Source organism: Mustelus asterias, chromosome 8 (genome assembly GCF_964213995.1).
Source record: "Mustelus asterias chromosome 8, sMusAst1.hap1.1, whole genome shotgun sequence".
Taxonomy (NCBI): domain Eukaryota; kingdom Metazoa; phylum Chordata; class Chondrichthyes; order Carcharhiniformes; family Triakidae; genus Mustelus; species Mustelus asterias.
In genome coordinates, this window is record NC_135808.1 from 38,678,771 (window position 1) to 38,889,465 (window position 210,695).

General features: G+C 44.1%; 4 protein-coding genes across 12 annotated transcripts in view; 3 read left to right on the forward strand and 1 right to left on the reverse strand.

Annotated features, from left to right (window-relative positions):
* Positions 1-37,098: 37,098 nt before the first annotated feature.
* LOC144497070 (uncharacterized) lies at positions 37,099-48,915 on the forward strand. 4 transcript variants are annotated; one of them, XM_078217809.1, is made up of 5 exons: positions 37,102-37,134; positions 38,471-39,729; positions 40,766-40,922; positions 41,013-41,171; positions 48,400-48,915. In XM_078217809.1, the coding sequence occupies exons 2-5, from the start codon at positions 38,947-38,949 to the stop codon at positions 48,447-48,449; spliced, it is 1,149 nt and encodes a 382-aa protein (XP_078073935.1). In that variant the 5' UTR covers positions 37,102-37,134; positions 38,471-38,946; the 3' UTR covers positions 48,450-48,915. The 4 variants fall into 4 exon arrangements, with proteins under 4 accessions (XP_078073933.1, XP_078073935.1, XP_078073936.1 ...); XM_078217810.1 differs by having other exon boundaries at positions 37,102-37,403; positions 48,400-48,553; XM_078217807.1 differs by lacking the exon at positions 48,400-48,915 and having other exon boundaries at positions 37,099-37,134; positions 41,013-42,599.
* A 15,155-nt stretch (positions 48,916-64,070) lies between these two features.
* Positions 64,071-149,652, forward strand: LOC144497064 (uncharacterized). Of its 5 annotated transcripts, none has more exons than XR_013498502.1 (5): positions 64,071-64,166; positions 67,370-68,941; positions 69,628-69,784; positions 69,872-72,267; positions 149,605-149,652. XR_013498502.1 is itself a non-coding variant. In XM_078217798.1 (5 exons), exons 2-5 carry the CDS (start codon positions 67,823-67,825, stop codon positions 74,283-74,285), a joined length of 1,479 nt encoding a protein of 492 aa, XP_078073924.1. In that variant the 5' UTR covers positions 64,071-64,166; positions 67,370-67,822; the 3' UTR covers positions 74,286-74,612. The 5 variants fall into 5 exon arrangements, 4 of the variants coding, with proteins under 4 accessions (XP_078073924.1, XP_078073923.1, XP_078073921.1 ...); XM_078217798.1 differs by lacking the exon at positions 149,605-149,652 and adding an exon at positions 74,242-74,612 and having other exon boundaries at positions 69,872-70,030; XM_078217797.1 differs by lacking the exon at positions 149,605-149,652 and adding an exon at positions 73,752-74,232 and having other exon boundaries at positions 69,872-70,030.
* Positions 128,310-169,778, reverse strand: LOC144497082 (uncharacterized). 2 transcript variants are annotated; one of them, XM_078217837.1, is made up of 5 exons: positions 169,673-169,778; positions 168,525-168,674; positions 157,233-157,375; positions 152,455-153,729; positions 128,310-135,187 (listed from the first exon to the last, which is right to left on the reverse strand). In XM_078217837.1, exons 4-5 carry the CDS (start codon positions 153,080-153,082, stop codon positions 133,959-133,961), a joined length of 1,857 nt encoding a protein of 618 aa, XP_078073963.1. In that variant the 5' UTR covers positions 153,083-153,729; positions 157,233-157,375; positions 168,525-168,674; positions 169,673-169,778; the 3' UTR covers positions 128,310-133,958. The 2 variants fall into 2 exon arrangements, with proteins under 2 accessions (XP_078073963.1, XP_078073961.1); XM_078217835.1 differs by lacking the exons at positions 152,455-153,729; positions 157,233-157,375; positions 168,525-168,674; positions 169,673-169,778 and adding an exon at positions 136,131-136,237 and having other exon boundaries at positions 128,310-135,691.
* Positions 169,779-198,568: 28,790 nt separating this feature from the next.
* LOC144497065 (uncharacterized) overlaps positions 198,569-210,695 on the forward strand; it is an 18,148-nt gene continuing 6,021 nt past the window's right edge. The window contains exons 1-2 of the mRNA XM_078217801.1: positions 198,569-198,623; positions 199,302-200,292. Of these exons, the coding sequence (XP_078073927.1) occupies positions 199,685-200,292 (608 nt within the window). The 5' untranslated portion in view covers positions 198,569-198,623; positions 199,302-199,684. The remainder of the gene's footprint in view (positions 198,624-199,301; positions 200,293-210,695) is intronic.

Consider the following 210,695-nt stretch of genomic DNA (forward strand, 5'->3'; position numbering starts at 1 on the left):
ATTGACAGAAAAATTACACTTGGCATTGAGCGATAAATATTCTCTAATTCTAAATTGTACCTATCCACAATTCAAATGCCCAACATGGGATATATAATAGGAGAATAAGGTACTGCAGAATGCTGGAAATCTGAAATATAAACAGAAAATGCTGGAAATACTCAGCAGGCCGGGCACTCATTCTGACAAAGACTCACTGACCTCCGTCTCTCTGCACACGCACCACCAGAAATGCTGAACATTTCTAAATACCTCCCCTTTCTATTGGAGTAAAAATAACTCCTTTCAACAGCTCTCCAAAAAGTAATCAGACTTCCTGTGCATCTCATTCCCTTTCAGCCAGACCCCCAGCAGCAGCTGCGTGGATCTGGTTTGGAACAATATCAAACATAAATGTTAAAATAAGTAAGAAACATCAACATGCTGAGCCAATGCCAAAGTTGGTATTTTTCCGAAAAGAATCATCAATAAAAACAACCATTTAAAAACCGCCAAGAACCGAGCTCTCTGATAAAATCATTTTTAGCCTTCACGCTTATGGAGAGATGAGAAACAGACACACAAAGAGACAGAGAGACTGCGCTCGAAGTCCTGGTCAGACCAGGACTGAGCTGAGGAGTTGGGTTTAAGTAACACTGGTCCTTTGTTAGTCTCTGGTGGTCCTCACTCTGTGCTGGAATTTATATGAAAGTGGTGGTGGGAAGCATGCTGCCTTTCAGCCTGGGAGAGACAATGTGTATCCCCACATGGAACAACCTTGTCTCTACCTAGTTCATTCCCAGCCTCAGCAACACACACACGGACACATCTCCCCCAAGGTGCTGGAAAGGGGATTGTGAGGGTAAACTAAACACAGAGACACTCGGGATGACCATCCTGATTGACAGGCAGTTTGGTCAAAGAACAGAACCAAACCCAGCTTCAAATGTTCAGGAATGACCCATCAACAAAACTCAGCCTGTAAATCAGAAGGGAAACACTTCCAATAAACACACTCAATATCCAACACACAGCTACAATCGGAAACAGCTTAGGACAAAGCACAAAGTAAACAGGTCTTTGAGCTGGATCTTCTCACACAGCATAAGAGGCATTTCCACAACTGATTCCCCACAGGATAGTCAGACAGCCTCAACAACAGTGTGGGTATCACGTAATGTAATTATTATAAATTCTGCTCCTTTACTCACCATCTCCTCACTTGGTTTCCAGTCCCTACAGGAAGTGAAGCAGCTGTGAAAGAGGAAGAGGAGGGAATGGGCAGAGTGGGTGGGCTCTCTGATTGACGTCTCTCACAGCCAATCCTAATATTTCTGCAGTAACATGAGTTTCCCGAAGCTTGGGAAACTGACTGGTGAAACGGAGGCGACTTTGAGCAGCAGATTAGGTGGGGATTCAAACTCGTCATTGACCCATCTGAATAAAATTTCACTTATTACAGCTGCTGTCTCCATTCCCCCTGTTTGACATAGATTTCTCGTGTGGGAATAGCATTCTTCATTCTCGAAAGTTTTCAAACAGCAACGTCAATGTGGGATGTGTAGCCTCGGATGTGTTTAACAGCAGATCAGAAGAGGAAGGCCCATAGCATCCAAGACAATGATAATGTGTAGTGGTGGGATGAGTATACGTACAGGAGAAAGGAACAGAAAAGACAGTAGGTGGGGAGATTGCAGCAATGCTTGGGTAGTAACTTTGACTCGAGGAGTGATTGTGACCTGGGGACTGATTTTGAGCTCGGTGCAACCTGGGATTGGGAAATGACTGTACCTTGGAGATTGCTAGTTCAACAGTGGAAGCAGGGGTAAGGGTTGCTGTTGAGTGGATGGCATAGAGAGGAGCCACCTGGTTTCTGATGACAGGTCATCTCGAGCTGAATCATTAACTCTGTTTCTCTCCACAGTTGCTGCCTGACCACTTGAGTATTTTTTTTGTGTGACTCTAATTAAAGCATTTGGCCCATCTGCTTTCTGCCAGTACTTATTCTCCACATGAGCTTTCTCCCTACCTTTTTTTTTATCTCGCACTATCAGCAAATCATTCTATTCCTTTCTCCCTCATCTTCTTTCCTGGCTTCCCATCAAACACATCAAAACTATTTCCACAACAATTCCCTGTGGGAGCAAGTTTAACATTCTAATCATTCTCGTGGGAAAGATATTTCTCCTGAATTCCTCATTGGATATACTATTGACCGCCTTATACTTCTGGACCCTAGTTTTGGACTCCCTCATACAAGTGAGAACATCTTCTATCCATTTACTCCTAAATTCTTCATTTTACCCTTCATCATTTTAAAGATTTCCATGGTAGAACCATAGAAAAGTTACAGCACAGAAGGAGGCTATTCGGCCTAACTTGTCCAAGGACACCCAGGTGCCATGTCTAATCCCACCTTCCTGCACCCTGTTGCTTAAAGCACTTACGCTGCAGATCCAAGAACTTTTAAACAGTTTTTCGGGTCTCTGCTTCCGCCACCAATTCAGGCAGCGAATTCCAGACACCCATTACCCTCTGTGTAAAAAAAAAGTTCTCCCTCATGTCCTCACTGATCTTGAAGCTATGTCTCCTGGATCTTGAAATCTTCACCAAGGCAAACAATTTTATCCTGTCACCCTATCTCTTTCCCTCATAATTTTATACACCTCAGTCAAGTCACCCTTCAGCCTTCTTTGGGAAAATAACCCCAACCTATCCAATCTCTCCTCATAGCAACACTTTTCCAGCCCTGGCAACATTCTTGTAATGTGGAGATGCCGGCGTTGGACTGGGGTAAACACAGTAAGAAGTTTAACAACACCAGGTTAAAGTCCAACAGGTTTATTTGGTAGCAAAAGCCACACAAGCTTTCGAGGCTCTGAGCCCCTTCTTCAGGTGAGTGGGAATTCTGTTCACAAACAGAACTTATAAGACACAGACTCAATTTACATGAATAATGGTTGGAATGCGAATACTTACAACTAATCCAGTCTTTAAGAAACAAAACGATGTGAGTGGAGAGAGCATCAAGACAGGCTAAAAAGATGTGTATTGTCTCCAGACAAGACAGCCAGTGAAACTCTGCAGGTCCACGCAACTGTGGGAGTTACAAATAGTGTGACATAAATTCTGATTCTAGGATCGCATGATAAAGACTCAGGAGGAAAAAAGCAGAAATATTTATGTGAAATAGTGTGACATAAACCCAATATCCCGGTTGAGGCCGTCCTTGTGTGTGCGGAACCTGGCTATCAGTTTCTGCTCCGCGACTCTGCGCTGTCGTGTGTCGCGAAGGCCGCCTTGGAGAACGCTTACCCGAATATCAGAGGCCGAATGCCCGTGACCGCTGAAGTGCTCCCCAACAGGAAGAGAACAGTCTTGCCTGGTGATTGTCGAGCGGTGTTCATTCATCTGTTGTCGCAGCGTCTGCATAGTTTCCCCAATGTACCATGCCTCGGGACATCCTTTCTTGCAGCGTATCAGGTAGACAACGTTGGCCGAGTTGCAAGAGTATGTACCGTGTACCTGGTGGATGGTGTTCTCACGTGAGATGATGGCATCTGTGTCGATGATCCGGCACGTCTTGCAGAGGTTGCTGTGGCAGGGTTGTGTGGTGTCTTGGTCACTGTTCTCCTGAAGGCTGGGTAGTTTGCTGCGGACAATGGTCTGTTTGAGGTTGTGCGGTTGTTTGAAGGCAAGAAGTGGGGGTGTGGGGATGGCCTTGGCGAGATGTTCGTCTTCATCAATGACATGTTGAAGGCTCCGGAGGAGATGCCGTAGCTTCTCCGCTCCGGGGAAGTACTGGACAACGAAGGGTACTCTGTCCACTGTGTCCCGTGTTTGTCTTCTGAGGAGGTCGGTGCGGTTTTTCGCTGTGGCGCGTTGGAACTGTTGATCAATGAGTCTAGCGCCATATCCTGTTCTTATGAGGGCATCTTTCAGCGTCTGGAGGTGTCTGTTGCGATCCTCCTCATCCGAGCAGATCCTGTGTATACGGAGGGCTTGTCCGTAGGGGATGGCTTCTTTAACGTGTTTAGGGTGGAAGCTGGAGAAGTGGAGCATCGTGAGGTTATCCGTGGGCTTGCGGTACAGTGAGGTGCTGAGGTGACCGTCCTTAATGGAGATGCGCGTGTCCAAGAATGCAACCGATTCCGGAGAGTAGTCTATGGTGAGCCTGATGGTGGGATGGAACTTGTTGATGTCATCATAGAGTTGTTTCAGTGATTGTTCACCATGAGTCCAAAGGAAGAAAATGTCATCGATGTATCTAGTGTATAGCACCGGTTGAAGGTCCCGTGCGGTGAAGAAGTCTTGTTCGAACCTGTGCATGAAGATGTTGGCATATTGAGGTGCAAATTTGGTCCCCATGGCTGTTCCGTGTGTCTGGATGAAGAACTGGTTGTTGAAGGTGAAGATATTGTGGTCCAGGATGAAGCGGATGAGATGTAAAATTGCATCTGGAAACTGGCAGTTGTTGGCGCTGAGCACTGAGGCCGTTGCAGCAATGCCATCGTCATGGGGGATGCTGGTGTAGAGTGCTGAGACATCCATTGTGACGAGGAGCGCTCCTGGTTCAACTGCTCCATGTGTGCCGAGTTTCTGTAGGAAGTCCGTCGTGTCGCGACAAAAGCTGGGGGTTCTTTGTACAATGGGTTTCAGGATGCCCTCGACATAGCCGGAGAGGTTCTCGCACAGGGTCCCATTGCCCGATACGATGGGACGGCCGGGTGTGTTTGCCTTGTGTATCTTCGGGAGGCAGTAGAGATCTCCAACGCGGGGAGTACGTGGGATGAGAGCACGGAGGGTGTTCTGAAGGTCCGGATCAAAGGTCTTGATCAGAGTGTTGAGTTGACGGGTGTGTTCTTTGGTCGGATCTGCAGGTAACTGTCTGTAGTGTTCCTCGTTGTTGAGTTGTCGGTACACTTCTTTGCAGTAATCCGTTCTGTTCAGTATGACGAACAAGACTTCTTCACCGCACGGGACCTTCAACCGGTGCTATACACTAGATACATCGATGACATTTTCTTCCTTTGGACTCATGGTGAACAATCACTGAAACAACTCTATGATGACATCAACAAGTTCCATCCCACCATCAGGCTCACCATAGACTACTCTCCGGAATCGGTTGCATTCTTGGACACGCGCATCTCCATTAAGGACGGTCACCTCAGCACCTCACTGTACCGCAAGCCCACGGATAACCTCACGATGCTCCACTTCTCCAGCTTCCACCCTAAACACGTTAAAGAAGCCATCCCCTACGGACAAGCCCTCCGTATACACAGGATCTGCTCGGATGAGGAGGATCGCAACAGACACCTCCAGACGCTGAAAGATGCCCTCATAAGAACAGGATATGGCGCTAGACTCATTGATCAACAGTTCCAACGCGCCACAGCGAAAAACCGCACCGACCTCCTCAGAAGACAAACACGGGACACAGTGGACAGAGTACCCTTCGTTGTCCAGTACTTCCCCGGAGCGGAGAAGCTACGGCATCTCCTCCGGAGCCTTCAACATGTCATTGATGAAGACGAACATCTCGCCAAGGCCATCCCCACACCCCCACTTCTTGCCTTCAAACAACCGCACAACCTCAAACAGACCATTGTCCGCAGCAAACTACCCAGCCTTCAGGAGAACAGTGACCAAGACACCACACAACCCTGCCACAGCAACCTCTGCAAGACGTGCCGGATCATCGACACAGATGCCATCATCTCACGTGAGAACACCATCCACCAGGTACACGGTACATACTCTTGCAACTCGGCCAACGTTGTCTACCTGATACGCTGCAAGAAAGGATGTCCCGAGGCATGGTACATTGGGGAAACTATGCAGACGCTGCGACAACGGATGAATGAACACCGCTCGACAATCACCAGGCAAGACTGTTCTCTTCCTGTTGGGGAGCACTTCAGCGGTCACGGGCATTCGGCCTCTGATATTCGGGTAAGCGTTCTCCAAGGCGGCCTTCGCGACACACGACAGCGCAGAGTCGCGGAGCAGAAACTGATAGCCAGGTTCCGCACACACAAGGACGGCCTCAACCGGGATATTGGGTTTATGTCACACTATTTCACATAAATATTTCTGCTTTTTTCCTCCTGAGTCTTTATCATGCGATCCTAGAATCAGAATTTATGTCACACTATTTGTAACTCCCACAGTTGCGTGGACCTGCAGAGTTTCACTGGCTGTCTTGTCTGGAGACAATACACATCTTTTTAGCCTGTCTTGATGCTCTCTCCACTCACATCGTTTTGTTTCTTAAAGACTGGATTAGTTGTAAGTATTCGCATTCCAACCATTATTCATGTAAATTGAGTCTGTGTCTTATAAGTTCTGTTTGTGAACAGAATTCCCACTCACCTGAAGAAGGGGCTCAGAGCCTCGAAAGCTTGTGTGGCTTTTGCTACCAAATAAACCTGTTGGACTTTAACCTGGTGTTGTTAAACTTCTTACAACATTCTTGTAAACCTCCTTTGCACTCTCTCCAGAACAATTACATTCTTCCTGTAATGTGGTGTCTTGTCTACTTGAACTGCTGTCTTTAGAGATCTGTATACATGTACGCTAAGATCTCCCATTTCATCTACCCACTTGGTTAGTCCCATTTATTGTGTATTCCCCATAATTGTTTGACCTCCCTAAATGCATTACCTCATACTTCTCTATGTTGAAATCCATCTGCTTCTTTACTGTCCACTCCAACCCATCAATATAGTTTTGTAGATTTTAGCTATCCTCTACACTATTCAACCAATCTTTGTGTCATATGAAATTTCCCAATCATACCCCACCTCCCTCCCCACATGCACGTCCAAATCATAAAATATGTAACACAGATAGCAAAGGGTCCCAAGACCGAGTCCTATGGAACACCACTTGAAACAATTTTCCATTCATAAGAACTCTGAGCAGGAGTAAGCCATCTGGCCCCTCGAGCATGATCTCCAATAAGATCTTTTTGTGGACTCCGCTCCACTTACCCGCCCACTCACCATAACCCTTAATTCCTTTACTGTTCAAAGATTTATCTATCCTTGCCTTAAAAACATTCAATGAGGTAGCCTCAACTGTTTCACTGGGCAGGGAATTCCACAGATTCACAACCCTTTGTGTGAAGAAGTTCCTCCTCAACTCAGTCTTAAATCTGCTTCCCCTTATTTTGAGGCTATGCCCCCTAGTTCTAGTTTCACCCACAAGTGGAAACAACTTCCCTGCTTCTATCTGATCTATTCCCTTCATAATCTTATATGTTTCTATAAGATCTCCCCTCATTCTTCTGAATTCCAATGAGTATAGCCCCAGTCTACTCAGTCTCTCCTCATAAGCCAACCCTCTCAACTCCAGAATCAACTTAGTGAATCTCCTCTGCACCCCCTCCAGTGCCAGTATATCCTTTCTCAAGTAAGGAGACCAAAACTGTACACAGCACTCCAGGTGTGGCCTCACCAGCACCTTATACAGCTGCAACATAACCTCGCTGTTTTTAAACTCCATCCCTCTAGCAATAAAGGACAAAATTCCATTTGCCTTCTTAATTACCTGCTGCACCTGCAAACCAACTCCTTCGCAAGGGCATCCATCACTGGTACCCTTTGTTTCCTGTTATTAACCCTTTTTTTCTCAAGTTCCCCTCATTACCCTGTATCCCATGGCCTTTTACTTTTTTGACCGATCTGCCATTATGTCCCCCCATCAGTCTTCTCATTTCTAGGGAAAAGAGTGCTAATCTGTTCAATCTTTCCTGATAGTTGCAATCACTCAATTCTCCGCTCCTCACGCGGAGGCCCAGGGCCCAAATGCAGCATGGGTAATGTAGTTCCAAACGGGTGAGTATCTGTCTCAAAAACGGCTGCGCAGAACCAGGTGGGGCACATAATTGGCGAGTCCCCGCCCCATGAGATTGGCTGCACAACGTGATTGACACGTCAATTGTCAGTCGTGATTACTCCTGTTTCTGATTGACTATGAGAGCCATCAATCAGAGGGGAGCTGTTTGATTGGGGCTGTGTGTTGGATATCGAGTGTTTATTGGAAGCATTACTTCTGATTTACAGGCTGAGTTTTGTTGATGGGTCATTACTGAATATGAGAAGGTGAGGTGTGATTATCTGGGAAGTGCAGAATGTCTGAGGATTCTTATTGATTTCCTATTGGTGAGTTCTATGTGTGTTGGGAGCTGGTTATTATTCCATGGACTGTGATTGGTCACTTCTGTCTGTATTGGGATCTCCCACTCCCCTATTTCTGTAGAAACATTAACTGACATTTATATAGAAAATCTCACAACATCCAGATGTTCCAAAGCTCTTTACAGCCAATGAAGTATTTTGAAGTGTGGTCACTGTTGTCGGAAGTGTCAATTTATGTGTGACAGCAAGATCCCACAGACAGCAATATAATACTCAGCAGATAATCTGTTTTTCAGTGGTGTTGATTTAAGGATTAATGTTGGTCTACACACCAGCAAAAAAATCTCCCATTGTTATTCAAAATAGTGCCACGAAATCTTTTACACCCATCTTGGAGAGAACAGAAGGAGCCTTGTTTGAGGTCTCATCTGAAAGACGGTTCCTCTGACAGTGCGGCACTGCCACACTCCTTTTGTGTTGGGCTATTCTATGATTCTATCACAAGCTCTCTGTTACCAACCCTGGCTCTCACTATCATTGTGTTGTTCAGGAATTGGGACACCAAGCACAAGAAGAGGTGCAAGAAGAGAGGTCACAGAAGAGACCAGTGACGCCCATTCTCAGCACATCTGCTGCAGAAACCCTCATCCATACCTTTGTCGGCTCCACACTCAACTGTTCCAATGCTCCCCTGATTGCTTTCACACTCTGCAATGTAAACCTGAGCTCCTCCAAAATCCTACTGCCCATGTCCAAAGATGTGCGGGTTAGGTTGATTGGCCATGTTAAATTGACACTAGTGTCAGGGGGATTAGCAAGGTAAATGTGTGGGGTTACGGGAATAGGGCCAGGGTGGGATCGTGTTCAGTACAGACTCGCTGGGCTGAATGGCCTCCTGCTGTACTGTAGGGATTCTATGTCCAAACTGAAACCAAGACCTGTTCACCGATCACCCCGTTCTCACCGATTCTCACTGGCTCTTGGTCAAGCAAACTATTGGAATTAAAGACAAATAGGTCCCAGGGCCTGATGGCCTACATCTAGTGTCCTAAAATAAGTGGCAGTAGAGATAACGGTTTTAATATTCCAAACTTTCCTGGATTCTGGAAAGTTTCTAGTCAATTGGAAAAAGGCTAATGTAGCGTCCTTGTTCAAAAAGGGAGAAAGGCAGAAAGTAAGAAATTATAGACCAGTTAGTTTAACGTCTGTCGTTGGGAAATTGTTCAAATCCATTATTCGGTAAGTAGTAATGGGACATTTAGAAAGTCAAAACGCAATCCATCAGAGTCAGCATGGTTTTAGGAAGAGTTATTCATGTTTGACCAATTTGCTAAGAATTCTTCAAGGATGTAACAAGGAAAGTGGATCATGGAAATCCTGTAGAGGTACTGTATCTGGACTTCCAGAGGCATTTGATAAGGTGCCGCACAGAAGGTAAGATCACCGGGCGGCACGATAGCACAGTGGTTAGCACTGCTGCTTCACAGCTCCTGGGTTCGATTCCCGGCTCGGGTCACTGTCTGTGTGGAGTTTGCACATTCTCCTCATGTCTGCGTGGGTTTCCTCCGGGTGCTCCGGTTTCCTCCCACAGTCCAAAGATGTGCAGGTTAGGTTGATTGGCCAGGTTAAAAATTGCCCCTTAGAGTCCTGCGATGCATAGGTTAGAGGGATTAGCGGGTAAATATGTGGGGGTAGGGCCTGGGTGGGATTGTGGTCGGTGCAGACTCGATGGGCCGAATGGCCTCCTTCTGCACTGTAGGGTTTCTATGATTTCTATGATTTCTATGACAAGGCTCGGGATAATATACAAATGGATATGGATAGGTTAGGTGGGCCAAAATTTGGCAGCATGGTGGAACAGTGGCTAGCACTGCTGCCTCACAGTGCCACGGACCCAGGTTCGATTCCCAGCTTGGTTCACTGTCTGTGTGGAGTTTGCACATTCTCCCTGTGTCTGCGTGGGTTTCTTCCAGGTGCTCCGGTTTCCTCCCACAAGGATGTGCGGGTTAGGTGGATTGGCCATGCTAAATTGACACTTACTTTCAGGGGGACTAGCTAGAGTAAATGCATGGGGCTATGGGGATAGGGTATGAGTGGGATTGTGGTCAGTGCAGGCTCGATGGGCTGAATGGCCCCCTTCTGCACTGTAGGATTCTATGATTCTAATAATATTAGCTTGGATAGAGGATTGGCTAACCAATAGAAAAGAGAAGTGGGGCTAATTGGGCATTTTTCTGGTTGACAAGATGTATAACTAGTTGTGTGCCACAGGGTTCAGTCCTCAGGCTCAGACAATTTACAATCGATATGAATTACTTGGATGCAGGGATAGAATCCACCATTGCCAAATTTGCAAATTACAATAAAATAGGTGGAATAGTTAGTTGTGATGAGGAAATAAGCAATTTACAAATGGATACGGATAGGTTAGGTGGGACAAAATTTGGCAATGGAATTTAACATGGATAAATGTGAGGTTCTAGTTCGAGGAATAAAAAGGCAACTTATCTAAATGGAGAGAAACTTCAAGATGCTTCAGTGCAGAGGGATCTAGGTGTCCTCGTGCATAAATCACGGAAAGTTAGTATGCAGGTGCAGCAGCTAATGAGGAAGGCAAGTGGAATTTTGGCATTTATTGCTAATGGAATAGTGTATAAAAGTAGAGAAGTGCTTTTGCAGCTGTATAGGGCTTTGGTGTGACCACGTCAAGTCTACTGCACACAGTTTTGATCCCCTTACTTGCGGAAGGATTTAAATGGATTTGAGGTGGTTCAGATGAGTTTCATTTGGTTGATTCCAGGGATGAAGGACTTGACTTATGAAGAGAAATTGGTCATTTTAGCCTATATTCGCTGGAGTTTAGAAGAAAGAGAGGAGATCTAATTGAGGTATACAAGGTATTAAAGCGGATTGACAGGTTAGGCGTAGAGCTGATACGCCCCTTTGTTGGACATTCCAGAATGAGAGGCCATAGTTTTAGGCTAAGGGCTGGCAGAATTAAAACAGAAATGAGGAGGAATTACTTCATTCAAAGAGTTGTGAATTTGTAGAATTCTTTACCCCAAGTGCAGTGGATGTCGAAACACTAAACAAATATAAGGAAGAGAAAGATAGGTTTTTAATTAATAGCAGGATGAAGGGTTATGGGCAGCGGACAAGAAGGTGGAAGTGAGGGTGAGATGAGATCAGCCATTTTGAATAGCGGAGCAGGTTCAAGGGGCTAAATTACCCATTCATGCTTTGAGTTCTTATGTTCACAGCGCTGATAGGGAGGGAGTTCCAGGATTTTAATCCAGTGACACACATGAATTTCAAATCACTGTCAGCTCTCATAAGAACATAAGAAATAGGAGCAGGAGTAGGCCATCTAGCCCCTCGAGCCTGCCCCGCCATTCAATAAGATCATGGCTGATCTGAAGTGGATCAGTTCCACTTACCCACCTGATCCCTATAACCCCTAATTCCCTTACCGATCAGGAATCCATCTATCCGTGATTTAAACATATTCAACGAGGTAGCCTCCACCACTTCAGTGGGCAGAGAATTCCAGAGATTCACCACCCTCTGAGAGAAGAAGTTCCTCCTCAACTCTGTCCTAAACTGACCCCCCCTTTATTTTGAGGCTGTGCCCTCTAGTTCTAGCTTCCTTTCTAAGTGGAAAGAATCTCTCCACCTCTAACCTATCTAGCCCCTTCATTATCTTATAGGTCTCTATAAGATCCCCCCTCAGCCTTCTAAATTCCAACGAGTACAAACCCAATCTGCTCAGTCTCTCCTCATAATCAACACCCCTCATCTCTGGTATCAACCTGGTGGACCTTCTCTGCACTCCCTCCAAGGCCAATATATCCTTCCGCAAATAAGGGGACCAATACTGCACACAGTATTCCAGCTGTGGCCTCACCAATGCCCTGTACAGATGCAGCAAGACATCTCTGCTTTTATATTCTATCCCCCTTGCAATATAGGCCAACATCCCATTTGCCTTCTTGATCACCTGTTGCACCTGCAGACTGGGTTTTTGCGTCTCATGCGGTAAAATATTCCATGGCACTTCTGATGTCCTGATTGATATGGATCCCGCAATCGACATCACAAAAATAGATCAACTCCGCAATATCATATTGCTGTGTGCAAACTGACTGCCACATTTCCAACATTACAACAATGAATACACTTCAAAAATCATTTAATTGGCTGCAAAGTGGTTTCACACATCCTGAGTTTGTGAAAGTTGATATATAAACGCAAGTTTTTTGTATTATGCTTCATGTGAACTGGAAATCATTCTCCACTGATGGAGAAAGTACACTAGTCCACAGTAACATTGACAAATATATTGTTTACAGGGCTCTTACTGTCGGCTCCTGAGTGTTTCAGTGAATAGGAACACACCGGTGCTGACAAATCAAAAAGTTTTCGTCAAGCAAATAAAAAAATTACGGTGATTTATAAATTTATACTGGAGATTGATAAAACAGCAGACAAACAACAACACAATATTCAGCTTACACCAAACTTTGAATCAACCAAAGCATTTGAAAATAATTCAAGGCATTTCCCAGAACATAAAATGAATCTTGGAAGAGTGTAAGGTGAACATATCACACCATTATTACATTGAGATGTGATCGTCTGAGGGAACTCAGGTCTGTAGAGACTCACCCCCACTCCCTCACCATAATCAGGATAATAATTCTCCCACAAAGGAGAGTACAGACATTACCCATGGTATTAGTCAAACACCCGTTACCTGAAGAGGATCTGCCTATAATTCACATTACCAACTAAAGCAAGGTCTGATCCTACCCCACACCCACTCCTGAGAGCTGGCTCACTTTATAACATTCACTCACACCAAGGGAAACTCTCTCAATAGTACAGATAGAAGTTTCTTTAAAATCCCTCTGCTTTAGTCTGGCTCCCAATTCCGATGGTCAGAAATGACACCAAACTTTAGTGACACAGGATGGAGCTCGTTTCCATCATAGAAACCCACCAATGGTTACAGAGATCCATTGGTCACATGTGTCCATGGACCAGTTTCCATTCCTGGATGACACTCTTGCTTCCAAGTGAGTTGGACAGTGCTTCCTAATTCCCAACTTTCTGCCCTTTGACCCTGTATTCACCACAATGCTTCTGCAGCCGTCTATTTGTTTTACCCTGAGATGTTGAAAATTAAAATTTTTGGGAAAATATTTGTTGCACAATGAGGCCAAATAGGGATTTGTTTGCAGTCCCTACATGTGAAAGTAATTCATTGTACCTGGAGCACCTTGAAATATTTCTGTAGCAATGTCATCAAGTGCTGCGCAAATGCAAGTTTTTTTTTTAACTGTCGAGTTGGGGTTGGATTTGGGGAGCAGTCGGAGCGCTAGGTTACCTTCTCCAATCCTCCTCCTCCTGTTCATCCGTATCGGTATTTTGGAACAACGTTGGTAGACCAGCTATGTCAGGAGGTACGTCCGGTTATTTATCTTTCCTTTGTTCGGCTTGCCGTTCTAATCCTTTTTCTCGGTCTCGTCTTTCCCTTTCATTCATTTCATGATCCTCACACTGCAATTTCAAAACCTCCCACTGATTCCTCTTCTACGTGCGTTATCCACCCAACTGGCCAACTTTGACTTCTCAGTTAACTCATCAGCTCTTTTTCTCCAAGATGACATTAAAACTTTCCATTTACTTCCCGCATTACATTTCCAAATAGCCTCCTCGGCTTTAATACACTTATCCAAATCCCAAGTTCCCCCTAGTGGCCAATTCTCATCTCCCAACTTTTTATTCAGGCAACCCGACAAACATCTGAGTAGCTCCTCGTCTTTCGGGTTTTCTCGACACATTTTATAGAAAGGGGTCCCATCCCCTGACTTATCCAAAGTTTGACCCATTGTTAAGAGACTTTGACCACTTGTGCTTCACGATCTGCCTCTACGCCCACTTCAGTGTCCTGACCTTCGCACGGGGGATTTCCTCTCCCAACAAGCGGTCCAAGGCTGCGCTTTTGAGACAGACACCTCCTTTCGATCGGCACAAGCAGTCACGTCTCCAACTTCACCTAATTCCCACCCTTTACTTTTTTTTTCTGAAAACAATTTAATAAATATTCCACAAGAACAAACAGGCTCTAACAATTCCTGCTTTCAATCCAGTGCAACAACAATCACCTACATTTGACAAGCAACCAGACCACACAAACACACAAATACAAAAACTACTCAAATTATTAGGTCAACCTTAGATTTTCCTCGAATCAATTTTCTATTTCGCCAATTAATTTATAATATTTCCCTAGTAATTTGAGAGAACATAGTTCCTTTCTCTCAAAATTCTGTATCACACACTGCACACTCCCTTTTTAAAAAAAAACAAAGGACCACTTTTTAGAGGACTTGAACCTCAATTGCTACCGACCTCGGGACTCGAACCCCGGCCACCAGGGGACTCAAACCTCCCGGCTTTAATATACCAAAACCCTGGGGACTCTAACCCCGAACCTGGGGGCCTCTAACCACCCTTTACCTGGGGACTCGAACCACCAAGGCAACCGGGGGACTCGAACCTCCCGGTGTAGGACTAGTGAGTGTTCAAGGACGCAAGTCGTCTCAGAGTTCCGTCAACACAGAGCCTCGGGGGATGAAGGGTCGACTTGAGTAATAGGTTCAGTGAGAGAAACCAAGGTTTTAATCTTACCTTGTGGGCCTGTTCGTCTCACGTAACCGACACCCAGGCAATCACTCATTCAGTCCGCCTTAGAGGACAGCTGTATATCTTGGAATGCTGCTGTCAGCAGTGCCAATTGTCAAGGTTTGTTTTTCAGAAACCCTTATGTACTTGATGCAAGAGCAAGACACTGATCTTTATAAGAAAACCCAGTCCTTTATTTTCAAGCAAGTACAAGCTTTTTGGAGAATCGCTTTTCTAACTCAGCACAGTGTTCTGAGTTTAGCCGAGCAATACTCTTTTCAACAGGGGGCAGTTCCCCCCACTTTATACTATTTTTACAGCAGTTAGTCACGTATACACAATGTTACTTCACCCAAATCACGTGCTTAGCAACAACAAGAGTAAAATACAAAGACAGTATGAGAAAAAACAAATATGTCGAAAACCCACCCCCGGTTGCCATCGAAACTACACATCCACCATTGTTCGAGTGTGAGATAGCAACAGTTTCCCATATATCTTGGGATGCAACTTTGCACATAAAGCGAATGTTATCTCCCTCAAACAAGGACAAATTAGCAGAGTCCAGTCTAGACTGGTCTGTTCGAGCAGGAGTTTATCTACAAGGTCAGGAGCAGTTCAGAATAGGGAATATGTACTGATTGTTCACAAATTGTTCAAAACAAGAAGATGTAGTTAAGTTTTTCAAATGGCCAAGATCATAGGAACTTAATGGGATGTTAACCCCTTAACATCTCTACCCACTCCTTCATATCCACCTGCAACACCCTTGTTCTCAAACTTACTGGTTGATCACCCTGCTTCTCAAGTCCCAGGGGTGAAGACTTGATTGTATCTAGTACACAAATGGTTTAGCCATCCACTGCTAGATCTGACTGGACCACATCAAGCATTAGTGGTCCTGTTTTCCTCTGTCAAAACTGCTCATTACTCCAGGACCATCCTGAAGAGAAAACGTAACCTACAACTTCTCCTCCCCAAAACCAACAGTGACCTTGTGGATTGAAAACAGAAAATGCTGGAAAATCTCAGAAGTTCTGACAGAATCTGTGGAGAGAGAACAGAGCTAACATTTCAAGCCTGGATGACTCTTCGTTAAAGCTCTGACGAAGAGTCATCCAGACTTGAAACGTTAGCTCTGTTCTTACTCCACAGATGCTTTCAGACTTACTGAGATTTCCCAGCAATTTCTGTTGGTATTTCAGACTCCAGCATTCGCAGTGATTTTCTTCTATTTTTGTGTCTTTGTGCAAGTTATGTTCCAGCTGTACAGAGCTCTGTTTAGACCCTATCAGGAGAACTGTGTTCTGTCCTGGGCACCGCACCTCAGGCAGGATATACTGGCCTTGGAGGGAGTGCAGTGAACTTTTACCAGAATGTTCCTGGGGCTAAAAGGCTTAAATTATGGGGCCAGGTTGTACAGACTGAACTTGCATTCCCGTAAGTGCAGATATTAAGGAGTAATTTAATTGAGCTGTTCAAGATAATTAAATGAACTGATAGAGTAGTTAGAAACTATGAACCCAGAGCATTAAAATTAGAGCTAGGTTGTTCAGGGGTGATCTCAGCAAACACTGCTTCACAAAAAGGGACTGGAAATCTGGATCTCTCTCCCCACAAAAATCTGTTGACGTTGGGGGTCAATTGAACGTTTCAAAACTGAGATTGATACGTTTAAGGGATGACTCCAGTTCCTACATTCTTCTCAATTGCCCTTTTCACTCTCATCTCCAACAACAATTCGTCAGTGTCATCCTCTTCAACCTCCAGCTGAGCTCCCGACCCCATACCCTCTTCATCACAAAGATCACCTACTTCCCCCTCTGCAACATCACCCAATTCCAACTTCCCCACATTAATCCATCTGCTGTTGAAATCCTCATCCATACTGTTGTTACTTCTAGACTAGACGAGACCATTCCAATGTTCTCCTGTCCAGCTTCCCATCTTCCACCCTCCAGAAACTTCAGATCAGCTAAAACTCTGTGGTCTCTATACTAACTCACACCTATCACCCTTAACAATTGGACTGATGGTGGGAGATGTTGGAGACAGACACTGCTGAGAAGACAGTGCTTTGGAAGGACCGCTCCCCTGTGTGAGAACTGGAAGCAGGTAAGCCGGCTCAAGTCTGTTTGGAGATGTTGGTGTTTGGTGAGAGGAGGAAGGGATGAAATAATCCTGACACACTTCACCCTGGTAGAATTTTGTCTCCCATGTGGGTTCACTGATGTTCCAGGAGGTCGAACAATTGTGTGAAAAATTTATTAGAGAACTCACACCAATAGAGTTTCTATGTGTTGGTGGACCAGGAGATACATTTTGTGCGAAAACCTGCTCACACACCTCACATCTGAATGGTTTCTCCCCAGTGTGAACCTAAGAGTCATAGAGTTTTACAGCACAGAAAGAGGCCCTTCAACCCATCGTGTCTGCAGTGGCCATCAAGCACCTATCTATTCTAATTCAATTTTCCAGCACTTGATCTGTAGCCTTGTGTACTATGGCATTTCAAGTGTTCATTAAATACTTCTTAAATGTTGTGAGGGTTTCCACCTCTTCCACCCTTTCAGGCAGAGTTCCAGATTCTCACCACCCTCTGGATGAAAAGATTCTCAAATCCCCTCTTACGACCCCTGGTTATTGAACCCTCTACTGAGGGGAAACTTTTCTTCCTATCTACCCAATGTTTCTCACAATTTTGTACACCTCAAACAGGTCTGCCCTCAGTCCTCTCTGTTCCAAGGAAAACATCCCCAGCCAAACCAGCCTCTCTTCATAGTTGAAATGCTCCAGCCCAGACAAGATTGTGGCAAATCTCCCCTGCACCCTTTCTAGTGCAATTACCTCCTCTCTATATTCTGGTGACCAGAATCGCACGCAGTTCTCCAGCTGGTACTTTAAACATTGGGAGGACTGGGTGAAAGCACTCTCACAAACATCACACCTGAACAGATTATCTCCTGTGTGAATCTTCCAGTGCCTCAGGAAGGTCAAAGACTTCAGAAAAACTTCATCGTAAATCTCCCTCTTACTCCCCTGTGTGGATCCTCTTTGATGGAGCAGCAGATTTGATGAGTTAATGAAGTCTTTGTTGTACGCCTCACATTTGAAAGATTTCTCCCTATGTGAATACGTTAATGCATCTGCAGGTACCATGACTGTGAGAATGGTTTCTCATGATCAGATAGGAAGTGTGGGTCACAAATCTCACATTAAAACGGTTTCTCTCCTGTGAGAATACGTTGGTGTCTGCACAGTTGCAAGGACTGTGAGGATGATTTGTCACATACCTTGCACTTGAATGGTTTTACCTTTGTGTGAATAAGGTCCAGGTGAGGGCAGCAGGGCGGCGAAGGTGATTGGCGGTTGCAGGTCACATTTGTATAAGTGCAGTCACTGTGACTAGAAGGTGGGTTTCCGGGAGACACCTTCCTACTTCGAGTGAAGGCAGGTGTCCAGGTGAGGGCAGCAGAGCGGTGAAGGTGATTGGTGGTTGCAGGTCATATTTGCATAAGTGCAGTCACTGTGACCAGAAGGTGGTTTGTGGAGGAGCTGCTGTGAAGGGACAGTTAAACCTCAAACACTACTTCAGTGTTTCTCTCCCTACCTCCTCCGCTAACCAAAAAAAAAGTTGGCAGGAGGACCACAGCAAGGGAGAGGTGAGTTGAGATTCTTTTATCCTTTTACTTGTATAAGGGCAATATGGCAGCTAGGGCAGTGGCATGCTCCTCCTGCCAGATGTGGGCAATTAAGGAGCAATCTAGTCTCCCTGACAACTTTGTCTGCAGGAAGTGTATCCAGTTGCAGCTCCTCACAGACCGCATTGTTTGGTTGGAATGGCAGGTGAATGCACTGTGGAGCATACAGTCCCTGAAGAAGGGGCTTAGAGCTTCGAAAGCTTGTGTGGCTTTTGCTACCAAATAAACCTGTTGGACTTTAACCTGGTGTTGTTAAACTTCTTACTGTGTTTACCCCAGTCCAACGCCGGCATCTCCACATCATGACTACGAGCATACAGGAAGCAGTGTGTGTGATAGACACTAGTTACAGGGAGGTTGTCACACCACAGGTTCAGACAGGTAGATGGGTGACCGCCAGGAGAGGCAGGAAGGTAGTGCAGGAGTCGCCTGTGCCTATTCCCCTTTCAAACAGGTATATCGTTTTGGATACTGTTGACGGGGATAGCCTGTCAGGGGGAGATACCAGCAGCAGACAGGCCTGTGACACCACAGCTGGTTCTGCTGTGGGACAGGGTCGGGCAAAGAGCAAGCGAGCAGTACTAATAGGAGACTCGCTAATTAGAGGCACAGACAGGCATTTCTGTGGCCGCAATCGAGACTCCAGGATGGTGTGTTGCCTCCCTGGTGCCAGGGTCAAGGACGTCTCTGAGTGATTGCAGGACATTCTTAAGGGGGAGGGTGAGCAGCCAGAGGTTGTTGTACATATTGGTACCAACAACATAGGTAGGAAAAGGGATGAGGTCCTGAAATGTGAATATAGAGAGTTAGGCAGAAGGATAAAGTGTAGGACCTCGAAGGTAGTAATTTCAGGACGACTCCCGCTGCCACGTGCGAGTGAGAGTATAAATAGGAGGATTAGGCAGATGAATGTGTGGCTTGAGAGCTGGTGCAGGGGGCAGAGATTTAGATTTTTAGATCAGTGGGATCTTTTCTGGGGAAGGGCTGACCTGTTCAAGAGGGATGGATTACACCTGAACTGGAGGGGGACTAGCATCCTGGTGGGGAGATTTGCTAGGGCCACTCGGGAGGGTTTAAACTAGTTTGGCAGGGGTGGGATCCAAGCTGTCTGTGTGGAGTTTGCACATTCTCCTCGTGTCTGCGTGGGTTTCCTCCGGGTGCTCCGGTTTCCTCCCACAGTCCAAAGATGTGCGGGTTAGGTTGATTGGCCAGGTTAAAAATTGCCCCTTAGAGTCCTGGGATGTGTAGGTTAGAGGGATTAGCGGGTAAATATGTGGGGGTAGGGCCTGGGTGGGATTGTGGTCGGTGCAGACTCGATGGGCCGAATGGCCTCCTTCTGCACTGTAGGGTTTCTATGATTTCTATGAAAGCAGTAGGGAGGCAGAAGAGAAGTGTGAGGATAGCACAGAAGTTAAAGGGAGCAGTGTCAGTAATCCTAGTACCAGAAAGATCAGGCAAAAGCAAGACAGAGAGCAAGGAAAATCCAGATTAAACTGCATTTATTTCAATGCAAGAGGCCTGATGGGCAAGGCAGATGAACTCAGGGCATGGATGGATACGTGGGACTGGGATATTATAGCAATTACTGAAACATGGCTAAGGGAGGGACAGGACTGGCAGCTCAATGTTCCAGGGTACAGATGCTATAGGAAAGATAGAACAGGAGGTAAGAGAGGAGGGGGAGTTGCACTTTTGATTAGGGAAAGCATCACGGCAGTACTGAGAGGGAATATATCCGAGGGTTTGGCCATTGAGTCTATATGAGTAGACCTGAGAAATAAGAAGGGGGAAATCACTTTGATAGGGTTGTACTATAGGCCCCCAAATAGTTGGCGGGAAATTGAGGAGCAAATATGTAAGGAGATTACAGGTAGCTCCAAGAATAATAGGGTGGTAATAGTCGGAGATTTTAACTTTCCCAACATTGACTGGGACAGCCAAAGTATTAAAGGGTTGGATAGAGAGAAATTTGTTCAGTGTATTCAGGAGGAATTTCTCATTCAGTATGTGGATGGTCCGACTAGAGCAGGGGCAAAACTTGACCTCCTCTTGGGAATAAGGAAGGGCAGGTGAAAGAAGTGTTAGTGAGGGATCACTTTGGGCCCAGTGACCATAATTCTATTGTTTTTAAGATAGCTATGGAGAATGATAGGTCTGGCCCAAAAGTTAAAATTCTAAATTGGGGTAAGGCCAATTTTGATGGTATCAGGCAGGAACTTTCAAAAGTTAATTGGGGGAGTCTGTGGGAAGGCAAAGGGATGTCTGGTAAGTGGCACACTTTCAAAAGTGTGTTAACCAGGGTTCAGGGTAAGCACATTCCTCTCAGACTGAAGGGCAAGGCTGGCAGAAGTAGGGAACCCTGGATGACTCGGGATATCGAGGCCCTGGTCAAGAAGAAGAAAGAGGCACATGACATGCATAGGCAGCTGGGATCAAGTGAATCCCTTGAAGAGTATAGGGGGTGTAGGAGTAGAGTTAAGAGAGAAATCAGGAGGGCAAAAAGGGGACATGAGATTGTTTTGGCAGATAAGGCAAAGGAGAATCTAAAGAGCTTCTACAAATACATAAAGGGCAAACGAGTAACAAGGGAGAGTAGGGCCTCTTAAGGGTCAACAAGATCATTTATGTGCCGATCCACAAGAGATGGGTGAGATCCTAAATGAATATTTCTCATCAGTATTTACTGTTGAGAAAAGCATGGATGTTAGGGAACTTAGGGAAATAAATAGTGATGTCTTGAGGAGTGTACATATTACAGAGAAGGAGGTGCTGGAAGTCTTAAAGCACATCAAGGTAGATAAATCTGCGGGACCTGATGAAGTGTATCCCAGGACATTGTGGGAGGCTAGGGAGGAAATTGCGGGTCCCCTAGCCGAGATATTTGAATCATCGATAGTCACGGGTGAGGTGCCTGAAGATTGGGGAGTGGCAAATGTTGTGCCATTGTTTAAAAAGGGCTGCAGGGAAAAGCCTGGGAACTATAGGCCAGTGAGCCTCACATCTGTGGTGGGTAAATTGTTGGAAGGTATTTTGAGAGACAGGATCTACAGGCATTTAGAGATGCAAGGACTGATTAGGGACAGTCAGCATGGCTTTGTGAGTGGAAAATCATGTCTCAAAAATTTGATTGAGTTTTTTTGAAGGGGTAACCAAGAAAGTAGATGAGGGCAGTGCAGTTGATGTTGTCTACATGGACTTTAGCAAGGCCTTTGACAAGGTAGTGCATGGTAGGTTGTTGCATAAGGTTAAATCTCACAGGATCCACGGTGAGGTATCTAAATGGATACAAAATTGGCTTCTTGACAGAAGCCAGAGGGTCGTTGTAGAGGGTTGTTTTGATTCTATTCCGCAAATTTTTTTTTTTTTAGTTTAGTTCAGAACATGGAGTGGATGCCGTAGAGGGGAAACTACATTTGAGGGAGAAAGGAACAGAAGGATATGTTGACAGGGTGATATGAAGAGGGTTGAGAGGAGTCTCGTGTGAAGTGGAAACACCAGCATGGACCAATTGAGCCAAATGGCCTGTAATTCTACAAATGTAAATTTCCTTTTTTGGATTTGAACTCTCAATTTCTGGATTGCTAATCCAGCACCATAGCAATTCAACTGTAGTACTGGAGATACAATTATTGAAGTATCTTTTTTGTGCCTTCTAACTAGGGTGTCGAGAAAAATCTTGAAAATCCCTACGCTATCCCACCTGGTGCTACAGACCCAGGTTGGGGAGGCCGTGCACCATCAATCTAGGGTTCCATAGGCGGGGATAGTTGGATGCAGTGATGAGCTTGTGCTTATGGTATGCATGGGGTGACCGGGACCTTCTATCAGTGGTGGGCGGTGCTCTCTCTCAAACCTAAGAGCTGGTCTAACTGGTGGGAGCCGGTGGTCCTGGTAGTCTCGGGGACTGCATATATGGTGGCAGGGGTCTCCTGCAATCTCAGGTGAAGTGTTCTGATTGCCCACAATTAAAACATGTCCCTTTATCTCTCAGTAAGAAGTTTAACAACACCAGATTAAAGTCGAACAGGTTTATTTGGTAGCAAAAGCCACACAAGCTTTCGGAGCTTCAAGCCCCTTCTTCAGGTGAGTGGGAATTCTGTTCACAAACAGGGCATATAAAGACACAGACTCAATTTACATGAATAATGGTTGGAATGTGAATACTTACAACTAATCAAGTCTTTCAGAAACAAACAACGTGAGTGGAGAGAGCATCAAGACAGGCTAAAAAGATGTGTATTGTCTCCAGACAAGACAGCCAGTGAAACGCTGCAGGTCCAGGCAAACTGTGGGGGTTACAAATAGTGTGACATGAACCCAATATCCCGGTTGAGGCCGTCCTCGTGTGTGCGGAACTTGGCTATCAGTTTCTGCTCAGCGACTCTGCGCCGTCATGTGTCGTGAAGGCCGCCTTGGAGAACGCTTACCCAAATATCAGAGGCCGAATGCCCGTGACCGCTGAAGTGCTCCCCAACAGGAAGAGAACAGTCTTGCCTGGTGATTGTCGAGCAGTGTTCATTCATCCGTTGTTGCAGCATCTGCATAGTTTCCCCAATGTACCATGCCTCGGGACATCCTTTCCTGCAGCGTATCAGGTAGATAACGGATATCAGGTAGATCCCGAGGCACGGTACATTGGGGAAACTATGCAGACGCTGCGACAACAGATGAAGGAACACCGCTCGAAGGAAATCTGCTGTCCTTACCTGGGCTGGCCTTCATGTGACTCCAGATCCACAGCAACGTTGGTGACTCTGAAATGGCCCAGCCATCCACTCAGTTCAAGGGCAATTTGGGATGGCGAGGCCCACATCCCACGAATAAGAAAAATCCAGCACCACAGCAATTCGGCTGCCATAATTAGCCAAATGTTGTTCAGAATTGTGGACCAGCAGGAACATCTCCATCGTCAACCATGTTGGATCTCAACACAGGAGTGCCAGACACAATGTTAAAGTGTCTTCAGCCAGAAATAATGAGTGGATGATCAAACCCAGCCTTCTCCTGAGGTGCTGGGAGGACTTACATCAGATACCCCACACAGAGGAATAGCAGGCTGGCACTCATGTGGAATAGTCTCTAACTCAGGAGTCAGCCTCTTCAGCAAACAAAAAGGGGAGGCAGTTGGAGGAAATCATGGCCGTGATTCTTCCATCGTGACCCGCAACTTTTCTGGCAGGTCGAGGTGGGAGATGCACGACGCCGGCCTTGAACCAGGATTTGCGCATGCGCCAGAAACGCATGCACATCTCCCAGGGCCGGCGAACAGTTGCTGGTCAGACCATGCTGGAAAGCGGCGGGAAGGCAGGTAAGTAATTTAAATCTATCAGTTCATTATCGGGAACTCTCAGGTCCCAATTGAATCTCCCACCCCGTCAGGAGTACTTCATTCTGGCGGGGTTTAGACTAGCTCCCTATGTTCGGGGAACATTCCTGCCAGAATGAAGAGGGGGGCAATCGAGGTCCCCCAGGGGGTCGGGCGGTGGGGGGGTGGTGCCCCCTGGGCATGGGCACCCTGGCAGTGCCAGCCTGTGCCCCCGGCACTGCCCAAGGGGCAAAGCGCCCATGCCCAGGGGGCACCTTGGCACTGTCCATCGGGCAGTGCCAAGGGGGCAGGACCTATTGTGGGCGGGGTCTAGGGGTGATCGGTGGGGGGGTCCTGCTGCCACTCTGCAAATAGGATCGATCTGGGATGGAGGCAGGGCAGTGATTGGGGCGGGGGGGGTATGGGGGAGTGGTCTGCTGGGGTGAGGGGGGATCGCCACTGCTGGGGGGGGGCGGGCTGGCCCGGGACTGTTGTGGGGGCTGCGATCGGGCTCTGGGGTGGGGGGGGGCGGTGCTGCTGCAGGTGCAGCACTGCGGTGGTCCCGGGCTGGCCAGCAAATGGAGAGTCTGACAGATCGGGATCACTGCACATGCACAGAGTTCCAGAACTGTCAAACTCCGGCATGAATAAGCCCCGCCCCCCTGGGTTTTTAACGATATTCACGACTGGGACACAGTGTACACAGTGTGGAAAAACCCTTCAAAAGTGAAGCATGCAACCGAGCGTTCATACAGTCCATGCACATCAACACATTCGCACTGGGGAGAAGCTGTTCACCAGCAAATGTGCAACAAATCACTATCAAACAAATCAACCCTCTGCACTCATCAATACATTCACACAGGGAAGGAACCATTCAAGTGCGATGCGTGTGACAAATCTCTCTCATGGTCATCCCAACTCTTGCTGCATCAGAGGATCCACACAAGGGAGTAAAACTTCTGCTGTATGCTTTGCAACAAAGTTTTAAGAACATAAGAACATAAGAAATAGGAGCAGGAGTAGGCCATCTAGCCCCTTGAGCCTGCCCCGCCATTCAATAAGATCATGGCTGATCTGACGTGGATCAGTACCACTTACCCGCCTGATCCCCATAACCCTTAATTCCCTTACCGATCAGGAATCCATCCATCCGCGCTTTAAACATATTCAGCGAGGTAGCCTCCACCACCTCAGTGGGCAGAGAATTCCAGAGATTCACCACCCTCTGGGAGAAGAAGTTCCTCCTCAACTCTGTCTTAAACCGACCCCCCTTTATTTTGAGGCTGTGTCCTCTAGTTTTAACTTCCTTACTAAGTGGAAAGAATCTCTCCGCCTCCACCCTATCCAGCCCCCGCATTATCTTATAAGTCTCCATAAGATCCCCCCTCATCCTTCTAAACTCCAACGAGTACATACCCAATCTCCTCAGCCTCTCCTCATAATCCAAACCCCTCATCTCCGGTATCAACCTGGTGAACCTTCTCTGCACTCCCTCCAATGCCAATATATCCTTCCTCATATAAGGGGACCAATACTGCACACAGTATTCCAGCTGCGGCCTCACCAATGCCCTGTACAGGTGCATCAAGACATCCCTGCTTTTATATTCTATCCCCCTCGCGATAATAGTGTCTTTGAACCTCCTGGGGCACCAGACAATGCACATAGAGAAAAATGCTTCAGGTGCAACATTTGTTACAATCCTTTCACCAGAACATTAAATCTCCTAAGAATCGTCAGACCCACACTGTACCTTAAGAAGATGCTAAGTCTAAAAAAAAAAATCGGAATGCAGAATGCATATTTGTGTAGAATTAAAGGAGACGCGAAGATTTGCCTAGCTTGGAGCTAGAGTAAGGAATGAATAGCATAACCCTCATAGTGAAATGTAGTTCTGAGATTAGAAGTTACCCGGCTGAGAAAGTAAAGTGAAGCAACCTCTTTGGAAGCTGGGAACAACTGTGAACTGTTATAATAACTGTAACTCCTTGGAGAGCATTGTGTGATAAGTAAAACATTTCTAAAGTTTAATATATTAGTTGTCGGCAAAAGAAAATAGTGTTTGATCAACAATGTTTTTGTCTAGTCATTTGACACAGTAAAAAATTTTTAAAACTTGAAATTTTGACCTGTCATCTTTTCAGCGATTAACTGGAAATGATCAATCTGAGAAAGGGCTCAAGTCCCCCGATTGTCACTCTATCTGAAAGTCCCCAGCGTTGGTGTTAGGATCTTCCTCTTTCTGATGTATACTAATGACAGAGACCTTGGTGTACAGGGCATAATTTCAAAATTTGCAGATATTACAAAACTTTGAAACAATGTGAGCTGTGAAGAGGAGAGTGAAGATCTTCAAGAGGATATAGACAGGATGGTGGAATGAGCAGAGAATGGCTGCTGTGTTTAAATGTAGTGAAGTACGAAGTGATTCATTTTGGTCGGAAGGATGCAGAGAAACAATATAAAATAAAGGGGACAATTCTAAAGGAGGTGAAGGAGCAGTGGGACCTAGGTGCATATATACATAAATCACTGAAGGTGGCAGGATAGAGAGGTCAATAAAGCATAGAGTACCCTCGGTTTTATCAATAGGGGCATAGCATACAAAAACAAGGAAGTTATGTTAAACCCATAAACAACACTGGTTCAGACACAACTGGAGTATTGTGTCCAGTTCTGGGCACCGCACTTTCGGAATTTTGAGAGTGCAGAAAAGATTCACGGGAACGGTTCGAGAAATGGGGAACTTCAGTTATGTGGACAGATTGGAGAAATTGGAATTGATCTCCTTGGAGAAGAGAAGATGAAAAGTTTTCACAATCATGAGGGGTTTAGACAGGGTAGTCAGGGAGGAACTTTTCCCTTTGGTGGAAGGATCAAGAACTAGAAGGAACAGATTTAACGGGATTGGGAAAAGAAGCAATGGATACATCAGGAAAAACCTCTTCACACTAGGATCTATATTGCACTGTCTGACAGTTTGGTGGAAGCAGGTTCACACAGCGAGTGATTAGGATCTGGAATGACTTTTTGAGAGTGTGGCAGGGGCAGTGGTTAGGATCTGGAATGCACTGTCTGAGAGTGTAATTGAGGCAGATTCAATCAAGACATTCAACAGGGAATTAAATGATTATGTAAAGCAAAAAATGTGCAGGGCTAAAGAGAAAAGGTTACACTGGATGAATTGTTCCTTCAGTCGGCCAGCACAGATACAACAGGCCAAATGATCTCTTGTGCTGTTATGATTCAGTGAGAAGCAGGAGATAATGATGAGAAGAGGGAGACATTGAGAAGAAGGAAGATGATGATGGCAAGGAGCTGGAGACAGACCGGGAATTAAGGGACATGGGGAGTCAGCAGAAAGTGGAGATGAAGCCATGATTGTTTTAATTGGTGGAGCAGGCTCGATGGACCATATGGGGAACCACTACTCCTATATATAATATTCTTGCAACCAGGACAAATAATGAAGAGGAGAGATGGAGGTGAAGGAGGCAAAGATGGAGTGACGAGGCTGACACTCCAGCACAATATTAAGTCAGTGCTACACTGTCAGAGGTATCATCTTTCAAATGAGTTAAACCAAGGCCCTGTCTGCTTTCTCAAGTGAATTTTAAAAAATCCCATGACATTTCGTTGTAGAGCAGGAGGGGAGTTATCACTGACACCTTGGTCAATATGTAATAAACATCACAAAAACAGATTATTCAGTCATGATCACATTGCTGTTTGTGGGATTTTGTTGCTGCTGCAAAAATCTAGTTCATAATTCACATAATCTGGAATATAAATTTCACTTTCAGGAATTAAAGTTTTAACTGTAAATAAATGGGAGTATTTGTCCACAAAACTGGTAATAACTAATGTAACTCAATTCAAACAAGCTTGGAATTTATTAGAGTAAAAGGCTAACCTGTGTTTATCTTACAAGGTCAGATGTAGAGGTGTAAAGGCAATAAACAATAGGCAGTCAAATTTGTAATGGAGCCAAAAGAGCCTCACCTCAATAAATATTTAAGTGTCTGTAGCTTCCAGATGAAAAGATGCTGACAGTAACTGAGTGAGAAGTTTGACAACACCAGGTTAAAGTCCAACAGGTTTATTTGGTAGCAAAAGCCACACAATCTTTCGAAGCTCTAAGCCCCTTCTTCAGGTGAGTGGGAATTCTGTTCACAAACAGAGTTTATAAAGACACAGACTCAATTTACATGAATAATGGTTGGAATGCGAATACTTACAACTAATCAAGTCTTTAAGAAACAAAACAATGGGAGTGGAGAGAGCATCTCATTGTTTTGTTTCTTAAAGACTTGATTAGTTGTAAGTATTCGCATTCCAACCATTATTCATGTAAATTGAGTCTGTGTCTTTATAAACTCTGTTTGTGAACAGAATTCCCACTCACCTGAAGAAGGGGCTTAGAGCTTCGAAAGCTTGTGTGGCTTTTGCTACCAAATAAACCTGTTGGACTTTAACCTGGTGTTGTCAAACTTCTTACTGTGTTTACCCCAGTCCAACGCCGGCATCTCCACATCAGTAACTGAGTGGACATGAAGATTTCTTCGTGGATCCAGGGAGTCTGGAGAGAGGACAATCACACCCATTAGTAATGTTAATTTTATATGGGCTACGTAATCAAATAGTCAGGTAAAAGTTTATTTTATTTAATTTAGCTGGGAGTCTGCTCACAGAAAACAGTTGTAGTTTTGCTTTGATGTGGGCTTACTGGCTCTCACTGGATTAAGAGAATCATCAGAAGATTATTGTTCATGAAGCTGCACTGAAGCAGAGGAAAACTAACTTTACTTTTCACCGCATGGGATAAAGGTGAAGGTCAAGCAACAGTTGCAATTTTAAAATGGAAAAACACCTGGAAGATTTGCCTATTTTGAATTTAGTGGAAGAAATATACAGTGGTCATCACAGAGCCTTGTGGCAGAAAGCAGACATCAAAGTCATAGAAACATAGAAACATAGAAAAACTACAGCACAAACAGGCCCTTCAGCCCACAAGTTGTGCCGAACACATCCCTACCTTCTAGACCTACCTATAACCCTCCATCCTATTACGCTTCATGTACTCATCCAGGAGTCTCTTAAAAGACCCTATTGAGTTTGCCTCCACCACCACTGACGGCAGCCGATTCCACTCGCCCACCACCCTGTGTGAAAAACTTACCCCTAACATCTCCCCTGTACCTACCCCCCAACACCCTAAACCTGTGTCCTCTCGTAGCAGACATTTCCACCCTGGGAAAAAGCCTCTGAGAGTCCACCCGATCTATGCCTCTCAACATCTTGTATACCTCTATTAGGTCTCCTCTCATCCTACGTCTCTCCAAGGAGAAAAGACCAAGCTCCCTCAGCCTATCCTCATAAGGCATGCCACTCAATCCAGGCAACATCCTTGTAAATCTCCTCTGCACCCTTTCAATCTTTTCCACATCCTTCCTATAGTGAGGCGACCAGAACTGAGCACAGTACTCCAAGTGGGGTCTGACGAGGGTCTTATATGGCTGCATCATTATCCCCAGACTCCTAAACTCAATCGCTCGATTGATAAAGGCCAGCACACCATACGCCTTCTTAACCACCTCCTCCACCTGTGGGGCCGATTTCAGAGTCCTATGGACCCGGACCCCAAGGTCCTTCTGATCCTCTACAATACTAAGAGTCTTTCCCTTTATATTGTACTCCTTCATACCATTTGACCTACCAAAATGGACCACGTCATCTTGGAAACGTTGCAAAGGCAGTGGGATCCTCCCAGCAATCTGAACAGGGAGTGAAGCATCCACAGTTGTGCAGTATTAAAGAAATGTTGTAGGATTGCTCTGCCAAAACACTAAAATACTAACAGAAGGAGAATAACCCTTGATACACTTGGGGAAAAAAGTTGTTTGATTGTTTTTTGCCTTTAAAAATAAAATACTGGCTTCCCTTAAGTAATCTACAGTTGGCAAAGTGAATATTAATTGTGCTGGATTATCAGGTCTAAAGCTTCCCCACCACTGAGGTTACACTCATTAACTAGTGTTTAATGCTTATCCATTTTTCAAAATTTCCATTCCATTCTTCCCTCAGTGTCCAAGATGCATACGTATCCAAGAACGCCAGATATTATCTACAGAGATCCATCAAGGATGCCAAAAGACAGTGCCAGACCAAGTTAGAGTCCCAGGCTAGCCACACGGATCACCGCCATCCATGGCAAGGTCTGCAAGACATAACAGGCTACAACATGAAGGCATGTGTAACCCCCTGCTGATCACTATATGGGGCTACTATTTAACTGTTCGATTTACAGGATCCTGAATTCCTAGCAGCTGATGGTGAGCTGGCTAAATTTCCTGTTTACCCATAAATGCCAGTACAGGCTTGCATGAAAAGGATTTGAGTATGTTTAGCGCGGTGCCTCCAAAAATGTTATTGAGATAAACCTTATAATGAGAAAAGGTTCAGAACAAGAAGGTAAACGGAATAACAAAAAAAATTAATAACAAATATAATTAGCAGATATAAACAAGTAAAGAATCCCAACTGAAGATTTTCCAATTAACAGTTTCAACCTGAGAAATGTTCAGAATATCACCAAGCACTTTGAATTTTAAACGTTGGGACCCATCCGTTGGTGCACATCTGTAGAAAACCACATTCTGTTACCGTTCCTGTCTGATAGTACTCACTTAACCCCGACACACACACACAGTCCAGACAGGTCTACGAGAGGGAAGATGATGGAGCAAGCACACGAGGTAGAGGTGCCGCGAGCTATCTGTGTAGTAACGCAGATCCCGTGCGCTGAAGGCTGTCCTCCTCGGCAGTCATGAAAAACCAAGCAGTTCTACCTGAGAAAGATACACTTCGAACTGACTTTTTACTGCCTCTCAAAAGCTTCTCTTCCAAAAACGTGGCTGTCCCTCTTCTGCACACTCCCTCTTCAGCTCTGTAGCTGCTTCACTTCCTGGCGCCTTTTTTTTCTTCCCGCCCCCAGAGCAATCCCATTGGCCCAGCCCACATCACTCAACCAACAGCATCCTATTCACAGCACCCGCCCGGCAAACAGGACACTGAAACCCACAAGGGACAAAGAACACTGGTAAACGTCTTCCCCACAAATTTTCCTCAGTCCCTTACACATGTAAAATTGCAGGCACCAATGAACCCCTCTCTGATGAGTTCAATGCATTCTATGCCCGTTTTGAGCAAGAGCTCAGTGAGAGCAAGCCCACCACCCCGAAGTTTCAGACAAACCTGTATCCACTATTGCAGACGTCAGTGCACCCTTCGAAAATCACGCCACGGAAAGCCACTGGCCTGGATGGGGTACCCGGACGAGCACTCAGGTCCTGTGTGGACCAGCTGCCGGGGGTATTCGCAGACATCTTCAACCTCTCTTTACACCAAGCTGCGGTCCTTATCTGCTTCAAGAAGATGACCATCTATGAAATGTTTCAAAAGGTTAGTCATGGCACAGGTCAATTCTGGCCTCTCAGATTGCCTGGATCCACTACAGTTCGCCTACTGCCGCAATAGGTCCACAGCAAATGCCATCTTCCTGGCCCTACACTCAGATACCTAGATAACAAAGACACTTAAGTCAGAATCCTATTTATTGACTACAGCTCAGCCTTCAATCCCATTATTCTTATGGAACTCATCTCCAAACTCCGTGGCCTGGCACTTGGCTCCTCCCTCTGCAACTGGATCTTAGACTTCCTAACCCACAGACTGCAATCAGTAAGGATAGGCAACAACACCTCCATGATCATTCTCAACACCGGTGCCCCACAAGGCTGTGTCCTCAGCCCCTTACTGTACTCCTTGTACACCTATGACTGTGTGGCCAAATTTCCCTCCAACTCGATTTTCAAGTTTGCTGATGACACCAAGGTAGCGGGTCAGATCTCAAGCAATGAGGAGACGGAGTACAGGAAAAAGACAGAGAATCTGGTGAGCTGATGTGACAACAATAATCTTTCCCTCAATGTCAACAAAATGAAGGAGATATTCATCGACTTCAGGAAGCGTAGTGGAGGACATGCCTCTGTCTACATCAATGGGGATGAAGTAGAAATGGTCGGGAACTTGAAGTTTTTAGGTATCCAGATCAACCTCCATGCCGAGGCTATATTTAAGAAAGCCAACCAATGCCTCTACTTTCTCAGGAGGCTAAGGAAATTTGGCATGCCCGCTACAACTCTCACCAACTTTTACAGATGCACCATAGAAAACATTATTTCCGGTTGTATCACTACTTGGTATGGCTCCTGCTCTCCAAGACCGCAATAAACTACAAAATGTCATGAACGAAGTCCAGACCATCACTCAAACAAGCCTCCCAATCATTGACTCTGTCTACACTTCCTGCTGCCTCGGAAAAGCAGCCAGCATAATCAAGGACCCCACGCACCCCAGACATACTCTCTTACACCTTCTTCCATTGGGGAAAAAGATACAAAAGTCTGAGGACAAGTACCAACCGACTCAAGATGCTGCCATCAGACTTTTGAATGGACCTAACTCGTATTAAGTTGATCATTCTCTACACCCTGTACTCTCTCCTTTTCTTCTCTAATGTATGCTTTCTCTGTATAGTGCACAAGAAACAATACTTTTCATTGTATTCCAATACATGTGACAATAATCAAGCAAACCAAAAAGATGCACCTGTAGTATAGTATCACACAAGCACATTTATTGACATTTGTGAATAACCAATGCATCCACACAGGGGAGAAACCATTCAGGTGTGATGTGTGAGACATTTCATTCTCAAGGTCATCACACCTCAGTGTATACCAGCGCAGTCACACAGGGCAGAAACCATTCGTGTGTGAGGTGTATGAAAAAATCATTCACACTGTTACCAATCCTCTGCATTGATCAGACAATCCACACAGGGGAGAAACCATTCAAGTGTTAGGTTTGCAATAAAGCTTTTGCAATTTCTACAAGGCTTATAAAGTATCAGATGATTCACACAGAAGAGATGATTCAGGTGTGAGGTGTGTGACATAGCTTTCACAGTGATTGCTGGTGAATGACTGATGTATTCACACAGGGAGGGACTGATCATGCATGAGGTGTGTGACAATTCTCAAAGTGATTGTCCCTCCATGCCCTCAATTGCATTCACACTAGCTAGATTCCGATCAAGAATGTGTTGTGTTCTATTGGTTTTGTGATGTCTTTGACCCTCCTGATGGAGCAGACAATTCACAAGTGGGAGAAACCCTTCAGGACTGAGGTTTGTGAGACAACTTTCCATTTCTCCATCCTCCTGATTCACTGGAGGACAATTACAGGGAAGGAACCATTCACATGTGAAGTGTGCAGTAATTATTATCACATATGTAACCCCCTGGTCAATCAGAGAATCCATATGGGGGAGGAATAATTCAGGTGTGAGGTATGTGACATTGATTTCAGGTAGTCAGTGTATCTTCTCGTCCATCAATGCACTCACACAGGGGAGAAACCATATCAGTGTAAGTTCTATAATAAAATCTTCACAGTTGTTGGACCCCCTCGAACATTGAACCCACATGGAAGACAAACGGGATTGTTTCACCTTTGCCTACTATCTCACCAAACACCACATCTTGGAGTCACACCACCTGCTTCCCTTACACTGAGAGTTGTCTGTGTTGTTACCCTCCAGTGCTCACACAGGGGAGCTGTCCTTCCAAAACACTGTCTGTCTCAGCAGTGTCTGTCTCCAACCTCTAGGACAATGGGCCCAGGTACTGGACAGTGACCACGCACAGATAGCAGAACACTCGAGAAACCTACTGCTGAATTTCAATCATTGGGATGCTTCCAGCCTCCTTCTTCATTTGCTCCACCACCTTTCCGCCAGGTTGAGGTACGCCTGCAGGTGATAACGGATCATGGCCAGATGGAGCGTGCAGAGGGCGATGATTATCCATAGGCCGACTGTTTTTTACATCGTGTGAGACATCAGTCAGTATAATGTACTTCTATTAATTCAAAACACTCAGAAGCCTACAGTAAGAGCCCTGTATGCAATATATTGATCAGTGTCACGATGGGTTGGTATATCTCCATTAATGGGTTAATAATTTCCAGTTCACAGGAAGCATAACATTTGCCTGAAAAAGAAAGACTTGCATTTTTATATCAACTTCCATGAAGCCAGAATGTCCAAAAGCGCTTTGGAGATAAAGAATTGTGTTTTGAAGTGTCGTCACCATTGTAATGTAGGAAACATGGCAGTCAGTTAGTGCACAGCAAGCTCCCACAAACAGCAATGTGATAATGACCAGATAATCTGTTTTTGTGATGTTGATTATAGGATCTGTATTGACCAGGACATCGGAGATAACTCCCGTGCTCTTATTCAATGTAGTGTGTTATGAAGGGGGAGGTTGATCTCCTCTCTGAGAACTGACGCTCAACCACTCAAAGAGAAGTACCTCGCTTCATAATCTGCTAAAATGTGTGTGTGAGAAGAGGTAATTTTTGCGCTTCAGCAACTTTTAGTGGTTAAATCAAGAAACGTCCTGAGACTCTCTCTGTAAAAGCAGCAAGTAACACTTTATTTATCTAACTAACATGAACAGGTTAACTAAACTATCCACAAACTGAATAAAACACTATTCTAATGGAATGCTGTTTAGATAAATTCAATTACTACTCATTAACAAAAAAATAGAATCTTTAGTCACTCAAAATTTCAACCAGGTTTGTCATCTTCCAGAATCTTCTGTCTTCTTTGCTGATTTCTTCTGTCTTCGCTATTGAGATAAGGCTTTCTTTTAAGACATAAATATGGCTGTTACGTTGGCAGAGACAGTTGCTGGCTGTGTCTCTCTCTCAAGCTGTGAGCTGTGGCAGAGGCTGGCTGGTAGTGGCAGTTGATGTCTGGCTCTCTGGAGCTGGGAGCTGGCTGTTGTACCCCTGATGACATACCAAAATCCCCACAATAGGATTGGTTTCTAGGTTACCAAAACATCAAATTCAAACCTGATAGACTGCTGTTATTCAAATGCCTAGTTTATACTGATTGGTTAAAATTCAAAAACAACCTGTTGTCTTGGCAACACTACTGCCAAGTCTCACAATACAATGTTTCACTCTATGCTCTGTGTGTACTGCATTTGTACCTGCAACTCTTAACTCTCTAAGCATCGCAAAAAAAACTACCTTTTTTAAACAGACTATGCAATTTTACAACTCATAGCATTTTACAAGTTTAAAAAAATATTTTACAAACACTAACTTCACAACAAGTGCAATGGGATTTTTTACAGTCATCTGAGAGGCAGATGTGGCTTTGGATTAACTGGTCTGAAAGATGGTACCTCTGACAGTGTAGCACGCTCTCAGTGTCAGCTGGAGTGTCAGCCTCAGTGCTCAAGTCTCTGGAGTGAGACTTCAACCCACAACTTTCTGACTCAGAGATGAGAGTGTTAACTGAGCCATGGCTGACAATAATGTATAATACTTCTGTTACATCAGATTCAGTTTCTAAGGGGTTAAGTCCCAAGGCTGTGTACAGAATGCTTTTCCCCTGTAAACTGGCAGCTTGAAAGTTTGATTTGATTTAAAGTGGTAACTAGTTCAAACTGCAGGTGTCAGTGTTGTCTTGTGTCTGGCATCCTGAAGCTGTGAAAGGTGGTAAAGTCCCTGGTGTCAGCTGGAATGGACGTCTTAAGAAATTGTCTTCAATCAGTACTGCTGATTAACCATTCTGCTTTCATTCACTTGTAAAATAATATATTGTTTAGGCACAGTTCTAATAGTCTGTCAGGAATAAAACTCGAGAAATAACCCACTCCTCCCAGGAAGAAGCTCAGTGTTAGTCATAGTGAGGTTTTTAAGCTTGTTTTCAAATCTCTTCATGGCCTCTCCCCTCCCTATCTCTTCCACCTCTCAGTACTGCACGGGAGTGTCAGCCAGAATTTTGTACTCAAGTCCTGGAATGGGACTTGAACCCACAACCCTCTGACTCAGAAAACAAGGTTGTGGGTTCAAATCCAACTCCAGATGGATTATTCCATGAACATGGATTAAAGTTGTTGTCAGGGCCACACAAATAATTCCTCAGACTCTGGACTCCCTGTACAAACCCCACCCACAATTTATTGAAACAAACGTTGAAAAATTAGTGAAGAAATTATCCTCTAAATGTTTACACACTGCATTGATCATCAAGCCAATCAGATCATAATGTACCATCCTTAAATAAAACTGCTTCAATTTGTCACAGATTAATTCTTTTTAAAGTTTGCTTTGGACAAATATGCAATAATCCAGTTGTTACTGAGAGTTAACACTAGTTTCCGTCGGTTTTGTCAGTGTAATCGGCTGAAATTGACCGTATCAGGAATTTTAAATGTAAGTTAGATATAAAGAGTAAATTGAATTTTTGCGATCTTGAATACTGGTTTATTAGACAATATCAAGAAGCTGGAAACAACCATAGTAATGGGAATAACGAGTGGCGAGTTTCTGTCGAATGCGCCTGTTTGAGGCGGCTCTTCAAATTACACTCAGGGCTTTTGGTTGTGCAGCCACCATCTGCCTGAGGCTGTGACATCCCGGGAGAGAGAATGAACCAAGGCATCCCAGGCCCAGGAAGGGAAGTGGACCAGGACATCCGAGGAGAGGTGAATGGGTCGGGAAATCCTGGCAGAATAACGGGAAGGCTCAGAAATGGAGGCTGAGAGAAGCCGAATCTACACAGCAGGTGAATCCTGCACAGGGTAGGGCGGTAAGAGATCAACCAATGGGGCATCTACTCACACAATGAGCGCCAGCACACTCCCTGAATCACCAAGTCTCCTAGGAATAGAGACACTCCCCGACCACTGGGTCAATCTCCCCTCCCTCAACCTCTCTCTGCCCTGTGTGCTTCTCTCCTGTACCTGTGCTGATCCCATCACTGTCTTGGATGCTGTGGATCTTCTTCTGAGCTGCTGTCAAACACATCCGAGGCTACACGTTCCACACTGATGTCAGTTTGAAAAGCTCCGAAGATGAAGAATGTTATTCCCACACTAGAATTCTCTGTCATGCAGTTACCAGTGGAACTGAAAGAGCAACTGCAATAAGTTAAGTTTTATTCAGATGGGACAATGAGAAGTTTAAATCCCCACCTGATCTGCTGCTCAAAATCGCCTCCGTTTCACCGGTCAGTTTCCCAAACTTCAGGAAACTCATGTTACTCCAGAAATATTTGGATTGGCTGTGAGAGACGTCAATCAGAGAGCCCACCCACTCTCTCCTCTTCCTCTTTCACAGCTGCTTCACTTCCTGTAAGGACAGAAAACTAAGTGAGGAGATGGTGAGTGAAGGAGCAGAATTTATAATAATTACATTTCATAACATCCACACTAATGTTCAGGTAGTCTGACTATCCTGTGGGGAATCAGGTGTGGAAATGCCCCTTATGCTGTGTGAGAAGATCCAGCTGAGCGACCTATTTAGTTGGTGCTTTGCGTTGAACTGTTTGATTGGAGCTGTGTGTTGGATATTGAGTGTGTTTATTGGAAGCATTTCCCATCGGATTTACAGGCTGACTTTTGTTGATGGGTCATTGCTGAATATGAGAAGGTGAGGTGTAATTATCTGTGAGGAGCAAGACACATTTATTGAAATGTCTTTTAATTCTTTAAAGATTTTACCCAAAAGCCTCGGCCTTTCCCAAAGCCTGGGCTTGGATTTAATAGTTTTGCCCAGTGCTGTGCCTGATAGCTGAATTTGGGATGTGCAGTCTGAGTGAGTGCAGTGTATCTAATTTCCCAGGCTACCAGAACCCTTCAATCAGCTGCACTGAAGCGATATTTTCCTTAGCTTCCAGCACTTCCTACCCGGTGTGTTTTTTTTCAAATAATTGGGGAAAAGGGGAGATATTTTAATATCTCCATTGAATTAACGTTTCTCTACAGTTTTTTAATATATGAAACATGTTTTCTCAGCATAAAAGAAGTCTTTGCCACCACAACCTGAGCTCATAGTGAATTGACAGCCTATACTACACTCTGCCCCATTGGCAATTAGTCTCACAGTGCCTCAGATGTTGGGAGTTCTGTGGAGGAAAGGAAGTCTTTTTTCATGGGACATGGGCATTGATAGCTGGCCAGTATTTATTGCCTATGCTTAGTTGCCCGAGGGCAGTTAAGGGTCAACGACATTTCTGTGTGGCTCTGGAGTAACATGTAGGCCAGACCAGCTAAGGATGATAGATTTCCTTCCCTGAAGGACACCAGTGAACCAGATAGGTTTTTCCAACAATCAACATTGATTTCATAGTCATCAGTAGATTCTTAGTTCCAGATTTTTAAAATTGAATTCAAATTCCACCAGCGGCTGTGGCTGGATTCAAACTCAGAACATTAGCTCAGTTTCTGGATTAATAGTCTAGCGATAATGCCACTAAGCCATTGCCTCTTCTACACATGTAGCCACGTTGTCTGTTCCTGGTCACTATAGCGTTCCCGCTGGAAACAATGGTGTGTGTCAGTCAAGTGAAGAAAAAATAAAGAACTTGTATCTGATCCACACACAGGAATAGCAGACTGGCACTCATGGTGGAACAGTCTCTAACTGAGGAGTCAGCCACTTCAGCAAAGGAGGCAAGGGAGTTCAAGGAAATCATATTACCTTTTCCTGTTTTACAGAAGGATTGCACTGTACCATACCAGAGAATACAGAGAGGATAGACACCGCAGATAATCCTGACCATCACGCAAGGGACAATTGCACAACTGTAGGAAGACATCCAGTCCCTTCACAGCAATGGTCAACACAGATGGTTGGGCAGTGAAACCAACATCTGGAAAGTGGTGGGTCAGGGGAGCTTTGAAGATATGATGTATTGTCATATGTGAAACTGGTCAGTGGTGTGGAACCTTCCATCAGAATCAATCTTTCTGAATGTTTGACTTTTGCCAATCGGTCAGGGTGAGGCTGGGAAGAAGTGTGAGTGGACTGCAAGTGTGGTGAGAGCTTCAATCATTCTTCAAGCCGCAACCACTGACTCATTCCTACAGATGAGGGGCAGTTCAAGTTTGAGGTGTGTGTCGGGGACTCCATAGGTTCATAATATCTTCAAAGGTGCATTTGTTACAACTACTGTTAGCATAACGATAGCCACATGGAAGGGGAACGATTCAGGTGTGATATTTATGAGAAGTCCTTCACAGAACCATTGACCCTCCATCGACACCAGCAAGTTCACACAGGCGAGAAACCCTTCATATGTAAGGTGTGTGATAGATCATTCACACGGTCATCGGACATCAATAGACATCAACGCATTCACACAGGCGAGAAACCCTTCACATGTGAGGTTTGTAACAAATCGTTCTCACGGTCATCGGACATCCACAGACACCAACGCATTCACACAGGTGAGAAACCCTTTACGTGTGAGGTGTGCAATAAATCATTCTCACAGTCAACAAGTCTCAGTAAACATAAACGTCTTCACACAGGAGAGAAACCCTTCAAATGTGATATTTGTAAGATGACTTTCAATGAAAATAACAATCTTCTATCACATCAGAGGATTCACACAGGGGAGAAACCCTTCATATGCGAGGTGTGTGACAAATCATTCTCGAACTCATCAAACCTCCGTCAGCATCGACGTGTTCACACAGGGGAGAAACCTTTCAAATGTGATTTTTGTGAGAAAGCTTTCAACCAATTTGCCCATCTTCTATTACACCAGAGGATTCACACAGGAGAGAAACCTTTCACATGCGAGGTGTGTGACAAATCATTCTCAAACTCATCAAACCTCCATCAGCACCAACGCATTCACACAGGGGAGAGACCCTTCAAATGCAATTTTTGTAAGAAAGCTTTCAACCGACATGCCCATCTTCTGTCACATCAGAGGATTCACAGAGGAGAGAAACCCTTCACGCGTGAGGTGTGTAACAAATCGTTCCTGTGGTCAATGGCACTCCATAAACACCAAAGCGTTCACATGGGAGAAACCCTTCCCATGCAAGATGTGTGACAAATTATTCTCAGACACCCAGCTTCTTGCATACACTGACATAGTCACATGTATAGTATGTAACAAATCATTCTGAGTCACTTCCCTCTGCACACAACAACACATTCACACAGGAGACAAACCATTCACATGTATCGTATGTAACAAATCATTCTTGGACTAATCAGCCCTCTGCACACACTGGTGAGAAACCATTCGTAGGTGAGGTGTGTGACAAATCATTCTCATGGTCATCAGAGCGTGATGGGTGGCACGATGGCACAGTGGTTAGCACTGCTGCTTCACAGCACCAGGGACCCAGGTTCGATTCCCGGCTTGGGTCACTGTCTGTGTGGAGTTTGCATGTTCTCCCCGTGTCTGCGTGGGTTTCCTCCGGGTCCTCTGGTTTCCTCCCACAGTCTGAAAGATGAGCTGGTTGGGTGCATTGACCCAAACAGGTGCCGGAGTGTGGCGACTAGGGGAATTTCACAGTAACTGCATTGCAATCTTAATGTAAGCCTTACTTGTGACTAATAAATAAACTTTACTTTTTTACCTCCACAGACACCAGCACATTGATACTGCGGCTCACCTACTTCCCTTACACTGACAGTTGTCTGTGTTCTTTTACCCTCCAGCGCTCAAATAGGGGAGCTGTCCTTCCAAAGCACAGTCTGTCTCAGCAGTGTCTGTCTCCAACCTCTCCCACCATCAGTCCAATCGTTTAATATGTTAATTTTTGAAACTCTAAATTGTAGTTTTTGAGTTGAAAATACAGAAGGACCATAAGATTTTTTTTTAGCAATTTTGAGGTGTAAAATGTAGTTGTCTTGGAGCTGGCTCTGACCTTGTCATAAGTTGATCTCTAATCAGAATTCCCCTGGGTGCAGGCTGAAAGCTGTCTCCAGCACTCGGAAAATGTGTTACAAGACCATGATTTATTTTTCATTTTCATTTCTTCCTTTAGGTAAAGCTGGCCCATAACACCCAAGAGTGCTCGTTGACTGAAGGGCGGGTTCTGTACATCAAGGAGCTGCCGGAACAGGAGGAGTTCACGAAGAAGCTGTTTGACCTCTCCAACCCCACGATAACCAATGGCGGATCAGATATGGGGATGAGCGAAGGTGATGTCAGTAGTTGAGTGTTTAAACCATCAGGAGGAGAGTTAATTTATGTGACAAAAGGTAATAATTGTAATTTTCTCCCTCTGACAGATACACAGCTGTCCATGGACACATCAGATGGTGATGGAGGAGATTTGACAGCAGTGTCTGAGATTCCTGAAAGGACTGATGAGAAAGGGACAGAGGTGAATACCTCACGACAATGTGGCATAGTAGCTGCAGTGGAGGAAGGAGAAGAGAGTCAGGAGGGTAAGATGTCTGATTTGGAGGGTAGTGTTGACGAGTCAAAGTTAAATGTTGTGGTTTGTGTGAAGGAGGAGGCCTGTGATGCTCTGGCTTCTGTGGTAGAGGGAGGGAGCTCAAAACCTTCTGGAGATGAGGAACCTGCAGCTTTGGGAGCAGAAGCTTCGCCATCTCCAAAAGCACATGGACGACATCAGGCTCATGCTGCTGGTGAAGAAAATGAAGATGATCTGAAACCTCTTGCACGCTTACATCAGGAACAGATTCAAAGTACAGAGAGTTATCAGGCCAATTCTAACTTGCTTCAGCAAACTCTGACTGAATTTAAAACAGATGTTAGCCAGAATCTGCAAAGAAACAATGAGATTCTTCAGCACCATCTACAAAGAAACAATGAGATTCTTCAGCAACAGAATGAGGTTCTTTGTCAACTTCTGCAAAGAAGCAATGAAACTTTGAATGAAATGAGGCAGATTCTGTCTCAGATTGTAGCACCTGCACCTTCTGGCCAGCAGCAGCCCAGTGCAGGGACATCTGCTGCTGGGCATGCCTCCGACACAGGAGAGGTGATGTCACTGGGACAGAAGTGTGGAAGGAATTAGGGTCCCTCCCTCCAAAACTTACATCTCAAACCCATTATCTCCCTTTTTTTCCTGTCTGAACTTTTGCCACAACAGAGAGCCTCTACATCGTGAGGACAATGGTGGAAGGAGTCAGAATCTGAGAGTTAAGACACTTATCACACACCCCCCTGCCCCCAAACACCGCACCTCTCATTTTCATGAGATCAGAAATGGGCCAGTTGGGATTTGCATGTTTCACAGAGGCAACTGTCCATAGATCAGCAGCAGCCTCCACTCGTGTAGTTTTGAGTGAGAGGTGTCTGAAACCCAACATGTGCAGATCAGACCCAGAAAGAGCAGATCTGAACTCTGTGGATTTGTTTGAATAGATAGGGTACCCTTTTGTAGAGGATATAGAGGTAAGCTGCCTTTTGAGGTTACTGAAAGTAGAAATGTCTGTCATGAAAAGTGCATAAACTCATTCGAGCTGAGAGGTCAAGAAACTGTCAAAAGCAAATGTCAGGTTTGTAAAGATGAACTGTCAGGCATTTAAAACTTCTGCCTTTGAAGAAACTGGAGTGTTAAAAAAAGTATTGCCTTTAATTCTGTCTGTTGACACGAGCATCAGGGACTGACTGGATTAATACATTTCACTACCATCCATTATCACAATTGGGTGTCTGCAATATCTTTTTGATTGATAGATCCAAGTGGTTATGGTCACTTGAAGTGGGACGATGAATTTCAATGTTTTTTAAAGATCAATTTATACAATTGAATATCATGTTTGTCATAAGGAATGTACATGTACAACTTGGGTTGTTTTATAAATGAATGGTTTAAAAAAATAAAGTCTGCAACAGACATTTGGAACTTCATTTTACTTAACTTCAACATGGGGCCTTCAACATGAGGTTTGCCCATTATGGTTACTGGTTGAGCTGGTATGGATGGGGGGGTCTGAGTTGGTTTGAATTAGCCCAAATTTGGCATAGAGGCTATAAAGGGCCATGTGGATTGGGTGGGGAACAAAGGTTGGGATGGAAGGTATCAGGAGCCATGGGAGTGGTTGGATGCATAAGTTGGCATGGAAAGTACAGAGGAGTCATGTTCGGAGGCATAGAATGATATAGAGGGTATGAGGGGCCTTGTGGCACAGGGTCTGGGACATCGGTTGGCATATATGGGATATGGATAGTGTGTGAGAGGTGTTGCCTGTTTTATGTTTCTTTCTGGTGCTGGTTCGCCGAGACAAGCATTCCATCCAGTCCCAGCATCTTCCGCACTCATTCCAAGGTCACCCGACCCGACTTCACCAGGCTGAAACAAAAATCCCAACCTCCAGGCCTGTTCTCCCAGTTTGGGTTTGCTCCAATCAAACAGCTCAGCACAAAGCACCGAGTAAACAGGTCTCTCAGCTGGATCTTCTCACACAGCATAAGGGGCATTTCCACACCTGATTCCCCACAGGATAGTCAGACTGCCTGAACATTAGTGTGGATAATGTGGGATGTATTTTTTGATTTGATTTATTATTGTCACATGTATTAGCATACAGTGAAAAGCATTGTTTCTTGCACGCTATACAGACAAAGCATACTGTTCATGGAGAAGGAAATGAGAGAGTGTAATGTTATAATCATAGCTAGGATGTAGTGAAAAATCAACTTAATGCAAGGTAGGTCCATTCAAAAGTCTGACAGCAGCAGGGAAGAAGCTGTTCTTGAGTCGGTTGGTATGTGACCTCAGACTTTTGTATCTTTTTCCCAATGGAAGAAGGTGGAAGAGAGAATTTCCAGGGTGCGTGGGATCCTTAATTATGCTAGCTGCTTTGCCGAGGTAGCGGGAAGTGTAGACAGAGTCAATGGATGGAAGGCTGGTTTGCGTGATGGATTGGGCTACATTCACGGCCTTTTGTAGTTCCTTGCGATCTTGGGCAGAGCAGGAGCCATACCAAGCTGTGATACAACCAGAAAGAATGCTTTCTATTGTGCATCTGTAAAAGTTGGTGAAAGTCATAGCTGATGTGCCAAATTTCCTTAGTCTTATGAGAAATTACAGGCATTGGTGGGCTTTTTTAGCTATAGTCGTAATTCATAGGAAGTGTAATTCATCACTCACTGAATCTTCATTCCTGTAATATCCCCAGTGTGGATATTTATAGGATGCCATCTCTTTACAAAAAAAACTGCTCCTTCCCCGGTAAATGTTTGATGGAGATTTGGGAATAACAATCTTCATCCTCTGAGGCTTTCAAACTGACAACATTAGTCTGGGATGTGTAGCTTGGGGATATGTTTGAAAGCAGATCAGAAGAGGAAGACCCACAGCACCCCAAGGCAGTGACGACGTGCAGTGATGGGATCAGTACATGTACAGAAGACAGAGAGAGACAAGAGAAAAGGGTTTGGGAGAGTAGGACAATGCAATTAGGGGCTTAAGCAAGTGGGGATTAGGGTGACAGAGAGAGAGAGAGAGACATGGAAAGAGGCACAGTAGAGATGGAGAGAAGACAAGGATCTAGTGCTTGAGCATTGACTCGGGGTGTGAGCTGGGTTTCATTGTGTAGACAGCCCTGCCCTGTCCAGGCTCACCACCTGTGGAGGTCCAGCTCCAATGTCAGAGGCTAAACATTCACTTTGTCCGATTCCTCCCCCAGGATGTCCCAGTCCATTTGCCTTTCCCAGCATGTCCCGGCCTGCTTACCTCTCCTGGTTTCTCTCTGGGGCTTTCCCAGTCTTGACTCAGCATGAAGTACACAAGGATGACTGAGACAATACTCTCTCTCTCTATCTCTCTTTGGGGAATACTGTGATCCAATCACAGGTGTAGTCAGTACCTGAAACAGTTCTTCGAAATCCCACTAGCTTCTGTTTGTCAGCTGCCTCAGAAATTCACGGGCATCAATAAACAACAACACCTCCACAATGTGTGGTTGATGAACTGGTGACATCAACCACAGAAGGGAGGGATGGACCTTGTTCCTAATCAGCTGACCATCAGGTCACTCACCTTCCCTGAATTTGCGTGTGATGTCCGAGTTCCTGACAATGAAAACATTGTGGGACTATTTATTTAGTGACTGCAAAGTCCTTAAGCCAAGTAGTTTCTTCTGGTCCTGCTGTGTTGAGCACAGATAGGCTTCCACTGAGTCTGTGATTTGGACACTTTTCTATGATGTGGTGCATAGTTTGCTGTCTCCCATAGGCACATCGAACGCTGGCACTAATACCCAATCTGTAGAGATTGGCCAAGCAAGGGCTGTGACTGGTCCTTAACCACTTTCCTTGGAAGGTTGAAAGCAAATGGTGGTTGGGTTGGGTTTGAGACCAGATACTTGTTTGTCATGTCCAGTGATTCCCATTAATTTGTCCAGGTGGAATTTATGGTGAAGTCCAGTGCGATGATCCAGTGTGAGTGAGGTTCACAGTCGGCCATTACACATTACATGAAGGAGGGGAATTGTTTTCTGTTCAGGGAGCTCTGTGAGTCTCCTTGGGTGACCTTCAATGTCATGTGAGTGTCATCAATCAGTCCCAGCACGTTGGGGAAGCAGCTTTTCTGTAAAACTCCAGTGACCTCTGTTGCTGCTCTCCGAGTGTTGTGTACATTTTAATGAAGTCATTTACTCCACAGAATATTTTTACCTCCTCCTATCACTTCTTCCTCTCATCTTTCCAGCTTTCCACTTTTCATTCTCTTATCCCCCCCATCTCTTATCTCTCTTCCTCTCTCCTGAATCTCTCTCCTCCACCTCATCCAGCACTATAAACAAGAGAGCGATACAGAGAAAGTTCACCATTTTAAACTATATCACAAATAGGCGACACAGTAGCACAGTGGTTAGCACTGCTGCTTCACAGCTCCAGGGACCTGGGTTCGATTCCCGGCTTGGGTCACTGCCTGTGTGGAGTTTGCACATTCTCCTCGTGTCTGCGTGGGTTTCCTCCGGGTGCTCCGGTTTCCTCCCACAGTCCAAAGATGTGCGGGTTAGGTTGATTGGCCATGCTAAAATTGCCCTTAGTGTCCTGAGATGTGTAGGTTAGAGGATTAGTGGGTAAATATGTAGGGATATGGGGGTAGGGCCTGGGTGGGATTGCTGTCAGTGCAGACTCGATGGGCCGAATGGTCTCTTTCTGTACTGTAGGGTTTCTATGATTCTATGACAAATGAAATAATAAATCAGAAACTCCATACAATATTATTGAGGTAATAACGTCATTATGATTATCATCATCATTCTCCAGGAACATTGGCCTTCTCCTGCTCCCAAGTCCTTTCAGCCCTTCGAACCAGCTCTGCTATTCAATAAAAGAATGACTTTATTTGATTATGTCTCAACTCAACTTTCACATCAACTTGTGAAACCCTTGACTCCCTTGTCTGTCAAAAATGTGTTAGTCGGAACCCAGGCATTTAGATGACCTGAGCTTGTGAAAGTTGAAACATCAGTACAAGTTTTTCTTTCTTAGGGAATTGTTGTGCTTTCTATGCCAGTTCACATTGACATTGATCAATATATACTGTGTACAGGACTCTTGCTGTAGACCCCTGAGTGTTTCAGTGAATAAGAACACACCATACTGACAAATCAGGTAGTTTGGATTAATCTAAGAAATTAATTCATTGTGAGTTACAAATCTATACAGAAGATTGATAAAACAGCAGACAAACACCAGCACAACATTCAGCTTACTTTGAATCAACCAAAATAAATCACATGAGGGGAAACTATCAGAATACTGGAGACAGAAGTCTCTTCAAAATCTTTGTGCTTTAGTCTCCCAAATCCGATGATCAGAAATGACCCCGAATTTCAGTGACACAGAATGGACACCCTTCTCCCAGGTGAGTTGGACAGTGCTTTCTAATTCCCAATTCTCTGCACTTTGACCCTCCATTCACCACAAAGCTTCTGTAGCTGTCAATCTGGTTTAACCGCTCCCTCATATCCAACTTCTACACTCTTGTTCCCAAAATTACCTTTACTTTTGTGGATGAAGAAGGTTTTGTGTCCCATGTGGGTTCACTGATGCTCCAGGAGGTCCAACAACTATGTGAAGGTTTTATTATACAACTCACACTAATAGGGTGTGTCCCCTGTGTCAGTAAGTTGATGGATCAGGAGATACATTGACTGTGAAAGTCTTGTCACAAGCCTCACATTTGAATAGTTTCACATCAGTGTGGATCCACTGGTGCTTCAGGAGATCAGAAGAGTGGGTGAAAACCAAGTTACAAACCTCATACATGAAGGATCACTCCCCTGTGTAGCTCCTCTGATGGACCAGGAGGTTTGAAGAATTTGTGAAAGCTTTGTCATGCACTTTGTGTGTGAACAGTTTCTCCCCTGTATGAATGTTGCAGTGTTCATGAGTGTCACAACATCTCAGTCACAAACCTCACAAAGGTGAGGTTTGTGACTGAGTGTGACTGTCTGGTCTATCAGGAGGGTTGCTGACCTTGTGAAGTCTTTGTCAGACACCTCACACCAATACATATTTTCTTAAGTGTGGATGTGTCAGTGTTGCAGGAGCAGTGCTGACTGTGAGAGACTCAGTCACACACCTCACTTGGATTTCCCGCTATGTGAATGCAATGGTCAATCTTTTCTTCTCCTCTGTGAATGTGCTGGTGACTCACCAGGTCTAGCAACTGTGCAAAGCTCCTATTGCACATCTCACACTTGAACGGTTCCTCCCCGGCGTAAAGGCTTTGGTGTGCGTAGAGGATCGATGACTGCGAGAATTATTTTTTTTACACACTTACAGGTGAATGGTTTCTCCGCTGTGTGAATCCTCTTGTGCGTCAGGAGATTGGACACCTGGGTAAAAGCCATCCCACAAACGTCACACCTGAAGGGTTTCTCCCATATGTGAATGCTGTGGTGCACCAGGAGACTTGATGTCACAAATGCTTCATCACAAACCTCACACATGAAGGGTTTCTCCTGTGTCTGATGGATCAGGCGGCTTGTTAACTGCACAAATGATTTGTCACAAGCTCGCATGCAAATAGTTTCTCTCCAGTGTGAATGTGTTGGTGAGCTGTTTGATTGGAGCAGTGTGTTGGATATTAAGTGTGTTTATTGGAAGTATTTCCCTTTTGATTTACAGGCTAAGTTTTGTTGATGGGTCATTACTGAATATGAGAAGGTGAGGTGTAATTATCTGGGAGGGGCAGAAACATATTTATTAAAATGTCTTTTAATGTCTTCTTTAAAGATTTTACCTGAAGGCCTCGGCCTTTCCCAAAAGCCTGGGCTTGGATTTGATACTTTTGCCCAGTGCTGTGTCTGAAAGCTGAATTTGGGATGTGCAGTCTGAGTGAGTGCACTGTATCTAATTTCCCAGGATAAACCAGAACCCTTCAATCAGCTGCACTGAAGCAATATTTTCCTTAGACGCCAGCCAATTAAATGACTGTTTTCCTGTGATGTCCCTCGCAGGTCTGGTTGACTCTGGTCCGAGAATGAGAGACCCATGCTCTTTATTGAAATCTCCTCTCTCGCTGCCATCTTTCTTGAAATTGCGGCTGTCTCTCTGTGCTCTTTATTGGAATTTTGACCGTCTCTCTGCACTCTGTACTGAAATCTCATCTGTCTCCGTACTCTTTATTGAAGTTTTGTCTCTCTCTCTCTCCACGCTCTTTTACTTGCATCAAACAACCAGTGACAACAACGCCAGTGCTGAGGTACTATGATGAAGTCATCCTGCAGTGAGATTCCAGTGAAACAAGACTTGGAGCAACCCTTTTGCAGCAAAGACAAGTTGTATTTGTATCCAGAGCATTAACACAAACTGAACAATGCTATAAACAGATTGAGAAAAAGTGTCAGGATATTGTCTTTGCTTGTGAGCGTTTCAACCAGTACCTGTTTGGGAGAGAGAAAGTGATGGTAGAGTCTGACCACAAACCACTTCAAAGCATCTTTCTCAAATCACTTCTATCTGCTCCAAAATGTTTACAAAGGCTGTTACTTCACTTGCAGAAATATTATTTGAAAGTGATGACGTGAACACTTTGTAGATTATACGTGCAATGGATATGCAGGGGCAGACAAAATTGGAACAGACTAAAAAGAACAGAGTTATTTTTGTTCAAGTGTGACAATTTTCTTTATGGATTTGTGGAGTAACTTGTAAACAAACAGTGGGATGTTTGGATAAACTCGTTTATGCACTGTGGATTCCATATTAATGTGACCTCTTACATCATCATGTCATAAATTCCTATAGTATAGGAGGAGGCCATTCGGCCCATTGAGCCTGCACCGACAACAATCCCATCCACTCCCTATCCCCGTAACCCCACGTATTTACCCTGCTAATCCCCCGACACTAAGGGTCAATTTAGTATGGCCGATCCACCTAACCTGCACATCTTTGGATGTGCACATCTAATGTAAATAAAGGTTTGAGACAGTAATCATTTACACACTACATGGAACATTGTTTATAACTGCTCCAAATATTTCTGGAGTAACATGAGTTTCCGAAGTTTGGGAAACTGACCGGTGAACTGGGGGTGACTTTGAGCAGCAGATCAGGTGGGGATTTAAACTTGTCATTGTCCCATCAGAATAAAACCTCACTTATTGCAGCTGCTGTCTCAGTTCCCCCTGGTAAACATTTGACAGAGCTTTCCAGTGTGGAAAAATATTCTTCATCTTCAGAGGCTTTCAGACTGTGGGATCTGTAGCCTTTTTTCTTAAAAGCAGATCAGAAGAGGAAGACTCACAGAATCTAAGGCAGCGATGGTGGGATCAGCACATGCACAGGAGAGAGGGACAATGGATTAAAGATCGGGAGAGAGGTTTACGGGAGGGATGATCATGGGAGTCAGGATAGAGGGTCATGGGTGGAATGGTCACAGGGACATAGGAGACAGGAGAGAGGGGCACAGGACATGGGGTCTGATGATGTGACTTCAGGAGTAACTGGGAAGGGACACTGCTTGGAGAGAGACTGTGATTTAGAGATTGACTCTGTTAATGGAGGAGAGAATCTGATTCAGAGTTTTATTTTGTGACTTTGGAATGATCCTCACTCCTCATCAAATCTCTCTTTTGGTTTCTCGCCCCTTACCTGATGTTACATACCTTTTCTGATTCATCGCTCTGCCCCTCACCATTCCTCTGACCTCATTTTGCTTTCCAGCTTCCTAGTAGTTGATAAACACAGTGCCTCTAGTGGAACGATTGCACACTGCTGATCCAGTGGCCATAGAAGCATAGAGGGTCCTCCAATCACAGCACATCCAGTAGTGCGAGAGTGCACTGAAGACGAACATCAATGAGGAATACCAGGCATTTTCAGACAGTGGCTGAACGGAGATCTTGAGGGCATTGGGTAGTATCTCTGCCTCTGAGCCAGAAGCTTGAGTTCAAGGCCCACTCCAGGACTTCATGGCCAAGGAAAGTGTTTTCATAACATAGTCAAACAGGTTGTAAATGAACTTGTAAACCCTTCCAACACACAGCAATGGCAGATGGTAAAGTTGGGAGAGATTCCTGGTCAGCCATGTGATGGAAAAAATTGGAGCCTCTACCTTCATTATCCATAGCTCCAGGCTACAACATGCTGTAAAACTGGACGAATGTTGCCATAGCAATTCAGACTCCCTGGGAGGCGTGTTGGCTCTGTTGGCTGGATGGCTGGTGTGGTTCAGATTGGTGCCAACAGCACGGGGTTCAATCACTGTTCCAACTGGGGTGGATTTGGGATCTGCCTCCTTGCCATTCCTGTGGTGGCATTCATGGCAATGTGGGTTGGACCTAGCCAAAATGAAACCACATTTTGAGTTCTCAAAATGTGGCTTCAAGAACACTGAGGCTGGCATTCCAGTGCGGTACTGAGAGATACTAAACTGTGAGAGGTACCATCTTTCAGATGAATTGAACCAAGTTGGTCCTCGCAGATAGATGTCAAAGTTTCCATGACACTATGTTGTAGAAGAACAAGGAAGTTGTCCCTGATGTCGTGGTCAACAGGGGTTCCACAGACAATGTCTGTTTTGTTGACAATCTGATTATCACAGTGTCGTCTATGGGAGCATATTTTGCACAAATTAGCTCCAAAGTTCCTACATTACAACAATTACTCAATGACCACACTTCAAAAAGTGCCTCATTGGCTGTAAAGTACCACTGGACACCCGAGTTAATAAATGTTGATTATAAAATTGCAAATCCTCATTAGGGAAACATGCTGCTTCCTGTGATCTGGGAATTCTAAACCCATTGATGGAGGAAGCATACCAGCCCACAGTGACATTGACAAGTGAGCCAGCTCTCAGGAGTGGGTGTGCAGGAATCTTACTGTAGGCTCCTGAGTGTTTCAGTGAATAGCAACACATCATGTTGACAAAGCAGACACTTTAGTTAAATCTTAAAAATGAAGTTATTGGAGTTACAAATCTTCACAAATTATTGATAAAACAGCAGACAAACAACACCACACTAAACCAAACTCTGAATCAACCAAAGTAACAAAGCATTTGAAAACAACTCAAGATCTTCCCCAGAACATGAAATGAATCTTGGAAGAGTGTAAGGTGAACATATCACACCGTTATTTCATCAGGGTATGCTTGGCTGAGGGAACTCAGGTCTGTAGAGAAACACCCCCACTCCCTCACCATACTCAGGATAGTAGTCTTCCCAGACAAAAGAGTACAAATATTACCTGTGGTATTAGTCAAACACCTGTCACCTGAAGAGGATCTATCTATAATTCTCATCTAAAGCAGGGTCTGATTCTACCCCATACCCACTCCTGAGAGCTGGCTCACTTTATGTACACACACGCTCACTTTATACACGCACACACACACCATACGCGCACACATACCACACACACACACTGTAATTTAGTCTGGCTCCCAATTCCGATAGTCGGAAATGACACTGAAGTTTCGTGACACAGGATGGAGCTCATGTCCATCATACAAACGCACCAATGGTTACGGAGATCCAGTGTTCACATGTGTCCCCCAAGTGAGTGGACAGAGCTTTAGAATTCCCACGTCATGGACCTTTGACCGTCCATTCACCACAATGCTTCGGTAGCTGTGCAAGAGGGAGGGTTTTAAATTCATAGATAACTGGGAAGTCTTCAAGTCAGGATGGCAACTGTACAGAAAGGATGGGTTACACCTTAACTGGAAGGGAGCAAATATCCTGGCTGGGAGTTTTGCTAGAGTGTTTCGGCAGGATTTAAACTAGTGTGGCGGGGGGTGGGGAACAAAACAGTAGGTCAGTAAATACTGAGGCTGGGGTTGAGCTGGGGGCCAGGGCAAGGCTAGCTAAGAAGAGGAGCACACTGGAGGAGGATGACCTGAGTGCGCCTGGAGGTCTGGAGTGCATCTGCTTCAATGCGAGGAGCGTAACGGGTAAGACAGACAAACTTAGGGCCTTAATGCTTACGCGGAATTTGGATGTGGTTGCAGTGACGGAGACTTGGTTAAAAGGACAGGACTGGCAGCTGAATATTCCGGGGTATAAGTGTTTTAGGCGAGACAGAGGAGGGGCTAAAAAAGGTAGGGGAGTAGCGATATTAGTTAGGGAGCATATTACCACGGTGCAGAGGGTAGACAACTTAGAAGGGTCATGTACTGAGTCACTGTGGGTGGAACTCAGAAACAGGAAGGGTGCAGTCACTATGCTGGGGGTGTACTACAGACCACCCAACAGCCCACGGGAAGTGGAGGAAAGGATATGTCAGGAGATTCTGGATAGGTGCAGAAAAAATAGGGTTGTTGTAGTGAGGGATTTTAATTTCCCTGGTATAGACTGGAAAGTGCTTAGAGCTGGGGTTCTGGACGGGGAGGAATTTGTAAAATGCATACTGGAAGGTTCTTTTGAACAGTATGTAGATAGCCCGACTAGAGAGGGAGCTATACTGGACCTAGTTCTGGGAAATGAGCCCGGTCAGGTCGTCAAAGTTTCGGTAGGGGAACATGTGGCAAATACTGACCACAACTCTGTTAACTTTAGGATAGTAATGGACAAGGATAAGTGCTGTCCTGCGGGCAGGGTGCTAAATTGGGGGAAGGCTAACTATAGCCAGATTAGGCAGGAATTGGTGGACGTTGATTGGGAGAGGATGTTCGAGTGCAAGTCCGCGTCTGGCATGTGGGAGTCTTTTAAGGAACAATTGATAAGGCTGCAGGATAGGCATGTGCCTGTAAAAAGGAAAGATAGGAAAGGTAGGATTCGAGAGCCGTGGATAACCAGGGAAATTGAGGATCTGATTAAAATGAAAAGGGAGGCGTACGTTAAGTCCAGGCAACTGAAAACAGATGGAGCTCTGGAGGAATACAGAGAGAGTAGGAAAGAACTCAAACGGGGAGTTAGAAGGGCAAAAAGAGGTCACGAGATGTTCTTGGCAGGCAGGATTAAGGAGAATCCTAAGGCATTTTATTCATATGTTAGGAACAAAAGAGTTGTCAGGGAGAAAATTGGACCTCTCAGGGACAAAGGAGGGGAATTATGCTTAGAACCCAAGGGAATAGGGGAGATCCTAAATGAATACTTTGCATCGGTATTCACGAAGGAGAGGGACGTGTTAACCGGGTGTGTCTCGGAGGGAGGTGTTGACCCGTTAGAGAAAATCCCTATTACAAGGGAGGAAGTGTTAGGTTTTTTAGGGAACATTAAAACTGACAAAGCCCCAGGGCCTGATGGCATCTATCCTAGACTGCTCAGGGAGACGAGAGATGGTATGCTTGTCTTTATAGGACGGGGTATAGAGTATAAAAGCTGGAGTTTGATGATGCAGCTGTATAGAACGCTGGTTAGGCCACATTCGGAGTACTGCGTCTCGTCCTGGTTGCCGCACTACCAGAAGGACGTGGAGGCGTTGGAGAGAGTGCAGAGGTTTACCAGGATGTTGCCTGGTATGGAGGGTCTTAGCTATGAGGAGAGATTGGGTAAACTGGGGTTGTTCTCCCTGGAAAGACAGAGAATGAGGGGAGATCTAATAGAGGTGTACAAGATTATGAAGGGGATAGGTAGGGTGAACGGTGGGAAGCTTTTTCCCAGATCAGAAGTGACGATCACGAGGGGGTCACAGGCTCAAGGTGAGAGGGGCGAAGTATAACTCAGATATTAGAGGGATGTTTTTTTATACAGAGGGTGGTGGGGGCCTGGAATGCGCTGCCAAGTAGGGTGGTGGAGGCATACACGCTGACATCGTTTGAGACTTACCTGGATAGTCACATGAGCAGCCTGGGAATGGAGGGATACAAACGATTGGTCTAGTTGGACCAAGGAGCAGCACATGCTTGGAGGGCCAAAGGGCCTGTTTCCTGTGCTGTACTGTTCTTTGTTCTTTGTTCTTTGTTTATTTGGTTTAACCACTCCCTCATATTCACCTTCTACACCTCTGTTCCCAAAATTACCTTTACTCTTTTTCTTCCTGGTCAATCTCCCTGCTTCTCAAGCCCAAGGGGTGAAGATTTGAGTGTATCCTTAGCCATCCATTGCCAGATCTTACTGGACCACATCAAGCACTAGTGGTCCTGTTCATTACCCCAGGACCATCCTGAAGAGAAAAGATAACCCACAACTTCTCCACCCCAAAACCAGCTTTTCCTTGTAGAAGTTATGTTCCAGCTGCACAGAGCTCTGTTTGGACCCTATCTGGAGAACTTTGTTCAGTTCTGGCCACCACACCTCAGGAAAGATATATTGGCCTTGGAGGGAGTGCAGCATAATTCACCAGAATATTCCCGGGGCCACAAGGGTTAAATTATGAGGACAGGGTGTATAGACTGAGCTTGCTTTCCCTTCATGTTGGAAAGTGTGAAGGGTCATTGTGTTCTTGGCAGGCAGGATTAAGACACTCCCGGTTAACACGTCCCTCTCCTTCGTGAATACCGATGCAAAGTATTCATTTAGGATCTCCCCTATTCCCTTGGGTTCTAAGCATAATTCCCCTCCTTTGTCCCTAAGAGGTCCAATTTTCTCCCTGACGACTCTTTTGATCCTAACGTATGAATAGAATGCCTTAGGATTCTCCTTAATCCTGCCTGCCAAGAACATCTCGTGTTCAAATGTGAGGTGTGTGATTGAGCGTTCACTAAGTCATCGACACTCATGACTCATTGACGCATCAACTGAGGATAAGCTTTAAGTATGAAATTTGTAACAAATGCTTTACACAATCATCGAGCCTCATGATTCACCAACGTCCTCACATGGGAGAAACCATTCTTGTGCGAGGTGTGTGGCAAATCATTCTCACAGTCATTGAATCTCCTTGTACACCAAGTGCACACACACGGGGGAAATAATTTATGTGCGAGGTGTGTGGCAAATCATTCTCACCATCATTGCTCCTCCTTGTACAACAGCACACACACACAGGGCAGAAACCATTCATGTCCGAGATGTTTGGCAAATCGTTCTCACAGTCATTGAACTTCCTCGTACACTAATGCTTGCAAAGAGGGGAGAAATCATTCACATGTGAGGTGTGCAGGAAATCATTCTTGCATTCATTGCAAATCCACATTCACAAATGCATTCACACTGGAGAGAAACAATTCACATGCAAGATTTGCAACAAATCATTCTTAAACTCATCGTCCCTCCGCAAACACCAGCACATCCACACAGGCGAGAAGCTGTTTACATGCGAGGCATGTAAGAAATCATTCACAAAGCCATCGAGTCTTTGTGAACACTGACACATTCACACGGGGGAGAAACCATTCACATGAAAAGTGTGTGACAAATCATTCGCACAATCATCAGCCATTTGTGTCTACCAAAGTATTCACACTGTGGAGAGACCAGTCAAGTGTGGGGTATGTGACAAAGCCTTCACACAGATAGAAAATCTCCTGAACCATCAGAAAATCCACACGGGAGAAACCCTTCAAGTGTGAGGTTTGTGAGAAAGCTTGTGCGCCATCTTTTGAGCCTTCTGTACACCACAGGATTCACACACAAGGGAAACCATTCAGGTGTAAAGTTTCTGAGATAGCTTGTGATGCACCAGAGAACCACATGGGGGAGAAACCCAAGTGTGAGCTATGCAACTGAGCCTTCACATAATCATTGAACCCCTGTGCACATCAGCGTGTTCATACTGGGGAGAAACTGTTCACCTGCAAGGTGTGCAACAAATCACTAACAACCAAATCGACCCTCTGTGCTCATTAACACAGTCACACAGGGGAAAAGCCATTGAAGGGCCCGTGTGTGACAAATCTTTCTCATGGTTATCCCAACTTTTGCTGCATCACAGGATCCACACAAGTCAATGACCCTTCAGCTTTGAGGTTTGCAATAATGCTTTCCTGGTGTCTTTGGGACACTGGACAATCCACAGAGAGGGAAAAATGCTTCAGTGCAATATTTGTGGCAATCCTTTGATGTCTTAAGACATCATAATGCAGAATGCATGTTTGTACAGAATTAGAAGAGACTGAAAGATTTGTCTAGTTTGAAGATAGAGTAAGGAATGAACAACCTAATCCTCATAGGGAAAGGTATTTCTGGGATTAGAAGTTACCTGCTGAGAAAGTAAAATAAAGCAAATTCTTTAGAAGCTGTGAACCATTCCTTATAATGACTGCAACTGTGTCATGAGTAAAATATTTCTAAAGTTAAAATATTAAGTTTCCAGCAGAAGAAAATAGTGCTTAGTCAATAATATTTTTGTTTGGTCATTTGACACAGTAAAAATTTTGAAATGTTAAATCTTGACATGTCGTTATTTCAGCTATTAACTGGAAATTATCAGTTTCCAGGAGAAAGGGTCCTGGTGCCCCCATTGTCACTCTATCTGAAAATCCCCACGGGTCATTAGGACCCTGTTCTTCCTGATGTATGTTAATGACATCGCCTTTGGTGTACAGGGCACAATTTTAAAATTTGCAGATCATACAAAACTTTGAAACTATGTGAACTGTGAGGATGATGGTGAAGAACTTCAGGAGGATATAAACAAGTTGGTGCAATGGGCGGAAAATGGCTGATGTATTGAAATGCAGTGAAGTATGAAGTGATTCATTTTGGTAGGAAGGATGCAGAGAGACAATATAAATGAAAGGGTACAGTTTTAAAGGGCATGCACAAGCATGGAGTGCAAGTACATAAATCACTGAAGGTGGCGGGACAGCTTGAGAGTGCAGTTAATAAAGTATACAATAATGTGCTATATCAATAAAGGCATAGAGAGCAAAAAGAAGGGAGTTATGTTAAACCCATATAAAACACTGGTTCAGACTCAACTGGAGTATGGTGTCCAGTTCTGGGTTTAGGAAGGATGTGAAGGTAATAGAGAAAGTGTAGAAAAGATTCACGAAAATGGTTCCAGAGGAACTTCAGTTATGCAGAGAGATTGGAGAAGTTGGGACTGTTTTCCTTGGAGAAGACAAGATTGAGAGGAGATCTGATAGAGGTATTCAAGATCATGAGGGGGCTGGACAGGATAAATAGGGAGTAAGTGAATAGGAAGGATCGAGAAGCAGAGGTAACAGATTTAAGGTAACTGCAAAAGAAACAATGAAGAAGTAAGGAAAAACTTCTTCACACAGCAAGTAGTTAGGATCTTGGATGCACTGTCTGAGAGTGTGGTGGAGACAAGTTCACACAGCAAGAGGTTAGGATCTGGAATGCATTTTCTGAGAGCGTGGTGGAGGCAGATTCACAGAGCGAGTGGTTAGGAACTGTAATTTACTGTATGGGTGTGGTGCAGGGAGATTTCATTGATGCATTCAGGAGGGATTTGGATCAATATCTGAAATAGAAAAATATGCTGCACTATAAGGAAAAGGTGGCACTGGGTGAATTGTTCCTTCAGAGGGCCATCACAGATACAACAGGCAGAATGGCCTCATGTGCTGTTGTGATTCAGTGAGAAGCAAAAGGATGGAGATAATGAGGAGGAGAAGGGGGACAATGAGAAGAAAGAAGATGATGATGGCAAGGAGCCATCATGAATCACAAAGAGTTGGTTTGCAGATGCAGCAGGTAATTAGGAAGGCAAATGGAATTTTGTCCTTCATTGCTAGAGAGACAGAGTCTAAAAACAGGAAGGTTATGTTGCAGCTGTAGTTGCTGGTGAGACCACAACTGGAGTACTATGTCGTACAGTTTTGGTCTCCTTGCTTGAGCAAGGATGTACTGGCACCGGACGGGGTGCAAAGGAGATTCACTAGGTTGATTCCAAAGTTGAAAGGTTAGCTTATGAGGAGAGACTGAGTAGACTACGCTCATTGGAATTTAGAAGAATGAGGGGGATCTTATAGAAACACATACAATTTTGAAGGGAATAGATAACATAGAAGAAGGGAGGTTGTTTCCACTGGCGGGTGAAATTAGAAATAGGGGCATAGCCTCAAAATAAGGGGGAGCAGATTTAGGACTGGGTTGAGGAGGAATTTCTTCACACAAAGGGTTGTGAATCTGTGGAATTCCCTGCCTAGTGAAGCAGTTGAGGCTACTTTGTTGAATATCTTTTAAGGAAAAAATAGATTTTTGAATAGTAAATGAATTATGAAAAATGAAATGGGGAGTGGGCGGGTAAGTGGAGCTGACTCCACGAAAAGATCTCATAAGAACTAGGAGCAGGAGTAGGCCATCTGGCCCCTTGAGCCTGCTCCGCCATTCAATAAGATCATGGCTGATCTATCTGTGGACTCAGCTCCACTTACCCGCCCACTCACCATAACCCTTAATTCCTTTACTGTTCAAAAATTTATCTGTCTTTGCCTTAAAAACATTCAATGAAGTAGCCTCAACTGCTTCACTGGGCAGGGAATTCTACAGATTCACAACCCTTTGTGTGAAGAAGTTCCTCCTCAACTCAGTCCTAAATCTGCTTCCCCTTATTTTGAGGCTACGCCCCATAGTTCTAGTTTCACCCACCAGTGGAAACAACTTCCCTACTTCTATCTTATCTATTCCCTTCATAATCTTATATGTTTCTATAAGATCTCCCCTCCTCTGAGTTCCAATGTGTATAGCCCCAGTCTACTCAGTCTCTCCTCATAAGCCAACGCTCTCAACTCCGGAATCAACCTAGTGAATCTCCTCTGCATCCCCTCCAGTGCCAGTATATCCTTTCTCAAATAAGGAGACCAAAACTGTACACAGTACTCCAGGTGTGGCCTCACCAGCACCTTATACAGCTGCAACATAACCTCGCTGTTTTTAAACTCCATCCCTCTAGCAATGAACGACAAAATTTCATTTGCCTTCTTAATTATCTGCTGCACCTGCAAACCAACTCCTTGAGATTCCTGCACAAGGACACCCAGGTCCCTCTGCACAGCAGCATGCTGCAATTTTTTACCATTTAAATAATAGTCCATTTTGCTGTTATTCCTACCAAAATGGATGACCTCAAATTTACCAACATTGTACCCCATCTGCCAGACCCTCGCCCACTCACTTAGACTATCTATATCCCTTTGCAGACTTTCAGTGTCCTCTGCACACTTTGCTCTGTCACCCATCTTAGTGTCATCTGCGAATTTTGACACAATACATTTGATCCCCAACTCCAAATCATCTCTGTAAATCGTAAACAATTGCGGTCCCAACACCGATCCCTGAGGCACACCACTAGTCACTGATCGCCAACCAGAAAAACACCCATTTACCCCCACTCTTTGCTTTCTGTTAGTTAACCAATCCTCTATCTGTGCTAATACATTACCCATAACACCGTGAACCTTTATCTTATGTAGCAGTCTCTGGTGCGGCACCTTGTCAAATGCCTTCTGGAAATCCAGATACGCCACATCCACAGGTTCCCCATTGTCCACTGCACATGTAATGTTCTCAAAGAATTCCACCAAGTTAGTCAAACATGACCTTCCCTTCATGAACCCATGCTGCGTCTTACCAATGGGACAATTTATATCCAGATGTCTCGCTATTTCTTCCTTCATGATAGATTCAAGCATTTTCCCTACTACAGAAGTTAAGCTAACCGGCCGATAGTTACCTGCCTTTTGCCCACCTCCTTTTTTAAACAGTGGCGTCACATTTGCTGTTTTCCAATCTGCGGGAACCACCCCAGTGTCCAGCGAATTTTAGTAAATTACCACTAGTGCATTTGCTATTTCTCCCGCCATCTCTTTTAGTACCCTGGGATGCATTCCATCAGGACCAGGAGACGTGTCTACCTTTAGCCCCATTGACGTGCCCAACACTACCTCTTTCATGATAATGATCATTGAATGGCGGAGCAGGCTTGAGGGGCCAGGTGGCCTACTGCTGCTCCTCTTTCTTATGTTCTTATGTTAGTTGGAGGCAGACAGGGAATTAAGGGATAAGGGGAGTGGGCAGGAAAGTGGCAATGAAGCCCAAGATCAGCCATGATTATATTAAATGGTGGAGCAAGCTCGACAGGCCATACGGTGAACCATTGCTCCTATTTATAATGCTCTTGTAAGGACTAATAAGAGGAGAGGCCAACAATGAATGGGAAAAATGGAAGTAAAGGAGGAGAAAATGGAGCAATGAGTCTGACACTCCAACGCAGTAATGAGAGAATGCTGCACTGTCAGAGGTATCATCTTTCAGATGAATTAAACCAAGGCCTTGTCTGCCCTCTCAGGTGAATGTGAAAGATCCCATGGCATTATATTGTAGAGGGGAGTTATCCCTGATATCCTCATCAATATGCAATCAACATCACAAAAACAGATTATTCAGACATGATCACATTGATGTTTGTGGGATTTTGAAGTGGGTTTTTACCAGCAATCAGAACAGGGAATAAGACATCCACAAGTAAGGCATCCACAAGTAAGACATCCACAAGTAAGGCATCCACAAGTAAGGCATCCACAAGTATTAAAGAATGGTTGGAGGATTGCTTAGCCAAAAAGCTAGTGGAAGGAGAACAGAGCTTGATGTTACACTTGGGAAAAAGTTGCCTTGATTTTTTTTTGCCTTTCAATATTAAAAGCTGGCTCCCCTTAATTAATTCACAGTGGCAAAGTGTTGATTTTGTGCTGGATTATTGGGTCTAAACGCTTTCCCACCACGGAGGCTATTCTCATTAGCTAATGCTTATCCTTTTGTAATTTTCTGGTCCTCTGGCAGCCCTGTGTCGAAGGAAGATTGAAAGTTTATGGCCAGTACGACCGAAATTTCCGCTCCATAATTCCCTCAGTGTCCAGGATACACATCTCATTTGGTCTTGGTGGTTTAGTGACTTTAAGTACACCAGCCTTTCTCACTCTCCCTATTTATCAATTTTTAACACACCCAGTGTTTCAATTAACTCCACTGTCAATATCATTTCAGCAGCATCTTCTCCCTGGGTCAGGACCAGGTTCTCTTTTCGTATCTCTGCCACACTCTCTATCTCTGAGTCTTCACCACCTTTCTGATCTCTAATTCACCCGCCCATAATCTTACTAAATTTTAACTATTTATTTGTCTATCAAACATTCCCATAATTTAGCTGTCAGTCTTTATTCATCCTCTCTCTTCACACCCTCATTACCATTTAAATTATTAAGATGACATCCTGCTTTATCTTATAGTCTACCTGTTTTATCATCCAGGGAGTTCTGCCTTTTCCAGTCCTTCCTTTCCCGCTTGTTCAGATTTTCCATCACAGTCCAGTCTTCTCTGGAAAGGCAGCGGCTGTTGCCGGGGTTTCCCACACAGGGCAGGTGCGGATGAGACAACCTCAAACCCACTGGGAACTACATTACCCATGCTGCCTTTGTCCCAGGCCTGCGCAGAGAGGAGCGGCAGCATGGGATCAGGGAAATCAGCCCGCGGTGCCTGATGGGAGTTGTAGTTCTGTCGCGCGCAGCGGCAGTTGGCTCCGAGCGTTCGGGAGTTGGAATGTGAGGAAGCGCGAGCCCGAGCGGCTGAATCGAATTGAAAAGCAGAGATTGACCCTTGGTAGGAACCAGAGCGATGGCGGTGGGGAGATTCAGCATTGCAGGAGATTCTCTGTATACAAGCGAAGAGGATAAAGTCACACAAGTCACAGCAGTCCCTTTGACTAGACAACATAGAAGAGTTGCAGCAGGAGGATAGTGTGGTTGGCCATGTCAAAGGTTGCAGCGGGGTTGCTTCTCTCTCCACAGATGTTTCCTGACCTGAGGATTTCCAGCATTTTCTGAATCTCTATCAGATTTCCAGCATTCACAGGATTTTGTCCCACTGGATTCCAAGAGCTGGCTGTGTGCACTTGAGGGAAGTGTAGACTTAGGCTGATTTGATGGAGCTTTGAAAATAGCAACAGTTTGTTTTCTTGACTTCGTGTGGACAAATTATTTTAATTGGAGAGGTTAGGCAGGACCAAAGATCGTATTTCCAAGTTGTGCAAGGGCAAAACTACAGATTAATCAATTATTAAAAATAACAAGGTGGTTTAACAGGGACATTTTATAAAGAAATGAAACAATACCTAACACTGGGGTCCATTTTTGGAGATATAGAGTTGAAAAGCAGAGAAGTGATGTTGAACTTGCCTAGAACCATGTTTAGACTACACTTGGAGAGCTGTGCACAGTTAAGGATAACATTTTGAAAAAGGACAGAAAGGAACTGGAGAAGGTGCAAAAACATTGATAAGGATGACATTGAGAATTGAGAGGTTGGAACTATCAGGGCAGACTGAACAAGCTAACACTCTTTTCCCTAGAAAAGGGGGAGAGATGGCATTAGAGAAATCCTTAAACATGATGAATTATAAAATTGAGAATTTGGGGTAAATGGAGAGATGTCCCCACTTGTGTGGGGGAGTCCAAAAACTAGGAGCCATAAATATTAGATGTTCAATAATATATCCAATCAGCAATTCAGGAGAATCTTCAAGAGAATGATTAGAATGCGGAACTTGCTCCCACAGGGAATGGTTGAGGTAAATAGTTTTGATATATCTGAAGGGAAGCCAGGTGGGTAGATGAGGGAGAAACAGATAGAAGGTTCCGCTGATAGGGTGCGATAAAAAAGGTAGGGAGAAAGGTCAGGTGGAGTATAAGCACTGATAGAAAATAGATGGGCCAAATGGTCTGTTTTTGTGCTTTAAAAATTAGATCAAACCAAACACTGCTAGAATACCTGCTCCATCACCAACAGATCCCCCTCCCACCTCCTTTTATTGCTTCAGAGTTGTTCATCCTGTGGTCAAACTCTGAATCACAGTCACTCCCCAAGCAAGTGAAAGCTCCTAAGTACAGTCTCCTAAATACAGAGTTACTCCCCAAGTCAGTGTAATTCCACAATTCCCAAAGGCACTTCCTGAGTAAACACAGTAAGAGTTTTAACAACAGCAGGTTAAAGTCCAACAGGTTTATTTGGTAGCAAATGCCATTAGCTTTCGGAGCGCTGCTCTTTCGTCAGATGAAGTGGATATCTGCTCTCAAACAGGGCATACAGAGACACAAAATCAAGTTACAGAATACTGATTAGAATGCGAATCTCTACAGCCAACCAGGTCTTAAAGATACAGACAATGTGAGTGGAGGGAGACAATACACATCTCTTTAACCTGTGCTTAATTCTCCCTCCACTCATATTGTCTGTATCTTTAAGACCTGGTTGGCTGCAGAGATTCGCATTCTAATCAGTATTCTGTAACTTGATTTTGTGTCTCTGTATGCCCTGTTTGAGAGCAGATATCCACTCCATCTGACGAAGGAGCAGCGCTCCGAAAGCTAATGGCATTTGCTACCAAATAAACCTGTTGGACTTTAACCTGTGTTGTTAAAACTCTTACTGTGTTTACCCCAGTCCAACGCCGGCATCTCCACATCATGACTTCCTGAGTAACGCAGTTACTTCACAAGACACTGTTTCTCCCTGAGTCACGGCATAAATCTACAATTTCCAATATTGCTCCCAGATCAATGTTACTCCCTAAGTCAGCAGGGTAACTCTGCAGTGCCCCTACTCCCCGCTGCCCCCAATCTCTGGTCCCCTCTCCAGTGTCCCCTCTCTTGTGCGCCGCTCCCTCTCATGTGCCCTTCTTTAACGTGTGAGTATCTCTCTTTAGTGCACATGTTGATCCCACCATTGCACATCATCCCTGCCACGAATGCTGGCGGTTTTCGTCTTTTGATCCAGTGACAAACACATCCGAGGCTACACAGCCCACACTGACGTTGTCAGTTTGAAAGCCTCCGAGGATGAAGAATGTTACTCCACGCTAGAAATCTCTGTCAAACATTTACCAGGGGAACTGAGACAGCAGCTGCAATAAGTGAAGTTTTATTCAGATGGGACAATGACAAGTTTAAATCTCCACCTGATCTGCTGCTCAACGTCGCCGCCGTTTCACCGGTCAGTTTCCCAAGTTTCAGGAAACTCATGTTGCTCCAGAAATATTAGGATTGGCTGTGAGAGACATCAATCAGAGAGCCCACCCACTCTGCCCATTCTCTCCTCTTCCTCTTTCACAGCTGCTTCACTTCCTGTAGGGACTGAAAACCAAGTGAGGAGATGGTGAGTGAAGGAGCAGAATTTATAATAATTACACTGCATAATATCCACACTAATGTTCAGGCAGTCTGACTATCCTGTGGGGAATCAGGTGTGGAAATGCCCCTTCTGCTGTGTGAGAAGATCCAGCTGAGAGACCTGTTTACTCGGTGCTTTGTGCTGAGCTATTTGATTGGAGCTGTGTGTTGGATATTGAGTCTGTTTATTGGAAGCATTTCCCTTCTGATTTACAGGCTGAGTTTTGTTGATGGGTCATTCCTGAATATGAGAAGGTGAGGTGTAATTATTTGGGAGGGGCAGAGATACATTTATTGAAATGTGTTTTTCAAAGATTTTACCCGAAGGCCTCGGCCTTTCCCAAAAGCCTGGGCTTAGATTTGATAATTTTGCCCAAGGCTGTGTCCGATAGCTGATTTTGGCAGTCTGAGTGAACACAGTGTACCCAAAACAAACCAGAACCCTTCAATCAGCTGCACTGAAGCAATATTTTCCTTAGCTTAAAGCACTTCCTGCCCAGTGAGTTTTCTTCAAATAATTTAAAATTTAAAAATCTCCATTGAATTAACATCTCTCCTGAGTATTTTTATATTAAGCACATGCTTGAAGGGTAAAACTGGTCTTTGCTAGCACGATTCATGTGCACAGTGAATTAAATAGAAATAGTGGATCTATTGGTAGTCATTTTCCAAAATTCTTTGGATTCTGGACCTATAGATTGGAGGGTAGCTAATATAAGTTTGCTATTTAAAAAGGGAGGTCAAGAGAATACATGGAACTATTGACCAGTGAGTCTAACGCTAGTACTGGGGCCGTTGCTAGAGTCCATTATCAAGGATTTCATAGTTCAGCATTTGGAAGCAGTGGTATAATCACACAAAGTCAGAATGGATTTACAATGGGGAAATGAAGCTTGACGAATCTATTGGAATTTTTTTGAGGATGTAACTCGGAGAGTTGAGAACCGGTGGATGTGGTTTATTTAGACTTTCAGAAGGTTTTCAACAAGGTCTCACATGACAGACTCCTATGTAAAGTTAAAGCACATGGGATTGTGGGTAGTGTCTTGAGATGGATAAAAATCTGGTTAGCAGTTAGGAAGCAAAGAGTTTTTTATTAATTCGTGGGACATGGGTGTCGCTGGCTGGCCAGCATTTATTGCCCTTGTTGCCCTTGAGAAGGTGGTGGTGAGTTGGCTTCCTGAATGTCCTGGTGGAGGGAGTGGATGTTTGTGGATGTGGTGTCAATCAAGCGGGCTGCTTGTCCTGGATGGTGTCAAGCTTCTTGAGTGTTGTTGAAGCTGCAGGCAAATGGGGAGTATTCCATCACACTCCTGATTTGTGCCTTGTAGACAGGCTTTGGGGAGTCAGGAAGTGAATTACTTGCCGCAATATTCCTAGCCTTTGACCTGCTCTTGGAGCCTCTGTGTTAATGTGGCTAGTCCAGTTGAGTTTCTGGTCAATGGTAACTCCAAGGATGTTGACAGTGTGGGATTCAGTGATGATAACACTATTGAATGTCATGGGGCTGTGGTTAGAGTGTCTCTTATTGGTGATGATCATTGCCTGGCATTTGCGTGGTGCGAATGTTACTTGCCACTTGTCAGCCCAAGCCTGGATATTGTCCAGATCTTGTTGCATTTGAACATGGACTGCTTCAGTATCTGAGGAGTTGTGAATGGTTGGCACAAATGGGTCTTTTTCAGATTGGCAGGCAATGACTAGTGGAGTACCTCAGGGATCTGTGCTAGGACCCCAACTGTTTACATTATATATTAATGATTTGGATGCGGGAACTAAATGTATTATCTCCAAATTAAATAAAGTTGGGTGGGAGGGTAAGCTGTGAGGGGGATGCAGAGATGCTACAGCGTGATTTGGATAGGCAGAGTGAGTGACAAATGCATGGCAGATGCAGTATAATGTTGATAAATGTGCGGTTATCCACTTTGGTAGCAAAATAGGAAGACAAATTATTATTTGAATGGGTGTAAATTGAGAGAGATACTCAGCGAGGCCTGGGTGTCCTCATACATTAGGCGCTGAAAGTAAGCAGGCAGTAAAGAAGGCAAATGGTATGTTAGACTTCATAGCAAGAGGGTTTGAGTCTCGGAATAAGAATGTTCTACTGCAATTTTACAGGGCGTTGGTGAGGCCACACCTGGAGTATTGTGTGCAGTTTTGGTGTCCTTATCTGAGGAAGGATAGCCTTGCTATAGAGGAAATACAGTGGACGTTTATCAGGCCAGTTCCTGGGGGTGGCAGATCTGTCATATGAGAAGAGACTAAGTTGCTTTTGATTGTATTCATTGGAGTTTAGAAGAGTGAGAGGGGATCTCATAGAAAAGTATAACATTCTAACAGGAGTAGACAAGTTAGATTCAGAAAGAATGTTCCCGGTGAATAGGGAGTCCACAACTAAGGGTGATAGTTTGAGGATAAGGGGTAAACCTTTTAGGAGTAAGGTGAGGAGAAACTTCTTCACCCAGAGAGTGGTGAATCTGTGGAATTCATTACCAGAGGAAGTAGTTGAGGCCAAAACATTGTGTGATTTCAAGATAAAATTAGTTATAGCTCTTAGGGATCGGGGGGGGGGGGGATCAGGATATTGAATTTTGATCAAAATAAATGGCGGAGCAGGCTCAAAGGACCGAATGGCCTGCTTCTGTTTCTATTTTCTATATCTTTAACAGGATTGGACAGGATAGATTTAGAAAGAAGGGATGGCACAGTGGTTAGCACTGCTGCCGCACAGCTCCAGAGACCCGGGTTCAATTCCAGCCTTGGGTGACAATCTGTGTGAAGTTTGCACATTCCTCCCTTGTCTGCGTGGGTCTCCACTGGGTAATCCAGTTTTCTCCTACGCGCCAAAAGTGTGCGCGTTAGGTTGAATGGCCATGCTAAATTGCCCCTTAGTGTTGAGTGATTACCAGGGTAAATACAAGGGGTTAAGGGTATAGGGCCTGGGTGGGATTGTTGTCAGTGCAGCCTCGATGGACCAAATGGCCGCCTTCTGCACCGTAAGGATTCTATGTAATAGTCTGCTTAACACTCTGCCAGATGCTCTTTTCCGTTACCCTCACGGATCCCCTACGCAGGGAATAACAGACTAGCACTGACTGTGCGGCAATCTCTAACTGAGGAGTCAGCCCCTTCACAAAAGAAGCAGAGGGAGTTGGAAGAATTACGTTTCTTTTTCCTGTTTTACAGAAGTATTTCCCCATACTACACCAGAGAATGCACCACAGATCCTGACCATAACCCAAGGAACAACTGAACATCTGTGGGAAGACATCCAGTCTCTTCACAACGTTGCTGCACACAGAGAAGGTTGCGCATGAAATCATCGCGTGGAAATCGGTCGGGTCAGGGGAGCTTTGACATATCATCAGATCTGAAACTGGTCAGTGATGTGGAACTTTTCATCAGAACCATCTTTTCCTTAGGTTTGGATGTGGGTAATCAGTCAGGGTCAGGCTGGGAAGAAGTGTGAGTGAACTCCAAGTGTGGTGAGAGCTTCAATCATTCATCGACCCTCATGAACCACGGACATTCCTACAGGTGGGAGCTGTTCGAGTGTGAGATGTGTCTCAGGACTCCACAAGATCAGAAGAACTTTTGAGGTGCATTAATTACAACTCCCGTTACCACAAGAGCAGCCCCATGGAAAGTAAACATTTCAGGTGTGATGTTTTAGATGAAGGTTTTGTGAATTCTATGAAGCTGCTGAGGCACCAGGTGATTCACACAGGGGAGAAACAATTCCGGTGTGATGTTTGTGAGAAGTCCTTCTCACAATTATCAACCCTCCGTCAACACCAGCAAGTTCACACAAGTGAGAAACCCTTCACGTATGAGGTGTGTGACAAATCATTCTTGGTGTCATCGACCCTCCATCAACATCAGCACCTTCACACAGGGGAGAAACCGTTCAGGTGCAAAATATGTGACAAATCGTTCTCGTGGTCATCAACCCTCCGTATACATCAACGTGTTCACACAGGGGAGAAACCCTTCAAGTGTGAAGTGTGTGACAAATCATTCACACGATCATCGAGCCTCAGTGAACACAAATATCTTCATACAGGGGAGAAACCCTTCAGGTGCAAAATGTGTGGCAAATCATTCTCGCGGTCATCACACCTCCACAGACACCAACGTGTTCACACAGGGGAGAAACCCTTCAGATGTGAGGTGTGTGACAAATCATTCACACGGTCATCAAGTCTCAGTGAACACAAACGTCTTCACACAGGGGAGAAACCCTACAGATGCAAAATGTGTGACAAATCGTTCTCGCTGTCATCCACCCTCCGCGAGCATCAAAGCATTCACACAGGGGAGAAACCATTCACGTGCGAGGTGTGTAACAAATCATTCTCAAACTCATCGAACCTTCGCCAGCATCGACACGTTCACACAGGGGAGAAACCCTTCAAATGTGATTTTTGTAAAAAAACTTTCAACCGATCCTCCCTACTTCTATCGCACCAGAGGAATCACACAGGAGAGAAACCGTTCACATGCGAGCTGTGTAATAAATCATTCTCAGCTTCATCGACCCTCCGTAAACACCGACACATTCACACAGGGGAGAAACCATTCACGTGCAAGGTTTGCGATAAATCATTCTCACGGTCATCGAACCTCCTCAGACACCAACGCGTTCACACAGGGGAGAAAGCATTCAGGTGTGAGGTGTGTGACAAATCATTCTCGCAGTTATCAAACCTCCAAAATCACCAACGCATTCACACAGGGGAGAAACCCTTCCCATGTAAGGTAGGTGACAAATTATTCTTGGACTCATTGGTTTCTTGCATACACCAACATATTCACATGTATGGTATGTGACGAATAATTCTGGTACTAATCAGCCCTCTGCACACATTAGTGTGCCAAGTGTGTGACAAATCATTCTCATGGTCATGAGACCTCCGATGACACCAGCGCATTCATACTGCAGCTCACCTGCTTCCCTTACACTGAGAGTTGTCTGTTTTATTTACCCTCCAGTGCTCTCACAGGGGAGCTGTCTATCTCAGCAGTGTCTCTCCAACCTCTCCCACCATCAGTCCAAATGTTTCAAGGTTAATTTAACCTTTGACCAGATCACCAAACATCATCAAAAGAAAAATTCAATATGTAATGAAACTTCTGCTTATGCAAGTGTGTTCCTGTGATGGACAAGAGAGCACCACCTGTACATTAAATATATATACGTGTTCACTTTTGAAACTTTATTTTTTTTTATGAGTTGAAAATATAGAAATACTAGATTTTTTAAAACTATTTTTATGAGGTGTTGTAAAATGCAGTTGTCTTGGAGATGGCTCTGACCTTGTCATAAGATTGATCTCTAATCAGAAATCCCGTGGGTGCAGGCTGAAAACTGTGTCCAGCACTCAGAAAATGTGTCACAAGACAGCACAGCAAAGTCTGAACCATGATTTCATTACTTCCTTTAGGTAAAGCTGGCCCATAACACCCAGGACCATTTGTTGACTGGAGGGCAGGTTCTGTACATCAAGGAGCTGACGGATCATGAAGAGTTTACGAGGAAGCTGTTTGGCCTCTCTAACTCCACGATAGCTAATGGTGGATCAGATATGGGGATGAGCGAAGGTGATGTCAGCAGCTGAGTGTTTAGACCATCAGGAGGAGAGTTAATTTACGTGACAAAAGATAATTATCATTTTCTTCCTCTGACAGGTACACAGGTGTGCACGGAGACATCAGATGGTGATGGAGGAGAGTTGCCATCAGCGTCCGAGATACCTGAAAGGGCTGATGAGGAAGGGACGGAGGTGAATACCTCACAACAATGTGGCGTGGCAGCGGCAGTGAAGGGGGGAGAAGAGTGTCAGGAGGGTAAGATGTCAAATATGGAGAGTAGTGTTGATAAGTTAAAATTAAATATTGTGGTTTGTGTGAAGGAGGAGCCTTGTGATGCTCTGGCTGCTGTGGTAGAGCGAGGGCACTCAGAACCTTCCAGAGGTGAGGAACCTGCAGCTTTGGGAGCAGAAACTCTGCCATCTCCACTAGCACACGGACAACATCAGGCCCATGCTGCTGTTGAAGAAAATGAAGATGATCTGAAACCTCTTGAGCGCTTACATCAGGAACTGGTTCAAAATACGGAGAATTGTCAGGCCACTTCTAACTTGCTTCAGCAAACTCTGACTGAATTTAAGACAGATGTTAACCAGAATCTGCAAAGAAACAATGAGATTCTTCAACAGCAGAATAAGGTTCTGAGACAGCAGAATGAGATTCAAAACCAGCGTCTACAAAGGAACAATGAGATTCTTCAGCAGCAGAATGAGGTTCTGAGACGGCAGAATGAGATTGAAAACCAGAATCTACAAAGAAACAATGAGATTCTTCAGCAGCAGAATGAGATTCTTTGTCAGCTTCTGCAGAGAAGCAATGAAACTTTGAATGAAATGAGGCAAATTCTGTCACAGATTGTAGCACCTGCACCTCCTAGCCTGGAGCAGCCCAGTGCAGAGACATCTGCTGCTGGACGTGCCTCTGACACAGGAGAGGTCACGTCACTAGGATGGGGGAGACACAGATGGAATTAGGATACCTCCCTCCATCACTGCCACCTCTATCTCATTCTTCTTTTTCCCTCTTTTCAGTCTGGATTTTTGTCGCTGTCGTGAGGACAATGGCAGAAAAGGCCCAAATCCAATGTTCTCGCCTCCCAATCATGGTATCTCCCATTTTTTGTGCGGCCAGGAATGGGCCAGGTTGCAATTTGCACATTTTGCAGAGACACCTGTCCATGTAAATCAGCAGCTTTGTGATTTTGGGGTGAGAGGAGTCTGAAACCCAAACGTGTGCAGATTAAACCCGATAAGAGCAGGTCTGAACTCTGTTCATTTGTTTGGATAGGTCGGGTACCCTTGTGGATTGGAATGGTACCTCTTTGGATAAGGTCACCAGACATCTTTGGGGAAGTAAGCTGCTTTTGGGAAAATTAACATATTTGAGATATTTAAGAATAAGGCATGAATGCACATAGTACATAACCCAATTGGAACTGAGACCTCTTTGAAATTGTCAAAAACAATTGTCAAAAATGCCAAGAAGAACTATCAAAGGAAGGTGTCAAGCTAAATAGACTTTTAAAACTCCTGTCTTTAACTGTCTGGAGTGCTAGCAAATTGTTGCCTTTTAATCTGTTTACACAAACCTCTGGATTAAGGTGCATGACAGATTTCAACCATCCATTGTCACTATAGGGTGCCTGCCATTTCACAGTCTGTTTGACAGCCACAGTGACGCAGTGGTATTGCCCCTGGACTGATAGTCGAAAGGCCCAGGATAATGCTCTGGGGACCGAGGTTCAGATCCCAACACAGGTGGTGGTGAAATTTGAATTCAATAAGAATCTGGATGTTGACAATGAAACCATTATCGATTATTGTAAAAACCCTACCGTTTCACTGATGTACTATATGGAAGGAAATTTTTGTCCTTACCTGGCCTGGCCTATGTGACTCCAGATTCACAGCAATATAGTTGACTCCTCACTGCCCCCTCAAGGGCAATTAGGGGTGGGCAATAAGTGCTGTCTAAGCTCGTGACACCCACCACATCCCATGAATTAATTTTTTTAAATGGTTATGGACACTAAAGTGGGACTATCAATTCCCTTGCTGTTTTTATAGGGCTTAACACAATTGAATGAAATGTTTGTTGTTATATGGGGAAAAAAGTGATTGAAACAATTTAAATGTAGTATTCTTTTTAAATGGATGAATGCTGTTTAAAAAAAATCTGCAAGAGGCACTTGGAATTTGATTTTATTTAATCTCAGCATTGGGTCCTGAGGTCTGCAGATTGTGGACACTGTATAGGCTGAAAATGTGATTTTGGTGTAATAACATGAATTTATTGGAGTTATAAGTCTTTACAAATGACTGATAAAACAACAACACAATATTCAGCTTACAGCAAGTTAACAATCAACCAAAATAACATAGCATTTGAAAATTACTTAGAATCTTTCCCAGAACATGAAATGAATCTTGGAAGAGTGTAAGGTGAACATACCACACTGTTCTTACATCGAGGTATGATGGGCTGAGGGAGCTCAGGTCTGCAGAGACTCACCCCCACTCCCTCACCGTACTCAGGATAGTCATCTTCCCAGACAGGAGAGTACAAACATTGCCCATGGTATTAGTCAGACGCTTGTCACCTGAAGAGGATCTGTCTATAATTCGCATCACCAACTAAAGCAGGGTCTGATTCCACCCCACACCCACTCCTGAGAGCTGGATCACTACACACACACACACACACAAGACAGACACACATCTGGAGATACTCTCTCAGAATGCTACAGACAGAAGTTTCTTTCAAACCCCTGTGCTTTAGTCTGGCTCCCAATTCTGATGGTCAGAAATTACAACTTTAGTGACAAAGGATGGAGCCCGTTTCCATCATAGAAATCCACCAATGGTTACAGAGTTCCAGTGGTCACTTGGAAAATTAATGGGTAATCTAATTGAAATGATTAAGATGATTAAACAAAATGATAGAGTAGTTGGAGAGAAACTATTCCTCTGGTGGGAGAATCCAGAACAAGTGGTCAGAGCACTAAAATTAGAACTAGGCTGTTTGGGGTGATGTCAACGAACACTTCACGAAAATCTGGAACTCTCTCCACACAAAAGTCTGTTGATGTTGTAAGTCAACCCAACTCTGGAAAGTTGCCCATTTCCAACACCTCCACAATCACCATCACCCCGCCCCCCCTCCATTAGTCCATCTGCTGTTGAAATCCTCATCCATGCTGTGTTGCTTCTAGACGAGACTGGACCATTCCAATGCTTTCCTGTCCAGCTTCCCATCTCTCACCCTCCAGAAACTTCAGGTCAGCTAAAACTCTGCGGTTTCTATCCTAACTCAAACCCCCATCAATCCTGTGTTCACTGACCTACACTGTTTCCCAGTCCCCCCATATCTCCAATTTTCCCAGCCCAGGTACAAATTGCTCCATAGTTTCACCCCCTCCCTATCTCTGTTATCTCTAGCTCCATCTCCCTCTGGGATCTCTGCACTCTGGCTTTTAGTATAGACCCCACTTCTTTCACTCAATGTCAACAAAACAAAGGAGATAGTCATCGACTTCAGGAAGTGTAGTGGGGAACATGCCCCTTTCTACATCAATGGGGACGAAGTAGAAATGGTCGAGAGCTTCAAGTTTTTAGGTGTCCAGATCACCAACAACCTGTTCTGGTTCCCCCATGCTGACACTATAGTTAAGAAAGCCCACCAATACCTCTACTTTCTCAGAAGACTAAGGAAATTTGGCATGTCTGCTACGACTCTCACCAACCTTTACAGATGCACCATAGAAAGCATTATTTCTGGTTGTATCACAGCTTGGTATGGCTCCTGCTCTGCCCAAGACCGCAAGAAACTACAAAGGGTTGTGAATGAAGCCCAGTCCATCACGCAAACCAGCCTCCAATCCATTGACTCTGTCTACACTTCCTGCTGCCTCGGAAAAGCAGCCGGCATAATTAAGGACCCTACACACCCCGGACATACTCTCTTCCACTTTCTTCCATAGGGAAAAAGTCTGAGGTCACATATCAAATGACTCAAGAACAGCTTCTTCCCTGCTGCCATCAGACTTTTGAATGGACCTACCTCGCACTAACTTGATCTTTCTCTACACTTCAGCTGTGACTGCAATACTATATTCTGCACTCTTTCCTTTCCTTCTCTATGAATGGTATGCTTTGCCTGTATAGCATGCAAGAAACAATACTTTTCACTGTATATTAATTATGTGACAATAATAAATCAAAACTTCACCACTGATGTGTGTCTTCAGCCATCCAGGCTCCACACTCATGAATTCCCTCAAATTTCTCTGTTCTTTATCTCTCTCCCCTTCTTTTGAACACTCCTTAAATCCCACCTCTTTGACCATATCTTTGGTAATTCTCTTCTAATATATCCTTAATTTCTTTGTTAATTTTTCTCTGATTATGGCTCTATGAAACACTATGGGATTTTTGACTATATTAAAACACTTAATTCCCTCCAATCTCAAGGTGCTGACCTGGAGTACAGATTGTGGACATTGATTGGCCTCTAGTGCTCTGTTCGAGTGGCCATTCAGTATGTGTAGACCCAGACGGTGAATGTTGAGAGACAATGGAGACTGTCACAGCTGAGACAACTCTCAAGGAAAGGAAGAAAGTGAGCCGGCTCCAATTCTGTGTGGAGGTTTTGGTGTTTGGCAAGAGGAGTTGGTGAAACGACCTTGGCACTTGTCACCCAGACCCTATCACCGTAATCCCATGCATTTATCCCACTAATGCCTCTAGCCTACACATCTTAGGGCACCAAGGGACAATTTAGCATTGCTAATCCACCTAACCTGCACATTTTTGGACTGTGGGATGAAATCAGAGCACCCAAAGGAAACCCATGCAGATATATGTAAACTCCACACAGACAAGTCACCCAAGGTCAGAATTGAACTCAGGTCCCTAGAGTTGTGAGGCAGCAGTGCTAACCACTGCACCACCATGTCATTCAGACTTCACTCCTGTGTGAATACATTGGTAGGAGTGGAGGTTTGATGACTGTGAGAAAGATTTGTTATGCACCTGACAGATGAACGATTTCTCCCGTGTGAATGCGCTCGTGTTTCAGAAGGGTCGATGACCATGGGAATGATTTGTCACATACTTCGCACATGAATAGTTTCTCAACAGTGGTGTACACGGAGCAGCAGGTGGCACAGTGGTTAGCACTGCTGCCTCAGTACCAGAGACTCGGGTTCGAGTCCCAGCTTGGGTTACTGTCTGTGTGGAGTTTGCAACATTCTCCCCGTGCCTGCATGGGTTTCCTCTGGGTGCTCCAGTTTTTTCCCCATAGTCTGGGAAAGACATGCTGGTTAGGTGCATTGGCTATGCTAAATTCTCCCTCAGTGTACCCGAACAGACGCTAGAATGTGGTGACTAGGGGATTTTCACAGTAACTTCATTGCAGTGTTAATGCAAGCCCAGCTTGTGACACTAATAAATAAATGCAGAAGGTTGATTACTGTGAGAATGTTTTATTCCACACCTTGCACCTGAATGAATTCTCCGTGTGATTCCATTGGCATGAACAAAGGTGCCGTGCAGCCTACAATTCTGTTTCTTCCACAGGTCACACTTAAAACAGTGTTGATCCATTGGTGTCTAATGAGTGTTGACAATTGTGTGAAGTCTTGGTCACACCACCTCACCAATAATTTCTCTTCCATCTGACTGTCCTTATGTTAACAGCTGTACAAAAGATGTACTTTACAGTGGATCATGTGAGTCTGTGGAGCCCTCATCTCACACCTCACTCGAACAGCCTCTGGCTTGTCTACTCCATCTTGTCTGGTGTAGTAAAGTGCAATCCTTCTGCAAAACAGGAAAAGAAACATGATTTCCTCCAACTTGCTCTCCTCCTTTGCTGAAGGGGTTGACTCCTCAGTTACAGACTGTTCCACAGTGAGTGCCAGTCTGTCATGTTAACCGAATGGAGTTTTTGTAATTTCTCCCTTAGTTTTCCCACTGGGCAGGAAGTGCAAGAAGCTGAGGAAAACATTGCTTCAGTGGGGGCCGCACAGTGCCTAGCACTGATACTTCACAGTGCCTGGGACCTGGGTTCAATTCCCAGCTAATGTCATTGTATGTGCCGAGTCTGCATGTTCTCTCCGTGTCTGCGTGGGTTTCCTCTGGGTGCTCCGGTTTCCTCCCACAGTCTGAAAGACGTGATGGTTAAGGTGCATTGGGTATGCTAAATTGTTCCTCAGTGTACCCAAACAGGCGCTGGAGTGTGGTGACTCAGGGATTTTCATAGTAACTTCATTGCAGTGTTAATGTAAGCCTATCTGTGACTCTGATAAATGAACTTTAAAATGATTGAAGGGTTTATAGAACATAGAACATTACAGCGCAGTACAGGCCCTTCGGCCCTCGATGTTGCACCGACCAGTGAAACCAATCTAAAGCCCCTCTAATCTACACTATTCCAATATCATCCATCTGTTTATCCAATAACCATTTGAATGCTCTTAATGTTGACGAGTCCACTACTGCTGCAGGCAGGGCATTCCACACCCTTACTACTCTCTGAGTAAAGAACCTACCTCTAACATCTGTCCTATATCTCTCACCCCTCAATTTAAAGCTATGTTCCCTCGTGCTAGCCATCACCATCCGAGGAAAAAGGCTCTCACTATCCACCCTATCTAATCCTCTGATCATCTTGTATGCCTCTATTAAGTCACCTCTTAACCACCTTTTCTCTAACGAAAACAACCTCAAGCCCCTCAGCCTTTCCTCATACGATTTTCCCACCATACCAGGCAACATCCTGGTAAATCTGGGTTTATCCTGGGAAATTAGATATACTGCTCTCTCTCACTCATGATGTGGAGATGCCGGCGTTGGACTGGGGTAAACACAGTAAAAAGTCTCACAACACCAGGTTAAAGTCCAACAGGTTTATTTGGTAGCACAAGCCACTAACTTTCAGAGGCTGCTCCTTCACCAGGTAAGTCCCACTCAGTTCCGCTTACCTGATGAGGGAGCAGCGCTCCAAAAGCTAGTGGCTTGTGCTACCAAATAAACCTGTTGGACTTTAACTTGGTGTTGTGAGATTTCTTACTCTCACTCAGGCAGCACGTCCCAAATTCAGCTATCAGACACAGCACTGGGCAAAACTATCAAATCCAAGTACATGCTTCTGGTAAAGGAAGGCACTAGAAAATATTTCAATAAATGTGTCTCTGCCGCTCCAGGTAATTACCTTCTCAGATTCAGTAATGACCCATCAACAAACGCCTTTTGGCTAAGATCAAGTGTAGTATGGTCGGCAGCCCATGGTCGGCTGCACTTGGTCAAGGTCGTTAGGTTATACTGAAGCTTCATATGTTTCATATGAAGCAATTTTTAAAAGCGGCATCTCGGCCTTTTGGCTAAGATGCAAATGAGCTCAAGTCTTGGAGGAGGAACCTCCCCCTTCTCCAATCAGCTTGGCTCATGTAGATCGGGCCCAGGACAGGGTGGTTTGGTCGCTCGCCCTGTCTTGTCAGCCTAGATCTGAAATGTCTCAACTTGTTGAGACTCTGAATTGGATTTGATTTGATTGAATTGGAAAAGTATAAAAAAAAACAAACTCAGCCTGTAAATCAGAAGGGAAATGCTTCCAATAAACACACTCAATATCCAACACACACAATATCCAACACACAGCTCAGCGCCCTGATTGACGGCTAACACAGCCAATCAAGGCGAGAGCTAATAATTCCCAACGACTGTTACTCAGTCTGCCGCGCTAATTAGATGAGAGGGCGTGGCTTCACTTACTGTCCTGCCCAGCCGCACAGACCTGGAACTTCATTACCCATGCTGCCTGTGGCCCGGGGCCTGCGCAGTGAGGAGCGGCAGTATGGAATCCGGAAGGGAAGGGGAGGGGAGGGGAGGGGCCTGATGGGAGTTGTCGTTCTGCCGCGCGCAGCGGCGGTTGGCTCCCAGCGTTCGGGAGTTGGAATGTGAGGAAGCGCGAGCCCCGAGCGGTTGAATCGAATTGAAAAGCAGAGATTGACCCTTGGTAGGAACCAGAGCGATGGCGGTGGGAACATTCACCATTGCAGGAGATTCTGTGTATATAACTGAAGAGGAAAAAGTCTCAAGTCGGAGCAGTCCGACTGACTGGACAACAGGTGTTGTGTAAACTGATTGATACCAGTTTGTGCATTACGCCCTGGTCTGCAATGTCCATTTTAGATTGACAAGGGACACACGGGAGATAGAATAAATAGGGAGAAAGTTCATGGAGAATGAGCACCAGTATAAACAGATGGGCCGACTGGTCTGTTTCTGTGTTTTAGATGCTGAAATTAATGAAAAATGTTGGAAATATCCAGCAAATCAGGCACTGCCTCAGCTCCTCACCCCGACTGCAACAGCCCGAGGACCAACGGTTGAAGTGAACCTCGTAGGAAACGCTCGAAAATCTCAGCAGGTCTGACAGCATCTGTGGAGAAAGAAAAGAGCCAACGGTTTACGTCTGGATAACCCGTCGTCAAAGCGAGTCACTTCATAAAAGTGAACCTTACCGTATTTTGTTAGAGCTATAGTCAATCTCCGAGTTGCAGTCATTCCCCCAACAAGAGGAACTCCCAAACGCAGTTTTACACAGACTCACGGGGTAACTTCACAAGTGGCGTTTGCTACCAAATGAACCTGTTGGACTTTAACCTGGTGTTGTTGGACTCCTTGCTGTGTTTGCCCCAGTCCAGCGCCGGCATCTCCACATCATAACTTCACAAGTCCCAGAGTCACTCCCCAAGTACTGGCTCAAACGCCACAGTAGGAAGTTTAACAACACCAGGTTAAAGTCTTTGTAGAAACTTGATGTCTGTGTCGATATGCGCGATCTTCTTGGAGATCCTCTCCACTTGGAGCCGGCAGTTTGCGGTGTCGATGGTAGTCATGATGTGGAGATGCCGGCGTTGGACTGGGGTAAACACAGTAAGAAGTTTAACAAACTTCACACGTCACACACACTTTCTCCAGCATGCATTGCTTCACTTTCTCCTGTGCATATGCTGATCCCACCACTGCACAACATCGCTGCCTTTGATTCTGTGGGTATTCCTCTTCTGATCTGCTGTCAGACATATCCCAGGCTACACATCCCACACTGATGTTGTCAGTTTGAAAGCCTCCGAGGATGAAGAATGCTATTCCCACGCTAGAAATCTCTGTCAAACGTTTACCAAGGGAACTGAGGCAGCAGCTGCAATAAGTGAGGTTTTCAACCGTAGGATTCACTGGTTCACGGGCTCCGAAGACTGCCCTTTCTGCGGCCTTGTGGAGTCCGTGGACCATGTCTATGTTGAGTGTCTTAGGCTGCACTCCCTTTATGTTTTCCTAAAGAACCTTTTGTTGATGTTTTGTTTGCACTTCAGTCCCACGCTCCTGATCTACGGACACCCGGTGCGGAGAGGGGAGGGTCGGGATGGCGACCTCCTCGTGAACCTGCTCCTGGGCCTGGCGAAATGCGCCATTTACCGGTCCAGGCTGCGGGCGATCGAGGGGGCCGTCCATCCTGACTGTCTTCCCCTCTACCGCGGCTACGTTCGCGGCCAGGTGTCCCTGGAGAGGGAGCATGCGGTGTCCACGGGCGAGGTTGACGCTTTCCGCGCCCGCTGGGCACCGCAGGGGTTGGGGTGCATTATTGACCCTAATAATCACATTTTAATTTGATGTTTTTAAGTTTCCTTTGTACTTTGATTTCTGTTCGGGCTGTTCCCCCTCCTTTTTGGGGAGCTGCCCCTTTTACTTTGTCCTGATTTAATCTGAGTTTGTTTACTTGGTTTGGTTTGACCTGAAAAGAGGACAAGACAGGGCATGCAATTCTCTACCCTGTCTTGGGCCTGATCTACATGAGCCAAGCTGATTGGAGTAGGTGGAGAATTCCTCCTCCAAGGCTTGATCTCATCTGCATCTTAGCCAAAAGGCCGAGATACCACTTTTAAAAATTGCTTCACATGAAACATATGAAGCCCAAATGCAACCCAATGACCTCAACCAAGTGCAGCATCCGCATAACCACACTTGATCTTAGCCAAAAGGCCGAGAAGCGATCAACAACTTCAGATGATTTGCTTTTCCCCACCTCGGCCCTCTTTGTTTTCATTCAATTTTATTTTTTTTACCGTTCTCTACTTTTTCTTTCTTTATTGTCTTTCTTCATTTTTCTTTCTCCCCCCTCCCCACTTCCCCTTTTCTACATTCTACCTGGGCTTGGATTTGATATTTTTCCCAGTTCTTTGTTTGATAGCTGAATTTGGGATTTGTGGTTAGAATGTGTACACAAAGAAATGTCTGGTGTAGTGAGAGAACCACTGGTTAAAATGTTATTGACCGTTTCCTTGTGTCTGGTGTGGTGAGAGAATCATAAAAAAACACAGTGCAGATGAGGCCCTTGCGCCCATCTGCACTGACGTGTGTGAAACACCTGATCTCCCACCTCCTCCCATTTACCAGCACTTGGCTCAGAGCCTTGAATGTTATGAACCACTGGGTAAAACAGTATCAACCATCTCCTAATGTCCAGTGTAGTGAGAGAACCAATGCAGTAAAACGGTATCACCTGTTTCCTCGTGCCCGGTGTAGTGTGAGAACCGGTGCAGTAAAACAGCACTGAGCATTTTCTAGTGTCCGACGTCGTGAGAAAGCCGGTGGTTAAAAGTTATCAATTATTTCTTATTGTATGGTGTAGTGAGGGAACTGGTGTAGTAAAATGGTATTGATCATTTCCCAGTGTCTGGTGTAGTGAGAAAACTGGAACAGGGAGGGATCTGTCTTCGAGTATCACAGAAACATAGAAACCCTACAGTGCAGAAAGAGGCCATTTGGCCCATCGAGTCTGGACGGTCGACAATCCCACCCAGGCCCTATTCCCATATCCCTACATATTTACTCGCTAATCCCTCTAACCTATACATCTCAGGCCACTAAGGGGCAATTTTGTTTTAGCATGGCCAATCAACCTAACCCGCACATCTTTGGACTGTGGGAGGAAACTGGAGCACCCGGAGGAAACCCACGCAGACACGAGGAGAATGTGCAAACTCCACACAGACAGTGACCCAAGCCGGGAATCGAACCCAGGTCCCTGGAGCTGTGAAGTAGCGGTGCTACCGTGCCAAGTAAGAAAACTATAATAATATTTGGACTATAAACATAACATAAGCTAAGACAGATAAAAATTTGGGGCTCAAAAGGTGACTTACTGAACTTTTGAAGATAATTAAAAATGTGCATATATTTAAATTGCTCTATGTCCTAAAGTTTTTTTTCTGGGGAGAAAAAGAGAGAGTGAGAGAGGAGTGTGTGTGTTACCCCTAGAGGGTTTAATGAGCAGTGACAGAGAAAGGGGTTTACCCCTCAGGGGTTCAGTGAGCAGCGACAGAGAGGGGGCTTACACCCTTTGGGGGTTTAATGAGCAGTGGCAGGCAGAGGCTGAGGATTGTTTTGTTTCCCTACAGGTGGAGGTCTCCAAGAATAATCTTTCCTCAATAAAATCATCTCATTTCTTCCACTTCAATAGTAGTTTATTAAGAAACAAGAGTTTAGATATGAAGCATTAACTAATTAGACAGAACAAGTACACAACCCATCACATTTAGAAGTTGTTTCCTAATCCCAGAGAATGGACAAGTGATTGGCACAGATTGTGTTCTTATCTTCCTCCTGCTTGTACATTTGAAGGCAGCTGCAGATGAGAACTGCTCTTCACCAGGACCCCCTCACCAGGCATCCCTCCCCAGTCTATGACCTATGACAGTAAGCCACCCCTTTGCTTCAGCACTTGTTAATATCTCCTTTTTCTGGGGGCTGGTATCTTGCTCAGTGTCAATCACTTACCCAAAGGATACAGGACAAGTATCCAACCTGTCAGGGTGGTTATCACTTTCCCTATTTGTCACCCTGCTCGAGGTCGGCTTTTTAGTTTACATTCTGCCGTGGATGATGTTCTGATCATTTCTATACAATTAGTTGATAAGCAGATGCACAGGACACCAGCTAACCAGCTTAGGAATGTTAACAGGGCAGCCTGAATTCAGTGACTTTGCTATTTCTACAGACTGTTTAAAAATTGTTGCCTTTTTGGGGGTTTTAATTATGCAGAAAATCTATTTTTATTAAAAATCTCCAATTTCTTATTCATCCAGGAGCAAGCAACTTGATTGGCTCCCATCCATCATCTTAGACATTCACTCTCTCCACCAGTGACACACAGTGACAGCCGTGTGCTCTATCTACAAGATGCGCTGCAGGAACTCGCCAAGACTGATTTGACAGCACCTTCCAAACCAGCAATCCCCACCGCCTAGAAGGGCAAGGGTACTAGATGCATTTGAAAACCATCGCCTGCAAGTTTCCCTCAAAGCCACACACCATCCTGACTTGCGATTCCTTCATTGTTGTTGGATCAAGATCTTGGAACTCCCTCCCTAACAGTGCCTACACAACATGGACTACAGTGTTTCAGGAAGCCACCTTGTCACAATCAAGGGTAATTAGGATGAGCAATAAGTGGCACCCACATCCCATGAAAGTATCAATAAAAAATGAGGATACAGCCCCAGCAGCAAATTAGGAGAGGGAGTTGGAGGAAGTCATGTTTCCTTTTCCTGTTTTACAGAAAGATTGCACCATATTACATAGAATCATAGAATCCTGACAGTGCAGAAGGAGGCTATTTGGCCTATTGAATCTGCACCGACAATAATCCCACCCAGGTCCTATCCCCTTAACCCCATATGGTTACGATGCTAGTCCCCCTGACACTAATTTACCATGGCCAATCAACCTAACCCGCACATTTTGGGAGTGTGGGAGGAAACTGGAGCACCCGGAGGAAACCCATGCAGAGAATATTGATGAAAGTAGGGAAAATCAGCAGTGGAGGAAATTTTTAAAAGGTGCTCAATAGAGGGGTTTGCTGAATAGACTAACAGCTAACATTTTGGCACTGGTGGAATTTGAACCCAGCTTCCATAGAGACTGGAGCCTGAATCCAATACCTTAGACCAATTGGACCTGCTACCACTTTCCAGATCTCACACACGGATCTCATTGAGAGTGGATCCCAGTCAGGTCACATAACACGAAAGAGGCCATTCTACCGAGCACCAAATAGTGGAAGGGAATTCGAGGAAATTGTGTCAGAAAAGCCATGAAATGAGTAATATTCATTGAATGGTCATCATGGGAGATTTTAAAAGGCAGTGAATAAAGTATATTGATGATAAAGCAGGGAATGATGATAAACAAAATCAAGAGATGAGGCAAGTTAAATAAGAAAAGTAAAGAGAAACTTCACATTTAAATGAGAAAGGAATATAAAATAATAAAGGTAAAATCCAATACCAGTATCTTGTGCTTAAACAAAGGAGGCTACAATGAGATAAGGGAGGAGTTGGCTAAGGTAGACTGGGAGTAAGGTGGAACAATGGAGGACTTTTCACAGTGCTCAGCAAAAGTATATACCAGTGAAAAGGAAGGACTATAGGAAAAGGGATAATCAGCCATGGATATCTAAGGAAATAAAGGAGGGTATCAAATTGAAAGATAATGCATACAAAGTGGCAATGATTAGTGGGAAACTAGTGGATTGGGAAATCTTTAAAGATCAACAGAAAGCCATAAAAAAACTATAAAGAAAAGTAAGATATAGATTAGGAAAGTAAACTAGCTCAGAATATAAAACCAGATAGCAAAAGTTTCTACAATTATAAAAAATGAAAAAAAGTGGCGAAAGTAAACATTGGTCCTTTAGAGGATGAGAAGGGGGGTTTAATAATGGGAAATGAAGAAATGGCCAAGGCATTGAACAGGTATTTTGTGTCGGTCTTCACAGTGGAAGACACAAATTACATACCAAAAATTGATGACATGGAAGCTATGGCAGGTGAGGACCTAGAAACGATCATTATCACTAAAGAGCTAGTGTTGGGCAAGTTAATTGGGCTAAAGGCAGACAAGTCTCCTGGCCTTGATGGAATGCATCCCAGGGTACTAAAAGAAATGGTGGGAGAAATAGCAAATGCGCTCGTGGTAATTTACCAAAATTCGGTGGGCGGTTCCGGCAGACTGGAAAACAGCAAATATGAAGCCACTATTTACAAAAGGAGATAGACAAAAGTCGGGTAACTATAGGCCAGTTAGCTTAACTTCTATAGTGGGGAAAATGCTCGAATCTATCATCAAGGATGAAATAGCGAGACATCTGGATAGAAATTGTCCCATTGGCAGACGCAACATGGGTTCATGAAAGGCAGGTCATGTTTAACTAACTTACTGGAATTCTTTGAAGACATTACGAGTGTGGTGGACAACCGGTGGATGTGGTGTATCTGGATTTCTGGAAGGCATTCGACAAGATGCCGTACAAAAGGCTGCTGCATAAGATAAAGGTGCAAAGTGTCACAGGTGATGTATTAGCATGGATGGAGGAATGGTTAATTAAAAGAGAGTGGGGATAAATGGGCTGTTTTTCTGGTTGGCGATCAGTGGCTAGTGGTGTGACTCTGGGATCAGTGTAGAGACCACAACGATTTACAATTTACATCGATGATTTGGAGTTGGGGACCAAGTGTAGTGTGTCAAAGTTTGCAGATGACATTAAGATGAGTGACAGAGCCAAGTATGCAGAGGAATATAGATAGTTTAAGTGAGTGAGTAAGAGTCTGGTAGATGCAGTACAATGTTGGTAAATGTGAGGTCATCCATTTGGTAGGAATAACAGCAAAATAGACCATTATTTAAATGGTAAAACATTGCAGCATGCTGCTGTGCAGTGGGACTTGGGTGTCCTTGTGCATGAATTGGAAAATGTAGGTTTGCAGGTGCAGCAGGTAATTAAGAAGGCAAATGGAATTTTGTCCTTCATTGCTAGAGGGATGGAGTTTAAAAACAGGGAGGTTATTTGCAGCCATATAAGATGCTGGTGAGGCCACGCCTGAAGTACTGGTCTCCTTATTTGAAAAAGGAGATACTGATACTGGAGAGGGTGTGGAGGAGATTCACTAGGCTGATTCCGGAGTTGAGAGGGTTGGCTTATGAGGAGAGGCTGAGTAGACTGGGACTATATTCATTGGAATTTAGAAGAATGAGGAGGGAATCTTATAGAAACATAAAATTATGAAGGGATAAGATTGAAGCAGGGAGGTTATTTCCACTGGCAGGTGAAACTGGAATTAGTAGGCATAGCCTATAAATCAGGGGAGCAAATTTAGGACTGAGTTGAGGAGGAACATCTTCACCGAAAGGGTTGTGAATCTGTGGAATTCCCTGCCCATTGAAGCAGTTGAGGCTACCTAGTTGAATGTTTTAATGTCAAAGATAGATAAATTTTTGAACAGTAAAGGAATTAAAGGTTATGGTCAGCGGGCGGGTAAGTGGAGCTGAGTCCACGAAAAGATCAGCCATGATTTTATTGAATGGTGGAGAAGGCTCGAGAGACCAGATGGCCTACTCCTGCTCCTAGTTCTTATGTTCTTATCCAACAAACTCGTGCATTTAAAAAAGTTAAATCAGAATTGAGACAGAGCCACTGAACTTATCCACAAAAAAACACTCAAGTAATGACAGCATTCTGACAGAAATATTTGACAATGACTTTATCTCAGTTTTTACAAGGTAGACTAACAAGGTGGACTTGAGTAGATATCAGGACATTTAAAAATGAAGGAGAGGTTATCATTAAATTTAGAGATGATGAATTATTGAAATTAGATGAATTGCTTAAAAATTTAAATTATGAGGACTGATGCATAGACCAGCCTTGTGTCACGTTCACTAAAGGAAGTTAGCGACTGTGTTTCAAAGGGTTTCGGATGATTGAAGGAATAGACAGGTGAAATAAAGAGAAACAAATTATTCCTTAAAGTTAGACTGAGTCTCTGATTCCTGTATCTCTTGTAATTTCTCTCCTTTTTGATTGAGTCTTTCCAACTTCATAATCTGTCTCTAGCTCTCTTTCTCACTCTCTTTATCAAGAGGATAGACTGGTGAAATGGACAGACAGAGAATAGGGATAGACTAGTAGAATGGGCAGACAGGATAGAGATAAATTAGTGGAATGGACAGACAAGAGGTGGATACAATTTAATACAGAGATATGGGAGGTGATGGAGTCCAGTTACCAGCGGTGTACCACAGGGATCAGTGCTGGGTCCTCTGCTATTTGTGATTTTTATCAATGACTTGGAGGAGGGGGCTGAAGGGTGGATCAGTAAATTTGCTGATGACACCAAGATTGGTGGAGTAGTGGATGAGGTGGAGGGCTGTTGTAAGCTGCAAAGAGACATTGATTGGATGCTGAGCTGGGCCGAAAAATGGCAGATGGAGTTTAACCCTGATAAGTGCGAGGTGATTCATTTTGGTAGGACAAATTTGAAGGCGGATTACAGGGTCAACGGCAGGGTTCTGAGGAATGTGGAGAAACAGAGAGATCTTGGGGTTCATATCCACAGATCTCTGAAGGTTGCCACTCAAGTGGATAGAGCCGTGAAGAAGACCTATAGTGTGTTAGCGTTTATTAACAGGGGGTTGGAATTTAAGAGCCGTGGGGTTATGCTGCAACTGTACAGGACCTTGGTGAGACCACATTTGGAATATTGTGTGCAGTTCTGGTCACCTCACTATAAGAAAGATGTGGAAGCATTGGAGAGAGTGAAAAGGAGATTTACCAGGATGCTGCCTGGTTTGGAGGGTAGGTCTTGTGAGGAAAGGTTGAGGGCTTTTCTCTTTAGAGCGGAGGAGGATGAGAGGCGACTTAATAGAGGTTTATAAGATGATGAGGGGGATAGATAGAGTGGACGTTCAGAGACTATTTCCTCGGGTGGATGTAGCTGTTACTAGGGGGCATAACTATAAGGTTCATGGAGGGAGATATAGGAAGGATGTCCGAGGTAGGTTCTTTACTCAGAGAGTGGTTGGGGTGTGGAATGGACTGCCTGCTGTGATAGTGGAGTCGGACACTTTAGGAACTTTCAAGCGGTTATTGGATAGGCACATGGAGCACACCAGAATGATAGGGAGTGGGATAGCTTGATCTTGGTTTCGGACAAAGCTCGGCACAACATCGAGGGCCGAAGGGCCTGTTCTGTGCTGTACTGTTCTATGTTCTATATGTTCTATGTATTTTGACAGAAGGGATAGGGAGAGATTGTAGAGACAGGATAACACTGCTTTAAGCAGTCAGTAGGCAGACGGACATGGAGGTTTATTTACATGGATCTTTGATGCTGACAGAATATATTAAGAGTATTACTAAGAAAATATATGGGATGGTAGCAGGAAGGGAAACACCTTTTTCCAATTATATCACCAGAAAGCAGAGACACTCCCTTGTATGTGATTATAAGAGCAGCAAATTAGATACAGGACATTTCCACACCAGTATTCTGATACTAAGAACAAAGAACAGTACAGCACAGGAAACAGGCCCTTCGGCCCTCCAAGCCTGTGCCGCTCATTGGTCCAACTAGACCATTCGTTTGTATCCCTCCATTCCCAGACTGCTCATGTGACTATCCAGATAAGTCTTAAACGATGCCAGCGTGTCTGCCTCCACCACCCTACTTGGCAGCGCATTCCAGGCCCCCACCACTCTCTGTGAAAAAAACGTCCCTCTGATATCTGAGTTATACCTCGCCCCTCTCACCTTGAGCCCGTGACTCCTCGTGATCGTCACCTCCGACCTGGGAAAAAGCTTCCCACTGTTCACCCTATCTATACCCTTCATAATTTTGTACACCTCTATTAGGTCTCCCCTCATTCTCCGTCTTTCCAGGGAGAACAAGCCCAGTCTACCCAATCTCTCCTCATAGCTAAGACCCTCCATACCAGGCAACATCCTGGTAAACCTTCTCTGCACTATCTCTAAAGCCTCCACGTCCTTCTGGTAGTGCGGCGACCAGAACTGGACGCAGTACTCCAAATATGGCCTCACCAGCGTTCTATACAGCTGCAACATCAGACTCCAGCTTTTATACTCTATACCCCGTCCTATAAAGGCAAGCATACCATATGCCTTCTTCACCACCTTCTCCACCTGTGCTGCCACCTTCAAGGATTTGTGGACTTGCACACCTAGGTCCCTCTGTGTTTCTATACTCTTGATGGCTCTGCCATTTATTGTATAACTCCTCCCTACATTCCAAAATGCATTACTTCACATTTATCTGGATTTAATTCCATCTGCCATTTCTCTGCCCAATTTTCCAGCCTATCTATATCCTGCTGTATTGTCCGACAATGTTCATCGCTATCCGCAAGTCCAGCCATCTTCGTGTCATCTGCAAACTTGCTGATAACACCAGTTACACCTTCTTCCAAATCATTTATATATATCACAAATAGCAGAGGTTCCAGTACAGAGCCCTGCGGAACACCACTGGTCACAGACCTCCAGCCGGAAAAAGACTCTTCGACTGTTACCCTCTGTCTCCTGTGGCCAAGCCAGTTTTCTACCCATCTAGCCACCTCTCCTTGTATCCCATGAGCCTTAACCTTTTTAACCAACCTGCCATGAGGGGCTTTGTCAAATGCCTTACTGAAATCCATATAGACGACATCCACGGCCCTTCTTCCGTCAACCGTTTTTGTCACTTCCTCAAAAAACTCCACCAAATTTGTAAGGCATGACCTCCCTCTTACAAAACCATGCTGTCTGTCACGAATGAGACTGTTCCGTTCTAAATGCGCATACATCCTGTCTCTAAGAACACTCTCCAACAACTTCCCTACCACAAACGTCAAGCTCACTGGCCTATAATTACCCGGGTTATCCCTGCTACCCTTCTTAAATAACGGTACCACATTCGCTATCCTCCAATCCTCAGGGACCTCATCTGTGTCCAATGAAGAGACAAAGATTTCCGTCAGAGGCCCAGCAATTACATCTCTTGTCTCCCTGAGCAGTCTAGGATAGATGCCATCAGGCCCTGGGGATTTGTCAGTTTTAATGTTACCTAAAAAACCTAACACTTCCTCCCCTGTAATGGAGATTCTCTCTAACGGGTCAACACCTCCCTCTGAGACACTCCCAGTCAACAAGTCCCTCTCCTTTGTGAATACCGATGCAAAGTATTCATTTAGGATCTCCCCTATTCCCTTGGGTTCTAAGCATAGTTCCCCTCCTTTGTCCCTGAGAGGTCCGACTATTTCCGTGACAACTCTTTTGTTCCTAACATATGAATAAAATGCCTTAGGATTCTCCCCTATCTGCCAAGAACATTTTGTGACCTCTTTTTGCCCTTCTAACTCCCCGTTTGAGTTCTTTCCTACTCTCTCTCTATTCCTCCAGAGCTCCATCTGTTTTCAGTTGCCTGGACCTAATGTACGCCTCTCTTTTCTTTTTGATCAGATCCTCAATTTCCCTGGTTATCCACGGCTCTCGAATCCTACCTTTCCTATCCTTCCTTTTTACAGGCACATGCCTGTCCTGCAGCCTTATCAATTGTTCCTTAAAAGACTCCCACATGCCAGATGTGGACTTACCCCCGAACAGGCTCTCCCAATCAACGGCCACCAATTCCTGCCTAATCCAGCTATAGTTAGCCTTCCCCCAATTTAGCACCCTACCCTTAGGACAACACTCGTCCTTGGCCATTACTATCCTAAAGTTAACGGAGTTGTGGTCACTATTTGCCACATGTTACCCTGCCGAAACTTTGACGACCTGACCGGGCTCATTTCCCAGAACTAGATCCAGTATAGCCCCCTCTCTAGTTGGGCTATCTACATACTGTTCCAAAGAACCTTCCAGTACGCACTTTACAAACTCCTCCCTGTCCAGACCCCCAGCCGTAAGCACTTTCCGGTCTATACCAGGGAAATTGAAGTCTCCCACTACAACAACCCTATTTTTTCTGCACATATCCAGAATCTCCTGACATATCCGTTCCTCCACTTCCCATGGGCTGTTGGGTGGCCTGTAGTATACCCCCAGCATAGTGATTGCACCTTTCCTGTTTCTGAGCTCCACCCACAGCGACTCATTACATGACCCCCTCTAAATTGTCCACCCTCTGCACCGCTGTAATATGCTCCCTAACTAATACCGCTACTCCCCCACCTTTTTTAGCCTCCCCTCTGTCTCGCCTAAAACACTTATACCCCGGAATATTCAGCTGCCAGTCCTGTCCTTTTAACCATGTCTCCGTCACCGCAACCACATCCAAATTCTGTGTAAGCATTAAGGCCCTAAGTTCGTCTGTCTTACCCGTTACGCTCCTCGCATTGAAGCAGATGCACTCCAGGCCCACTCAGGTCATCCTGCTCCAGAATGCTCTTCTTCTTAGCTCGCCTTGCCCTGGCCCCCAGCTCGACCCCAGCCTCAGTACTTACTGACCTACTGTTTTGATTCCCACCCCCCTGCCACACTAGTTTAAATCCTGCCGAAACACTCTAGCAAAACTCCCAGCCAGGATATTTGTGCCCTTCCAGTTAAGGTGTAATCATATAAACCCTACAGCACAGAAAGAGGCCATTCGGCCCATCGAGTCTGCATCGACCACAATCCCACCCAGGCCCTACCCCCATATGCCTACATATTTTACCCGCTAATCCCTCTAATCTACGCATCCCAGGACACTAAGGGGCAATTTTTAGCATGGCCAATCAACCTAACCCGCACATCTTTCCGTACAGGTGCCATCCTTTCCGTACAGGTGCCATCCTCTAATGAAGACTTCCCAATGATCTATGAATTTGAAACCCTCCCTCTTGCACCAGTCCTTTAGCCACGTGTTCAATTGTAGAATCTCCCTGTTCCTGGCCTCACTAGGCACTGGGAGCAGTCCAGAGATTGCTACCCTCGAGGCCTTATTTTTTAGCCTAGCACCCATCTCCCTGAATTGCTCTCATATGACCCCCCTGCTCTTTCTACCTACGTCATTTTCACCAATGTGTACAATTACATCTGTTTGATTACCTTCCCTTTTTAATATGCTTCCTACCCTCTCGGAGACATCCAGTACCCCGGCACCAGGGAGGCAGACTACTATCCTGGAGTCTCGTTTGCGCCCGCAGAACCACCTGTCCGTGCCTCTAACCATCGCATCCCCCACCACTATTTCTCTCCTAATCCCCTTCTTTCCCTTCTGGGCCTCTGAGCCTGTCTCTGTGCAGGCGATCTGGTCTTCGTGGCTTACCCCTGGAGGGTTATCCCCCTCCACAGAATCCAAAACAATATACCTATTTACAATATTTACAATATACCAAAACAATACACCAATATACTAAGATGAGGAAAGGACTGATCTTCATTCTGGTTATTCTGATGCTGAGTCAGCTTAGTCCAACTGGAGCAATACTAGATCTTATCCCTCTTCTCACATTTCTGTAAATGTCTCTGGTCTCTGTGCAGTTTTGCTCATAGTTAAACTTTTTTATTTTTCTTCAATGTCATGGTTTGATTGGTCAAATGATGATGATTGTCAGATTGGAGAATTTAATGCAAACCAATTCCAAAGGTAAATCCCCTGATGGCTTAGTCACTATCTGAGTGGGTCAAGGGGATGGCAGGTATTGGGAGCTGATCCAAACAGGCCCACAATGAAAACACAAATTACTGGGCTGACCCAAGTTGTTGGATCTCATTCTGAGCATTGATCCAGATGAGAGACTCTGTAATTGGCCTTAGTACCCAGGTATTACAGGGGGTGGATTTCACAGTTGCTGCTCCTGATAACTGCTACGTGCTGCAGAGTTTCCTGCAGGAAAGGATGTCCCGAGGCATGGTACATTGGAGAAACCATGCAGACGCTACGACAACGGATGAATGAACACCGCTCGACAATCACCAGGCAAGACTGTTCTCTTCCTGTGGGGGAGCACTTCAGCGGTCATGGGCATTCGGTCTCTGATCTTTGCGTAAGCGTTCTCCAAGGCGGCCTTCACGACACATAACAGCGCAGAGTCGCTGAGCAGAAACTGATAGCCAAGTTCCGCACACATGAGGACGGCCTAAACCGGGATCTTGGGTTCATGTCATACTATTGGTAACCCCCACAGCTTGCCTCCTGGACTTGCAGAATCTCACTGGCTGTCCTGTCTGGAGACAATACACATTTCTTTAACCTGCGCCTAATGCTCTCTCCACTCACATTGTCTGCATCTTTAAGACTTGATTAGCTGTAAAGATTCACATTCTAATCAGTATTCTGTAACTTGATTTTGTGTCTCTGTGTGCCTTGTTTGTCATGATGTGGAGATGCCGGCGTTGGACTTGGGTAAGCACAGTAAGAAGTCTCACAACACCAGGTTAAAGTCCAACAGGTTTATTTGGCATTGTTTGTGAGCAAATTTCCACTCCATCTGATGAAGGAGCAGGGCTCCGAAAGCGAATGGCATTTGCTACCAAATAAACCTGTTGGACTTTAACCTGGAGTTGTTAAAACTCTTACTGAGTTGATTCAAGAGACAGGGAAGGGATTCACAGTGAGGATAAGAGATTCAGCAGGTGGACAAGGGATCAGGAGCAGAGCAATCATTTCAGCGGTTGAGGAAGTAATTCAGGGGGTGGTGCAGGGGGACCAGAGGGTGAAGAAAGTTTCAGTGGGTGTGCATTGTTTAATCAGGAAGTTCAACAGTTAATTTTTTTAAATTCATTCGTGGGACATGGGCATCACTGGCTGGCCAGTATCTATTGCCCGACAGCAGTTGAGAGTCAACCACGTTGTTGTGGCTCTGGAGTCACATGTAGGTCAGACCAGGTAAGGACAGCAGATTTCCTTACCTAAAGGACATAACCAGATGGGTTTTTCTAACAATCAGCAATGGTTTCATGATCATCAGTAGATTCTTAATTCCAGATTTGTTTTATTGAATTCAAATGCCACCATCGGCTGTGGTGGGATTCAAACCTGGGTCCCGCAGAACATTGGCTGAGGTTCTGGATTAATAGTCTAGCGATAATACAAGTACGCCATTGCCTCCCTTTAACTATTTATGAAAAATCTCTATTGAGTGCAAAAATGTACTTTGTGGAAGTTTCAAGGGATGGTAAAGGGTGTGGGAATTGGGGCAAACAGATAGGTAAAAGTTTTTTTTAATGTAACAATAAGGTTAACTAAGAGCCAAGATGGAGTCATAGAGCAATACAGCACTGTAAAGCAAATCTAACATTAATTGGGCAAAATATGGTTTTGAGAAAGTGAAAATGAAATTAGAAGGAATATTGGAAAAATGTTGGCATAACAAATAAAGCGATGCTGAAATATTTGAAAGATGGACAATAGATTTCAGGATAACACACATTCTGTTGTAAAAACATGAACACACCAGTCACCGATAAAACACCATGGAACGAGAAATTGGTAAGGACAAAACTGAAACTAGAGTAAAAGATAAGTACATGGAAAAGAAAGAAAGAAGAAAATGACAGAAAGAAACAGGAAGAGATGAGGAACAAAGTCATAAAATGATTAGGAAAACAAAGAGGAAAAATAAAATTTTCACAGAATATAAACCCAGTAAAAATTTCTGCACCAAGGTAATTAGCAAAAAAAAGCAGAATAAGAACAGATGAAAGATTAATAAGATTAAAGGCTGACTGAGGTGAACTCGATAGCAGTGAAATAGGAGAAAGAATGGATAATCAGTATTTCCTGGGTAAACCCAGATGGCATTCACACTGTCTGCCTCATTCTCTCTTTTTTACATTCACTAAGCCACTCACTATGTGGTTCTTTTTCACTACCTTGTCTCTCTTATTTCCCTTTGTATGTTTCCTCTTTCTGTGCTGCTGTCTTTCTATCTTTCTCATTGTCCATTCCCATCTATGAAGGAAAAGATTTTGATAAGGTCCCATGGGGAAACTGATCACAAAGATCAATAAAAGTGACAATTAGACCCAGAATTAGCTCCTTAGGTTGGAAGCAAAGGGTTTTTCTGTTAATTTATGGGAGGCAGGTGTTGCTGGCTAGGTCAGCATTTATTGTCCACTCCTAATTGTCCCTGAGAAGATGGTGTTGAGCCACCTCATTGAACCGCTGCAGTCCATATGATGTACGTACACCCACTGTTAGGGAGGGGGTCCTGGATTTTGACCCAGAGACAGTGAAGGAATGGTGATATATTTCCAGGTCTTGGAATTATATCACCATTAGCTTGGAGGAAAACTTACAGGTGGTGATGTGCCCATGTATCTGCTGCCCTTGTCCTTCTGGGTGGTAGAAGTTGCAGGTTTGAAAGTTGCTGGCAAAAGAGTCTTGGTAATTGTCCCTGGGCATTACTGTGAATGCAAGGGTGTCTGCGGTGGGTCTCATTGGGCTCAGTACATGTCCCCTTGATTCCCATAGTAAATACTGAATATGAATGCAGTGGGCATGATTTAGAAGTTTGTGGATGTGTTGACCATGTGATATTGAAAAAGATGTTGTCTACATGGATTTTAGTAAGCCTTTCAAAGAGGTCCCTCATGCTAGGCTTATCCAGAAGATTAAGATGCATGGGATCCACAGTGACTTGGCTACTTGAATTGAGAATTGGCTTGCCCATAGAAGTCAGAGAGTAGTGGTGAAAGGGGATTTTTCTGGTTGGAGGTCCATGACTAGTGGTGTTCCACAGGGATGCGTACTGGGACCTCTGCTGTGTATGACATATATAAATGACTTGGATGAAAACATAGATGGGTGGGTTAGTAAGTTTGCAGACGACACAGAGATTGGTGAAGTTGTGAATAGTGAAGAAGGTTGTCAAAGGGTACAGCGGGATATAGATCAGTTGCAGATATGGGTGGAGAAATGACAGATGGAGATTAATCCAGGCAAGTGTGAGGTGCTGCAATTTGGGAGATGAAATGTTAATGGTAAGTATACAGTTAATGACAGGACCCTGAAAAGCATTGGATAAAAGCAAATTACTGTGGATGCTTCAATCTGAAACCAAGATCTGCTTTGACAAAGGGTCACCTGGACGCGAAACGTCAGCTCTTTTCTCTCCTTACAGATGCTACCAGACTGACTGAGATTTTCCAGCATTTTCCCTTTTGGTCCCTGACCAGCATTGATGTACAGAGCGTTCATGTCCATAACTCCCTGAAAGTGGCAACACAAGTAGGTAGGGTGGTAAAGAAGGTGTATGGCATGTTTGCCTTTACTGGTTCGGGCATTGAGTACAAGAATCAGAATGTCAAGTTGCTACTTTATAAAACTTCGGTTAGGCTGTACTTAAGACTGTTGCATTCAATTCTGGTCACCACATTACAGGAAGGATGTGGAGGCTTTGGAGAGATTGCAGAGAAGAGGTTTACCAGGATACTGGATTAGAGGATATAAGAACATAAGAAATAGGAGCAGGAGTAGGCCATCTGGCCCTTCGAGCCTGCCCCACCATTCAACAAGATCATGGCTGATCTGAAGCGAATCAGTTCCACTTACCCGCCTGCTCCCCATATCCCCTAATTCCCTTATCGATCAGAAAACTATCTACCCGAGATTTAAACATATTCAACGAGGAAGCCTCCACCACTTCAATGGGCAGAGAATTCCAGAGATTCACTACCCTCTGAGAGAAGAAGTTCCCCCTCAACTCTGTTCTGAACCGGCCCCCCCTTATTTTGAGGCTGTGCCCTCTAGTTCTGGTTTCCCTTCTAAGTGGAAAGAATCTCTCCACCTCTACCCTATCCAGCCCCTTCATTATCTTATATGTCTCTATAAGATCACCCCTCACCCTTCTAAACTCCAACGAGTACAGACCCAATCTGTTTAATCTCTCCTCATAAGCTACACCCCTCATCTTCGGGTATCAACCTGGTGAACCTTCTCTGCACTCCCTCCAAGGCCAATATATCCTTTCGCAAATAAGGGGACCAAAACTGCACACAGTACTCCAGTTGCGGCCTCACCAGTGCCTTGTACAGTTGCAGCAAGACCTCCCTGTTTTTATATTCTATCCTGCTCGCGATAAAGGCCAACATTCCATTCGCCTTCTTGATCACCTGCTGCACCTGCAGACTGAGTTTTTGCGATTCGTGCACAAGGACCCCCAGGTCCCTCTGCACAGTCGCACGATGTAATTTTTCTCCATTTAAATAATATTCCAATTTACTATTATTTCTTCCAAAGTGGATAACCTCACATTTGCTAACGTTATATTCCATCTGCCAGATCCTCGCCCACTCGCTCAGCCTATCCAAATCTCTCTGCAGACTTTCCGCGTCCTCCACGCAATTCGCTTTCCCACTCACCTTCGTGTCATCAGCAAACTTGAATACCCTAGATTCAGTCCCCTCCTCCAGATCATCTATGTAAATGGGAAACAATTGAGGCCCCAGCACCGATCCCTGCGGCACGCCACTGGTCACCAACTGCCAACCAGAAAAGCACCCATTTATCCCAACTCTCTGCTTCCTGTTAGATAGCCAATCCCCAATCCACGCCAACACCTTACCCCTAACTCCGTGTACCCCAATTGTCTGCAGCAACCTTTTGTGAGGCACCTTATCGAACGCCTTCTGGAAATCTAAAAACACCACATCCACCGGTTCCCCTCTGTCAACCGCATTAGTGACATCTTCATAAAAGTCCAGTAGATTCGTCAAACACGACTTTCCCTTCATGAATCCATGCTGCATCTGCTTGATCGAACCATTCTTATTCAGGTGCTCTGTTATTTCCTCTTTAATAATGGACTCTAGCATCTTCCCAACTACGGACGTTAAGCTAACCGGCCTGTAGTTACCCGCCTTTTGTCTACTTCCTTTTTTAAACAGCGGCGTAACAGTAGCTGTTTTCCAGTCAGCCGGCACTACCCCAGAGTCCAGCGAATTTTGATAAATTACTACTAACGCATCTGCTATTACCTCAGCCATTTCTTTCAGTACCCTGGGATGCATTCCATCCGGGCCCGGGGACTTGTCTACCTTCAGTCCTATTAGTCTACCAAGCACCACCTCCTTAGTAACAGTAATTGTATTAAGGACCTCCCCTCCCACCAACTCTCGATCTCTAATATTCGGCAAACTATTTGTGTCTTCCACCGTGAAGACCGACACAAAGAACTTATTTAAAATCTCAGCCATTTCCTCGTTTTCCACTATTAAATCCCCCCTCTCATCTTCCAAGGGTCCAACATTCACTCTAGCCACTCTATTCCTTTTTATATACTTGTAAAAACTTTTACTATCATTCTTTATATTTTGAGCTAGTTTAGTTTCATAATCTATCTTCCCTTTCTTAATCGCTTTCTTAGTCGTTCTTTGTTTTTCTTTAAAGCTTTCCCAATCCACTAATTCTCCACTATTTTTGGCCACTCTGTACACATCTGATTTTATTTTAATACTCTCCTTTATTTCCTTCGTTATCCACATCCGGTTATCCTTTTTCTTACAGTCCTTCTTTATCACCGGAATATATTTTTGCTGAGTACTTTAAAAAAATCTCCTTAAAAATCCTCCACTGTTCCTCAGCTGTCCTACCTACCAGTCTGCTCGCCCAGTCTACACTAGCCAATTCCACCCCCATCCTATCGTACTCCCCTCTGTTCAAGCAGAGGACACTGGTTTGGGACCCTACTTTCTCACCCTCCATCTGTATCAGAAATTCCACCATATTATGATCACTCATCCCAAGAGGATCCTTCACAAGAAGATCCTTAATCCTACCTGTCTCATTGTACAGAACCAGATCCAAGATAGCTCGCTCTCTCGTAGGTTCTGTAACATACTGTTCAATGAAACAATCCCGACAGCATTCCAAGAACTCTTCCTCAACTTCAGTCGACCAATCAATATGTAGGTTAAAATCCCCCATGATTATTGCCGTTCCACTTTTGCACGCATCCATTATTTGCTTGTTTATAGCCCTCCCCACCTCTAAGTTATTATTTGGGGGCCTATAGACCACGCCTACCAGTGTCTTTCTCCCCCTACTATTCCTTATCTCCACCCACAACGATTCCACGTTTTGCTCCTCAGAGCCTATGTCGTCTCTCACTACCGTCCTGATATTATCCTTTATTAACAAAGCTATCCCACCTCCTTTTTCTACCTGTCTATCCTTCCTAAATGCCTGATAACCCTGTATATTCAGTTCCCATGAGCGATAAGAAGAGGCTGGACAAACTGGGGTTGTTTTCTGTGGTGCAGCGGAGACTGAGGGGAGACCTGATAGAAGTCTATAAAATTATGAGAGGCATAGATAGGGTTGACAGTCAGAATCCTTTTCCCAGAGTAGGGAGCAGGCATTTAAGGTGTTAGGGTGAAAGTTCAAAGGAAATGTGAAGGGCAAGTTTTTTACACCGAGAATGGTAGGCGTCTGGAACACACTGCCAGGGATGGCGGTGGAGTCAGGTACGATAGGGGCATTTAAAGGGATTTTAGATGAGCACATGAAAGAGGAATATGGACCAAGGGCAAGCAGAAGGGATTAATCTAATTTGGCATCATGTTCGGCACAACGTTGTGGGCCGAAGGGCCTGTTCCTGTGCTGTACTGTTCTATATTCTTTCTAAGCAAGCTGCAGATTTCAGGATAATATGAGTGGACTGGTCAGATGGGTGGAGCAGTCACATGGAATTCAATCCAGAGTGAGGTAATGCATTTGGGGAAGGCAAACAAGGCAAAGTGGGGAATAGACAATAAATGGTCAGAGCTGAGAAGAATAGAAGGACAAAGGGAGCTTGGAATGTTTTTCCATAGATCCCTAGAGATGGTGGATAGATTGGTCAAGTGGCCACACGAAATACTTGGCTAAGGTACAGGAAATAAAAACAGTGAGGTTATGATAGAACTGACAGGACTAGGCCACAAGGTGGAGGACTCTGTTCAGTTCTGGTAACCACACTGCAGGAATGATATGATTGCACCAATGAGGGTACATTTTGGAAAAGATTTTTGGAACTTCAGAAGTTTATGTAGAACTTTCAAGTGAATGAAACAGAATGGTTAATCAGTACCACTGATTGAAGACAATCCCTTAAGATGTCCATTCCAGCTGATGGCAAGGATGTTACCACCTTTTACAGCTTCAGGAACCCAGACACAAAGACAACACTGACTCCTGCAGTTCTAACTAGTCACCACTATAATTAAATCAAATCAAACTTTCAGTTTACAGTGGGATAAACATTTTGTACGCAGCCTTGGGACTTAACCCTTTAGAAACTGAATCTAATACAACAGAAATATTCAAAATGTTATTGTTAGCTGTGGCTTAGCACTCTCATCTCTGAGTCAGAAGGTTAATAGGGTAGAGGTGGAGAGATTCTTTCCACTTAGAAAGGAAACTAGAACTAGAGGGCACAGCCTCAAAATAAAGGGGGGTCAGTTTAGGACAGAGTTGAGGAGGAACTTCTTCTCTCAGGGTGGTGAATCTCTGGAATTCTCTGCCCACTGAAGTAGTGGAGGCTACCTCATTGAATATGTTTAAATCACAGATACATGGATTCCTGATCGGTAAGGGAATTAGGGATTATAGGGATCAGGCGGGTAAGTGGAACTGATCCACTTCAGATCAGCCATGATCTTATTGAATGGTGGGGCAGGCTCGAGGGGCTGGATGGCCTACTCCTGCTCCTATTTCTTATGTTCTTATGTTACTCCAGTGCAGTTCTGAGGGAATGCTGCACTGTCAGAGGCATCATTTTTCAGATGAGTTAAACTGAAGCTCCATCTGCCTCTCTCAGGGCCAGTATTTATTGCCATCCTTAATTGCCCTTGAACTGACAGACTTGCCAGGCCATCAGAGGGCATTTTAAGAGTCAATCACATTGCTGTATATTTAGAGTCACATGTAGGCCAGACCAGATGTGGAAGGCAGATTTCCATCCATAAAGGGCATTAGTGAACCAGATGATTTTTATGACAATTGACAATGGTTTCATGGTCATTATTGGACTTTTATTGCCAGATTATTTATTGTATTGACATTTCACAATTTGCCATGGTGGGATTCATACCTGGATCTCCAGAGCATTATCCTGGAACTCGAGGTTACTAGTCCACTGAGAATACCACTACACCACCACCTCTCCGAATGTAAAAGATTTCATGACACTACGTTGGAGAAGGACAGGGGAGTTATTGCTGATGTCCTGGTCAGTATGGATCCCGCAATTGATGTCACAGAAACAGGTTAACTGGTCATTATCACATTGCTATTTGTTTTCCATATCCATGGATATTGGTGGATAAATCAAATGTCGTTACTGTCCCAGTAGCACCTGTGCCCCCACACACTGCAACGGTTGGGTTCTGTCTGTCTTTTCACATTTGCACCAAGGAATAGGTGAGGTTGACTGGAGACATGGCTTCCGAGCTGTCATTACCCTTGGTCTCCTCTTTGTCCTTTTTGACTGTGTACTGACCAATGAAGGTATTATGCTGTGCACAAATTATGCTGTGCACACACGAGAACGGCCTCAACCGAGATATTGGGTTCATGTCACACTATTTGTAACCCCCACAGTTGCCTAGACCTGCAGAGTTTCACTGGCTGTCTTGTCTGGAGACAATACACATCTTTTTAGCCTGTCTTGATGCTATCTCCACTCACATTGTTTTGTTTCTTAAAGACTTGATTCGTTGTAAGTATTCGCATTCCAACCATTATTCATGTAAATTGAGTTTGTGTCTTTATATGCTCTGTTTGTGAACAGAATTCCCACTCACCTGAAGAAGGGGCTTAGAGCTCCGAAAGCTTGTGTGGCTTTTGCTACCAAATAAACATGTTGGACTTTAACCTGGTGTTGTTAAACTTCTTACAAATTAGATGCCATGGTTCCTAAATTACAACAGTGACATGCTTCAGAGAAATGTTAATTGACTGTACAGTGTTATCAGACACCTTGAGTTAATAAAATTTCTTCATAACTACAAATGTTTATTTATTTGGGAAACACTGTTTCCTGTGAACTGGAAATGATAAGCTCATTGATGGAGAAAGTATCCCAGCCCACAGTGATATTGTCCAATGCATTGTTATACTCTTATTATAGGCGCCTGAGTGTTTCAGTGAATTCAAACACAGTATGAATAGGTTGAAAAGGCTGGGCTTGTTTTCACTAGAGTTAGAAGAGCGAGGGCTGAGCTTGAATTAAGTATTTCAGAACCTGAACAATGTTGACGAGGTAGATGTTGAAAGAATGTGTCCTCTTTTGGGTGAGTCCAGAACTGGGGGGAACTGTCCTTATAGGACAGTCATGAGGTGCTTCTTTTCCTCATAGTGTTGTGTGATTTTGGAACTCTCTGCTTCAGGAGATAGTGGAAGCGGTTCACTGAATATTTTAAAGACATATATAGGTAAATTCTTGTTGGGCAAGGGAATCAAAGAATATTGGTCATAGATGGGAATGTGGCATTCAACAGAAACATATTGAATGGTGAGCAGGCTCGAGGGGCTGAATGGCCTACTTCTGCTCCTGTTTTGTATGTCAGTTTGGTGGCAAGATTTTTCAAAGATAGTTCCTAAAACAAACTGTTTTACATAGTCTATTTAATAACCTATTCTCCACGAGAGTCTACCTCTCTTCACCATCACACATTAGACGCAGAGGGACGCCAACAACGCGGGTTCAATTCCCGTACCGGTGGAGGTTATTCATGAAGGTCCTTTCGCAACATTGCCCCTCCCCTGAGGTGTGGTGATCCTCGGGTTAAATCACTACGTCAACTTTCTCTCTCAAAGGGGAGAGCAGTCTATGATCATCCGAGACGATGGCAACTTTAACCTTATTCAAAAACACCCAGGGTAAACATAGCAGTTCCATTTCCATCACCACTCCAACTCAAGACTGATGCAAGGGTCGACTTCCACAGCCAACAGTATAAACCAAAACTGTGTTTCCAGACTCGGTTCTGTCAGCAACACCTGCGAAAAATACAAAAGAAAGTCGGGCGGCATCTGTGGAGAGAGAAGAACAAGGTTAGCATTGAAGGTGTCTGACCTTCCGGCAGTCTCCAACAAAACACTTATGGACAGGGGCTAACGAATGGCGGCCGGCATTCCCACAATCCATCGCGTCCCAGAAATGGCTTTATCAGTTCCCCAGGCGGCTCTGATTCAGCCTCTGAGAGCCACTCTTGCAGTGACTGAGGCTGCGCTCGGCCCCGCCCAGCTTCCTGGAGCCGGAACCAGTGCGCATGCTTGCAGGAAGAACACCCTGGAGCGGGACCTGTGCACGTGGCGGCCCTTCTAATAGACCATCTTCACCCGCGCCATGTAGTCTGGGTAGGACTTCCGCCATTATTCTTTGACGTGTTAATTTGAAAACGGCTATTCGATGCTTTACGCCTCATGTCATTTCAGGAACAATTGCCTCCTGCAGTGAGAGATCATTTGTCTGGGTAAATTAATTTAAAAAAGGATCAAAGGGTCTCTTCCACAAACCTATTTCTCTGTTTTGTGGTTAGGGGATTATCATAGAATAGAATCCTACAGTGCAGAAGGAGGCCTTCTGTACCCGGCTCACCGGCTCTGCACCGACCACAAAACCCCACTCAGGGTCCCATCCCCACAGCCCCACGCATTCACCCCAGCCAGTCCCCCTGACACTAAGGGGCAATTAAGCACGGCCAATCCACCCAACCCGCACATTTTTGGATTAGCAGGGTAAATACGTGAGTTTACGAGGATAGGGCCCGGATGGGATTGTTGTCGGTGCAGGCTAGATGGGCCGAATGGCCTCCTTCTAAACTGTAGGGATTCTATGATTCTATGATAAAATGATACAACGCCATCCTCTGCTGGCGGATGAGCGCTACTACATAAGCGAATGAGGAATTTTCAGGGATTCAATAGAGGGAGGGCACAATCACAGCATCCATCAATGACAAATAACAAGGGAAAAAAAGCACTCCGTTTTAAAAATCATTGCATTACATGCTTAAATGTTCCTCTGCTGAGTTTATGCAACATTTTCTGTCTGCACTTTGCAAAGTGGATGGAGAGTTGGGTTGCAGTTTTGATAATATTGTAGCTTTAGTGAACCAGGCATGAGGATTGGGCAAATATAAAAGCAAATGACTGCGGATGCTAGAATCTGAAACAAAAACAGTAAATGCTGGAAAATCTCAGCAGATCTGACAGCATCTGTGGAATAGGATAGAGCTAACATTTCGACTCCGGATAACTCTTCATCAGAGCTAACAGAACTGGAAAGTTATGGGGAGAGGGGTGTGGGGCTATAGAGAGATTGACAAATATGGCAAAAAGACAAAGGGAATGTAAATAGTGGTGATCATGGCTAAGGAGACTGCTGATAACAGCATATTAAGAGATCAGAATGTGTTAATGGCAGACCAAAGGGCCTGGGTAAGATGCTGAGTTGGTGCAGGCTCCATAGGCAAAATGGCCTCCTTCAGCACTGTATGGTTCTATGGTTCAATTCTATAGACTACATTGGGAGCAGCAACTGCAATACCAGATTGAAGAAGATACACGCCATAAAGTCACAGAGAGTTTACAGCATGACTGTGCCAGCCATCAAGCACCTATCTATTATAATCCTATTTTGAGTACTTGGTCCATAGCCTTGTGTGCTATGGAATTTCAAGTGCTCAGCTAAATACTCTTAAATGCTGTGAAGTTTCCCACCTCTACCACTCTTTCAAGCAATGAGTTCCAGATTTCCACCACCCTCTGGGTGAAAAGGTTTTCCGCAACATCCCCTATGAACCTGGGGATCGGCTGCCGTCAGTGGTGGTGGAGGCAAACTCAATAGGGTCTTTCAAGAGACTCCTGGATGAATACATGGGACTTAATAGGATGGAGGGTTATAGGTAGGCCTAAAAGGTAGGGATATGTTCGGCACAACTTGTGGGGCCGAAGGGCCTGTTTTGTGCTGTAGTTTTTCTATGTTTCTAACCTCCTGCTCCTTGACTTAAATCTTTGCCCCTCGTTATTGACCCCTTTGTTAATGGGAAAAGTTCCTTCCTATCCAACCTATCTATGTCCTTCATAATTTTATACACCTCAGTCAAGTCCCCTTCTCTGCCTATCCAGTCTCTCTTCAGAGCTGAAATGCTCCAGCCCAGGCAATCTCCTCTACACCTTTTCTAGTGCAATCACTTCCTACCTATATTGTGGTGACCAGAACTGCACACAATATTCCAGCTGTAGCCTAAGCAGCATTCTATAAAGCTCCAACATAACCTCCCTGCTCTTATATTAAATGCCTTGCTTAATAAAGGCAAGTATCCCACATGCCTTCTTAACCATCTTATTTACCTGTCCTGCTGTCCTCAGAGATTCATTGACATGTACACCAAGGTCCCTAATCCTCTGTTCTTCTTGTAGGGTTCATTGTACATTGATTAATCCTTGCCTCCTTAAAATGAAATTAATTCTGTCCCTCAGATTTTTTCTAATTGTTTCCCTACCACTGAAGCTAGTAGACTCACTAGCTTAGTAATTTCCTGGTTTGCCCCAGACAGGACAGAATGGAGACAATACACATCTCTTTAGTCTGTCTTGATGCTCTCTCCACTCACATTGTTTGTATCTTAAAGACTTGATTAGCTGTAAGTATTCGCATTCCAACCATTATTCATGTAAATTGAGATTGTGTCTTTATATGCCCTGTTTGTGAACAGAATTCCCACTCACCTGAAGAAGGGGCTTGGGGCTCCGAAAGCTTGTGTGGCTTTTGCTACCAAATAAGCCTGCTGGACTTTACCTGGCGTTGTTAAACTTCTTACTGTGTTTACCCCAGTCCAACGCCGGCATCTCCATATTACTGGAAGAAGCCAGAGAGTGGTAGTGGAGGATTGCTTCTCTGAGTGGAGGCCTGTGACTAGTGGTGTGCCACAGGGATCAGTGCTGTTGTTTGTCATCTATATCAATGATCTGGATGATAATGTGGTAAATTGGATCAGCAAGTTTGCTGATGATACAAAGATTGGAGGTGAAGTGGACAGTGAGAAAGGTTTTCAAAGTTTGCAGAGGGATTTGGACCAGCTAGAAAAATGGGCTGAAAAATGGCAGATGGAGTTTAATGCAGACAAGTGTGAGTTATTGCACTTTGGAAGGACAAACCAAGGTAGAACATACAAGGTAAATGGTAGGACATTGAAGAGTGTAGTAGAACAGAGGGATCTGGGAATACAGATACATAATTCCCTAAAAGTGGCATCACAGGTAGATAGGGTCGTAAAGAGTGCTTTTGGTCCATTGGCCTTTATAAATCAAAGTATTGAGTATAGGAGTTGGAATGTTATTGTGAGGTTGTATAAGACATTGGTGAGGCCGAATTTAGAGTATTGTGTGCAGTTTTGGTCACCAAATTACAGGAAGGATATTAATAAGGTTGGAAGAGTGCAGAGAAGGTTTACAAGGATGTTGCCGGGACTTGAGAAACTGAGTTACAGAGAAAGGTTGAATAGGTTAGGACTTTATTCCCTGGAGCGTAGAAGAATGAAGGGAGATTTGATAGAGGTGTATAAAATTATGATGGGTATAGATAGAGTGAATGCAAGCAGGCTTTTTCCACTGAGGCTAGGGGAGAAAATAACTAGAGGACATGGGTTAAGGGTGAGGGGGGAAAAGTTTAAAGGGAATATTAGGGGGGGCTTCTTCACACAGAGAGTGGTGGGAGTTTGGAATGAGCTGCCAGATGAAGTGGTGAATGCGGGCTCACTTTTAACATTTAAGAAAAACTTGGACAGGTACATGGATGAGAGGGGTGTGGAGGGATATGGTCCAGGTGCAGGTCAGTGGGACTAGGCACAAAAATGGTTCGGCACAGGCAAGAAGGGCCAAAAGGCCTGTTTCTGTGCTGTAATGTCCTATGGTTCTATGGTTCTAATTCAGAACCTTTATTTCGGGTCCATCTTTGTCCCTTTCCTTAACTACCTTAAATTCTACTGAGTTTTGTTCACTGTCATCAAAATGCTCCCTCACTGAAACTTCTACCACTTGCCCAGCTACGTTCCCTAAAACTAGGTCCAGCACTGCCCCTTCTTTTGTAAAACTTTCTACGTATTCGCATAAAAAGCTCTCTTGGATGCATTTTAAGAGTTCTGCCCCCTCTAAGCCTTTGACACTTTGACTATCCTAGTTATTGTTGGGAAGCTGAAATCCCCTACACTTATTACCCTATTACTCTTACAATTTTCAGAGATTTGCCCATATATTTGCCTTCTATCTCTCCCTGACGGTTTGAGACCTAAAGTATAATCCCAACAATGTGATTGCCCCCTTGGGTTTATAAATTCTACCTGTATGGCCTCATTTGAGGAACCTTCTAAGATATCATCCCTCCTTACTGCAGCAATTGATTCCTTGATCAATATTGCAACATTGCCTCCTCTTTTACACCAGTCCCCTGTCTCACCTGAAGATTCTCTACCCCAGAATATTGAGTTGCCAGTCCTTCCCCTCCCTCAACCATGTCTCTTTGACAGCAATAATATTAAATTCTCATATGTTAATCAACACCCTCAACTCATCTATCTTACTTGCAAGACTCCTTGCATTAAAATAGATGCCATCCAGACTTGCCATATTACTCACTTGTGCTTTAACTTCCATCAAGACTATCTTGTTTTGTCTTCTATATTTGGCTATACATCACCCCCCCCCCCCCTCCCCCCTCTACCTCTACCTCTACCTCTACCTCTACGTCATATTCCATCCTTCTGCCAAATTAGCTTGAACCCTGTCCCCAACAGCAGTAGCTAAACTCCCTGCAAAGATGTTAGTGCAATTCTGGTTTAGTTACAACCCATCCAGCTTGTACAGATCCCACCTTCCCCAGAAATGGATCCAGTGATCCAGGAATCTAAAGCTCTCCCTCCTAAACCATCTCTTCATCCATGCATTGATCTGTTCTATCTTCTTGTTCTAAGTGCAGACTGATTTGTTTTGATTTGATTTATTATTGTCACGTATTAGTATACAGTGAAAAATATTGTTTCTTGTGCACTATACAGACAAAGCCTACTGTACATAGAAGAAAAGGAGAGAGTGGAGAATGTAGTGTTACAGTCATAGCTGGGGTGTAGAGAAAGATCAACTTAGTGTGAGGTAGAACCATCCAAAAGTCTGATGGAAGCAGGGAAGAAGCTGGTTTTGAATTGGTAGGTACGTGATCTCAGATTTTGTATCTTTTTCGTGATGGAAGAAGGTGAAAGAGAGTATGTCCCGGGTGCGTGGTATCCTTGATTATGCTGGCTGCTTTTCCGAGGCAATGGGAAGTGTAGACAGTGTCAATGGATGAGAGGCTGGTGTGAGTAATGGACTGGGCTTCTTTCAAGTCCCTTTGTAGTTTCTTGTGGTCTTGGACAGAGCAGGAGCCATACCAAGCTGTGATACAACCAGAAAGAAGCTTTCTGTCGTGCATCTGTAGAAGTTGGTGAGAGTTGTAGCAGACATGCCCATTTCCTTAGTCTACCGAGAAAGTAGAGGCGTTGGTGGGCTTTCTTAACTATAGCATCTGCATGGAGGGACCAAGCCAGGTTGTTGGTGATCTGGACACCTAAAAACCTAAAGCTCTCGACCATTTCTACTTTGTCCCCATTGATGTAGACAGGGGCATGTCCTCCACTATGCTACTGAAGTCGCTATCTCCTTTATTTTGTTGACATTGAGGGAGAGATTATTGTTGTCACACCAGCTGACCAGATTCTCTATCTCTTTCCTGTACTGTGTCTCGTCATTGTTTGAGATCTGACCTACAACGGTGGCGTCATCAGCAAACTTGAAAATCGAGTTGGAGGGGAATTTGGCCACGCATTGATCTGTTCTATCTTCTAATTCCTATACTCACTGACACATGGCACTGGGAGTAATCCAGAGATTACAGGTTTGAGGTCCTGCGTTTCAGTCTGCTACCTCGCTCCCTAAATTCCTGTTGCAGGACCTCATCCCTCTTTCTACCCATGTGATTGATACCAATGTGAAACATGACCTCTGTCTGTTACTCTCCCCATCAGAATGCCCTGCAGCCATTCAGTGATATCCTTGACCCTGGCACCAGGGAGGTAACACACTATCCTCTCGTCACATCTGTGGCTGTAGAAATGCCTTTCTGCACCCCTCACTATTGAGCCTTCTATCACTATTGCTCTTCCACTCTTACTCACACCCCCCCGCCCCACCCACCACCCACCCCACCCACCCACCAACACCCCCCACCCACCACCACCCCCCCCACCCACCACCCCCCCCACCCACCACCCACCCACCACCCACCCCACCCACCCACCAACACCCCCCACCCACCACCACCCCCCCCACCCACCACCCCCCCAGAGTGAGATGCACTCTGGGACCTTCCTAACTACCTACCTGCCTTTGTATGACTGGTGATCACCCATTCTCTCTCTGACTGCATTTCCTTAACCTGAGGAGGTTACCACATCTAAAAACATGCTCTCCACGTAAGTCTCAGACTCCCTGGTGCACCTGAGTGCCTCAAGCCAATGTTCAAGCTCTGAAACCCAGAGCTCAAGTTGGTAAAACCTGTGGCACTTCCCACACATGTGGTCATGCAGACTGCATCTACGAATTTCCCACAGGACTGAGCTCCTCTGCCATAACTTTAGTTTAAAGACTCTTACATGTGTACGGTGGCACAGTGGTTAGCACTGCTGCCTTATAGTGCCAGGGACCTGGATTCAATTCCAGCCTTGGGTCGCTGTCTGTGCGGAGTTTGCACATTCTCCCTGCGTCTGTGTGGGTTTCCTCCGGGTGCTCCGGTTTCCTCCCACAGTCCGAAGATGTGCAGGTTAGGTTGATTGGCCATACTAAATTGCCCATTAGTGTCAGGGGGATTAGCGGTGTAAATATGTGGGGCGAAGGGAATAGGGCCTGAGTGGGATAGTGGTTGGTGCAGACTCGATGGGCCAAATGGCCTTCTTCTGCACGGTAGGGATTCCATGAAATTTATGCCCAGTAGACATTTATTTAAAGTTCTTTCTTCTCAATAAAGTTGGAACTCTTACCTTAGCTTTAAAGTGGAGAAAACAAATTAGCCGCCACCTACCAAGTGTGTTGGCAGTACTCAGTTCTGCCCTGCTGCTCCCTCACAGGTTAGCTGTAACTTAACTCTTATTATCCAGATTCCTCAGTCATTTTGTATACATTGATTTTATATACTAGATCATTTCCCCTTTTTTCCAAATTCACATTGTGTCCAAATTCCATATTAAGCTCAGTTCCAGTTCTGCTATGAACCGAAAGATCATCCAGCTGGGAGATTAACTCTGTTTCTCACTTCACAGATGCTGCCAGACCTAGTTTTATTTAAGGGGACATTTCTCTTCACTGTGACAGTTCATACAGCGGCAAGAAATGATTATTCCTTGACCAGGAATCAAACCCAGGCCACAACAATGAAAAGGCCAAATTCTAACCACGAGAACACCAGCGAAATGAGGGTGGGGGGAGGGGCGAATTACTCCTTTGGAGTATTTCAAAAGCCACTTCAGAGTTTATTTAGACTAAAAATGCTGACTGAACTCAGCAGGCCTGGCAGCATCAAGAAAGAAATTAATGTGCCAAGCCTATTGAACTTTCTACAGAACTATATTTTAAATTCTTACTTTTATTGTAAATCCGAGCAGAGAGTGAACGCAGTCTTCCTTGACCAAAGACCTGAACAACTCCCGTCCACCACCACTCTTCTCTGCCTGGCAGAACTTGTTCTGTCAATAAATTCGAGGAGATTCAAGTGAGACGTTGCTTCACCTGAATGAATGTTTGGGACCTTGGACTGTGAGGAAGTCAAGGGGCAGGTGTTGCATGGGAAGGTGCCGGGGGGGGGGGGGGGGGATAGGGAGTTGTGCATTATGGAGGAGTGGACCATGATGTTGTGCTGACAGGGATGTGAGGGGAAAATGTGTTTAGGGGCAACAGCATGCTGAAGCATGTCTGAGTCAGGGTCAGGATGCAATTGTGGAAATTGTTCTGTATCCAATCTGTTTGCTGCTTTTATAATCACACACATGAGAAATGTCTCTGCTTTCTGGTGATATCACTGGAAAAGGCTTTTCCCTTTCTATTATCTCCTCATTTCCATAAATGTAACATCGAGCTGAACACTACCTGAGCTTCTGGTTTGCTGAATACTTGGAATGGGCCCAGCAGAGTCTGCGTGGCTGATGTTGCAGGTAATGACAACAGCTTTGCTTTGTCTGCCTTATTTAAACCTGTCATAATCTGCTACACCGCTATCAAATATCACCTCAATTTGCTTTGATACAAGAACGGATGTTGTCAGACCTGCTGAGTTTATCCAGCATTTTGTTTCTATTCCAGATTTCCAGTATTTTCCTTTTATTGTAAGAGTATTCTATTTCTACCTGACTACTGCTGTATATAGGTTGAAGACCCAGCTTCTCAACCTTCCCCTTGCTTGAGGTGTGGTAATCCTCAGGCTAAATTCCCACCAGACACTGCTTATGGTCATCTGGGACTATGGTGACTTTATAGGTTGACCATAACTTACCAGCTTTTGGACTCAATATTGCTGAATATGAAGCCCAACAGCACATATATTTTCCAAGTGCTACTCTCAAAATATAGAATCATAGAATGCTACAGTGCAGAAGGAGGCCATTTGGCCCATCGAGTCTGCACCAACCACAATCCCACCCAAACCCTATCCCCATAACCCCATGCATTTACCCTAGTTAGTCCCCCTGACTCTAAGGGGCAATTTAGCATGGCCAATCTACCACACATCTTTGGATTGTGGGAGGAAACCGGAGCATCCGGAAGAAATCCACGCAGACATGGGGAGAACATGCAAACTCCACACAGTGACCAAAGTCGGGAATCGAACCCGGATCCCTGGCACTGTAAAGCAGCAGTGCTAACCACTGTGCCATCGTGCCAGTGTTGTAACTGTACTGGAAGAGCTTGGTTAGGGAGCAGCAAGTTCTGGAGCACCAGTACTATTGCCGGAATGTTATCAGGGCCCATTCCCTTTGCAGTATCCAGTGCCTCCTGTTTCTTGATATCACGTGGAGTGAATCGAATTGGCTGGAGACTGGCATCTGAGATGCTGCGGACCACTGGAGGAGGCCAAGCTGGATCATTCACTTGGCATTTCTGGCTGAAGATTGCTGTGTGTGCTTCAGCCTTATCTTTTTCACTGATGTGCTGGTTCCTCCACCATTGAGGATGGTGATATTTGTGGAGCCTCCCCCTCCTCCAGTGAGTTTTTAAATTCTGGATGTGGAAGGACTGCAGAGCTTAGATCTGATCCGTTGATTGTGGGATCACTTATCTCGATCACTTGCTGTTTTTGCCATTTGGCATCGAGTAATCCTGTTTGGTAACTTCATCAGGTCGACCCCTCATTTTTAGATATGCCTGGTGCTGCTCCTGCACTCTCCACTGAACCACGGTTACATAAGGACATCAGAACTAGGAGCAGGAGTAGGCCATCTGGCACTTCGGGCCCGCTCTGCCATTCAGTGAGATCATGGCTGGTCTTTTTGTGGACTCAGCTCCACTTACCCGCCCGCTCACCATGACCCTTAATTCCTTTACTGTTCAAAAATGTATCTATCCTTGCCTTAAAAAACATTCAATGAGGTAGCCTCAACTGCTTCACTGGGCAGAGAATTCCACAGATTCACAACCCTTTGTGTGAAGAAGTTCCTGCTCAACTCAGTCCTAAATCTGCTTCCCCTTATTTTGAGACCATGCCCCTTAGTTCGAGTTTCATCTGCCAATGGAATCTGTTCCCTTCATAATCTTATATGTTTCTCTAAGGTCTCCACTCATTCCTCTGAATTCCAATGAGTATAGCCCCAGTCTACTCAGTCTCTCCTCATAAGCCAACCCGCTCAACTCCGGAATCAATCCAGTGAACCTCCTCTGCACCCTCTCCAGTGCCAGTATATCCCTTCGCAAGTAAGGAGACCAAAACAGTACACAGTACTCCAGGTGCACCAGCACCCTCTACATCTTTCCACCTTCAAAGATACAAGTATCACCATGTCCTCTGTGCCTGCTCACTACTTAAAACAATTGCTGGCCAGCCCCGCAACTCCCGCAATGCTGGCTCTCTGGGTTACCCCCACAGCCTGATTGCTGGCCCCCCCATGAATGCCCAGGCTAGCCTTAACACCCCACTGCAGCCCCAACTCCCGCACCCTCCCCCCACCCCGATGCCCAGCCCCGATCACTGGTCTCCCTCCCTCTGCTCAATCTCAAAATGCAGCGTGGCAGCGGGGGCCCCATCCTGGAGGGCCCGCCCCATCAGGTGCTGCCCCAATTAATCACCATCCTCTTGGTACTGCCTCATGCCTGGTACATGCCTGTATTGAGCCCCTTTTAAAAATATTCTCCACTGCTGTTCTATCCCTATTTTCATCAATATTCCTTCCACTTCCCTTCCAATATTTGGTGGGCCATAGAATGATTTCCTTTTATGTTCTGTAACCTGGCTGGAATCCAGGTTTCCGGAGACACCTGTTTGTTATATTGAAATATGCTAAGCAGAACAGCAGTGAATACTTGATAATTATTGATATATTTAAGCAGTCTTTGAAAACTGAACAAACTAATTCAATTGCAAAGTTAACCTGTTAAAATAAGAAAACACACACAGGACCCAGAAGATTTACAGAGCGCAGGCTACAAACTACTGATGGATCCTGGACAGTGAAAGAGAGAAAGAAACATTGTTAACAAGAGAATGAAAAACGAGGGAGTGGGAATGTAGGTAAAGAGAGGAGATAGAGAGAGATATAATGATAAAGAAGTTGCGAGATAGAGAATGCAGGATAGAGAGAGATAATAGATGCAGAAAGAAGTGGCAAATTCAGCAAGTGAGAGAGTTAGAGAGTAAGAGACAGGGAGAAAGAGTGAAAGATACAGAAAGAATGAGAATAATTAGGTGGGAGGTACATACCATCAGAAAAAGAGGACTAATAAGTTTTATGGTGATGTGCGATCTTACCCTTATTTTAAGGAATATGTGCTCTTCAGGACTTAGCCACCAGAAGAATTAGAATCTCTCCGCCCCTTCCTATTTATTCAGCCACTTTAAACACTTCTAAATATGGTCTTTTAACATTCTAGAACGGTGGGAACACAATGCTGGTCTATGCATCAATTCTCATCACTTAAATCTGTTTCAATAATTTATCATCTCTACATTTAGTGATACCACCCCGCCACCCCCCCCCCCCCCCCCCCCACCCGCCCTCCCCGACCATTTTAAATATCCTGATACCTTCTCAAGTCCAACTTGTTATTCTACCTAGTAACAAGTATAGCAAAGTCATTTTCAATATTTCTGTCATTTCACTGGCATTACCTGTGTCTTTATCTGGTGTATACTTTAATCAGTCTGCTCCTATCCTTATGTCCCTTCTGTTTAACTATCTGAACAGTACTTTCACACTCTTCCAAAATTTAAATGTAGAGTTCCTCTTTGTCTTAATTTCTTTACAAATCACTTGATTTTGCTTTTCCTCATCTTCTCCTTTATTGTCAATGTGTTTAGTTCATGTACTGGTTCATTAACCCTTATCCCTTTATTATTGTTAACTTGCTCTATTTTATCAGAAATCTATTGAGCCCCTTTTAAAATATTCCCCACTGTTATTCTATCCCTAATTTCATCAATATTCCTCTACTTCCCTTCCAATATTTGTCGGGCTGTAGAATGATTTCCTTTCATGTTCTGTAACCTGGCTGGAATCCACATTCCCCGAGACACCTGTGTGTTATATTGAAATATGCTCAGCAGAACAGCAGCAAATACTTGACCATTATTCCAATATTTAAGCAGACTTTGAAAACTGAACAAACTAATTCAGTTACAGAGTTAAACTATTAAGATGAGAAAACACACAAGGCTTATAAGATTTAAAGAGCACAGGGTACAAACCACTGATGGGACTTAGCACATCCAGGACAATAAAAGAGAGAGAAAGAGACACTGCTCACAAGAGGGTGAAAAATGAAGAAGTGGGAATGCAAGAGACTCAGATAGTGTGACAGAAAAGGTAAGAGATAGAGAATATTCGCTGTTCTGGGCTTGCCCACCAGAAGAATTAGTTTCTCTTTATCTCTCCTGTGTATTCCTTCAATCATCTTAGACACTTAAAAATATGGTCCCTTGACCCACTTTTGTGAAAGGGATACAAGACTCTATGATGCAATGAGTCTTCATAATTTAAATCTGTCAATTTCAGTATTATTTTGAATCTGTGCCACACCCCCATCCTAATCTAATTCAGTGTCCAGATCTGAAGGCATTGCTCTCAATAGGATCTTCCTTTGCCTTTTCTCTCAGATATGTGGGTGCAATTCATCCAGTTTCAATAATTTATTATCTCTCAGTTTAGTGATATCCCCTACTTCATTTTAAATGTCTTGATATCTGCTCCAGTCTACCTTGTTGGTCTACCTGGTAAAACTGAGGTAAAGTCAGTATCCAATATTTCTGTCAGAATGCTGTCATTATTTGTGAGTGATTTTAGTGGCTGAGTTAAGTGTCTGTCTCGATTCTGATTTATGTTTGTTATTGGTAGGTCTGTTTGATATTTTACCTTTTTATATTCCTTCCTAATTTAAATGTGAAGTTTCTCTTTACCTTCCTTATTTACTTTCTTCCCTCACCTTTTGTTTATCCTCATTCTCCGCTTTATCGTCATGTTCTTTAGTCTCTGCCTTTTAACATCTCCCATGATGACCATTCAATGAATATTACTCATTTCATGGCTTTTCTGACACAATTTCCTCAAATTCCCTTCCACCATTTGGTGCTCGGTAGAATGGCCTCTTTCATGTTTTGTGATCTGACTGGGATCAACTCTCCATGAGATCCCTGTGTGTGATCAGGAAATACACTTAGTGGATCAGCAGAAAATACTGGTAAATAATTCAAATATTTAAGATGACTTTGGAATCTGAACTGGCTCTGAGAAATAAGAAAACACACAAGGCTCAGAATATTTACAGAGTGGAACAAGAAATACATTCTGGAATTAGCTGTTTGGCCTTTTGAGCAAGATAGTGAAAAATGAAGGAGTGGTCATGTTGTTTATAAAGAGAGGAGAGAAGATAGAGAGGGACCATTAGGGTGGCACGGTGGCACAGTTGTTAGCACTGCTGCCTCACAGTTCCTGGGACCTGGGTTCAATTCCCAGCTTGGGTCACTGTCTGTATGGAGTTTGCACATTCTCCCTGTGTCTGTGTGGGTTTCCTCTGGGTGCTCCAGTTTCCTCCAACACTCCAAAGATGTGCAGGTTAGGTTGATTGGGCATGCTAAATTGCCCCTTAGTGTCCCGGGATGCATAGGTTAGAGGGATTTGCGTGGTAAATATGTGGAATCATTGGAATAGGGCCTGGATGGGATTGTTGTTGGTGCAGACTCGATGGGCTGAATGGCCTCCTTCTGCACTGTAGGGTTTCTATGGTTTCTCTATGAGGGACAGAGAGTGCGAGAAGATGAAGAAGATAGAGAATTCAAGGAAGAGAGAATGATCATAGATGCAAAAAGTGGGAGAATAAGGAAGTGAGAAACCTAAGAGAGAAAGAAAAAAAGTGAGCGGAAGAGACTGAAAAAGGGTGATAGATAATGAGGTGAGAGAGAGAGACACACACACAATGAGAGAGAGAGAAATAACAAGTTGCACAGAAATCAGGGTCCTCAATCTATCTTTAAGTAATATTCTCTCTTCTGCATTCATCCGTCAGAAGAAACAGTACCTATCTATTCTATATATGACTTTAAACATCTCTGTCACTTCAAAACACCGCCCTTTAACCTGCTACAGTGCAGAGAATACAAGGCTAGTCTATACAATGAGTCCTCATAATTTAACCCTTTTAATTTCAGTATTATTCTGGTGAATCTGAGTTGCACATACGAAATATCCATACTCTCAGTTTTATCCTCTTTAACTTTACATTTCCATTTTCTATTTTAAATCTCTCACTATCCTTTTATCAGTTCTTCTAATATTTTATCCACCTTTAAATCTACCTGGTCAAACTTGAAGCAAAGTCATTTTCCAATATTTCTGTCATTTCATTGGCATTACTTGTGTCTTTATTTGGTGATTACTTTAATCAGCCTGTCCCTATGCTGATAGACCTTTTGTTATTTAACTGTCTAGACAATACTTTACTATTCCTTTCACATTCTTCCAGTATTTAAATATTAAGTTCCTCTTTGTCTTCCTAATATATTTACCTTCTTTCCAAATCACTTGATTTTGCTGTTGCTTGTCCTCTCCTTTATTGTCAATGTGTTTGGTTCATGTTCTTTAATTTAACTTTAAGCCTTAATTCTTTATTTGATCATTGGATTTCATTATTGTTAACTTGCTTTTTTTTAATAAGTCTATTGATCCCCTTTTGAAATATTCTCCACTGTTGTTCTATTCCTATTTTCATCAATATTCCCTCTAATTTCCTTCCTATAATTGGTAGGCTGTAAAAAGACATTTTTTCATGTTCTGTAACCTAGCTGGAATCTACATTTCCCCTAGACATTTATGTGCTAAATTACAATATGCTCAGCGGCTCAGGAGCATTTGACTACCAAATATTTAAGATTTTTTGAAAACTGAACAAACTAATTCAGTTACAGAGTAAACCTGCTAAAATAGGAAAACACACAAAATCCAGGTTTACGCAGTTAAGACATATGAACACAAGTATGCAAAAAAAAGCTAGATTTGGCCTTTCAGCCATTCGAGCCTGTGCTGCTATTCAATACGATATTGGCTGATCTAGTTCTTTAATTCAATTTTCCCAAACTATCCCTATATCTCTCAATAAATTTGGCATCTAAAAATCAATCACACCCTTCTTGAATATAGTCAATGTCTAACCATCCACTAACCTCAGGGAGAGAGAATTCTAAAAATTCAATGTCTTTTGAGTGAAGATCATTTCTTCTCATCCTAGTCCTAAATGACTGACACTGCATATGAGAGGATGTCCCGGAGCTCCACATAGCAGCAAAAGATATTTCCAAAATTTCTGACATCACAAAACAGGGTGGAATTGCGGGTGCTGAGGAGGATGTAAAGAGTCCTCAAGACCATTTAGACAAATTAAGTGAGTGGACAAATAGATGGCAGATGCAATATAATGTGGATAAATGTGAAGTTATCCACTTCAGTAGGAAACACACAACAGCAGAGCATCATTTGTGATTCAGTTGTGAAATGTTGGTGAACAAAGGCAGGTTAAAGTCCAACAGGTTTATTTGGTAGCACAAGATTTTGGAGTGTTGCTCCTTCTTCAGGTGAGTGAAGAGTTGTGAGTTGACACAACACTTCACTCACCTGAAGAAGGAGCAACACTCCGAAAGCTTGTACTACCAAATAAACCTGTTGGACTTTAACCTGGTGTTGTGAGGCTTCTTACTGTGCTTACCCCAGTCCAACACCAGCATCTCCACATCATGGTGTACAAAGGGACATGGGTGCCCTTGTAAACCAAACATGTATGTGCAGCAAGCAGTTAGGAAGGCAAATGGTTTGTTGGCATCTATTGCAAGAGGATTTGAGTACAGCGGCAATGATATTGTACAGCTGGACAGCGCGTTGGTGGGACCACACCACAGAGTATTGTGTGCAGCTTTGGTCTCCCTACCTAAGAACGGTTAGACCTTCCATTAAGAAAGTGCAGTGAAGTTTTGCCCAGATTCCTGGGATTGTCATATGAAGAGAAAGTGGATCGACCAGGTCTGTGTTCACTGGAGTTTAGAAGACTGAGAGGGGATTTCATTGAAACATATAAAATTCTGACAGAGCTTGACAGACTGGATACTGGGATTATGTTTCTGCCATAGATAGGGTAGGTATTGTGTGCAGTTCTAGAATCCACATCATAGGAGGGATGTGATAGCACTGGAAAGGGTGCAGAGGAGATTTACCAGGACGTTGCCTGGGCTGGAGAGTTTTAGCTTTGAAGAAAGATTAGATAGACTGGGTTTGTTTTCCTTGTAAGAGTTTTAACAACACCAGGTTAAAGTCCAACAGGTTTATTTGGTAGCAAATGTCATTAGCTTTCGGAGCGTTGCTCCTTCGTCAGATGGAGTGGATATCTGCTCTCAAACAGGGCATACAGAGACCAAAAATCACAGTAACTTTGTCTCTGTATGCCCTGTTTGAGAGCAGATATCCACTCCATCTGACGAAGGAGCAGCGCTCCGAAAGCTAATGGCATTTGCTACCAAATAAACCTGTTGGACTTTAACCTGGTGTTATTAAAACTCTTACTGTGTTTACCCCAGTCCATCGCAGGCATCTCCACATCATTGTTTTCCTTGGAGCAGAGGAGAAGGAGGAGGGATATGATTGAGACATATAAAATTATGAGGGCCATAGATAGAGTAGACAGGAAGAAACTTTTCCCCTTAGAGGAGGGATCAATGACCAGGGAGCATAAATTTAAGGTAAGGGGCAGGAGGTTTAGAGGGGATGTGAGGAAAATCTTTTTCACGCAAAGGGTGGTGGGAGTCTGGAACTCACTGCCTGAAAGGGTGGTGGAGGCAGAGACCCTCATAACATTTAAGAAGTATTTAGATGTGTACTTGTTATTGCCAATGCATACAAGGTTATAGGGCAAGTGCTGGGAAAAGGGGTTAGAATAGTTAGGAGGTTGTTTTTGCCTGGCGCAGATGCAAATGGCCTTTTCGGTGCTGTAAATCTTTGACTGAGATGAGGAGAAATCTCTTCACCATTGCAGTTCTATCCTTGTTTTCATTGATACTCCCTCAAGTTCCCTTCAAATATTTGGTGGGCCATAGAATAATTTCTTTCCGTTTTCTGTAACCTGGCTAGAATCCACATTCCCAGAGACACCTTTGTGTTATCTTGAAATACGCTCAGCAGAACAGCAACAAATATTTGACAATTATTCAAATCAATTAAATGTATTTATTAGTGTGACAAGTAGGCTGACATTAACACCGCAATGAAGTTACTGTGAAAATATTTAAGCACTCTTTGAAAACTGAACAAACTAGTTCAGTTATAGTTAACCTGTTAAAATAAGAAAACACACAAGGCTCAGAAGATTTACGGAGCACAGGCTGCAAACAACTGATGAAGCCTGACACATCCAGGACAGTGAAAGCGAGAGAAAGAGACATTTTTAACAAGAGGATGAAAAATGAGGAAGTGGGAATGTAGGTATATAAAGAGAAGAGATAGAGAGACAGTGAAGTGAAAGGGAGAAAGCCTGAGAGAAAAGTAAGTGGTAGAGTGTGAGGATGTGACAGAGAGACGCAGAGAGAGACACAGACAGACAATAAGGTCAGAGAGACACAATCAGGAGGAGAGAAATAACAAGTGATACAGAGATGAGAGGCTTCGCTGTAAATTTAAGGGATATTCACTCTTCTGCACTCGCTCATCAGAAGAATTAGTTTCTCCTATTAGTTTCGCTTACTATCTATAGCTTCAAAAATCTTAGGCACTCCAAAATAGGGTCCCCATACCAGCTATAATGAAGGGAATACAAAACTGGTCTGTGAGTCAGTTGCAAAATTCCCAATCAGAAAAAAATCGTTCCTCCACGTTATGTTGGTCCATTCCCTCCTTTTCCTCTTTCAGAGCTGCTTCACGTCCTGTAAGGACTGAAAACCAAGTGAGATGGTGAGTGAAGGAGCAGAATTTATAATAATTACATTGCCTAATATCCACACTAATGTTCAGGCAGTCTGACTATCCTGTGGGGAATCAGGTGTGGAAATGCCCCTTATGCTGTGTGAGAAGAGACAGCTGAGAGACCTGTTTACTCGGTGCTTTGTGCTGAGCTGTTTGATTGGAGCTGTGTGTTGGATATTGAGTGTGTTTATTGGAAGCATTTCCCTTCTGATTTACAGGCTGAGTTTTGTTGATGGGTCATTACTGAATATGAGAAGGTGAAGTGTAATTATCTGGGAGGGACAGAGACACATTTATTGAAATGTATTTTAATGCCTTCTTTAAAGATTTTACCTGAAGGCCTCGGCCTTTCCCAGAAGCCTGGGCTTGGATTTGACAGTTTTGCTCAGTGCTGTGTCTGATAGCTGAATTTGGGATGTGCAGTCTGAGTGAGTGCAGTGTATCTAATTTCCCAGGATAAACCAGAACCCTTCAATCAGCTACACTGAAGCAATATTTTCCTTAGCTTCTAGCACTTCCTGCCCAGTGGGTTTTCTTCAAAAGATTTTAGAACAAGGTGAGAAATTTCAAAATCTCCATTGAATTAACATTTCTCCTCGGTGTTTGTTAAACATATCTAAAGATAAAACTGATCTTCACCAGCACAACACAAGCTCATAATGCATTGATAATCCATTTTACATTCTGCCTGGCTGTCTTTTCCATTGCCCTCATGGTGACTGGGAAGTTGGGGGTCTGGGTGGAGAAATGAAAGTAGCCACGTAGTCCGCTCCTGGTCACTGTTCAATGTCCCTGCTGGAAACAGAGAATGTGTAACAGTTAAGAGGGAAAAAAGAAAGGACTTGCATCTGATCCCCACATAGGGGAGTAGCAGACTGGCACTCACTGTGGAACAGTTTCTAACTGAGGAATCAGCCCCTCCAGTAAAGGAAGAGGCGAAGTTGGAGGAAATCATGTTTCATTTTCCTGTTTTACAGAAGGATTGCACCTTACTACACCAGAGAAAATACAGAGAGGATAGACACAGCAGATAGTTCCTGACCATCACCCAAGAAACAACTGCACAAATGTGGGAAAATATCCAGTCTCTTCACAGCATTGCTCAACACAGAGAAGGTTGGGCAGTAAAACTATCATCTGGAAATCGGTCAGGTCAGGAGAGCTTTGACATATCATCAGATCTGAAACTGGTCAGTGGTGTGGAACCTTCCATCAGAACCAATCTTTTCGAAGCTTCGGCTGTGGGTGTTCAGTCAGGGTGCGGCTGGAAAGAAGTGTGAGTGGTTTCCAAGTGTGGTGAGAGCTTCAATCATTCATCGAGCCTCATGAACCACTGACTCATTCCTACAGGTGAGAGGCTAGTGAAGTGTGAGCTGTGTGAGGAGGGCTCCACATGCTCCTAGCATGCAAGGTGTCTCTGTAACAAAGGAGAAAATGTTGGAAAATCTCAGCAGGTCTGGCAGCATCTGTAAGGAGAGAAAAGAGCTGACGATCCTTTGTTAAAGCTCAAAGGGGCAGCCAAGTGGAAGGGACAAAATTGAAGTGTGAAGTTTCTGATAAAGCTTTGTGACATCTTTGGGCCACCTGATACACCAGCAAATTGACATGGGGAAGAAACCCTTCACATGTGACGTTTGTGAGGTGACTTTCAGCAATTCCTCCAATCTCCTGAGACACCAGAGGATTCACAGAGGAGTGAAGCCATTCAAATGTAAGGTGTGCAACAAATCATTCTCGCGGGTCATCGAACTTTCTTGACCATCAACGGATTCACACAGGAGAGAAACCTTTCACGTGCGAGGTGTGTGAGAAATCATTCACACAGTCATCAAGCTTCCGCACACACCAACGCATTCACACTGGGGAGAAACCATTCACGTGCGAGGTGTGTGAGAAATCATTCACACAGTCATCAAATCTTTGTGTCCACCAACGCATTCACATAGGGCAGAAAATGTTCACATGTGAGGTGTGTGACAAATCATTCTTGCAATTTCAGACTGTTTGTGCACACCACCACATTCGCAAAGGGGAGAAGCCATTCAAATGTGAGGTGTGTGGCAAAGCCTTCAGGCAGTTATCAAAGCTGATCGTCCATCAGCGGATCCACACGGGGGAGAAACCCTTCACATGTGAAGTGTGTGACAAATCGTTCTCAGTCCTCAAACCTTTGCAGTCACCAACGGATCCACACAGGGGAGAAACCTTTCATGTGCGAAATGTGTAACAAAACATTCTCTCAGTCTTCGAGCCTCCGCACACACCAACGCATTCACACTGGGGAGAAGACATTCACTTGTGTGGTGTGTGACAAATCATTCTCGCGGTCATCAGAGCTCTGAGTCCACCTTCATATTCTCACTGGGGAGAGACCATTTAAATGTGAGGCGTGTGACAAAGCCTTCAGACAATTATCAAGTCTCCTGTTCCATCAGAGGATCCAAATGGGAGAAACTAGTCATGTGTGACGTGACAAGTCATTCTCGCAGTCATCAAGTCTCTGCAGAAACCAATACATTCACACAAGGAAGAAACCATTCATGCAGAAGGTGCGTCAGAAACCATTCTCCGTCTCAAACCCTTCAACACCGACACCACATTCACCTAGAAGTAACAGTTCAAGTGTGTTATCTGACAAAGAATTCACAAAGTTTTCAAAGCTTCTAGTCCATCAGACAGTCCATACATTGGAAAAACCATTGAAGTATGAGGTGTGCAACAAATCATTCTTACAGTCATCTAAACTCTTATTCCATCACAGGAGCCACACAACGCCACACAGTAACCATTCGAGCCTGAAGTTTGTGATAAAGCTTTCTTGAGTCTGATTTGAGAGTGAGAGTTCTGTCAGAAATCCTTCACACAGTTGTTAGACCTCCTGAAACATCACTGAACCCAGATGAGAACTATCTAACCGAGTTTTGAGTGTGATTCTCTACACAAGCTCACTACAGAGGATGTTCGGTGGTATTGGGACACAGAACAAGAAACAGCTTTCACTCACATCAACTAGTGACGAAAACATCACTGCTGAGGGACTGTGGTGTCAATGATGAAGTCACCCTGCAGTGAGATTTCAGTGAAACATGACTTGGAACACATGGTGGGATCAGCGCACGCACAGGAGAAAGAGGCAGCGGAAAGAAGGAGTCATTTTCTGCTAGCTCTTCTGTCTTGGGGAGGTTGGAATTAGTTTTGAAATAAAGGAGTCTGTTTTTATTAAAATAAACTAGTTATCCTGATTGAGTTAATAATAGGTCAAGGAATTTCACACCATCTAATTGATGCAGCTTTTATTCCCTGGTTCAATTCCCAGGGCAATGCCATGACCAATTAAGTTGACTTTCCTAGTTTGAATTTGAACACATTTGGCAATTTTTATTTGTTCATTTATAGGATGTGGGCATCACTGGCTGGACTAGCATTTGTTGCCTTGAATTCAGTGACTTGTTTGGCTATTTCTGAGGGCATTTTAAGAGTCAATCACATCGCTGTGAATCTGGAGTCACATGTAGGTCAAACCAGGTAAGGACGGCAGATTTTCTCCCCTAAACCATCAGCAATGGTTTCATGACTTTTAATTCCAGATTTTTATTCAATTCAAATTTTACCATCTGCCATGGTCCCCAGAACATTATCCTGGGCCTCTGGGTTACCAGTCCAGTGACAATATCAGTACACCACTGCCTCCATGCTGCAATCTACATGGCAACGCCTCCACCAATCATGTTCACTTCCCAACCAATCAGCTGTCCTGATAAGTGCAAGACAAAATGCTTTGGTAGCACGTGTCTTTTTAAGCAATACTCAAGTTCTGTACTACCAAATGACCAATTAATAAGTTACAGGAGCATAGCATTTAGGAGCAGTGGGCCATTCAGCCCTTTAAGCCTGCTCTGCCATTCAATAAGATCATTAATTTCTTGTCTGCCCTCCATAACCCTAGATTACCTGGTCCATCTGTCTAGCTCAGCCATAAATAAATTCAGTGACCAAGCCATTGCTTTCTGGGAGCAATATGTCCACAGACAGCAACCTGCTGGGAGAAAACAATCCCGTTATTGGTCTTAAAAGGGAGACCTTTAATTCTTAACCTGTCTCTTCATTCTAGACTCCCCACAAGAAGAAACATAATCTTGCTATCCATCATATCAGGTCCCCTCAGGATCTTATATATTTCAATAAGATCACTCTCATTACAAAGATGTGCATGTTACGCTGATTGGCCACGCTAAATTGCCCCTTAATGTCAGGGGGATTAGCAGATAAATATGTGGGGTTGTGGGGGTTGGGTCAGAGTGGGATTGTTGTTGATGTGGGCTCCAGGGGCTGAATGGCCTCCTTCTGCCCTGTAGGGAGTCTATGATTCATTCTTCTAAACTCCGATGGGCCCAATCTTCATAGGATAAGCTCTTCATCCCAGGAATAATTCTAATGAACTTTCTCTGAACTGCTTTGAACACAACTATGCCTATTTTTTTAAAATAGGGAGACCAAAACCATACCTAATATTCTAGATGTGATCTCACCAAGGCTCTGTACAGCACAGTAAAACATCCTACTTTTATATTCCATTCCTTTTTTAATAAACACCAACATTCCGTTTGCCTCCCTAATTACTTGCTGTACCTTCACACTAACGTTCTGTGAGAGAATACAGAACTGAGTTCTGTAATCTTGCTCCATTTCAATACTGTGCTGTTTTGTGTTTCCCACATTATACTCCATCTGCCAAATGTTTGCCCACTCACTTAACCTGTCACTATTACCTTGCAGACTCTCCAACTCCTCTTCAGAACTTAATTTCCTATCTTGGTGTCATCAACAAAATAAGCTGCAATATATTCGGCCCTTTCATCCAAGTTATAGTTACAAATTGTGAATATTTGGGGCCCCAGCACTGATTCCTGTGACACTCCACTAGTTGCAGCTTACCAGTCTGAAAGACCTTCTTGTTATCAACAACTTGTGTAATTGATGATTTCTGACTGATGTATTTTTGATTTCTCCATATAATAATCCAACAACAGGAATTATTAATTGATTTTGAGTAATGTATATTTCAAACTCTCAATTTTGCAAGTACAAGCATTTTTCAGTTACGGTTTGAGGCAAGAAAACCCCATGTGATGGGAACATCAAGACGCCGAGGCCTCCAGTCTTAACAAAAAAAGCTTTATTCAAAATCAGGTTCAACCTGGTAAAGAATTTGTGCTTATTTCTGGGAGCTACATTGCTGCCCTTTTGAACTGGGTCTCATCAACTGGGAGGCGTAATTAAAAATCAATTAAATCAGCTCAGTGACAGGCAGGACCATTGGCCCGGCCAATCTAGCCTCATAATCACTGAGGTCAGAATCAGAAAAGAATAGAAATGCAAAAGCTTACAAAATCAAAAGGATTTCAGGAGTAAAGGTTGAAGTCTTAAGAAGGCACAAAAGACATTTAAATAAATTTATCTCCAGGTATTAAACTGATTTGCTATGGTGCTGGATTAACAAACCAGAGATTGAAAGTTCAAATTCAACCACGGAAAGTTACGTACATAGAATTACAATGCAGAAACAGGCCATTCAGCCCAATTGGCCCATGCTGGCGTTTATAAATCTCACCCTATCTCCGTATCCTTTCTCTCTCAGGTGTAGTTTTACCCAGAAGGTATCAATTCTGTTTATCTCAGCCATTCCATGGAGCAAAATGAATTAAAAAATGAAATTTGCAGAATAAAATAAAAATAAAAACATGAATGTTTTCAGATTGTCTGAAAAGTCCCAATCTAGTCCTTCAGCGAAGGATCCTGCTACAATTACCTGAGTGGCACAGGATGTCACGCTGACTCTCGGGTGGCTTAGGGATCCCTCATTCCTCACCAGATATATCGGTCAGCTTCGCATCCCTCACCTGCTGATTGCCTAATCAGTCCCTCTGTCTGACCTCGCCTGACCCCAAGTTCCTTCCTAGCTTTATCATAGGCCTCCAATCAAAGCGGACCGAGTGGTGGGAGGGTCACTGCAGATCCGAATCACTCAGGAATACCAAGGATTTTCAAACAGTAGATTATTGAGATCTTGACAAATGAGCCTTACAGATTTGGTGGAGTTTTTTGAGGAAGTGACAAAAACGGTTGATGAAGGAAGGGCCGTGGATGTCGTCTATATGGATTTCAGTAAGGCATTTGACAAAGTCCCACATGGCAGGTTGGTTAAGAAGGTTAAGGCTCATGGGATACAAGGAAAAGTGGCTAGATGGGTGGAGAACTGGCTTGGCCATAGGAGACAGAGGGTAGTGGTCGAAGGGTCTTTTTCCGGCTGGAGGTCTGTGACCAGTGGTGTTCCGCAGGGCTCTGTACTGGGGCCTCTGCTATTTGTGATATATATAAATGATTGGAAGAAGGTGTAACTGGTGTAATCAGCAAGTTTGCGGATGACACGAAGATGGCTGGACTTGCGGACAGCGAAGAGCATTGTCGGGCAATACAGCAGGATATAGATAGGCTGGAAAATTGGGCGGAGAGGTGGCAGATGGAGTTTAATCCGGATAAATGCGAAGTGATGCATTTTGGAAGAAATAATGTAGGGAGGAGTTATACAATAAATGGCAGCGTTATCAGGAGTATAGAAACACAGAGGGACCTAGGTGTGCAAGTCCACAAATCCTTGAAGGTGGCAACACAGGTGGAGAAGGTGGTGAAGAAGGCATATGGTATGCTTGCCTTTATAGGACAGGGTATAGAGTATAAAAGCTGGAGTCTGATGATGCAGCTGTATAGAACGCTGGTTAGGCCACATTTGGAGTACTGCGTCCAGTTCTGGTCGCCGCACTACCAGAAGGACGTGGAGGAGTTAGAGAGAGTGCAGAGAAGGTTTACCAGGATGTTGCCTGGTATGGAGGGTCTTAGCTATGAGGAGAGATTGGGTAAACTGGGGTTGTTCTCCCTGGAAAGACGGAGAATGAGGGGAGATCTAATAGAGGTGTACAAGATTATGAAGGGGATAGATAGAGTGAACAGTGGGAAGCTTTTTCCCAGGTCGGAGGTGACGATCACGAGGGGTCACGGGCTCAAGGTGAGAGGAGCGAAGTATAACTCAGATATCAGAGGGATGTTTTTTACACAGAGGGTGGTGGGGGCCTGGAATGCGCTGCCAAGTAGGGTGGTGGAGGCAGGCACGCTGACATCGTTTAAGACTTACCTGGATAGTCACATGAGCAGCCTGGGAATGGAGGGATACAAACGATTGGTCTAGTTGGACCAAGGAGCGGCACAGGCTTGGAGGGCCGAAGGGCCTGTTTCCTGTGTTGTACTGTTCTTTGTTCTTTGTTCTCTTTGAGGTGCAGTGGTTAGTTTCCCTGTTTCTGAGCCAGAAGCTCTGGGTTCAAGTCTCACAGTAAGACCCCAGTCCAACGCCAGCTTCTCTACTTCAAGTCTCACCCCAGGACTTCATGGACAAGGAAGGTGTTTTCATAACACAGCCAAACATGTTGGAAATGAACTTGTAAATCCTTCCAGCACACACCAATGGCAGTCGGTAAGAGTGGGAGAGATTCCTGGTCAGCCATGTGATTGAAAGAAATTGGAGCCTCTACCTTCATTATCCATAGCTCCAGGCTACAACATGCTGTAAAAGTGAGACTCCCTGGGAGGCCTGTTGGCTCAGTTGGCTGGATGGCTGGAGTGGATCAGATTGGTGCCAACAACACAAGGTTCAATCCTTGTTGCAGCTGGGTTGGATTTAGGATCTTCCTCCTTGCCATTCCTGTGGTGGAGCTCGTGGCAATGTGGGTCAGACCTGTCTTTGGGCAGAGAACTCAAGAAGTTGGTTGTTCTGGATGTGACTCTATTTCAGTCAGTGGAGTTTAGGATGTTTGGGTTTTTTGCTCTGTATGGGGATCCTCTATCAGTACTGAGTCTGTTGGTTGTTCCTCACTCCTGGAGTCCATCACCTTCCTCCATCAGTTTTACTTCTGACACAAGGGACTTTACCATCTTTCACAGCTTCAGGAACCCAGTCATAAAAACAACACTGACACCTGCAGCTCGAACTAGTTACCACTTTAAATCAAATCAAACTTTCAGGCTGCCAGTTTGCAGGGAAAGCATTCTGGACTTAACCCTTTAGAAACTGAATCTAATGCAACAGAAATACTATAAGTTATCAGCCGTGTCTTAGTTAGCACTCTCATCTCTCAGAGTCAGAAAGTTGTGGGTTCATGTCTCACCCCAGAGTCTTAAACATTGAGGCTGACACTCCAGTGCAGTACTCAGGGAGTGCTGCACTGTTAGAGGTATCATCTTTCAGATCAGTTAAACCAAGGCCCCATCTGCCCTTGCATGTGAATGTAAAGCAACACTACATTGTAGAAGGACAGGGGAACTATCCTTCATTTTCTGGTCAATATGGGTCCTGCAATCAATGTCACAAAAACAGACTATCTGGTCACAATCACATTGCTGTTTGTGGGAGCTTGTTGTGCACAAATTGACTGATGTGGAGATGCCGGCGTTGGACTGGGGTAAACACAGTAAGGAGTCTAACACCACCAGGTTAAAGTCCAACAGGTTTATTTGGTAGCAAAAGCCACTAGCTTGCAGAGCGCAGCTCCTTCGTCAGGTTCTCCCACTCACCTGACGAATGAGCAGCGCTCCGAAAGCTAGTGGCGTTTGCCACCAAATAAACCCATTGGACTTTAACCTGATGTTGTTAGACTCTTTACTGTGTTTACACAAATTGACTGCCATGTTTCCTACATTACAACAGTGACTATACTTCAAAAAGCACATCATTGGCTGTAAAGTGCTATTAGATATTCTATGTTTGTGAAAGATGAAAAATAAATGCAAGTCTTTCTTTCTTAGGGAAACATTCTGCTTCCTGTGAACTAGAAATTCTAAACCCATTGATGGAGAAAGTATACCAGCCCAATTACTGTGTATATGACTCTTACTGTAGGCTTCTGGGTGTTTCAGTGAATAGAAGCACACCTTATTGATAAATTAGGTAATTGGGGTTAAGCAAAAAAAAAAGAATTTATCGTGAGTTACACATCTATACAGAAGATTGATTAAACAGCAGACAAGCAATGACACAATCTTCAGATTACACAAAATTTAAAGCATTTGAAAAGATCTTTCCCAGATTATGAAATAAATCTTGGAAGAGTGTAAGGTGAACATATCACACCACTATTACATTGAAGTATGATGGGCTGTCACCCCCACTCTCTCACCATACTCAGGATACTCATCCTCCCAGACAGGAGAGTACAAACATCATCCATGGTGTTAGTCAAACACCCATCACCTGAAGAGGATCTGTCTATGATACATATCACCAACTAAAGCGGGATCAGATTCTAACTCCCCACCCCCCCCTTTAGAATTGGCTCACTTTACTAACACACACCACACACACATCTAATTCCCAACTTGCTCTCTGATCCTCCATTCACCACAATGCTTCTGAAGCCATCAATCTGGTTTAATCACTCCCTCATAATCCAACTTCTATGTATGAGATTTCAAAATGGTTATTTGTCACATGGTTACTTGTTCTGTTCCCACAACAACTTCAGAAAGTGTTTTCAGAGAGTGCAGAGTTTTAGCTGATCTAACATTGGACGGCTAAACCAGTCCATAGAATCATGACCATATGCTCAAATCTTCACCTCTTTGGACTTGACAAGGAGGGCAATCAACTGAGAAGGAAAAGAATAATGGTAATTTTGGAGACTTGGATCTACCTTCCAAGTCATATCGTGGATTGTATTCTATATTCCAAAATTAGGGATGGGGGCCTCGCCTCCCAAAATTGGAAACTGAAATTCCTATTGCCATTTTTAAGAAATTAAGAACTTTTAAATCTATCAAGGATTCAGTTGTTTTAGCATCCTTTCAATTCAGTGGAATTCATCTAGATTTTAAATGCAGCCAGCTGAGGAGTCTCTGGGTCATCAAGGAAGTAGAAGATTTGGATCCTTGTAATGCCATCAACAAGATCCGAAGAAATTGACGAGGATTCAAGTTTAAACTGGCGCTGTTTAGAGGCTTGAAATTGGTCAAAACTCAAGTACCAAGGCATTGGAGTATCCTACTTACTTGACGACCCAGTGTCTAATCACTGGCTGCGGTTTAACTGTTTTAAAGTGCCGAATTTTATTAATGCACTCTTAAACAGAAGTAACGCGTATCCTACAAGAAATTTCTTAGCAATGGGAAAATCAGCAGGCAATACACTCTGCTGAAGATGTAACACCGTTAATGAAATAGGGCATATTTAAGGTTGCTGTCCTTTCGCGAAAAATGCAAGAATTTTCCGACATAACAAAATATTACATCTGTCAAAAGACTTTGCGTTAAAACATAAAGATTTTTTGGAACCCCAGATTAAAATGAAGAACAATCACCTGTATAAACCTGACCACTTAATTTGCAACGGTAGCAACGTTTGAATTGAAGATAATAATGTTTTCCTTGAACGAGCTTGGGATGAGAAAGTTAGAAGTATGAACATTTGTTGGAAGAAATTACAAACTTAACAAGTGGCTCAAATGTTAAGTTCTTCGGTTTCGTCGTTGGTGCCGGGGTAAGTGGCACAGACAAAACGATAATTTGATGAAATTCCTCCAAATTAAGAACTTCAAAAATTTTGCAGAACAAACCACCCAGCCAAAGCTTTCACAAACTATAAGACTTTAAAAAAATTTTATGGACAATAGATTTTGCCCTAATGTTTAACAACTTTTAATCATTATGCATGTTTTGTCACATAATTTTTATTTTATATTTTATTTCTTTTTTTTTAGATAAAATTTCTTTGTTAACTTTTTTAAAATAATTGCAATAGTTGCTGAGCTCAGAAGCAGTAGTGGTCTGGAGATACTCCCATTGAAACACGAAAGTGCCATCTCACTCTCAAACTCTCATACGAGCAGTTGGGAGAGACCCTGAGTGAGATATTGCCATATCAAGTATGTGTATTTGGGAATTTGGATCACAGTAGGTGCAGAGGAGAACGAGTTGATTTTTGCTTTTTAATCTTCAGAGAGTGGTCTTGCCCAGCTGCAGGATTAGATGCTACAAGGGAGAGAGCCAATTGGTCAGTAGTTGTTTTTCTCAAATTTAAAGCTATATTAAGAAAAAGAGTTCTGGCTTTTTAAAAAAATAACTTACATCATTTTCTAATTGGCATAAATTTAACATAAAAGTCTTTAAACTAAAGTTGTGGCAGGGGAGCTCAGTCTGTGTGTTGCACCGCCAGTAACATGTGGGAATTTATAGACGCCTCTTGCAGCCTAGATGACCACGTGAGCGGAAAGTGCCACAGATTTGACCAACTCTGAGTTTCAGAGCTTGAAGTTCAGCTCGAGGAACTGAGATGCATCTGGGAGACTGAGAGTTATGTGGAGAGCACATTTTTAGACATGGTCACTCCGCAGCTTAAGGAAATGCAGTCAGGGAGGGAATGGCCGATCACCTGTCAGAAGAAGGGGGCTGGAAGGTTGTCAGGAAAACCCAGAGGGCATCTCACTCATGAACCATTTTTTTGTGAAAGCAACGGTTCCTCTGGGGAGTTCAGCCAGTGCCAAGTTCACAGCACTGTGAGTGGCTCAGCTGCATAAAGGGGAAGGAGTAAGAGTGCAACAGCAATAGTGGTAGGAGACTCAACAATGAGGGATGCAGAGAGGCACTTCTATGGCCATGGATGAGTGTCCAGGATGAAGTTTTGTTTCCCTGGCACCAGAGTCAAGGACATCACTGTGGCTATAGGGTATTCTGAAGGAGAAGGGTGAACAGACAGAGGTCAGGGTTCACATTGGTATCAATGATATATGTAGAAAGAGGGATGAGGTCCTGCAACAGGAATTTAGGGAGATAGGTAGCAGATTAAAAGCAGGACCTCAAACGTTGTAATCTCTGGATTACTCCCAGTGCTACGTGTCAGTGAGTATAGGAATAGGAGGATAGAGCAGATCAATGGGTGGCTAGAGGGATAGTGCAGGGGGGAGAGTTTTGGTTTCCTGATCACTGGAATTGTTTCAGGGGAAGGTGGGACCTGCATAAATCCGACAGGTTGCACCTGAACTGAAATGGGTTCAACATCCTCGCAAGGAGTATTGCTAGTGCTGTTGGTGTGGTTTAAACTAATTTGGCAGGAAGATAGGATACAAAGTGGAGGTACAGTAGTGGGTGATAAGCAGCTGGATATAGAAGAAAAACCAAGTCAGTCTGGAAGACAGCGCAAAGAGAGACATGTTACGGCACAAGGGAATATGGCAAGGCTGGATGGCATTTATTTTAATGTAATGAGTCTTACGGGTAAGGTTGATGAACTTAGGGCATTGATTAGTACATGGGAGTATAAACATAGAACAAAGAACAATACAGCACAGGAACAGGCCCTTCGGTCCTCCAAGCCCGCGCCACTCCCTGGTCCAAACTAGACCATTCTTTTGTATCCCTCCATTCCCACTCTGTTCATGTGGCTATCTAGATGAGTCTTAAATGTTCCCAGTGTGTCCGCCTCCACCACCTTGCCCGGCAGCGCATTCCAGGCCCCCACCACCCTCTGTGTAAAATACATCCTTCTGATATCCGTGTTAAACCTCCCCCCTTGAATCTATGACCCCTCGTGAACGTCACCACCGACCTGGGAAAAAGCTTCCCACCATTCACCCTATCTATGCCCTTCATAATTTTATTAGGTCACCCCTCATCCTCCGTCTTTCCAGTGAGAACAACCCCAGTTTACCCAATCTCTCCTCATAACTAAGCCCTTCCATACCAGGCAACATCCTGGTAAACCTCCTCTGCACTCTCTCTAAAGCCTCCACGTCCTTCTGGTAGTGTGGCGACCAGAACTGGGCACAGTATTCCAAATGCGGCCGAACCAACGTTCTATACAACTGCAACATCAGACCCCAACTTTTATACTCTATGCCCCGTCCTATAAAGGCAAGCATGCCATATGCCTTATTCACTACCTTCTCCACCTGTGACGTCACCTTCAAGGATCTGTGGACTTGCACACCCAGGTCCCTCTGCGTATCTACACCCTTTATGGTTCTGCCATTTATCGTATAGCTCCCCCCTACGTTAGTTCTACCAAAATGCATCACTTCGCATTTATCTGGATTGAACTCCATCTGCCATTTCTTTGCCCAAATTTCCAGCCTATCTATATCCTTCTGTAGCCTCTGACAATGTTCCTCACTATCTGATATTATTGTTATCATAGGGACATGGTTGACGGAGGGGCAGGACTGGCAGCTCATTCTTCTGGGGTATAGAATCTTCAGGTGAGACAGTGGAGTAGTGTAGCAATATTAATCACGGAGTCAATTACTGCAGCAAGCAGGGATGATATCTTAGCAGACTCATCAACTGAGATCGTATGGGTGGAACTTAAAAGAAAAAAGGATATTCTGGAAATGTACTATAGGCCCTCAAACAGTGAGTGAGAGTTAAAAGAGCAGATATGTAGGCAAATCTTGGAGAAATATAAAAATATAGGATAATAACAGTAGGGAATTTCAACTTCCCCAATATTAATTGGGATAGGCAATGGGTGAAAGGCTTAGAGGGGACGGAATTCATGAAATGAATCCAGGAGAGATTGTTGAACCAGCACGTTAAAAGTCCTACAAGAGACGGGGCGATATTCAGCTTTATTTTAGGGAATGTGATTTCATACACTAAACACTGAGGAGAATGTTTTGTTTATTGAAAGTAATTTACTATTTTTTCTTTGCTCTGAAAAAGTAAATGGATTTCACAGCCTGTCAGAGTTCACTAAATGCTTTTAAACTCATTTAGCCCTAACTCCTAACTCTCTGGACTGTTATTACTGCAAGGAGTAGAAACATCATTTCTCCAGTCAGCTGTATTCTGACTTTTAAAACTACAACCTAAAAGTTATATTCCTAAAACCAAAAATTATATTCCACAGCAAACGAACCATGAGCTAAGTATTCACAACATCTCACACCAGTAGAAAATGAAAATATGTCATGTGTTTTCATTTAAACAGTGTGGAATATTATAACTTATAATTTGTTATAGATCTTAACAATCTTACCACATACAATACACATAATAATTATCCTCTCTTTGTTAAATCAACTTCACAAGTTCATCAGCACTCTGCTGAATTCCATGTCCATTTTAAGATGTGAAATATTACTTTTTGTGATTTTTTTGAGAGTTTTCTTCTTACAATATTTATAGTGCAAAATTCCATCTACAAAAGAAGATTCTTCATTCTTATTCACAGGTGAATTTTCAAACTCGCTCTTCAAAAAACAGTTGGTGCTGATTTCAGCTTTTGAATCTCACTGGTCTCCATGCCTGTAGTTTTCTCATCTTTAAACTCTACAAAGAATGACTAGTTAAATCCAGAGTTAAATTGTCTCAGTCTTCTTTAGCTGTCAGCTATTATTTCTAAATTCATTTTTCAGAATCAAACATTTTAAACCTTCTTTTTGGGATAATTTCAAATGGCTTCTTTTTCTGCCACCAATCTTTGATTAAAATTCTTTCGGGCTAATCCAAGAATGTCATTTACAATTTCTTCTTTGATCTGATAAAGTACGTGTGTGCAAAGTGGTTCTCATTCTTGCAGTTAGAGCACTGCTTTCCCCACGCTAAGTTCACATTTGAAGATTCACTCTCCTGTGTGGATCCTCTGATGGAACAGGACCGAGGACCTTGAGACGGAATTGTCACACACCTCACCTGGGAAAGGTTTCTCCTCTGTGTGAATGTTTTGGTGTGCACAGAGGGATGAGGAGTCCGGGAATGATTTGTCACACACCTCACACGTGAATGGCTTTTCCCCAGTGTGAACTTGCCGATGCTTCAGGAGGTCCCAGGATTCTGCAAAGCTCTTCTCACATTCTTCACACTTGAACGGTTTTTCCCCGGTGTGAATGTGTTGGTGTGCATAGAGGGATGAAGAATGCAAGAATGATTTATCACACACTTTGCATCTGAATGGTTTCTCTCCAGTGTGAATGCGTCGGTGTCTATGGAGATGTGATGATTGTGAGAATGATTTGTCGCACTCGTCACACTTGAACGGCTTCTCCCCAGTGTGACTGCGTCGATGTTTTACCAATGTTGATGACTGTGTGAAAGCTTCATCACACAACTCACACTTGAAGGGTTTCTCCCCTGTGTGAACCCTCTGGTGCCTCAGGAGATGATAGTTTTGGGAGAAAGCCATCTCACAAAATTGACACTTGAAGGGTTTCTCCCCCGTGTGAATCCTCTGGTGTATCAGGAGGGTCGAAGATCTTGCAAAAGCTTTATCACAAAACTCACAATTGAAGTGTTTCTCTCCTGTGTGAATTGTCTGATGTAGCTGAAGGCTCTTTAGGTTTGTGAAGACTTTGTCACAGACCTCACACTTGACCTCTTCTGCTCCTGTGTGAATGAGCTGGTGTTCGTGGAGGTTTGTCAACCATGAGAATGATTTGTCACACACCTTGCACTTGAAGGGTTTCTCCCCTGTGTGAATGCGTTGGTGTGCACGGTAGGCCGATGACTGCCTGAATGATGTGTCACAAATCTCACACTTGAATGGTTTCTCCCCTGTGTGAATGCGTTGGTGTTCACGGAGTGAGGATGGTTGCGAGAATGATTTGTCACACACCTGACACGTGAATGGTTTCTCCCCTGTGTGAATACGCAGATGAACACGGAGGGTCCAGGACTGGGTGAATGATTTACCGCATACTTTGCATGAGAATACATTCTCACCTTTCTGAATACATTTGTGCACACGGAGATTTGATGACCACGCAAAGGATTTGTCGCATACCTTACAAGTGAATGGTTTCTCCCCTGTGTGAGTGTGTCGATGTTGCACAAGTGTTGATAACTTTGGGAAGGCTCGGTCGCACACCTCACACTTGAATTGTTTCTCTTCCATGTTGCTGCCCTTGTGTCAGAAGAGGGACAAGTTACAAGACCTTTATGTCCTGTGGAAGTCTCCTCAGATACCTCACACTTCAACGGCCTCTCATCTGTAGGAATGAGTCAGTGGTTCATTAGGTTAGATGAATGACTGAAGCTCTCACCACACTTGGAGTCACTCTCACTTCTTTGGAGATTCACCCTGATCGATCACTCACAGCTGAACATTCAGTATGGTTGGTTCTGATGAAAGGTTCCACAACACTGACCAATTTCAAATCTGATGACATGTCAAAGCCCCCCTGACCCATCCAATTTCCAGATGATGTTTTCACTGCCCAATCTTCTCTATGTTGAGCAATGCAGCGAAAGGACTGGATGTCTTCCCACAGTTATGCAGTTTTTCCTTGGGTGGTCACCAAGATCTATCTGCGGAGTCTATCCTCTCTGTATTCTCTAGTGTATTACAGTGCAATTGTTCTGTAAAACAGGAAATAAAAACATGATTCCTTCCAACTCCCTCTCCTCCTTTGCTGATAGGCTCATTCTTCAGTTAGAGGCAGTTCCACAGCCAATTCCAGTCCGTCAGTTATACAATAATCATTTTGAAATTTCTCCCTTTGTTTCCCCAAATTATTTCAAGAAAACACTATGGCAAGAAGTGCCAGAAGCCAAGGAAAATATTGCTTCAGTGTAGCTGATTGAAGGGTTCTGATTTATCCTGGGAAATTAGATACACTGCACTCACTCAGACTGCACCTCCCAAATTCAGCTATCAGACACAGCACTGGGCAAAACTATCAAATCCAAACCCAGGCTTTTGGGAAAGGCCGAGGCCTTCAGGTAAAATCTTTAAAGAAGTCATTAAAAGACATTTCAATAAATGTGTCTCTGTCCCTCCCAGATAATTACACCTCACCTTCTCATATTCAGCAATGACCCATCAACAAAACTCAGCCTGTAAATCAGAAGGGAAATGCTTCCAATAAACACACTCAATATCCAACACACAGCTCCAATCAAACAGCTCAGCGCTCTGATTGACGGCTCCTGCAGCCAATCAGGGACAGAATGCATAATAAACCCACCCATAATACCCATGCCAATCACTCCACCCAGTTCTGCGCAGCCGCTTTCGAGACAGACTCTCACCCGGTCGGAACTACATTCCATGCCGCATGTACCCCCGGAGCCTGCGCAGTGAGGAGCGGCAGTATGGAATCAGGCGAACCAGCCCGCGATGCCTGACGGGAGTTGTAATTCTGTCGCGCGCAGCGGCGGTTGGCGCCCAGCGTTCGGGAGTTGGAATGTGAGGAAGCGCGAGCCCCGAGCGGCTGAATCGAATTGAAAAGCAGAGATTGACCCTTGGTAGGAACCAGAGCGATGGCGGTGGGAAGATTCACCATTGCAGGAGATTCTCTGTATACAACTAAGGAGGAAAAAGTCACACAAGTCACCGCAGTCCCACTGACTGGACAACAGGGAAGAGTTGCAGGACATTTAAAGATGATTTGAGGAAAAACGTTTCCACCCAGAGAGTGGTGCGAATCAAACTCACTGCCTGAAAGGGTGGTGGAGACAGGAACCTCACATTTATATGATCACTTGAAAGGCCAGAGCGAGGGACTAAGTGGTGGAAAATGGGTTTAAATAGATCGGTACTTGATAGCTGGCACAGATATGAGTTTTAAAGTTTATTTATTGTCACAAGTAGACTTACATTAACACTACAATGAAGTTACTGTGAAAATCCCCGAGTCGCCACGCTGCAGCGGCTGTTCGGGTACATGAGGGAGAATTTAACATGACCAATGCACCTAACCAGCACAATCTTTTGGACTGTGGGAGGAAACTGGAGTACCTGGAGGAAACCCACGCAGACACAGGAAGAACGTGCAAACTCCACACAAGCCAGGACCCTGCCGCTGTTTGGCAGCAGTGTTAACCACTGTGCCACCGTGCTGCCAAATGATGGATCGAAGTAAGGAGACAGGTAGTGAAGGAGTTGGATTTATAATAATTACATTGCATAATATCCACACTAATGTTCAGGCAGTCTGACTATCCTGTGGGGAATTCAGTGTGGAAATGTCCCTTACCTGAGTTTTCTGTGGCAGCTTTTGTGATTTGTTTGGCTTTTCTGGAAGACCAGAGGATTCACACAGGGAAAAAATTCTATAGTTTCCATGTTGTGTCAAGGCTTTCACTGATGAATTCAATCTCCTGAAGAACCAACAGATTCACACTGGGGAGAAACCATTCAGGTGTGAGTTCTGTGACAAAGCTTTCACACAGTGAGTGTATCTCCTAATCCATTATCACACTCACACAGGGGGTGTGCATTCTCTAATAAAATCTTCACACAGTTGTTGGACCACCTGGAATATCAGTGAACCCACATGGGAAACAAACCCAGAGTGACTTGTGCCAGGATTGTTTAACATCCTCCTCCTCTCTTGCCAAATACCGACATCTCCACACACATTTGGAGCCGGTTCACCTGCTTGCCCCTGTGCTGGCAAAGTGAGCCAGCTCTGAGGAGTGAGTATGGGGTAGAACTGGACCCTGTTTAAGTTGATTTTCAAATACTTTGTTATTTTGGTTAGTTCAAAGCTTGGTGTAAGCTGAATATCATATTGTTGTTTGAAGTTTTATCAATCCTCAGTGTAGATTTATAACTTACCATAAATTCAGTTTTTAATTGACCCGCCTACCTGATTTGTCAGCATATTGTGTTCCTATTCACTGAAACACTCAGGAACCAATAATAAGAGTCCTGTACACAATATATTGGGCAATGTCACTGTGGGCTGGTGTACTTCCTCCATCAATGGCTTTATAAATTCCAGTTCACAGGAAGCAGAATGTTTCCCTAAGAAAGAAAGATTTGCATTTTATATCAAGTTTCATGAAATGGGGATGTTGAAAGTACAATGAAGTGTTTTTGAAGTGTACTCACTGGCAAGCTGGCAGTAAGTAGTTCCCAACTGGTATGGAAAAATGATTCAAAATGATTAAAAATGTATGCAATTAAACTAGAACAAATCATTTCATCAGCTCTGTCGGCATCACCAAGACCCAATAAACTTCAGGCCTCCCGTGCATCTGCCAACTGGGAAAGAGCCATATATGTGCAGTTTAGATTTTCTACATTGATCAGGCCCATATGCTTGGACTTGGAGCTGAAGGCAAAGGACCCATGCACCCACACAAACAGCAAAAACTCAAAAAGTGCGTAAAAGTCCGAGGAGAAGTGAGAGAGGCAGAGAGGAAAAAGTGGCGTATGCTGTTTTGAAAAGCACAATATTGAAACCATGCCAATCACTTGTATCTATAGTTATGTTTAGCTAACCGAGATAGGAGATTAACATGAGGCTGAGACTTCTGTCCTGCACTTCAGCTTTATGCTCTTCATTATGTTTTTGTCTTACATTTCATTTTTCTACTTGAGGTAATGGTACCCAAAATATTAATACAAAAGCAAAATACTGCAGATGCTGGAAATCTGACAATAAGAGGAAAATATGCTGGAAAATCTCAGATTATCAGGCAGTATCTGTGGAGAGAAACAGTTCACATTCATGCTGATGACCATTTCAAATTATTAAATCTTGTATGAACTGGATAAATTATTTGTAAACTGTGTTTTTCAGGAAATCAAGGTTCCCTTTATACAGTTTACATTTATAGTGTATTTACATTTTTCTAAGTCAATGGCACAGGTTTTGTGATAGCTATCAGCGCTCAGCATTATTATCATGGAAATCAGATTTTTGGTATCCACCCATGCACATTAAAACATGGAAACCCACATTTCCTGATTCTCTCTGGGTTTTCGGCCCACGTCGTTGTTTTTTCTGGTGGCAGTTGCGGGCTGAAAATCACTCCAGAAAAATCATTTGCTAGAGGGCAGTTCAGAGGAAATAGGAGAGGGGCCTTAAAACTTTTTAATAGCATATAGCTGTGCCATGACATATTAAAGATTAGGAACCACTGAATTAGTACACAGCAAGCTCTGAATAGCACTGTGGTAATGACCAGATCATCTATTTTTGTGATGTTGATTGTGGATCTATATCAATGATAAGTTCAGTGATAACTCCCCTGCTCCTCGACAACATAGTGTCATGGAATTTTTTACATTCACTGGAGATTAACTGATCTGAAAGATGGTACTTCTGACAGTGCAGCACTCCCTCATTACTACACTAGAGTATCAGTTTTAGTGTTCAAGACTCTGAAGTGAGACTGGAATCCACAACATTCTGACTCAGAGACGAGAGTATTAACTAAGCCATGGATGAGAATAACATATAATATTTCTGTTGTATTAGATTCAGTTTCTAAGGGATTAAGTCTCATGGCTGTGTACAGAATGCTTCCCCCCTGTAAACTGGCAACTTGAAAGTTTGATTTGAGATAAGTGATAACTAGTTCGAGCTGCAAGTGACAGTGTTGTCTTTGTATCTGGGTTCCTGTTTTTTGTTTTATCAATGCAAATTTCTGAAGCCAAGTGATAGGATACTCCTTTGCTGAGTTTGTGATTAGTCTGTAGAGGGGACACTCCTTGGTAATGTGTGGCATTGGTTGTGTCTCTCCACAAGTACATATAAGGGGTTTTACTGAGTCCCCAGCAATGGAAGTTGTCTGCACAGGGTTTGGCCTGTCCTGAACCTGTTTAGCAAGGAGCACCCTCAACACAGTAGTTCAAAGTCTTTCAACAGATGGGGTTAGTCACAAGGAATTTGTTAGTGACCTTCTGTGTTTCCCATTCCTTGATCTAAAGGATGTCCACTGGAAAATCTTGCCAGGAAGGTTGCTCCATATGGGGCACTGAGATGGAAGGCGGGCAGTAGTTGGGTTGAACAGGTCACTATGAAGTGGGTAAACGGAGGGTTTCAAACAGCTTGTGGGTTGTGGTCAGTCGGGGATGTGAGGGGGAGTGATGTTTGTGAGGATAGGAAGTCAGGGGAGAGGAATTGAGCGGAGGGTTCTGGTTATGATGCACATTGTTGTTATTCAGTTGAGTCACAGCAAGGTGTGTGCGCAATGTCCTTTACCAGGTGTTCACTAGTCTGCTGTGGAGTCTGATCGGGCGAGTGCTGAGGTCCCGAGTGTTGTGGCAGCAGCTCCCCACATAGATCCAGCAAGTTTGGTCAGTAGATTGTTTCTGGTTTTGATCTTTGCTGCAGTTTTTAAAAAAAATATTTGCTTGATCATCGGATGTAGGCACCGTCGGCGAGACCAGCATTTATTGCCCATCCCTAAATGCCCTTGAGAAGGTGGTGTTGATCCACCTTTTGATGCAATGCAGTCCATGAGGTGTAGGCACACCCACGGTGCTGTTAGGGAGGGAGTACCAGATTTTGACCCAGTGACAGTGAAGGAACAACAATATATTTCCAATGGTGAGTCAGGATGGTGAGTGACTTGGAGAGGAGCTTGCAGGTGGTGGTGTTCCCAACTATCTGCAGCCCTGGTTTGAGGCTCTTCAAATTACACTTAGGGTCTTTGGATGTTCAGGCACCAACAGTCAGTTGTATCCATGATTGCAGTCTACAAGCTGTGGCCAGCAATTATTTTAGCAAACTACAGGCCCACAGATAATAGTTTATTTCAATTGTGTCACGGAAACAGGAGAAATAGTTAAAATAGCTTTATCTAGTCATAATTACATTATTACCTCAATAATATTGTATGGAGTTTCTGCCTAGCTTTTTCATTTATGATAGAGTTTAAAATGGTGAACTTTTTCTCTATCCCTCTCTATAATGGTAGAGGAAGAGGAGAGGGAGAACGATAGAGGAAGAGGAGGAAAGAGAATGAGACATAAGAGGAAAAAGAGGATGAGAAAGAAAGTGGAGAGATGGATAGAGGTGGGAGAGGAGATGAGAGGAGGAGAGTAAATGACTTCATTAAATTGAATGTAACACTCAGAGAGCAGCAGCAGAGGTCACTGAAGTTTTATGGAATAGCAGCTTCCTCAAGATGCTGGGAGGTATTGATAAGTCACATGGCACTGAAGGTCACCCGAGAAGACTCACAGAGCTCACTGAACAGATCCCAGCACTGTAAATTATCACTGCCTTGGATGCTGTGGGTCTTCCTCTTCTGATCTGCTGTCAAACATCCGAGGCTATACATCCCACACTGATGTTGTCAGTTTGAAAGTCTCCGAGGATGAAGAATGCTATTCCCACACTAGAAATCTCTGTCAAGCATTTACCAGGGGAACTGAGACTGCAATAAGTGAGGTTTTATTCAGATTGCACAATGACAAGTTTAAATCCCCACCTGATCTGCTGCTCAAAGTTGCTTCTGCTTCACTGCTCAGTTTCCCAAGCTTCAGGAAACTCGTGTTTACTCCCTCCCCAGTCTACAAACTGACAGTAAACCACCCCAGTGCTTGAACACTTGTTAATATCTCCTTTTTCTGGGGGCTGTTATCTTGCTCAGTGTCAATCACCTATCCAACGGACACCGGACAAATATCCAACCTGTCAGGGTGGTTACCACCATCCCTATTCGTCACCCTGCTCGAGGTCGGCTTTTTAGTTTACGTTCTGTTGAGGGTGATATCCTGATCCTTTCTAAACAATTACTTTGATCAGGAGGCACACAGGATACAGCTAACCAGCTTAGGAATGTTAACAGGGCAGCCTGAAGTCAGTGACTTTGCTGTTTCTACAGACTGTTTAAAACTTGTTGCCTTTTTAGCGTTTTTAATTATGCTGAAGGTGAGTTTTTCTTAAAGACCTCCAATTTCTTACTCATCCAGGACCAAGCAACCCACTTGATTGCCACCCCATCCACCATCTTAAACATTCATTCCACTCACCAGTGACACACAGTGACATGTATGTGCAATACCTACAAGATACACTGCAGGAACTCACCAAGGCTGCTGACAGCAGCCACTAAACCAACAACATCTACCACCGAGAAGGACAAGGGCACTAGATGCATTGGAAAATCACCCCCTCCCTCGAAGCCACACACCATCCCGACTCACCATTCCTTTATTGTTGAAGGGTCAAAATTCTGGAACTCACACCGAAAAGTGCTGTTGATGTACCTGCGCCACATAGACTGCAGTGGTTCAGGAAGTCACCTCACCACCATCAAGGGTAATTAAGAATAAATGTGGTCCTGCACAGCGATTCCCATTTCCCATGAAAGTATTAATAAAAAATTGAGAATACAGCCCCTGCAGCAAAGTAGGAGAGGGAGTTGGAGGAAATCATGTTTCCTTTTCCTGTTTTACAGACGGATTGCACTTTACTACACCAGAGAATACGGAAAGGAGAGATACTGACCATCACCCAAAGAACTACCACATAACTGTGGGAAGACAGGTTTTTGTGAGACTTTTGTGACATCCAAGAAACTCCAGGGTCACCAGTGGATTCACACAGGGGAGGAAATCATCAGGTGTGATGTTTGTCACATGGCCAACATATCTCCTGGCTCTGGCAGTCATCAACCCAGCAGAGACAGTGAATCTGACAGAAACATTGAAACGAGAAACAGGAATAGGCCTTTCGGCCCTTTGAGCCTGCTCCGACATTTATGATGATCATGGCTGATCATCAAATTCAATATCCTGAACTTCCCCTTCCCCCCGAACACTATATCCCTTGATCCCTTTATCCCCAAGAGCTAAATCTAATTTCTTCTTGAAATTACACAATGTTTTGGCCTCGGCTACTTTCTGTGGCAGTGAATTCCACACATTCAGCAGTCTTTGGGTGAATAAATTTCCCCTTACCTCAGTTCTAAAAGGTTTACGCCTTATCCTCAAACTATGACCCCTAGTTCTGGACGCCCCCAGCATCGGGAACATTCTTTCCGTATTTACCCTGTCTAACCCTGTTAGAATTTTATAAGTTTCTATGAGATCCCTCTCGCTCTTCTAAACTCCAGTGAATATAACAAGAACAAAAAGAACAAAGAAAAGTACAACACAGGAACAGGCTCTTCGGCCCTCCAAGCCTGGGCTGATCATGATGCCCTAGCTAAAAAAACCTTCTGCCCTTACTCAGTCCATATCCCTCTATTCCCTCCCTATTCATGTACTCATCCAGATGCCTCTTAAATGTTGCTAATGAGCCTGCATCCACCACATCCTCTGGCAGCGCGATCCAGGCACCCACCACTCTCTGCGTGAAAAATGTTCCCTGCACATCTCCCTTAAACGTTCTTCCTCTCACCTTGAACCTATGCCCCCTTGTAATTGACACTTCCACCCAAGGAAAAAACCTCTGATTGTCCACCCCGTCTATGCCCCTTATAATTTTGTAGACCTCTATCAGGTCTCCCCTCAGCCTCCATCTTTCCAGTGAAAACAATCCTAGTTTATTCAACCTCTCCTCATGGCCAACACCCTCGAGATCAGGCAACATCCTGGTGAACCTTCTTTGCACTCTCTCCAAAGCTTCCACGTCCTTCTGATACTGTGGTGACCAGAACTGCACCCAACACTCCAAATGCAGCCTAACCAAGGTTTTATATAGCTACAACATGATTTCCCAACTCCTGTACTCCATGCCCTGGCTGATAAAGGGAAGCATGCCATATGCCTTCTTAATCACCTTGGCCACATGTGTTGCTACTTTTAGCGAATTGTGGACCTGCATGACCAGATCCCTTTGTATGTTAGTATTCCTAAGGGTTCTGCTATTTACAGTATAATTCATACCTAAATTTGATCCTCTAAAATGCATCAGCTTGCACTTGTCCAGATTAAATTCCATCTGCTATTTCTGTGTCCAATCTATCTATATCCCGTTGTATCCTCTGACAATCCTTGGCACTAGCAGCAACTCCGCCAATCTTCGTGACATCCGCAAACTTACTAATCAGACCACCCACATTTTCCTCCAGATCATTTACATATACGACAAACAACAGAGGTCCCAGCATTGATCCATGCAGAACACCACCAGCTACAGATCTCCATTCTGAAAAAAAACACCTCCACTGTACTCTCTGTCTTCTATAAGAAAGTAAGAAGTCTCACAACACCAGGTTAAAGTCCAACAAGTTTATTTGGTAGCAAATACCATAAGCTTTTGGAGCAATGCTCCTTCGTCAGATGGAGTCTCCATCTGACGAAGGAGCATTGCTCCGAAAGCTTATGGTATTTGCTACCAAATAAACCTGTTGGACTTTAACCTGGTGTTGTGAGACTTCTTACTGTGCTTACCCCAGTCCAACGCCGGCATCTCCACATCATTCTATAAGAAAGCCAGTTCTGTATGCATCTAACCAGCCTACCCTTAATCCCAGGTGATTTTAGTTTTTGCACCAGTCTGCCATGTGAGACCTTGTCAAACACCTTACTAAAGGCCATATAAACTACATCCGCAGCGCTTCCCTCAATAATTTGCTTTGTCACCTCTTCAAAAAACTCAAATCAAGTTGGTGAGACATGACCTTCCCCGTACAAACCATGCTGCCGAACCATCTTAGTCTCTCCTCACATGACAAACCTGCTATCCCAGGAATCAGCCTGGTAAACCTTCACCGTATTCCCTTTATAGCAAGGACATCCTTCCTCAGATAAGGACACCAAACTGCACACAATACTCCAGGTGTGGCCTCACCAATGCCCTATTCAATTGCAGCAAAACATCCCTACTCCTTTACTCAAATCCTCTCACTATGAAGGCCAACATACCATTTGTCTTCTTTACTCACAGACAAGCCTCTTGCTCAGACAAATAAACTACACAATGAGGTACATCTCTTCAAATGTTACCAGAAGTTGTGATGAAAGGATGACCTGAAACTATCAAGGCCACACCTGTTGCTGTAAGAGAGTATTGGGCAGACAGAGATTAAGTGATCGCCCAAGAAGGCATTTGTACAAAGACACTAGGGTCATTATTCCTAAAGAGATGAGGAAAGAGATGCTGAAGCACATCCACACAAACCATCAAGGAATGATGTCTCGTCCTAGGAAGGAGAGAGATGTGCTTTACTGGTCAAACATAAGCGATGAGATTAGGGACCACATCTGACAGTGCAGTGCTTGAAACGAACATCAAGCAAAGCAAGATACAGTGCTGCTCATGACTCTTGGCATCCCAGACAGACCATGGATGAAGCTTGGAGTAGACTTCCTCACTCTCGCTAGAACTGATGATCTCATCACAGTTGACTACTATTCAGACTACTGGCAGTTAGACTAGCTGACATCAACAGCTATCAGTGAGATCTTAGAATGCCTGAAAACACACTTCAGTCATCATAGTATACCTGACATTGTGATGAGGGACAATGGCCCTCAATTCACAAGTGAAGAATTCATTTAAAGAATGATTTGGAAATTCAGCATTACACATCATCCCCACAGTTTCTCTAGTCAAGTGGAAAGGCTGAGGCAGCAGAAAAATTGCCAAAGGGTTCATCAAATAATCAGCCTGGTCCAGCATAGATGTGTGAAAGGCAATGCAAGAGTGGAGAAACACATTTACTGAAGGCATGGGAAGTTTTCCAGTCCAGTGACAAGAGTCACACTGCACCCAGTCTATCTTCCAACAGCTGAGAAACAACTGAGGCCAAAATGTTAACAGAAGTGAATGACAAGATCAGAGTGAAAAGACAGAAAGACAAATTTACTTTGATAAATCTCCCAAATTTTTTTGCCAGAGCTGAGAATTAGCGAGGCAGTCATGGTGAAAACATTCACCAAACTCAATGATATTCAGCTCAAATGAATGGCCAGATCTATCGTCACAACTTCGCAGAGTGTTAGGAAGTTAAGAGATATTTAGTCAGCATTTCTGTTTGGAACCACTCCCCCCAAACGTCCATCCAATTTCCATTGACGTTGTTTATCGTCTCCATTTCCTTATAGGCAGCGTGTTCCAGGTCATTACCAGCTGCATCAAAATATCCTTCCTCACATCCCCCCCCCCCCCCCCGCACCTCTGTTTCCAAAACCTGAAATTTGTGCCCCCCTTATCCTTATCTCATCAGCTAATGGGAACAGTTTTACTTTGTCCACCTTATCTAAACCTGTCAGAATCTTGTCCACCTCTATCAAATCTCTCCTCAACCTCCTTTGCTACAAGGAGAACAACCCCAGCCTGACATCGACAATGAAGAACAAACTAACAAAATATGCTAACACCTGAAGTCATATGAGGTCTTTAATTTCTGTTTTCAAGATATTGTGAATATATTGTCCAGGACAGTAAGGGAATTGGAATAACTCACCTTAAGTAAGGGGATAGAGTGAACGTTCAAAGACTATTTCCTCGGGTGGATGGAGCTATTACAAGGGGGCATAACTATAGGGTTCATGGTGGGAGATATAGGAAGGATATCAGAGGTAGGTTCTTTACGCAGAGAGTGGTTGGGGTGTGGAATGGACTGCCTGCAGTGATAGTGGAGTCAGACACTTTAGGAACATTTAAGCGGTTATTGGATAGGCACATGGAGCACACCAGGATGATAGGGAGTGGGATAGCTTGATCTTGGTTTCAGATAAAGCTCGGCACAACATCGTGGGCCGAAGGGCCTGTTCTGTGCTGTACTGTTCTATGTTCTATAACTGCAGACATCTATGTACATCCGGAGAAGCTGCTCCTTCACAGAAGACAGCTGATGAGACAGGAGAGAACAGCACAGGGGGACAGGGGTAGAAGTACAGGAGGGTGGGAGTAATTTACTCTCCTCTTTCTCCCCAGTTTCTATCTCTCCTTGCTATCATCTCTTTCCCACCTCTCCATTCTCCTCATTCTTGTGTTTGGCCCTCCCATCCCTTCATTTTTCTTTTCTTCCACTGTCCATTCCATTCACTTCTTCCTTTCTGCTACCCCTCTCTCCTCCTGCCTCTCATCTTTTTTTCCTCTCTTCTATTTGTCACTACTCTTCCTCCCATCTCTCTCTCTCCATTTTCCCTCCTCCAGTGTTATAAAGATGAGATAGAGAGAAAATTCACAATTTTAAACTACCATACATGAAAATAACAAAGCAGGAACTCCAGATAATATTGAGGTAATATTATTTAAGTGTTTCTGTGACACAACTGAAACAAACTAGTATCTGTGGGCCTGTAGTTTGCTGAATAATTGCTGGCCGCAGCATGTAGACTGGAGTCATGGATATTACCCACTGTTGATGCCTGAACACCCAAAACCCTGAGTGTAATTTGAAGAGCCTCAAATAGGCGCAATCACTCTTCATTATTTCCATCTGGGGCTGTGGTCATTTATGTATTTGGTATCATCTTCCTAGGTGATGTTTAATAAACCAGTGTTAAAGATCACAAAAATTCAGTTCACTTTTGATGTAACTTAAATTTAAAATTCCTGATAAGTCAAATTCAGCCAGATTATGCTGATTAAAACAACAAGGAAATTTACTGAAGAGAGTTTTTTTAAAGTTGTGACCAATTGAAATAGTTTTATCTTAGGATTCTGATCTGATTGGTTTTATGATCATGCTGTGTGTGAACATGGAGAATTTCTGCACTCATTTTCCAATATTCCAACTGCTTCAATAAATAGTGATGTTGGGAGTGGGTGGGATGTTTGTACAGGGAGCCCAGAACCTCCAAAATTCTAAACATGGCATTGACAACAACATTGATCCACGTTCCTGGAATAATCCATCTGGAGTTGGACATTAAAGATCCCATGACACAACATTGTAGAAGAGTGAGGGAGTTATTTCCAATGGCCTCATCAATATGGATCCCACGATCAATATCAAAAGAACAGATTTATTCAGTCAATATCACATTGCTGTATGTGGGACCTTGTTATTGTTGCAAACATCTAGATTGTAGTTCATGGGTTTTAGAAAATAACTTTTGTTTTAGGAATTAAACTTTTAATTGTCTATAAATGGGACCATATCTTTGAGAAACTTTTAATAATTCTGATATAAATGCAATTCAAACAAACTTGAAGTTCATTAATGTAAAAAGCAAACCTATGTTTATCTTACAGGGTGAAAGGTAGCAGTGTATAAATAATAGGTCAACTTTAGGTTTGTAATGGGGCCAAAAGATCTTTCCTGCAATAAATTATTTAAATGAGGTCTGCAGTTTCCAGATAAAAGAAGCTGAAAGCAGCCATATGAACATTGGGAGTTTCTCCATGCACCTAGTGAGTCTGGAGAGAGGACAATCACATGCATTAGCAGTGTTAATTATGCATATGAGTTATGGAATCAAAGAGTTGGGTAAAAGGGTATTTTGTTTAATTTAGCTGGGTGTTTGCCCGCAGAAGGCAGTTGCAGTTTTGCGTTGGTGTAGGTGGTACCTCATTGGATTGAGGGAGCCAAAGGGAAATGATTGTTCATCAGGCCTGGACTTGCAAGTAGAGAAAATACTAACTTTATCATTCACCTTGTGGAACGTGAGCCTGGCTCAAGCACAAGTTAGGATTTTGTGAAAGAAAAGCAGCTAGAAAATTTGTCTAGTTTGAACTTAGTCAAGTAGAAAATATCCACAGTGATCCTCACAGAATTTTGTGCCATAAAAGAATCAGTAGATTTAGATTGAAAGCTCGCAAATGCAGTTGAGTTTCTGCCGAAAACTTAAACACGGAGCTGAGCATTCGCAGCTCTGAGCCATCAAAGAAAAGTTGCAGGGTCGCTCAGTCAACAAGCTATTGGAAAGAAATCAACTGAAAAACTGAGGAGAATTAATGTAGTGTGCCTTTGGCTAGATCCCAAAAGAAGTGGAGTAAGAAGTAGAACTGAGCTCATAGCATAAGTAATGATAAACTACAATGTTGTTTGTTTAATTATTTTATGTACAATAAAGTTTGTTTTTGATTAAAAATGTGAAATCTGTTGATTAATCAGGGGGCATTCACATTTCTCTTCAACTGTTAATGGTCCCTAACAGGATCATCACACTGTGCACTGATTGGCTGCCATGTTTCTTATATTACAACATAAACTACACCTAAAGCATTTCATTGGTTGTAAGCTGCTTTCTGATGTCTTGTGTTCATGAAAGTTAACATATAAATTCAAATACTTGTTAGGGAAGTATTATACTTCCTGTGAACTGTAAATTATAATCCATTGATGGGAGGAAGTATAGCAGCCCATAGGGATATTGATCAATATATTGTGTACAGGACTCTTACTGTAGGCTCCTGAATGTTTCAGTGAACAGGAACATATTATGCTGACAAATCAGGTAATTTGGGTTAAAATCATGAATTTATTGTGAGTTATAAATCTATACAGGAGATTGATAAAATAGCAGACAAACAACAATATTCAGCTTACATCAAACTTTCTATCAACCAAAATAACAAAGCATTTGAAGATGTCTCAAGATCTTTCCAAAAATATGAAGTAATCTTTGAAGAGTAAGGTGAACAAATCAAACTTTTATTATATCAAGTAATGAAGGAACTCAGGTCTGTAGAGACTCACCCCCCACTCCCTCACCATACTCAGGATAGTTGTCCTCCCAGACAGGAGAGTACAAACATTACCCATGGTGTTAGTCAAACACCATCACCTGAAGAGGATCTGTCTATAATTCACATCACCAACTAAAGCAGGGTGTGATTCTACCCCACACTCACTCCTGACAGTTGGCTCACTTTATTAACACACATTCACATCAGGGAAACTCTCAGAATACTGCAGAAAGTGTATTTAAAATCCCTGTGCTTTAGTTTGGCTCCCAATTCCAATGGTCAGAAATGACACCAAACTTTAGCACACAGAATGGAGCTCATTTCCCTCATAGAAACCCACCAGTGGTTACAGAGATCCAGTGGTCACATGTCTCCATGGACCAATTAGTTTCCATTCCTGGAAGACACTCTTCCCCCAAGTGAGTTGGTCAGCGCTTTCTAATTCCCAACTCTGTGCCCACTGACCCTCCATTCACCACAATGCACCTGTAGCTGTCAATCTGGTTTACCTATTCCCTCATATCCACCTTTTACACCCTTATTCCCAAAATCTTTTAGTCTCTTTATTCCTGGTCGATCTTCCAGTTTCTAAGTTCCGGGGTGGGGGGGGGGAGATTTGACCACATCTAGTGCACAACTGGTGAGCCATCCATCGCCATCTCTGACTGGACCACATCAAGCACTAGTGGTCCTGCTTTCCTCTGTCAAAACTACTAATTACTCCAGGACCATCCTGAAGAAAAAAGATAACCCACAAATTCCCCCACTCATGCCCAATAAAGGGATGTAATATTCAGACTTTTAAGATAGAAGCTTATTTAATTTAGACACTTTGGAACTGACTTATCCTTTATAAAGTGGGCAATGTGCTCCAGAGATGATCCATGAAGGTCAGGTTACCTGACCTTCAAGAATTGATTCACTGTCAAACAGAAAAGAAAACTATATTACAGATTTAAACAGAAAGCAGGTGTACTCACCTAACTGGAGAAGTGACATCCGTGCTGCTTGTAAAGAAGTGCAGTCTAGATAAATGTTTCTTTTGTGAATTAGAACTAAATTAATTTAATGCATTCAGTGAACCATGCAAGGCTGAATTGTCACGAAGATGGGTGGAGTTTCAGAAGGTTCATATCCACCTTTCAACGTGCAATGTGCTGTATCTGAACACAGTTTGCTTGAATTGACATTTGCCTCATGTTAATTCCGAATAATCATAGAGTTTTACGGCACAAAAAGAGGCCTTTCAGCCCATTGTCTTTGCACCATCCATGAAGTATCTATTTATCTAATCCCATTTTCCAGCACTTGGACCATAGCCTTGTCTGCTATGGCATTTCAAGTGCTTATCTAAATGATTCTTAAATGCTATGAGGGTTCCTGCCTCTACCACCCTTTCAGGCAGTGAGTCCCAATTGATTATAAGCTTCCATGTTAGATTCTAAGATACATTGTAAATTGCTTTATTGTTCTGACTTTGTAAAGCTTACTTCCTTGAGTATATTTGCGTAAGAGAGAGAGTGTGTGTGTGTGTGTGAGAGAGAGAGAGAGCGAAATGGAGAGTTGTTGCCATAGCTCAAGCTTGTGGGGTGAGCGCTTAAGTAAAAAAAGAATCACCTGTCTTTGTTTAAACCCACAAAAAGCCTGCTACTGACTTTTCAAACTGTATACACAATGAGGGGTCAAAACACACACCCACATCTTCCTCACAGAAAATGGCTGATTACGTTCAGTTGGAAAGGAACAGGGATTTCAGCAGTTCCCTCTCCCCCTGAATGTAATATCCAAAAAAAAACAACTGTGTCCATGTGGAAGTAATAATCCAGCTGTACAGAGCTCTGTTTAGACGCTATCTGAAGAACTGTGTGCAGTTCTGGGCACTGCACCTTAGAAAGGATATATTGGCCTTGGAGGGAGTGCAGCGTAGATTCACTGGAATGTTTCTGGGACTAAAAGGGTTAAATGAGGAAAGATTGCATAGATTGAGCTTGCATTCCCTTGAATGTAGAAAATGAAGGGGTAACTTAATTGAGGTTTTTAACATGATTAAACAAGTTGATAGAGTAGTTAGAGAGAAACTATTCCTCTGGTGGAGAATCCAGAACAAGAGGGCAGAGCATTAAAATTAGAGCTAGGGTGTTCAGGGGTGATGTCAGCAAACATTTCTTCACAAACAGGGGATGGGAAATCTGGAACTCTCTCCACAAAAATCTGTTGACGTTGGGGGTCAATTGAAAATTTCAAAACTGATATTGATAGGTTTATTATTGGACAAGGGGATTAAGGGTTACAGAGCCAAGGCAGGTAGATAGAGTTCAGATACAGATCAGTCATGACCTAATTGAATGATGTCACAGGCTCAAGAGATGACTCCAGTACCTACATTCCTTAAATTCCTCTCGATTTCCCTCTCCACTCTCATCACCAACAACAATTGGTCAGTGTCATCCCCTTCAACCTCCAACTGAGCTTCTGACCCCAGACCCTCTCCATCACAATGATCACCTTCTGTAACTCTGCCCATTTCCAACACCCCCACCCACCCTGCATTAGTCCATCTGCTTTGAAATCCTCATCCATGCTGACGGTGTGAAGTCTTTGTCAGGCACCTCACTGTGAAACATCTTTTCCTCAGTGTGGATATCTCAGTGTTTCATGAGTGTTGCTGACTGTGTAAGGCTCAGTCACACACCTCACTTGTATTCCCCGCTGTGTGAATGCGACGATGATCCAACATGCCCCATAATTGTTCAAACTCCTTATTACACACCTCACATGTGAATGTTTTCTTCTCCCCTGTGTGAATGCGTCGGTGACTCACCAGGCCTGGCAACTGTGCAAAGCCCTTATTACACACCTCACACTTGAACGGCTTCTCCCCAGTGTGAAGGCGTTGGTGTTCTCGGAGGTTTGATTGCCGCGAGAATGATTTCTTACACACTTCACAAGTGAATGGTTTCTCCCCAGTGTGAGTGCGTTGGTGAACACGAAAGTGAGATGAGCGAGAGAATGATTTATCACACACTTCACAGGTGAATGGTTTCTCCCCAGTGTGAATACGTCGGTGTTGTGCGAGCGCTGATGACTGTGTGAAGGCTCGGTCACACAACTCACACCTGAAAGGATTCTCCCCTGTATGAACGCTCTGGTGTATCAGGAACCTCGTAGACGTTGGGAAAGCTTTATCACAAAACTCACACTTAAAAGGTTTCTCCCCTGTGTGGATTGTCTGATGGACCTGGAGGTTCGATAACTGTGTGAATGCTTTCTCACACACGTCACAGCGGAACAGCTTCTCCCCTGTGTGAATGCGTTTGTGTCTGTGGAGATGCGATGACTGTGAGAACGATTTGTTGCAAACCTCACAAGTAAATGGTTTCTCTCCAGTATGAGTGCGTTCGTGGATACGAAAGTGGGATGAGCACGAGAATGTTTTGTCACACAACTCACACTTCAACAGTTTCTCTTCCATGTGGCTGTCTGTGTGTTACAGGTGATACAATTGAGTCTGTTTAGCCCACCTCACACATGAACAGCCTCTCACCTGTAAGAATGAGTCAGTGGTTCATGAGGCTCAATGAAGGATTGAAATTCTCACCACACTTCTTCCCAGCCTCACCCTGACCGATCCTTTGGAAACGTTGGTTCTGACGTAATGTCCCACACCACTGACCAGTTTCAGATCTGATGATATGTCAAAGCTCCCCTGACCTAACCAATTTCTAGATGATGGTTTCACCGTCCAACCTTCAGCAATGCTGTGAAGGGACTGAATATCTTCCCGCAGTTGTTTCTTTGTGGAAGGTCAGGGTCAATCTGTGGTGTCTATCCTCTCGTGTAGTACGGTGCAATCCTTCTGTAAAACAGGAAAAGGAAACATGATTTCCTCCAACTCCCTCTCCTCCTTTGCTGAAGGGGCTGACTCCTCAATTAGAGACTGTTCCACAGTGAATTCCAGTCCATTCTTCTTCTGTGTGGGGAATCAGATACAAGCCCTTTCTTTTTCCTCACTTGACTCTCACACACCCTCTGTTTCCAGCAGGGACACTGGGCAGTGACTGGGAGCAGACAATGTGGCTACTTTATTTCCTCTGCCCGGACCCCATCTTCCCAGGCACTCTGAGGGCAATGGAAAAGACAGTTAGGCAGAGTGTAAAACGGGCTATCAATTCACTATGATGTTATGTTACTGAATCGTATCGATCTGGAAACATTCTAGACTTCTACCTCCCCATCCCTTGGAATATCCCATCCCACTGGTAGGTGGAAAGTCCTCAATGTTGACTTCATGGAGTCTCATGGCTTCGAGTCAAACAAGTTCAAGGAAAACTACACTCCCCTCCCAACTGATGAATGAGTACTTCACCATGTTAATCATCACTGGAGAAGGAGGCTCAGGGCAGATCCCAAAACTGGGTATCCACGACATGCAGTGAGCCATCAGCAGCAGCAAGATTGTATTCACCACAATCTCACAGTCCAGCGCAGCCCTCATTCCATGACTATCATCAAACCAGTAGAGACATGTCAGGAGCAGCATTGGGTAAACTTCGGAGTCCTGGTTTGAACCGAGTGAAGGTTATTATTGAATCTGCATCCACTGCCCTATCAGACAGTGCATTCCAAATCCTAACCACATGTTGTTTAAGAACATTTTTCATCAGCTCATCTCTGATTCTTTTCAAATCATCTTTAATCTGAAACCTCTATTGTTTAAGCACACAGTCTGTCAGGAATAAAACTCTAGAAATAACCCACTGTTCCAAGGAAAGCTGAGTGTAAGTTTTAGTGAGGATTTTGAGCTTGTTTTCAAATCCCTCCATGGCCTCTCCCTTCTCTATCTCTGAAAGGAGGAATCATAGAATCCCTACAGTGCAGAAGGAGGCCACTCAGGCCAACATGCCTGCACCGACACAATCCCACCCAGGCTCCATTCCTGCAACTCCACATATTTACCCCACTAATCCCTCTACACTAAGGGGCAATTTAGCATGGCCAATCTACTTAACCTGCATGTCTTTGGAGTGTGGGAGGAAACTGGAACGCGGGAGGAAACTGGACCACCCAGAGGAAACCCGCGCAGACATAGGGAGAACATGCAAACTCCACGTAGACAGTCACCCAAGTGCAGAATTGAACCTGGCATTGTGAGGCAGCAGTGCTAACCACTTTGATGGTATCAGGCAGGAACTTTCAACAATTAATTGGTAGAGTCTGTGGGAAGGCAAAGGGACATTTGGTAAGTGGGAGGCTTTCAAAAGTGTGTTAACCAGGGTTCAGGGTAAACACATTCCTCTTAGTGTGAAGGACAAGACTGGTAGAAGTAGGGAACCCTGGATGACTCGGCATATTGAGGCCCTGGTCAAGAAGAAGAAGGAGGCACATGACATGCATAGGCAGCTGGGATCAAGTGGATCCCTTGAAGAGTAGAGAGGGTGTAGGAGTAGAGTTAAGAGAGAAATCAGGAGGGCAAAAAGGAGACATGAGATTGTTTTGGCAGATAAGGCAAAGGAGAATCCAAAGAGTTTCTACAAATACATAAAGGGCAAAAGAGCAACTAGGGAAAGAGTAAACCTCTTAAGGATCAACAAGGTCATCTATGTGGGATCCACAAGAGATGGGTGAGATCTTAATTAAAATGAGTATTTCTCATCAGTATTCATTGTTGCGAAAAGCATAGATTTTGGGGAACTTGGGGAAATAAATAGTGATGTCTTGAGGATTGTACATATAACAGAGGAGGTGGTGCTGGAATTCTTAAAGCGCATCAAGACAGATAAATCCCCGGGACCTGATGAAGTGTATCCCAGGACACTCAGAGGCTAGGGAAGAAATTGCAGGTCCCCTAGCAGAGATATTTGAATCATCGGTAGTCACAGGTGAGGTGCCTGAAGATTGGAGGATGGCAAATGTTGTGCCTTTGTTTAAGAAGGTCTGCAGGGAAAAGCCTGGGAACTACAGGCCGGTGAGCCTCACATCTGTGGTGGGTAAGTTGTTAGAAGGCATTTTGAGAGACAGGATCTACAGGCATTTAGAGGCGCAAGGACTGATTAGGGACAGTCAGCATGACTTTGTGAGTGGAAAATCATGTCTCACAAATTTGATTGAGATTTTTGAAGGGGTAACCAAGAAGTTAGATGAGGGCGGTGCAGTTGATGTTGTCTACCTGGACTTTAGCAGGGCCTTTGACAAGGTACCACATGGTAGGTTGTTGCACAAGATTAAATCTCATGGGATCCAGGGTGAGGTAGCCAAATGGATACAAAATTGGCTTGATGACAGAAGCCAGAGGGTGGTTGTAGAGGGTTGTTTTTCAAACTGAGGCCTGTGACCAGCGGTGTGCCTCAGGGATCGGTGCTGGGTCCACTGTTATTTGTCATTTATATTAATGATTTTGATGAGCATTTAGGAGGCATGGTTAGTAAGTTTGCAGATGACACCAAGATTGGTGGCATAGTGGACAGTGAAGAAGGTTATCTAGGATTGCAATGGGATCTTGATCAATTGGCCAGTGGGCTGACGGATGGCAGATGGAGTTTAATTTAGCTAAATGCGAGGTGATGCATTTTGGTCGATCGAACCAGGGCAGGACTTACTCAGTTCATGGTAGGGCGTTGGGGAGAGTTGTAGAATAAAGAGATCTCGGGGTACAGGTTCATAGTACAGTCACAGGTGGACAGAGTGGTGAAGAAGGCATTCGGCATGCTTGGTTTCATTGGTCAGAACATTGAATACAGGAGTTGGGGCGTCTTGTTGAAGTTGTACAAGACATTGGTAAGGCCACACTTGGAATACTGTGTACAATTCTGGTCACCCTATTATAGAAAGTATATTATTAAACTGGAAAGAGTGCAGAAAAGATTTGCTAGGATGCTACCGGGACTTGGTGGTTTGAGTTATAAGCACAGTAAGAAGTTTAACAACACCGGGTTAAAGTCCAACAGGTTTATTTGGTAGCAAAAGCCACACAAGCTTTCGAAGCTCTAAGCCCCTTCTTACTGTGTTTACCCCAGTCCAACGCCGGCATCTCCACATCTTGAGTTATAAGGACAGGCTGGATAGACTGGAACTTTTTCTTTGGAGGGCAGGAGGCTTAGGGGTGATCTTATAGAGGTCTACAAAATAATGAGGGGCATAGATCCACTAGATAGTCAATATCTTTTCCCAAAGGTAGGAGAGTCTAATACTAGAGGGCATGGGAGGGGAGAGAGACAAAAGGGTCCAGAGGGGCATTTTTTTTTCCACACAGAGGGTGGTGAGTGACAGGAATAAGCTGCCAGAGGTAGAAGAGGCGGGTACAATTTTGTCTTTTAAAAAGCGTTTAGACGGTTACATGGGTAAGATGTGTATAGAGGCATATGGGCCAAACGCAGGCAATTGGGACCAACTTAGGGGTTTAAAAGGGGGCAGAATGGACAAGTTAGGCTGAAGGGCCTGTTTCCGTGCTGTAAACCTCTATGACTCACTGTGCAACCATGCGCCCAAAGCGAGTGACTGAACAAGATAGAAGAATGGAACAGGATGAAAGTGGAGTAGGTGGAGGAAGACAACACACAGGTAGGAAAGAAGTAAAGAGAGAGAGGGAGAGAGGGGAAAAGGAGAATAGGGAGTAAATTACTTACCACCTCCTGTGCCTCTCTATCCTGTGTCCTTCTCTCCTGTGTGTGTGCTGATCTCACCATTGCACATCATGGCTGCCTCCAGTCAATCTACATAACTATAATCTGTTCGTCCAGGAACCAGTCTCGTAAATCTCTTCTGTACCCTGTCCAAAATTCACAGACAGGGGAAAGGAGGTCTTGGAGGCATTTGAAAAGACAGGAAACATCCAGATCCCCCTCCACCCCACACACACACACACACACACACAGAGCTCAACAATAGGAAATCAGCAAGAGTCCTCAGACATTCTGCACTTCCAAGATAATTACACCTAAAATTTAAAGTTTTTAAAGTTTATTTATTAGTTTCACCAGTCGGCTTACATTAACATTGCAATGAAATTACTGTGAAAATCCCCGAGTCGCCACACTCTGGCGTCTGTTCGGGTACACTGAGCGAGAATTTAGCATGGCCAATGCACCTAACCAGCACGTCTTTCAGACTGTGGGCAGAAGTGAGAGCACCGAGAGGAAACACACACAGACATGGAGAGAACGTGCAGACTATGCACAGACAGTGACCCAAGCCAGGAATCGAACCCAGGTCCCTGGCACCATAAGGCAGCAGTGCTAACCACTGTGCCACCGTGCCACCCTCACCTTCCCAAATTCAGTAATGATCCGCCAACAAAACTCAGCCTGTAAATCAGAAGGGAAATGCTTCCAATAAACACACTCAATATCCAACACACAGCTCCAATCAAACAGCTCAGCACAAAGCACCGAGTAAACAGGTCTCTCAGCTGGATCTTCTCACACAGCATAAGGGGCATTCCCACACCTGATTCCCCACAGGATAGTCAGACTGCCTGAACATTAGTGTGGATATTATGCAATGTAATTATTATAAATTCTGCTCCTTCACTCACCATCTCCTCACTTGGTTTTCAGTCCCTACAGGAAGTGAAGCAGCTGTGAAAGAGGAAGAGGAGGGAATGGGCAGAGTGGGTGGGCTCTCTGATTGATGTCTCTCACAGCCAATCCAAATATTTCTAGAGTAACATGAGTTTCCAGAAGCTTGGGAAACTGACCGGTGAAACGGAGGCGACTTTGAGCAGCAGATCAGGTGGGGATTTAAACTTGTCTTTGTCCCATCTGAATAAAACTCACTTATTGCAGCTGCTGTCTCAGTTCCCCTGGCAAACATTTGACAGAGATTTCTAGTGTGGGAATAGCATTCTTCATCCTCGGAGGCTTTCAAACTGACAACATCAGTGTGGGATGCATAACCTCAGATGTATCTGACAGCACATTTGAAGCGAAAGATCCACAGCATCCAAGGCAGTGATGATGTGCAGTGGTGGGATCAGCGCATGTACGGGAGAGAAGGATGTGGAGATGCCGGCGTTGGACTGGGGTAAACACAGTAAGAGTTTTAACAACACCAGGTTAAAGTCCAACAGGTTTATTTGGTAGCAAATGCCATTAGCTTTCGGAGCGCTGCTCCTTCGTCAGATGGAGTGGAAATGGAGATTTGAGAGCAGATTTCCACTCCATCTGATGAAGGAGCAGCACTCCGAAAGCTAATAGCATTTGCTACCAAATAAACCTGTTGGACTTTAACCTGGTGTTGTTAAAACCCTTACAGGAGAGAAGAACACAGGAGAGAGAGACAGAGGAGGTCGTAAGTAATTTAGTCCCCTGCTTTCCACCTCGCATCTGTTTCTTCTCTCTTCTTTCCTATCTCAGTTCTCTCTTCTGGGCATTACTCCCCTTTCATTCTGTTCCACTCTTCTCCATCTCTCTCTCCTCCTTACAGAAATAGAGAGGGAAAAAGCCATGGAGGGATTTGAAAACAAGCTCAAAAACCTCACTAAAGCTAACACTGAGCTTTCCTGGGAAGAGTGGGTTATTCCTCTGTTTTATTCCTGACAGAATGTGCCTAAACAATAGAACTTTCATGAGTGAATGAAACAGAATGGTTAATCAGTCGTACTGATTGAGGACAATCCCTTAAGATGTCCATTGTACATCATTTCAGCTGACACCAGGGACTTTACCACCTTTCACAGCTTCAGGAACCCAGACACAAAGACAACACTGACACCTGCAGCTCCAACCTTAAATCAAATTAAACTTTTGAACTGCCAGTACAGAGGGAAGAACATTCTGTGCACAACCTTGGGATTTAACCCTCTTAGAAACTGAATCTAATACAACCAAAATATACATTATTGTCAGCTGTTGCTTAGTTAGCACTCTCGTCTCTGAGTCAGAAAGTTGTGGATTCAAGTCTCACTCCAGAGACTTGGGCACTGAGGCTGACTGAGTGCAGTACTGAAGGAGTGCTGCACTGTCATAAGTACCATCTTTCAGATCAGTTAAACAAACACCCTGCTTGCTCTCTGAGATTAATTTAAAATATCCCTTGACACTAAATTGTCGAAGAACAGGGGAGTTATCCCAGATGTCCTGGTCAATCTGGATCTTGCAATAAACATCTCAAAAACAGACTATCTGGTCATTATCACATTGGTGTTTGTGGAAGCTTGCTGTTCAAAATTGGCTATCATGTTTCCTACATTACAACAATGACTACCCTTAAAAAAAACATAATTGGTTGTGAAGTGCTATCAAGAAGACAGGTTTGTGAAACTAGATATATAAATGCAAGCCTTACTTTCTTAGGGAAACATTATGCTTCCTGTGCACTGGAAATTCTAAACCCATTGATGGTGAAAGTATACCAGCCCATAGAATCCTACAGTGCAGAAAGAGGCCATTCGGCCCATCGAGTCTGCACCAACCACAATCCCACCCAGGCCCTATCCACATATCCCTACATATTTACCCACTAACCCCTCAAACCTATGCATCCTGGGACACTAAGGGGCAATTTAGAATGGCCAATCAACCTAGCCCGCACATCTTTGGACTGTGGGAGGAAACCGGAGCACCCGGAGGAAACCCACGCAGACACAGGGAGAATGTGCAAACTCCACACAGACAGTGACCCAAGCCGGGATTCGAACCCAGGTCCCTGGAGCTGTGAAGCAGCAGTGCTAACCACTGTGCTACCGCGCCGCCCACAGTGACACTGACCAATATATTGTGTCTTACTATTGGCTATTGAAGGTTTCAGTTAATAGGAGCATACGCTGACAAATCAGGTAATTTGTGCTAAGTTTAAAAAGTGAATTGATGGTGAGGTATAAATCTATATCAAAGACCGATATAACAGCAGACAGGCAACAACAGGTTTTCACCAAACTTTGAATCAACGAAAATAACAAAGTATTTGAAAATTATAAAAGATGTGGAGAATGCTGGGAGGTGGCAGCTCCCCTATGTGAGCACTGGAGAGTAAACAATACAGACAACTCTCAGTGTAAGGGAAGCAGGTGAGCCGGTTCCAAGTCCTTAAGGTAATGTTGATGTTTGGTGAGAGAGGAATAGATGAAACAATTCCAACACATGTCACATTATAAAAGGGTTTGTCTCTCATGTGGCTTCACTGATGTTCCAGGAGGTCCAACAACTGTGTGCAGATTTTATTACAGAACTCACACCGATGGGGTTTCACTCAGTGTGAGAGTGTTGATGGTCCAGATGATGGCCTGTCTGTGTCATGTCACACACCTCACACCTGAATGATTTATTTTCTCCCCAGTGTGGAACTGCTGGTCGCAACCGCCCCCCCCCCCCCCCCCTCCGCTACCCGCCCCAACCCCCACCCGCCCCGTGAAAAAAGATTCAAAATTATTCAAATTTCAGGATATTAAACTAAAACTAATTCTCCTGTCTTCAGCTCTGACGTCGGCATCTCCAAGACCTGATGAACCTCAGGCCTCCCATGCATGTGCTGGCTGGGGAAGTGCTACGCATGCACAGTTTTGATTTTTTTATGTCGAGCAGGCCCATGTGCTTGACCAACAGGACTTGGAGCTGAAGACAAAGGAGACATGTGCCTGCACAAAAAGTAAAAACTCAAAAAGGCACAGAAACCCTGGCTGAAGCAAGGTAGGAAGGGAGAGGTTAAAAAAACCAGGCGAGAGGACAGGGAGAATGAAGTTCTCAGTAAGAGAAGATAGAGAATAGAGGAGGTGTGCCTTAATTTTTTTTTATTGTATAGATGTGTGCCATGACACAAAAGTTTGGAAACCACTGGATAAAAGCAAATTACTACGGATGCTGGAATCTGAAACCAAAAGAGAAAAAGCTGGAAAATCTCAGCAGCTCTGGCAGCATCTGTAAAGGAGAGAAGAGCTGACATTTCAAGTCCAGATGACCCTTTGTCAAACCCTCCCCCCACATCTTCATCTATCACAGCTTACCCTCTGATTTCAGCTTCTCTGCCGTTTGGCCATTCACACCCTTTATTCTCTCTCTATGGACTGCCATTAGCAGCCTTTTTTCCTGGTTTCTGTGGCTTCGACTCATCTTTCATTCCTCACCCTGCAGTATAAATATCTCCCACTTTCTGTGCCTTTTAGCTTTGACAAAAGGCCATCTGGATCTGGACTCGAAACGTCAGCTCTTTTCTCTCCTTACAGATGCTGCCAGACCTGCTGAGATTTTCCAGCTTTTTCTCTTTTGGTTTTGGAAACTACTACTCTGATGTATTAGGAGCTTCAATAAGTTTGTGAAGGCTTTGTCACAGAGCTCCTACTTCAATGGTTTCTGCCTTGTATAAATGTGTTAGTGTAGGTAAAAATGAGATGTGTGCAAATGCTTTGCTGTACTTACTTGGTTGCTCCCCAGTGTTAGTGCCTAGTGTTAACATACCAAACTTGATGGATGTGCAGCTTTTCCCTCGTCTGGATGCGTCTATAATTTTTGAGCTTTATTGTCAGTGTAAATGTTTGGTCACATATCTCAGAATTGAATGTTTGTTTTCCCATTTGAACTATCTGCTGTATCAGGAAAGATGCCAACCTTGTGAGGACTTTGTCACACCTTTCACACTTGAACAGATTTTCCTCAATGTGTTCAGTGCACCACGAGTGTCAATCACTGTGAAGGTTCGGTGAATTTCCCTGTGTGAATTTGCTGGTGTACGCGGAAGCTTGATAACTAGATGAACGATTGGTCACATGAGTCACATGTGAATGGTCACTCCCCTGTATGAAGGCGATGGCGATTCACCAGAGCAGACAATTGTGCAAAGCACTTATTACACACCTCACACTTCCCAGAATGAATGCATTGGTGTACACGGAGACTCAGTGACTATATGAATGATTTATTGCACACTTCGCAGGTGAATGGTTTTTCACTTGTGTGACCATGTCGGAGAGTGTGGAAGTTCAAAGAACACAAGAAAGATTTGTTGCACATGTCACATGGGAATGACTTCTCCGTTGTGTGAATGCATCAGTGATGTACGAGCATTGATAACTATGTGAAGGCTCGACCATGCACCTCACACTTGAAGGGTTTCTCCCGTGTGAATTTAATCTGGACAAATGCAAGGTGCTGCATTTTGGAAGGTCTAATGCAGGAAGGAAGTATACAATAAATGGCAGAACCCTTAGAAATATTAAGATAAAGAGAGATCTAGGGTTACAAGTCCACAGTTCCTGAAAGTGACAACACAAGTGGATAAGGCGGGTCAAGGAGGCGTTTGGCATGCTTGCCTTCATTGGTCAGGGCATAAAGTCTAAAAATTGGCAAGTCATGTTGCAGCTGTATAGATCTTTCGTTAGGCTACATTTGGAATATTATGTACAGGACTGGTCACCACACTACCCGAAGGATGCGAAGGCTTTGGAGAGGATACAGAAAAGGTTTTCCTGGATGTTGCCTGTTTTGGAGAGTGTTAGCTATGAGGAGAGATTGGACAAACTTGTTTTGTTTTCACTTGAATGTCAGAGGCTGAGGGGCGACCCAATAGACGTTTACGCAATTATGAGAGACATAGATAGAATGGATAGTCAGTGTCTTTTTCCCATGATAGAAATGTCAATTACTAGGGGGCATAGGTAAAAGGGGGAAAAGTTTAAAGATGTGAGAGGCAAGTTTTTTTACACAAAAGGTGGCAAGTGCCAGGAATGCGCTGCCAGGAGAGGTGGTAGAAGCAGATACAATAGCAACGTTTAAGAGGCATCTTGACAGATACATGAATAGGCAGGGAATAGAGGAATATGGACTGCGTAGGGGCAAAAGGTCTTTAGTTTAGAAAGACATTATGTGTCGGCACAGGCTTGGTGGCTGAAAGGTCTGTTCCTGTGCGGTATTGTTCCTTGCTCTCCTGTAACACCAATATATCCACAGGTGAGAAACCATTCAAGTGTGAGGTGTGTGAGAAATCATTCTCCAAGTTATCGAACCTTCATGCACATCAGCTCATTCTCACAAGGGAGTTACAACAAAGATTTTACCCACTCCTCTTATCTCCTGAAGCACCAACAGAGACACATTGGTCCAGTCTGAGATATACAACCAAACATTAGAACAGACATCAATGTTTGTGTAACAGCAACACAGTCACACTGGAGAGAACCCATTTCAGTATGAGGTGTGTAATGCGGACCACATGCGATTATTGTATCTGGTGAAAACCCGTCATACTCGCATATGTAGGAAAATGTACAATGTGTGACCAAATCTTCAAACAATCTTCAGTGCTCCTGATATACTGAAGCATTCACACGGGGGAGAAGCCATTTACATCTGAGCAGTGTGACAACATATGCTTGCAGTCAGTATTCCGTGTAGACCAGCACAGTGACACATGGGAGAAACCCTTCAAGTGTGAGGTTTGTGACAAAGTCATCCAACATAGTAATTAAACCGGCTGGTCCATCAGAGGATCCACATCGGAGAACCTTTCAAGTGTGAGATTTATGGTACAGTTTTTCTGAAATCATCAAAACTCCCTGGACACCAGTGGATCCACACTGGTGAGAAACTATTCAGCTGAGAAATATGTGACAAGACTTTCACACAGTCAGCATATCGCCTGGTGCATTAACACACTCATGCAGTAGAGAAATCCTGTCTGTATTGAAGACTTAACACAACCGTCAAACCTCCTGGAATGTCAGTCAACCCTGTTCGGGGACGCGGTGATGTTGTTTTGTCAGTGGATTCGTCAGTGGATTCGTAATTCAAAGATCCAGGGTATACTCTTGGGGACTTGGGGGTCAAATCCCACCATGGCAGATGGTGTAATTTGAATTCAATAAAATAAAATCAGGAATTAAGAGCCTGATGATGACCATGAAATCATTGTCAACTTTGTAAAAACCCACCTGGTTCAACAATGTCCTTTAAAGAAGGAAACATGCCATCCTTATTTGGTCAGGCCTACATGAGACTCAGTGGTTTACTCTTAAATACTTCCTCAAGTGCAATTAGGGATGGATAATAAATGCTGGCCCAGCCAGTAACTCCCAAATCCCGTGAACAAATAAATAAAACATGGGAGACAAATGCAGTGTGACGTGTGCCAAGATCATTTCACCTGCTCCTCCTTTCTCCCCAAACACCAACATCTCCACATGGACTTGTGGCCAACTCACCTGCTTCTCTTACACTGAAAGTTGTCTGTGTTGTTTACCCTCCAATGCTCACACTGGGGAGCTGTCCTTCCAAAGCACTGTCTGTCTCAGCAGTGTCTGAATCCAACCTCTCCCACCATCAGTCCAATTGTTTCAAGAAGATCAATTTAATCTTTGACTCGTTCACCAACCATCACCAAAAGACATCAATATGTATAGAAGCTTCTGCTTATTCACAGATGTCAGTGTGTCTCTGGGATGATTTCCTCAGCCACAGGAAGATGATGTTTCAGGAGAACATGTGTCAGGATTTTCTCTGCTCTGGACAAGAGGGAAATACGTCAATAGTTTCCACAGCATGATTTATCTCCCTTCTTGATGATAGTTACAGTTGTCACTTTCCTGAAGTTGGGGGGGTGAGTTCATGGAGTCTTGACGTGAGCAGAAGTCCACCAGCTTGGAAGCCCTCAGCTGCAATTCCGTTGGGGCCTTAGGCTTTGTTTTTCATCTGCTTCATTGTTGCAGCTCTCCCATCAATGGTGACTCACCCACGGATTCTACCACATGCACTGGGGGATAAACTGGAGGGTATCAGCTATCACTGTGGACTCATGGTTGAGTTGTTCAAAATGTTCTTTCCAGCGTTAACAGATGGCATTGTCATCATTTCAAGAGAAACATCATCCTGTGAACAAAGGGGATTTTGTCCATTTGACCTCAATCTGTAGATGAGCCTGATGATTTCATGTCATCATGATCAGAAATTGTTGGGTTCATTTTCCCACCACTTGTCCTTTAACTTGGGCGGCACAATGGTTAGTACTGATTCAATTCCGGCCTCGGGTCATAGTCTATGTGGAGCTTGCATATTCTCCTCACGTGGGTTTCCTCTGGGTGCTCCAGTTTCCTCCCACAGTCCAACGATGTGCAGGTTAGGTTGATTGGCTATGCTAAATTGACCCTAGTGTCAGGGGATTAGCAGGGTAAATATGTGGGGTTATGGGAAGAGTCTGGGTGGGATTGTGGTCGGTGCAGACTTGATGGGCCAAATAGCCTCCTTCTGCATGGTAGGGATTCTATAATCTTCAGGATTTATCTTTGGTAATTATTCTTCAGCTGTTGATATGCTGCCTTGTGAAATTGTGACTTTGAGTTGCTCTGCCAGGCAATGAAGGCTGATCATTTTTGAATTTATTTTTACTGTTTGTGGGAGCTTGCTGTCCAACAATTGCCATATCTCTTACATTGCAACAGTGACTCAATGACCACATTTCAAAAAGCATTCCCTTGGATGTAAAGTGCTTTCGGACAACTTGTGATTGTGAAAGTTGATACATAAATGCAAGTATTTATTTCTTAGGGAACTGTTCTGCTTCCTGTGAATTGTCAATTCTAAATTTATTGATGGAGAATGTATACCAGCCCACAATGACATTGACCAATATATTGTGTACAGGACTCTTGTTGTAGATTCCTGAGTGTTGCAGTGAATAGGAACACACCATGCTAACAAATCAGGTAGTTTGGTTTCAGCTTAAAATATGAATTTATTGAGTTCTAAATTTATACAGAAGATTGATAAAGCAGTCGACATAAAACACAATATTCAGATTTTTGCACAAAATTTTGTATTAACCAAAATAACAAAGCATTCGGAAATGACTCAAGATATTTCCCAGAACATAAAATGAATATTGGAAGAGTGTAAGGTGAACCTATCACACTGTTATCACATCGTGGTATGATAAGCTGAGGGAACACAGGTCTGTAGAGCCTCACTTTACTAAGGATAGTAGTCCTCCCAGTCAGGAGAGTACAAACATTATGCATGGTATTCAAGACGTTTCTTTAAAATCCCTGTGCCTTAGTCCGGTTCCCAAATCCAATGGTCAGAAATGATACCAACTTTAGTGGCACAGGATGGAGCTCATTTCCATCATACAAAAACTCCGATGGATACAGAGATCATGTGGGTTCATGGACCAATCAGGTTCCATCCCTGGAAGACGCTACCCCCCCCCCCCCCCCCCACCAGTCGAGTTGACAGCGCTTTCTAATTTCCAACTCTCTTCCCTTTGACCCTCTATTCATCACAATGCTTCTGTCGCCATCAATCTGGTTTATCTGTGTTGTACCACCTGTAATCACCTCATATCCACTTTCTACATCCATGTTCCCAAAATTACCTTTACTCTTCCTTTCTAGTCAAAGCTACTATTTTCTGCTCATCACTAATTTCCCTTCAGTAGATGGTGGTGAGCTGCCTTCCTGAACCGCTGCAGTCCAAACTGCTGCAGTTAAACACTTGCTGCTGTAGTTTGTCAAAGGCTGAACTGATACAGCTGATCCGGTGTTGCATCTCCTCAACAATGGAGATCTTGTGATAGAGGAGGCTGTCGCTGTCTGGGAAGTGTTCAAGATATTCCAGAGAGGTTCCGAAGAAGAATCATATGGGAAACGCGGAGGTTCAAGGTGGAAGTTAAACAGCCTCTGTTCAGGGGCAATTAGGGATGTGAAAAAAATGCTGGGGTTGACCAGAAAGAAAAGGAAAGGTAATTTTGAAAATGAGGATGGATATGCTGATTGTATGAAATCCTGGTCACACATCTCTTATCTGAATGGTTTCTGTGGATGTGAATGTGGACCTGCTGCTCCTTTAGGAGATCAGAGGAGTGGTTGAAAGCCTTGTGACAAACATTGCACCTGAAGTGATTCCTCCCTTGTGAATATTCTGGTGTCCCAGATGATTTAAAGTTGTCATGAAAATCTAGATTGTAAACCTCACATTTGAATAGTCACTCTCCAGTGTAGATCCTCTAATGGAGCTGGAGGTACAACCAACTTGAGAATGAGTTATTGCACACCCACACTCAAGTGGTTACTCCCCATTGTGATTATGTTTTTGTCTGCACAGGGCCAATAGATTGGACAATGATTTGTTGCACACCTTGCACGTGACTGGTTTCTCCCCCTGTGTGAATGTGTTGGTGTACACGGAGGTTCACTAACTGCGAATATGATTTGTCACACACATCACATGAGAATGGTTTCTCTCCTGTGTGAATGCGTTCATGTATACGAAGAGTGGACGATTGTGAGAATGACTTCTCACACACTTCACAGCTGAATGGTTTCTCCCCAGTGTGGGTGCGTAGGTGTGTACGGAGGTCCGCTGAACACGAGAATGATTTGTCGCACTGCTCACACATGAATGGTTTCTCTCCAGTGTGAATACGGTGATGTACACGGAGGCTCGATGATTGTGAGAATGATTTGTTGCAAACTTCACAGGTGAATGGCTTCTCCCCTGTATGAATGCGTTGATGTTTACGGAGGTTCGATGACCATGAGAAAGATTTATCGCACACCTCGCATGTGAATAGACTCTGCCCTGTGTGGACGCGTTGGTGTACGGCAAGGGTCGATGACTCCGAAAATGATTTGTTGCACACACTGCATGTAAATGGCTTCTCCCGAGTGTGAACGCGCCAGTGTTTCAGCAGAGCTGATGATTCCGGGAAGCCCTTGTTACACACCTCACATGTGAACGGCTTCTCCCCAGTGTGAATGCGTCGGTGTTTCACAAGCGCCGAGGAACGTGTGAATGTATGATCGCACATCTCACAACTGAATGGTTTTTCTTCCATGTGACTGCCCTGGTGTTACAGGTGGGACAAGACATGCACCTTAAGTGTTTGGAAATCTTATGAGCCTGTATATCCCTCCTCACACATCTCACATTTGTAATGCCTGTCCATTGTAAAAATGAGTCAATGGTTTATGCAGCTCGATGAATTATTCAAGATCTCACCACATTTGGAGACCACTGTCCAATTTCTCTGTGTTGAGCAATGCTGTGAAGGGACTGGATGTCTTCCCAGAGTTGAGCAGTTCTTCCCTGGATAATGGTCAGAATCTATCTGCGTGTCTATCCTCTCTGGTGTCGTATGGAGCAATCCTTCTGTAAAACAGAAAAAAGAAAACATGATTTTCTCCAACTCCTTGTGCACCTTTCCTCAATTCGAGACTGTTCCACAGTGAGTGCCAGTCTGTAGTTTCCCCTGCGTGAGGTTCAGATGCAAGTCCTTTCTTTTTCCTCACACTGTCCTCATGACTGTCACACATCATCTTTCCAACACGGATACTGGATAGGGACCAGGAGCATACAATGTGGCTACTTTCTTTCTTATTCCCAGACGTCCATCTTCCTGAAGCACCATGAGGGCAATGGAAAAAACATAGTGTAGAATGAGCTCTTACTTCACTATGAATTCACTTGCTGGGGATGACCAGTTGTATCCTTAGAGTATGTTTTTTTTATTTAAAAAAATTCAGGAAAAATCATAGAAACCCTATAGTGCAGAAGGAGGCCGTTCAGCCCTTTGAGCCCGCATCAGCAACAATCTCACCAAAGCCCTATCCCCATAACCCCACTGCTAGTCCCCTTGATACGAAGGGCCAATTTAGCACGGTCAATCAACCTAATCCGCACATCTTTGAACTGTGGGTGGAAACTGGAGCACCTGGAGGAAATTCACACAGACATGGGGGGAATATACAAACTCTACACAGTCAACAAGGCCGGAATTGAATCTGGTCCCTGGCGCTGTGAGGCAGCAGTGCTAAGCACTGTATCACTGCTGCCCAAATGTTTTGAAATTTTAACACTTATTCTCCCAATTATTTGAAGAAAACCCACTTGGCAGAAAGTGCAAGAAAGCTAAGGGAAATGTTGCTTCAGTTGAAGGGTTCTGATTTATCCTGGGAAATCAGATACACTGCACTCACTCAGACTGTACATCCCAAATTCAGCTATCAAACCCAGCACTGGGCAAAACTATCAAATCCAAGCCCAGGCTTTTGGGAAAGGCCGAGGCCTTCAAGTAAAATCCTAAAAGAAGGCGTTAAAAGACATTTTAATAAATGTGTCTCTGCCCCTCCCAGATAATTACACCTCACCTTCTCATATTCAGCAATGACCCATCAACAAAACTCAGCCTGTAAATCAGAAGAGAAATGCTTCCAATAAACACACTCAATATCCAACACACAGCTCCAATCAAACAGCTCAGCGCTCTGATTGACAGCTCCTCTTGACAATTAGAGAGCGACAGGAAGCGGCAGTGTAACCCACAATTAACATGTCAATCTCTCGGTATTGCCAATCACAGCGAATGGGGATGGGCTTCTCTGGAACGCAGCCCCGCTCAGTTTTGCGCAGCCGCCTTCCAGACAGATTCTAACCCGATCGGAACTACATTACCCATACTGCATGTGGCTCCGGGGCCTGCGCAGTGAGGAGCGACAGTATGGAATCAGGCGGAGAACCAGCCCACGATGCCTGATGGGAGTTGTAGTTCTGTCGCGCGCAGCTGTGGCTGGCTCCCAGCGTTCGGGAGTTGGAATGTGAGGAAGCGCGAGCCCGAGCGGCTGAATCGAATTGAAAAGCAGAGATTGACCCTTGGTAGGAACCAGAGCGATGGCGGTGGGAAGATTCACCATTGCAGGAGATTCTCTGTATACAACTGAAGAGGGTAAAGTCACACAAATCACAGCAGTCCCACTGACGGACAACACAGAGTTGCAGGAGGATAGTGTGGTTGGCCGTGTCCAAAGGCTGCAGAGAGGTTGCTTCTCTCTCCACAGATGTTTCCTGACCTGAGGATTTCCAGCATTTTCTGAAGCTCTATCAGATTTCCAACATTCACAGGATTTTGCCCCATTGGATTCCAGGAGCTGTCTGTGTGCACTTTAGGGAAGTGTAGACTATGAGTTGATTTGATGGAGCTTTGAAAATAACAACAGTTTTCTTTGTGACTTCATGTGGACAAATTATTTCAATCAGAGAGATTAGGGAGGACCAAAGGTCACATTTACAAGTTGTACAAGGGCAGAACTACAGATTCATCAATCATTAAAAGTAGCAAGTCAGCTCAACAAGGATATTTTATGAAAACAAACAATAACGCCGGGTCCATTTTTGGAGGAATTGAAATGGAAAACAGAGAAGTGATGTTGAACTTTTGTAGAACTTTCTTTCGACCACACTTCGAGACCTGCACACAGTTCAGATCAACATATTGAAAAAAGGACAGAAAGAAACTGGAGAAGGTACAAAAAAATTGATAAGGGTGATATTGAGAGATTGTAACTATCAGGAAAAACTGAATCGACTGGTACAATTTTGCCAGAGAAGAGAAGGCCAAGGGGGGAAGATATATAAATCTTTAAAATGATGAATTATAAAATTCAGAATTTGGGGGTAAATAGAGAGAAGATGTCCCCACTTGTATGCGGGAGTCCCAAAACTAGGGACCAGGCATTTAATATGATCAATCATAAAACCAATTAGAGATTCAGGAGAAACTTCTTTTTCCAAGGGAATGTTTCGATTGTGGAACTTGCTCCCATAGGAAATGGTTGAGAGAAATAGTTTTGGTGTATTTGATGGGAAGCCAGGTTAATAGATGAGAGAAAAAGGAATAGAAGGGTCTTGATTTGATTTAATTTATTATTGTCACGTGTTAGTATACAGTGAAAAGTATTGTTTCTTGTGTGCAATACAGACACAGCATACCGTACATAGAGGAGGAAAGGAGAGAGTGCAGAATGTAGTGTCACAGTCATAGATAGGATGTAGAGAAAGATCAACTTAATATGAGGTAGGTCCATTCAAAAGTCTGATGGCAGCAAGGAAGAAGCTGTTCTTGAGTCGGTTGGTATGTGTCCTCAGACTTTTGTATCTTTTTCCCGACGGAAGAAGGCGGAAAAAAGTATGTCCGGGGTGCATGCTGTCCTTGATAATGCTGGTTGCTTTTACGAGGTAGTGGGAAGTGTGGACAGACTCAATGGATGGGAGGTTGGTTTGTGTGATGGACTAGGTTTCATTCACAACTCTTTGTAGTTTTTTGCGGTCTTGGACAGAGCAGGAGCCATACCAAGCTGTGATACAACCGTAGCCTCGTGAGAAAGTAGAGGCGTTTGTGGGCTTTCTTAACTATAGTGTCAGCATGAAGGGACCAGGACAGGTTGTTGGTGATCAGGACACCTAGGAATTTGAAGCTCTTGACCATTTCTACTACGTCCCCATTGATGTAGACAGGGGCGTGTCCTGCACTGCAATTCCTGAAGTCGATGACTATTTCCTTCGTTTTGTTGACATTGAGCGAGAGATTATTGTTGTCGCACCAATTCACCAGATTCTCTATCTCTTTCCTGTACTCTGTCTCATCATTGTCTGCGATCCGACCCGCTACGCTGGTGTCATCAGCAAACTTGAAAATCGAGTTGGAGGGGAATTTGGCCATACAGTCATAGGTCTATAAGGAGGATAGTAAGGGGCTGAGGACACAGCCTTGGGCACCAGTGTTGTGGACGATCGTGGAGGAGGTGTTGTTGCCTCTCCTTACTGATTGCAGTCTTTGGGTCAGGAAGTGTAGGATCCAGGTGCAGAGGGAGGAGCCGAGCCCCAGGCCACGGAGCTTGGAGATGAGTTTCATAGGAATAATGGTGCTGAAGGCTGAGCTGCAGTCAATAAATAGGAGTCTGACTTGGGTGTCTTTGTTATCCAGGTGTTTTAGGGTTGAGTGCAGAGCCAGTGAGACGGCGCCTGCTGTGGACCTGTTGCGGTGATAGGTGAACTGTAGTGGATCCAGGGAGTCTGGGAGGCTGGAATTGACTTGTGCCATGACTAACCTGAGATAAAATTTTACATATGGTGAGAACTTCAATCGTTCATTGAGCCTCATGAATCACTGACTCATTCCTGCAGGTGAGTGACTGAATGGGTGTGCAGTTGTGTGAGGAGGGCTCCATAGGCTCAGAGGATCTAATTCATAAGGTGCAGCTGTAGTATCACACAAGGATAGATACCTGGATGAGAAAGTATTCAAGAGGTGTGTGATCGAACCTTTGCATATTTATTGACACTCGTGAATCACTGGTGTATCCACACTGGCCAGAAGCTGTGCACGTTATATGTGTGACAAATACTTATTGTGGTCACATAATCTCTGCAGTTAGCAATGAATTCACATCAGGGAGAAACCAGACATGTGTGAAGGGTGCAAAAAAAATCATTCTCACAACCATTGTATCTCCTTGCACACCAATGCATTCACACAGGAGAAACCATTTATGTGCGATGTGTGTAACTAATTATTTTCACGATTATTGTTCCTCCGCATACACCAACACACCCACACAGGAGAAACCATTAAAACATGAAGTGTGTGACAAAGGGTTTGTGCATTTATTGACACTCATAAATCAACAACCCGTTCGCACGGGAGAAGCCATTCACCTGCGATGTGTGTGACACTATCATTCTCAGGGTCATTGCACCTCCAAGTACATCAGTTACACAGGATAGAAACCATTCACGTATGAGGTGTGCGACAAATCATTCTCAGGTAACAAAGCTCCACATGCATCAACACATGAAAGAAACCATTCACTCATGAGATGTGTGACAAAGCCTTTACACTGTTATCAAGCCTCAGTGTCCATCAGATAGTCAGAAAGGCAAGAAACCATTCAAGTGTTCGGTTTGCGATAAAGCTTTTGCAATATCTACAAGCCTGAAACACCAGATGATTCACACGGAAGAGACCATTCATGTGTGAGGCGGGTGAGCAAGCCTTCACACACTGATCACTGGTGAGTGATTGATGTATTCACACAGGGGAGGAACTATTCATGTGTGAGGCGTGTGACAAATCATTCTCAAAGTGATTGTCCTTCCGTGCCTACCAATGCATTCACACTGGCTAGATACTGTTCAAGTATGAGTTCTGTGATATTAGTTTTGTGATGTCTTCGACCATCCTGATGGAGCCAACAATTCACAAGTGAGCGAAATCCTTCAGGAGTGAGGTTTGTAAGATGGCTTTCTATCCCTCCAACCTCCTGATTCACTGGAGGGTGTTCACAGGGTGTGAAATAAGCAGTAATTATTTTCGCAGATATTTAACCTCCTGGTCAATCAGAGAATCCGTACGGGGAGGAACAATTCAGGTATGAGGAACGTGACAAAGTTTTCAGATAGTCAGTGTATCTCCACATCCATCAATGCATTCACAAGAGAGAAACTCCATCTGTGTAAGACTGTAATAAAGGCTTCACATAGTTGTGGGACCTTCTTGAACATTAGTGAACCCACACAGGAGATGAACCCAGTGTGATGTGTGTCAGGATTGTTTCACCTACTATAATAAAATAGAAACAAATTACTGCTGATGTTGGAATCTGAAAAAAAATTTGAAAATGCTGGGAAATCTCAGCAGGTCTGACAGCATCTGTGGAGAGAGAAGAGAATTCTGGATGACCCTTCATCAGAGCTTTGTTTACACCAACATCTCCACACGGACTTGGAGTCGGCTCACCAGCTTTCCTTACACTGAGTTGTCTATGTTCTTTACCCTCCAGTGCTCAAACAGGGAAGCTGTCCTTCCAAAGCACTGTCTATCTCAGCAGTGTCTGTTTCCAACCTCTCCCACCATCATTTCAATCGTTTTAAAAAAAGGGCAAATAAAACTTTGACCACTTCTTAAACCCTGTGTTTATTTTAAAGTTATAAACCCTCATTACAACGCGGGCATCTGTTAAAGTGAAATTAGAACTGAAGTTCTCTTAACACTCAGCTACAGAAATATGAATTAAGCTTAAATTTAAAGGAATCTATTATGCCCAGTGCACATAAATGCAAATATAGATTCCCTAAAACTTTGGCCAGAATTCCCTGGCCATTTGCTTGGGGTGGGATTCTCTGGTCCCGCCAGAAGTGCAACCCTGCCGCTTGTTTCCTAGCAGCATAGGGTCGCTTCAGTGGGAATTCCCATTGAGAGCAGTTGGACCAGAAAATCCTGCTGCAAGTGAACACCCCCTGCCTAGTTCTGGGCAAAATATTGAGTCATTTTCAACAGTCTTGTTATTTTTGTTGATTCAAAGTTCGGTGTAAGCCAGATATTGTGTTGTTTGTCTGCTGTTTTATCAAACTTCTGTATGGATTTATAATTCACAATAAATTTGTTTTTTTTAAAAAACTTACCTCAAATCTTAGCATGGTGTGTTGCTATTCACTGAAACAATCAGGAGCCTACATTAAGAGTCCTGTACACAATACATTGATCAATGTCACTGTGGGCTGGAGTGCTTTCTCCATCTTTTAATGCCTTCTTTAAAGATTTTAGCTTCAGACCTGAGTTTCCTCATCCCATCATACCTTGATGTAATAACAGTGAAATGTTCATCTTACACTCTTTCGAGATTCATTTCAGGTGCTGGGGAAGGTCTTGAATCATTTTCAAATGTTGTCTTTTTTTTGGTTGATTCTAAATTTGCCACAAGATAAATATTGTGGTGTTGTTTGTCTGTTGTTTTACCAATTTTCTATTTAGATTTATAACTCACAATGAATTCACTTTTTTAAACTTACCCCAAACTACTTGATTGTCAGCATGTTTGACTGATTGATTTTATTATTGCCACATGTATTAGTATGCAGTGAAAAGTATTGTTTCTTGCACGCTATACAGACAAAGCATACCACACATAGGGAAGGAAAGGAAAGAGTGCAGAATGTAGTGTTACAGTCATAGCTAGGGTGTAGTGAAAGATCAACTTAATGTGAGGTAGGTCCATTCGAAAGTCTGATGACAGCAGGGAAAAAGCTGGTTGGTACGTGATCTCATATTTTTGTATATTTTTCCCGACGGAAGAAAGTGGAAGAGAGTATGTCCGGGGTGAATGGGGTCCTTGATTATGCTGGCTGCTTTTCCAAGGCAGTAGGAAGTGTAGACGTGTCAATGGATGGGAGGCTGGTTGAGTGATGGACTGGGCTTCATTCACAACCCTTTGTAATTTTTTGCGGTCTTGGACAGAGCAGGAACTATACCAAGCTGTGATACAACCAGAAAGAATGCTTTCTATGGTGCATCTGTAGAAGTTGGTGAGTTATAGCTGACATGCCAAATTTCCTTAGTCTCCTGAGAAAGTAGAAGCATTGGTGGGTTTTCTTAACTACCGCAGCCGCATGGAGAGACCAGGACAGTTTGTTGGTGATCTGGACACCTAAAAACTTGAAGCTCTCGACCATTTCTACTTCGTGCCCATTGATGTAGACAGGGGCATGTCCTCCACTACACTTCCTGAAGTTGATGACAATCTCCTTCATTTTATTGATGTTGAGGGAGAGATTATTGTCATCGCACCAATTCGCCAGATTCTCTGTCTCTTTTCTGTACTGTGTACGGTGTATTCCTATTCACCTAAACACTCAGGAGCCTACAGGAAGTGTCCTGTACACAATATATTGGTTAATGTCACTGTGGGCTGGTATGCTTTCTCCATCAGTGGATTTAGAATTTCCCGAAGAAAGAACTGAAGACATCTGAAAGTATTTTACAGTCATTGACAAGATTTTTGAAGTGTAATCAGTGTTGTAATGTGTGACTTGGACCAACAACCTTCTTGATGAGAGTGCTACCTAAACCATGGCTGGCAACTTATCATACTTCTGTTGTATTAGATTCAGTTTCTAATGGGTTAAGTTCCGAGAAAGTGGTAACTAGTTGGAGCTGCAGGTATCAGTGTCGTCTGTGTCTGGATTTCTAAGGAGATGTGGTTTACTGATGCCCATGTCTCTCTGAGGCAGCTGACAGAGAGAAGTTAGTGGGATGCTGAAGAACTATTTCAGGTACTGGTTACACCAGGGCTGGATCACAGTATTCCCCAGAGAGAGAGAGAATGGTCATAATCATCCTGGTGTACTGTGCACTGAACAATATCGCTCTCAAACAAGCTCTAGACTGGGACAGTCCAGCAGAGCAACCAGGACAGAAGAATGGAATGGGACATTCCAGGAGAGGTGAATGGACTGGACACATCCCTGGAGAGGTGAATGGATTGGGACATCCCGGGAGAGTTGAATGGACTGGGATGATGCGGGAGAGGTGAATGGACTTGGACATCCCAGGAGAGGTGAATAGACCAAGGTTTCTCAGGACAGGCAACAAATAAGCTGAACCTTGGAGTTTCTGAACTCCATAACAATATTCAGTCAGTGATGGATCAAGATTCCTATCAATTACATTGCATAACACCAATGTTCAGGCAGTCTGACTATCCTGTGGGGATGATGTGGAGATGCCGGCGTTGGACTGGGGTAAGCACAGTAAGAAGTCTCACAACACCAGGTTAAAGTCCAACAGGTTTATTTGGTAGCAAATACCATAAGCTTTCGGAGCGCTGCTCCTTCGTCAGATGGAGTGGATATCTGTTCTCAAACAGTGCAAACAGACACAGAAATCAAATTACAGAATACTGATTAGAATGCAAATCTCTACAGCCAGCCAGGTCTTAAATGTACAGACAATGTGGGTGGAGGGAGCATTCAACACAGGTTAAAGAGATGTGTATTGTCTCCAGACAGAACAGCTAGTGAAATTCTGCAAGTCCAGGAGGCAAGCTGTGGGGGTTACTGATAATGTGACATAAATCCAACATCCCGGTTTAGGCCGTCCTCATGTGTGCGGAACTTGGCTATCAGTTTCTGCTCAGCGACTCTGCGCTGTCGTGTGTCGTGAAGGCCGCAAGACTTCTTCAAGTTATGAACAAGACTTCTTCACTGCACAGGACCTTCAACCGATGCTATACACTAGATACATCGATGACATTTTCTTCCTTTGGAGTCATGGTGAGCAATCACTGAAACAACTATATGATGACATCAACAAGTTCCATCCCACCATCAGACTCACCATAGACTACTCTCCGGAATCGGTTGCATTCTTGGACACACGCATCTCCATTAAGGACGGTCACCTCAGCACCTCACTGTACCGCAAGCCCACGGATAACCTCATGATGCTCCACTTCTCCAGCTTCCACCCTAAACACGTAAAAGAAGCCATCCCCTACGGACAAGCCCTCCGAATACACAGGATCTGCTCGGATAAGGAGGATCGCAACAGACACCTCCAGACGCTGAAAGATGCCCTCATAAGAACAGGATATGGCGCTCGACTCATCGATCAACAGTTCCGACGCGCCACAGCGAAAAACCGCACCAACCTCCTCGGAAGACAAACACGGGACACGGTGGACAGAGTACCCTTCGTCGTCCAGTACTTCCCCGGAGCGGAGAAGTTAAGGCATCTCGTCCGGAGCCTTCAACACGTCATTGATGAAGACGAACATCTCGCCAAGGCCATCCCCACACCCCCACTTCTTGCCTTCAAACAACCACGCAACCTCAAACAGACCATTGTCCGCAGCAAACTACCCAGCCTTCAGGAGAACAGTGACCACGACACCACACAACCCTGCCACAGCAACCTCTGCAAGACGTGCCGGATCATCGACACGGATGCCATCATCTCACGTGAGAACACCATCTACCAGGTACACGGTACCTACTCTTGCAACTCGGCCAACGTTGTCTACCTGATACGCTGCAAGAAAGGATGTCCCGAGGCATGGTACATTGGGGAAACCATGCAGACGCTACGACAACGGATGACTGAACACCGCTCGACAATCACCAGGCAAGACTGTTCTCTTCCTGTGGGGGAGCACTTCAGCAGTCACGGGCATTCAGCCTTGGATCTTCAGGTTCAAGCGTTCTCCAAGGCGGCCTTCACGACACACGACAGCGCAGAGTCGCTGAGCAGAAACTGATAGCCAAGTTCTGCACACATGAGGACGGCCTAAACCGGGATGTTGGATTTATGTCACATTATCAGTAACCCCCACAGCTTGCCTCCTGGACTTGCAGAATTTCACTAGCTGTTCTGTCTGGAGACAATACACATCTCTTTAACCTGTGTTGAATGCTCCCTCCACCCACATTGTCTGTACATTTAAGACCTGGCTGGCTGTAGAGATTTGCATTCTAATCAGTATTCTGTAATTTGATTTCTGTGTCTGTTTGCACTGTTTGAGAACAGATATCCACTCCATCTGACGAAGGAGCTGTGCTCCGAAAGCTTATGGTATTTGCTACCAAATAAACCTGTTGGACTTTAACCTGGTGTTGTGAGACTTCTTACTATCCTGTGGGGAATCAGGTATGGAAATGCTCCTTATGCTGTGTGAGAAGATCCAGCTGAGAGAACTGTTTATTTGGTGCTTTGTGCTGAGCTGTTTGATTGGAGCAAACTCAACCCGGAAAAGTTGAGATATTCATCCTGGATGGACTACTTTAGGGATGGTGGTTAGGCCAGGGTGACCCTGGAATGAGTGCAGAAGATGCTGGATAAGGAGGTGGGCTGGGTGGAAGGACTGTCTTGGTGAACCGGCAGTGTATCAAAGTTTAAAAAAATAGAGAAACACAATACAGCTATCATCACTTACTCACTCCCCACATCCCATCCATGCCAACTGATGCCCTAGCAACCCCCCCCCCCCTCACGGAACTCCATGGCCCCTCATATCTTCTATGTCATCCTATGCCCTCCACTCATGGTCCCTCATACTTTCCATGCTAACTTATGTATCCAACCACATCCATGGCTTTTCATACCCTCCATGCCAACCTCTGCCTTCCTCCATGTATTCCTTTATGGCCTCCTTGCCAATTTAATGTAATCTCCAATCACCTCATGCCCACCACCTATTGCCCTTACACCATCCATACTAACCCACCCAATGTCCACAATGGGCAGGACCGACGATGAGGTTAGATAAAATGAAGTTCCAAGTATCTGTTGCAGGCTTTATTTTTTCAAAATAACAATTCATGGAAAAAACAATTATGAGCTTTAAATTCTTTCAATCACATCTGTTCAAACACTCAGCTGCTTACATCACCTTCACTCAGCCCCATATCTGATCCACCATTGATTATCATGCGGTTGGAGAGGCCAAACAGCTTCCTCGTGAACTCCTCCTGTTCCATCAGCTCCTTGAAGTATGGTATCCACCCTCCAGTCAACGAGCGCTCCTGGGTGTTATGGGCCAGCTTTACCTAAAGGAAGAAATGAAAATGAAAATCATGGTCCAGATTTTGCTGTGCTGTCTTGTGACACGTTTTCTGAGTGCTGGAGACAGCTTTCAGCCTGCACCCAGGGGGACTTCGATTAGAGATCAATCTTATGACAAAGTCAGAGCCATCTCTAAGGCAACTGCATTTTACATCTCAAAATTAATTTTAAAAATGTTGTGGTCTTTCTCTATTTTGAACTCTAATACTATGATTTAAATTTTCAAATATTAACTTATAAACATATTTAATATTCAGCTATTGCCCTCTTGTACATCGTATAGAAACTTGTGCATAAGCAGTTGTTTCCATACATATTGATGTCTTCTTTTGGTAATGATTGGTAATTTGGTCAAAGGTTAAATTGGCATTCTTGTAACAATTGGACTGATGGTGGGAGAGGTTGGAGGCAGACACTGCTGAGACAGACAGTTCTTTGGAAGGACAGCTCCTCTCTGTGAGTACAGGAGGGTAAACAGCAGAGACAACTCTCAGTTTATGGGAAGCAGGTGAGCCGCAGTATGAATATGCTGGCGTCTGTGGAGGTGTGAGGACCGTGAGAATGATTTGTCGCACACCTCGCATATGAATGGTTTCTCAGAGGGAGCTGATAAGTCCGAGAATGATTTGTTACGTACCATACATATGATGGTTTGTCTCCTGTGTTACTGTGCGTCTCGGGAAGGTGACTCGGGGAATGGTTTGTCACATACCATACATGCGAATATCTCGGTGTACACAAGAAGACAATGAGTCCAAGAATAATATCTTACATGCCTTGCATGGGAAGGGTTTCTCGCCTATGTGAACACATTGGTGTTTACAGAGGTGCGATGACTGTGAGAATGTTTTGTCGCACACTTCATAAGAACATAAGAACATAAGAACATAAGAAATAGGAGCAGGAGTAGGCCATCTAGCCCCTCGAGCCTGCCCCGCCATTCAATAAGATCATGGCTGATCTGACGTGGATCAGTACCACTTACCCGCCTGATCCCCATAACCCTTAATTCCCTTACCGATCAGGAATCCATCCATCCGCGCTTTAAACATATTCAGCGAGGTAGCCTCCACCACCTCAGTGGGCAGAGAATTCCAGAGATTCACCACCCTCTGGGAGAAGAAGTTCCTCCTCAACTCTGTCTTAAACCGACCCCCCTTTATTTTGAGGCTGTGTCCTCTAGTTTTAACTTCCTTACTAAGTGGAAAGAATCTCTCCGCCTCCACCCTATCCAGCCCCCGCATTATCTTATAAGTCTCCATAAGATCCCCCCTCATCCTTCTAAACTCCAACGAGTACAAACCCAATCTCCTCAGCCTCTCCTCATAATCCAAACCCCTCATCTCCGGTATCAACCTGGTGAACCTTCTCTGCACTCCCTCCAATGCCAATATATCCTTCCTCATATAAGGGGACCAATACTGCACACAGTATTCCAGCTGCGGCCTCACCAATGCCCTGTACAGGTGCATCAAGACATCCCTGCTTTTATATTCTATCCCCCTCGCAATATAGGCCAACATCCCATTTGCCTTCTTGATCACCTGTTGTACCTGCAGACTGGGCTTTTGCGTCTCATGCACAAGGACCCCCAGGTCCCTTTGCACGGTAGCATGTTTTAATTTGTTTCCATTGAGATAGTAATCCCATTTGTTATTATTTCCTCCAAAGTGTATAACCTCGCATTTATCAACGTTATACTCCATTTGCCATATCCTCGCCCACTCACTCAGCCTGTCCAAATCTCTCTGCAGATCTTCTCCGTCCTCCACACGATTCACTTTTCCACTTATCTTTGTGTCGTCTGCAAACTTCGTTACCCTACACTCCGTCCCCTCCTCCAGATCATCTATATAAATGGTAAATAGTTGCGGCCCGAGTACCGATCCCTGCGGCACGCCACTAGTTACCTTCCTCCAACCGGAAAAACACCCATTTATTCCGACTCTTTGCTTCCTGTCGGATAGCCAGTCCCCAATCCACTTTAACACACTACCCCCAACTCCGTGTGCCCTAATCTTCTTCAGTAGCCTTTTATGGGGCACCTTATCAAACGCCTTTTGGAAATCCAAAAACACCGCATCCACCGGTTCTCCTCCATCAACCGCCCTAGTCACATCTTCATAAAAATCCAACATGTTCGTCAAGCACGACTTTCCCCTCATGAATCCATGCTGCGTCTGATTGATCGAACCATTTCTATCCAGATGCCCTGCTATCTCCTCTTTAATAATGGATTCCAGCATTTTCCCTACTACAGACGTTAAGCTGACCGGCCTATAGTTACCCGCCTTTTGTCTCCTTCCTTTTTTAAACAGCGGCGTAACATTAGCCGTTTTCCAATCAACCGGCACTACCCCAGAATGCAACGAGTTTTGATAAATAATCACTAACGCATCCACTATTACCTCTGACATTTCTTTCAATACCCTGGGATGCATTCCATCCGGACCCGGGGACTTGTCCACCTTCAGTCCCATTAGTCTACCCAGCACTGCCTCTCTGGTTACATTAATTGTATTAAGTATTTCTCCTGCTGCCAACCCTCTATCGTTAATATTTGGCAAACTATTTGTGTCCTCCACCGTGAAGACCGACACAAAAAACTTATTTAAAGACTCAGCCATATCCTCATTTCCCACTATTAACTCCCCCCTCTCGTCCTCCAAGGGTCCAACATTCACTCTAGCCACTCTATTCCTTTTTATATATTTATAAAAACTTTTACTATCATTTTTTATATTAATTGCTAGCCTAGCTTCATAGTCTATCCTTCCTTTCTTTATCGCTTTCTTAGTCTCTCTTTGTTGTTTCTTAAATTTTTCCCAATCACTTGTTTCTCCACTATTTTTGGCCACTCTGTACGCAGCTGTTTTTATTTTAATACTCTCCTTTATTTCCTTCGTTATCCACGGCTGGTTCTCCCTTTTCTTACAATCCTTGTTTTTTGCTGGAATATATTTTTGCTGAGAACTGAAAAGGATCTCCTTAAAAATCCTCCACTGTTCCTCAGCTATCCTACCTGCCAGCCTGCTCTCCCAGTCTACCTTAGCCAATTCATCCCTCATCCTATCATATTTCCCTCTGTTCAAACAGAGGACACTGGTTTGGGACCAAACTTTCTCCTCTTCCATCTGAATCAGAAATTCGACCATATTGTGGTCACTAGACCCAAGAGGGTCCTTCACAATAAGATCCTTAATTCTACCTACCTCGTTACACAATACCAGATCCAAAATAGCTCGTTCCCTCGTCGGTTCCGTAACATGCTGTTCAAGGAAACTATCCCGACAGCATTCTAAGAACTCTTCCTCCATTCCACCCTTACCGACTTGAGTCTGCCAGTCAATGTGCATGTTGAAGTCCCCCATGATTATTGCCGTTCCGTTTTTACACGCATCCCTTATCTGCTTGTTTATAGCCCTCCCCACCTCAACATTATTATTTGGGGGCCTATATACCACACCTACTAGTGTCTTTCTCCCTCTACTATTCCTCATCTCTACCCATAACGATTCCACGTTTTGTTCCTCAGAGCCTATGTCATCCCTCAGTACTACCCTGATATTATCTCTTATTAATAGCGCGACCCCACCACCTTTTCCTTCCTGTCTATTCTTCCTAAACGCCTGATACCCCTGGATATTCATCTCCCAGTCCTGGTCACCTTTCAGCCACGTTTCTGTAATGGCCACTAGATCGTACCCACTCGTGCTGATTTGCACCATCAACTCATATACCTTGTTCCGAATGCTTCGTGCATTCAGGCAAAGTGTCCTTATTCCAGCTTTTATCTGGACCCGCTTTGATGAGTCGCGAACACCCTCTCCCTCTACTCCCTTATCTAAATTACCGCCTTCATTCACTTGCACCCTCTCCTCTACCATTAATTTTGTAATTCCCCTTACCCCTGCATCCTCCACCCCATCAATTAGTTCCTTGATCCTAGTCAACTCTTCTAGCTCCCCTCCCCCCAACCTATCTAGTTTAAATTCTCCCCAGTAACTTTAGCCAACCTACCGGCCAGGATATTGGTCCCCGTGTGATTCAAGTTCCACCCGTTTTTTGTATACAGATCACCCCTGCCCCTAAAGAGGTCCCAATGGTCCAGGAACCTGAATCCCTGCCCCCTGCACCAGTCCCTCAGCCACACATTCATCTTCCACCTCACTCCATTCCTGCCCTCACCTTCCCGTGGCACAGGCAGTAATCCTGAGATTACTACCTTTGCTTTCCTCTTTCTCAGCTGTCTCCCTAATTCCCTGTACTCCCTTTTCATGACCCCTTCTCCCTTCCTACCCACATCAGCGGTACCAATATGTACCGCTACCTCAGGCTCCTCTCCCTCCCACCTCAGGATTTCCGGGACGCGACTAGCGACATCCTGGATCCCGGCCCCAGGGAGGCAGACCACCATGCGAGAATCCCGCCTACCTCCGCAGAAACGCCTGTCTGTCCCCTTCACCATCGAGTCCCCGATTAATACCGCCTTCCTCCTCTTTTCCTTAGCCCTCTGAGTTACAGGGCTGGACTCCACTGCGGAGACACGGCCACTGCTGCTTCCCCCAGGCGGGCTGTCCCCCCCAGCAGTACTCAAGCAGGAGTACTTGTTGTGCAGGGGCAAATCCACTGGGGTGCTCTCAACCACCCTAGCCTTACCCTTCCTGGCCATCACCCACTTGGCCTCCTCCCGTTGCCCTGGTGTGACCACCTGATGATAGCTCTTGTCTATCACCTCCTCATTCTCCCTCATCAGCCTAAGATCCTCGAGCTGCAGTTCCAGCTCCCTAACACGGTCCCTCAGGAACCGCAGCTCGACACACCCCTCACAGATGTGGATGTCCGGGAGGCCAGATGCCTCCAGGACCTCCCACATCCTACACTGGGAACAACACACTGGTTTCACACTCATACTGGACACTTTATGTCAAGTAAGACAGTGAAAAGTTAATAAGAGTGTAAGGAAACAAAAAAATAAATAATTAATTAAAGTCAGAAAACCCACTCTCTTACCCTCAGCCTGCTCCTGGGAACAAATCCCTGATATTAACAACTGATATTAAACCCAAACAACTGAGATTAAACCCAAACAACTGAGATTAAACCCAAACAACTGATATTAAACCCAGAACAACTGAGATTAAACCCAGAACAACTGAGATTAAACCCAGAACAACTGATATTAAACCCAAACAACTGAGATTAAACCCAAAACAACTGAGATTAAACCTAAACAACTGATATTAAACCCAAACAACTGATACTAAATCCAAACAACTGATATTAAACCCAAACAACTGATACTAAATCCAAACAACTGATATTAAATCCAAACAACTGATACTAAATCCAAACAACTGATATTAAATCCAAACAACTGAGATTAAACCCAAACAACTGATACTAAATCCAAACAACTGATATTAAATCCAAACAACTGATACTAAATCCAAACAACTGATATTAAATCCAAACAACTGAGATTAAACCCAAACAACTGAGATTAAACCCAAACAACTGATACTAAATCCAAACAACTGAGATTAAACCCAAACAACTGAGATTAAACCCAAACAACTGAGATTAAACCCAAACAACTGAAATTAAACCCAAACAACTGAGATTAAACCCAAACAACTGAGATTAAACCCAAACAACTGAGATTAAACCCAAACAACTGAGATTAAACCCAAACAACTGATACTAAATCCAAACAACTGATACTAAATCCAAACAACTGATATTAAACCCAAACAACTGAGATTAAACCCAAACAACTGAGATTAAACCCAAACAACTGAGATTAAACCCAAACAACTGAGATTAAACCCAAACAACTGAGATTAAACCCAAACAACTGAGATTAAACCCAAACAACTGAGATTAAACCCAAACAACTGAGATTAAACCCAAACAACTGATACTAAATCCAAACAACTGATATTAAACCCAAACAACTGAGATTAAACCCAAACAACTGAGATTAAACCCAAACAACTGATACTAAATCCAAACAACTGATATTAAACCCAAACAACTGATACTAAATCCAAACAACTGATATTAAACCCAAACAACTGATATTAAACCCAAACAACTGATACTAAATCCAAACAACTGATACTAAATCCAAACAACTGATATTAAACCCAAACAACTGAGATTAAACCCAAACAACTGAGATTAAACCCAAACAACTGAGATTAAACCCAAACAACTGATACTAAATCCAAACAACTGATATTGAATGGTTTCTCTCCTGTGTGAAGTCGTTGGTGTCTGTGGAGTTTTGATGACTGTGAGATTGATTTGTTACACACTTTACACTGGAAGAGTTTCTTCCCTGTGTGAATCCGGTGGTGTACCTGAAGGGTCGATGATTGCATGAATGATTTGTCACACACTTCACACATGAAAGGTCTCTACCCTATGTAAATGCAGTGGTGTACACAGAGATCCAATGACCGCAAGAATGTTTTATTACACACTTTACATGTGAATGGTTTCTTCCACATATGAATACATTGTTATTCGCAGAGTGCCGATGAATCAGCGAATGTATTGTCGCAAAACTCTCACATGAATGAGTTCTCCACGGTAGGAACGCGTCGGTGTACACAGAGGTCTGATGATTGTGAGAATGATTTGCCACACATGTTGCATCTAAATGGTTTCTCCTCAGTGTGAATGAGTTAATGGTTGAATAGATGTGATAACTGCAAGAATGATTTGTCACACACCTCAAGAGTATGGCTTCTCTCCTGCGTGAATCTTCTGGTGTCTCAGCAGATTGGAGGAATTGGTGAAAACTGCCTCATTCACCTCACATCTGAGCAGTTTCTCACCTGTGTGAATCCTGTGGTGTCTCCGGAGATTGGAGGAACTGGTGATAGTTGCCTCACAAAGGTCACATCTAAACAGTTTCTCTCCTGTGTGGATCCTCTGGTGGAACAGAAGGCTGCGAGATGTCACAAAAGCTTTAATACACACCTCACACTTGAATGGCATCTCTTCCATGTCGCTGTACTTGTGTTACCAATGGTTGTAACAATCCACCATTGGTGTGCAAAGATCTTAAGAGCTAGTGGGACCCTCACACTTCTTCTCAGCCTCACCCTGACCAATCACACACAGCCAAATGTTAGGAAAGGTTGGTTCTGATGGAAAGTTCCACACAACTGACCAGTTTCAAACCTGATGATATGTCAAAGTTCCCCCGACCCAACCAATTTCCAGATGATGGTTTCTCTGTGTTGAGAAATGCTGTGAAGGGACTGATGTCTTCCTACAGTTGTGCAGTTGTTCCTTAGGTCATGGTCAGGATCTATCTGCAGTGTATCCTCTGTATTCTCTGGTGTAGTACAGTGCAATCCTTCTGTAAAACTGGAAAAGGAAACATGATTTCCTCTACACCTTAGCTATGACTGTAACACTACATTCTGCACTCTCTCGTTTCCTTCTCTATGAACGGTATGTGGTACACCAGTCTGTATAGTGTGAAAGAAACAATACTTTTCACTGTATATTAATACATGTGACAGTAATAAATCAAATCAAATAAAAGATTTTCTCAAATTCCATCCCTCTCCTCCTTTGCTGAAGGGGCTGACTCCTCAGTTTGAGACTGTTCCACAATGAGTGCCAGACTGCTATTCCCCTCTGTGAGGATCAGATGCAAGTCCTTTCTTTTTCCTCAGCCGACTGTCACACATCCTATGCCGCCAGCAGGAACACTGAAGAGTGACCAGGAGCAGACAGTGTGGCTACTTTCTTTCCTCTGCCCACATCCCTTCCCAGGCACTGTGAGGGCAATGGAAAAAAATAGTCAGGCGAAGTGTAAAATGGGTTATCAATTCACTATGACCTTGTGTTGTGCTGACAAAGACCATTTTTACCCTTAGAACCTGTGTTTAATATAAAAACACTCAGGAGAAATGTTAATTCAGTGGAGATTTTGACATTTCTTCCCTTGATTTCTAAAATTATTTGAAGAATAATTATTCTTGCAGGAAGTGCAAGAAGCTAAGGAAAATATTGCTTCAGTGTCGCTGATTGAAGGGTTCTGGTTTATCCTGGGAAATTAGATACATTGCACTCACTCAGACTGCACATCCCAAATTCAGCTATCAGACACAGCAAACTTTCAAATCCAAGCTCAAGCTTTTTGAAAAGTCTGAGATCTTCAGGTAAAATCTTTAAAGAGGACATTACAAGATATTTCAAGGCATGGTCGCCAAATTGCATGATGCTGGATTAACAATCCAGAGATTGAGAGGTCAAATCCAATCACAGAAAGTTACGTGCATAGAATTACAATGCAGAAATAGGCCATTCGGCCCATTTGATTCACGCTGGTGTTTATGCTTCACAAGAGTCTCCTCTGACATCCCTCCTCACCTCACCCTATCAGCATATCCGTCTGTTTCTTGTTTCCTCATGAGCTTACCGGTTTTCCCTTAAAGGCATCTATGTTTTTCAACTCAACAACTCCATGTTGTGAAACTGAATTTAATACATTTTGGAAATTTGTGGAATTGAATCCCATTGGTGGGGTTTTCGAGGTGGACGGGTATTGCCAAAATTTCAGACAATACAAGACTCATGAAGCCAGTGTCTCAGTTTAAATTTTATTTTACAGCGGCCACTAGGAGAAATCATCAAAGGGTCAGGACAACTCCCGTGATGCAACAGCTAGATCTGTCCAATAAATTCCGACATATATATTTCAAAACAGATCAATTATAGGTTTTTTTATCAATTACTCCTGCCTTTCTTTAGCTTTAAATCAATCATCTTTAATATACATAAATCAACAACAATACCTGTCATATACTTTAGCCAATCGCATCTTTCCCTCTGGCATAATGGCATCTTATTTGTCCGTAGAATCCAGAACCTAATTCCTGTCTTGGCTAACCCCACTTCCTGTGTTGCCTAATAACCTCAGATGTTAGCCACAAAGTTCAAAGTGAATGTTCCCATAAATTCCTCTTAAGGTTACTGCCAAACCAGATTAACACATGACTCCATGTCTGGGCATGCATCCATCTTATTTGAATAGTGAATAAACCCTACTCATGAAATTTGAATAAGTGTTCTGAATGTTCCAACCATTAGAAACTGTTGATAAATCTTGCACATTCTCAAGGTTTCAATTTTCCCTGAGAATATGGCTTCGTCCTAATGCCCTTTATCACAATGCTTTGTGGCAACCTGCCTTTGGCTGAAGTGAACAATGATTGTTAAAAATACATGAATACATTCACAATATCAGCATATGCGTTTTTAAAGCATAATCACTTGTTTAAATCTCTTACTGCATTTTACGTGTGTAAATTGCTTTCTTGTTAGCTTATTTTTAAAGTTATTTAACTCAGTGCTGGTAGTTCTGTCAGTGCTTTCATGTCTAATTGTTTAAAAATCTTTATTAACCTGTTAGGATTTTTCCCCTTACAACTCCAAATAAAAACATGAAAATTTTCAGGTTGTCCTGAAAACCCAAATATTGCCCTTCAGAGAAGGGAACTTGCTGCAAGTGCCTGCTCTGGTCCACATGTGACTCCAGTCCCACACAACATAGCTGACTCTGAACTGCCCCTCTGAAGTGGCCCAGCAAACAATGATAAACAATCACTCCAAAGTCAGGTAATAAGAGGAAATTCAGATAGCTCTGGACAATTTTGGTGTTGTGTCAGAATAAGATTAATGTCTTCTCAGCCCAAGGTCTGAGGACAAGTCCCCAAATGAGGAGAGCTGCCCCAGACTGGTCAAGTAGAAATTCACTGAATCCCAGACTTCTCCTTCACCATCCCTGGGAATGCCCTATCTCACTCGCATGTGGGGAAGTCCTCAATATTAACTCCATTGAGTCTCATGGCTTCAGGTCAAACAATTTCAATTAAAACTACCACCCAACTGATGAACATTTCACCATGTAATCATCACTGGGGAAGTAGACCAAGAACAGATTCCAAAACTGGGTATCCATGAGGTGCAGTGAGCCATCAGCTGCAGCAGGATTGTATTCCATCACAATCTCACAGCCCTCATTCCATGATTACAATTAAACTAGTGGATGGAGATGCTGGGAGCAGCGGACGGCAGAACACATTTTGTTGGGAATTGCAGATAAGCAGTTCAGAAACAGGAGAAGATGGCTCTATTAACACTTCCATTCTCAACCCCAAAATCCAAATCTCAGGAGTCCCAGGACCAAGTGGGTTTTAGAGATCTCATGGAGGGGACAGAAGGCCCAGAGGGGTGTGGGTGTTAGTGTAAATGCCAGTGGAGGATGGAGGAACAACAGGGACGAGACCTTCGGCTGGACGAGGGAGGGGGGGATCTGGAGTGCTCAATGTTAAAATGGGGCAGCTGATCGAGACACCCGTGCTTGAGCACTTGTTAATATCTCCTTTTACTGGGGACTGGTATCTTACTGAGCGTCAATCACCTATCCAATAGACACATGACAAATATCCAAAATCTCAGGGTGGTTATCACCTTCCCTATTCGTCATCCAGCTCGAGGTCGGCTTTTTAGTTTACATTCTGCTGAGGGTGATATCCTGATCCTTTCTAAACAATTACTTTGATAAGGAGGTACACAGGATGCCAGTTAACCAGCTTAGGAATGGTAACAGGGCAGCCTGAACTCAGTGACTTTGCTGTTTCTACAGACTGTTTAAAAATTGTTGCCTTTTAAGGGTTTTTTAATGATGCAGAAAATCTCTTTTTATTAAAGACCTCCAATTTCTTCCTCGTCCAGGACCAAGCAACCCACTTGATTGTCCCCCATCCACCATCTTAAACATTCACTCCCTCCACCAGTCACAGCCATTGCAAAATACTGCAGGAACTCACCAAAATTGCTTTGACAGCACTTCTAAACCAGCAACCGAAGGAAATAATTCAGACGCTTGACTAATGATTGGGAAATTCAGAAATACACACCCCCCCAGTCAAATGTAACATATGAATTAGGAGCGAGAGTAGGTAATTCAGCTCTTCGAACCTGCTCCACCATTCTATATGAACTTGGCTGATCTCCATCTCATCCTAACCCCACTAACCTGCCTTTTCCCCATTACCCTTTACCCCACTTTTGATCAAATATTTATCAATCACTTTCTTGAATCCATTGATTGATTCTGTACCCACTGCATTCTGGGGCGGTGAGTTCCATAGATTCACAACCCTCTGTGAGAAGTAGCTTCTCCTTATCTCTGTCTTGAACATCCCCCTCTTAATCTACAATGATGACCTCTTGTCCTAGACTGTTCAAGAATGGGGAACATTTGGTTAATATTTATTTTTTATCAATCCCATTGAATATCTTATACACCTCAATCAAATCCCCTCTCATTCTTCTGTACTCCAGCGAGTGCAAGCCCAAGTTACTCAACCACTCCTCATACGACAGCCCCTTCAAACCTGGAATCAATCTAATGAATCTCTTCTGAACTGCCTCTAGTGTCACCACGTTCTTCGTCAAAGAAGGAAACCAAAACTGAACTCAATACTCCAAGTGTGGTCTCACTAATGCCTTAGATAATTGTAACAACACTTCTCTACTTTTATACTCTGGACCCTTTGCAATAAATGCCAAGATTCTATTTGCCTTCCTTTTAACATTCTGCACCTGTATACCCACTTTCTGAGACTCATGCACAAGGACACCCAGATCCCTCTGCACAGATGTCTTTTGAATCTTTTTCCCATTTAAATAGTAATTTGCTCTTTTATTTTTCTGGCCAGAATGGATAACCTCGCATTAATCTACATTAAACTCAAGAAAAAAAGAAAAGCCTACAAAAGGTTCAGGGAGCTAGGTAATGTTAGAAATCTAGAAGAGTATATAACTAATAGGAAGGAACTTAAGAGGGAAATTAGAAGAGCAAGAAGGGGTCATGAGAAGACCTTGGCAGACAGGATAAAGTAAAACCCAAAGGCATTCTACAAGTATGTGAAGAGCAAGAGGATAAGATGTGAAGGAGTAGGACCTATCAAATGTGATGGTGGGAAAGTCTATATAGAACCGGTAGAAATGGCAGAGGTACTCAATGAATACTTTGCTTCAGCATTCACAATGGAAAACGATCTTGGTAGTTGCAGTGCAGACTTGCAGTGGACTGAGAAGATTGAGCATGTGGACATTAGGAAAGATGATGTGTTGGAGCTTTTGAAAAGCATCAAGTTAGATAAATCGCCGGGACCGGATGGGATGTACCCCAGGTTACTGTGGGAGGCGAGGGAAGAGATTGCTGAGCCTCTGGCAATGATCTTTGCGTCATCAATGGAGACGGGAGAGGTTCCGGAGGATTGGAGGATTGCGGATGTGGTTCCGTTATTCAAGAAAGGGAGGAGATAGCTGGGAAATTATAGACCAGTGAGTCTAACCTCAGTGCTTGGTAAGTTGATGGAGAAGATCCTGAGAAGCAGGATTTATGAACATCTGGAGAGGAATAGTATGATCAGAAATAGCCAGCACGGCTTTGTCCAAGGCAGATCATGCCTTACGAGCCTAATTGAATTTTTTGAAGATGTAACTAGACACATAGACGGGGGAAGAGTGGTAGATATAGTTCATATGGAATTTAGCAAGGCGTTTGATAAGGTGCCCCATGCAAGGCTCATTGAGAAAGTGAAGGGGCATGGGATACAAGGTGACATTGCTTTGTGGATTCAGAACTGGCTTGCCCACAGAAGGCAAAGAGTGGTTGTCGATGGGTCTTTTTCAGCATGGAGGTCGGTCACCAGTGGAGTGCCCCAGGGATCTATTCTGGGACCCTTGCTCTTTGTGATTTTTATAAATGACCTTGATGAGAAAGTGGAAGGATGGGTTGGCAAGTTTGCTGATGACACAAAGGTTGGTGGTGTTGTGGATAGTGTGGAGGGATGTCAGCAGTTGCAAGGAGACATAGATAAGATGCAAGACTGGGCGGAGAAGTGGCAGATGGACTTCAACCCAGATAAGTGTGTGGTGGTTAACTTTGGCAGGTCGAATAGGATGAAATAATATAATATTAAGGGTAAGACGCTTGGCAGTGTGGCAGATCAGAAGGATCTTGGGGTCCGGGTTCATAGGACACTCAAAGCAGCGTCGCAGGTAGAGGCTGTAATTAAGAGGGCGTATGGAATACTGGCCTTCATCAATAGAGGAATTGAGTTTAGAAATCGGGAGATAATGCTGCAGCTGTATAAGACCCTGGTCAGACCCCATCTGGTGTACTGTGCCCAGTTCTGGTCATCTCATTACAGAAAGGATGTGGAAGCCATAGAAAGGGTGCAGAGGAGATTTACAAGGATGTTGCCTGGATTGGGTGGCATGCCTTATGAGCAGAGGTTGAGAGAGCTAGGTCTTTTCTCCTTGGAGAGGCGAAGGATGAGAGGTGACCTGATAGAGGTATATAAGATGTTGAGGGGTATTGATAGAGTGGATTCTCAGAGGCTTTTACCCAGGGCTGAAATGGTTGCCACAAGAGGTCACAGGTTTAGGGTGCTGGGGAGTAGGTACAGAGGAGATATCAGGGGTAAGTTTTTCACTCAGAGGGTGGTGGGTGTGTGGAATCGGCTGCTGGTAGTGGTGGTGGAGGTGGATTTGATAGGGTCTTTTAAGAGACTTTTGGATAAGTTCATGGAAGTTAGTAAGATAGAGGGTTATAGGTAAGCCTAGTAGGTAGGGACATGTTCGGCGCAACTTGTGGGCCGAAGGGCCTGTTTGTGCTGCAGCTTTTCTATGTTCTATGTTCTAAACTCCATCTGCCAGAATCTGGCCAATTCTCCTTGCCTGTCAATATCCATTTGTAAACTTTTAAATCTCCTCATCACAGCCTGCTTTCCCACTATTTTTGTGTTGTCAGCAAATTTCACTATGTTACATTCTGGCCCTGCTTGTACGTCACTGATATAGTTTGTAAATAGTTCTGGTCCGAGAACCGAACCCTAAGGGACCCCACTAGTTGGGGAAAGGCTGGATCATCAAAACATCAACCAGATACAGCACAGATGAGTACAAGGCAATGTTACACTTACTGAAGGCATAGAAAGTTGTCCAGTCCAGCAAGAGTGTCATGCCGCACCCAGACTACTCTTCCAACAGCTGCAAAACTACTGAGGCCAGAATGTTAATAGGAGTGAGTGAAATGATCAAATTGAAAAAAACAGAAGGAGAAATTTCACTTTAATAAAGCTGCCAGATCATTGCCAGAGCTGAGAGTTGACGAGCTGATCATGGTGAAAACATTCAAAAAAACTCAACGACAGTCAGCTCAAATGAATGACTGTATCTATTGTCACAACTGCAAACACTTACATGTAACCAGAAAAGATGCTCCTTCACAGCTGATGAGACAGGAGAGCGTGGTACCGGAGGGAGGGGAACAGGGAAGAAGGAGAGGAGGGAGGGAGTCATTTACTCTCCTTTTGTTTCCCTGCAGGTGGAAGTCTCCAAGATTCATTTTTCATCTTAATAAAAGAGGAAGTTGCTGGAATCAATCATTGAGGAGGAGATGAATGAGCATTTGGAAAGGCAAAAGCTCAATCCACCATTGTCAGCATGATTTAATAAGGATAAGTCATGCTTGACAAACTTGCTTGACTTCTTTGAGGAAGGTGGATAGTGGGGAACCTGTGGATGAGGTATATCTGAACTCCCAGAAGCCGTTTGACAAGGTGCTGCATAAAAGACTGATCCAGAAGGTGAGATCACAGAGGATTGGAGGTAGAGCACTGAATTGGATTGAGGATTGACTGACTGGTAAAATGCAAAGGGTTGGGCTAAATGGGTCCTTCCCTGGCTGGCGAAATGTAACTAGCGGGGTGCTGCAGGGATCAGTCCTCAGACCTCAACTTTTACAATCTATATAAATAATCTGCAAGCAGGAACAGAGCAAAATTTGTGAATGATATCAAAATAAGGTGGGAAAGCAGGCAGTGAAGAGGATATGAAGATTTTACAGACAGATTTAGATAGGCTAGGAGAATAGGCCAAAATTTCGCAGATGGAATTAAATGTGGATAAGTGTGAGGTTGTCCATTTTGGCAGAAAAATAGGAAGACAAATTGTTACCTAAATGGAAAGCAGATTCAAAATGCGTCCGGGCAGAGGGATCTATGTTCATGAATCACAGAAAGTCGGTATGCAGGTGCAGCACGTAATAAAAATGGTAAATGGGTTTTAGGCATTTATTGCAAAGGGACTGGAATATCAAAGTAGAGAAGTGTTGTTGCAATTGTATAGAATGTTGATGAGACCACATCTGGAGTTTTGTGTCCAGTTTTGGTCTCCTTATTTGAGGAAGGATGTGGTGGCATTGGAGGCAGTTCAGTGGAGGTTCACCAGATTGATCCCTGGGATGAAAGGGTTGATGTATGAGGAGAGATTAAACAGGTTGGACTTGTACTCACTGGAGTTTAGGATGAGAGGGGATGTGATTGAGGTTTATAAAATTGTAAAAGGGATTGATAAAGTAAATGTAGAACAAATGTTTCCTCTTATGGGGTAGTCTTGAACAAAAGATCACAAGTATAGGTTGAGAGGCAGTAGATTTAAAACCGAAATGAGGAGGAACTACTTCTCGCAGAGGGTGGTGTTGTGGAACTTGCTGCCCCATAGCGCGGTGGAGTATGAATCATTGAATGGTTTCAAGAAGGAGGTAGATATATTTCTAATTTTAAAAAAGGGATAAGGGGATATAGGGAATAGGAGGGGAGGTGGATTTGAGACCAGGGAGAGATCAGCCATGATTGAATGGTGCAGCAAGCCCGAAGGGCTGAATATGCCTACTTCTGCTCCTACTTCCTATGTTCCTACAGCACAACCTTGCTGCCATTGCTTGAACACTGTTGATTTCCAGATATCCCACCAACTCCAGAACTTTCCCTTAAAATTGAGGCGGGGTGGGAAGAAGCCCAAAAGTGGTCAATAATTAAACACCTAAAGGCCTCATGCCTCGCATGTCCAATCATAAAATTGAGGAGAGACTGAGGTGGGCAGGAGCCTGGAGGGAAGATCATTCGAGAAGTTTCACGGTTACCGCCTGACATGTACAAACCTGCTGGCCAAGATACATAAAGTTCTCCTGCAGGATTGCAAATATCTTTTAAAAGTTATCGTACTGTACACATAACGATCCCTCAACCAACACCACTGAAAAACATTATATGGTCATTATCTCATCGCTGTCTGTGGGACCTTGCTGTGCATATTGACTGCTACATTTACTACTTACAACTTCAAATATATTTCACAGCCAGATTTTTACATTGCTTAGATGAGTGCCCAACCTGGAAGCACGTGCAATCGCTCGAGAAGTCGTCAAGTGTGTCCCATTGTCATTGCACAGTCTCACGACATTTTACAGTTGACAGGTGGACTGGCTGGCCGGTTTTAACTTCAACCTCAATCCAGGGCAGAATGAAATGTCAGGGCTGAAATAAAATTGGAAAAGGTATTTGGGGACTGAGGTTTGTGTTTGAATGCGCTGACTTGACACTGCAGTGTTTCTCATTGAGATTGATGTTTTGCAGGTCAGCAGCTCCCTGAGACAGCTCTGTTAGCGGGAGAAAGTCTCAAAGAAATCACTCAACGCTCAGGGTTGGTCCTCGCACCAAACGGTTTACTTTTGCCGGCGGGGAGGTGGCTTCTGTTAAACGCAGTGCCTCTCTCCAACGAACAAAGGAAAAACATCCATTCTTATACATTTTTCAAACATCTACACAGCCCATCACGGCTGGACCTTGTCCAATAATATTGATTACAGATTACATACGGTAATCACATATCCAATGAAAAAGGCATTACGCAAGGTGGGCTTGTGCATGATCAGCTCATGGTCTCATGGACACGACTCATGGTACCTCATCAATATTATCTTTCTTTCTCCCATCTGGAGTCCTTGAGTGTACAATACTCCTTGTTCAGTTGGCCTCCTTATCATCTCCCATGACTGTCCTCCCTAATCCTCCGTGTCTGGTTTTCATCCGAGGCCTCAGATCATAGACTGGTACCAGTCACCAGTATCTGTGGTCTATTGTGCACAAGCTTGTGCTCAAGCCAGCTAGTGGTGTTCAGGAATGTGGCTAAAAGCTAGCATCCATCTTGTGTCGTTTTACTATCCTAAGCTCCTGTTAACATGGTGGAGTTTTCATGCATGCCCTTTGTGATCGTATAACAGTAAATTCATACATATTTATTATATACTATTTATCCCATCTAATATAAATTGCTATACAGGTATCTTTGAATATAAATTGTTATACAGGCACCTAAACCAAGGATATTTCTCCCTCTAAATCTATTTTTTAAATCTCTCTTCAACAGCTCCACAGGAACTGGCCCCCGGAGGAAGTCCATTTGAAGAACCAGTCCACATCCTCCCTTTTCTTGGCCCGCCCTCCCCAGCAGCACTGAGCTGTGTAATCCCGACAGTGCAGAAAGAGGCCATCTGGCTCATTGAGCCTGCACCGACAACAATATCACCGAAGCCCTATCCCCGTAATACCACGGCATGGTGGCACAGTAGTTAGCACTGCTTCCTCACATCGCCAAAGACCCGGGTTCGATTCCCAGCTTGGGGTCACTGTCTATGTGGAGTCTGTATGTTCTCCATGTCTGCGTGGGTTTCCACCGGATGCTCCAGTTTCTGCCCATAGTCTGAAAGATGTGCTGGTTAGGCGCATTAGCCATGCTAGTTTCTCCCTCAGTGTACCTGAACAAGTGCTGGAGTGTGGCGACTAGGGAATTTTCACAGTAACTTCATTGCAGAGTTAATATAAGCCTACTTGTGACACTAATAGATAAACTTTTTTTTCTGCTAATCCCTGACACTAAGGGGCAATTTTAGCTGACGCTGTGAAGCAGCAGTGCTAACCACTTAGGTTCTCAATGTGTTGATCTGAACTGTGCACAGCTCTTCAAGTGTTGTCGAAAGAAGGTTCTTTTCAAGTTCAACATCACTTCCCTGCTTTTCAATTCTATTCCTCCAAAAATGAACCTCAGCTTGTTGAGCTGCCTTGTTACTTTTAATGATTGGTGAATCTGTAGTTCTGCCCTTGCACAACTTGTAAATATGACTGTTGGTGCTCCCTAACCACTCCAATTGAAATAATTTGTCCACATGAAGTCATGAAGATAAACGGTTGTTATTTTCAAAGCTCCATCAAATCAGCCCATAGTCTACACTTCCCTAAAATGCATACAGACAACTTGGGAATCTAATGGGACAAAATTCTGTGAATGCTGGAAATATGATAGAAAATGCTGGAAATCCTCAGGTCAGGAAACATCTGCGGAGAGAGGAGCAACCTCTGTGCAACCTTTGACATGACCAACCACACTATCCTCCTGCTGCAACTCTTCTGTGTTGTCGAGTCAGTTGACTTGTGTAACTTTTTCCTCTTCAGTTGTATACAGAGAATCCCCTGCAATGGTGAATCTTCCCACCGCCATCGCTCTGGTTCCTACCAAGGGTCAATCTCTGCTTTTCAATTCGATTCAGCCGCTCGGGCTCGCGCTTCCTCACATTCCAACTCCCGAATGTTGGGCACTAACCGCCGCTGCGCGCGACAGAACTACAACTCCCATCAGGCACCGCGGGCTGGTTTCTCCCTCTGATTCCATGCTGCCGCTCCTCACTGCGCAGGCCCGGGGACAGATGCAGTCAAGTATAGTTCCGGCCGTGTGAGCGGCGCAAGGGGGTCAATGAAGCCCCGCCCCCTCATATATGACTGGTTGTGCGGAATGATTGACACGTTAATTACAGGAAGGACCAGAATTCCTTCCCTCATAGATTGGGCGTTTGAGCCGTCAATCAGAGCGCTGAGCTGTTTGATTGGAGCTGTGTGTTGGATATTGAGTGTGTTTATTGGAAGCATTTCCCTTCTGATTTACAGGCTGAGTTTTGTTGATGGGTCATTGCTGAATATGAGAAGGTGAGGTGTAATTATCTGGGAGGGACAGAGACACATTTAGTGAAATGTCTTTTAATGTTTTCTTTAAAGATTATACCTGAAGGCCTCGACTTTTCCCAGAAGCCTGGGCTTGGATTTGACAGTTTTGTCTGATAGCTGAATTTGGGATATGCAGTCTGAGTGAGTGCAGTGTATCTAATTTCCCAGCATAAACCAGAAGCCTTGAACCTGCTACACTGAAGCAAAATTTTCCTTAGCTTCCAGCATTTCCTGCCCAGTGTGTTTTCTTCAATTAATTTTGGAAAACAAGGGGAGAAATGTCAAAATCTGCATTGAATTAACTTTTGTGTTTTTTTATATTAAACACATAATGTAAGTACAAAACTGGTTTACACCAGCAGGGTCTGGAATTATAGTGAATTGATAGCCCATTTTACACTCTGCCCGTCTGTCTTTCCATTGCCTCACAATGCCTGGGCAGATGAGAACTGTTCTTGGTTACTATCCAGTGCCCCTGCTGGAAACAGAGAGTTTGAGACAGCCAAATGAGGAAAAATAATCGACTTGTATCAAATCCTCACACAAAGGAATAGCAGACAGGCATTCACTGTGGAACAGTTTCTAATTGAGGAGTCAGCCCCTTCAGCAAAGAAGGAGAGGAAGTTGAAGAAAATCATGTTTCCTTATCCTGTTTTACAGAATGTTTGCAGTAACCTACTCAAGACAATACAGAGAGGATATACACCGTGCATAGAGTGAGACCAATACGCAAGTAAAAACTGCACAACTGTGGAAAGACATCTATTCCCTTCACAGCATTACCCAACACAAAGAAGGTTTGAGAGTGAAATCATCATCTCAAAATCAGTTGGGTCAGGAAAGTTTTGATATATCATCAGATTTGAAACTGGTCAGAAAGAACCAGTATGATGAGAGCTTCAAACATTTATCAAGCCTCATGAAACACTGACGCATCCCTACAGGTGATAGGCTGTAAATTCAACGTGTGCATGGACAGCTCAACAGGATCATAAAAATTGCTCACTGGCAACGTGCATCTCTTATTCCACAAGGACAGCAACATGGAGTCAAAATCTTTCACTTGTGAGGTGTGCAGTCGAACCTTCACACGTTCATCGACACTTGTGAACCACCAACGCATTCATACTGGAGAGAAGCCCTTCAAGTGTGAAGTATGTGACCAGGCCTTTACATGGCCAACAAATCTCTTGCAACACCGACGCCTGCACACTGGGGAGAAACCATTCAAGTGTGAGGTTTGTAAAAAAACCTTTGCGCAGTCATCAGCTCTGGTGGATCACCGCCGCATTCACACAGGAGAGAAACCGTTTATGTGTGAGGTCTGCGCCAAATCATTCTCACAGTTGTCATCCCTCCGCGCACACCAACGCATTCACACAGGGGAGAAACCCTTTACATGTGAGGTGTGTGACAGATCCTTCTTGCATTCATCTCACTTTCGTGTTCATCAACGCATTCATGATGGGGAGAAATCATTTATTTGTAAGGTGTGTAACAAAGCCTTCACAAACTCAACAAACCTCCTGACGCACCAACGCATTCACACAGGGGAGAAACCCTTCAGGTGTGAGGTTTGTGAGAAGATTTTCAGCCACTCCTCTGCTCTGCTGAGCCACCAGAGAATCCACACAGGGAAGAAACCCTTCAAGTGTGAGGTTTGTGACCGAGCCTTCGCACACTCATCGACACTTGTGAATCATCGACGCATTCACACTGGGGAGAAGCCATTCATGTGTGAGATGTGTAAGGAATGCTTTGCACAGTTATCGCGCCTTGTGAGTCACCAACGCATTCACACAGGGGAAAAACCATTCACGTGCAAGGTGTGTGATAAATCATTCTCGCGATCATCGACTCTTCGTGAACACCAACATATTCACACAGGGGAGAAGCCGTTCACATGTGAGGTGTGCAACAAATCATTCTCACACTCCTCTCACTTTCGTGTACACCAACGCATTCACACAGGAGAGAAACCATTCACATGCAAAGTGTGTGAGAAATCATTCTTGCGGTCATCATCCCTCCGCAGGCACCAGCACATTCACAAGAGAGAATCTGTTCAAGTGTGAGGTGCGTGACAAAGTCTACACAAACTCACCAAACCTCCTGTTCCATTAAATAATCTGCAGACAGGAGAAGTCTTTCCAATCTGAAAATTTGGATCAGGCTTTCTTAACTCTTCCATTCCCCTAGGTACCAATGGATCCACATTGAGAAACCATCAGGCTTTGAGGCATGTGACAAGGCTTTTGCACAGTGAATGCATCTCCTGGTCCATCAACACACAGATACGTGGGAGATGCCGTACACAAACATCACCTAGAACTTAGACTTGGATTTAGACCTTCCAGAGTAACCCCTGACATGGTCTTTGTTGTGGAGATGCTGGCGTTGGACCGGGGTAAGCACAGTAAGAAGTCTCACAACACCAGGTTAAAGTTCAACAGGTTTATTTGGTAGCACAAGCCACAAGCTTTCAGAGCGCTGCTCCTTCATCAGGTGAGTGGGAGTTCTGTTCACAAACAGGGTGTATAAAGGCACAAACTCAATTTACAAAATAATGGTTGGAATGCGAGTCTTTACAGGTAATCAAGTGTTAAAGATACAGACAATGTGAGTGGAGGGAGCATTAAGCACAGGTTAAAGAGATGTGCATTGTCTCCAGTCAGGACAGTTCGTGAGATTTTGCAAGCCCAGGCAAGTCGTGGGGATTACAGATAGTGTGATATGAACCCAAGATCCTGGTTGAGGCCGTCCTCATGTGTGCGGAACTTGACTATCAGTTTCTGCTCAGCGATTCTGCGTTGTCGTGCGTCGTGAAGGCCGCCTTGGAGAACGCTTACCGAAGATCAGGGGCTGAATGCCCGTGACTGCTGAAGTGTTCCCCAACAGGAAGAGAACACTCCTGCCTGGTGATTGCCGCTCAACAATCACCAGGCAGGAGTGTTCTCTTCCTGTTGGGGAACACTTCAGCGGTCACAGGCATTCAGCTCTGATCTTCGGGTAAGCGTTCTCCAAGGCGGCCTTCACGACACACGGCAACGCAGAGTCGCTGAACAGAAACTAATAGCCAAATTCCGCACACATGAGGATGGCCTCAACCAGGATCTTGGGTTCATGTCACACTATCTGTAACCTCGTGACTTGCCTGGGCTTGCAAAATCTCACTAACTGTCCTGGCTGGAGACAATACACATCTCTTTAACCTATGCTTAACCCTCTCTCCACTCACATTGTCTGTACCTTTCAGACTTGATTATTTGTAAAGACTTGCATTCCAACCATTATTTTGTAAATTGAGTTTGTGTCTTTATATGCCCTGTTTGTGAACAGAACTCCCACTCACCTGATGACGGAGCATAGCTCTGAAAGCTTGTGGCTTGTGCTACCAAATAAACTTGTTGGACTTTAACCTGGTGTTGTGAGACTTCTTATAATGGTCTTTGTGGCCAGACAAATCCAAGAAAAATGTCAAGAACAAAACCAGGAACTCTTCATTACATTCATCGAATGTAGGAAACTTGGCCTGTCTCTAATTGTGGCCAAAACAAAACTCATTGAGCAACCCACACCTGTTTAGCCAAATATGCCACTTCTGATGCATGATGAAGTAGAAATTCTGGAATACATTGAATGCTTCCCAGTCCTCAACAGCCTCCTCCCTCAAAAGGCCTCCATTGACAAGGCAATCCAACACCGGATCAGCTGTGTCAGTTCAGCTTTCAGCAAACTCCAAAGCAAGTGTGTGACTGCAGCAGTTTGGATGGAGAGGTTCTCACGAGTCGATCACCAGCATCTTCTCAAGGGAAATTAGCAATGAGCACCAAATGCTGGGCTTGTCAGCAAAGCTTACATCCCCTCATAGAATGAAAAAAGCAAAGATATCTGCAGGTCAAGAAAAATCAAAGCATACAGACGAGACCCTGGACATTGTGTTCGCACCAGAGAAATTCCATCAGCTATGTCTCTCCTGATCCTCTATATTGATTGGAAGGATTATCACAAAAACATTAGGTCCACAACGATTCAGAGAAAGTTCCAGTGAATCAACTTTTGGAATGGCCACTGTGTTCACTTGGCCAAAAGTCATCTGTCCGGTCAGGTCCTGTTCTCAAAATATACTTTCATGGGAAAGTACAACCTATGCACATATTTTAACTCTTTTATACCCAGGAACTTTCTGGTGAATCTACACTGCATTCCCTCCAAGGCCAATACATTCTTCCTGAGGTACAATGCCCAGAGCTGAACATAGTTCTATAATCAGTTCTCCAGGTAGGGTCAAAACAGAGTTCTGTACAGCTGGAACATAACTTCCACAAGGACACAGTTGGTTTTGGGGAAGAGAAGTTGTGGGTTATATTTTCTCTTCAGGATGCTCCTGGAGTAATGAGCAGTTTTGACAGAGGAAATTAGATTCGGCAATAGATGGCTCAACCAGTGTGTACGAATACACTCAAATCTTCACCCCTTCGACTTGAACAGCAGGGAGATCGACTTAAAAGGAAGAGAGTAATGGTAATTTTTGGAAAAGGGGTGCAGAAGGTGGACATAAGAGAATAATGAAACCGAATCTGGGCCATGGACCCACATGACCACTGGATCGCTAACCTTTGGTGGATTTATATGATGGAAACAAGCTCCATCCTGTGTCACTAAAGTTCAATGTCATTTTTGACCATCGGAATTGGGAGCAAGTCGAAAGCACAGGGATTTCAAAGAAACTTCCATCTGTGGTATTCTGAGAGTGTTTCCCGTGATGTAAGTGTGTGTGTGTGTGTGTGTTAGTAACGGAGCTCTCAGGAGTGGGTATGGGGTAGAATCGGACCTGGTTTCGTTGGTGATGTGAATTATGGACAGATCGTCATTTGGCTATCCGACAGGAAGCAGAGAGTTCGGAATAAATGGGTGCTTTTCTGGTTGGCAGATGGTAACTAGTGGCGTGCCGCAAGGATCGGTACTGGGGCCTCAACTATTTACCATTTATATAGACGATCTGGAGGAGGGGACTGAGTGTAGGGTAACAAAGTTTGCAGACGACACAAAGATAAGTGGAAAAGTGAATCGTGTGGAGGGCATAAAAGGTCTGCAGAGAGATTTGGACAGGCTGAGTGAGTGGGCGAGGATCTGGCAGATGGAGTATAACGTTGACAAATGCGAGGTTATTCACTTTGGAGGAAATAATAGCAAATTGGATTATTATCTGAATGGAAAAAAATTACAACATGCTACTGTGCAAAGGGACCTGGGGGTCCTTGTGCATGAGACGCAAAAACCCAGTCTGCAGGTGCAACAGGTGATCAAGAAGGCAAATGGGATAGAAACATAGAAGAAACATAGAAAACTACAGCGCAAAACAGGCCCTTCGGCCCCACAAGTTGTGCCGAACATATCCCTACCTTTTAGGCCTACCTATAACCCTCCATCCTATTAAGTCCCATGTACTCATCCAGGAGTCTCTTAAAAGACCCTATTGGGATGTTGGCCTATATCGCAAGGGGGATAGAATATAAAAGCAGAGATGTCTTGCCGCATCTGTACAGGGCATTGGTGAGGCCACAGCTGGAATACTGTGTGCAGTATTGGTCCCCTTATTTGCGGAAGAATATATTGGTCTTGGAGGGAGTGCAGAGAAGGTTCACCAGGTTGATACCAGAGATGAGGGGTGTTGATTATGAGGAGAGACTGAGCAGATTGGGTTTGTACTCGTTGGAATTTAGAAGGCTGAGGGGGGATCTTATAGAGACCTATAAGATAATGAAGGGGCTGGATAGGGTAGAGGTGGAGAGATTCTTTCCACTTAGGAAGGAAGCTAGAACTAGAGGACACAGCCTCAAAATAAAGGGGGGTCAGTTTAGGACAGAGTTGAGGAGGAACTTCTTCTCTCAGAGGGTGGTAAATCTTTGGAATTCTCTGCCCACTGAAGTGGTGGAGGCTACCTCGTTGAATATGTTTAAATCACGGATAGATAGATTCCTGATCAGTAAGGGAATTAGGGATTATAGGGATCAGACGGGTAAGTGGAACTGATCCACTTCAGATCAGCCATGATCTTATTAAATGGCGGGGCAGGCTCGAGGGGCTCGATGGCCGACTCCTGCTCCTATTTCTTATGTTCTTATGTTCTTCAGGTAACGGGCGTTTGACTATACCATGGGTAATGTTTGTACTCTCCTGCCTGGGAGGACTACTATCCTGAATATGGTGAGTGAGTGAGGCTGAGTCTCTGCAGACCTGAATCCCCTCAGCCCATCATATCTCGATGTAATAACAGTGTGATGATGTGTTCATCTTACACTCTTCCAAGATTCATTTCATATTCTGGGAAAGATCTTGAGTCATTTTCAATGTTTTCTTATTTTGGTTGACTGAAAGTTTGGTGTAAGCAGAATATTGTGTTGTTTGTCTGCTGTTTTATCAATCACAATGGATTCATGTTTAAAGCAAAAACCAAATCAAACTATCTGATTTGTCAGCATCATGTGTTCCTATTCACTGAAATACTCAGGAGCTAACAGTAAGAGTCCTGTACACAATATATGTCACTGGGCTAGGATACTTTCTTCATCACTGGTTTTGAAGTTCCAGTTGACAGGAATCAGAACATTTACCTCCAAAAGAAAGACTTTTATTTTTTTATCCTCTGCCTCAGTGCTCTTCTGACTGAGACTTGAACCCAAAACTTTCTGATTCAGAGACCAGAGAGCTTACTAAATCATGGCTGACAATAACTTATAATATTTCTAATATATTAGACTTAGTTTATAACAGGTTAAGCCCCAAGGCTGTGCACAGAATGCTTTTCCTCCTGTAAACTGATAGCCTGAAAGTTTGATTTGATTTAAAGAGGTAACTAGTTCGAGCTATGGGTGTCAGTATTGTCTTTGTGTCTGGGTTCCTGAAGCTGTGAGAAGTGGTAAAGTCCCTGATGTCAGAAGAAGTGAAACTGATGGAGAAAACATCCTCAACCACCATGCAGTCCTATTGCATCAAGGACCAGATCCAAAATACAACCAGAACATCCAAGAATGACAGTCCGACAGATCAGTATGAGAAACAAAAGAGACCTCTAGACAAGGTTATCATCACAAAATCTGGGTGTATAACCCTTTTCTCTTTAGAGACTCATAAAAACATAAGTTCTGTGCAATTCTGTACTGGTAATTAAACATGAAGATGTATTGTTAAATATACATATTTGGAAGGAGGATGAAGTATCTTTAAAAGAAAATGGGGGATGTTATTGTATGCCTTTAAGAGGATGAACATGTATCCGGATAATCACTTGGGATGTATGTATTGTGTGTTCTAGTTTTAGTTTCATTTTTGGTGTAAGCAGCAGAGTAGACAACACAGCTCCAAAAATATCTGGGGTCACCATTGCAGATGTCAGAGAAGCTTTCTTGAAGGTCAACCCATGGAAAGCAACTGGCCCAGATGGGGTACCTGGACGTGCACTCAGATCCTGCGCGGATCAGCTGACAGAGGTATTCACAGACATCTTCAACCTCTCTTTACAACAATCTGAGGTCCCTATCTGCTTCAAGAAGACGACCATCACCCCGATACCGAAGAAAAACCAAGCAGCGTGCCTTAATGACTATCGGCCAGTGGCTCTGACATCCATCATTATGAAGTGCTTCGAAAAGTTAGTCATAGCATGAATCAATTCCAGCCTCCCGGACTACCTGGATCCACTACAGTTTGCCTACTGCTGCAACAGGTCCACAGCAGATGCCATTTCCCTGGCCCTGAATTAAACCCTGGAATACCTAGATAACAAGGACACCTGTGTCAGACTCCTATTTATTGACTACAGCTCAGCTTCAACACTAGTATTCCCACAAAACTCATCTCCAAACTCCGTGGCCTGGGCCTCAGCACCTCCCTCTGCGACTGGATCCTGCACTTCCTAACTCACAGACCACAAACAGTAAGGATAGGCAACAACACCTCCTCCATGATCATCCTCCGCACTGGTGCCCCACAAAGCTCTGTTCTCAGCCCCCTACTATACTTATACACCTATGACTGACTGACGACACCACCGTAGTGGGTCAGATCTCAAACAATGACGAGACAGAGTACAGGAATGAGATAGAGAATCTGGTGAACTGGTGCGGCAACAATAATCTCTCCCTCAATGTCAACAAAACAAAGGAGATTGTCATCGACTTCAGGAAGCGTCTACATCAATGCCCCTGTCTACATCAATGGGGACGAAGTAGAAAGGGTCGAGAGCTTCAAGTTTTTAGGTGTCCAGATCACCAACAATGTGTCCTGGTCCCCCCATGCCGACACTGCAGTTAAGAAAGCCCACCAATGACTACTTTCTCAGAAGACTAAAGAAATTTGGCATGTCAGCCTCGACTCTCGCCAACTTTTCCAGATGCACCATAGAAAGCAGTCTTTCTGCTTGTATCACAACTTGGTATGGCTCCTGCTCTGCCCAAGACCGCAAGGAACTGCAAAAGGTCATGAATGTAGCCCAATCCATCACACAAACCAGCCTCCCATCCATTCACTCTGTCTACACTTCCCGCTGCCTCGGCAAAGCAGCCAGCATAATGAAGGATCCCATGCACCCTGGACATTCTTCCACCTTCTTCCTTCGGCAAAAAGATACCATCCCTGATCACGTACCAACCGACTCAAGAACAGCTTCTTCCCTGCTGCTGTCAGACTTTTGAATGGACTTACCTTGCATTAAGTTGATCTTTCTCTACACTCTAGCTATGACTGTAACACTACATTCTGCACTCTCTCGTTTTCTTCTCTATGAACGGTATGTTTTGTCTGTATAGCGTGCAAGAAACAATACTTTTCACTGACAATAAATCAAATCAAAGTCTCCAAGCTATTTATCTATGTAAGCGTGTTCTCATGTGGCTAACTGAATAAATGAACCTATAATGTGTTAGCCAATCTCTAATGAGTGATTAGCACCTGGTGCTTAGAATAGAAAATAAGTTGAAGGACTTGTATCATTATAAGAATATAGCACAGATCACTCTCTGACTCTTAATGAGGCCAAGAAGACAATGAGATACTTAGTGATGAGAAAGACTTCACCTTCAAGCACCCAGGGGAGGAACCATTCCTTGGGTAGTTATGAAGGACCTTCAATTAGCCTCAGCAAATCAGCCAGGAATCCTGTTTCTCATCATAAGGGATGCGTGTAAAAACGGAACGGCAATAATCATGGGGGACTTCAACATGCACATTGACTGGCAGACTCAAGTCGGTAAGGGTGGAATGGAGGAAGAGTTCTTAGAATGCTGTCGGGATAGTTTCCTTGAACAGCATGTTACGGAACCGACGAGGGAACGAGCTATTTTGGATCTGGTATTGTGTAACGAGGTAGGTAGAATTAAGGAACTTATTGTGAAGGACCCTCTTGGGTCTAGTGACCACAATATGGTCGAATTTCTGATTCAGATGGAAGAGGAGAAAGTTTGGTCCCAAACCAGTGTCCTCTGTTTGAACAGAGGGAAATATGATAGGATGAGGGATGAATTGGCTAAGGTAGACTGGGAGAGCAGGTAGGATAGCTGAGGAACAGTGAAGGATTTTTAAGGAGATCCTTTTCAGTTCTCAGCAAAAATATATTCCAGCAAAAAACAAGGATTGTAAGAAAAGGGAGAACCAGCCGTGGATAACGAAGGAAATAAAGGAGAGTATTAAAATAAAAACAGCTGCGTACAGAGTGGCCAAAAATAGTGGAGAAACAAGTGATTGGGAAAAATTTAAGAAACACCAAAGAGAGACTAAGAAAGCGATAAAGAAAGGAAGGATAGACTATGAAGCTAGGCTAGCAACTAATATAAAAAATGATAGTAAAAGTTTTTATAAATATATAAAAAGGAATAGAGTGGCTAGAGTGAATGTTGGACCCTTGGAGGACGAGAGGGGGGAGTTAATAGTGGGAAATGAGGATATGGCTGAGTCTTTAAATAAGTTTTTTGTGTCGGTCTTCACGGTGGAGGACACAAATAGTTTGCCAAATATTAACGATAGAGGGTTGGCAGCAGGAGAAATACTTAATACAATTAATGTTACCAGAGAGGCAGTGCTGGGTAGACTAATGGGACTGAAGGTGGACAAGTCCCCGGGTCCGGATGGAATGCATCCCAGGGTATTGAAAGAAATGTCAGAGGTAATAGTGGATGCGTTAGTGATTATTTATCAAAACTCGTTGCATTCTGGGGTAGTGCCGGTTGATTGGAAAACGGCTAATGTTACGCCGCTGTTTAAAAAAGGAAGGAGACAAAAGGCGGGTAACTATAGGCCGGTCAGCTTAACGTCTGCAGTAGGGAAAATGCTGGAATCCATTATTAAAGAGGAGATAGCAGGGCATCTGGATAGAAATGGTTCGATCAATCAGACGCAGCATGGATTCATGAGGGGAAAGTCGTGCTTGACGAACATGTTGGATTTTTATGAAGATGTGACTAGGGCGGTTGATGGAGGAGAACCGGTGGATGCGGTGTTTTTGGATTTCCAAAAGGCGTTTGATAAGGTGCCCCATAAAAGGCTGCTGAAGAAGATTAGGGCACACGGAGTTGGGGGTAGTGTGTTAAAGTGGATTGGGGACTGGCTATCCGACAGGAAGCAAAGAGTCAGAATAAATGGGTGTTTTTCCGGTTGGAGGAAGGTAACTAGTGGCGTGCCGCAGGGATCGGTACTCGGGCCGCAACTATTTACCATTTATATAGATGATCTGGAGGAGGGGACGGAGTGTAGGGTAACGAAGTTTGCAGACGACACAAAGATAAGTGGAAAAGCGAATCGTGTGGAGGACGGAGAAGATCTGCAGAGAGATTTGGACAGGCTGAGTGAGTGGGCGAGGATATGGCAAATGGAGTATAACGTTGATAAATGCGAGGTTATACACTTTGGAGGAAATAATAACAAATGGGATTACTATCTCAATGGAAACAAATTAAAACATGCTACCGTGCAAAGGGACCTGGGGGTCCTTGTGCATGAGACGCAAAAGCCCAGTCTGCAGGTACAACAGGTGATCAAGAAGGCAAATGGGATGTTGGCCTATATCGCGAGGGGGATAGAATATAAAAGCAGGGATGTCTTGATGCACCTGTACAGGGCATTGGTGAGGCCGCAGCTGGAATACTGTGTGCAGTATTGGTCCCCTTATATGAGGAAGGATATATTGGCATTGGAGGGAGTGCAGAGAAGGTTCACCAGGTTGATACCGGAGATGAGGGGTTTGGATTATGAGGAGAGGCTGAGGAGATTGGGTTTGTACTCGTTGGAGTTTAGAAGGATGAGGGGGGATCTTATGGAGACTTATAAGATAATGCGGGGGCTGGATAGGGTGGAGGCGGAGAGATTCTTTCCACTTAGTAAGGAAGTTAAAACTAGAGGACAGCCTCAAAATAAAGGGGGGTCGGTTTAAGACAGAGTTGAGGAGGAACTTCTTCTCCCAGAGGGTGGTGAATCTCTGGAATTCTCTGCCCACTGAGGTGGTGGAGGCTACCTCGCTGAATATGTTTAAAGCGCGGATGGATGGATTCCTGATCGGTAAGGAAATTAAGCGTTATGGGGATCAGGCGGGTAAGTGGTACTGATCCACGTCAGATCAGCCATGATCTTATTGAATGGCGGGGCAGGCTCGAAGGGCTAGATGGCCTACTCCTGCTCCTATTTCTTATGTTCTTATATCAGAGGGGCCAACTGAGAAGTTAGAGGGAGGGCAGGATGTGTCTCGACTGTGACAGTCTCCGTTGTCTCACAACATTCATTGGGTCTACACATGCTGAATGGTCATTCAAACAGAGCACTAGAGGCCAATCAATGTCCAGTCTGTACTCCAGGTCAGTACCTTGAGAATTGGAGGGAATGTGAGAGGACAAAGCTTGTATTTATAGAGCGCTTTAATAGTCAAACATCCCAAATTGTTTCATAGAGCTGTAATCAGGGAAAATTTAACACTGAGACAAAGAAGAAGATATTAGGAGGGAATGTCACCACGTCTCTGGGAAAATTTCCTGAGCCACAGAATGCAGGAGAATGTATGTCAGGATT

What these genes read in the sequence shown, in the direction of transcription:
- LOC144497070 (XM_078217807.1), top strand. Translation starts at nt 38,947, where the DNA reads ATGGAAGGGGAACGATTCAGGTGTGATATTTATGAGAAGTCCTTCACA. An exon ending in AGAAACCCTTCACGCGTGAG is followed by an intron (nt 39,730 to 40,765) that starts GTGTGTAACAAA and finishes TTCTTCCTTTAG; the next exon opens with GTAAAGCTGGCCCATAACAC. An exon ending in AGATATGGGGATGAGCGAAG is followed by an intron (nt 40,923 to 41,012) that starts GTGATGTCAGTA and finishes TCCCTCTGACAG; the next exon opens with ATACACAGCTGTCCATGGAC.
- LOC144497064 (XM_078217795.1), top strand. Translation starts at nt 67,823, where the DNA reads ATGGAAAGTAAACATTTCAGGTGTGATGTTTTAGATGAAGGTTTTGTG. An exon ending in AGAAACCCTTCCCATGTAAG is followed by an intron (nt 68,942 to 69,627) that starts GTAGGTGACAAA and finishes TACTTCCTTTAG; the next exon opens with GTAAAGCTGGCCCATAACAC. An exon ending in AGATATGGGGATGAGCGAAG is followed by an intron (nt 69,785 to 69,871) that starts GTGATGTCAGCA and finishes TTCCTCTGACAG; the next exon opens with GTACACAGGTGTGCACGGAG.
- LOC144497082 (XM_078217837.1), bottom strand. Translation starts at nt 153,082, where the DNA reads ATGGAAGAGAAACTGTTGAAGTGTGAGTTGTGTGACAAAACATTCTCG. An exon ending in GTGTGAGGTGTGTAATAAGG is followed by an intron (nt 135,188 to 152,454) that starts GCTTTGCACAGT and finishes TGTGCGACCGAG; the next exon opens with CCTTCCCAAAGTTATCAACA.